The following is a 288,358-nucleotide window of genomic DNA, read 5'->3' on the forward strand; positions in this document are numbered from 1 at the left end:
AGAATATTTCATCTTGAGTTCCCTGAAAATAGGATCTAAGGACCTGAGGTCAGTGGGAAGGTAATCTTCTGAAACCTGTTTTCAGAAAGAGCCTGTATTGAGGGGAAGTAGGTTGAACAGGGAGGAGAGTGGGATTTGAATATTGTAGCAACAAAAGACTCAGCTGGTCCAAAATTCTGCTTTAGAGCTAGGATGGATATTTCTGTTGTTGTTGTAGTATAGCTGATTCACAATGTTGTGTTAATTAACACTGTACGGCAGAGTGATTTATATATTTTATATATATATATATATGTATTTTTTCCTTTTTTTTTTACATTCTTTTCCATTATGGTTTATCATGGATATTGAATATATAGCTCTATGTGCTATACAGTAGGACACTGCTATTAATCAAGTCTGTTTTTTTTCCTTTTCAATTTAAAAATATATTTTATATTAGAGTATGACTGATTACCAATGTTGTGTTAGTTACATGTGTATAGTTAAGTGATTCAGTTATACGTATTTGTTGTTTAGTCACTAAGTCATCTCCGACTCTTTGTGACCCCATGGACTGCAGCATACCAGGCTTCCTTATCCTTCAGTATCTCCCAGAGTCTGCTCATATTCATGTCCATTGAGTCGGTAATGCTATCCAACCATCTCAGCCTCTGTCACCCCCTTTTCCTCCTCCCTTCAATCTTTCCCAGCATCAGGGTCTTTTCCAATGAGTCCACTCTTCGCATCAGATGGCCAAAGTATTGGAGGTTTAGCTTCAGCATCAGGCCTTCTAATGAATATTCAGGATTGATTTACTTTAGGATTGGCTGGTTTGATCTCCTTGCAGTCCAAGGGACTCTCAAGAGTCTTTGCTAGCACCACAACTGGAAAGCATCAATTCTTTGGTGCTCAGCCTGCTTTATGACTAATTCTCACATCCATACATATACATGCATCTACATAAACATGTCTATTCTTTTTCAAATTATTTTCCCATTTAAATTATGCAGAATATTGAGCAGAGTTCCCAGTAGTATGGGATGTTGTATGGGATTCCCAGGTCCCAAGTTCCAGGTGGTGCTAGTGGTAAAGAACCTGAGTACCAATGTAAGAGACGTAAAAGATGTGGGGTTCAGTCCCTGGGTCCAGAAGATTTCCATGGAGGAGAGCGTGGCAACTCATTCTAGTATTCTTGCCTGGAGAATCCTATGAACAGGGGAGCTTGGTGGGCTATAGTACATAGGGTCACAAAGAGTCGTGCATGACTGAAGTGACTTAGTAAGCACCCTGTAGTATAAGTAGGTCTTTGTTTGTTATGTGTTTTAAATATATCAGTGTGTACATGTCAATCCCAAACCAAGGAGGTTAGGATCTAAAACCCCAGCAGAATTAGTCACTAGATATCCGCTTCTCTGAAAATAAGACTTTGCCTTGTGCAAGGTGGCTTTCTTCCCCTAGAGGAACTTCTAGGGAAGGTCTCATCTTTCACTACCCTGCCAAGTTCCTATTTACCAACACTTCAGTCATTTCTAACTCTTTGTGACCCCAGGGACTGTCGCCCACCAGGCTTCTCTGTCCATGGAATTTTCCAGGCAAGAATACTGGAGTGAGTAGCCATTTCCTTCTCCAGGGGATCTTCCCAATCCAGGGATCAGACCCGGGTCTTGCATATTTCAGGCAGATTTTTTACCATTTGAGACACCAGGGAAACCCTTACCGACACTACCTTAAATAAATTTAGGCATGTTCAAAGCTTTAGTTTATTATCTGATGATAATATTAATGTGTAATATTTAATGTATAATATTTCCTTAAATATTGGAAGAGATAAAAACATTTTCACCCATTTTAAATAATGAAAATGCTATTTTTAATTTTTTCTATGCCTCTTATGGTATTGATAATAGAATTCAGTAAAATTAACCAACCTTCAGAATTCCTAGAAGGGATCCTTGTATTATATCTTATTGCCAATCTTTCACAGGATCAACATAATATTCACTTTCTATGATAAGTAAATTGAGGTACAAAGAGGATAAGGAAGTTTGACATTTAGCTAAAAACATGAAAATATGATCATGCCTCATATTCTCTTGAGAAGCTTCCATTTAAAAGCAATGAAATCCATTGTGCTAATAGGAGGAATGAGTGGAAAGAAAAAAAGAAAATCACAGACAGAAGAAAAAAAAAAGAGAAGACACAGCCTTTGCACACTAATAGTGTAATATATATATGGTAATGAGAGAAACACACAAAAATGCATTGACTTGGTGGATCTCTATACCCATATTTTGAGCTGTAATTACTTAGTTAAATAGTTCAACAAAAGTGAGCACTTATTATGCACTAGGGACAGACATACAAATTATCTTGTGCGCAATGCAGTCAACTTTTAGAAATTAGAAATTTCTGTATTTAACTAGAGTCTCTTTAAGAACTGCATTGGTTTAATAATAAATTTTTTCTTTTTTTTAAACTCACATAATGATTGATAACAACATATAGGCGTGTAACTTTAGGGATATTATTCAATAAGCTGGAAGAAGCAATTATGAGTTTAGAATGTGAAAAATCTATCTTTGACTTATTGAAGTCACTCTCTTTCAAAGAATTATCTAATATTTGGTAGTGGTCAGGAAGATATTACTGTATATCTTTAAAAAAGATATAGTGCATTTCTAGAGTTTATGGTTTTGTCTTTTTGCTGTACAAACTTAATTCTAATGTAACTTCCAGTATGACTTTATCTGAGGTTTCCCCTCTGGCTAATCCATGTTCTAAAATTTAGCAAAAAAAAGTTACATAAAATGTTAATGTTTAGAAATGAATTTCTGAATACAAAGTCACATGAGAAAACTAAACATGACTTCTGTAACTTAATAGTTGTCAAAACAGAACACAAAATAAAGCTTAAAGTACCTTTCCTGTATGCAATTTTTAGAGGTATAGGCCTAAGGGCAGAGAAAGATAGAAAGGAACAAAGGTTTTAAATAGAATATATGTGTACAGAGAAAATTCTTCTATAATTTTTCTAATATTTTAAGACATTCAAACATTCTGAAATTTACAGTGAAAGAAATTTACAATGAACACCCACCACCTACCATTAATATTATACTATAATATCTTAGATTGTTTTTTTAACATATCTGCTGGTTAATCCAGCTCTTTTCCATCTATTCTTCTTTTTTATGCATTTAAAGGTAATCTTGTTATTGTTTTAAAATTATTAGTCAAGATTTTTATGATAGTTGTGCCAACCTTTGCAAAAATATTTTCTCAGTCAATCCTGCCTTGAACACCCTATTCTGTTTAAAATTGCAGTTTTCCCAAGCCCCATCTCTCCACAAAGCATCCAAATTCCTATTACATCATCTGTATATTATACAACTCTTGCCACTTCCCAGCTAACTATGAGAATATAAACACCATAAAGATGGGAATTTCTTTTACGCTCTTATTTCAAAAGCCTAGAAGAGAGCCTGGTGCATAATATAACCTCAGTATATGTTTGTATTTTATTGTATATATATATATATATGTATATATTATAATACAAGATTTGTCATTGCACAGTATCCTCAGGTTTATAGACTATGACCTCAAGTTTCCATTTGTAATTGTATAATTTTAAGATACTTATTCTTGTTCAGTCACTAAGTCATGTCTGATTCCTTGCAATCCCAAGGACTACATAATGTCACACTTCCCTGTCCTTCACTGTCTCCTGAAGTTTGCTCAAACATACGTCCATTGTGTCAATGATGCCATCCTTTTATAACTGCAAATCGATTCACAAGCCCATTCCCAATATCTACCATTCATTCAAAAATTTTTTAAAATTTTCTTTTTAACATTCTGTCTCAGTCCTGGAGATCTAACTTCCAAAGCACAGCTTTAATTAAGAATAACTACAAATAAAATGATTTCATTCTAAGTGTTCATGTCCACCACCATTTTATTTTCCATTTGTTGATTCTGCTATTACCTATTGCCAAATGTCTACTACATGTTTCTACTCCTTTTATTAACACATATATGAATATTAATAAGATAATTGAAAACCAGAGCTATATAAACATACAGTCTTTCCTCTCGCAATGTTTCTCTTTGGAATTATGTATGGAAGACCAGCAAACCTTCAAGATTAAGAAGAGTGTTAGAATGACACAGCAGTAGGTTGGGTTTTTGATAGCCCTTCCCCTTTCTGTCATGTCCTCAAATTGATACAAAGCTAGGCTCCTATGCTTCCAATTTTAAGCTATGCAGTGCTTTGCTGTTTTGACAATCTGTTTATTACGATGAGGTCTCAGCTTTGACTTAATCTTGACATCAGTTGGCTTCTAGCTGCAAATCTGCAATTGAGATGGTGAAGCTGTCACTCTTGTTGACCTTTTAAGAGGCTGGTGACAGAGACTCATTTCCTTTTGCTAGACTTTAGTAACCAGAGATTCTGTGGGCCAGTTTAAATCAGAGATTTGGAAACACAAGCTAACAACCTGACAAATAGGATTAAAACATTCAATGTGTGAAAACATGCTTGTTATTCTAGCAGATGATAGAAGAATTTTGAGTTGGCTTGCATAAGATGCTTTTCAAAACACAAGAGCCAAATTCAGCAGATAATTTTTTACTTCTCCCTTTAACTTTCTTTGTGAAGATGCCTCCTGGAAACAAAACTCTTAAATTATAGAGAATAGAATATTTTAGACTAAAAATTCCTCCTAAAAATTCAAGGGCAATGGGCATTGAATAACACAAACTAAAAATATGTATACACGTAGAGTGTTTATTATGCCTTCAATATAAAATACTTCTTAAAAATACTGCAAAGATAAGTGTCCTTACACTGTTAAAGCATAAATTATAAATAGCTAATGATAAAGTTTCTTTGAAAACAAAACATGATATAAATGCTTATATACTAATATACATTTCTATGGTACATTGCTATAATCTAAACTTCAAATATTAAAAATATGAAACTATTTATTGGCATTTATTCCTTAGGTTTACATACCCATTTATAAGAAAGAATATGTTTCAATTTTATCAATAACCATATTCTCTTAAATGATATTCTCATAAAAGTATAATCTATATTTTGGGGTCATATTATCTCTTCTTATAATTTTTCCTTGCAATCCTTACCCATTACATGCCTAATTTATATTAATCCTTTAATATTAATTCTACCTCATGATTATAATAAATCACTTTAATGAGCATTTTTAAAAACACTTCTGACATTCTTCTCAAGCATTTAATAGCACAAATTAAGTAAATGGCAAATAATGATTTCATTTGTATTCACTGTAATAATGTTATTCATAAGACATTATTTTGGCATTTGTGTGAATGCAGCTCTCTATTTCCATGGAAATTTATTTTTATTTTGTTTTTAATTGAGTCAACTTGACTCATTGTTCTAGATGGCTTAGTTAACTGGCTCAGAGTACCTAAGAATTAATTCAGGTACAAATGGGGGGAAAGAAGTTCCATATGTCTAACAAGTGTTTTGTTTAGCTTGTTCAATATTTAAAAATGTACTGATAATTAAAATTTGGGAGAATTTATCTAGCAGTCAGAATTTCTGTCTTATATTCATAAATATGCTTGGACACAGGTTTTTAAAAAGAATATTAGGGAAACCATGTCTCTGTTTCATTGTTAAGATTGCTAGGCACGGAAACTCATGTAACTAATACTGTTATCAGTAGACAGGTAATTAGGTAGAGTGCAATCTGTTTGGGATTTAGTAAACCCAGAATGAAATAATTCTAGCAGAATCAATCACTTACCTGGACTAAAAACCTAGTTTTGATTACAGAGAGGATACACCCCCACAAGATAGATGTGGAGAAGAGATTGGTTGCTTGTGTTTTTGTGTGTGTGTGTGTGTTCATGGCTATAACTAGATCCTACAAAAAAAAATACTTGAATTAGGGAAAGGTTATGGCACCAAGTTGGTTCTTAAGACATTATCAGAAGAAAATGACAAATATTCCAAATATCACAGTTCTTCCTCGTGATCATTCTTTTTTTTTTTGCTTCTCTTGTATTTTAACTCAGATGACCATTATATCTACTACTGTGGGCAGGAATCCCTTGGAAGAAATGGAGTAACCATCATGGTCAACAAAAGAGTCAGAAATGCAGTACTTGGATGCAATCTCAAAAACGACAGAATGATCTCTGTTCGTTTCCAAGGCAAACCATTCAATATCACAGTAATCCAAGTCTATGCCCCAACCAGTAATGATGAAGAAGCTGAACTTGAACGGTTCTATGAAGACCTACAAGACCTTTTAGAACTCACACCCAAAAAAGATGTCCTTTTCATTATAGGGGACTGGAATGCAAAAGTAGGAAGTCAGGAAACACCTGGCGTAACAGGCAAGTTTGGCCCTTGGAGTACAGAATGAAGCAGGGCAAAGGCTAATAGAGTTTTGCCAAGAGAACACACTGGTCATAGCAAACACCCTCTTCCAGAAACACAAGAGAAGACTCTACACGTGGACATCACCAGATGGTCAACACCAAAATCAGATGGATTATATTTTTTGCAGCCAAAGATGGAGAAGCTCTATACAGTCAGCAAAAATAAGACCAGGAGCAGTCTGTGGCTCAGATCATGAACTCCTTATTGCCAAATTCACACTTAAATTGAAGAAAGTAGGGAAAATCACTAGACCATTCAGGGATGACCTAAATCAAATCCCTTATGATTATACAGTGGAAGTGACAAATAGATTTAAGGGACTAGATCTGATAGACAGAGTGCTTGATGAACTATGGACAGAGGTTCGTGACATTGTACAGGAGACAGGGATCAAGACCATCCCCAGGGAAAAGAAATGCAAAAAAGCAAAATGGCTGTCTGAGGAGGCCTTACAAGTAGCTGTGAAAAGAAGAGAAGTAAAAAGCAAAGGAGAAAAGGAAAGATATTCCCATCTGAATGCAGAGTTCCAAAGAAGAGCAAGGAGAGATAAGAAAGCCTTCCTCAGCGATCAATGCAAAGAAAGAGGAAAACAATAGAATGGGAAAGACTAGAAATCTCTTCAAGAAAATTAGAGATACCAAGGGAACATTTCAGGCAAAGATGGGCTCGATAAAGGACAGAAATGGTATGGACCTAACAGAAGCAGAACATATTAAGAAGAGGTGGCAAGAACACACAGAAGAACTGTACAAAAAAGATCTTCACGACCCAGATAATCATGATGGTGTGATCACTCACCTAGAGCCAGATATCCTGGAATGTGAAGTCAAGTGGGCCTTAGAAAGCATCACTACGAACAAAACTAGTGGAGGTGATGGAACTCCAGTTGAGCTATTTCAAATCCTGAAAGATGATGCTGTGAAAGTGTTGCACTCGATATGCCAGCAAATTTGGAAAACTCAGCAGTGGCCACAGGACTGGAAAAGGTCAGTTTTCGTTCCAATCCCACAGAAAGGCAATGCCAAAGAATGCTCAAACTACCACACAATTGCACTCATCTCACACGCTAGTAAACTAATGTTCAAAATTCTCCAAGCCAGGCTTCAGCAATACGTGAACCGTGAACTTCCAGATGCTCAAGCTGGATTTAGAAAAGGCAGAGGAACCAGAGATCAAATTGCCAACATCCGCTGGATCATCTAAAAAGCAAGAGAGTTCCAGAAAAACATCTATTTCTGCTTCACTGACTATGCCAAAGCCTTTGACTGTGTGGATCACAATAACCTGTGGAAAATTCTGAAAGAGATGGGAATACCAGACCATCTGACCTGTCTCTTCAGAAACCTGTATGCAGGTCAGGAAGCAGCAGTTAGAACTGGACATGGAACAACAGACTGGTTCCAAATCAGGAAAGGAATATGTCAAGGCTGTATATTGTCACCCTGCTTATTTAACTTCTATGCAGAGTACATCATGAGAAATGCTGGGCTGGAAGAAACACAAGCTGGAATCAATATTGCTGGGAGAAATATCAATAACCTCAAATATGCAGATGACACCACCCTTATAGCAGAAAGTGAAGAACTAAAGAGCCTCTTGATGAAAGTGAAAGAGGAGCGTGAAAAATTTGGCTTAAAGCTCAGCGTTCAGGAAACTAAGATCATGGCATCTGGTCCCATCACTTCATGGGAAATAGATGGGAAATCAGTGGAAACAATGTCAGACTTTATTTTTTTGGGCTCCAAAATCACTGCTGATGGTGATTGCAGCCATGAAATTAAAAGATGCTTACTCCTTGGAAGGAAGGTTATGACCAACCTAGATAGCATATTTAAAAGCAGAGACATTACTTTGCCAACAAAGGTCCGTCTAGTCAAGGCTATGGTTTTTCCAGTGGTCACGTATGGATGTGAGAGTTGAATGGTGAAGAAAGCTGAGCGCCGAAGAATTGATGCTTTTGAACTGTGGTGTTAGAGAAGACTCTTGAGAGTCCCTTGGCCTGCAAGGAGATCCAACCAGTCCATCCTAAAAGGAGATCCATCCTGGGTGTTCATTGGAAGGACTGATGTTGAAGCTGAAACTCCAATACTTTGGCCACCTCTTGCGAAGGGTTGACTCATTGGAAAAGTCCCTAATGCTGGGAAAGATTGGTGGCAGGAGGAGAAGGGGACGACAGAGGATGAGATGGTTGGATGGCATCACCGACTCGATGGACATGGGTTTGTGTAGACTCCAGGAGTTGTTGATGGACAGGGAGTCCTGGCGTGCTGCAATTCATGGGGTCGCAAAGAGTTGGACACGACTGAGTGACTGAACTTAACTGACTGTACTTAAAGAATGTCCTGAACTTCACTCTTTAAACTCATTCAAGGTACTGCATTTGAATCATGAGTTTAATTTATATTGGATGAACTTTTCAAATATTTCAAAGTATATTTCAAATAAGCACATTTTCTAGTTAGCAATAATCGGTGATTACAAGGTTTGTTGTTGTCTCTTTAGAAAGTACTTGCAATAATTAAACTCCCTTGACACAATTTAATTTCCTCATCATGTAAAGATGAGTCCTAAAAAGTTTCATGTATCACTTCACCTTATAACACTCCTCCCTCTATTTGTATTTATAGTGTTTATATTAGCTATCTTTTAGTTTTTATCTTCTCTTCTACATTTTCACCATGATTGAAGAGAAATTCCACCATTTGGGAACATTGACATTCTGGTTTGACCATTTTCAGTAATATGCAGAAGATTGTCCAGATTCTGTCTTTTACGATATGATCTTCAATAAAAAAGTAACCCTTTCTGGGTCTCTCTTTCATCTGTAAGTGCGGATAATAGCACTTGTTTGGCCCAGCCCATAAGGGTGTTTTGATCATAAGTAATGATAAAGTTAAAATCAAAGACAAATATTAATAGAAACCTTTTATTCACTCATAAAGCAGTCTTTAGAAGATTTCAGTGCAAGGTGATGAGTTAGAATTTTTCTTTTTTTAAAAATAATTGCTGATTACCTAACATTTTAAGAGCCAGATTCAGAAATATTTTTCAAACTCTGGATCTGAAATTTTTACTAATTTACATATTTCAAAGCAAAATAAGGTATCTTATCAAAGCTTTCTGTACAATGAAGAAATAATTTTAGATTAGATGCAAATGCATGTCATGAAACTAGGATTACTTTCCCTGATATTTAGTAAAAATGCTTCTTGCAATATAAAATAGTCTACCTTTAGGTAATGAATGCCCAAATTTTTTTCTTCAAACCTTTATAAGTCTTTCATATTGCTGCTAGATATTTGTGAATAGGTTTCTATTTGAAAATAGACATTGGTATTTCTGTATTATGAAAAAGACAGGTGTTTTTATTTAACTTTGCCTTTTTCCTTACTCTATATTATAATCTTTATTTAACTCAGAATATGAATATAGGAAACATGAGGAATTCAACCCAGTAATTGCTAATAGTCTTAACTACAGGGGAATTTGGTGTCGAGTTTCCAGACAATTTATCTTAAATTTGACACTGATAATATAACTGGCTATCATGTTGTTACACCTTGAACCAGAGATTTGTAAGAAGTCATGTATTTTAAATTTAAAAAAATGAAGATGTTTATGCAATTAAAATAATAGTCCTCATCCTAAAGCTGACTCCTATTAACCATTAGAATTAAACTCCCGCCAACACAGAAAATACTGCAAAAGCCAAACAGCCTTTGGGACACCATAAGTCCAGCCAATGACATGCTGTGAGGCCAGCAGTTCTTGTACATAGCAAAGATGTGATCATTTTCTAGATTTCCAATAAGAGGTGGATTTGGGACTATCACATATTAATTCTGCAATGCTGTTAGGGAGTTTATAGCTATGCTTTCTCAATAGTTAAAGTAATAGTACTTATCAAAGCTTATACTTCAAACTTTTACCTGTAATGAGTGTCATCACTATTTTCACACTGCTAGAAAGTATTTAAACATATAGAGAGTTAGCCATTCCCTTCTCCAGGGTATCTTCCCAACCCAGGGATCGAACCCGGGTCTTCTGCATTGCAGGAAGGTTCTTTACTGTCTGAGCCACCAGGGAAGCCCAACTAATACAAATGGTCCTTAAGTATAATTATTCAAATGTCATGATAGATGTAAAAGGAAAAGATATGCCTCAACATGGAGAAAATAGTATAGATAGTCCCAAATTCTCAAATTTCTGCAATTTTTTCTATCTCTGAAAACTATATCAAGTTTTCCTATCTGAGAGGTTTGCTTACTACTTTTTGGTTGTTTGTAATTAAAGTGAAACTATCAAATTAAAGGATATTGTGACTAAACCATATGAATATATTTTATTGATTTTAACATTAATAAAAAATATATATATATGAAAGACCTTCCATATAAAAATAGCACGCTTATTTATAATGACTAAGGGATATAATAAAACCACTTAAATAGCTAAATGTGTACCTCATATTTTGGAAGTTTTAGAAAAAGAGCTCTATTGTTAGTAAGAAAGATTTTACAAAAGAATATATGTATTTCCTTATTACAAGGTACTGGCTATCTACATACTGAAAGTGGATGAAAGTCTACAGCAGTACATTTTTGCTCAAACAGACTTGTTTCATCAAGCCTCCAGTTGATAAGGAAACGTAAGCATTATCATCTTACTAACAATTATTGTACATTATCATTGCACACATTAAGATTCTTCATATGTTTCAGTTATTTACAAATTATTGTTTCAATTTATAAATTCAAAAACAAAGAATTGTGAAGATTAATGTGGCTCAAAAATTTTATTAGTTTATATAAATTATTCAAAAGCAACATTACTAATGTCTTCTTAGAGGTGCATTGAATTAAAATAATACTATACTAAAAAGTAATTCATATCTTTTCTGTGACCTAGAAACAAATGCTTATATTTTCATTAACTTTTCTTCTTACAATATTCAAATAGTTAGTTTAAGACAATTGGAAAGAATGCTTTATAAGTAATTAACAAATTATAAAATATTATGCTATATAACCAAAACTGTGAAATGCTGGGCTGGATGAAGCAAAGCTGGAATCAAGATTGCCAGGAGAAATATCAATAACCTCAGATATGCAGATGACACCACCCTTATAGTTGAATGTGAAGAAGAACTAAAGAGCCTCTTGATGAAAGTGAAAGAGGAGACTGAAAAATCTGGCTTAAAACTCAACATTCGAAAAAAGAAGAACATGGCATCCGGTCCCATCACTTCATAGCAAATAGATGGGGAAAGAATGGAAACAGGGACAGACTTTACTTTCTTGGGCTCCAAAATCACAGTGAATGGTGACTGCAGCCATGAAATTAAAAGACACTTGACTCTTGGAAGAAAAGCTATGACCAACCTAGATAGTGCATTAAAAAGCAGAGATGTTACTTTGCTGACAATGGTCCGTCTAGTCAAATCTATGGTTTTTCCAGTAGTCGTGTATGGATGTGAGAGCTGGATCATAATGAAAGCTGAGCACCAAAGAATTAATGCTTTTGAACTGTGATGTTGGAGAAGACTCTTGAATGTCCCTTGGACTGCAAGGAGATCCAACCAGTTCATCCTAAAAGAAATCAGTCCTGAATATTCACTGGAAGGACTGATGCTGAAGCTTTGGCCACCTGATGCAAAGAACTAGTTCATTGCCCTGATGCTGGGTAAGATAGATGGCAGGAGGAGAAGGGGATGAGAGAGGATGACATGGTTGGATGGCATCACCAACTCAATGGATTTGAGTTTGAGCAAGCTGGGAGTTGGTGATGGACAGGGAAGCCTGGTATGCTGCAGTCCATGGGGTCACAAAGGGTGGACATGACTGAGTGACTGAACTGACTGACTAAACCAAAACTGTATTCATATTTTAGGAATGAGTTTAATAGAGTTTTAGTAAATAGTAAGAACATTTAATTATGGGAAGTAAGAAATGCTGTTTTTATAAAGATGAACTATTTGAGGTTGACATCTTGAATACCTTTAATTTTTTCTACAACTTTTTTTTTTTAAAACTAAGTGAAAAACATAATTCTGGACTTCAAAAATTCTTCAACTGTTATTGTGCCTCAATTATTTTATGAGTTTAGTACATTTTATGAGCATTTTCCTTTTGAGGACTTTGTGTGTCTGATCTGGAGCATGAACTCTGCAGTTACTCTTGATGAATCAGCTTGTAAGTTGTGTTTAGGTGTTCAAAACTGGTTGTATTGACTCCAGCCCCTTTTTCCCCTTAAGTAATCCAACCCCTTGATCGTGTTTTAGCTTCCCTGGTGGCTTAGACAGTAAAGCATCTGCCTGCAATGTGGGAGACCGAGGTTTGATTCCTGGGTCAGGAAGATCCTCTGGAGAAGGAAATGGCAACCCACTCCAGTATTCTTGCCTGGAAAACTCCATGGATGGAGGAGCCTGGTTGGCTATAGTCTATGAGGTCACAAAGAGTTGGACATGATTCAGCAACTTCACGTCACTTGATCATGTTTTAGTATTAGTTTGCCACCTGAGGGTGCTCATTTCTCCCTGATGAACCACAAAATGAGTCAGTTATGAGGATTCCTGGCTCAAGCCTGAATGATTCAACCTACTATCCTGAGGGCTTCTGTCCGGATGGGCACATGTGGAGCAAACTCTCAACTTGGCTCCCTTCTCTACATGGAAGTAGGAAGTGTAAGTTGTTCAGTCGTGTTAGACTCTTTGTGACCCCATGGACATAGCCCGCCAGGCTCCTTTGTCCATGGAATTCTCCAGGCAAAAATACTGGATTAGGCTGCTGTTTCCTTCTCCTGGGAATCTTCCTGATTCAGGGGTCTAACCTCCATCTCCTGCATTGCAGGAGGATTCTTTATAATCTTAACCACCAGGGGAGCCCACATGGGTCATCCCTAAATCTGCATCCTCACTGCTGGGATACTAGACTTGCTTCTCCAGTTCCTGCTGCATACTCTCCATCTGGATCCTGATATGAAATTAAACTATAGGGTCATAAGAGAAATTCATCTTTTTATTATTATTATTTTATTTTTAATTGGAGTATAATTGCTTTACATAACTGCCCTACAACAATGTGAATCGGCTATTATATTTATATGTTTATATCTGCGTCCTCTTAAGTCTCCCTCTTTCCCCTCCTATTCCATGCCTCTAGGTCATCACAGAGGTGAAGAGTAACTCATTTTAATCACCTATCAGAATACCTTATTTTGAATAGAATCCTTTAGGTGTTTGTTGTTGATGGTCCTTCTCTTATTATCACAGTGGACAATTAGAGTTTATTTTCCTTGTTTTTGTTGCCAGTTTTTTTTTTCTGTAATCACATTTTCCTGCCATAATTGGTTTGATTCTATAAAGCACAGCTTTGCTCATGTCAAAAAAAATGATACTGCACCTCAATTATTTTAATACCTTACTACATTTTTAAACATTTTCACCTGAAATGTTAAATTTACAACTTGGTTGACAATAAAAGGCCATATGAAAGTGAAAGTTGCTCAGTCAAGTCTGACTCTTTGCAACCCCATGGACTATACAGTCCATGGAATTCTCCAGGCCAGAATACTGGAGTGGATAGCCTTTCCCTTCTCCAGGGGATCTTCCCAACCCAGGTGTTGAACACAAGTCTCCCACATTGCAGGTGGATTCTTTACCAGATGAGCCACAAGAGAAGCCCAAAGACCATATAGTACATCTTGAAATACAACCATGTAAAGGACAGTGAATTTTGTATGTTTAACAGAAATACCTTTCCTTGAGTTTCTATTTTCTACCCATAATGTATCTGTATTTGCTACTCTATGATACAAATAAAAGGTAGAGGTCATTATACTTGAGAAAAAAAGGAAAATATCACAGTTTGCTCCTTATAAATATAGATACATTGGATACAAATATTAGGAAATAAAGCTATACCATGTTATCACTGATTATAAGAAAACCAGAGTAGCTACAGCAATATCAGAAAAAGGTGGACTTCAAGAAAAGGAATATGTCCATGGATAAAGATGCAGATTATGAGACATAAAATCTCCTGAGTAATAAAATAACTTAATCATATATATATACACATAGATATTAAATATTTATGTGAATAGCCTAAGAAGTCTCCAAGAACTTATTTTAAAAAATCTAATTATCAAGGTCACAGGATATAAAATCAACATATTATAACAATTAAAAGAAAACATATTTAAGGTTAAGTTTAAGATTCTAGAAAAAAAATGAAAAATTAGGAACAAAGGGGGAGGACCTAATCCACCTGATTTCAAGATTTACTATAAAGCCACAATAATTAAGAGAATGTGGCATCAACATAAAGGTAGAAATAAAAATAGAATAGATAGAACAAAATAGAGGACCCACAAAAAATTCACATACAAAATCTCTAAAAATGTCAATGTAATTCTGTTGGGGACAGATTCTTAGCTGAACTATATATCAATGTGATAAAAATAGAAATCTTCACCCATATCAAACACAATCCTTCAAGTTAGGCTTCAGCAAAACATGAACTGAAAATTTCAAGATGCCCAAGCTGGATTTTGAAGAGGAAGAGGAACCAGAGATCAAATTGCCAACATACATTGGATTGTGGAGAAAGCAAGGAAATTCCAGGAAGTCCTCCACTTCTGCTTCAGTGACTATGCTAAAGCCTTTGACTGTATTCTCCTGAGAAACCTGTATGTGGATCAAAAAGCAACAGTTAGAACTGGACATGGAAAACTGACTGGTTCAAAATTGAGAAAGGAGTACGTCAAGGCTGTATATTGTCACCCTGCTTATTGAACTTATATGCAGAGCACATCATGTGAAAGGCCAGGTTGGATGAATCACAGACTGGAATCAAGATTGCTGGGAAAAATATCAACAACCTCAAATATGCAGATGATACCACTCAAATAGCAGAAAGTGAAGAGGAATTAAAGAACCTCTTGGTGAGAGTGAAAGAGGAGAGTGAAAAGGCTGACTTGAAGCTCAACATTCAGAAAACTAAAATTATGGCATCTGTTCCCATCACTTCATGGCAGATATTAAGGGGAAAAGTGGAAGATGTGACAGACTTTATTTTCTTGGGCTCCATAATCACTGCAGACAATGACTGCAGCCATAAAATTAAGATGCTTGCTCCTTGGAAGGAACCTTTGGCAAACCTAGATAGTATATTAAAAAGCAGAGATATCACTTTGCCGAGAAAAGTTTTTATAGTCAAAGCTATGATATTTCCAGTGGTCATGCACAGATATGAGAGTTGATCCACAAAGAAAGCTGAGTGTTGCAGAACTGATGCTTTCCAACTGTGGTAATGGAGAAGACTCTGGAGAGTCCCTTGGACTGCAAGGAGATCAAACCAGTCAATCCTAAAGGAAATCAAGCCTGTATATTCATTTGAAGGACTGATGCTGAAGTTCCAATACTTTGGCCACCTGATGTGGAGAGCTTACTCATAGGAAAAGACCCTGATGCTGGGAAAGACTGAAGGCTAAAGGAGAAGAGGGTGGCAAAGGATGAGGTGATTAGGTAGCATCAGTGACTCGATGGTCATGAATTTGAGCAAACTCCAGGATTTACTGAAGGACAGTGAAGGAAGCCTAATGTGCTGCAGTTCATGGGGCCGTGAAGAGTCAGATATGACTTAGAGACTGAACAACAACAACAACAATATACCTACTGTTTTACTTGTATTTATAAAGAAAGAAAGTCCTAGGAATTTAAAAATTAAGCAAAAATATCATGAATAAAAGAAGCTTTTCTTTAATTTTTAAAGATTTCCTCACAAGAGAAAAATGTTCAGTTTAAGCAGAGATATATTATCCTTGATGTTCAGTTTCTTCTTGATTATTTTGCTCTGTATTTGATAGAGCAAATATAATTGAAAAAGAGAAAATATTTCCATCTATACAAAGACTGCTAAACATATTTGAATTTCATTATAACCTTAAATTGTTATGTATCTTTTATATTCAAGGCATGCTTATTTATTAGTTTGTAAATTTTGTCATGGCTGTGATTCTGTCATTGTAGATGGTGATTTTTTTTTAAATATCACTGCGTCAGGTTTTTCTCTCCTTCTCTGGTGATGGCAGATAGAATATTTCACTTTGGATAGGAGTTTGGATAAACATGAAGATAGAGAGTGCATCTCTCAAACCTAGGATCTCTGAACTGAAGTACCACCTTGTTCACTGCTATGTCCTTGGCACATTCTTACCATACAGTAATTGCTCAATAAATGTTTGATAATGAGACATTGAATAAGTTTTTTTCCCCCTACTGGCTTTGAGAAATGCATTTTAAACTTCTGGTTGAGAAATGCATGGTATACCACTTCAGTTCAGTTCAGTTCAGTTTAGTTACTCAGTCATGTCCGACTCTTTGTGACCCCATGAACTGCAGCACGCCAGGCCTCCCTTTCCGTCACCAACTCCCTGAGTCCACCCAAACCCATGTCCATCGAGTCGATAACGCCATTGAGCCACTTCCTCCTCTGTCATCCCATTCTCCTCCTGCCCTCAATCTTTCCCAGCATCAGAGTCTTTTCCAATGAGTCAGCTCTTCACATCAGGTGGCCAAAGTATTGCAGTTTCAGCTTCAACATCAGTCCTTCCAATGAACACTCAGGACTGATCTCCTTTAGGATAGAGTGGTTGGATGTCCTTGCAGTCCAAGGGACTCTCAAAAGTCTTCTCCAACACCACAGTTCAAAAGCATCAATTCTTCGGTGCTCAGCTTTCTTTATAGTCCAACTCTCACATCCATACATGACCACTGGAAAAACAATAGCCTTGACTAGATGGACCTTTGTTGGCAAAGTAATGTCTCTGCTTTTTAATATGCTATCTAGGTTGGTCATAACTTTCCTTCCAAAGAGTAAGCGTCTTTTAATTTCATGGCTGCAGTCACCATCTGCAGTGATTTTGGAGCCCAGAAAAATAAAGTCAGCCACTGTTTCCACTGTTTCCCCATCTATTGGACATGAAGTGATAGGACTGGATGCCAAGATCTTAGTTTTCTGAATGTTGAGCATTAAGCCGATGTTTTCACTCTCCTCTTTCACTTTCATCAAGAAGCTCTTTAGTTCTTCTTCACTTTCTGCCATAAGGGTGGTGTCATCTGCATATTTGAGGTTATTGATGTTTCTCCCAGCAATCTTGATTCCAGCTTGTGCTTCATCCAGCCCAGCATTTCTCATGATGTACTCTGCATGTAAGTTAAATAAGCAGGGTGACAATATACAGCCTTGACGTACTCCTTTTCCTATTTTGAAGCACTCTGTTTTTCCATGTCCAGTTCTAACTGTTGCTTCCTGACCTGCATACAGGTTTCTCAAGAGGCAGGTCAGGTGGTCTGTTAGTCCCATCTCTTTCAGGATTTTCCACAGTTTATTGTGATCCACACAGTCAAAGGTCAGCAATGGTTTTTGGGGTATTTGGAGCGAGGCAGTAATATATAGTGGTGGAAAAGGTTTATTATGGGAATAGACTCCCTGGGTTCAAATCCCTGTTCTGCCACTTATAAGCTGTATGATCCTGAAAAGATGCTAACTTCTGTGTAAAAACTTATTAACTGCAAATAGAAGCCAATAATAGCATCTATGTAATACAGCTGATGTGATCATCTAATATGTGTATATAAATACTTAAGACAGTAAGCGCTATAGGGATCCTTCTTAGCTCATTTAATAAAGTGTTCCTACTACTTGCTAGTTTTTGAGTGACTCCACATATGTAGTACAAAATTGTTAGTGTTTTACAAATCAAGCAACAGTATTTCTTTAAAATGCTTTAAAAATTAAGTAACTTGATGGATTTAATTTCTAAAGCATTTTGAAAATAGCAATTTATTCATTTATTTAATAGAATTATTAAAAGAAATAATTCTGGATAGCTTTCCTATGTCAATCAAATGAGATAACCTACTATTGTCTTTTAGAAATAATAGCAATAAAAATATAGATAGGCATAATTTAATGTTTCAGAAACTAATAACCTCAAACACAGGGTAAGGGCATAGTTTCCATGGGGGTTGTACGATGAAAATATGAAACATGAAGAGATTACTTTTACTAGAGGAGTATATTTTTAAATTCTACTTCCTTTAGAAATTATGAACAGAGTTTTGATTTGGGTTTGTGTCAAAGGAATTTTCCAGGGTAGAAATCTTTCTGATAGTCATTTTTATTCATTTTATTTGTTTGGATTCACATTTTCAGTGAAAAATTACACATTGGTTTCAGAATTTTCTCTGTTGAATAAATATGGGGAACCCAATCCCCAGGTTGCTGAAGTGGAGGGGTCACTGTTAATATCAGAGCTAGGAATGTGAAGCAAAAGTTGTGACATATAAACTGTGCTACTAGTCATTTTTCTGTATATTAATATTCTCGAAGGATCTTCAAAGAGTTCATTTAGAAAAAAACAAGAAAATGACTTTCCATTGTATAAACTCATCATCTTTTTAAAAGAGAATATAGCTTGTCATTCTGAAAATTGGAAAATTGAATTTATTCTGTAGTTCAGTGAAAAGTATAATCAGTATAATGTAGTGATGGTGACAGCTCTCTGGAGGTCACATTATTATCATTCTCATTCTTCTACTTTTAGACAAAAGTTGATTCAAAGATTTAGAGACTTTATTTGATAGTTCAAAAGACTCCAAGAAAAGAAATCTGTCACATATAAGCTAAGAAGTCTTCTTCAATGAACACATTAAATATGATTATGTTTTCTGAATTGTTAGATTTTTAAATATAGTCCTATCTAAGTACCTCTATTCCTATTATTCCAAGATATAATACAAAATTTTAAATTTAAGAAAAGAGAAATTAATAATAGTCTTTCTGGAATATTCACATATTCCAGAATATAGCATCCATCTGCAAATTATGTATTTATTTGAGATCTCTAGTAGATGGATATTTTAATTCTCAGGCAGTATATAAATGAGGAAAATATTATAGTATATTCTTATAAATTTGTTATATATGTTACAAAAAAATTCTGGTGTGAAGAGTAGCTTTCCAACAATTGGATCATGAAGATAATTTCCAACTAGTGTAAAAGAGTGTTAATAGTGTGGTCATGAACATAGAGATTTTTGAACTACTGAGACTTGGAATAACATATTTAGTTCTAAATACAAGCACTAGCAAACAACTTTTTTTCAAGTAATCTAGTCCCTCTATTTTATTTCTTGATCACTAAAAGTAAAATAATACTGGTGGTGCTTAGTCTCTAAGTCCTGTCCGACTCTTGCGACCCCATGGACTGTAGTTCACCAGGCTCTTCTGTCCATTGGCTTCTCCAGGCTAGAATACTGGAGTGGGTTGCCATTTCCTTCTATCATAAGGATATAGTGTAATTGTTATGATGACTATATGAGAAAATTTTCTAGATTTAATGAGATTATAATTGACTAGTCCAGAGAAATCACTGCCTTATTCAATCATGAAGGTTTATCAGGGAAGTGTTTGCTTCTTACCCACTTATGTTCCTTTCTTCAAATGGAACACATATTTTTACTTCCAATATTAAATCAGTTTTTAAAATAACTTAACTAATAAGTCTCCATGAAATAGGGTTATACTAAAAGTTTTGTGACTGGAAAGATATTCAGTTCAGTTCAGTTCAGTCACTCAATCGTGTCCGACTCCTTGAGACCCCATGAACAAGGCATGCCAGGCCTCCGTCACCAACTCCTGGAGTTTACCCAAACTCATGTCCATCGAGTCGGTGATGCCATCCAGCCATCTCATCCTCTGTCGTCCCCTTCTCCTCCTGCCCCCAATCCTCCTCAGCATCAGGGTCTTTTCCAATGAATCAACACTTTGCATGAGGTGGCCAAAGTATTGGAGTTTCAGCTTCAACATCAGTCCTTCCAATGAACATCCAGGACTGATCTCCTTTAGGATGGACTGGTTGGATCTCCTTGCAGGCCAAGGGACTCTCAAGAGTCTTCTCCAGCACCACAGTTCAAAAGCATCAATTCTTCAGCACTCAACTTTCTTCACCATCCAACTCTCACATCCATACATGACTCCTGGAAAAAACATAGCCTTGACTAGACAGACCTTTGTTGGCAAAGTAATGTCTCTGCTTTTCAATATGCTATCTAGGTTGGTCATAATTTTCTTTCCAAGGAATAAGCATATTTTAATTTAATGGTAAGATGCTAGGCATGGTCAAATCAAAATAGATGTTGAAAATGAACTGTCAGTAAGTGAAAGGAAAGGAAAGTGAAGTCGCTCAATCGTATCCGACTCTTTGAGACCCCATGGACTGTAGCCTATCCTCTACCCATGGGATTCTCCAGGCATGAATACTGGAGTGGGTTGCCATTTCCTTCTCCAGGGGATTTTCCCAACCCAGGGATAGAACCCAGGCCTCCCAAATTGCAAGCAGATGCTTTACCCTCTGAGCCACAGGGAAGCCCATCAGTAAGTGAGAATGATTATAAATCATGTGAATCAGCCCAATAAAAAGGCAAATGCATAGAAAATGGACATACATCATATTTTCAAAGTGAAGATAAGCATGTTAATAGTTTATATTGAAAAATGTTCTTTGACACTGATTTTTTTGTCTGTTTTGTTTTTGTTTGGGGTTATGCATATTTTTTTTGGAAGTCTGATATACATTGTGATAGATGGCTTTTGCTTAAAATGAAATGTCAGTTGTCAAATGAATAGAAATAAACACTTTTATTTTTACAAGTGTATTGGTAATATACTATTAATTCAACAAAAATTAAAGAAATTCTCTTTTTATACAAAGTAATTATTGTTACCTGGGTCAATTTTTTTTCTCCAATTAAAAAAAAATATTATTCAAATCCCTTAATTTACACCAGAGTTCACTCTTGGTATTGCACATTCTGTATGTTTTGACAAATGTATAATGATGTGTAGCCACCATTATAGTATCACGTGCTGTGCTGTGCTGAGCTTAGTTGTTCAGCCATGTCTGACACTTTCAACCCCATGAACTAGGGCCCTCCAGGTTCCTCTGTCCATGGGGATTCTCCAGGCAAGAATACTAGAGTGGGTTGTCATGCCCTACTCCAGGGAATCGTATCAACCCAGGGATTGAACCCAGGTCTCCTGCATTGCAGGCAGATTCTTTACCATCTGAGCCACTAGGGAAAGAGATAGAGAAAGAAAAAGTTGCTCAGTCATGTCCGACTCTTTGCACCCCCATGGACTATACAGTCCATGGAATTCTCCAGATCAGAATACTGGAGTGGGTAGCCTTTCCCTTCTCCAGGGGATCTTCCCAGACCAGGGATCGAACCCAGGTCTCCCGTATTGCAGGCAGATTCTTTACCAGCTGAGCCAGCAGGGAAGCCGGAGCCACCAGGGAACCCCATACAATTTACTTTACACAATGCCTATTCATTCCTTCCTGACACCTCCTGGAAATCATTAATCTTTTTATTATTCTCATTGGTTTGCTTTACCCAGACTGTCATATAGTTGAAATTGTACAGTAAGTAGCCTTTTCAAATGGACTTTTTTCACTTAGTAATACTCATTTAAGATTCTTCCATGTCTTTTCATGTCTTGATATCATATTTATTTTAGTACAGAATAATATTTCATTATCTGCATCTACCAAAGTTTATTTATGTATTCATCTTCTTAAGGACATCTTGTTTGCTTCCAAGTTTTGAAAATTATGAGTAAAGCTGCTGTAAGAATACTTGTGGAAATTTTTGAAGAGACATGTGTTTTCAGCTCTTATGGATAAATAGCAAGAAGTACAATTGATAGATCATATGAACCGCAAAGAGTCGGGCATAACTGAAGTGTCATAGCATGCATGCACAAACGTACAGATAAGAATATATTTAATTAAGTAAGAAACTGCCAAACTATCTTCCTAAATAGCTATACCATTTTGTATTTTCAACAAAAATAAATGAGAGTTTTTGTAACTCCTTACCCTTTCCAGAATTCGGAACTGCCCGGTATTTTGGATTTTTGTCATCCTTATAGGTATGTAGTGCTATTTCATTGTCGTTTCAATATGCAATTCCTAAATGACTTATGATCTTGAGTATCTTTTCATATGCTTATTTTCCATCTGTATATCTTTTTGAAATGGTATCTGTTTGAGTCTTTTACCCATATTTTTATTGGATTGTTCCTTTTCCTATTGTTGAGTTTCACGAGGTCTTTGAATATTTTGAGTATCAGTCCTTCATTAGGTATGTCTTTTGCAAATGTTTTTTCTAGTCTATGGCTTGCTGTCATTCTTTTGACAATGGCTATTACAGAGTAAACAATTGAATTTTAATGAAATTGAGCTTATTAATTTTTTTCTCACTGTATATGCCTTTGATGTATATTTGAAAAATCATCATTTCCAAGGTTACCTAGGATTTAGCCTATGCTATCTTTTAATAGTATTATAATTTTTTTAATTTCATATTTAGGTCTGTGATCCATTTTGAGTTAATATTTGTGAAGGATGTAATGTCTGTGTCTAGATTCACTTTTGTGCATGCGGATGTCCAGTTGTCCTAGCACCATTTGTTGAAAAGACTTTTTTCCATTGTATTGCATTTTCTTTTTTTCAAAGATCAGCTGACTGTATTTATGTGGGTCTATTTCTGGGCTTTCTGTTGTGTTCCATTGATCTATTTTCCTATTCTTTTGCCAGTACCACATTATGTTGACTATATAGCTTTATATAAGTTTTAAAGTTGGGTAGTGTCAAGTCTTTGACTTTTTCTTCTTTACATCATATTAGGAAAGAGTTTTCTTTTTTAATTTAATAAAATATAGACTAACAATTGTTTTCTAGATATGTTTTATATTCTAGAGCAAACATTAGCAAAGTTTTTTTACTAAAGAGTCAGTATATATTATGGGCTTGTGAACAATATACTCTTTGTTTCAACTATTCAACTCTGCCTTTTCAAGTGAAACAGCCTTAGGTAAGATACAAATGAATTATAGATTGGATGTGTTACAGTATATTTTTATGGAAGAACCAGGGGCTGGGCCAGATTGTTCCAAGGACCACAATTAGTTTAATACCTGTTTTAGAGTATGGCTTCCTCACCAGCAATAACATCTGTAGCAAAGGGACCATATCTATTTTGTTTACTACCTTGTAACTGCTACCAAACAAAGTTCTTGGCACATAATATGGACTTAATAAATGTATGGTGAAGAGATAAATGCAATAATGTTTTTTTCATTGGCAACATTTATTAATACTTTAGTTCAGAGAAATGATAATTTAGTAGTGTAGATCCCATTGCTAGCAAAGTGTAAACGTCATTAAAAGGATTCTGGTTCCATGAAACTAATGATTAATGTACATCCTTCAGTGAGAATATTATTGTATGTCACTCTATGAATAATGCATGCTATCATCCACATCTATTGATAATAGTTTGTACAATTTGATGAGCCTATAACATAAGAAGGAAAAAAATTGATACTATTCTCATTGTGATTGTGGTTTAGTTGCTAAATTGTGTCCAACTCTTTGCATCCAACTCCATGGACTATAGCCCACAGGCTCCTTTGTCCATGGGATTTCCCAGGCAAGACTACTGGAGTGGGTTGCCGTTTCATTCTCCAGGAGATCTTCCAACTCAGGTATGGAACCTGGGTCTCCTGCTTGGTGGGAGGGTTCTGTACCACTGAGCCACCTGGGAAGCCCACTATTCCCATTAGGTAACCCTAATTTCTATGTTTAATATTGATGACTCTATGTAAGATTTGTAATGGAAAAATTTGTAATATTGATGACTCTATGAAAGATTTGACTCTATGTAAAATTTGTAAATTTGCATTTAGTTAAGATACATATTATATAAACAAGTTTTTCATGCCTCTGAAGTAGATACTTTCAGCCAAACATAAGACACAATGCTGATATTTTCAGTAAATTTTATTGTGTAAGTTAGAAGTTTCTTCAGAGAATTCAGTTTATTTCATATTTTAATTTAGCATTTCAAAATGTCTGCATAAAGTTATTTAGAAGCACATTTATTTGTGTAAATTAGAGGCTATTTTAGTAGTCAATTGTAGTATTAATATTCATATTTCATTCTAGCCTGCTGATATTCTTTATTCTAATCAGAATATGCAAACCTTTGTTATTATTCACTGTTAACATCCCATTAACAAATCACATGCGAAAAAAAGTGTTCTTTAGCACATTGAGAATGCAATTGAAAGAGGGATTTTATTTCTGTGGGATCCAAGAGACATACTGGTATAGAAAATCAGAAGTAGGAAATGATCTAGAAGAGTTTTGTTTTTGCTCAGGAAAATTTATATTTATGGACTATAATTATATTTATTTATTTACTATCATAGATATATATGAGAAAGACCAGTTTATAAAAATGATGTGGGAGTTTTACTTTTAATGAAATTAATTTTAATAAATTATATCTTAGTTAGAAATTGGAAATTTTTCTTAGCATACCAAGTTTCACTCTTAAAATTTACACTATCAAATATTTAATCCTTATATTATTAAATATAAGAATAATCATGGAGCTTAAAAGAACCCCAAGAGTATTTAAAAATTAAGACAATATCCTCTTTGTGTATCATAGAATTGCTATATTTATTGGTGTCATTTTTGCTCATGAGAAAGCAATGCAACTGTTTGATGGTAAATATTATCGGGCCAAATTCTCTGCAATGGCCATTGAATATTCAATGGCCATTGAATATCCAAGCAAATATCTTAGTGGATTTCATTGGTATCAACAGCAATCCACTCTTTTAAGTAAATTCCTCAAGTACACCTATTCCCATCTAATATTAGCCATTGTGTTTTCTGAATTTGTTTCCATAGTAGCATATTTATACCCATGGTAAATAAAGACTTTATTTATACCTTATATTACTGATGAACAAAAGCCAGAACTGTTCATGAGAAAAAAAAATTGATATAGTCTATTAAACTTGATTTTAATTGTGTTTTAACACAAAATTTTTTACTGATTCACAACCCCAAATTATGACTGCCCAATATTCACTACTGTGGCCTCCATCCAACTGGCCCTGACTTTATTATACATGAGGCCTAGTTTCCAATCTCTCAAGCAATTTATAGGACATGTCTATTGGCATGTACTGCTTTTGGTTCAGAGTGCATGGTTTAAAAATTGTCATCATAATTATCCTTTCTCTCAGCATTCCTATCCCAATAAGTAACACTAGAAAGGTTAAGTTTTCCTTTAAGGCAAGTCCAAAAAACAACTATAGTTGTCTCAAAAATTTAGCTTTCCTTATACTCTGCATTGAAATATTTCATGGGGGTCTACACTTTAGTTCTTCATAAAGAATATATCCAGTGAAAAATAATTATAATTTAACTTAGATACTCAAAATATCACAAGGGTTAATATTACCTACACTTTATTGACATAAGAACTGAAGCTTAGAGGTCTTTATCATCTTGTTCAAAATTACATTGCTGATGGGATTGTAGGCTTCCCTGTAGCTCAGCTGGTAAAGAATCCACCTGCAATGCATGAGACCACTGTTCGATTCCTGGGTTGGGAAGATCAGCTGGAGAAAGGGATAGATGGAATTGTAAAGGCTGTAAAATAAGTGGCAGGTATTTAGGTAGAAAAAGTAGAAAGGAATATCAGTGAAAGAGGGAGAGAAAATATACAATTAAAAGAGTAGATGAAAAGACACAAGGTATTGCATATGCTAACTGAGCAGTGTTATCAAATATTGATGCAGTTAAATATTGATGATACTAAATTGTTAAGAATATATGTCATTTTTCTTTTCATTTAAATATTTTTTGATTGAACAATCTGAATTCATTGTGATTTTCTTTGATTTAATTAATATAACTTTATCTGCTATGTAAAATTTTTATAATTTTTTGTATTTTGAGTATGTTCTTTGAAAGGTTCTTTCTATATTGTTTGATCATTATTGATTATTTCAACACTTCTATATCAGCACAGTTCCTATAGAACTTTCTGCTCTAGTACAGCAGCCAGTCTGGAGAAGGAAATGGCAATCCACTCCAGTATTCTTGTCTAGAGAATCCTGTGGACAGAGGAGCCTGGTGGGCTGCTGTCCATGGGGTCACACCGAGTCGGACACGACTGAAGCAACTTAGCATGCATGCACAGTAGTCAGTCAATTTTGACTATTGAAATACGGCTGATGACTATTGAAATATTGAAAGAACTCTGGTTGCAATAAAGCTCTGAGAACGTCTGAGCCAGCACGATGGAAAATTCAAAAGCAAATATGTCCCATCAGAGGAGTCCTATTTTGGGCAGACATGTTCAGAAATCAGTACTTCCAACAGATTCAGTTGTCAGGGCATTACCTGCAGAGGATGTAGACCTAGGCATGCTGCCATGGATTCTTTCCAATTGGGAACATTGCTCCATTCAAATGCTTCTGATGCTGTGAATATGTTACATCCTAGAGAATGACATCCCAAAAAGTACTGCCTCTAAGCTGGTGTCTCATCAGCTCCTATAGTATGCTATTCTGAAGCCATCTACTTATGGATGGTGTAGCATTTCCTTTGCTGTGAAATATGTCTGCTGTTTAAGTGATATATTGTGTGGAATTCCATGTCTATGGGTAAGATATCCTATATGTCCCTAGATGGGTGCTGTCTGAGGTTCTTCATGACAGAAAGATACTTCCACACCTGGGATATTTAGCTTTTCTTGTCAGATTGGGCCCCCGGCCCAACTTGGAGCCTGGCATTAGTCATTTTGCTGGTAAATTTTCACATTGCCAGCTCAGTTTTGGTAAGCATAAATCTGTGCTACCTACAGTAGTACCCAGGAACTTTCTCAAGAAATATATGATCCTCTGATGCAGGTACCAAGGCCTTGCTCCAGATTTTCAAGAACCTGTGTTAACAATTCTCCCAGAGTTTTTTCATAAATTCCACTTTGCAAACTCTCTTGTTACTGACAATCCCATTAGGCTCAGCCATGTTGCATGTTAAAAACAACAGGGCCGATGGGGTCATAGCCTGAACCGACTGTCTTTTGGTCTTTCTCAGATCTTTCATGCCGCCTAGATTGTGAATCAGAGCAGAATTACTAGCTATGAAATGTACTGGTTTTACAAACGAAGAGAACCAATAAATGTCACGCTACCTTCTTTGTATTAGAGGATGCAAGATGCCAGGAACTGTTTCTCTTTTACTTTGATGTAAAAATTTCTCTCCTACTTTTATAGAAGTGAAGACTTGTTAAATTTTCTTAGGTTTGTCTCTCATCTCTGAAGCACACATTTTTCATCAATGCCTATGGCAGCCCAGACACCTCTTGTTCATTCTGCTTTGTAAGCCTCATATTATTGAAGTAATTGAGCAAAGTGATATTCTTTGGGAGGTCCAGACAAACCAGATCATTTTGAAAGGAAAACTGGAGGGTTTCATAGCTATAGAGCAAAACAGTAAAGGAACATTGTTGACTACTCCATGAATGCAAGCTATTTTTGATCCTTTCCACTGGTTGGAATAGAAAGAAAATATTTGCCAAATCGATAGAATATGTCATAGACTTTAAGCCCTTTCAGTTGACATTAGCAATGATATTAAATTCAGCATGGATCTGAGATCAGGACTGCAAACTCTTTTAGCTTGTTCTAGTCTACAGTCATTCTCCAGGATTCATCTGGTTGCCATTGTAACCAGGCTGGTGGGTTAAATGCAGACATGATGGAGATCATCAGCCTGACTAATATTCGTGCTAATCTGTGACATTCTGGGGAAGGGCCCATGACTCTTTAGAGTTTGGCTTGTCTGGACCTCCCAAAGAATATAACTTTGCTCAATTACTTCAATAATATGAGGCTTACAAAGCAGAATGAGCAAGAGATGTCTGGGCTGCCAGAGGCATTGATGAAAAATGTGTTCAGTGCGTTAGTCATGCACCAAAACTGCTAAGGGAAAGGCGTCTTCCTCTGTGAGATTTACAAGGTAAAGTTTTTTCAATTGTCTATAGTTAGGCTGATTGAGCACATAGAGAATTATGATCTGGAGCTGAACTTCTTAAGCTATTCGGTTGTTCCTCCAAGGCTGTTAAAGTAACCAAAGCCTTCTGACTCCTGGCAGCCTACAGGCTGGCTTCAGTTGCTTTAGAACTTAAAAAATCCCCTTTGCTATTAATGAGCCAAGAAACTATATCTCCCAAACTTAACACTGGCCAGCAGCAGAGACCCAACACCAAACTTCTTAGTGAAGCTGCTATCCTCTTGCCAGCATAATCCTGGTGGCCTTAGTAAATGGTCATTTCTCTGAGCCTTCCTGTGAAACAAAATCTTTCAGTGTTTCTTCTGACCATATGTAATGTGTCCATTCCTGCATGCTTATATCCCTGGGCCATGTTCTCCTTCATCTGAGATGAGAACTCAAGCATTTCAACTTCTTTCAGTATAAGCCATTACTTCCTCCAGACTTCTCAGAGCTTCTCTAGTAGTGAGTTTACCTTACTTGTTGGGGTCTCTGCTAGGAAGTTGGCTTCCCTAGTGGCTCAGACAGAAGAATCTACCTGCAATGCAGGAGACCTGGGTTTAATACCTGGGTTAGAAAGATCCCCTGGAGAAAGGAATGTCTACCCACTTCAGTATTCTTGCCTGTAGAATTCCAGGGACAGAGGAGTCTGGCAGGCTACAGCCCATGGGGTTATAAAGAGTCAGACATGACTGAGTGATTAAAACTTTCACAGCTAGGGAGTTAAATCATCTATTTCAAAAGAGTGTTTCCAAATCAACGAACTCTTGCACATTTAGCTTTATGTACTAAATCCATCGATCAAACATTCTCAAAATTCAATCATGCTGGTGTACCCAATTGCTAGCTAGTTTTGATATGTCATCTCTTCTTTCCCTATTAGTCCCAGAATATTTACAGCTTGCACTTATTTGCCTTGATATTAGTTACAGGCCTGGAAGATAGGAAGGAGGGTGAGAGCAGCTCTTGTCTTGTACGCAAGAGATCTCCCTTGGCAGTATATTTCCACATGGCGGAAGTGCTACTTCTTATTAGCAAAGGGTGCATTTTTTCTTCAGAATCTGATGCTTTAGAGGAATCATGAGAGTCATAGTTCTACTGAGATCCATCCAGATGTTTCCAACTCATATTTAAAAGTCTCATGTTTTCTCTATCAAAGCTCTGACTTTAGTATAACAGGCTTTTCTGGGTTGACAAAGCAATCTTCGAAAGTCTGAAATTATAACTGTCAAATTCTGAACATGCCATCAGTGGTGCCCTCTTCTTACAAAAGATAAGGGCCTGCTAGAATTAATCTACAAAAGTGTCCCCCACTCTCTTTCAAAAAACACTGAAACATACTGTTTGTTTACCACCTTCAATTTCTAATGTTCCCCTGAATAGTGTCAACTGATGTACCATAGTAATAACCAGACAACTCCAATATTTTTATAGGTATTATTGAGTTGAGTGGTTAGAAAAATAATTTCTTTGATAATGAAATTTAATTTGAGGAATACATTATGTAGATAAATCAAGCATAGCTATTGGGTGGGCCAAAAAGTTGTTTCAGGGTTTTCCATATGATCTTCCATCTTTCTATGAAAAAATCAAATGAACTTTTTGGTTATTTTTCCCCTTAGCTATAGGAAAAGAAAATTCTAAACATACAAAAAGAAAATGGAAAACTAGTTTGCTTGGCTCTAGAAACTGAGAAGAGACTAGTATAGGTTAGGAATGTGCATGCACACTAAGTGGCTTCACTTAGTGAAGTTGTGTCTTCACAACTTCACTAGTTGTGTCTGACTCTGCTGCCCTATGGACTACAGCCCGCCAGGCTCCTCTGTCCGTGGGATTCTCCAGCAAGAATACTGGAGTGGTTTGCCATTTCCTCCTCCAGGGTATCTTTCTGACCCAGGGATTGAACCTGTGACTCTTATGTCTCCTGCACTGAGAGGTGAGATCCTTATACCTGGGAAGGTTAAGAATACTAGATAAAAATTATAAACAGAGGAAGGAAGCAGATTACACGTTTTCCTGCATGCTTAGGTGGAGAATTTAATTTTACCAGGAAGAGGCAAAGAATTATTTTAGTCAGATGAATTATCTGATTTGATTCTCTATTCAATGAGTAATTTATTATTTGGTTCATGAATTCAGTGACAGGTCGTTTATTTCACATGATAAATTTCTCTGCTTATCATTGATCTTATACAAAGCACATGTGCTAGTTTTGTTTTCTCGCTGACTTATATGTTAGAGCATGATCTTCTTGAGGACAAGGGAGGTCTTATTCATTTTTGAATCTTCAGATTTTAGCTCATTTCCCACCATAAAACGAGTTCATTACACCTTTCAAATAAAGAAATTAAATACTAATTTAATAGAGTGGAAAAGTCTAATAATTCTTGCTGAGTTTATTTGCTTGGTTAGTGATGCCAGTTTTTTAAATGACAAATAGGGAGTTATTATTTAGTACTGAAAATTAAATTTAAAAAAGTAGATGACTACAGAATCTGAAACTCAGCCTAGACCACTAGAAGCATCGAAACTTTACTAGCCTTTGATTTCATGGGTCATGTTTCTTACTCTTTTTCATAAATGCTTCTAAATAAGGCATATAAGGTATTTATTAATTTTCAGTCACCAGGTCTAATCACTACTGTCACATCTTCCTTGAACACCTATCAAACTTTCTACTGCTGGTCTGAGTGCTTTCTCTGAGAACACATGGCTACACATTGGAAACACTGTGGGAGGGATACTCATTCCTCAGGAGCAGAGCTCAACTAAAGACTGAAGGAAGACAGAAGAGATATACTGTAGCTCACTCCCTTTCAGCAGGATACTGCCTTTGTAGGTGTTTTATTCTGTCTCCTTGACTCCCCCAGTGGGATTAGGCTAGAAGTAATTTACTGTGGTACTTGACTGATGATAACACGTTTTCAGTACACAGTTATCCCTTGGTATTGACATTATTGGTTCCAGAACACCGTCCCCAACACGAAAATCTGTGGATGTTCAAGTCTCTTATATAATGACTTGGTAAGGTTGGTGCTCTGTATCTGTATCTGCAGATTGGAACCCATCAATCCAGAGGGCCAGCTGATGGTCGTGTGATAAAGAATACATATCTACAGGTTTCATGGGGCTGTCTGAGTCAAAGCTCTGGAAAATATCTATTTTTAACTAAATTAGCTTAATATCTTGATAACACATGTCATAGGAAAATCAGGTTACTAATTATAAGCCATAAATCAAGGAGATAATAAAGAAGCAAACCTAAAGCTATGAAAAAAGGGAATCGACTGTTTTTTTTGTTAACATGAGATACATAATTAAGGGTTCATTTGGTTTCTTTCTATTGTGTGCTCAGTCACATTTGTCTCTTTGAGACCCTATGGGCTGTAGCTCGCCAGGCTCCTCTGTCCACAGGATTATCGTGCAAGAATGTTGGAGTGGGGTGCAATTTTCTTCTCCAGGGGATCTTCCTGACCCAGAGATCGAACCCATGTCTCTCACATCTCCTGCATTGGCAGGGATTCTTTACCACTGTGCTAACTGGGAGCTGTCTTTCTATTAGCTCCAGATAAATAAAAGCAGCCCTTTGAATACAGTAACTACAGTCTAAATATTGCTTAGGGTTATGGCAAGTGAGGTGTGTCCAGTTTTAAGGTTCAAACTTCTGACTTTTCTGTTTTAAATCTGCTTAATCATGCATGAAATTTGCATTCTAATATTAGGAGGGAGAGCAGAATGGCTGATCAGATATGCACCCACACACACACACACACACACATACTCACACATGGCAATTTCTAGTACCAGCAATGGTGTTGGAAAGCAATTCAGTCATGCATCATGGGAATGTAAATTGTGACAAACTTTTGGGAAAATATCTGGCAGTGGAAACAATCTTTACACATCAAACTTGCTTTTAGAATTCCAACAAACACGATAACTGTTGGTGTATACCTTGATAAACTGTAGTGGGAGAACATGAGATAGAAATTAGATGTTCATCAGTGAGAAATGGTTGACTTTTTCTGTATCCATTCAATGGAATTGTAATGCCACACATCCATGTCCAGCCATCACAGCTAAATGCAAAAACATTTTGCACAATTACATACAAGAGAAGAGAGGGAAAGGACCAGAGGAGTGAGGAAGAGAGGAAGAAGGACAGGTGAGGAGAGACAATTGAAAAGATATCAAGGGGAAAACAAAAAGAGAGCTAGAGATGGCTACCAAAGTACTCAAACTGGTGCTTTCAGGAGCCAAGATAAGGAAAGGGTGACAGGAGTCTTTTAAAAAAATCAATGCCATAATCATACCTAAGAAAAATCTAGGGACTTCATTGGTGGAACAGTGGCTAAAAATTGCCTTCCAACGCAGGGGACGCCTGTTTGATCCCTAATCAGAGAAATACTAAGATTGTACATGCCATGGGGCAATTAAGCCCACGAGCTCTGGAGCCCACATGCCGCAAATAGAGAGAAGCCCACACACAGTAATGAAACAATCCACATGCCTCAACCAAGATCCTGTGTATTGCAACTAAGACCCAACACAGCAAAATAAATAAATAAATATTTTAAAAATCTTTAAACATATAAGCAAAACAGGAGTGTGAGTAAAACACATGCATGGAATTCTTAATGAAGGTATTTCAGTTCAGTTTAATTGCTCATTAATGTCCAACTCTTTGCGACCCTATGGACTGCAGGATGCCAGGCTTTCCTGTCCATCACCAACTCCCGGAGCTTACTCAAACTCATGTCCATCGAGTTCATGATGCCATCCAACCATCTTATCCTCTGTTATCCCCTTCTCCTCTTGTGTCCAATCTTTCTCAGCATAAGAGTCTTTTCTAATGAGTTGGCTCTTCACATCAAGGGCCAAAGTATTGGAGCTTCAACATCAGTCCTTCCAATGAATATTCAGGACTGATTTCCTTTAGGATTGACTGGTTTGATCGCCCTTCAGTCTAAAGGACTCTCAAGAGTCTTCTCCAGCACCACAGTTCAAAAGCAGCAATTCTTCGGCACTCAGCCTTCTTTATGGTCAAACTCTCACACTCATACATGATTACTGGAAAAACCATAGCTTTGACTATATGGATCTTAGAACCTCCATTTAAATATAGAATTTGATTAAGGGGAGCAAACAAGCTTCTTCCTTTCCCATTCAAATATGTAGTTATAAACATAGTCAACATTTAACATGTTCAACCTCTGAAAACCCATCAATCTTTGTTTTTGGGGGTCCTTTTTATTATCCACATGTGAAGTGAGAAGAGCGATAATTGAAAAAAGTATCAAAGGAAAGAAGAGGTAGAGTGAATTTATTATTCACTTTAACAAATTATAAAGAGTTCTGGAAATGTTTTCCTTCTAAATTTCTTGGATAGACAACAATTACATATTCAAAAAAATAGGTCTTTGTGGACTCAAAACTTATATGAAACCATTTTTAAAAATGTATTTTAACCATAAATTAGAAAAAAAAAAACCACCTTTGTTCCCTTTAGTACTTAAAGGGCTACCAGATCATTCAATATAATTGTTAAAAAAAATCTTTGGAAAGTTAGAGATTTCAATAAATGTAGAAGTTCACACTCAAAACTAAATTCACATTTAAATTCCACTTTGAGAATTTGCTTGAGCTAGAATAAGAGAAACATTTCCTAGGTTCTCTGATTTACTTTCAATTTACAGCATTAGAACATTAAATTTCAAGTGTTTTTCAATTGAATTATAATAGTCATGACAAAGTTAAGTGTATAATGCAATTGCTGACAGGCTTTTAGCATCCTGATGAACATTTATCCATTTCTGCTACAAGGAACCTCAAACTAACAACATTTTTTGGTAGCTCACTGTTTAATTCTTATTTCCTTTAAGACAATGGAAAGGGATAGTCATACATAAATTGATCTGATTTAATGGTCAGTCACATACAATTTTGGAAAGAAATAATACAATATAGAAGAAAATACTTTCCTGTTTGCTTGGGGGCAAGACAGCCCACAGCTAGGCAGATATGCAGATATTTTCTTTGGTATGTTGCCATTTCAAGAACTAAATAGGGCTAATACAACCTCAGCTTTTCATGTGCACTAATTTTCATTGTAGCTTCATTCTTTATTTATATCCTAGAAGCTGTGTCTATAGAATTCTACAGATTGTGGGCTTTAGTAAGATTATAGAGAATGCAAGATAAAAAAAATTATTTTTTTCTAGTTTTTCAGTTTCCAAATAGTTGATTCAGTTCAGTTCAGTCATTCAGTCATGTCTGACTCTTTGTGACCCCATGGACTGCAGCATGTCAGGCTTACCTGTCTATCACCAACTCCCAAAGCTTGCTCAAACTCATGTCCATTGAGTTGGTGATGCCATCCAACCATCTCATCCTCTGTTGTTCTCTTCTCCTCCTGCCTTCAATCTTTCCCAGCATCAGGGTCTTTTCCAATGAGTCAGTTCTTCATATCAGGTGGCCAAAGTATTGAAATAACCTAATTTTGTGACATTTTGTACCTTAGTACAAAAATTGCTATACCTAAGGAATTGGAAAAACTCTTCTATTTGCACATAGAAATTAAACTGCCACCATAGTTGCAATGATTTCATGGTTAGTTGCTATTTGCCAATAATGTGTCCCAAACTAGAAATCAACCTGAGTGAAGAAGAAGGTAAACAATAGGAAGAAGTAAAAGAGAGAGAAAGACAGTGACACATCTGCACAAAGAAATTTGAAACTGTGTTCAACTACTTGAAAAATAGATATAATAGAAAGCGTAATCTCAGTGTGTTTGGTATTTTAATTTAGACAATTACTTATAAAATGCATTTCTGCATTTTTGGTTTAATAAGCAGTATTATCTAATGGCAAGAGAGAAGTCTCAGGGTTCTGAAACTGGAAACTGTTTGATTTATTAATTGTGATTGATAAAATCTTTTTGAAACAGAAAACTTAAGTCTATCATCTAATGTAATATCAGTGAGGAGCCTAATTCCACTTTCACAGTAATAGAACAATAGGGATGTATAATTCTGCCTAAATTTGTCTCACTGTTGTAATGATTAAATACTTTGTCGCAAGTGTCTTTTCTACTTCTAAATTAGTGATTAACAAAAGAATGATTTTACCTAGATGGTATAAATTGCTATTCAAATGAAATAATTACTTTATACTTGTATATATAAATCATCCATACTTAGCTTTCAGAGAAAATTTTGGTTCAAATTATGTGTACATGTTAATAAAGATTTATAAGACAACACTTGCTTATATAGTTTATACTTCTATAAATTTTTAATGATAAATTAGTCACAAGTTTAGTACTTCAAGTTAAACAAACATATTTTACATATGTGCTTCCTAATATGGGAAATTCTGAATATATTACATATTTTTTAAAGTGTTATGTTTCTTTATTGAGATTTTGAATTATAGTTTAAGAAATTAGTAATGCATATTTTCTAAAAATGTATAAATGTATGTATATGTCTGCATATGTGAATTGAGAGATTACATTTATTTTAATGATTCTATCCTATTAATCTGGATTAAAAGATAGAACTAAAAATTTTTCTCATTCCTTATTGCTGTATATCCTCTGTGTATTTTAAAATAATAATTTTGCAGAAATCTCCATTCAAATGAAGAATTAATAGCTTTGGTTACTGGAAAGTATATGGAGTCTAGATTCAGAAAAAACAGACTCCTGCTTACTAAACTCATGCATACCTATTATGGAAACTTCTTCTTCCTCAGTCATTTGTTTTAATCTTACTTGGAATGTGATTAGAATATCAGAGACATTTTACCTAATGCACTAAGCATATCATATCAATATTGCTTATGAAACAGATGTATTATTACACATTTTATTCACATGGCCATTTCTTCTTTACCTAACAAGTATTAATTACCTTCATTTCCATGCACATATTACAGTTGAAGAGAGAGAAACACAAACAATTGGGAAAAATATGTTCTGCTTCAAAAGCATATAGCTCAGTATGTGATATATTAAACATAAAATATATTATGTTCATGACTTTTGAAAAATATAGCAAGAAGCTCTTAATTCTGCTTGAACATGGAGGGGAAGAATTCAAAGAAAAGGTGATATTTGAACTATGTCTCGAGAGTTGAGTATGTTTTCATTAAGTAGACTGAGTCTGAAGGTAACATGGGCAGGGAGAGAGAGACTAAATTGAATTGGAAGCTTTCTAGACAGAGAAACCAACCAACATAAGGAAGTAAAAAATAAACTGCCATATTCAGCTACCTGAAAATAAGAGCACATGGTTTAGATTCAGGCATGTGTGCAAGAGATGAGATTTTTATACCATAAAGATTCACATAAGGCATCTGTTGAAAAAAAAAGAAAGATAACAGTCACAGATCTGTGAGTTACCTCTTCCTTACTTGAGGTTAATTTAACTGAGACACCAATTTTTCTCTAGGACAATAGCCAATTCAGGGCTATGATACTTGAGATAAGGAAAGCATTAGGAGTGAGCTCCACATTTATCTTAGCTTTTTTCCTGGGCGTGTTTTCCAAAGGTGCTCAGGAAAATGGAGTATGCAAAGAAAGTAGCTATATTGCTACACAGATGAAACAGAGATTGGGCACTAAGGTAGACATGGCAACAAAGTTTTGAAGAAAGAACCCAGGACAGGCACAAACTGCGTACAAGTTTTCTTCAAGATATGTATAAAAATTCTGCTGGTACCCATGACTATAGACATTCAATGGAAAACTTTGGCTACTTAGGACAGAGCAAATGCTGGCAGACTTAAAATCAAATGGAAAAATCAGAGAGTTTATAGCGCCAAAGTATATTTGTATATGAACCCAGTCAGAATGGACATAACAGTGAAGATTTTGAGTATTCAGCTGAAGCTCTGAAATGCAGTAGGAACAAGATCAAACAGAAATAAATTTGCTCTAATGGGCCTAAAATCAAGTTTTGACAGGATCAAGGAGCTCCATGGGGATAAGACTGCTTATCAGAACAAATATCAACACCCTTCAGAAGACAGTATAATCCCAATTCTCAGGACATATTATCCACAATGTTCAGTACACAATAAAAATAACTAGACACGTTAGGAGATAAAACAGTCAAGTGATATTCAGGAGGTGAAACTGTCAACAGAAATACACTTGAAAATAATGTGGATGTTGAAACAAGCTCAAGCATCAAAATAGTGAGGATTAGCTTTTTAAATAGAGGAAATAGTTGACAAAATGGTTTAATAAGTTAACACCACGCTGGTATTAGGAAACAAACAAAAAAAAGAAATAGGATTAGAAACTAGAAGACTATTCAAGAGAAAATATCCTTTCTGAAACAGAAACAAAGTTGAAAAGAGAGTGCATATGAGAGAAATGCAGCATATGATACAAAAATTGACATGTATGTGATTGAGGTCCTAGAATAAGTAGAAAGTGGGAGAATGGGATAGAAACAATTTTTAAAAGAAATAATGAAAAATAATTTTTCAAATATAAAAAAGGAAATCAAACCAGGTGTTTAGGAGAGTGAATAAATAAACCATACAAACAAACACAGAAAAAGTGACACCTATGACAAACATAACCTAATCTCAGAGAATAAAATGGAAAGAATACATTTTAAAATCACCCAGAGATAAAGAAATATTATCTTTCATGATTACTAATAAGAAAGAAAGCCAACTTCTCAACAGAAACTTTGTCTCAGCAGGAGGCAAAGAAAAGTAATGAAATAAGATAGAAAGGTTAACAAATAATTCTATAAAAAGCAAAAAGAGCCTTCAAAAATAAAGATGAACTAAAAATAGTCTCAGAAAAACAAAAGCTGAGATTTCTTTTCAAGTATACCTCCACTGTGGGAAATGTTTTATCTCAGATGGAAGCAGATAAATCTAAGGAATAAGCAATATTAGAAATGGTAAATACATGACTAAATATAAAATTCTATTCACTGTGTGAAGCAATATTAAATACTTGTGCTTTATAAAAAAATGTAAAATAGATAACAATTGCACAAAATGAAGGCACAGTGCATGAGGTTATTCTATTTAATTATATTTTCCATTGTTTTATATGTTTTAAAAATACTAATTTGCTGTCTCTGGAAATAAAAATATATATTGTTGTCTCTAATATGTTAAAACTGCATTTTCAATTTCTAAGATAACCAATGGGAGATCATAACAAACAGTATAATGAAAGAAAGAGCTAGGAGAAAATGGAACATGAAATAAATGAAACAATTTTCAAGTACCTAATATAAAGAATGACTTTGCAACCCCATGGACTGTAGCCAGCTGGACTCCTGTGTCCATGGAATTTTCCAGGCATGAATACTGGAGTGGGTTGCCAGTTTGTCCTCGAGGGGATCTTCCTGACCCAGAGAGCAAACCTGCATCTCCTACATTGACAGGTGGACTCCTTACCACTGTACACTTTGGGAAGCTATAGACGGCACACTATAAAGAATGGCAGGAAAGGTAGAATAAAGGAGAAAATGACAAGAAGAAAACAAAGAGCAATATGGTAGATTTGAACCCAATGGTATTAGCTATACATGAATTATCTAAACATTCACTTTACTGATTTATTTGGCTGCATCAGGTCTTACTTGCAGCATGTGGGATCTTTGTTGCATCATTCAGGATGTTTTGTTACTGAGCTCAGGGCTCTCTAGTTGTGACTCGCAGACTCAGCAGTTGTGGTGCTTGGGCTCCAGAAACCCTGGACTTCAGTAGTTGTAGCACAAATGGGCTTAATTGCTCCACTGCATGCGGGATAGTTCCCTGACCAGGGATCGAACCTGTGTCCCCTGTATTGTAAAATGGATTCTTAAACACTGGGCCTCCAGGGAAGTCCCTGAACATTGACTTTAAAACACAAAGATTGCCACACAGGATTTGTAAAAAGATAACTCAAATTGTTTTAAACACATACACACATTAAATGTAATTAATTATATATGAAACTGACATACCCAGCAGAATCATGCCATACTCTAACAATGTGCATTACATAAAGCGCAAATCTAATACTGGTGATATTACTACCCCATTTTTTTATTGCTGTGCTTTGCTACCTTTTAGGAGATGTGCTCTCATGTTGCATTTTGCAAAGGTTCAATAAATATCATTTGCATTTCCTCCTTTAGCTCTTCTCTTTAACAGTGTTGCATTCTCCTGTACATGCAAGAGTGAAATTTTCCCCATCATCTTGTCTTTTCCACACTTGGCATAACTGAGTTAATATTCCATGAATAGGCTTAGTTAACGTTAGCTCTCAATGTTATTCTGGAATCCCAAAGTAAAAACACCAGACACCTGAGACTTCAGCTGTCAGTGAAATGATTCAAAACCAGATGTTTAGTCTTGACCCAGTAGCTGAAGAAGAGAAATAGTCAGTGTCAAATAGGATGATATAAATAGGCCACTGGGACCAGGAGAATGCTTGAACTAGACCAGAGCCATGTCCCTGTAGGTGTACTTCTGTCCATCCTAAAAGTCAAAATTACAAATTTGACATCAGTCGCTTAAAACAGTTCTCTACAGCAATGCTATTGCCTCACTGTGCCTTCACAGAGGTCCTATGATTATTTCTTCCTTTGCTGTATGAAAACTGAGGCTGTAAGAGGTTAGGTAACTCTCTCAGATTCACACAGGAAAACACAGAATTATTATCTAAATTATCAAACCCATTCTCTCAAGGGGTGAAGCCTGATAAGTGTGCTCTGAATACGTCATCTGATGTTCTTGCGTCCGGTGCACTAAAAATAACAAAAGTATCAGAGTAAAACAGATCTGGGTTCAAGCACAGCTGAGCTACCTATGAGCTATGTGATTTAGTTTTTACATTTGACCATTTCTAAAATTCAGGCGGTGCTACCCAGTTGGAGCTAGTGCTAAAAAATCCACCTGCCAATGCAGGAGATGTAAGAACCATGGTTTCCATCCTTGGGTTGGGAAGATCTGCTGGAGAGGGAAATGGCCACCCAGTCCACTATTGTTGCCTGGAGAATCCCATGGACAGAGGAGCCTGGCCGGCTACAGTCCATAGGGTCCCAAAGAGTCAGACATGACTGAAGTAACTTAGCACACACACACAAGAAAAGAAGATCAGATGAGATAAATTTAGAAGGTATCTAGTGCAGTAACCAACATGGTTAGTTTTCAAACTGTCATTAAAGAATAACATCAATTATACTTAAAGCAAAACAAAGTATAATTTTTTTTAATGCCTGTGTGCATTTTTCATTTAAAGACCAGAAGTTAATATATAGTTACTAAGATATTAATCTTCATACACAATAGTTGAAACTATAAAACCAAAGCTTGACTAATATTACATTACTTTTAAATGTGTATTTTTAATAAATACATGTCTATGTTATTCTAGCTTTATCTGTTAAATTATGCTGTATAGATAAGTTAGCTATATTTTACAGATAATGTGATGTTTGAAGACAGATCTTTCTTTTAGAAAAATATTTGAGGTCTTATATATTAATCAATTGGCCAATTTAAAAATTAGAGGGCACCTTTTATGAGCTTTGTGGCTCAGATGGTAAAGAATCTGCCTGCATTGCAGAAGATCTGGGTTTGATCCCTGTGTTGGGAAGATCCCCTGGAGAAGGGAATGGCTACCCATTTCAGTATTCTTGCCCAGGAAATCCAATGGACAAAGGAGCCTGGTGGGCAACACCCCATGAGATCACAAAGAGTTGGACACAACTGAGTGACAACCACTTTTTATGAGCTTTACTATGTGCCAGATATGTAATAATGTATGTGGTGGTAATGCCACAATGTGTAAATAAGACTAGATTTTAGCCTCCAATGAACTTGCTCTCTGATAGAGGGGGCAGGGTCTGTTTTCCTCTGAGAGACAGAAAGAAACATTTGCCCATTAATGATACCTAAAGAGGAGTGGCAAATCATTACCTTTGCATGAGGGACACTCACACAGAGGAGATGACATTTAAACTCTTTTGAAAGATTAAAAAAAAAAAATGCTGAGAGCTGTAAGAGTTCCCTGGCAGAAGGAACGGTATATACAAAGTAATTAACAATGAGTTCATTAAGGAAGTATGAAAAATTATATCTACCATGAGCACTGCATATCATGTTGGAAGCAGTGGAACCTAGAGTCTTTGGAGCCCTCTAGACATCAAATGCTTAGACCCTCTCCTGAACTTAACCAAGGAGTGAATCTGCAAGCTCATTCTCAGATCAGCTCCCAAGCCTGTGGTTGGGAAGTTGGAATCACCAGGGAAGCCAAGGAAACTGCCAAGATCTGGGCTGTATTCAGCCTAGAACAACTAAGTCAGATTTTCAGGATGAGAAACCTATTCTCAGGTGATTTTCATGCATGAACAGGGTCAAGCACCACTGATCTAGTTACTCCAACCAGTTTTAGATGTTAACAGGCAGGAGATAAGAGTCAAAAGTCTTTCTTTTTTTGGTTTAAAAGAAAACTCAAGGTCACCTTCACTTTGCCGGGTATAAATTACCCTTATCGTGTCTTAAGAAACCCAAACTTTCTACTCTGGTGTTTTATGCTTCTAGCAAAATACTGTGTGTGAAGATATTCTTTAAAGGTTTGCTTATTTATGGAGATGATGTTAAAGCCACTGTTCAACTCAGACTTTTCAATCATTTTTCGGCTGTGCATTTAAGATATATGTATATCATCTTATAATATGTTAGCTATAATTTTTTGTACAATATATAATGTGTTTACTATGATGGTAAATTGTTTCAGAATATGTTGATATATCATACACATTGTAAAATACATAATATAAAAATTTTCAAATGTTAAATAAATTTAAGATATATAAAACTTAAAAAAACTAAAAATATAAAAGAATGATAATACAAGTTACATTTATCTTTAAAAGACTTGGGAAAAAAGTTAAAAAGGACATTAGCAGCTGAAAGATTTGCAAGACATTTATATTAATGTCATGGATGGAAGTATCCTTATGAACTACCAATTAGAAATTGCTATTAAAGAAATCAAAACACGTCATACACATGGAATAACTATTAGATTAATTGTTGGAGAAACATTTTTCCTCTTTCAATTTTCTACAGCATCTGTTATTGTATGGGCAGCCTTCTTTGTTGAAGCTTTGAGTTACTGTTTATAACAAATTTCTTTGATTTAAGAATCCCTGCTTTTAGTAACTAAACTGTTAATACCAGGCTTTTCAATATCAAAATTTCTCAATTCATATTTTTCTTTTCAAGTTTGGTAGAACAAATGCCATTATATTTTGTTCTTCTATAAATCAATAAACTAAAACCTAAACATAGAGCTTGCATTACTGTGAGGAGTGAACACATATATGTAAGTTTCCATCCTGACATCCAAATGAAACATATCACAATGAAAAAAATAGCAGAAAAGAAGAGTGTAGTCATTAAAATTCAGAAATTTAAAATCAGGGAATTCCCTAGCAGTCCAAAGGTTAGGACTCTGAGCTGCCACTGCAGGGGAATGACTTCAATCATTGGCTTGGGAAATAAGATCCCAGCATAGCCAAAAATAAATAAATAAAAGAAACTTGAAAACAAGGGGCTGTACTAAGCAAAGCAAATTCAAAAATTGCATTTGAAAAAATTGATATAAATATAAACTTTAAAAAATTCATAAATATTACATAAAATATTTAGCAGCCTTTGAATCAATCAGTTCAGTTCAGTTTAGTTCAGTCACTCAGTCGTGTCCAACTCTTTGCGACCCCATGGACTGTAGCATGCCAGGCCTCCCTGTCCATCACAAACTCCTGAATTTTACTCAGATTCATGTCCACTGAGTCAGTGATGTCATCCAACAATCACATCCTCCATCGTCCCCTTCTCCTCCTGCCTTCAATCTTTCCCAGGATCAGGGTATTTTCCAATAGGTCAGGTCTTCTCATCAGGTGGCTAAAGTATTGGAGTTTCAGCTTCAGCATCAGGGCTTCCAATGAATATTCAGGGCTGATCTCCTTTAGGATTGATTGGTTGAATCTCCTTGCAGTCCAAGGGACTCTCAAGAGTCTTCTCCAACACCACAGTTCAAAAGCATCAATTCTTCCGCACTTATCTTTCTTTATAGTCCAACTCTTACATCCGTACATGACTACTGGAAAAGCCATAAATTTGACAAGACCGACCTTTGTTAGCAAGGTAATGACTTTGCTTTTTAATATGCTATCTAGGTTAGTCATAGCTGTTCTTTCAAGGAGCAAGTGTCTTTTAATTTCTTGGCTGCTGTCACCATTTGCAATGATTTTGGAGCTCAAGAAAAGAAAGTTTGTCACTGTTTCCGTTGTTTCCCCATCTATTTGCCATTAAGTGATCGGACTGGGTGTCATGATCTTAGTTTTCTTAATGTTGAGTTTTAAGCCAACTTTTTCACTCTCCTCTTTCACTTTCATCAAGTGGCTCTTTAGTTCGTCTTCGCTTTCTGCCATAAGGATGGTGTCATCTGCATATCTGAAGTTATTGATATTACTCGTGGCAATTGTGATTCCAGCTTGTGCTTCTTCCAGCCCAGTATTTCTCATGATGTACTCTGCATATAAGTTAAATAAATAGGGTGACAATATACAGCCTTGGCGTACTCCTTTCCAGATTTGGAACCAGTCTGTTGTTCCACGTCCAGTTCTAACTGTTGCTTTTATGACCTGCATACAGATTTCTCAGGAAATGGTCTGGGTCCCATCTCTTGAAGAATTTTCCAGTTTGTTGTGATCCACACAGTCAAAGGCTTTGGCATAGTCAATAAAGCAGAAGTAGATTTTTTTTTTTTTCCTGGAACTCTCTTGCCTTTTTGATGATCCAACAGATGTTGGCAATTTGATCTCTGGTTCCTATGCCTTTTCTAAATCCAGCTTGAACATATGAAGTTCACGATTCACCTAATTTTGAAGCCTGGCTTGGAGAATTTTGAGCATTACTTTGCTAGCATGTGAGATGAGTGCAATCGAGTGGTAGTTTGAGCATTCTTTGGCATTGCCTTTCTTTGGGATTGGAATGAAAACTGACCTTTTCCAGTCCTGTGGCTACTGATGAGTTTTCCAAATTTGCTGGCATATTGAGTGCAGCACTTTCACAGCATCATCTTTGAGGATTTGAAATAATTCAACTAGAATTCCATCACCTCCACTAGGTTTGTTCATAGTGATGCTTTCTAAGGCCCACTTGACTTCACATTCCAGGATGTCTGGCTCTAGGTGAGTGATCACACCATTGTGGATATCTGGGTCATGAAGACCTTTTTTGAATAGTTCTTCTGTGTATTCTTACCACCTCTTCTTAATATCTTCTGCTTCTGTTAGGTCCATACCATTTCTGTCCTTCATTGTGCCCATCTTTGCATGAAATATTCCCTTGGTATCTCTAGTTTTCTTGAAGAGATCTCTAGTCTTTCCCATTCTATTGTTTTCCTCTATTTCTTTGCACTGATTACTGAGGACGGCTTTCTTATCTCTCCTTGCTATTCTTTGGAACTCTGCATACAAATGGGTATATCTTTTCTCTTCTCCTTAGACATTCACTTCCCTTCTTTTCACAGCTATTTGGAAGGCCTCCTCAGACAACCATTTTGCCTTTTTGCATTTCTTTTTCTTGGGGATGGTCTTGATCACTGCCTCCTGTACAGTGTCACATACCTCTGTCCATCGTTCTTCAGGCACTCTGTCTATCAGATCCTATCCCTTGTATCTCTTTCTCACTTCCACTGTATAATCGAAAGGGATTTGATTTACATCATACTTGAACGGTCTAGTGGTTTTCCCTAGTTCCTTCAAATTAACTCTGAATTTGTCAATAAGGAGTTCATGATCTGAGCCACAGTCAGCTCCTGGTCTTGTTTTTGTTGGTGGTATAGAGCTTCTTCTTCCTTGGCTGCAAAGAATATAATCAATCTGATTTTGGTATTGACCATCTGGTGATATCCATGTGTAGAGTCTTCTCTTGTGTTGTTGGAAGAGGATGTTTGCTATGACCAGTGTGTTCTCTTGGCAAAATTCTACTAGCCTTTGCCCTGCTTCATTCTGTACTCCAAGGCCAAATTTGCCTGTTACTCATGTATTTCTTGACTTCCTATTTTTGCATTCCAGTCCCCTATAATGAAAAGGCATCTTCTTTTTGCATTTAGTTCTGGAAGACCTTGTTGGTCTTCATAGAATGGTTGAACTTCAGCATATTCAGCATTAGTGGTTGGGGCATAGACTTGTATTACTGTGATATTGAATGGTTTGTTTTGGAAATGAACAGAGATCATTCTGTCACTTTTGAGATTGTATCCAAGTACTGCATTACAGACTCTTTTGTTGACTATGATGGCTACTCCATTTCTTCTTAAGGATTCTTGCTCACAATAATAGATATAATGGTCATCTGAGTTAAATTCACCCATTCCAGTCCATTTTAGTTTGCTGATTCCTAAAATTTTGACATTCACTCTTGCAATCTCCTGTTTGACCACTTCCAATTTGTCTTGATTCATGGATCCAACATTCCAGGTTCCTATGCAATATTTCTCTTTACAGCATCGGACTTTACACCCATCACCAGTCATATCCACAACTGGGTGTTGTTGTTGCTTTGGCTCTGTCTCTTCATTCTTTCTGGAGTTATTTCTCCACTGATTTCCAGTAGCATATTGGGCACCTACTGACCTGGGAAATTCATCTTTCAGTGTCCTATCTTTTTGCCTTTTCACACTGTTCATGGGGTTCTCAAGGCAAGAATACTGAAGTGTTTTTCCATTCCCTTCTCCAGGGGACCACGTTTTGCCAGAACTCTCCACCATGACCCATCCGTCTTGGGTGGCCCTACATGGCATGGCTCATCAATTGGCTTGTAGAGATGTTCCACAATATACTAAGTAGTAAAGCAAGATTCTGAGATGGAAATAAAATATACAGTCTATTTTTAATTAAAACACTAATAGGTAGAACGATTGATAGATATAAATAGGTGATAGAGACATAGATGCACAGATACAAAGATATACAGATTAAAAGATGAATGGATATATTTTTAAATTTGATTACAGAAGGTACAGAAAATTGCATAAGAGGTTGCTAATGTTAGTACCTACATTGAAAGAAGGGGTTGGAAAAGAAAAGTAGGATGGAGAGAAAGAAAAATAAGGGGAAAAGAAGTATAAAAAAATTTAAAGTTTCCATGATAAAAATAATATACAGGATATAATCTCAATTATTTAAAATTAAATGTGTTGGTGACTTAAGTTACATGATAAAAGATAGCACTAGAAATTTTCTTTTATTTGAGTGTTATTGAGTGATTTCTGTTTGACTTTTAGGATAAGCATGCAATACTTATATACTCACTTATACCAACACTATTTTAAGTAAACAAGAAAATAAATAACAATATTTTTTACTAAATTTTCATTTTGTTTGAAACATATAAAGTGCATTTACTGGCTAACTAGTTTTATTTCATGTGCTAAAGAGATACAAAGATGAGTAAAACTCTAGGGATTTTTAAAATATATCTTTCTCTAATGTAGGTGTCGGGGAATTTTTGTTATAACACGTTATTTTCAGAATACTTATCTGACTAACATAATCTGGATGAGCATTTCTAAGTATTTCCAAAGATTTACTCATAAGCCAGAAAAAAAATAAAAGCTTTAAAATATGCTTAATACTTATAAATTGTTTATAAATTGGTGTGTTCTTTTAACCGAATTCCTTACTAGAACTTATCCTAAATGTATATACACATTTCCTATGTTATATATCATAAAATATGTATAGTAAGAATATACATTTTAGGTATAATTCTATACTATATAGAAATTTTGTGGATGAGAAATCTTTCCAATGGATACACAATATTCCAGCCATCAGTGCCTGGAGTCGTGATGTGTTTCATTGCCAATGAGCAGTTGAAGAAGACTGTATAGTGCTTAACAGAATGGGCATTAAATTTAAATAAAACTGGTTTCTACTCCTGATTCTATCCACTGCCTAGCTAAATAAATTTTGACAATTTCATTGACTGTCAGTATCCTTATATTATATCAAGTGAAATCAACATTCATCTTCTAAATTTGAGATATTTTTAAAATACTTGTAGTTATTTATGCAAATATGCAATAAGTCAGTCATTGCTATTATGATAATCAGTTGTATCATTACTAGTGATAGCAGTAGAAGTTGCAATAATAATAACAGTGATATTCAGGTGACAATTATAAATATAAGCAGAATTTCTAAAAAATAATAAAAGATTCATATAAGTTTTCCATGTTCTGCATGGTTTATAAATATCCAGGGAAAGACTTCAAGGATTCTGAGAACTTCCTAAATTTTCATCATCTACATAAAGACTGGAAAACGTAGAAGTTCTTCAAACTATGATGAAAAACAAAGAACAACTATGAATAATGAATCCAGATTTCTACTTCTGCTGCATTATTTGGTATATGCATCAATCCAAGATCCCAGAGTCTGTCCATGGCTCAGGTTTCATTGCCACAAACATGATAGTAAACCCCCTCTCTTTTATATCTTTCTTTTTCAATACTTTAGAAAAGTATTGCTTATTGCTCACTAGAGGGGCAGAGTTATGAATCAAGAGTAGAACAAGAGCATATGCAAAGAAATAATTTTGATAATGGGCCCTGAGATCAAACCTGAGTGATCTGAGAAGTAAGAATCACAAAGGGGTGACAAACATTGAAAGATGTGAGGTCAATGGGGGGGAGATCATAAGGAGAATTAGAATGGTTGGCATAAGATTCAAGGAGGAATCAAAATAAGAAAATCAAAGCAAGGAGGAGTCAGTGTGTTGTGTGGATAATCTAAGTGATTGCTGAATTTATTAAAAATGATGGCAATTGTTGAAGAGAGTGTCTTTTAATTATTGTATATTCCTTCCACCTTTTTCATGGATTAATTGCCCGTACTTGGGTGCATTTATCTCCAGACTCTGTTCTATTGATCTATGTGTCCTTTTTTGTGTCAATATCATGCTGTTTTGATTACTGCAACTTTGTAGTATAGCTTGAAATCTGTGAAGGTAATACTTCCACTTTTTTCTTTTTCAGGATCTTTTGTGGTTTCATATGAATTTTAGGATTATTTGTTCTAGTTCTGTGAAACAATGAGATTAGAATATTTCTTACATCATATACAAAAATAAGCCCCATATGGATTAAAGACATAAAAATAAGACCTGAAACCATAAAACTCTTAGAAGAAAACATAGGCAGGACACTCATTGACATAAGTGATACAAATATTTTTGATGTGTTTCATAAAACAAAATCTAACAGCAAAAGTAAATAAGTGAGACCTAATTAAACTTAAGTTTTTGCATAGCAAATCCCAAAAGATAATCTATGAAATGGGAGAAAATATTTGCAAAAGGGGGAAATTTTTTTAGATTATATGACAGAGAAGAAGTTAATTTCCAAATGTAGAAACAGCACACACAACTCAATATTAAAAAAATAAAAATCTGATTAAAAATGGGCAGAGCACCTGAATACACAATTTTTTTTTTCCAAATAAGAAATGCAGATTGCTAGCAGGCACATGAAAAGATGTTCAATATCACTAATTATTAGAACAATGCAAATCAAAACAACAAGATATTACCTCACGCTGCCAGAATGGCTGTCATCAAGAAGCCTATAAATAGCAAACGCTGGAGAGAATGTGGAGACAAAGGAACCCTTACCCATTGTTGGTGGAAATGTAAATTGGTGCAGCCATTATGGAAAACAATATGGAAACTCCTCCAAAAACTAAAAAGTAGAACTGCCATATAGTCTAGCATTTCCATATCTGAGTATACAGCTGGTAAAAGCAAAACAAAAAACAACACTAATTTGAAAAGATGCAGGCAGATTATTTACCATCTGAGCCACCAGGGAAGTTCTCAATGTTCATATCAGCATTGCTTACAATAGCCAAGTTAAGAAAGTAACCCAAATGCCCATCAATAGATGAATGGATAAAAAAAGATGTGATATATATATATATATATATATATGTATATGTATAATGAAATATTACTCAGCTACAAAAATTGAAATTCTTCCATTTGCAGCAACGTGGATAGATTCAGAGAAAACTATACTTAGTGAAATAAGTCAGATCAGTTCAGTTGCTCAGTCGTGTCCAACTCTTTATGATCCCATGGACTGCAGCACAGCAGGCCTCCTTGTCTATCACCAACTCCCGGAGTTTAAACAAACTCATGTCCATTGAGTGGGTGATGCCATCCAACCATCTCATCCTCTGTCGTCCCTTTCTCCTACTCCCTTCAATCTTTCCCAGCATCAGGGTCTTTTCAAATGAGTCAGTTCTTCACATCAGGTGGCCAAAGAGAAAGGCAAATACTGCATGATATCACTTATATGTGGAATCTAAAATAAAATACACATGAATGAATATGCAAAACAGAGACAGACTCACAGTATAGAAAATAAACTAGTGGTTGTGAAAAGGAAGGGGAAAAGGGGGTGGAAATGAGGGTATGGGATTAACAGATACAAGCCATATGTATAAAACAGACAAGCAGCAAGTATGTACTGCATAGCAAAGAGAATCCTAGCCATTATCTCATAATAGCTTTTAATGGAGTATAATCTGTAAAAATACTGAATTACTTTGCTATACACCCAGAACAAATATAATATTTGAAATCAACTATACTTCAAAAAGGAATTCCCTGGTATCAGCTGGTAAAGAATCTGTCTGCAATGCAGGAGACCATGGTTTGATTCTTGGGTGGGGAAGATCCCTGCAGAAGGGATAGGCTACCCCACTCCAGTATTCTTGCCTGGAGAATCCCCATGGACAGAGGAGCCTGACGGGTTACAGTCCATGGAGTCACATAGTGGTGGACATGACTGAAGGGACTAGGCAGCAGCATACTTCAATAAAATGATGATGTTGGTGGTTAAAACTAATAGGAAGGAGAAGAAGAAGAAGAAGAGGAAGAGGAAGAAGAAGAAGAAAAGTAGTAATAGTAAGAAGCAGCAGCAGTAGCAGAAACAGCAGACAACCAAGTACTCAGTTTCAATGCATGAGGATTAATCATCTGGTCATTAATAAAATAATTTCAACAAGGAGAATTAGGTGTGATGAAACCTATGGCAAGCATGGATAAAAGAGTAAGGAAAAATGGCCCTAGCAATGATAAGCTAGGAAATCACTGATCCCAACTCCAGACCTGTGGAACTCCAGGCTAGGGGAATGACACCATTTCTCAAGTGAGAAACATGAAATGGAAAAGAACCTTCAGACAATAGCAACGTTTGGGTTAAAACAGGGAACTGAAAGTGATGTTCAAAGAAAACTCTGAGAATACAAAGGATTTCTGAATGTCAAACAGATCTGCCAGTGGGCACATTTGGAACAAGGGAACTCTGATGAGATTTGGGCTTGCCTGGAAAATCCCATGGACTGCGGAGCCTGGTAGGCGGCAGTCTATGGGGTCGCTAAGAGTCGGACACGACTGAACGTCTTCACTTTCAATTTTCACTTTCATGCATTGGAGAAGGAAATGGAAACCCACTCCTGTGTTCTTGCCTGGAGAATCCCAGGGACGGGGGAGCCTGATGGGCTGCCGTCTATGGGGTCTCACAGAGTCGGACACGACTGAAGCGACTTAGGAGCAGCAGCAGCAGCAAATCACAGAGTGATAAAAATCATGATGATGGCAGATGATTAGAGAAGCTTCAACTCTCGTTTTCATGCATGCATGATCAGTTGTGTCCTTCTCTTTGCGATCCCATGGACTGTAGCTGTCCAGTCTCCTCTGTCTATGGAATTTTTCAGGCAAGACTATTGGAGTGGGTTGTCATTTCCTCCTCCTTCCTGACTCAGGAATTGAAGCCTCATCTCTTGTGTCTCCTGCATTTCAGATTGGTTCTTTACCACTGAGCCACCTGGGAAGCCCTGGAGAGGGCCTGATTTAAGTAGGAATGTGGGCAATGGTGGGGTTACTATAGTAGGTTGTTTAGGGAAAAAGAATAGCTTATAATTTTTGCTCCATTCGTGAGTATAATATTCATGGGAGATTGGAGATATATAGGATAATCGTACGCAAAAGCTCTTGTACAAAGCCTTTTTAGCTGGGAAAGAGGAAACATACTTTTCCAGCTAGTGGTCTTAAATTCCAGGATAGTCCCATGTGTGGTGTCATAGTACAGGAAGCCTCTCACAGTTGTCTCAGTGCAATATCCATGGCTTTATGGTCCTATTTAAATGCTGTAGGACAAATTGTATTTTAAAAAATTCACTTCAGCATAAAGGTTATTTTATTCATTAATTCATTTTCTTTAAAAAGGTTTTCTTTACTTCAGTGCAAGATAAACTAGCATAGTGACTACTTACCCTTTTCAATGTCTTTCTCAACAAAAACATCAATCTCAGGAATAGCCAGGTGAAAGAGACACATACGGCATGGTATGGGGAAAAGACTTGGAGCTTCCATGCTATAGCCAAGAGCACCACTCTCCTCAAATTTCCACTTTTATGCCACCTGGATGCTCTCCAAATCTGGTCTTTCTGGCTTTCCTGTGGAGGCTTCATTCAATTCAGTTCAGTTCAGTCACTCAGTTATGTCCAACTCTTTGTGACCCCATGGACTGCAGCACGCCAGGCCTCCCTGTCCATCACCAACTCCTGGAGTTTACCCAAACTCATGTCCATAGAGTCGGTGATGCCATCCAACCATCCCATCCTCTGTCCTCCTCTTCTCATCCCACCTTTAATCTTTCCCAGCATCAGGGTCTTTTCAAATGAGTCAGCTCTTTGCTTCAGGTGGCCAAAGTATTGGAGTTTCAGCTTCAACATCAGTTCTTCCAATGAACACTCAGGACAGATCTCCTTTAGGATGGACTGTTGGATCTCCTTGCATCCAAGGGAATCTTGAGTCTTCTCCAACACCACAGTTCAAAAGCATCAATTCTTTGGAGGCTTCATTACATAGGTATAATTGATTAAATAATCAGACACTAGCCATTGAGTCAGTCTCCAACTTCTCTCCCCTTCCTAAATCAGGGGAGTGGGACTAAATCTCCAACTCCTATAATCACATGTTCTGAGCTCAAGCAGGACCCTGTGGGGTTCCTAAGCATGGGAATCTTTCTGTCCCCTGTTTCTTGACTCTGGCCTTAATGATCCTCTTTGAGTTCCAAAGGGTAGATTCAAGTAGTTGCTAATTCAGGAAGGGAGAGTGAGGCAAAGACTGTGGAAGAACAAGCCAGAAAATAAAGAGTGCTGTCTTGAGACAGGGTCCTGGCGCGACCTAAAGGATACACATAACAATGTAATTAAGCTCTTTTAAGGGGTCAAACTCTTTGAGAGTTGGACCATAAAGAAGACTGAGCACTGAAGAATTGATGCTTTCATTCTGTAGTGCTGGAGAAGACTCCTGAGAGTCCTTTGGACAACATAGAAGTCAAACCCGTCAATCCTAAAGGAAATCAGCTCTGTAGTTTCATTGGAATGTGATGCTTCCGATGCTGAAGCTGAAGCTTCAATAACATGGCCACCTGTTGCAAAGAGTCAACTCATTGGAGAAAACCCTGATGCTGGGAAAAATTGAGGGGAGAAGGAGAAAGGAACAACAGAGGATGAGGTGGATGGATGCTATCACTGACTTTGGACATGAGTTTGAGCAAGCTCCAACAGATGTTGAAGGACAGAGAATCCTGGTGTGCTGAGGTCCATGGGGTCTCAAAGAGTGACTGAACAACAAAGAGGTTAACATTCTTCACACCAGAGAAAGACACCTCCCTCCATGCACGTTGCCTTAAAGTAACCAGAAAAGCTCATTGAGAAGATTGTGCATGCTCAGTCACTTCAACCATGTCCAATTCTTTGCAACCCCATGAACTGTAGCCCACCAGGATCCTCTGTTTATGGGAATATCCCAGCAAGAATACTGAAATGAGTTGCCATTTCCTCCTTCAGGGGATCTTTCTGACCCAGGGATCAAACCCTTGTCTCATGCGGCTCTTGCATTGGCAGGCAGATTCTTTACCACTGAGCCACCTGTGAAGTGCCAATCTTTTCAGCATACCTCTACTTAAAGCATTGCCACGACAGTTCTCACCAAATTCCCCTGGGTTGGGACACATAGTTTGTGAGAGCAGAAGCCCACTGTGCCCTCCTTTACCTGGCAAACCAATAAAGCTATTCTTTTCTACTTCACTCAAAACTCTGTTTCTGAAATTCAGTTTGGCACTGGTGAACAGAGACTGAGATTTTGGCATCAGTTCTCCTGTCATCCAGCCTCCATCCTTAGGTGAAGTTTAGTAGTCACCTCACTAACCTAAGAAGAGGTACTTTTTGGATCTTACTATTTAGGCAATTCCAATGATTTTAAGGAGCTCTGTGCCAGAAACCAGGATGAAGAGTCTATATATATACATATATATATATATATTTCTTATTATATATCACAATATCATACAGGAGTAAGCCAATTGTTTTGAATCGTGTTATATAGATGAGTCCCCAGGTATGAAGACACAGTATATTCAAAGACTAAGGAAAAAACTAAACAGAACAGGATTTTTTTTTTACAATAAGGTAGTACTTTTAAAGTACCAAACAATTAAGAAAAGTTAATTCGAGCTAAAGTAATATTGAAAAGAATAATTCAAATAATATTTTACATTTAAGAAAAGAAATATACTCTTACTACTGTTAATAATTAATAATTTTGTGCAAACCTTTTTGCTAAATATTTATAAACATTATACTAAGTATCAAAAGCTATTTTCTTTGATGTGGAATGCTACTTATATTTGAAAACTTAAAGACAGCTATACACACAATATAAAGTAATTTTCAGTAATCCCAAGTTTTAGGCCTCTTGTTTTCAAATGCTCCAAATCACTGTGACAAAGGGGAGAAAGATAGAGAATTTTTGAGATAGTAATATAGTAACCATTTTTTTAGTTGGCAAGTTCCCCTCTCCTACCTCAAGAAGTAGTAAAAATTACTTTAAATCAGGCAGTAGAATGTTTTGTTGGATTGTGAATTTCACACAAAATAACCTTTCCCTATAGTTGGGTTTCAGTGGGACATGATATGCATGCAACTTTAGGGATTTAAAGCTTTTATTTGTGAACATTCACCTTAAGCTATGATAAAATATTTTGTTTGGTTCCTTTTTCCCACTTTACAAGCATTACTTTATCAGCATTAACAGAGAGACTTCTATAATAAGTTTATTTAAAGGAATAAGTAGACCTGGAAGAAATGAATATAATGGAGAATGTGAATTTTATATTAAGTGTCTTTGCCTCAAGAAAACTATCTTAGCCTCCATGAAAAATTCACTAAGCTGTTCTTAACCACTTGGATCTATCCAGTCCTGGACAATATTCTTTATTTCTTCTTTCACTTCCTTCATTTGTAGATGAACAAAGTTAAGTCCCTTTTTGATGTTGTCCATCAGTCGCTAAGTCACATCAGACTCCTTGCAACCCCATGGACTGTAGCACTCCAGGCTCCTCTGTCCTCCACTATCTCCAGGCAAGTTTGCTCAAATTTATGTCCACTGAGTAGGTGATGCTATCTAACCATCTCTTGGTGGGAGGCTAGAGGGTGTCCATTTCCTACATTTTCAATTCACAAATATTTAAAAACTGTGTACTACTAATCAAATTATCATGCATTAGCTATGTCATATTTTATTTTGGGACAAGTGAAACTGTATTTTCTAAGTATTTGTTTTCCCTTTTAAGAAAGGAATTTCTATAATGCACATAAATAACAATGCCTCAGATAAGCAGCTCTATTCTCTGCACTTCATGGATAAGCTTCACCACTGGGGGGGAAGAAGTGGCAATTTTATTTTTATTTTCTATTGTCAGTTTTCCTTTGAAGCATCAAATAGAATATTGATATTTTTGGCACTTTTGCTATTTACTTACTGTGATTTAATGAGCCGTTATAAAGTGAGCCATATTCCCACTATGCATTTCATACAACTATTACTAGAACTTCTTTTCAGAAGGATTTATCTACAAATCAATATTTCTCTTATTGTACCATTTCCAGAAGTACTAAAGAAACTTCTCTTCTGAAACAGGATTTGATTCTGTTATAGTTTACCCTTTCTAATAGTTGTACAATGTACAGCAGCAAATCTAACAGGTGGAATATCTAGTTTTTATGATGTTGCTATGGTCACAATTATATGGGGGCATTTCCAAGAAACGTGAAAATACATCAATTGCATTATCAAATAATAAGCAAAATGTTATAGAAATCTGAAACCATGTTTAAAATCATTCTCTTTACTGAAAAAATCATGTTAAGGTATTAGATGTCTTAAGATTATTGTTAATGAAAGATTATTTTAGTCTATAAACTCAGATACACAGATAAAAATTCATGATCACTGATAAATGCAATTTAGATTCTTTCCCGTCCTTTTCTTAAACTTGAAATTTTGAAATTGAAACAAGTAGTCATGAATTTTGTGGGGACTATACACAAAATTCCTTTTGAGTATCAGCACTCTCCATGTGATATATATTTGCTACAGATGATTTACAGGTTACAGACATGCTGTGACCTTTCTCTCCCAACTGCAAACATATTAAGCAGAGCTGATTAACGGAGACGGAAAACACTGGGTTGTTTTCTCTAATGGGAGTCTTTCACAAAGCCCTCTTTGAGCCCTCCCACTTTATTCGCCTGCAAATCGCCGTGCCTAAAGAGTCTTTAGTCCCCAACCTAAACCTGGAGCCCTGCAGCGCCATCAGCGGCAATATCTTCCTATGTGAGGGACGTCTCTTATTAATCAGAAACGCTGAATGGAAACCAATCAGATAGAGAGTTCCTTTGGCTTCAGCTTCCTGCCTGTCTGAGTTAAAAGTGATGCTCGCTCTAAGAGGAAGGCACACTGAGATTCAGGAAGATTCAGCTGAGAAGATACTATAAAAAGAGAAGAGAAGGAATGAGAGAGAAGCAACACCGGAACTGTCAGCGCTGAGCAGGGCTAAACTCAATTTCATTGCGGAACAAGGTAAATGCCATTTACTTTGTTTGACATTAGAAGCTCTTCAATTTTTGCTTTCTTGTAATGTAGTAATACAAACAGTGCTTTTCTCCTAGTTGCTATATTTTGCTTTTTCATGATCTCTCTCAACATTTGAAAGCAGGTAAGAGTACATTTTTTAGTATTTGGATAAGATATTAAAATGCTCAGGGAAAAAACTTGCAATGTTTGCTTCTTATTTTACTTTTACAAAACTGATACCACCAAAGCTCTTTTTATAGTGCTCAAATTTGCATATGGAGCTTTATTAAAAAATAAAACTAAACTTCACATCATGTTGATTGGGTGGCTTTGAAACACATTAATTTTGTTTGTGTGTACTATAATTATATTAATTTGAAATAGACTCCTGTTTTTCTCATAACTTTTGCTTACATAATTTGAGTAAGAACTGTCAAAATAAAGCCATCTTGATCATGTCTTAAAAAGTGATATATTTTTAATATTAAAATGAAATAACATAGAAATAATACAAATACTACATATATAGATAAACATAGGATGCCAGGATGATAGTGATCACTTTACCTGGTGAAGGAGGTTTCTTCACATATTTGTGGTTCTCACTCAGGTCAGCATTCTGAATGTGTACGTCTGTTGGCTATAATTGTTCTCCATTATTATGGGCAAATGTATCTTAATGTAATAAAGACTGGATGAAAACCACAGGAGGGAGTTTCAAAGGCAAAAATTGGTGTGTTTTATTTGAAGTGATATGGAAAATGCAACGACTTAATGGAGCATTTTTTTTAACCTTGCATTCTCAATATAACTATTCACATCAATTATATTTTCAAGCACACTAATCTCTAAAAAGCCATGATGAATTTTAACTAAAAGGTTATCAATATTCTATAGCACTTACATTTAAATACGGTTAACAGTGTATGTTCTCAGAATCTATTTTAAATAACAAAAGTGCACAAAGGAACAGTGATCACCTGTAGTAAAGTTCACATTTATTTATGTTATCAACTTTTGGAAGTCTCTCTGGGAGACTTGTAATATAATATTGTGTTATGTATCTATGAGATTAATAGTCAAGATTTTTAACAAGGTTTTTGTGATCTGTAGCATAAAAATGAGTGATTTTTGTAACTGCCAAAGGTGGTAACTTTTTCATGACAGGAAGAAATCTTCATGTGGTTCTCTACTTGTCTGTGGAATTAGAATGTTGCCCATCTTTAGTCATTAACTAAGAATGAACTTGATCATTCAATGTTCTTAACTTGGCAAAAAAGTATAATTTAAAAACCTGTAGCATTCGGTAGAGGATGGATCCTATTTTCAGACTGAGATGCTTCTTCATTACCTAGGCAGTGCTATGTCAAGGGTAGACATCATTTGTGTAACTACAAAACTTGTTAATACATGATTGAATGGTAGATATTTTTTGAAAAATAAAGAAAATGAAATAACATGCTCTTCCAGCACATAGCAGCAGAGAAATGAGACTCAGCATGAGCAGCATGTATTTGTGGTCTTGTCATCAAACATATTATGGATTCAACTGAAGTTTTCTCAAATGAAGAGAACAAAATAATTGTATGCACTTAATAGATATATGCTGAGGTGTTGAAATACTGTAATCTCTTATTTGTTTTGAAACATGAGAAAATGTAAGATAAAGCTCATGATCTGAGCAAATCTATTTCTGGAAATAATGAATAGAAAAATGCTTCAGAGGAAGCAGAATAGTAGTATCAATTTAGAAGGAATTCACTAACTTTAAGTCAGAAAGGTTTGTTAGGACTCAAAAAGCAAATCATGTGAGATCATATTACTTTCTAGGATAGAAAAATGATTTTCCCCTTATTATACTCTCTATAGTTTAAGAACAATTTTGCAATGGTTCACATTATTATACCACCATTATTGTATTCACTGTATAATTGGAATAAAAATGTCTTGTACCACTGCCTATGTATAACAGATTATGGTATCAAATTTAGTTTTGAAATTATGTCTTTAAATGTTATGTTGCTCTACTTGATAAATTACATGTTAGATCAGAAGCTCTTCTGAATGTCACCTTGCACAAAAAGATTTCATTGGGTATTTGGTATTTTACTGTGACCCTCATACACACAAAGTTTAGTCAGTTTAAGGTCCCTTCTTTGGTACATGCCCCAAACGTGAATTAGAAAAAAAAAATCTGAGATTTTTTTTTCTGCTGAGTTACCTCTTTATAGACATCAGTAGTGATCTAAGGCAGACATGCATTCCCTACAAATCTTTGCACAATCTGGAGGTGCAGCTAATCAGAATGCTTTGGACAATGCTTAAAATTACATAACATAAAATATATGAGTAATATGGCAATATATTATATGCAAGAAAATATAAATTAAGCCATGTTAATTAAAAAACATGCATGTGTGTCATGAAAAAACATTGGCTGTAACTTGTTCTCTATGAAAGTGAACAGACTAGATGGATAATTATTTAGTGTTAATACAAATGCTTCAATAAACTGGATCATTAGTTTTTTATGCTTTTTAAGACTAATTTTGTTCCTTCAAAGGCATTTTAAAGTATAGATAAATCTAATATTTTTAAAAAACAGAGTATGATACTTTAAAAATGTCCAATGTGATATTTTAAATATTTGCACCTCTGACTTCAAGGACACACATACATATATCTTATAATATATATACATACATAATATATCATAATATACTATTATATTCTATTAGAAAAGCTCTAGTTAGGTTCTTAGGCATTTTACTTGCTAATTTATCTATTTAAGTTTTCTTAAGAAAGAAGAAAACATTCTAAATGGTACCAAAGGGTATTGGTCTTAGTTAGCTTTGTTTTTACCTAATGTAAATTTATGAATTATTTTTATTGTAGAATAAGACATTTCTTAAGGTAAAGAAATCATTTCCTTTGTAGCTTGCATATCTGTTTTCAAAATGAACTGTGTCTTAAAATATACCCCCTTCAAACCTTTTAATGTCTATAACATCTTATTATCTTGTTTAGGTGTTAACATAAAATTCTAGAACTTTAGAAAAGGGGTTTTGACCACCTCCAACTCTGATGTTGCACAGGAAAAGTAAGGTTTAGAAAAATCAGATTATATAACCAAGGATGTCAAATTATGTATGAAAATTGTCAACATTTTGTGAAAATATATCATTCCGTGGGAACATTATGTAAAAGTTGAGTCATGAGAATCATATCAGGGACACACACACACACACACAGAGTGACCAGCTGAAAATACTAGATTGTTTTAAACATCCTGAAAAAGTTTTTTTTTTCTTATGAGTCACTTCAAATTCCCCTGCCTGGAACTACCATTATCCTCATCAATAAAATAAGGTAAGGAATGCACAGTGAGGAGAGTATCTTTATAGCACTCTTATACATTTTCATAGCAGTCCTAATATGTTAATGTACTTATCCCCAAATTTAGCACTACTAAGAGATAGTCTTATAGCCACATTAAGAATGCAAAGTGCCTGAATAAAAGAAGGATCTCTGGAGCCTAACCAAGACATTTTATATTAACACTGTCAAGAAACACCTCCCAAAGCATGAAAGTCATAATAATGGATCTTACTACTTATGAAGAGCAAATGGAAATCTCATGAGGCTATTGTTGCTGTGGTATGTGAGTGAGTGTATAATACATATGTCTTTATGCTACAGTCCATGGGGTCACAAAGAGTTGGACACAACTAAGGACTGAACAACAATTTATTTTTAAGAGAAAAGGTAGGGACAAGGAGAAGGGAGAAGACCTGAATATTTTCTTAAAGTGGCATTCAAGGTTTTCCTATTTTTTCCCTATTCAGTCACTTTGCTAAATTATAAATCAATTGCAGGAGGAATGGTTGTACTCATATTCTATATTTCTATTCATGAGCAAGATAATTATTGGTCTTTCTGATTAATCAGTGAAACACCAGAGCATATGATTGTTTTGTAAGCATTAATTTAAAAACCTACTCCTTATATCAGTTTTGAAAGAATGGAGATAGTAGTGGCTAGTAGTTTTTATTTGATTCTGAAGATTAAAGATGAATGTGTAAGAAATAGATACACCTAAAAGAATTTATATTGGAATATGTTAAAATCACTACACTTTATGTATTATTAATAGAGTATCCAATGAATAGTGGACATTTTCCTCATATATACTGAAACAAGATCTTAGGAAAGTCATAAAAAACAAGAAACAATATTTACAGGAAGGGAGTGTAATAAGGATAACAACAATGTATAGCAGTGTGTAATCTAAGCAAATAAACACCAGTAATTCACTTCCTGTGATAAAAGATATCATGTGAAATATAGTGCTTTTATGAACTAGGCCCTCAGTACTACAAGTTTTCAAAGGGTGTTTTCCTTCAGACAAATAATTTCTTTATCATCTATTTTTTTCTAGCAAAACAGGTTGCTGAAATGATTTGATATAATTGCTTGAGATATTTTTCAAAATATTAACATCTATGTGTTATAAGCACTTCACAATTCAAATCTTTTTTCACCGTAATGGTAACTAAGCCACAGATGAAACACTGGAGAACATTTACAGGTCAAATTACAAAGTAATATCTATGCATGCTGTGTACTGTGCTTAATCACTCAGTCATGTCTGACTTTCTGTTACCCCATGGACTACAACCCGCCAGGCCCCTCCGTCCATGAGGATTCTCTATGCAAGAATACTGGAGTGGGTTGCCATGCCCTCCTCCGGGGCTATCTATCTATATCTTTATATATTTATCTGTACATCTCCATCTGTATGTATTTCTGTATCTGTATCTATAGGTAGATCTGTGTGCATGTGTTTGTGTGTACCAAAAATATATAATGGAAAAAATAGAAAGGAATAACATGATCAATTATTTCAATGTACAAATTATTATAGCCTTTAAATTAGTAGAATGGTGTAATATTAAACAGTAAAAATCTATTTTATTGGCAATCATGGATATTATGAACAAATGACAAAATTGGAGTTAAAACTATATTTTAATACTGAAAAAGTTTAAACACAAAGTTCATGTATTATGGCTGATTTTTTTTTGGATAAGGAGAGTTACACTTGCATTTTTTAAAACCATAACTGGAAATAATCATTTTCCATTTAATGTCCAAAATTCTTGAAGACTTCATAAAATTATAATCTCTTTACTCACTCGTATGGTGGGTAGAAAATAAAGTAGGAATTTTAATGCTATCTCAAGCCATATTGGTTAAAACTTAGATTATTTTTATTAGAAAATAAGATCTTTATTATTTATTCAAAATATAGCAATCATACGTCATATATGATGAAATTTTAAATGATTTATTTGGTCATTTTCCATAGTTGAGGGTGTCAATAGCCATTTTATATTTCTTGTATTATTGGATAAAGTAACTATTTGCTTATCCAAATTTTCTTTATATTAAAAATATGATACTAAGATTAAATACCATTGCTTTATGTCATATAACTTACATATAATAATTTAATAAATCAGTGAAGGATAAATATGTGTATTACTTCTGGTCCTTCCAGGATTTTATAACTTAGCATATTACAAGTTAACTAAGCATGTACTGAGCAGGGTTGAAATAGGTTTAAGTATTAGAATAAAAACAATACTTTTCTTTCTTCCCTAAATCTTGTCAGTTTATCTAGATGATGTGACATTTTATATATATTTTCAATTCAGTTACACTTTTTTTAGTAGAAGAACATTAAGTAAGATTCAGGTTTGTATTTCTGATAATAGTTAACTCTTCCAAAGACTAAATAATTAATACTATTATAATAATACATATGAAAATCATCTTTCTTATATGTTTAGCTTAGAATTAAGGTTCCTGATACAATGATTAACAATGAAGAATATTATCATATTGGGAATAAATATTTTTTTAATAATTAAAAATAACTTTGGTTAGTTTAGAATAGGGAGTTCTACTGAAATACAAATAGTGAATAACAATAATAAGCTTAAAATATTTAATATTATAGAGTTATTTTAGCTCTTTAAAATGAAGATTTTTTTAATCAATGCTATCTATATCTATATATTTAAATGTCTATATATATGTTGAATATATATATATATATATATGTATGATGTGTCTCAAGCTCACTACTTTGGACTTGAGACCTATGTTAAATTTTGCTTTCAGTAGGTAAATATGGAAGATCATTTTATTTAAATAAGAAAGTTTCAATTTTGGAAATTTAGAAAATTGATTTCAGAAAATTAAGTGGGCAATGGTTCTAATAGAATTTTTTAAATAAATATATATCAGGAAACTACTTGAGTTTATAATTACAAATGCTCAAAGTTGAATACTGAAACTGATGGAGACCAAATGACAGAAAGGAAACTAAAAAAGTAGTGAGATTCAATGGCAGACTCAGCAGCCGAGACACACAATCATTTAATAACGATGCTATCATGAATGTCTGCTGTCTCCCCAAACCTTTTTGTGGTTTGCTGCTGAAAAATGAAGCATTATCTTTGGAGTCACTGTAACTCTTTATTTAACACAGGCATAGAGATTCCTCTCCACTTCACTCAAGACTAAACTGTATTCATTGAAGTTTTACATTGAACTTGAACTTTAAGCATTTTCAGGGAGAAATAAAATTTACTTCACGATAAATATGTCAATTGTGTATGTCTCGCATTATACTTCAATGACCATATTATTAAATTATGGGCTTCCCTGGTAGCTCAGTTGGTAAAGAGTCTGCCTGCAGTGCAGGAGACCCAGGTTCGATCCCTGGGTAGGGAAGATCCCCTGGAGAAGAAAATGGCAAACCACTCCAGTATCCTTGCCTAGAAAATCCCATGGATAGATAAGCCTGATGGGCTGCAGTCCATGGGATTGCAAAGAGTCGGGCACAACTGAGCAACTAACACACATATTGCATTGCACTCTTCTAAAACTACAAGAAAATATAGGTAAACAACCCAAATGGAAAGAGCGTTGAGTAAATTCTACCCCAGAATGAAAATTTAATTTAGATGATGAGTTTCGACAAACATATCCTTATGTATTTATAACTAATATTTTTATGTAAAATAGGAATTTGAAAACAGATTTTAGAAAATAAGTAACTAGAATTCTATGCATAGTCTTACAATGCAGTGACTTTCTACAAATAAGAGATGTTTTATAAACTATCAGTGATACACATTTTATTAAAATTACAGCTTTATGTCATTTTTATAAATGTACTCATTTAATGTTTGTATTAACTTTTCACCCAGTATTTTGACTTATGTCAATGGAACCCATATGAAATTAATCTTTATCCCCAAGATGAGAAAATTTTTAAGTATAAGTAGTCAATTTACCAAAAGTAGATTTTTTTTCTTTTTTGGTCATGCCACGCGGCTTGCCCTTGGCAGTGAAGGCACACAGTGAAACCAGTGGTCACCGGTGCATACATTCTCAGTTGCTCAGTCATGTCCAACTCTTTGTGACCCCATGGACTGTAGCCTGCCAGGCTCCTTTGTCCATGGGATTCCCTGGGCAACAATACTGGACCACGAGGAAATACCCACTAAAAGTAGCTTTTTAATCTATTTAATATATAGGAGAGTAAGCATATGTTAAGATTATGTAAAGAACTTTTTGTCTTTAACATGTGATTAAAATGTTCTCAATAATAAATTCACTGATAAGATACATCAAATGATGGGGTGACAGAGGATGAGATGGTTGGATGGCATCACTGACTCAATGAACGTAAGTTTGAGAGGACTTCGGGAGATAGTGAAAGACAGGAAAACCTGGCATGCTGCCTTCCATGGGGTCACAAAGAGTTGGGCATGACTTAGCCACTGAGCAAGTATATAAGTATATAGCTATATATAATGCGTTAATTTTCTAATATGCTCGGTGACATGTATTGTGCTGAAAGTGTTAAATATATTTCTCCTTTAACTATAGCTATTATCTCTGAAGAAAAAAAAAAATGATCCACATCCATCTTCTTTTTACCTTTCACTTCTGCTTGAATTCTGAATTGTTTGGTGGCTAAAATAGACTTCATTTGAGTTGTACATTTCCCAATGATATCTACCAAACTGAATGTAAATCTGTAGTGATTCATAGAAGGCAGATTTTTTTTTTTCCGATGCAATGACCTGTGATAATTTATTTCTCTTGCTGCTTTTAACTACTTTAGCTTTCTTACCTTCATTGAAGTTTTAGTTTTCTGCTATTTCTGTTACCCTGTTTACCGCTTTGCTCCTTCCACCTACCACTATACCTTCAGTTTTTCCTACCCCTAACACCTTCTCTAATTCCAAGACAGAATATGTTTAACTGCAAGTGCTTTTTCATTCTTAATTTGGCTTGCTTTTCAGGGAGATGATTCAGTGAACTGTAACAGAAAAGGAGCCTTTCTAACACGAGGAGCTCCTTAGATGTGATGCTAATAGCAATTGGTCAGTATATTCAGTGGGTGATTTTATTGATAGAAACACTTCTCCTCCATTCCACTTCTCCCAAATTTACCTTCTAATTGACTGGAAATGGGCCTTACGGTAGTGGTTTAGTCCCTAAATCGTGTCTGGCTCTTGTGATCCCATGGACTGAAACCCACCATGCTCATCTGCCCATGGGATTTTCCAGGCAGGAATACTGGAATGGGTTGCCAGTTCCTTCTCCAGGGGATGGGCCTTATGGGGAGCTGAATATTACCGAGGTCACAACTCATTAAGAAGAGATAAGTGAAACAGAGACATGGTACTACTGACTAGTGGGTTTGACTGCAGGTCCAGGAATGTAGCCCTGACTTGCATACAGCTGCAGGAAAATTTTGGAGAACCATTAAGAAAAATCAGGACTTGGAACTGGTAAGGCTGTTCTTTGTATAGTTAATATACATAAGGTGTGTGTGTGAGGAGACAAATTAGCAAAAGAATTTTCATGCTGACTGCTCAAGAATCCCAAAACTGATACATATGAACTTTTCATGTTAAGAAGCTGATTGTGTTCCATTATCATGTAGTAGAAATGACAGTCCATCTTACAGTTCGCTGGTGTTGGTAGAAGCAGTGCTTCTCATAACATCGATAGCAGAATATGGTGTTCTAGAAGTGTGCAGGTTTATTGAGAAGTCTGTTCAGAATCCTAGATGCATCCTTTATGTTCTTTTAAGCTCACTATCAGGACAAAAAGATCTTCTGATAAGTTGTAGACATTAATTTATCCGTTGGCTGATTATTTCATTTTCTTAGCTTTGAATTTATTCATCACTGAAGATCTGCGTCACGTCTTAGGCTCTATGTTGTTGTGGGACATGGGCTGGGAAGACCATCACATGGAAATCACTTTCATTTCCAAACAGCTTCAGTTGTTAGAGATTCTCCTCTTGCCATGAGTGGCAACATTTATCTTTACCGTCTCTCTCTATTTTTTTCTTAGTTTTCCTTGGTATTAATTTTTATTTCACCATTATGTAATAGCATTAAAAGAAAAGCATTCAAAGAAAACATGGTCCACCCTATACTTTCCTTTCAGTGTGAACAGGCCTTGTTACTTCAGTTTTAAAACAGGTAACATTTTATAGACTGCTATACCATTCCAGTTGCCCTGTGCAAATTGAGCTCTTGTTTGATATTATCCAAAAATTGAAATCAATAATCCTAATATGAAATAGGGAGCACACAATAAGTAGGACTATAATTCCCTTTTATAAGCTGCTTTCCAAGTTAATCCAAGACCATTTTTCTTTTCTTTTTCACTGCTTTCAAAAGACATATAGAAAAAAATGCCTTTTTGATTTGTAATTCTGTGTTACAAGGCAAAATACCAAATCCTAAGAGATAAAATATTAGTCATATCTTACATTGATCTTTTACTGTCTTGTCCTTCAACCAGTCTTCTTATGAAAACTTTCATATCTCTTTTCTTTAATAAGATAAGAAATTTTAATTGCTCACCTACCCAACAATATGTTTAATATTTTTTTTTTTTACATATACCCCTCTTTTTTAAAATTTTCTTTCTATTTAGGTCATCATAGGGCATTATGCATCCCTGGGTTGGGAAGATCCCTGGAGAAGGGAAAGGCTACCAATTCCAGTATTCTGGCCTGGAGAATTGCATGAACTGTATAGTCCATGGGGTCACAAAGAGTCGGACACGACTGAGTGACTTTGACTTTGACTTTCTGTTCTTGTTTCACTTTCTTTTCAGGGTATTAAGAAGCGTTCCCTGTGCTACACACCAGGTTCTCATTAGTTATCTACTTTGTACATGTTAGTGTGTATATATGTCAATTCCAATCTTGGTCTGTTCTCTGATATATTTAATTAATGATATATTCCACAAACTATAATCTTGTAAATTAAGAATATATCTTGTATATTAAGAATATACCCCTTCTCCCTTACCTCTAACTCACCCTTCATCATTTCTAGAAATACATCAGTACTTCTCAGCCTTGGATCTGAGTCTTCAGCAATCGGTTTATATATTTTAATTTTTTCTTTTATATTATGAATCTTAAAATTATGTTCACAGCCTTAAAGGGCCCAAAGTATACACTTAAAATGATCAAAACTCTCCTGGAATCCTTATAAAAATATTTATGATTTGATGTGAGTTCCCTGGAAGAAAGACCAAAGCGTTCGTGATATTTATGAACTTTTCATATTGACCTGACAAAGATGTGGACTGCTTAACAGTTTATAAGTTAAAATATTTGTAGTTAACATACAAGTTTATAAAATTAATAGCAAAAATGCACTTGGCTGATGGTGTAAGTAAATATATAATCTCTTCCCAGCTCCATTTACAGGTTCTGTCTTGTTGGTAAGTTATCTTCTTTTCTGGGTACAAATTTTCTCATATATAGTAAAATGCAATGAGCACGAAGTTTAGATAGGTGATATTTTATGGGCAAGCAAAGTCATGGAGTCATACATTTAAAATATAAAAGTAGTTTTACTATATACTTCATGTATGAGGTTGAGAAAGATTTCTAATGCTTCAGGGCTCTTGGAACTTCCTGAGTAAGATATTAGCAATACCTACATTATAGTATATTATGAAGAGACACTACTGATATCATAAAAACCACTGTTATTATTATTAAGAATGTTATTACTCAGATTCATTATATCTAGGTAAAGTGCATTGAAACTTTCCATGTAGAAAATCATAAGAGTGACCTAGCTTAATTTGATGACTACTTTCATTGTTCTTGAAATTAGATAAGGTAAATCTGAAAGTCACGTACAACATTATCAATATAAGTATGCATATTTATCATGTGATTTCTTAAGTTGACATAGCATACAATGACAATATTTTACATTTTGAAAAATTATGTGGTATAAATTTATACCATATTTAAAGTAAGATAGAATATTTACAGTCATAGATTGAATATTATAAAGTTTATTGCTTCAAGTTAGGATGAGTACATTATACATGGATCTTGACGATGTGAATGAGTTATGAAACTCTTTTAAATCAATGGTAATAACATTTCATAGTAACTCATATCATCACATATTTTAGCCAGGTATTTAATTTTCCTTTTCTATCATTTTTATGGTCTTCTACCCTTTATTCTTTGAATTAGATTAATAACTATAAAGTGAATGACATTCTTGACCTTAAAGTGCATAGAGTTTATAAAGATGGTTTACTTGTATAAGAATTTTACTATGATTTCAAAAGTATAATTCAAATAAAAATGGTAATAATGATTGCAAGCTTGTGACACTCACTGAAATTAACTCGTAAGCTATCTTTGTGATGAATGTTACTGATTTGATGGTTTATTCTTAATCCATGTAAAATGGAGTTAATATTCATAAAATATAGAAACTATTTAAAGCTATATTTGTTAAATATTTACTATGCAGATAGCACTTTTCTGAGTGCTAAGGTTATTGCAGTAAACATGATACAAAGTGTTTCTAGTCATCAGATTGTACTTTCTTGAGGAGTAATATAAATAATAAATAAGATAAACACAGTACTGATGAATGCTAAGGAAATAGGCAGTAAGACAGAGAGGTACTGACGGGGATGGGGTGGAACTTTGTGGAGTAGTTAGGAGCTTTTTTTTGAGGTGATATTTAAATTGGTTCTGAATGGAAATATCATAAAAAAACATCATTTTAGGCAGAAAGAATGGCAAGTTCTAAAGTTCTGGTATGTTGATAAATTTTGCTCTTTTTTATAACATTCTGATTATAATTGCTTTAATTTATAAAAATTAGATTGTTATATTATGTATACTTAGATGCTTATAAACTTCATAATAAAGATGTGAACTGGACATTTTCCATTTTTCACCTATTGGTAACAATGTGCATTCTCACATTTTATTCTTGCTTCATGAAACAAATGGTTCTGATATAATAGTCATCTTTGTATGTATCCAAAGCTAGACTTTTATTAAATGTTACTATTTATATAGTGGTAAGAATTTCAGACAACTACTATAGAATATATAAATATTAACTCTTAGTGTCCAAAATATTTAGTTCTCTATTTTCTCCTGGTTATAAGTTGAAGATTCACTGAAACAAAGGCCGGAAAGGGTATCTTATTGTAAGGAGGACATATATATCTGTATATATCTCTGTATATTTCTGTATCTATAATAAGGGACAGCTAGTCTTACAATTCCCCAAAGGGGAAAAATGAACTCCATCATAGGTTTGATCCTCCTTTTTCCTAAATATTGAGGGAAGTTCTATCCTTCTGTCCTAGAATTGTCTCGAATGTCTCCAAATGTTGATTCATTCCTATCTGTGTGATTATTTTGAACATGATTTTCATACTTTTCTAGAGTTTCCAAAAGAAAGAGTCTAATTATGTGATTGGATTTCTTCTCTACTTCTGAGGATCTGCTGTCCTATATGTTCCACTTTCATCGTTTTATTATGTCATGCTTACCTTTATATTCTGGCACATTTACAGTTTCTCTTTCGTTACTCATTTCCTCTTTTTTGATGATCTGTGGTTAAAATTTCAGAGATAATTGTACTACTCTGTTATTTATTTGTTCCAGGACCCTAGATAATCTTTTAGTTGGTGCTCAGTATTTTGAGCACCAACTAAATTAGGTTGTTGTTGTACATTCACTCAGTCATGTCTGACTCTTTGCAACCCCATAGATTGCTACACATTAGGCTTCTCTGTCCTTCACTATCTCCTGAAGTTTGCTCGAACTCACGGCCGTTGAGTTGGTGATGCCATCCAACCACCTCATCCTCTGTCGTCTCCTTCTCCTCCTGCACTCAATGTTTCCCAGCATTAGGGTCTTTTCCAGTGAGTTGGCTCTTCACATCAAGTGGCCAAATATTGGAGCTTCAGCTTCAGCATCAGTCCTTCTAATGAATGTTCAGGGTTGATTTCCTTTAGGATTGACTGGTTTGATCTTCTTGCTGTCCAAGGGACTCTGAAGTCTTCTCCAGCACCCAAGTTCAAAGCTACAGTTCTTTGGTGCTCAGCCTTCTTTATGGTCCAACTCTCATATCTGTACATGACTACTTGAAAAACCATAGGCAGACTAGACAGACCTTTGTTGGAAAAGTGATGTCTCTACTTTTATACTCTGTCTGTGTGTGTCATAGCTTTTCTTCCAAGGAGCAAGCATCTTTTAATTTCATGGCTATAGTCACCATCTGTAGTGATTTGAAGCCCAAGAAAATAAAATCTGTCACTATTTCCACTTTTTCTCCATCTATTTGCCTTGTAGTTATGGGACTAGATGCCATGATCTTCGTTTTTTTAATGTTGAGTTTTAAGCCATCTTTTTCACTCTCCTCTTTCCCCTTCATCAAGAAGCTCTTAGTTCCTCTTCACTTTCTGCCATAAGGGTAGTGTCATCTGCATTTCTGAGGTTGATATTTCTTCCAGGGATAGTGACTCCAGTTTGTGCTTCATCCAGTCTGACATTTCATATAATGTACTCTGCATAGAAGTTAAATAAGCAGGGTGACAGTATACAGCCTTGACATACTGCTTTGTCAATTTTGAACTAGTCCATTGTTCCATGTCTGGAACCAACTGTTGCTTCCTGATCTGCATATGGATTTCTCAGGGGGCAGTTAAGGTTGTCTGGTATAGTTGATCCTAGTCATATTTTCTTGGATCCCTGAAATACAATGTATTTGTGGAGAAATTGACCTTTGACCTCATTAAGGACTGGTTGGACACCCTTCTTTAAAGCACCTGTCAGCACAGTACTCAATGTATATGTATAAGACTACACCATTTGTGTAAAGTAAACAATTATAATGACAAGATTCTCAACCCAAATGACATGTAAAAAAATGCTTCTTATCTTGCAAAATTGTGTTCACTTTGGCTAAAATCTCATTTGCAGTTATAAAACAAAAATGAAAACATATCCAGTTTGGAGTTTTAAGATTACATCATAAAAAGTTATTGGATGTTTTCAATAAGGAAACACAATGGTCTAAGTATTTTGGGTGAATTGTGCTTTGCTAACTAATTCCTTCCATAAGTTCTACATTGCTTAATTATGAAACTGATTCATATACCACATTGGAAGGTGTGTTATTTATAACTTTTGATTTGATACTAACTCTATATTTTCTATATCTCTGTTTCTCCCTTTCCCAGTGGAAATCTGCCTGCCATTCTTTTGAGCTACAGAGTAGGGAACAAATCATATTTATTCAAATGTTAACTGTAATAGTTAAGAGCTTAGATTCTTAAGCCAGAAACACCAGCTTTATCTCTTGCCTCCAGTGTGGTCTCAGGATACTTATTTTATCTTCCTAAATTTAAATTTCTTCAGGTGAAAATGTGGACAATTGAACCATTAAAATTATTATAAGAGGGATTATGATAATACATACATTAAAGTGATCTCTGGTGGCCTTGTCTTGCAGTGGCTTGGAATAGGACTTGGGTTCCCAACCAGAGATTGAGGTCAGGTCACAGCAATGAAAGCACCGAATCCTAGTCACTGGACCTCAGAAGGGTCTTGGTCTTTCAGCTTTGCAGAAAAGAATTCCCACAATGATGGAAAGTAGTGAAAAAAATAAAGTATTTATTACAAGGAGAAAAGTACAGTACATGTGGATAGACATATGGGTGGGCAGACACACAGGTGGGCTCAGAGAGAGAGTTGCTGAGTTATTCCCTTGTGGTGGCCTGAATTACTTTTATGGGGCATTTCTTCCACATTTTCTTGACCAATAATTCTGACTTGCTTGGTTCAGAGTCCATATTTGGTATATCTCAGGATCCTCCCACATGCGTGTACATATCACCTAGTCAAGATGGATTCTACCAAAGAGGTCTATGAGTAGTGTCATCAATTGACATCACTCCCCTTTTGAACCCCAAGGAGTCTTTCTGCACATGTGTAGTCAGGACAATCTTCTGACTCTGAGAATGAGAAATATGTGGTCTCTTATCTTCTATCGGGCAGGGTCCAGGCTCCTCTCTCAATTGTCCTGCTATTCTTATTTTGGTGTATTGGTCCACAGGGGACAGATCTCTCATTGTTTTACCCTGGGTCGCCATCCACTTCCTGCCTCAAAAGTGCTTATATAGTAGCCATTTAATAAATATTAATTTGGCTAACTATTCTTATTATATTCACAAAATACTCAAACTGTCCATTTCTAATACTGTTTTTAGAAAATTTTATCCTTGTATTTGGAAAAATGTAGTTATAATATTCTGTACATGTTTCATGACGTTTCCCATCTAAACTTTTAAAATAAGGCAGAAAATGAAATACAATTGTACCTCCAAATAATAGACTGAAAAGATGCTTTTGCCCTGTGCTAGGGCTTTACTTGATTAGGCAACATATTTTTTCCTAAAAAAATCTTCACTGACTTTTAAAAATACCATATCATCAATCATGAAAGCAGAGAGTAGGAGTAACAATAAGAACATATTGAAGAACATTGAAGAAATGTTGTTTAAAATTATGTAAGCAATCACACTTTGAAAACACACAGAACACTAAAAAAAAAACCTCCCAATTATCAGAGGATGAAAAATATGTTTGAAAATGTATGAAAAATACATTGGTCTTAGAAAAACTCTTGTCCAGTTTTCATCATTAATAAAAATGGGGCCAAGTTGTCATAATGATTTTTAATGCTATTTTTAAATAGAAAAGTTTATGCTATAAAATGTGATCTTTCTCTTGGAAGGAAGATTTTAAATTAAGAAAAGATTGGTTCAATGTAACCAGGGATTATTACAGCAAGAAGGAATCTAACAGACATTTTGTTTAGTTGATTGATTTTTTTTTTACAGGTAAAGAAAGATACCAAGACCCTGAAAAACTTGTTTAAACTGATCCTAGACTAGAAAACTAAGGGTATGAATCAGTTTTGATTCATACCCTTTACATGTAAAATATGGCTATTAGTAAGCATGAATAGCCAGACATAAATAATGACTGTCATTTATTTCACTACTGTAGTTGGGCCTGGCTTTCTCTATAAACCCTACCGAAAGAGTAGGATAAAACTAATCAACTCTGCATATAGAGAAGGAAAAATAGCGTTATGCCAATTGTCTCTGCTGTCTGCAAGAATGAAAGTGGGGTTAACTCTTTCTAAAATTTTATGTGGTGGAATTACATTACAATCTAGTTTAGTAAAGAGAACAAGAGATGGGACTAAAAAGACTGGAGATAGGGGCTCTGTATTCATTTATTGCTTTGGAATTTCTTCATTTTGAAAATGATTGATGGGGATAAGAAGACTTCTAAGGGCTTTTTCAGTTCTGAAGTCAATTAAATTTGTGAAAACAGTTATATTAATATTTAACATTCTATTATTTCTCTAACAAGCTTCCATCTTGTGGGGAAATATAAAACAGAACAATGGAAATACAACAATTTGAAAGTACCCAAAGACCTGGGTACTATGCTCTTATACATGGTCCTTTTGAAGGCCTTTCCTGAGATGTGGATCCCTCTGTGTTGATGTCCACTCGAGTATTAGAGCAATAGCTTGTGTTGAATTGATATTCTCCATATTGCCTAAGTTTCCATTGATATCAGACTTTCTTTGCATTAAAAAATATGAGTTTGAATTTTATTATTGTCACATATATTCAGAAAAGTATTAATTTATCATGTTTACAGCACTAAACTTTCTGTGTTTTTTCAAGCACATTCACAACTATTGTGTGTTTCAAGCACATTCGCAACTATTATATTTGTATTTATATACAACTTATTGTATACAATAAGCTATGTATAGCTTATTGTATAAGCTATGTATGTAGAAATACATAGCTTTCTAAAGAAATTATCTTGTTTTTTGTTCAGATAAATAGTGTAATCTACTCATTTGGTTGAACTTATATGTATGTTTCTGTAGTTATAAAATTATTTAACACTATTTATGTATTTTTATATGTGGACTTCCCTGGTAGCTCAGCTGTTAAAGAATCTGCCTGCAATGCAGCAGACCCTGGTTTGATTCCTGGGTCAGGAAGATCCCCTAGAGATAGGATAGGCTACCACTCCAGTATCCTTGGGCTTCCTTGGTGGCTCCGATGGTAAAGAATCTGCCTGAAATGTGGGAGACCTAGGTTCAATCTCTGGTTTGGGAAGATCCCCTGGAGGAGTGCATGGCAACCCACTCCAGTATTCTTGCCTGGAGAATCCCCATGGACAGAGGAGCCTGGCGAGCTCACCATGGACAGAGAAGCAGAGCGGGGCAGGCTACAGTCCATGGGGTCCCAAAGAGTTGGACACAACTAAGTGACTAAGCACAACACAGCACATGCGTGTGTATATATATATATATATTTTAAATTATTATTATTATTTTTATTTTTTTCTGTATTGTAGCAAAGATTGCTTGAAATAGAACACTTTGCTAATACAACAGCTCAATCTTTGGGAAAAAGAAAGTATGTCAGTTTCCCAGTTTCAAAGATAACAATTGGATTCATTTAAACAATAGGTAATTCTAATATCAAGTGAATTCCTAAAAACACACTCAATGTGTAAATGACTAGATTTAAAAAAAGAAGTATAGGTCAATTATTTCTTCTAGACTTAAATATTGATATCTTTCAATAATTGTGTCCTTGGTTATCATCATGTCATTGGTTTATGTCAAAAAATAATCTCTCAGGCATTTCAGATGTTAGATCCCTCATTTAAATCTAGAAGAATTTATTACCCATAAGTGGGCCGGGGGCCGGGGGCAGCGGCGGACAGGGGCTAGGCCGGGTGGGGGGCTGGGGCCGGCGGCGGTGGCGGCGGCGAGAGGAATTACCCAAGGCCCAAGGTAAGAGAAACCCAAGTAAGACGGTAAGTGTTGCGAGAGGGCATCAGAGGGCAGACACACTAAAACTAAAATTACAGAAAACTAGCTAATCTGATCACACAGACCACAGCCTTGTCTATCTCAATGAAACTAAGCCATGCCGTGTGGGGCCACCCAAGACGGATGGGTCATGGTGGAGAGGTCTGACAGGAAGTGGTCCACTGGAGAAGGGCATGGCAAACCACTTCAGTATTCTTGCCTTGAGAACCCCATGAACAGTATGAAAAGGCAAAAGGATAGGACACTGAAAGATGAACTCCCCAGGTCAGTAGGTGCCCAATATACTAATGGAGATCAGTGGAGAAATAACTCCAGGAAGAATGATGGGATGGAGCCAAAGCAAAAACGATACCCAGATGTGGATGTGACTGGTGATAGACGCAGAGTCCGATGCTGTAAAGAGCAATATTGCATAGGAACCTGGAATGTTAGGTCCATGAATCAAGGCAAACTGGAAGTGGTCAAACAGGAGATGGCAAGAGTGAACGTCGACATTCTAGGAATCAGCGAACTAAGATGGACTGGAATGGGTGAATTTAACTCAGATGACCATTATATCTACTACTGTGGGCAAGAATCCCTTAGAAGAAATGGAGTAGCCATCATGGTCAACAGAAGAGTCCGAAATGCAGTACTTGGATGCAATCTCAAAAACGACAGAATGATCTCCGTTCGTTTCCAAGGCAAACCATTCAATATCACGGTAATCCAAGTCTATGCCCCGACCAGTAACGCCGAAGAAGCTGAAGTTGAACGGTTCTATGAAGACCTACAAGACCTCCTAGAACCAACACCCAAAAAAGATGTCCTTTTCATTATAGGGGACTGGAATGCAAAAGTAGGAAGTCAAGAAACACCTGGCGTAACAGGCAAGTTTGGCCTTGGAGTACAGAATGAAGCAGGGCAAAGGCTAGTAGAGTTTTGCCACTAGAAAGCACTGGTAATAGCAAACACCCTATTCCAACAACACAAGAGAAGACTCTACATGTGGACATCACCAGATGGTCAACACCGAAATCAGATTGATTATATTCTTTGCAGCCAAAGATGGAGAAGCTCTATACAGTCAGCAAAAACAAGACCAGGAGCAGACTGTGGCTCAGATCATGAACTGCTTATTGCCAAATTCAGACTTAAATTGAAGAAAGTAGGGAAAACCACTAGACCATTCAGGTATGACCTAGATCAAATCCCTTATGAGTATACAGTAGAAGTGACAAATAGATTTAAGGGACTAGACCTGATAGACAGAGTGCCTGATGAACTATGGACAGAGGTTTGTGACATTGTACAGGAGACAGGGATCAAGAAAATCCCCATGGAAAAGAAATGCAAAAAAGCAAAATGGTTGTCTGAGGAGGCCTTACAGATAGCTGGGAAGAGAAGAGAAGCAAAAAGCAAAGGAGAAAAGGAAAGATATTCCCATCTCAATGCAGAGTTCCAAAGAATAGCAAGGAGAGATAAGAAAGCCTTCCTCAGCGATCAGTGCAAAGAAATAGAGGAAAACAACAGATTGGGAAAGACTAGAGATCTCTTCAAGAAAATTAGAGATACCAAAGGAACATTTCATGCAAAGATAGGCTCGATAAAGGACAGAAATGGTATGGACCTAACAGAAGCAGAAGATATTAAGAAGAGATGGCAAGAATACACAGAAGAACTGTACAAAAAAGATCTTCATGACCCAGATAATCACGATGGCGTGATCACTCACCTAGAGCCAGACATCTTGGAATGTGAAGTCAAGTGGGCCTTAGAAAGCATCACTACGAACAAAGCTAGTGGAGGTGATGGAATTCCAGTTGAGCTATTTCAAATCCTCAAAGGTGATGCTGTGAAAGTGCTGCACTCAATATGCCAGCAAATTTGGAAAACTCAGCAGTGGCCACAGGACTGGAAAAGGTCAGTTTTCGTTCCAATCCCAAAGAAAGGCAATGCCAAAGAATGCTCAAACTACCGCACAATTGCACTCATCTCACATGCTAGTAAAGTAACGCTCAAAATTCTCCAAGCCAGGCTTCAGCAATACGTGAACCGTGAACTTCCAGATGTTCAAGCTTGTTTTAGAAAAGGCAGAGGAACCAGAGATCAAATTGCCAATATCCGCTGGATCATCGAAAAGGCAAGAGAGTTCCAGAAAAACATCTATTTCTGCTTTATTGACTATGCCAAAGCCTTTGACTGTGTGGATCACAATAAACTGTGGAAAATTCTGAATTAGATGGGAATACCAGACCATCTGACCTGTCTCTTGAGAAACCTATATGCAGGTCAGGAAGCAACAGTTAGAACTGGACATGGAACAACAGACTGGTTCCAAATAGGAAAAGGAGTCCGTCAAGGCTGTATATTGTCACCCTGCTTATTTAACTTATATGCAGAGTACATCATGAGAAATGCTGGGCTGGAAGAAACACAAGTTGGAATCAAGATTGCCGGGAGAAATATCAATAACCTCAGATATACGGATGACACCACCCTTATGGCAGAGAGTGAAGAAGAACTAAAGAGCCTCTTGATGAAGGTGAAGGAGGAGAGTGAAAAAGTTGGCTTAAAGCTCAACGTTCAAAAAACTAAGATCATGGCATCTGGTCCCATCACTCCATGGGAAATAGATGGGGAAACAGTGGAAACAGTGTCAGACTTTACGTTTTTGGGCTCCAGAATCACTGCTGATGGTGACTGCAGCCATGAAATTAAAAGATGCTTACTCCTTGGAAGGAAGGTTATGGCCAACCTAGATAACATATTTAAAAGCAGAGACATTACTTTGCCAACAAAAGTCCATCTAGTCAAGGCTATGGTTTTTCCAGTGGTCACGTATGGATGTGAGAGTTGGACGGTGAAGAAAGCTGAGCGCCAAAGAATTGATGCTTTTGAGCTGTTGTGTTGGAGAAGACTCTTGAGAGTCCCTTGGACTGCAAGGAGATCCAATCAATCCATCCTAAAAGAGATCAATCCTGGGTGTTCATTGGAAGATCTGATGTTGAAGCTGAAACTCCAATACTTTGGCCACCTCATGCGAAGGGTTGACTCATTGGAAAAGATCCTAATGATGGGTAGGATTGGGGGCGGGAGGAGAAGGGGACGACAGAGGATGAGATGGTTGGATGGCATCACCGACTCGATGGACATGGGTTTGGGTAGACTCCGGGAGTTGGTGATGGACAGGGAGGCCTGGCGTGCTGCAATTCATGGGGTCGCAAAGAGTCGGTCACGACTGAGCGACTGAACTGAACTGAATTATGTTTTATTTATAGTGCTATCAGAGTAGTAAAAGCATAAATGTGTAAGATAAGTTCTCCCAAATTGTAAAGGAGCAGCACCCTCTCTTTCAATGTAATGTCTTGAGGAAGCATAACAGTACAAGTATTTGATAGTCAACTAAACATTTTGCTTTCACAATCTATTTACATGAAAATTATTTATAGGTAAATTATTTCATCTCTTTGTGATTTCCTACTGGACTTAAAGATTTCTTTATGATGTTTTGGAGAAGGAAATTAAACTATACACTAAATAAATTAATCCTACTGTAAAGTAACATTTTGTAATAAAGAACTACAGACTCTATTTTTCTTTAGCAATGAACCTTTATTAGTAATGGTATCTTGCCCTAGTCTATGGGAAAATGGGTAGTAGCTGTGCTGGATAAAACTCACATATTATTAGCATATAAGATCTCTTTGCCAATGATATCACTGGTTATGTAAAATATATACTCTTGGTGTCCTTTTTATAAATCTGTCATATTTTGTTTTACTTTTAATTGTATTCATGTAGATGAAAACAACCACAATGTTATTGGCCCTATTTATACACGTATAGACAAAAATCATGTGATTCAAGTTACTTGAAGATTATATGATTTTTCTCCTTTCTTTATAAGATTCAAATTTTTAAGAGTTTGCATAATATATCAATGTTAATTTGTCAATATCAGACCTAGTTAAATTTACATCTAAACACAACCCTTCAATTCCTATGTGAAATTGATCCATTTATAAAACCAAGCTACGTAGCACAATACTTTAGCGCCCTCTTTTGGTTGGCCCAGACTGCAATATGAAAATTACAAGGAAATGCTCTAAAATGCTTTCATTTCTACTGTCATTTTATAATATTTGAAACAGTGCCTATTTCATTGTTCCTGCGTAAAATTAAACATCTAAATTACTTTTATAATAAAAATAATCAAATCTACTTCTGGACTGTTTTTACATACATGAATGCTAACTTACTGAACACTTCATTTTAAAGTTAAAGATAAATTTTGACACAATTTTACGACGTATCATTTAAAAAATAGTATTTACTTAATTTTTGAGGTTTTAAAGTATGATTTCTCCAAATAAAACGTGAGCGTATATATCATTTATACGTGTTTCCTAATCTCTATCAATACTTGTATCTCCAAATCTATATTCTCATCTGTAGTAGCTGATTTCCTAGCCTCATTTTTCCAGTCTTCATATTTGTGGCTTTCTTTCATAACCTATACTTAATCCTAGTTCCAGCTTGCATGATTACACCAAACTGAGTCCATCCCTCTAAATATTTCCTTAAAATTTCTGGGAGTGTTTCCAAGTTCTGAGTTTTACATATTAGTAAGTGCTTAGGATCTGTCTTCAAGTTTCTCAGCTGACCAATGCTCAGTCCCAATAGGCCTCTGCTGTTTTCTCTCAGCCCTACTAATTCTAGGATTGATATTATTATTAATTACTGTCAATAATGATAATGTAACACCCTTTAGGGAAAGATAGGCTTCCCAAGTGGCTCAGAAGTAAAGAATCCACCTTCAATGCAGGAGCCATGAGTTTGATCACTGGGTTGGGAAGATTCCCTGGAGGAGGGCACGGCAGCCCACTCCAGTATTCTTGCCTGTAGAATTCCATGGACAGAGGAGCCTGGCAGGCTACAGTCCATAGAGTCGCAAGGAGTCGGTCATGACTGAAGCGACTGAGCACACACACACTCAGTGAAAGATAAAAGAACAAAGATTATGTTAAGGAACAGAAGACATCAGTGAAGAAAAATTACAATGAAGTACTTCACTGTATTTGTTGTTTAGTCATTAAGTTGTATTAGACTCTTTAACAGTAACATGGACTATAGCCCGCCAGGCGCCTCTTTCCATGAGATACTCCAGGCAAGAATAATGGAGTGGTTGACATTTCCTTCTCCAGGAGATCTACCCAACTCAGGGATTGAACTCACAACTCCTGCATTGCAGGTAGATTCTTTACTGCTGAGCCACCTGGGAAGTCCTGCAGTTCTTCACTGCTGAATGCAAATAGTCCATGCAATTTCCCAGAACTTGACTCTAAGATATCTTCTTCCTTTGCTCTTAGCCTGCTGACTAAACAACAGGTATTACCTTGGCAATAATTGTCATTTGTGAGCCCCAAATCCTCAATTCTTCTCAGACTATAGAGTTTGCTGAGAAGTTCAGTTCAGTTCAGTTGCTCAGTCTTGTCAGACTCTTTCCAACCCCAAGGACTGCAGCACGCCAGGCCTCCCTGTGCATCATCAACTCCCAGAATTTCCTCAAACTCCTGTCCATTTAGTCAGTGGTGCCACCCAACCATCTCATTCTCTGTCGTCCCCTTCTCCTCCTACCTTCAATCTTTCCAGCATAACGGTCTTTTCAAATGAGTCAGTTCTTCGCATCAGGTGCCCAACGTATTGGAGTTTCAGCTTCAACTTCAGTCCTTCCAATGAACACTCAGGACTGATTTCCTTTAGGATGGACTGGTTGGATCTCCTTGCAGTTCAAGGGACTCTCAAGAGTCTTCTCCAACAACACAGTTCATAAGCATCAATTCTTTGGTGCTTACCTTTCATTATAATCCAACTCTCACATCCATACAAGACTACTGGAAAAACCATAGTTTTGACTAGATGGACCTTTGTTGGCAAAGTAATGTCTCAGATTTATAATATGCTGTCTAATTTGGTCATAAATTTTCTCCCAAGGAGTAGGCATCTTTTAAATTCATGGGTGCAGTCACCAACTGCAGTGATTTTGGAGCCCCAAAAAATAAAGTCTGACACTGTTTCCCCATCTATTTGCCATGAAGTGATCAGACCAGATGCCATGATCTTAGTTTTCTGAATGTTGAGTTTTAAGCCAACTTTTTCACTCTCCTCTTTCATTTTCATCAAGAGACTCTTTAGTTCTTCTTTGCGTTCTGCCATAAGGGTGGTGTCATCTGCAAATCTGAGGTTATTGATATTTCTCCCAGCAATCTTGATTCCAGCTTGTGCTTCTTTCAGCCCAGCGTTTCTCATGATGTACTCTGCATATAAGTTAAAAAAGCAGGGTGACAATATACAGCCTTGACATACTCCTTTTCCTATTTGGAACAAGTCCGTTGTTCCACGTCCAGTTCTAACTGTTGCTTCCTGACCTGAATACAGATTTCTCAAGAGGCAGGTGAGGTGGTCTGTATTTCCATCTCTTTCAGAATTTTTCAGAGTTTGTGGTGATCCACACAGTCAATAAAGCAGAAGTAGATATTTTTCTGGAACTCTTGCTTTTTCAATGATCCAACGGATGTTGGCAATTTGATTTCTGGTTCTTCTGCCTTTTCTAAAACCAGCTTTAACATTTGCAAGTTCATGATTCATGTACTGTTGAAGCCTGGCTTGGAGAATTTTGAGCATTACTTTGCTAGCATGTGAAATGAATGCAATTGTGCAGTACTTTGAGCATTCTTTAGCACTGCCTTTCTTTGGGATTGGAATGAAAACTGACCTTTTCCAGTCCTGTGGCCACTGCTGAGTTTTCCAAATTTGCTGGCATATTGAGTGCAACACTTTCAGAGCATCATCTTCTAAGATTTGAAATAGCTCAACTGGAATTCCATGACCTCCACTAGCTTTGTTAGTAGTGATGCTGGGAATGATGAAGGCAAAAGAGAAGGGAGTGCCAGATGATGAGATTGTTAGATAGTATCACTGACTCAATGAACATGTGTTTGAGCAAACCCTGGGAGATAATGAAGGACAGGGAACCCTAGCATGCTGCAGTCCATAGGGTCCCAAAGAATGGGATACAACTTAATGATTGAAAAACAACTCAGGGGAAAATTATGTGGCCAAGCATGCTAAAGTATTTTCCTACAATGGATAGAACCAAATCCTCAGATTTTTTACCACTACCATTGAAAAACTCAAAGTTCACAAATAGCTAAACTTAGATAAGCATTCTTATCTTATAAGATAAATATCATACGGGTTTTAAGTTTATTGGCCAAATGAATTCCTTTTCTGGAATGATGGCAGACTCTAAAGTGCACAATGTTTAACCGTTTTGTGTACATACTCCTTACTTGTGTACACACAGTAGCATTTTGTGGTAAGTATTTTTTTTTCCATTGAATGACAAACCTCTCACCTGCATCCCTCTCCTCTATCTACTACAGTCTATTGATTTCAGTTCTGTGTTGTATTAATACAAATGAGTTTCGAGTGCATGGTCAAAACCCATACCTGATATTCCATCAGTGTTCTGGAAAAATCCAAGATAAAGTTTATGAAGTGGCTAATCAAATACCAGTACTGTCTGTTATAGATTTATTGAAATGTTCCAATATCTAAAGATGGTTACAATTAAGGAGAATAATAAACTGTTCAAAACTTGTAAAATATGTAGAAATTAAATTATAGACTATCTCACTAATACAAAGTGAACTGAATATATTACATTTAGTATTTCATATCTCTGATACTTAATGATGCTATTTAAGCAGCAGGCATATATTCCTTCGGCAAATATATAGAGAAAAAAATAAAAATAATTTGATCTTATCATAAAGCTTACTTAAGCAAATTTCCTACAGAGAAGGATCCACAGCCAGAGGAAAAATTCAGTTCAGTTATTCAGTTGTGTCCGACTCTTTGCGACCCCATGAACCTCAACACGCCAGGCCTCCCTGTCCATAATCAACTCCGAGAGTCTACCTAAACCCATGTTCATTGAGTCAGTGATGCCATCCAGTCATCTCATCCTCTGTCATCCCCTTCTCCTCCTGCCCTCAATCTTTCCCAGCATCAGGGCCTTTTCAAATGAGTCAGCTCTTTGCATCAGGTGGCCAAAGTATTGGAATTTCAGCTTCAGTATCAGTCCTTCCAATGAACACCCAGGACTGATCTCCTTTAGGATGGACTGGTTGGATCTTCTTGCACTCCAAGGGACTCTCAAGAGTCTTCTCCAACACCACAGTTCAAAAGCATCAATTCTTTGGCACTCAGCTTTCTTCATAGTCCAACTCTCACATCCATACTTGACTCCTGGAAAAATCATAGCCAGAAGAATAAGAAGCTCAATAGGGCCTGAGTTTAGAAGGTTATTTCTGACCTATTTTTGCTTCTTAGAGTTTCTCTTATAGCAAAGAAAAGATATCTTAATAAAGATTAATAGTGAGGCTGAAGTGACATAGCATGAATGATAATTTAAACTGGAAATAGTAAATATTCTCTACTTGGGATTCGGTGGATTAAGAATATTTCAAAGCTTTATTAACCTCATTGGCTGTGCAGTATTTCTAACTAAATTTTTAGCATTTTTAATGTTACAATGCCTTAAAAATGAGATCCAATTATGTGCAATATGTGTAGAGTGAAAGATAACATGTTCAAATTGTTAAAATTGTCTGTTATAGTTAACTGTTCCCTAAAAATCCATTCCTTAATGTACAGACTCAATGCATTGAGTCTCTTGAACTCTTGGTCCATTATTCTTCCTCCAAATCAGACCATGATTCTACACTAATCTCAGGGTACATGATGAGGATAATTAATTTTATTATGAAACACTTTGATTTCCAGGTTATATTATTTATTGAAAAACCCTTAAGAAAACTGAGGGAGGTGAGAAAGGCAGATGGGAATAAAATAAAAATAAATCAAGAAACAATAGAAGGTCCTTGTATGATCTGATGATAATTACAGTCTATGAGCTGAGAGTATAATTGATTCAGCTCTCTGCACTTGAGGCTGGGCACTGAGGTAAGAACTGAGTCTATTCTTTAACAACCTTCCTTATAAATTCATATGTGTATACACACACACACGCACTCATACACACATACCCCAAAATGCCATATCTGTGTCAGTCTTACTACACTGTTCTTTGGCATATTTGTTTTAATCTTACCCTTTGATTTATTCAAACTAAAAACTATCTATCATGGAATTATGTTAAGAAAGGAACTAACCTAAGTAACCTCATTGATTCTCAAAATTCATACTGCTAAGTTTCAATTACGGCATACTTGTTGTGTGGTGGACAATAGAACCAGACTCCCCAGGAATAAACCTCGATTCTCACTGAAAAGTCCAGTGCCTAAAGGACAACCAGGAACACAGTTTTACTCAAAATTCGGCATATTAACTTCCCGCAACAAGGCATACTGCCATCATGGGGAAATTGGAGATATTTTGGGCAGAGGGAGTTAAGCTAAGTCTGTTGTAGAGTTTGGGGGTATGCTGGGGCATTTGGAATGTGTTTATGAAAGCAGGGATCAGCAGTAGTTTAGGTAATACCAGGAAATTGAGGCAATTCTATATATGTATGTTACTTTCTATATGGTACCTGGGAAAACAGTTTGAAATTGTTTTTGATAAAGACATAGTAACTAAGAGAGGAAGATATTTGGTCATTTTGAGGGTGCCTAGTGACTGAGAATTTTGCCTTGTTCATTCATAGAGGGAGCTCATCTAGTGATGATATTCTGTTAAATTGTTTGTGCTCAGCAGAAGAAACCACAACCTTTTCTTAGTTGCCAGAGCAGAGCAGATACCAGCTGTCAGCTCTCAGAGCTGATTTTAATTTTCTCCCTTATCACCTAATGGATGTTTATCTTGGGAAATTTATTTAAACACTCTAAACTTCCATTTTTTGTTGCTAAAATAGGAATAATATAGCACTTCATCAAGCAGATTTTGAGACGGTTATGTGATTTAAGATAGATTCATCAGTCCTAAAGGACTAAGGTGTTCAGGGAGCTTAAACAAAATTTTTAATTTTTTCTCCCCCTATTTACAGTTTGCCTAGTGGAGGAGTCAGGGAGCTCCTTGTGGTCCTCATTTTGGGTCCTAGTGGGAAGTCCTGCTATTTGGTATGGCAAAGGGAAAAACATAGTAGCAGGATTATTTCGCAGTTCATAAATTTTCTTCCAGAAAGAACAGAGATCACATCCACTCAAACTTCAGTGGCTAAATAGCTATAAAGAACTTCAAGATGGCAGCGCAACACAATCCCAGTGGCCTAGAAGTGGGATAATGAACGGTTTGTGAACTGAACAGACACGTTACTAAAACTGTGGGGCTCTTAGAACAGTGCCTGGGGTGTAAGATGTGCTTCATCAATGCTAGATATAACAATAATAAATAACATTATTATCATCTTCATTTTCCTTCCCTCCATAAGATTTCATAATAATGACTTATCTATCATAGGTGAGTTTATTTTCAGATGAACTTTCCAGATGAAATAAACATTGGATTTTTAATATTAGTGTCTGTTAATGACCTATGAAGCAATTTCTTTGTAACTTTATTGTGTTTGAATAGGTGGTTTGCAAGGGAACAATGCTAATGTATTTTTACACTGGATTATTTGTAAAGTTTAGTGAGTATTTGAAATTTAAAACTTAGGGATAATACATGGTTGATGCTTTTTTTTTTTTTTTTCATTTTTTTTGGCCTGTTTGGATTTTATTGACTGGTAAAATTAAATAATCTGTAGATCCATTATGAACCTGCCAAGTGATACATTAGACTCATGTTATGTTGTGACTGTGAACACTAATTGAAAACATTACCATGGTGATTGCTATAGTAACATTTAAATAGGCATCAGTGCCAAGAAATCTTTATTATTGATCTGATAGAGATTATTTCATAGTACATTTCAAGAATATAAATGCAATTTTGCTGGTATTTTCATTCATATGAAGTGAATAAAGAGCATGTGTATATGTTTTTAAAATAATAGATTTTAATAAAAATTGCTTAAATGCAATTGGCCATGTTTCATATATGATTTTATATTTTAATAATATTAGAGTACCTCATATAGTTTTCTTCCATAATATCACACTATATTTTCAGTTTGAAATATAAAAGAAATTAAGATACACTCTAGATAATTCCATATACTAAATATAAAACATTTTAAGTCTATTAAAGTATTTAATCCCTCAACATATATTTATAATCTTCTCCTCTACTCTGTGCATGATAACTTAATATAAAGACAAAAAAAGCCTGTTCTGGTTTTGAATAATAGTCTGAAAAAAGAGAGTCATATGTAATTTATGAGAATTAGCAACAAGTTCATGAGTATTATTATTAAGTTTTACAAATTAAGAAACTAAGGTACAGAGAGAAGTTAATGTCCTACCTAAATTTACATACTGATAACTAGTAGGGAGCATAGCTTTCTGAAACAATTCCAATTTGTGGTCCTAAAAATGTTTTATGTTAACTCCCTTCACTGCATATTATGTACTCATTGATATCGAAGCATCGAAAAGAAATCTCTTACCTTTACCAGATACAGTGAAGAAAATCCTACAAGTTGGTAATAAATATTAATATTTAGTTAGCACTGTATTAGTTTCCTAGGGCTGTTGTAACAAAGCACAATAAACTGGATGGCTTAAAAAACTGAAATGTATTATTTATTATTTTACAATTATGGAACCTACCTATCTGAAGTCAGGGTATTGGCAGGTCTCTACTCTCTCCATCGACTCTAGTGGAGCATCCTTTATTTCTTCCAGCTCTGGTAGGCTGTTTTGTGGCAGCACAATTCTAGTATTTATATCTACCTTTCCATGGCCCTCTTTTCTCTACATTAGTCTCTTTTCTTCTTATAATATAGTCATGTTGAATTAAGGCCCACACTAACTCAGAATGACTTCATCTTAATTTGATTACATCTTCACAGACCCGATTTCCAAATAAATTCACATCCATAGGTGCCAGGGGTGAGGACTTGAATGTATCTTTTTGGTGAACACAATTCAACATGTAACAAGCACTCTCATAAGCAATCACCCAGGCTGTTGACCAAATATTTCTGGATTTCTTTCTTCCAAATACATTGTTAGACTGTCCTCCTTCCTAACCTCTGAATTTAAACATAACCATGGAATTTGTTTTGCACATTAAAGTATGAGTGCAAGTGAGTGTTCCTCTTCTGTGTGCACAGCCTAGGGGCCAGCCTGAGAGGCCCTGTGTTCCTTCTTCCTCCTCTTGGTAATCCTGAGGGCGTGGAGATGGGATGTCCTTTGCTTTGGGTTCCTGGTAACAAGGTTTATCACAGCCTCCCAGGAAAACCACAGTGTTGTATATCTTCAGCAAGAATAAGCATTTGTCTCCAAGCCACCACAGAACAACATGACTGGTTAATAAATATTTGCTAGGACTCATATGCTGTCCCAACAACAACAACAACAACCCATGCAATTTGTAACACTGACTTAAAGCCTGGCCATTCAGCAGTCAAGAAAGCCTTGTCAGAGTCTCAAAATGTAGAAATTCATTTCGTACAGGGGTGTAATATTTGGCAAAACTATCACCTGTGATAACTTGGAAGGGAGATTCTGGGCCCAGTGAACTTGTAGTCTGAGTGGAAATGTGGAAAAACAGAGAATCAATAGAGTGTACTTGTCACTATGGCTGTGTCAGCCATGTACTATAAAAAACATAAATTCAGAGAGCTATTGCTTCCCTTGTGGCTCAGCTGGTAAAGAATCTGCCTGCAATGTGGGAGACCTGGGTTCAAACCCTGGGTTAGGAAGATCCCTGGAGAAAGGAAAGACTACCCACTCCAGTATTCTGGCCTAGAGAATTCCATGGACTAATGGGATCACAAAGAGTCGGACACAACTGAGTATAACTTTCACTTTTCAATGCCGCTTTGTTGGCAGGAAAAGGAGATGGCATGAATGGAGTACTGGCAGGTTGAGAAGAAGATGCAAACTTTTGATACTCTTCCATAAAAGAAAAATAATATTTAGTGTGAAAATGGCTGATTAAAACTTTTATAGCAAAAGCAAATCAAGAGGATGGTCATACATCTATTTTTTAAATTCTGAATGAGTTATATAAGCAAGTGTTGGGCTGTACCCTGCACTACAAGGCCTGTACTTGCCCAGCTTTAACACCAAAGAAAGCCCAGAGTCAACATCAGAGACATCAGTGATTTAATGGATGAGGGATCTTATATGCCTGAACCAAGGTTCTGAAGGCACAACTCACCATATGTAGCAGATGGAGGGTAGGACATGATGGCAGTCTTCACACTAGAGTGGAAAGGGGAGATTGCCAGTTACAGGGGGAATTGAGGGCAGTTTGGCTTATTTAACTTATATGCAGAGTACATCATGAGAAATGCTGGGCTGGAAGAAACAAGCTGGAATCAAGATTGCCGGGAGAAATATCAATAACCTCAGATATGCAGATGATACCACCCTTATGGCAGAAAGTGAAGAAGAACTAAAGAGCCTCTTGATGAAAGTGAAAGAGGAGAGTGAAAAAATTGGCTTAAAGCTCAACATTCAGGAAACTAAGAGCATGGCATCTGGTCCCATCACTTCATGGCAAATAGATGGGGAAACAGTGTCAGACTTTATTTTGGGGTGGCTCCAAAATCACTGCTGATGGTGATTGTAGCCATGAAATTAAAAGACGCTTACTCCTTGGAAGGAAGGTTATGACCAACCTAGATAACATATTAAAAAGCAGAGACATTACTTTGCCAGAGACATTACTTTGCCAACAATGGTCCATCTAGTCAAGGCTATGTTTTTCCAGTGGTCATGTATGGATGTGAGAGTTGGACGGTGAAGAAAGCTGAGCGCCGCAGAATTGATGCTTTTGAACTGTGGTGTTGGAGAAGACTCTTGAGAGTCCCTTGGACTGCAAGGAGATCCAACCAGTCCATCCTAAAGGAGATCAGTCCTGGGTGTTCATTGGAAGGACTGATGTTGAAGCTGAAACTCCAAAACTTTGGCCACCTCATGTGAAGAGCTGACTCGTTGGAAAAGACCCTGATGCTGGGAAGGATTGAGGGCAGGAGGAGAAGGGGACGACAGAGGATGAGATGGCTGGATGGCATCACTGACTCGATAGACATGGGTTTGTGTAGACTCCGGGAGTTGGCGATGGACAGGGAAGCCTGGCGTGCTGTGGTTCATGGGGTCACAAAGAGTCGGACACTACTGAGCGACTGAACTGAACTGAACTGAATTTGGCTCATTGGTTACCAGTGAAACCAAAAGTGAGGCATGCCCCTCATCACCCTTTTGATAGTCTATCATGGTGGAGATGTTATGATCTAAAGCTAGAACCAGCATTCATTATCTGGGGTCTGGAGTATGTAAGAAGGTCAGTCATGTGAGTGGAATGTAAGTGAAGCAGGCACTGGTCTAGCTGAGGATGTACAGAGAGCAAGAGAACAGACATTTTGTGTGGCTTGACTCTACAGCAAAAGATTCAGGACCCAATTAAATATTTGGTTCCCAATAAATCCTTTTCCTTGTACAAAATTTTTCATGTTAAAGATACTAAGACTGTGGCTTGTCTTATAAAGCCCAATGAGACAAAGCAAACTAAAATCAAGTAGACAAATAGCAAGAAATGTGGAACAGTAGAAAAAAAATATAGGAAGTCTAATTGTGTATAAATAGAAAATACCCTATGGAGTGTCTCTTGGCACATGAAATTGAATGGAGCCAAATAGAAAAAGAACATTTAGTTTTTAAGAGTTGTACTGCCCCCAAACCAACAACCCAGGCCAAAAAACCCAGATCTTATTGTTAAAATGATCTTTGGAGTATCAATCCCCATGGTCCATAAGCTCACTAAGAATTTTTTTTAAACTTTCAAGGTTCATGCAGGTTTCTTCAGATGTTGTCAGTGAGGTCAATGGATATGAAAGAATTCTGGAAAGTGAAGAGCTGCAAAGAACAGTGGACAAGGGATACCATCTCAGGAACCAGATTTGAAGAATACTGTCTAATAATGGCCTGATTCTCCCACTGCCAGGAGAGTAGGACATGCAAACATGATTTCTAAACTGCCATGGCTTTAAGAAGGAAAACATTTATTATGTTTGTATTGCCCCTATGTCACCACTATTTATTGCATGTGTGGGGAACAGATATCCTATTTTAGTTCATAGGTCTTAGGTCATGAGAAGCTTCATCCGGACTTGGTGTACAGACTGTCTCCTTCAATTTGAACTTGATGGCAAGTCTGTATATAACCCATAAGTTGTATTTTTGTATATTTTTTCTCTAGGAGGAAGAATCAACCTTACATTTGGTAGCCAGGGCTTTAATCATAATGATTATCTTTGTTACTTACCAAATATTTCTGAGTGTTTTGTAGGAAGGCACTTCACCAATATCTTTGAAGTTAGACAAAGTAACCTGATTTGGTCAATGATAAGTAAGTGGAATTGATGTGTGTCAATACTAGGTGGAGATTTTAAGAAACTGAATGCCAAAGTTACTTTTTTTCCTACCTTGGGAAAAGTGGAATCAGAGATTGGAGCAGGTCTCCTTCAGCCCGAAATTCTGATAAAGTTGAGGTAGAACAGCCTTCACTAACTGACTGATGATAAAATGCTGTGTGTGTGAGGTACATATTATTATTTTACTATAATGTTATCATTGTATTAACTAGCCCATTCAAACTAGTAGTGAGGCATTATTCCATTTATGTGTATCAGCTAAGGTAACACAAAACACTAAAAAAATGATAATACAACTTTCACACTAAGGCAACTAGGGAACTAATGACTAAATAACACATTCAGGATCACCTAGCTAGGACTTGAAACCAGGCATTTGTGCTTCAGAGATCATGTCCTCAAATAATGAGACCTGTTAAAGTCTGAGTCTTAACATTTGAACAGTTTTCAAGGTTGACTCTATGGAAACATAACGTCATTGCAGGTATTAGGACATTTGCAAATATATTCATCAGTAAGAAAGATTGTAGCACCTTCTAGTAATTAAAAGCTAGACCACCTGAATTTTTTTCATATTTAGAGACTATGTGAATAATCCAGGTAAAATGTAATCTGCATTTACTAATAAAAGCATTGCAGAATATTAATTGTATAGTGAAGATTGTGGTTTCAATTCAATGGGCAGCTTCCAGTCCTCATATTTTTGATCACTTAGCTTGATGCCATTGCCTCCTCCTTCATATGCTTTCCTCTCTGGGCTACAAGAACCTGCCTCCACCCACTCTCAGTTTCTCTGCCCTCTTCTTCTGTACTCTCCCCCCTTATTTCTCTCAGGTAAACACAGCTGAAACAAACCAGGCACACTATTGTCAACTCATTGAAAAAGACCCTGATGCTGGGAAAGACTGAGGGCAGGAGGAGAAAGGAGTGACAGAGGATGAGATTTTTGGATGGCATCATCGACTAAATGGACATGAATTTGAGTAAACTCTGGGAGATAGTGAAAGACAGGGAAGCCTGGGTGCCGTAGTCCATGGGGTCACAAAAAGTTGGACATGACTGAGCGACTGAGAAACAACAAAATTGCTATAGGACCTTTGATTTTGTTATTACTATGATTGGGCCTCCCGGGTTGTGCTAGTGGTAAACAACCTGCCTGTTAATGCAGGAGACATAAGAGACGCGGGTTTCGTCTTAAGTCAGAAAGATCCCCTGGAGTATGAAATGGCAACCCACTCTGGTATTTTTGCCTGAAGAATCCCATGGACAGAGGATCCTGGTGGGCTACAGTCCATAGGTCACAAAGAGTCAGACACGACTGAAGCTACTTAGCATGCACATGTATGTGTATGATTGAAAGAACATCTCCTACATATCTAATTGGATGTTTCCCTTTTCTTCAAATATTGACTCAAATAATGCTTTCTTAATAAAACCTACCTGGAATGTCACTTCCCTTCCCTTGCCCAGCTTCTATATTCATATCCCACTGTATTGCTATAAGTTTTTTTCAGTAGTTCTGAATGCTTTCTATCTACTATATGTTATTCACATTCATTGTGTTTATTGGATAGTGCTTGTCACTTTCTGTATGCTTTGTTTGTATCACAAGCATCTGAATCATGCTGTATGCCTGGCAACAGTAGGCACCAAATATTTGAAGAATAGGTGAATGGATCACTTCTCACAGGCTAAAGGCTCATTCAGACCAATTATGTAGGTAGTTTCTTAAAATCAGTCTTGCAACTGAGACTTGGATTTGCTTATAGGTGTTACATTGAAAATGTGCTTCTCAGGAGGAAACTGTAAGGGGGAAACAGAGCAAGAGAGAGAAGGAGAAAGAAGACAACTTCCTAGTTTGATGGTTCTCATCAGTCCAGAAGAATTCTCAGAAGAAGGGAGCAGCTGTAGGCAGTTAGTAGCCAGACTTCACAGCAGCTGGCTGGCAAGTAGATTGGCATGGTAGATGAGATCTGCATGGAACACAATAGAAGCTACCTCTATAGATTCCAGATTAGCACTTATAGTAAACTGTGGATGTGCTTATGCCTGTAAAATAGTTAATGTGATAGTTTACAATGACCCTCTCAAACCTCTCATTTAAAGTTTTCTAGGCAAATGCATAATGTTTTGTCACACATTAATGGAATATAAGTATATAATGACCTAATCAATAGGTCAGTTTGAATGAAAGGAAGAGTTTAATCAACTGTATTTCAAGCTCTGTTTATGCACATGATTTTATTTAATCATTATGCCTTCTGTTAAGATAGACTTAAGATTCCTATTATAGATATGATGAAAATAAAAACTAGTTAATAAATTCCCCTATGCTCATAAAAAGTTACAACCTCAGGATATTAACCCATATCCCTCTTCACAATTGCTGTTTATTCCACTCTTCTGCCTACATCTATAATGTCAATCTAAATACTTTTTTTTCCCCAAATTTTAAGTCCCTGTTACTTTAAAATATAAGTCCATACATTTAAACTGGGAAACACATCAATATTCATACTAATTTCTTACTGAAGTTTAACATATCCCAAATTTGTGTTTGTAGGTATAAATCTACAGAAGTTTTAGAGGTATCTGTGACTTTATCATTAATAGAAATAAAATAAGATTCTAAATATCGAGTTTGCTCATTTTTTTCTTGGTAAATATTGGAACCAATCAGATCTGCTACTAGGTCTTATTATTTATTGCATTACTTAAGAAGCATATGCATTATTTTATCATATATGTGGGTGCATGTGCTCAATTGTGTCTGACTCTTTGCTACCCCCATAGGCTGTAACCTGACAGGCTCCCCTATTCATGGAATTTTCCAGGCAAAAATATTGGAGGTTGGTTGCCATTAGCTACTCCAGTGGATCATCCTGACAGAGGGATTGAACCTGTATCTCCTGCATTGGCAGGCAGATTCTTTACCACTAACACCACTGAGGAAGCCCTATTTTATCACAATCAGTTTTTAAAAATAGATAGCTCTATTTTAATAAAATTCATCTCCATTTTAATACTCTACATCTTATTTCTTAATTCGCGCATTAAAATATTGTCATCAGATTGATGGAAAGTTTCATGAAACAAAGAAGTTAAAATTCCTGTTTAAAATCCATGTCATTTGAAAAGACCCTGATGTTGGGAAAGATTGGGGGCAGGAGGAGAAGGGAACAACAGAGGATGAGATGGCTGGATGGCACCGACTCAATAGACATAGGTTTAGGTGGACTCTGAGAGTTGGTGATGGACAGGGAGGCCTGGCTTGCTCCAGTTCATGGGGTCGCAGAGTCGGACACTGGTGAGCGACTGAAATGAACTGAACTGAACTGAACTGATGTGTATTAAGTCACTTCAGTCATGTCCGAATCTTTGAAACTCCATGGACTGTAGCCTGCTAGCCTCCTCTGTCCAAGGAGATTCTCCAGGCAAGAATACCTGAGTGGGTTGCCATGCCCGCCTCCAGTGGATCTTCCCTACCCAGGGATAGAACCTTGGTCTCTGACATTGCAGGCAGATACTTTACCATCTGAGTCTTGTTCCCTATCTGGTAAAGATTCCTTTACCAGGGAAGCCCCTAAAATCCATAATACATAATTTTTGATTAAAATATCAACTTCCCATTTGTATATGTATATGGTAAGTAGTATAAGTGCTTGCATATTTGTTTTGTAATTTGTTCTTCCGTAACTACTTAGTTTTCCCGCCACTCGTCTGTACTTCCATGCATATCCCACCACCCACTTGATCCTGGAATCTCCAGCTCTACCTTAAGACATAAGCTGGCCAGCAGTTTGGTGTGAACTATTGTTTTCTAGAACTACTTTGGGAGAAAAGCTCTGTAAAATCAAATACAGTTTTAAACATGGACATTTTTTAACACTCTGCTCAGGCTGGTGCATGTTAGACACATATTAACTTGCATCTGTCATGTTCATTTTTGACTCTAGAAGCTAACATGAAACCATGAGTAGAAAATGCATTTATACCCTTCTCCACTGATTAAAAATTTGAAATATAGAATTTTGTTTCATTTTCCTGATAGATTAAATATTATTCAATAAATCACTTGTAATCTCAGTAACCTCTTCAGATATGTGTCATAAGCACATTTTCTCATGTTATATATGTAGAACATATTCTTAGAATATAAATTCCTTAGAATATAAACTCCACCTGATGAGAAGAACTGACTCATTGGGAAAGACCTTGATGCTGGGAAAGATTGAAGGCAGGAGGAGAAGGGGACGACAGAGAATGAAATAGTTGGATGGCATCACCAACTTGATGGACATGAGTTTGAGCAAGTTCCGAGAGATGGCAATGAACAGGAAAGACTGGCAGGCTGCAATCCGTGGGACTGCAAACATTCCAACACGACTCAGTGACTGAACTGAACTGAAACTCCTTAAAGAATATGCAGTTCTGTTCACCTAGAAAAATATCTAGAAAATGAGTAGGCACTTTATATATTTGGTGAAAGAATTACTAAGTGGATTTTTTGATGACTTCACGTATGATCTCATATTACATGTAAGTTGTAGTCTTAGACAGTTAGTTCATTTTTACCTTTTCCCCAGTGTTTCTGTCAGGATATTTTCAGGAAACAGCATACTGAATGATTGTGAAGGACTTAAAAGGGTGTTTGTTGTTGTTTTTGCTTGGTTGCTAAGTCATGTCTGGTTTTGTGGACCCCATGGACTGTTGCCTGCCAGGCTCCTCTGTCCAAGGGATTTCCCAGGCAAGAATACTGAAATGGGTAGCCGTGTCCTTCTCCAGAGGATATTCTCAACCCAGGGATCGAACCTCCATCTCCTGCACAGCAGGCAAATTTTTTTACCACTGAGCCACTAGGGAAGCCCCAAAAGACGGCGTGGGTAGGGTTAAAGGAATTGATTGGGGATGGGGTAATGTTTGCACTGTGGTGTTGGAGAAGACTCTTGAGAGTCCCTTGGACTGCAAGGAGGTCCAACCAATCCATCCTAAAGGAGATCCGTCCTGAATATTCATCAGAAGCACTTATGCTGAAGCTGAAATTCCAATACTTTGGCCACCTGAGGCGAAGAATTGACATTGGAAAAGATCCTGATGCTGGGAAAAGGCAGGAAGAGAAGGGGACGGCAGAGGATAAGATGGTTGGATGGCATCACCAACTCAAAGGACATGAGTTTGAGTTGGTGATGGACAGGAAGCCTGGCATGCTGCATGCAGTCCATGGTGTCATAAAGAGTTAGACACAACTGAGCAACTGAACTGAATTTTTCAGGTGTGTGTGTGTGTGCGTGTGCACATACACATGCATGTGTGTGTGTGTGTTATTTTAAGCACTGCTTCACTTTCTGGCTTCCTTGGTGGCTCAGACAGTAAAGAATCTACTTGCAATGTGGGAGACTCGGGCTCAGTTCCTGAGTCGGGAAGATCCCCTGGAGATGGGAGTAGCTACCCACTCCTGTATTCTTGTCTGGAGAAACCCATGGACAGAGGAGTCTGGCAGGATTCAGGATTACAGCCCGTGGGGTCACAAAAAGTACGACAGGACTGAGCAACTAACACTACTACTTACTTATTGGCACTACAAAATGCTACTGTATGTTTCCTGCTCTAGTTCTATAATCAGACTTTTCTCCAAGAAGCCCAAGTTCCTTTAATTTGGAAAATGGTATTAGAAACTAAGATCGGTATACTAAGTGAGTTGATTGTTACTGGATAGTATTGTTGGCAGGCCATCTCAACTAATAAGGTAAGGACTACATATACACGTACTTCATATGCATAACCGATATCTATAAATATTTCAATATATAAACATCTGTGATTACATTAAAGTACATAAGTCTTCACTGATGTCTCCAATTCTAATCCGTTACCACATGGATCATGCTGTCCTCCTTTCCTTTGTTGTTCAGTCACTAAGTCATGTCTGACTCTTTGTGACCCCATGGACTACAGCACACCGGGCTCCTCTGTCTTTCACTGTCTCCAGGAGTTTGCTCAAATTCACATCCACTGAGTTGGTGATGCTATCCAACTATCTCATCCTCTGCCTCCCCCTCCTCCTTTTGCTTTCTATCTTTCCCAGCATCAGGGCCTTTTCTAATGAGCTGGTTCTTCCCATCACATGGCCAAAGTATTAGAGCTTCAGTATCAGTTTTTCTGATGAATATTTAGGGTTGGTTTCCTTTTAAATTGACTGGTTTGATCTCCTCCAAGTCCAAGGGACTCATTTCCTTGCTTATCTGTAACTTCTCACAACAGCAGTGAGAAATGTGACTTCCGATATCTACCATAAAATTACTTAATTGTTCAATTTCAGTATATATGTAGAGCAGCATAATTCTTAACCTACATCCTTGGAAAAAACAACTTTATAGGCTAGAAGGCAATTCATATGTTCAGTTTCTTTCCATTTAGTCTTAGAGACTCATTTCCAAAGTTGTTTAGAGCAGCACCTTTCCCCCTCCCCCACCCTTCACTCAGGTGGTTTCATACAATTTTAATGTTAGATTCTCTTGTAGTAGCCTGCATTCCTTCTTGATTCAACCTCTGCAGTTTTTAATTCCTAAGTGATTTTTTCAAGTGCATAAATTAAAGTTAATTATTTGTGTAAAGTTGCATGGGTTTTGACAAATGTATAATGTCACATAGGCCACTGTGTAGTATCATACAGAATTCCCTGTTCAAAAGTTCCCCTTTGTACACCTATTCATCCTTATTATCTTCCTCCTAAACCGCAACAACCCCTGGATTTTCTATTGTGTCTGTAGTTTTGCCTTTTCCAGACTGTCATTCAGTTTTAGTGATTTAGTATTTTCAAACTTGAATGCTGCATTTTAACATTTCACTTATCACAAGGCATTTGTTTTCTCAATTTTGTAAGTGACTTGATAGCTCATTTCTTTTTGCCCCTGGGTAATATGATATAGGTATATCCCAACTGGTTTACCCATTCACCTACATTTTGTGCCAGTCTGAGCCTACTGATAAGCAATGCCATGGCTAGATCATCCCTTACAGTTCTTATTATGATTGCAAAACTCTCTCAGCACCAAAAATCAAAAAAACTTTGAAAAAAAAAGCACAAAGGTTTATTCTCACAACTCCTGGGAAGCACATGGCACACCTGAGTGCACATACCTATTCCCTGGAGAGGAGGAGTTGAGGGAGAAAGAGATACACACACGTATACAGAGACAGAGAGAGCAAGAGTAAGTTAGCTAGCCAGTGCATAGGTCTGGAGTTCTGCCTTTACTAGTATGGAGAGTGAGGGCCTAGGGCTTCTCATTCTTTACTAGTGAATTAAAAATGTAGCAGCAGAAATTTAAAGGGCAAGGAGAGAAAGACAACTGGCTAACAGGTTGTGAGGTGTTGAGTTTGGCGACTTTTAACTTCTATACGAGCATAACTATTCTTTCCTGTGGGAAAGCCTTCTCTTCATCTGATTTCCTGCATTTTCACTGACCCACTGTTGTGCTTTGTTTTTCATTCTTCCCTCAGATGAAAGTGTTGTTGTATGTGCTTATGCTAATTAAATGGTGTGCATTTCCCCTAGGCTTAGCATAGTCCAATTTTATGCTGCATGTTATGTTGTTTTGCCACACCAACTTGAAAGTCTTTTTGTCCAGTTTCTAGTGTTTATGAACACAGAGACAAAAACTGTCCCTCTTTGTGATAATATCAAATTCCAGTAATACCTTATTAGCCAACATTCTTAAACAAGTTGTGAACATGACTGTCTCTTAACAGTTTTTCCATCTCTGACCCTGACTAAAATGATTCACTTGTAAAGCAGATCCCCCAATTAAAATATGTCCAAAATGACACCCGCTAACATGTCCCTTTTTTCTTTATCTTGTTATATTATAGGGGGTACCTCAACTGAACAGATACAGTAGTATCTTGGCCAACTAAAAAGGGGGCATCTGTGTAATAGAAGGTCACATGTAAGTTTTGATCTTTTTGGTCCCTTTTAGGGAACTGATATTGGGGAAAAATTTGCTTGCCTATCTCCTTTTGTTTGAAAGTTGATGTGTTTTCCAGAAATCATAGAGAGTCATCCATTATTATATATTTTTTAATCTAGAACACTATTCTTACAGACAGTATTTATTTCTCTTAGATTCTGACAATAGATTGGTTACATGTCTTCAGATTTTATAATCCTATATGTACATATTTATATTCTGTTATGTATTTAATATAATGTTATCATTGTTATTTTGATAGTATATTGTCAAAACCTGTTGTAGAGCTTCTTCAGACCCCAGTTTATACTCTATTTTCTAGAGAAGACCTAAAGCTGAATTTTTAAGGCTTAGTTTAGTGGTGATAACTATTAAAGTTTGCTTATAGAAAGCTGGCATTTCCTATTTCTTCCATTAATTTCTGATTTTGTTTTGAAATAGGTTTATCAGATTTAGGTAGATAAATATAGAATCCCAAATTTCAAGGTGCCAATAATTGAACATGAAATTATTGAGAAAGAATCAGTAAATTATTTTAGAAAATATATATATTAAATAAATACAACAAAATGATAAATTTCATATGTATACATGTATTTATATAATAAATATGAGAAGTATCAATTACCATGAAAAATAGATATGTTAAAACATATGTCCCTAAATATTCAATAGATCCTTGATTATAAGACTTACAAGACTTATAATTTTGGTGTCTATTCACATTCTTAGTATTGATTCTTCGTATATGCATCATTTAACTAGCTAAATTGTTAGGCTTATCTCACCAAACAGTATAATAAACTACCATAGTGTGTTGGAAAGATCACTAGCCAAGCAAAAAACAACATATGTATGCCATTTGCCAAATCCACAGAGTAACTGGGTAATCAGAAATATTAATAGTTTTATTTCTCTCTCCAAACCTCATATATCTCATTTGGAAAAGGATTCAGAATATACAACCATAACCCAGAGGTTTACTTGTTGTTTGTTTGTTTGTTTTTCTTTAGATAAATATGTTAATGTGTGTGGAAGTAGGTTGTTGACTACAAATCTTAAAATAAGATACTAAAATCAACCATATACACTTGTTTTGTGTGTACATTTTATCTCAGAAACTTTGCCTGAAAAATATGGTTGGAAATTTGAAAATACTTGGTCTGAATTAAGGATAAGAAATAATGATATAATTCAAATCTGGCTGGTAGTTTTATATGATGAACATCCTACTTAATTACAATAATTTACATTTTTCTTGGTTCACAAATAGTCAACAGTCATTTTTCTCAAATGCAATTGAAATATAATTAGGAGAACAAGGGAATGATAACAAAATAATTTTCAGTTTTTAAAGTTAACATTTAAGTGAATTCCTTGATTACAAAATCAAGATTAAACCAAACTTAAAATATTGTACTTCATAATACATCTGATGTTTTTTATTTATCAACAAAAATGTGATTAAAATGCAGAGCATTTTAGGCTGATAGAGATAATCAACCATAGAAAATTTAGTAATCATCTTGTTGCTATTGAATAAATAAAGGATATGAAGAATTTTTAATAAACCCTATGGGATAAGAGCTTGTTAAATTTACAAACAAATACAACAGAATCCTTTGTGATGTGCACAATTGTTCAAGAGCTGAGGAATGTACAGATGTTAAATTGGCCACACAAGGGAGTACATTAATTTTTCCTAAAGGTGAATGAACTATGCTTAGAATCATGAGGAAAATAAAGAAGATATTTAATAAAAGGGCTTCACTGTTCAAACAGTCTATAATTTATACCAATCACTTTGTGAAGTTCATACTTAATCCCATGTTATGCAAACTTTTATGAATATCAGTCTTACTTCACTGCAGCCTGAGTTTTACTTGTTAGAAAAAACACTAGAACTCTTTTTTTAAAGACTTTTTTCCCCAGAACCCCTTTAAAAAGCACATTTCCTCCCAGTTAATCTCTTTCTGTATCTTTGTTAGATACTAATGCAATCAGATATCATCAATCTCATATTTGATCCCAGGCTCAAATGAGGATTATCCAATTTAGGCATGAATCAACTAATCAGTTAATTTTACAAATACATATTAAGTACCTATGGTATGTTAATAATTGCTTCATGCATGACACAAAATATCCCACAACCATCCATTATAGCTGGAGGAAACTGTCAATAAGCATATAATCTACTAAATGAAATATATAATTAAAACCATTGTAAATTATATGAAAGAAATAAATGGATGGTATAAAAGAAATCAATAGAGACTGAAGTTGGCTAAGCTATTTTTGAAAAGATTATTTTGGAAGATTTTTGAAAGAAAGCAAAATATGACATAGAAATTGAAAATAATGAGAAGGAGTTGACTATGGATGAACCAGGTAACATTGTTCAAGGTCAGAGTGTGAGTAAGGCAAAACCTTCATTTATGCAAGCATTTAAAGCTCATAAAGGAGGCCTCCAGGTAAGTTGCCTGTGCAGCAATATTACTTTACAGCAGTACAATTAATAGCAGGAGCACTGATATCAGTCCAACAGAATTCAAATCCTAGACCTTTCCACTTTCCCACAGATGCCTGACTTTCTGTGATATTAGCAAGTTCCTTCAATTCCAGTTTATCCCTCTTTCTAGTATGGTCATACTTTCCTTATAATATGGTTATGAGGAGGATTATAGAAACTGTGTTTGAAAAAAGACTTAGCACAGTGCCTACAACACAGAAGGCAAGTTGGAATAAAAGTAAGTTGCAGCATCACAGATGTTACTAGTCTATTTCTGGAGCAGTAGAGCCCAACTGCAAGGAATGCCTAGTTTTAGTTTTCAGTCTTTCTGTTGCTATTTATGTGAACTTGTGCAGTCAGTTAAACTCTCTGTGCCTCAGTTTCCTTACAATATGAAAACTATGAGGAGTTAAAGAAGACTTTAGTTTAAAATGTTGCCATAATATATAAATTAACCTATATAAAGTCAGTAGACCAGTAATAACTTTGCTTCCTATTATTATGCTGAAATGTTAGTAGTAGCAGTAAAAAAATAAAAGACTTCATTTTGACCAAGAACAAGGAGAAAAAAATGAAACAATTTTTCTAATGCATCTTTTCCTCTCCTGCTATAAATGACACTCAAAAGTGGCTCAAGATTTTGCTCAATCATTTGCCTAGTTCACAAGTAATCTAGGAATTAGAATTTATTTCTCCTTTATTTAACACTTTATAATTGATACAAGGACTGATGCTGAAGCTGAAACTAATACTTTGGCCACCTGATACGAAGAACTGACACATTGGAAGAGACCTTGATGCTAAGAAAGATTGAAAGCAGGAGGAGAAGGGGATGAGAGGATGAGATGGTTAGATGGCATCACCGACTCGATGGACATGAGTTTAAACGGGCTCTGGGAGTTGATAATGGACAGGGAAGCCTGGTGTGCTGCAGCCCGTGGAATCGCAATGAATTGGCCACGACTGAGTGACTGAACTGAACTAAATCAGTGAAATCAACATTCTCTTCTGAATATTGACTATGAAGATCTTACTCTAGTCTTAGGTCTGGTTCCCCAGAAACAGGCAAGAATTTGAGTGCAAGTGATTGGTTAACAGATTGCTTCCAGGTCAGGAAGTGTGGGAGAGCGTAGGAAAACAAGAAAAAGGGTCTAAGTGAGGGTGTTATATTTCATTCAGTCCAGGCTCAGCATGATTCTTTAGGGGAGCTGTGGGATGCAAATAACGTGTTGGTTTTTAATATTTCTGCACCTGTTAAACAGTGGCTCAGGGATTCCATGAGAGACAGTTGTAAACTTGCAGGCACTTTAGGCTCCCTATGTCTGTGGGCAAAGTGGCTCCAGTAACCAAGGGAAATCCTTCAAAGAGAGTAGCAGGTGCAGGCCATTAAAAGCAAAGCATACAAAAATTGCAGTGCATGTAGTGTGTGTATGTGGCCATATTAAAGCATCAAAGGAAATCTGAGCAGAGATTCAGTGTCCACTTCAAACCGCTTCTCTGTGAGCCATCATCATCACTTTTTGGATTACAGTGATAGACTTCAATTGTCTCCCCAAATCCTTTCCTATCCTCTAACCTGTTTCCCAATCTGTAGCCAAATTGATCTTTTCTAAGCATGGCATGTTAAAGCCTTTCAAGTGCTTTCCATTTTGCACTGAAATGAAAGCAAATTTTTTACGATAGATTATAGAGACCTATGGGATGCTGGCCTCTGCCTAAGTCTTTGGCTCCATCTGATACAACTGAACTTTTCAGCTTAAAGACTTACATTCTACCTAAAGTGGGTATCACAGAACAAACAACAGGAAATGAAGAATGCTCTTCAATTTCTCATGGAAATCTCCCAGTGGGAAGAAACCAGGGTATCCAGTGTAGTCTACTAAGGAAGTGTGATTATTTATCACAGTGAGTTAACAGCTATTCTTGAGATTCTCTGGCTGCTCATTTTCTACCACACCATCCCTGATAAAGGACTTCCCTGGTGGCTCAGACAGCAAAGCGTCTGCCTACAATGCGAGAGATCTGGGTCAGGAAGATCTCCTGGAGAAGGAAATGGCAACCCACTCCAGTATTCTTGCCTGGAAAATCCCATGGATGGAGGAGCCTGGTAGGCTACAGTCCATGGGGTCGCAAAGAGTTGGACAGAACTTCACTTTCACTTTCACTTTCATCCCTGATAAATAAAACATGGGGCATATTCTAAGCTATTGGCCATTAGATACTTTTCATTATATGTTTTGCAAGTATAATTTGCAGTTGTACTGTTCTGAAATTTATTTCACAGTTTTATTGTGGTTAAATTTACCAGTTTTCAGTAGTTTACAAGATTACTACTAGCTATGTAAAGTCAACAGGAATAATCAATGAACAATCTATAATGAGGTTGTTGATGGAAGTAATAAACTATCTGTTGTAAGAAAAAAAAAGGGGGGTTTTCTCTGAGCCAAATGGAGCACAAGAGCTCCAGAGACACTGAATCAAGAACTTGAATTGTGTTTTGCTGGACTGCAAAATGGTGATGACTGATAAAGGCAAAAACCTTTATGCATTAAAAATTACATAAACTGCTCATCAAGAACTAGGATTGGAGCTGCAAGAAGTAAGGATGCTTGTTAAGCAAGGATAAGTTGGTGTCCAAAATGGTTGCAGAGGTAGAAAGGAAGACCTTGAAACCATAATGTTGCAGCTGCTAAGGGATGTTAGTTTGAGAATGACTGGTGTTGTTGAATCTGAAATTAGGAAATTCAGGTTCTCTTTGATGCAGGAACATGTCTAAAACTATGCCCATTTTGGATGACTAAACCGCAATTACTCCATTTTGGTTTTCAAATGTACTCTCTTCTTAAATGGTTAAAACAGATTTACAGTGTATGTTCAATAGACCACAGGTAGGCTTTTTTAACTAGCATAAAGTTCAACTTAAATCATGTATAAGCCAGAATGACTTTCTCATAACTCAATAAGTGAAAATTTCTCCCATCGATAATAATTATCACCACCCATGCTTTCAGAGTAAAAAATAATAACATGGCTTTGATTTCTCTCATTCTGAAAGTGTGTAGATTTGTGGTTACATATGTGTATATTGTTAAGTAAGAACTTTTTTTTTAATAATAGGTATGGAAATTAGAGTAAATATAGGTGGACAAGCCAATAGGTCTGTACTATAGCAAGTATCCATTCTTTATTATATTGGTATACATTGGGAGAAAACCTCATTGATTGATAACGAAAACACTAACATGTTGGAGAATTGCATGCTAACACTGTGCTGATTTACTATAAGCTACATGTATTATATTATGTAAAAATTAGTTTAAAGCTGAGGATTTAAAAGCTAGCTCCAACATGTACTACTGTATGAATTTTGTCAAATTACTTAATTCTTCACACCTCAGTGTTCTCATAGGTATATGCTACTGTAAAAATTTAATCTTTGTATTACAAATAGCTACGACTTTGTGATAAATGTTCAAAATAAAATAAATAACAGTACTTTATGAGACAGGGACTGATTATTCTCCTGTCATAAAAGAAGTAGTTGAGACCTCATGATGCAGGTAAGTATCCAAAAGTCTCAGATAATAAGGGATAAGCCAAGCTTGAGGGTTATATATGACTTTTATGACTTGATAACTGCAACTAAATCCACAGGTACATAGTCTAGTACTGGACATCTGGCCTAGGCCAGGTAAATTAGAGTCCATTTCTAGGATTTTTTGTTTTGTTTTGTTTTTTAAACTCAAAATAGAAAAGACTATCAGTTGCCTTCTTGATTGGAAGATATTGAATCTGAAATTCACTTATTGCAGATTTCATCAGGTTGAGAAGGCTTAGGTCAAAGCCAGAGAAAAGCAAGAGAGAGGGGAAAAAAAAGAACTCTAGTACCCAAGGCCCTAATTCTCAGTTTTCATGAACAGGAAGTGCCCAGTTTCTTCTCTACTCCTTTCATCCTTTCCTTTCTACACTTAATTTGATTTTATAATCTAATGAATTATTTATTTATTTATTTTTGCCCATACTAGTTTGAGATGGGTTTTTCTTGTTTATCAAATCATTGTAATCAGCAATAACATCGCAAATGTTTTAGATTACATATGTTTCAAATTAAAGCAAAGTATTAATAGATGAAATTAATTTTGAAATACCATAACATTTCAAAATTCTGGATCAAATTATCTCATAGGTAAAACTGCCTATCTAATTTTGCAATACCAATTTTGTGTTTTCCTTTTTGTTATTATTATTATTTGAAATAAATATGTGTGTTTTTTTTAAGTATCAAAATGTTCCTGAATAGGAGGAGAGCACATTCTCCTCACTTACTCAACTGATAGTTGGAAAAAAAGTTATTGATTGTAAAGGATCAACCTTACAGTGCTAAGTAATTAAAGACACAATCCAAAGTATATTTGGTATCATTTAATTGGCCTTGAGGCAACATCTCAATATGTTACAGAAGAAAAAGAGAAAGGAAAGGAGAGAAAGAGGTGGAGGAGGAAAAACAGCTTATAAAATTTGGTAGATTGTGGGCAGAAAACAGTGTTCTTATTCATATATATTTATATATTAATAAATATTCTATTTTCACTGGTCTTGAGGACTTTAGGAAACCGATATGATCTTTGGTGTATTATAGAGCTTACTTTTTTCAAAATAATGAATATTTTAAAATATGAATATATTCACATTTACATATCATAATACAGTAGTAGTAATTCAGCTGTTTTCTGTTTATTTTTTCTATATACTTCTCCTTTACTATCGATATGTTTTTAATGATAATCCATTGATGTACATCAAAAAATATGTCAATAATATATTATTTATAACATCTAAATAATATTCAGAAAAGTTTTGCAGTTTACAGGTTATATGACAAAGAAACACAGCCTAATAAACTATTTTTCTCCTACTACTTTTCAGGGAAAAAAGACAGTACATTGAATTTGCTTTCCTGCTGAAGCCACAGATAATGAGGACTTATCACTGCCTATCACTATTTATCTGGATTTATATGTATCATGCAACTGATGCTATCCCATTACAAGAAAAAGGTAGCAGTGATTTACCAAGTGAAAGGATAGTGGGTCTGACACAAGATGATGGTAAAATGCTACATCGCACCAAGCGTGGCTGGATGTGGAATCAGTTCTTCTTGTTGGAGGAGTATACAGGTACAGACACACAATACGTAGGCAAGGTAAGAGTTTTTATATGATAAGTCTAGAAGTTGAAAGTGATAGTTAGTTTTTACATCAATTTTCCACGTCACTAATAATTATTTTAAAGTATTTGACTAATGGCAATATGCAGAGGTATCATGTTGTCAATTCATTCAGTAGGATAATGTGGGGAATGTGATTTATTCAAGTAGTTAGATTAGGTCAGTATTCATAGTAAGCCTCAAAGAATAAACAATTTGTGGACTTAATTCACTGTTAATCAGCTAGATATGATATAATTTTATGTGCATGTATCTAAAATATTTTTTAAAAATTTCTTCAAAGATTAAGTCATGAGTAAAAATAATTTGATGCATTATATAAGGCAAAGCAAATGCAATTGTAATATACGATAGTTGCTAAAATATATTCGTCTCTGCTGATGAATAATTTGTCATAATTAAGAATAGTATGCTGTATATGAAAAACAAGTGATTTGAATACTTCTAGATGCTTCTGTCTCCTAATCAGTCAAAATGAACTATATCTTGCCTATAATCAAGACCAAAGGATTTAAAGCAGAGGGAAGAAGAAAAGAGAAAAAAGAACTAGAAAAAAGACTCTACCCTTAGACAGACTTCATTCCATTCCGGTTGCAGCAAGTGAAAAGTTGCTCATTAACAGTCAGGATCAAACGGCAGCAGGGAATACGTAACTCAATTCTTGTATCAGTTTTGACGAAATAGAGTTATTGCCTCTCTCCTCTTTCTGCTGTGTCTTGAAATAGATGACATATTCTTTCTGCCATCCAGAATTTTCTAATTATCTATTGTCCTCTTACCAATCACATTCATTCTATTCCACACACACACTAATTCCTTTTTTTCACTGTGAATTATCCCCAGTTTATGCCCAGTGCTGAGGTAGTTTCAAATTCTGAGCATAAAACAAAATAAATAATTATTCATACTAACATTTCCCATTAGTCATGTATTTACTTATTTTTTTTTATTTTTGGCACAAGACACTAGAAGTGACTCTAATGGTATAAATATTATTTGACTCACTGGCAACTCAGGCAAATAAGATAGAATCGGACAAAAATGAAAACATGAAAAGTACCCAGCATCACAGAAGTTATGCTTATTGCTATTAGATCAGAAATATTGGTTAAATAGACAAAATTTTGGTTAATTCTTTACTCTATGTGACAGTATATATATCTTTGCAAATGCAGCTTCTTTTATCAGAAACCTATTTCCTCTTCTTTTGATATCTCCCTCCTCTGGTTCCATAAGTCATACTCATTTTGCTCCATGCATTTCACTTCCTGATTCTTTTTTCCCTCTTATTTCGCCTCAGGTTAGTCACATGGCACCCTCCAACATCCCTCATTTCGCATCACTTTTCACACTATATTTAATAACTAACATCAGGATATTACAAGTTCAACTGACAAATGTTTGTGTCTAAGGGCTTGAAATTGCCTTATGATCCTTTTCCTAAGGCAGTGTGTAAAGGACACATTCAGTTCATGGGGCCTTGCACAAAGGGATTTATCCTTGGAGATTCACAGATACAGAAGAATAGATACAGATAAAAAGAGATGCTAGTAATCTTAAGGTAATCAAGGCTCCTCTACAAGCATTTATTTTTAGCCATAAACAGAAATACTTCTTTCTAAATATTGATTGCACATTGACTAACTGATCACCATTACTGCACTGACATTTACAAATATACGTTATGCTTTAGATCTTCTTGCTCTTTGTTCATTTTTCATTAGTTCTATAATCTGTCAAAGAATAGTGAAGTGGGTGCCTGCTTTTATTAAATTACTTTTCTTGAAATATTTTATCACTTGCCTTGGGAAAATAACCTCACTTTGATCATGGACAAGTTTCAACAAGATCATGAACCCAACATAGAAAACACATTAAAACAGCAGAATTTTTCACATGAGGATATTCAAACCAAAACTATGTGTCAAGTATTTTTATATTACCAATGGAAACAATACTCATATGAAAGAAAAACTTCAACAAAATAAAACACTTTTTGGAAAAAAAAAACAAAACAACTTTATCTCTTTTGTAAAAAGACCTTGTCTTAGATGTGCTGTCACCACCTATTTAGTTCATTATAAAAAGGTGATTTCAACTACTCCTTAGCGTTTATTAAGCTTTTATGTTGTGTTAGTCGCTCAGTTGTGTCCAACTCTTTGCGACCCCATGGACTGTAGGGAACAAGGCTCCTCTGTCCATGGGATTATCCAGTCAAGAATATTGGAGTGGGTTGCCATTTCCTTCTCCAGGGGGATCTTCCCCACCCAGGGATTGAATCCAGGTCTCCTGCATCGCAGGCAGATTCTTTACCACCTGAGCCACCCAGGAAGCCCTATTAAACTCTTCACGCTCTGTAAATTCTCTCCTAATCTGCTCTTCTGGCATTTGACATTATTGCTCACTTGCATATACAGCTACCTCAGCTCTCACCCTTGAACTCAGTCGAACACTTGAGTTATGATGACAAATTAATCTTTTGAACACAACACATATTGTCTTTTTGACCACCTTGTTCTGGTTGCCCTGGGTAAACTTAAACTGAATCTTCAAGAATCCATTGCAGTGGCAATGCCCTGAGTGAAGACCTACTGTATTTACCATGCATCAAGATTGGGAAAGAATAGGAGCTTCTAATGGGAAGAAATTTTCAAAAAATTTTTTTTGTATTTTTCAGAATCTAGGTATCACAGAATATGATGATATATTAATTTATAGCTGATATAAAATTATAGAAAGTTAGAAGTGTATCTGACCCTTGGATATAAAATCTAGGGTTCAATCCTTAATTTGAAGGAATTAGCCTTAGAATAAACGAAGTGGCAGCTGCTGCTGCTGCTAAGTCGCTTCAGTCGTGTCCGACTCTGTGCGACCCCATAGATGGCAGCCCACCAGGCGCCGCCGTCCCTGGGATTCTCCAGGCAAGAGTACTGGAGTGGGGTGCCATTGCCTTCTCCGAAGTGGTAGAAGTGAAACTTAATAAATATGCAAGGGTACACACACTAAACATGAAGCTTTCAAGATTCAGTCCTGATTGTACCATTCAGTGACAGTGCAAAAGTTATAAGTCAGCTAACTTTCCCAAACTTCAGATTCTTGTTACGTTAAATTAAAATGACATTAAAATTTCTTACCTCCAAATTCCTGTTGTTTTCTAGGATTGTGGAAGGAGGGAGCTGAGTCTGTAGCTAGGAAGGGCTAATAAAAAAATTTTAAATTTCATGTGGATAAATCCAAGGGTTGGGATTGCATACAGCAAGAAACACACACACACACACCCCTAAATAAAAGCCAGTCTAATGGTGTGAAATTAGACCACCACTATGAAATGCTGAAAATTCCATGCTGTGATGTTTTTATACACATCATGGGATGTGAATCCCTGTTGAACTAGTGTACAAATTCATCATGGATGGAGCACAATTCTGGGATGATCATTTTGTTTTCAGTGTCAGGGTGTAGTGGAGGACTAAGGGATGAATTGTGAGGATATTTTTATAAGGAAATATTGTAGAATATTTTCTTATGTCATTTCAGGTCTTTGTAATACAAGAGAAAAGTCAGAAATGTTGAAATTAAAATCATTTTTGTTTTCACAATAATGCAAGCTGAGGTTTACTGATTCTGTTTTCTGCAGTGAGGGAAACCTTTGGTTCTTATTCTGGAAGATTACAAAGTCATAACAATAGCCATGTAATTTCTCATTAATGTGAATAGATGTGTGACTGAATTACTTGGGCAGTACTCATATTACTCAAGAGAATAATTAAATTTAAGAAGAAATATAGAAAAGGCTCCTACTATTCTTGTAGAGAAACTTCATACACAATTGATCTTTTATACATTAGGTTTAGATCTTGAAAAATCCATACTTATGGATTAATAATCAATTGACCATATGTCTATACTTAATGAGCAGAATTAATTTTATTATCTTAATATTTGGCTGTTAAAACACATTTATTGCATGAAGAGATAAATTTACAGATATAGCAATTATTATTAGCAAATATTATTTTTGAAGGAAATTTTAGTATTCATAAAATAATTTTAATATGTCATCTTAATTGACCAATATATTTTAATTCAAATATATGTAATATTTATACTTACTTTGCTCAGGGCAATTGTTGAACTGCCTATTAATAGTTACCATCTAAATTCAAGTTATCTTTTTTACAGAATAGCTCTCAATTATTTATAGTTTTAATTCAAAAACATGTACTATTCCATAGCTGAAATCATCCAAAATATAATCATAACATTGTAAACTAGAAAAGAGTTTTAACATTCATGAAACTCTTGGTAAAACTGGATACTATTGATGTAGGTTTTAACAAAAATGAAGCAAAACAGAAGTACTGATTGTCAAATGGTTAGGAGTCTGATTCACATTTGATTGAGTATCAGGTGGTGGAATAACGCTCTCTCTTACACTTTTATAGGTTGATGTGTTCACTAAGTACGGATATTTCCCCCAAGAAAATATAAAATAATGTTCTTGGATAGGCGATTTTCTCTTAGGCTTCTAGGTAGGATATGGCATTATGATTTGTACGGAGACAGAAATACAGTCTGAAATTTCCTGAAGGCTATTTGATAAATGGTTATAGAACATTATAATGTTTTTCTGAATCTAAATAAATGATATTTATAAAGGTTTTAGAATGTCATTACTTATGGTGCAGTCCAGGTAGCAGCTGCATCTGATTTATGGGCACATTGTATCCCAAAATGCTCTCTCTAGGTTCGTTGTTTAAAACTAAGAACATATGAGAACAATATCAAGCATTAAGGCGAGGTGCTCAAGAGAGTCTACAAAGGTTTATTTCAAACTGAATTCTATACAAATCTACTTTTACAATAGAGCGCTGTCATTTCCTTCTTATTACCAATCCCCTCACCACCAGTACATAATACCACAGCTCTGTACCACTGTATCACCACAGTGAATAGACTTTTCACTTGACTTTAATTTTTAATTCTCAGAAATATGTTGCACACTATTTCTTTCTTTTTTATTGGGATATAGTTGCTTTATAATGTTGTATTAGCTTCTGCTGTACAACAAAGTGAATCAGCCATTTGTATACATATATCCCCTCCCTCCCTGTTGGACCTCCCAACCCTTCACCCCTTCCCATCCATCTAGGTCATCAAAAAGCACCAAGCTGAGCTCCCTGTGCTATAAAGTAGGCTCCCATTAGTTTCTTGAATGATATCAATTTTTTAGATAAAATATCTATGGAAGAATAACCTAAATTTCCTTAAGTAGAATTCAGGGTTCAATGTCATTGTGTATTCCTGCTTTTATTCTGTGTTCCCATAATTAGGTAGCCAAAGCTCCAGGCAAAGTGAAAACTTTGCTTTTCAAAATACTTGACCTCCATCTGATCATTTTATAGGCCCTTTTCCAGGAAGTATCTAACATCTTTTCCCATAATCTCACCTTTTCTCTTTTGCTTTAAGTCCTACATCAGGTGCCTCCTCCTACATGAAACTCATTTTCATCTCCCCAGCTAGAATCTACTGTCAACGTTATGAAGTCATCTGTCAAAACTGTATTTATGGCAGAATTTTAATTATTTTGATTTACTAGCTTATTTCCTATACAAAATATGCGACTTTTGGGCTTTGAATTTGTGTTAGTTTTTTTTTTATTTTCTCAAAGTATTTGACATCATATATTTACTCAAATTAATATTCAGGTGCTATCTCAATAGATTTTCATTGAGTGTTTATTAATCTGGGTCCTGAGAGATTGACACTATATATCACAGAAAGAACAGAGAAAATTTCAAAGAAATATACTTTAGAATCATTTTTACTCCAAAATAATTACTACCTTATAAATTATACTGTAAATGGAATCAATATTGTATATTTTATAATTGTTTACAACATGTTTACAATTAAAATAGTAATCTTACAACATTATAATCTTCCATGCCTGTAGGACTTTAGTTTTGTTATAGATTTTCCTGCTGCATATATTGCAAATTGCTTCATACATTGCCATCATTTATTATTTAGGCATTTTATTACTGGTTTAAAAGCAAAAGATTTTTTAAGAAATCATGTTATATTAAGTGATTACCATTTCGAGCCACATTTTTTATTTTCTTGTGTAGACCTTAATTTCTGTATGTTATTATTTCCCTTCAAACCAAAACCTTCCTTTAGCATTACTTCTAGTGTGAGTTTGCTGGAAGCAAATTTTTTTTTAGCTCTTTTTAATCTGAGAATATCATTATTTCACTTTTATTTCTGAAAAAATATTTTCATTGAATACTGAAATATCAACTGATCTGATGATTTTTTTTTTCCTTTCAGCACTTTAAATTTTTGCTGCATTGCATTGTGGATTCTATTTTTTTTTTTAATAAGAAGTCAGTCATTATTCTTATCATTGTTGCCCTTTATATAATTAGTATTTTTCTCTGGTTGCTTTTAAAGTTCTGTCTATATCATTGACTCTCAACAGTTTATCTGTGCAAGTATCTTACTTTGATACATATATGTGTTTTATTAATCTTGCTTGAGAGTAACTGGTTTTCTTAGACCAGTGGTTTTGTTTTAATCAAATTTTAAAATTAACAATCATATTTTGTGGCCTGTTCTACAAAATTAATAAACATCATGGATATATAGATTTAAACTACTCAAACATGAGAACAATGAAGAGTAAAAAGACAGAAAATTTCAAGTGATATGAACAAGCTGTAGCTCTTATGAATTCATGTTGAACTATGAAAGCTAGAAATATTAAGGGAGGCCAAAACTGAGAAGTACAATGTGCTTAGAGGTTAAAAGATTAATTAATAATCTAAAAATTAAATATCACCCAGTCAATACCGCTGTACATTTCTTTTATCTTTATTTTGAATTTATTTCAAACATTTGGAGGTTCACTCAAATTGTACAAAGAACTATATATCATTCAGCAACATTTACCAGCAAAAATAACTGGTAAATTTCACCCAATTTGTTTTATCAGTCAGTTTGCTTAATAGCATGGCTGAACCATTTCAGTTTGTCATTACTTCTAGGATTTGTCTCTTCTTGAGCTCTATAGGAGGTTTGATGTAGTTGCAAACCCAAAATAACTTGGCAAGATTGAACTCTTCCATTTCCGACTGATGAAATACACAACTCCTTAGCCTTCTTGCTGACATTTTCTACTAAGTTTATTAAAGTCAGATATTGTTCATGTGAAGTTTAAACATCAACTTAGAGATATTAACAGAGACTTGAGGGTTCCATTTTCTGTTACTGTCTCCTCCTTAAGATCGTGCTCTCTGGTTTCTGTCTACTCTGGCAAACCCGAACTCCAACCACTGTCTCCTCAGCCCAGTGATACCACTTCTTCCTGCCTGGGGTCTAATTAAATATTCTTAACTCTATCGCTGGACAATACCCTCAGAGGAAAAGTCTGGTAATAGTGTGGTGGTTTAGGCCACAAAAATTTCACTCAGGGTCATAGGCTTTGCAATACCACCTCTTTTGATTGGTGGTTTGTGTCATCAAGCAGTTTTGTCTGTTTGTATTTCTGTTTGGATCATAGGTTCATAATTATTCTCAGTGGATATATTTGTACAGTGCAGCTACCTGTGAGGATAAAACCCCAAATATCAAGATTGATCTTGAGTAAATGCTTCATGATGTGACTATGCATGTTTCATGAACCAGTAAGACTTATTATAATATTGTAAGACTTAAAAATGTTTCAAATGTTCTAAGTCAAAGTAAACTTTTTCCCAAATGTATACTTATTATTTCTGTTTCATGTTTGATTATATTAGGTAGGACTTTCAGAATGTTTTACATCATAAGTGATAGTGTGAATCAGTTCCTTACCGTGATATGTCACTTTAAACAACACAGTCCTTGGTATTTTAAAGTTCTCTGACATGTTAAGAAACATGATGGTTTACTGTTTTATTCCTGGAAAAGAACTCAGACCTTTGAAAGGAAATTTGCTGTGACCATTTGCAAATGTTTTCTATTCAAGTCTTGTCTGGACCAGCAAGTCTATTTTAGAGTCACATTTCTGCTTTTCCATTTACATATCAAATGCCCCACAAGAAAAAGTGATAAATGACCTTTCTTTCCAGGGAAGATTTGAACAGCTCCACTCAATCTACCGATGACAGGATGAGGGCAAAAGTCAGGTTTCAATAGTTAGCCTGTATCTTTTGAACTATTTACTCTTCTACTGTGTATGTTACAGTTATGTAAAATAAACATAAATATTATCATTTTGTTTTACTGCATTTTGTAAAAATAGTTCCATTTTATCTATTCAGGCTGGTTTATTCCTTGAAAATATAGATTTTTTCCCCCTAGCTCAGTGTCTGGTATATGTTAGCACTCAATTCCATGTTGATAGTAATCTAGGTTTTGAGCACTGGACTGTAATGTTATCATCAACTGTTATAATCACTACACTGATTAACCACAAGATAGAGCTAAAATTGCACAGGTGAATAGCTTCTAAACCCACTGAATGGCATTAATGGAGTTTTGCAAAAGGAAAAAAAAATCACATACCATGCCTTTTTACTTATTCATTTTCATAGGTACATAAATCATTATTTTGCTCATTAAAGACAGCCTTTTCTTAACATCAAACATGATTTTAACAAAATGGAGCAAAAGAGGAGAAAATTAAGTTTTAAAATATATTATACAAGATAGTTAAAATTGAGCCACATTAAATAATATAAACATTACATGTTATTGTGTTAACTTTCAACATAATTTAAAAAGTAAAGATACATTATAAACACTGTTTTAACCTTAAATTCATTCATGTTAAACATGTTAAAACAGAAAATAAGATCACAATAAAAAATGTTCACAGAAGAAATATTTATTAACACATGTTATTGAAGGTATATTAGGTAGAGAGACACTCAGATCAGTGAAACTTGTTACAATCATTTGTAAAACTTTGGTCATGAAAGAAGTTGAAATTGATAGTTATTGTTCTATAATCATACGGTTTTGATGAGTTTAAATTGTCTCAACTGTTATAAAAGTGACTATAAGCTAAAGTATAGAAGTAAATGATATATTTATGCAATCAGATATTTAAAGGTTCTTCCACATTAACTTAGGGAACTTAGGTTTTCCAATTTCTTAAACCATTACCTGAAATCATGAAATAAAGTTAAAATAGAGAGCACATTGAGTAAATAATCTTAAAGCCCATCTCATGATCAGGCATCATTTCAAAGTTAGATAAAAAGAAATATATAAACTTACTATTACTTTGCTGCAGTTAGCAGTCCTAAGAATAAGACTCAATGGTCTCACTCCTTAGTATTTTCCTCTTGCCTGCAATCTGCATCACAAGTGCCATGCCCGAAGACAGTTTTAAATGTTTGGCCATATGCTGCAAGTCCTGGCAGGAATTCTTTCAATATTTTTTTCCTCACATGGACACTGAAAAGCATACAGTAGAAAAGGAATACAAAAAGTATTCAAGGAATGTCAATGCATTGAGTTTATCATTGATGTCTCCTCTTTTTATTCCTCTTGTGTGATTGATTGGTTCTATTGATTGATCTTCCAGATTCATAGTTGTGGTGACATATGTGTTGCTTCTGTCAATCTTCAGTCTCTCAAAGTCTCTAGTCAGCTTTCTTATACTACTAAATTCCTAACAAGTCCTATTACTCCCTCTATCTTTTTTTTCTAACAATTTACTTTTCTATACCTAATCAGAGTACTTTTTCTAAATTATGAGTCACAATGTTACCCTCTCCAAAACACTTTAAATAGTTCTTAGGAAAAATGCTCACGTGTTGAGATTATCATTCTTTTAAAGCTCTTAACAGTTGAATATTCACTATTGTGTTGTTGTTTAGTTACTAAATCAACTTTGACTTTTTTGCAATCCCATGGACTGTAGCCCACCAGGCTCTTCTGTCCATGGGATTTCCCAGGCAAGAACACTGGAGTGGGTTGCCATTTCATTCTTCAGGGAATCTTCCCAATCCAGGGATTGTTTCCTGCATTAGCTGGTGAATTCATTACCACTGAGCCACTAGGGAGCCCAATATTCACTATTATTCATGGCATAATCACTCTTTATTTATTTTTCCACTTAATACTCATCCCTCCACAATTTATTTATACTCTCCGTTCTATTCCTTGTTTATTGTCTTGTTCAATTTAAAAGGTCTATATTTGATATCACTCTTTATGATCCATTTACCCATCTGCCATGTAGAAGTTACTGTTTTCCCTTTGATATTACTGTATATTTTATAGCATTTTTTAAATCATAGCACAGTTGTATTTCTCTCTGTGTGTATGTATTTGTGTGCAGGCTGTTAAAAAAATAATTACTTTTCAATTTCAATGATCCTAGTATGGTACAGGCATATGTACACATGAACACACACAAATGTTAGAAAAATAAGAATAGCTTTCTTTGTAAGGATATTAAACTTTGTAAGCAAATAATCTAAAGTAAATTCTGTTGTTAAAGTGCACTTTAAGTGTGTGGTTGAATTTGGCAACATATACAAATAATATGATATAAGACAATGATTCAGTCTAAATTCCTTTCTTTTTGACTTATGGGTTTTTATATTTAATGAATTTTATGTGCTGAGAGACAATGGATAATACTATTTCAAGTTGTTCCTACTAAACAAGTATTTCTCTAAAGGTGGAATAAAATAGTGAGAGTGATAATGCATTGCTGTAGTTAGCACTCCCCCGAGTATAAAAATTGCCTCTTTAAAATGATGTGTTCAAGGCTATAACCTTAACTTGTATTCTATGAGATATAATATGACTGATGAATGAATCTTAATTTTCTCTCATGTCATTTCACTCCTGGTTATGTGCTTCATCTTGACCATTTTTATGGTGAATAATGCTGGAATCATAGAGTACACATTCTCTTTTCTGACTTTCTGGTCAAGGCTAGAAATAGAGACTCTCTTTTTAGCTTTGCATAAACCTGAAAAGAAGCAGAGTTTGCATTTATGTCACAAGGAATTTCATAGAATATAAGGTAGCTGAAATGTGTGAATTGTGATAAGAATGGCCTCTTCTATGTCAAAAGCATTTATTGAGGTTTTTATTGGTAACATTCTTCTCCTTGGTATGGATCAGAAAATTTAGAGGAAATAAAAGTTTATGTTGGTATTCAATTTGAATTATATATGAAGAGCCCAGGACCATTCTTATTACATTCACAGTAGACATTTGAATTACTGTAGGACTTGCAAAATTTATGAGAAAAATCATCTTATTTATATGTATATAGGTATATAAGACAAGGTCAAATTTGCAAAAGTGAGTTTTTCTCAAGTAAATAAGGCTTATTCTATGCAAATATATGGAAAAATTCAGTGAATGCATAAAATGAAGATTACTAATGAAAAAGCTTCAAAGTATACTCAATTATTCTGTCACACTGCTTTGGAGTTGTTGCAATGATTTAGTTATTTTCTGTTTATTTTAGGCTAACAAGCCAAGTAAATATGATATAACTTGAACAATGAAGCTTAGTTATAAATATCCAAGCAATACAATATTGGAAAAACCATTTACATGACATGTGAAACCACATATGTCATGTATATTGTGTGTGTGTGTGTGTGTGATGAGTTTGCTTTTTCTCATATATTTCTAAGGTTTGGTAATTTGTTAAAAAGAGAACTATAAATAAATCTATCAGGCTTATACTTTACAATAAAATAATGTGCCTTATGGTTGCTTACTCATCTGACTACTTGAAGAAGTTTAATTGATTAGAAAGAACATTAATTTAAGGTCAGTAACTACATCCAGTTATACGTATAAGGAAAAAGTCAGTGACTGCTTAATTTTGTGACATTTCTTTTGAAGCAAAAGCCTGACATTTCTTAAAATATTAAAAATTCAAGATTTACTAACTATATTTTAAACATTGGTTTTAATTTAAAAATTCAAAGTGTTATTAGAAATGCTTAAATTTTAAAATGGGTTTTGTGATGAAGAAAGTTTGAGACTATGACTTACCGTGAAAAAGATATGTATGTATTTAGTCTTCAAATACATATATATGTATATAAATTTGTATCCCACCCATCAATAGAAGACAAGGAAAATATAAATCTAAGATTCTTGATGTCAGTAAAACAGGAAATTTGTGTTAAAATATGCCAATAAAACAGGAAAAAGTGAGTTAAAATAAATAAGAAACATATATATCAGGCAAAGGAAATTTTGAATTTTAAAGTATTAACACAATATAATTAAACTCTACAATTATGCATTTATATCTGTTAGTTCTAGCACTATGCTGTATGACATCTAAGGTTTACAAGGAATGTTTACAGAATTCATATAGTCCAGTGACATAGATATCAGAAGCATATACCCAAGGGAAAAAGCTGAATGTTTTTCACAACCCACTTTATTGGAATCTCTGCTTTTGCTTACTTCCTTGCTCTAATTTGTCACACTGTTATTTCAAAAATTTTAAATGGTCATCATCCAAAAATCTTTTCTGTTCAATTAACGTAAGAACAGATTCACTTCATTCACAATAATAAAAATAATATCTAAACAACTATTAAATATAGTTCTCCAGTGAGCCTTGTAAAGATGACAAAGTTTGAGAAGTGGCATGGGATTTGAAGTGTATTTCAGCTATCAGTATCCAAAAATAGCAAAAGACAAAATCGTAGTTAATAGTTGATGCTGTGATTCTCCCACCAGAAATGTGCCCATTAGATACAACCTCGGAAATACTTGAAGATATATGCACACAGGCATTTAATATACCACTGCATATAATAGCCAATGACAACAAAACAACCTGAACATCCATTCACTGAACATTGCTTACATAAGAATCAACAATTTCCCCACAATGTAAAATGAGTATATGGAACTACTTTAAATTATATGAGACTCTATCTGAGATAAATTATTTAGTAAAAAAAAAAAAAGTAAAGAAAAGGGAAAGTGCGGGAGATGAAGTTTTAGGAGGACAGACAGCTCCGGTTAATATTGCATATTTATACCTTTGATATATTAGACTATATTTCATGTCAATAAGGTGAGGGCAGATGTTATCTTTATATTCACTGTTTTTATATCTGCAGGTTATCTTAATTCTTTATGATCATCACATGTTCACTTCATAGTAAGTAAAAGTACTAACATGTATCCAATTTTGCCTGACATGAGATCCTGTCCAGACTTGACCCCATCACTCTTTTAAGTTATAGGTTCTTCCCCTGCCAAAGGTTGGATTGCTTAATCGTACCAAAATCCCTATTGTCTTCAGATCAGATAATGCTTCTTATACCTCCAGCATTTTGTAAATTGTTGGTTCTTTTTTAAGTGTCCTGAAATACCTCCCATCTCTTTTGTTTGCCATCACCTGGATATAACACCTATTCATATTTCATATCACCTCATACATCACCAATTCCAGAAAAGGTTTTCTCAAATCTTCCCTCTCTTCCCTGAACATATTTCCATATATACTTCAATAACATCATTTTATATTTCCTTTTTTGCATGTTTCACATTACACTAAAATGTAAATCCATTAAATTAATTTTTATGTCTTTATCTCTGCATATATAATGTGTTGCACAGCTGCTGACACACAGTAGTGTTGTTGTAGCCATGCGTTCTGGGAAACAAACTCACTCAGAAGGACAATGCAGATAGTGGAGTGCAGTTTATTACATCAGTGGGCCCAAGGCAGAGTCTTCTCTTAGACAATGACACCAACCAGTTTTCGTGAAAACCTTATATGTGCCCAAACCCACCTCCCCAAACTTCCTGAAACTAGTCTGAACAAAGGAAAAAGAAAGATAAAATCAAAGTCAACCCGTGATTCATATGTCTTAAGCACAGGTAGTTAACAGTGGACAATTATCAATAGGCTTGTGGTCTTTTCCCAATAACCATAATAGAATGTATGATTCTATTCAGTCACACAGATAATTAGGGTATTCTTTTAGGTGATGGAGAGCCCTGGGGCTCTTTCTTCCGGGAGTCTGGTTTTCCAGTTGGTATGTCGTTTCCATAGATACTGAGCATATAGCTCAAAGTCCACAGTCCAGCCCAAGATGGAGTCCTGCTTTCAAGATAGAGCCTGTTCTGTTTCCTCCTTCAGTGTCTATAATTTGCATGTAGTGAAAAAATAAAAGAAGAATATAAGAAAAAATATAGATATTTAAAAGGTTGGGTGTAATTTAGAATACATATTTGAGTATCATTTACTGTTTCACAATATATCTTTACTAGTATGTAAGTTCCTTTCAGTAGGCATTTTCATTCATGTATTACATTGTTGAGTTCCTAATGCCTAAAAAAATACCAGGGATATATATATATCCCAGTGATCTCTAGGGATCACTTCATAATATCCAGTGAAATACTGTATCATTTTAAAAAGGAGTAATTACCAACCTGCAGTAATGATCAAATGATACATGCTAAAGTTCAATTTGCATTTGTGTCCATCACTCTAGGATAATATGTACAATAATGAAGTAAAAATTCTTGGGTTTCTCTGTTTCAGAAACATTTGTAAGAAGGCTAATGGTTGCTATTGATTGAACGATTGAGTGATAATTGATTTGGTGTTAACGTCACATCTTTGTAGCAATCTATAAGTAATAATTAGTCTGTAATGTTCTGTTTGGGCTCAAATATCAGCAATGAATAGTTGCTGTCACCACAAACCAGAAAAGACAGAACTGACATTCAATATCTTTGTACTGAGTCTTATTTTCTCTGTATATTTTGAGACAGTCTAAGACAAAAGTGATTTCTCCAAAATAGACTTAAAAGTAGCCCAACAGAGAGCACTCCAAAGGGGACTGGAGCCGGAAGCTCAATTAGCTGCTATCCTACAAAGGGATTTAAATTATTTGGGTTCTATTGTATGCTCTACGTTTTCCTCTAGGCAAAACAAGCACTATTTCTTTAAAAGGACAAAAGTCAAAATGCTGTAGATTGTATTATTACTGATAGCTGTAAATGATCGATTCTAATATGATTTAGTGAGTTATCATCAATTCTTATTCAGTACTTACATATATATATCTCATAGTAATTATATTTGTAAATAATAACATGGGTAAATTTTTACTTTTATGCTCTCATGAAATCAGTGCAGATTAACTTGTTTAAAGAGAACAGATTTTTTTTGTAGAAACATATTGACTTAGTTTTTATGAGGGTTCTTTATATTAAGAAGAGAATTCTTGTTTAGAAAAAATTGTTAAACAGATTAGATATGGAGTAAAAGCTTTAGAAATAGGAAAGTTTGGGAGTTTTTTGCTCCTTTTGGTGAATAGTACAACAGAAGAGCACAGAAGTAAGGAGACTACTAGTGACAGAAGGCTAACTGCTTTGATGAAAGGTCAATAAAAGTTCATAACAAAAACTTACATTTGATAGCAAAAGGAACTCTAAAATAATGAACACATAGTACCAAATTTCTGTATAGTGGTCAAAGTGACTCTGTGCTAGGTCTTCCATGCAATAAATATAATCTTCTACAACAAAGTTAAAATTATGTATGGATTTGTTAGCAGTTATTAGGTAGAATTATTAGGCAGTCAGTGTAAGGTTGGGGGCCTCAGTTCTTTTTCTCGAATTTCACCTCATTTTCTCACATAAGTGTTTTGCTCCATTAGCCTGAAGCTATACTTGCTGCTCCAATCTAGGCATTCAGAGGAATGCACGCTGGTCCAGAGGATCATAAAACATTCAGACCCAGGACCAAGCAATCATTAACTGCTGTCCAACTTATCAAGGAGGAAAACTCCAGATGGATCATTAACTCTTCAACAAACATCTGGTCCCTAAATAATGGTCTGAGGTCTTGAGAAAGGGTTGAGGGCTGACACTCAATGTCTGGAGAAACCGAGAAACTGGGAACCCAAAGAAGCCATAAAAATGACAAACGACATTGTGATATTTAACTGCTTGGTGAGAAATTACATACATCCAAACAAAAACGAACAGATAAATTCTAATAAAAATATAAACTGTTTTTATTCCTGTCTTTGCAGGTATTTCACCGCCTCTCAGTGTCTATGCTAAGAGTTTTGTATCTCTAGCCTCTAAAATAAACTTGCCCTGTGTGAGTGTTTGCGAGTTTGTGCAGTTCATTATTCAGCTCCGCAAACAGAATTGGGTTTCCTGTTTCAGTTATATTGGTTGGCTCATTAATTAGCTTGGGTCGAAATTAAGTGGATTAATTTTTTCTTATTTAATTTTCTCTTTTTTTTATTTCAAAGTGTTATAAATGGGATTTTCTGGAAGACACACAATTTTTGATAAAAGTGTTCAGTTAAATGGAGAGGACTTTGCATTTCTGGAAGACGTTAAAAGGGGTCAGTGAAGTTTTATCTAAAATTTCAAAACATCAGAAGATACCAGCTGATACCCAGTTTAAAACTGGAGCTATATGTTTGAAAATGTATGTCACTTAAAGAATAAATTAATAAACTTTAAAGTTTCAAGATGATATGAATTTTCTTCTCTTAAAATTTCCCGACCCAGGGTCTCCTGCATTGCAGGCATATTCTTTACCAACTGAGCTATCAGGGAAGCCCCTCTTAATATTTACTAGTCATTAAAATCATGCTACCTTTTAATTTCAGTCTATTTGCTAACTGAACTACTAATACTCTCCAGAAACTTTTACTTTTTTTTTTTTTGATGTAATTGGTTGTCTTCTTTATGCTGACAAAAATGCATCAATATCATTCTCAACGTAAAGCCTCCAGTGACATAACTATATTATCAGTTGGAAAGTCTAATGTGATGGCTAAACTTTTTAGTTGTTTTATAATGACATATGGCAGGTAAACTCTGTGTCCCTGAACGAATTATCTTGATTTTATCCTCATGTTTAACTAACAACTGAGTATAGAATTTATTTTCAAAATAACTTCAACTTGAACATGACCAGCATCAATCACTCCTTTGTCTTTTAGTGTCCAGAGTTGTTGATGAGAACCTTCTTGCATACCTGGGCAGATGATCTCACCGGAAGCATTTAGGATACCTTTTCTTTATGTAGTGGTATAAAATTTAATGATAACAGAGGAGGAAGAAAATCAAAAGTAAAAGGATCCTAATTCTTATATTTCATCACTTTACCACTTTTAAAACATTTTGGAAATATTGTGAATATAAAAATCAATCATTTTGAAATATATAATTCAATGGAATTTATTTCATCTTCAGTGTGCAACCATAACTCCTATTTAGTTTCAAAACATTTTATTATTCTCCATATAAATGCTATGTTCACAAAGCAGTCACTATCTAGTCCCACATCTCCAGCCCTGTCAACCACTAACCTGTTCTGGATACCTCATATAAATGGAATCTATACAATGTCATCTTTTATTTCTGTCTCCTTTAATTTGGAATAATATTTCTGAGGTTCAACCACATGGTAGACGAGATAAGTTCTTAATTTCTTTTTATTTTTGAGTGATATTCCATTATATGAATATACCCCATCTTGTTTATCCATTCATCCAGTAATGAATCTGGTTCCACTTTTTGCTATTTTGAATAGTGCTGCTATGAACATTTAGGTACAAGTATTTGTTTCAATACGTGTTTTCAGTTTGGGAGGATATACCATTAGGGGTGAAAATTCTGGGCATAGGGTAATTATATTTTTAACTTATGGATGTTACAAAAACCTTTCCATGTTTTGTTGGTCTTTCATACCTCACCTTTGATTAAAAAAGCTATTCAAGTCTTTTACCCAATTTTTAATTGTATCGTCTTTTGGTGTTAAGTTACAAAAATTCTTTACATGGTCTGAATACTGGACACCTCTCAAATATATGTTTTGAAAAATATAAGCTCCTACTTTTTTTACTTTTCTGATAGAGTCTTTTGAAGCACAACAGCTTTTGTTTGTTTATTTTTATTTACCTATGACATTCAATTTATCTAAGTCTTCTTTTGTTGCTTTTAAGGGTGTCATATATAAGAATCCACAACCAAATCCAAGGTAAAGGAGATTTACTTCCATGTTTTCTTCTAAGAGTTTTATATTTTAGCTCTTAAACTTAGGCCATTGATCTATCTTGAGTCAATTTTTGGCACCATGCTATTTTGCCCATACTTTTGTCTAGTCACTCTTATTAATATTTTTGCATAGGTTCTTATTAAATAGATAACTTTTATATTTCTAATTTTCCTACTTTATAGTAAAATATTTTACTAGGGTGTATGTAAGTTCTGAATATAATAAACATACAATTTAGATTTTTAAAAAATAAATTGTTTTCACTGTACTGATACAGTATCTCCTGAGTACAGTTTTCAAATCTTTATTTGGTTACTTTTAAGTCACCAGTTTTCTTCAAACCTATCATTAGCATTTTTGTCTGTTCACATCCATCTATATTATTATAGCTGCTCTTCCTGAATTTGTAGGTGATCTTTCCCTCTGTGCATATGAAAGATCTCTACAGAATAACAGGCTTTATCTCAGGAGGCACTTGTGGGAATCATAAAGGCAAACAAGGAGGTCATTGTTTCTTTAAATAAACAACGGAGACTAGTGTAAGATATATTTCTGATTTTTTTAGAAAGCCTTGTTTCAATCTCTTGTTTAGATCTCTTGTTTCATTCTAAAGGTAAACTGCCTCTTTCCCCCATGTTGGTTAGGAAAGAAAGGTTAACAAAAACCACCAGTCAATGATATCATTGCCTAAGATATTATTTGATTAAGTTCTTCAATATTCAACCTTCTCATTTTCTTCTCCATTCCTCACTAGAGTATTCTTTTTGTTTTTCTGAGCTTTGGGTCTCTTTTTTTACAGAATCATGTTAGTAAATCCCACTTATTTGCTCCGCTCTAGGACTTGGCTAGAATTAACTAATGCATTCATCTTTGTTCTCAATATTACTCTAAATTCATTCACTTGATTATTTTTTTCATATTTCATTAGGCTTGTGAGAAAGAATGGGAAACTAAATTTGCTTCTGTAATCTATCTTTTTAAACTCAATGTCTCAATGACTTTGAAATGTGAAAAGAAAGTTAGTCTCTCAGTCTAGGCTCTCAGTCATGTTCTATTTGCCATCCCATGGACTACCCATGCCTGCCAGCCTCTCTGTCCATGGAATTCTCCAGGCAAGAATACTGAAGTGGGTTGCCATTTCCTTCTCCAGGTGATCTTCCTAACCCAGGGATCGAGCCCAGGTCTCCTGCATTTCAGGCAGATTCTTTACCAACTGAATCACTAGGGAAGCCAAATGACTTTGAGATAATCTTTAAATAGAATCTACATGTAAAATAATGTATCTTGTTTAAAGTATAAGGGGTGTCAGAATGTATTAATTAATTTGAAGTAGAGAAAGTGTAAATTTGTATAGCATGAAATCTGCAGCATGCCTATATTTGTGCATTAAATTTGCCACCAAAGAAAAAATATATTTAGGTAATTTCAAATATTTATGGGAATATCAATTTGACAACAAAAATAAGTTGACTTTATTATTCCCAACATGTTTTTAAGACCATTTTTTCAAACAGCAACAGACTCACGGACATAGAGAACAGGCTTGTAGTTGCCAATTGGGAGGCAGGCAGAAGAGGAAAGGACTGGGAGTTTGGAGTTAGCAGATGCAAACAGGACGGATAACAAGGTCCTACTGTATGACACAGGGAACTCTATTAAATATCCTGTAATAAACCATAATAAAAATGTATGCTGCTGCTAAGTCGCTTCAGTCATGTCCGACTCTTTGCGACCACATAGATGGCAGCCCACCAGGCTTCTCCGCCCCGGGATTCTCCAGGCAAGAACACCAGAATGGGTTGCCATTTCCTTCTCCAATGCATGAAAGTGAAAGTGAAGTCGCTCAGTCATGTCCGACTCTTCGCGACCCCATGGACTGCAGCCTACCAGGCTCCTCCATCCATGGGATTTTCCAGGCAAGAGTACTGGAGTGGGGTGCCGTCGCCTTCTCCGAATAAAAATGTATAAAATACATTAAAAAAGAACATCTATATGTGTGTAACCGATTCACTTTGCTGTACCACAGAGATGGGCACAACATTATAAAAATTTCAATAAGAATTGTTAAAAAATTTAAAAGAACCATTTCTCATTTATATTATATGTGAAAGTTTCTCATTAATACTATATAAAATGTTCTCAGTATCACTCCTACAGCAAACCTGATAACAAATTTCAAAGAGAAGTTTACCACTCTTAATATTTTATATGTGATATTAAAATCCACTAAAAATACGTAAAAGTTATATTTAAATTCAATTAAATAAGGGGATATTTTTGAAGGACAAATTAATGAAATTTAAGAATCAGATGTACAGATATTACTCAATTTATCCCATTATATTATTTTAAGGACATATTAAAACTATGCAGTAAGAATAAAAAGTTAATTAAATGTCTTCAGATAAATTAAAAAAAGGACATGGAAGGAGAACTCCATTGAATTATGCCTATGATTATGTCTAATATTCATTGAGCACTAACCATGGTCTAAGAGCTTTTCTAACTTTTTCCTACATTTTAATGAATTTATTCCTCAATTCTAAAGTGATTGCTGGTATTAGGATGATTTCATGGAGATGCAGATGTTAAGTCATTTGCTAAGGTCACACAATACCAATTTACAGACCTAGGATTTGGGTCCAGTCTGTCTGCCTCTCAGAAACATATTTTTAACCACTACATTCTACTGATGCTTAGTGTAGCTTCAGTTCATTTCAGTCGCTCAGTCATGTCCGACTCTTTGCGACCCCATGAATCGCAGCACGCCAGGCCTCCCTATCCATCACCGATTCCCGGAGTTTACCCAAACCCATGTTCATCGAGTCGGTGATGCCATCCAACCATCTCATCCTCTGTCGTCCCCTTCTCCTCCTGCCCCCAATCCTTCCCAGCATTAGGGTCTTTTCCAACGAGTCAACTCTTCGCATGAGGTGGCCAAAGTATTGGAGTTTCAGCTTCAACATCAGTCCTTCCAATGAACACCCAGGACTGATGTCCTTTAGGATGGACTGGTTGGATCTCTTTGCAGTCCAAGGGACTCTCAAGAGTCTTCTCCAACACCACAGTTCAAAAATATCAATTCTGCGGTGCTCAACTTTCTTCACCATCCAACTCTCACATCCATACATTACCACTGGAAAAACCATAGCCTTGACTAGACCGACCTTTGTTGGCAAAGTAATGTCTCTGCTTTTAAATATGCTATCTAGATTGGTCGTAACCTTCCTTCCAAGGAGTAAGCGTCTTTTGATTTCATGGCTGCAGTCACCATCTGCAGTGATTCTGGAGCCCAAAAAGATAAAGTCTGACACTGTTTCCACTGTTTCCCCATCTATTTCCCATGAAGTGATGGGACCAGATGCCATGATCTTAGTTTTCTGAACATTGAGCTTTAAGCCAACTTTTTCACTCTCCTCTTTCAACTTTCATCAAGAGGCTCTTTAGTTCTTCTTCACTTTCTGCCATAAGGGTGGTGCCATCCGCATATCTGAGGTTACTGATATTTCTCCCAGCAATCTTGATTCTGGCTTGTGTTTCTTCCAGCCCAGCGTTTCTCATGATGTACTCTGCACATAACTTAAATAAGCAGAGTGACAATATACAGTCTTGATGTACTCCTTTTCCTATTTGGAACCAGTCTGTTGTTCCATGTCCAGTTCTAACTGTTGCTTCCTGACCTGCATACAGATTTTTCAAGAGATAGGTCATACATAAGTGTAGCTTAGTGTATGATATATAAATAGTATATTTACTAATATAGTAGGATATAATGTAGATATTTATATAGTAGATATTTACTCTTATATATATAATACAGTAGAATAATTAGTGTAATAAACTGTACCTGAAAATATATGATAAGCAGAATGATGGTTCCAAATATGCCTATATTCTAATACTGAGAATCTGTGATTTTTTATACAGTATATGGCAAAAGAAAATTTGAATCCTTCCGATGGTCTGAGGGAGAAGAAAGGACAAAGAAAGAGAGAGATGAAACCGCAAAAGAAAGTTCAGAGAGATACCATGTGAAAATAATTTGACTTGCCATTGCTAGTTTTGAAGATGAAAGAAAAGCTTGTAAACCAAGGAATCAAGCAGGCAAAAGAAATTTAAAAACTCAAGAAAAGGGATTCTCCCTTATATCTTCCAGGAAGGAATGCAGCCCTGATGAAATCTTGATTTTAACCTAGTTAGACCTTTTAGACTTTTGACTAAGAGAACTATAAGAATTGGAAGATAATGAATTTGTGTTCCTTCAGGTCATTAAGACTATGGTAAATGGTTACAGCAGCAACAGAACAGAATAGTTGAATTATAGACTACTGATGTTTGATTTTAGTTTACAGTGACTGTTTGCATACATGCTAAGTCCCTTCAGTTGTGTCTGACTCTGAGACCCTATGGACTGTAGCAAACTAGGCACCTCTGTCCATGGGGTTCTCCAGGAAAGAATAGTGGAGTGGGTTGCCATTTCCTATTGCAGGGGATCTTCCCAACCCAGGGATCAAACTCACATCTCTTGTGTCTCCTGCATTGACAGTTAGATTCTTTACCAATAGCACCACATGGGAAGCCATAACAACTGTTTAACAGTTTGTTATGGTAATGTTCTAACAGCTGACTGTAAGTTGTTATTTAATTTGAAGTTTATAATGACATACATAATACAGTCAGCATTTGATTTTGTGAACCTTTGCTTAAGTTATTATAATTTTAAAATTGTCATTCATTGTTCTTTATAACATTATAATTATCTACCTTCACCTCAAGAGGTGGGTTTTTAAGATCCAAAGAGTGGTGATTTAATTTTCCAAGAATGGGAAAAATTAGGTAGTTATCAAAAAGACAAAAGCTCTAAACTTCTCAGCTCTCAATTTCTCTAAATCTAGTTAGGGTGAGAATTCATGTTCAAAATTGTTAATCAGAAATGAAGGAAGTCATGGAAAGTGTTGTTGTTAATTGAAATTTACATACTTGTAAGAGGAGTGAACAACGATGAAGAGTCAATAAATTGTGGCTTAAATAGCATTCTGCAGTAAAATGTTAGCATGACCTTGGGCACAGTAATTCATCTATCACTCCAAATTGAAGGACTTGTGCTCAATTAAATTGAGATCCATGGTGAATAAAGAAAGACAGTATGGTTACAGTAAGCAAGGAGGAAAATAATGCCTGGATAAATCTGGAGAGAGAGAAAGAGGCAAGGCCATGTGATTCTTGAAAGCCATGGTAACCTTTTGCCTTTGCGTGTGTGTGTGTGTGTGCGTGTGTGTGTGTGTGTGTGTTTGTGTGTATGTGTGTTTGTGTGTGTGTAATTTAGCACAATCAAAAGATGAAACGACATGAATGTGCTTTAACCAAGCGATTTTCACATAACTGCTTCTATTTTGAAAAGAATTGGTCTGGTTGTTGTGTGGAACGTGGGTTCTAAAAGTGAGAGATTCAAAAAGACTGATTAGGGGTTTACTGAAATGCTACAGATGATCAACAACAGTGGTCAGAATTAAGATGTTAACAGAAAAAAAAAAGATGTCACCAAAGGACTAAGACAGATTGAATGAAGGGGAAGAGAAAAAGAGAGGAAATACCTTTGTCATGATTCGTTGCACTATTGACTACAATGGAGTCTACTGGAAAAGACAAAGTGAGGGGATGAGGAGGGAATGACTCCGAGAGAAACAGACAATTCCTATGGGGCCATATAAAGTTTTAAATGGCCTATTTGTCACACTGATGGATATGAAAGGCAGTCATTTCAATGCTAGGTTTGAAAAGACAGTGGAAAAATTAGCATGGAGATATCACATGTGATACCATTCGCATAAATTGGTATGTAAAGACATTCAAATAGGTGAACTACTTAGGGAGAAAATATAAATAGAAGACAGGGATATGGGCACTTCTATTATAATGACAAATTCTTTCAGGTAGTATCCATGGCAATGTCTAGGAGAAAATGCTTTATGAGCACACTTGCAGTGCACTGGTGCCTAAGTTTTCTTTTAAAAATATTTTTGAAGTATCATCAATAAAAAATTTAATAGAATGATAGTCAAATTTTTAAATTCAATCAGTAATAATAGAATCAAAATTATATAATGCCTATATGTGTCAAATTACTGTCTTATTAGGTTCTCTAAGGAAGAACATTTGATATAGTACTGAGTATGAATTTTAATGTTTTTCAGTAAAAATGAGGAAGTGTGTAGCAGAATTATAAAAGCTTCTATAAACACTGAGGTTACACTGAAGTTAATGTGAAGAATCTACTACAGGCAGTGTGTTTTATTCTGATACTGCATAGAATATCAATTATATAGAACACTTCCTAATTACATAATTTATTTTAGTTCATTATTTTGAAAACTGCCTTCCTGTTCAACTTTGATTATTCTTTCCTTAAACTGTTCGTTCCTTAAGGAATGGACACATTTGGGGTTAATTCCCTGAACATTAGTCTTAAGCGGAATTGTATTCTTTTTTTTTTTTTAATTGAACCTATGCATTGAAAGTGAAAGTTTTGTAGGCACATTTGAATCAATAAAAAATGGAATCTGTGAGAATAGCCTTGGGATGTCACTGATTAAAAAATGACAAATGATTGTCTTCTCTTTCTGAGCTAAGATAGGGAATTGTCAGATCAGAGATATTGCCCAACAGTAAGTAAGCTTTACTGATGGTTTTAAGGACACCATACAATCTATGCTAAAATACAGAGGGAAAGGTGCAGGGCACTTAGTGAAGATTCCAAGATCCCTAAAGGATGCATCTCAAGCCCGCTTTTCAAGAATAGGTCAAGGTAAAAAAGGACAGTCACTTGCTTTATTAAACATGGTATAATTAGGTTATGAAGCTTTTCCATTTTATACTTGTATAGCTTACATGATATTTTCCAGAGAGTATGTTTCATTATTCATAGATTCTTTAATACCAAAGGCAAACCTAAACCAGATGTAGTCTAGTAAAGCATTTTAAAGGTAAGTATTCTCCTCCTATTAAACCTCATTAGTTTGTTTTTAGGATATCTATTCTTAGCATGTTTGCAATGAGATTAGATCATGTTCTTTCATCCTAAGGAATGTCTCTTCATTAAAGAGAACATTTTAGAGGTGAACTATTTATTAGTCATCTTCTGATCTCTGTCATTATCTCCATACTATATGTTTTATGGACACATTTTCATTTTCTGTCTTACATTTTGTGTTATATTTTCTACATAGATTAATCTTACTAACATGATGACAATGAATGAGATTTTTTAACCTATATTATAAATAGGAATTTCCTTTGCAAAACTTTTTAAACATCATATATCTTCAGAGTTGTTTTAACATTTTTTGTCAGTGCAATTACTCTTATCCTCCAGTGACCACAATCATTTGATCTTTTTTATATATGCTGACATAAGCCTTTATTCAATGTTTAATTTTCATAAGGCCAACTTTACTTCCTTTTCTGGACAAAGTTTTCACAGGCCTTTGTTAAGTGGTGGCTTCAATTAAGATCATAAAAATCTTTTCTCATTCTGAAGAATTATCATTTACACAAGTCTGGTTTTAATTTAATTCTATAAATTTATTTGTATAGCTTTGTCATAGAGATTAATGTAGTAATTTCTCTATGTACCATACTGTTTGACTGATGAGATGGTAACTGAAGAACATTATGGTGTGCATTCTGGGATACACTTGGTTTGTGAACTTAACAGTACCCCAACAGTAATAGGAAAGTGTTTTGGACACTAATGTCCAGGTGTCAGTGTTTTACACGGTTTATCTATATACCTAATAGGGATGGCACAGTTTTGCTCCTCTGTTTATTCAAACCCAATGAATTGAAGCTTGCAGTTATTTTAGTTGTGATAGTCAAGCTATTAGAAAACAATGGTGAAGACCACACTTCTTTCTCATGAACCACTATTCCCTTAAGTTTAATATAGCATTCACACCATTGAACTTCCTTTGCTTGGTTCTCTAAGCCACACAGTCACTGACCTTTAAACCCATCAGGGATTGTATCTGATCCCCTGTGCTTGTAATGAATAAGCCCTCTGCCACCACTGTTGGCAGCTTTGCTAAAGTTATTATTAAATTAATCCATATAATTAGAGCTTTGTTTTCTCTTAAGGCCAATTTCCAGTCATTCCTGGTCTCCTGGAAAATAGCTTTTCTAATGCCTTTATTTGTGTTAAAAAAAGACTTTTTCATTATCCTGACAACATTCTAGGTCTGTTATTTCAATCCTACTGAGACTCTCCAAACAAGATCCCAAAATACCCACATAATATTTGAAACAATGGGGCTGGTGCTTATCAAGTCACCACATATGTTGTCATCATGAAGGAATGAGCAGAAGTTCAGTCTTTCTTCTGTGGGGATAACAAGTCCTGAAGTTTCTCCCCTTATTGTCTTTGGTCATCATTAGACAGGAGGGGGATAACTAAGAGTATTACTCCCCTGCGCTGAGATGCTCATTTGGATACTGCATACTTGCATCACTCTCTAGGGTTATAGTCCTTTAATGGGTAAACCTTTTCATTTATTATGTCTTCAGCTTCTACTTATAGCTTTTCTTTCCACCTAAGAAGATTTTTTAAGCTTAGTAGGTTTCCTTATGGACCTATAGAGCTTGTAATAAAGCAGTCTTATTAACACTTAGCTACTCCCATCCCAGTTTCTAGGCAGATGAGGGACTTGAAAAGTAGAGAATATAGGCCAAGCCCTGCTACTTGGTAATAGAACTGCATTCATAGGTAGTCATAATTGGGCCACAAGAGTTGATTATGACTGATCCCAAAATACCTTTAGAAATATGTGCAGTAAATTCAATAACATCAAAATCAGATTTTTTTTTGTACATGAATGTTCATAGCAGTTTTTTTTTAATTAGTTTATTTATCTATTTTTTAACTTTACAATATTGTATTTGTTTTGCATACGTTGACATGAATCCATCATGGGTGTACATGTTTTCCCCTTTCAGAACCCCCTTCCCACCTCCCTCCCCATCCCATCCCTCCAGGTCATCCCGGTGCACCAGCCCCGAGCGCCCTGTTAAGCATTCTTTAGACATTCAACATTTTAAGATGGGTCTGGCATCACTGGAGAAGGAGTAATAGAAGACAAATTTTTCTTAGATGGAAAGATGGAGTGTTTTATAATTGCAAGTCCCTACTTTTCAATTCCTACCTCTAGATTCTACAAACAATTTCAGTGAGGATCTGTCAGGGAACGTTTAACAGGAGGATTCCCAGGTTCCGGTCCATTAAGGGACCGCAACAAAGATCTTGCATTACTTCTTCTCATACTCAAAGTTAGGACATGTTCGTTTGAATGATTAAGACAAACCATAGTCTTTTTAGCCACCTGTTTTTAATAATAAGTGTTCCTGTTGCCTATTGATTATAGAAAATCTCTGCATGTTATATGTATTTTGATAGATTCATAAAATGTTTCCCTGACTCTTTCAGTATAGTAATAATAATGTAAAAATTATGTAGCTTGAAGAGAAGAAATATACCCATATAGGCCACATTGATGGAAAATTGCTGTTCTAATGCTTGACTTGTATTGTCTGATGTGTGTCTGTTACATGATTAGCAAAACTGAAATAATAACTGGTGTCAGGCCTGCATAACTCATATTTGTAACCCTTAGGGCTACCAGTAGAGGTTGTGTGGTATGAGCTATGAGTCTTCATTCTTGGAAACTTCAGCCACAGTCATGTTTAAACACTTCCTTTTCAGTTGATATTGGATGAAGTTCTGGACATGCAAGACATTTTGTAGGGAGCTACAGGAATTTGTTATCTCTCAACCTATCAGGGATTGACTGAGTCCTGACATGTCCTTTCATTTCGTGAATCCAAATAACTAGCTCTATAAATCTAACTGGGCTTCCCTGGTGGCTCAGTTGGTAAAGAATTCACCTGCAATGTGGGAAACCTAGGTTTGATCCCTGGGTTGGGAAGATCCCCTGGAGGAAGGCATGGAAACCCACTCCAGTATTCTTGCCCAGAAAATCCCCATGGACAGAGAAGCCTGGTATGCTGCAGTCCATGGCATTGCAAAGAGTCAGACCCGACAGAATGACTAATCACAGCACATAAATCTACCTAGAGCACTGCCCTAGCATTCCATTGCCTTCTTGAGCTTCTGTTTTCTATCAGTTTTGTTTAAAGAACACCATTTTATAGTGATTTTAAGTCACAATTTTCATACAATGAAAAGAAAACTGTTAAACATGAGAAGAACAACTATCATTCTTAACAGCTTGGTGATGTCATATATGTTTACATGTACTCTCACACACAAACACACACACACACATACATTTGTGACCACTTCTCAGAACAAAGGATAGAGTTCTTATCATTTCTGAAAGTGCCACTTTGATCTTTCCAATCAACCTACTGATACTTTGACTTACTATCACCATAAATAAGGTTTGCCTATTTTTGAACTTTATATAAATGCATTCTTACAGGATGTTCATTTGTATGTTTCATTTGCATATTTGACATTTTTTAGTCACTGGACTATATTTGCAATTCATACAAGTTTCTGAATGCATCAGCGTCTTGTAGTTAAATGCTGAGTGCTGTTCAATTTTATGGATATACATTGTTTATAAATTCTCCTATTAATGATCAGATTATTTTGAATAAAATATCTTTGAACAATTTGATAGAATAAAATAAATATGAATAATACAATATAAAAATTTTAAACAAATGTTTAAGTACACATATCATATACAGGTACATAGCAAGAAGTGTATATACTGTCTTTGGATAACTATGTAATTGACTTTATTAAAAGCTGCAAAATGAGTTTACCAGATTGATGTTACCCTTCAATATGGATAATGTTTTACATAGCCTATCTTTGTAAATTTAGCTTTCAATTTCAGGTGTTCTGGAATATTTTAGTATTAGGCATTCAAGATTGAAGCATTTTGATAAAGTATAACATTGTTGAGAATGTTTTTATGTTTAATTGACTGTTCAAGCAACTACTTTTATGAAATGCCTGTTGTTCTTTTATCCATTTTGTATTGGTTGAATTCTTTGTCCTTTTGTTTATTGATTTTTGTATTTCATTTTATAGAGATAAGATCTTTCCTAATATATGTAATTCTGCAAATATTTTATTCCACTCTATAGCTTGATTTTTGTTTTCTTTACATTGATTTTTTTTGTGACTTTGTATTTGTTGTTTTGTTTTTAATTAAAAGAATTTATTTTTTAAAGTAATTTTGTGTTTACTGAAAAGGGATCAAAAGAAAAGTTCCCTTTCCATTCACTCCGTATAGCTTACCGTATTATTAACATCATGCAATAGTGTCACACATTTGTTAAAATTGATGTAGCAAATATTGTAACACTGTATATAACTGAAGCCTATCGTTTAGATTAGTTAACTCTTTGTACCATACAGTTCTCTGGGTTTTAACAGGTGGAACATGTCTTGGATCCACCATTACTGTGTCATACAGAGTGTGCGTTGTGCTTGCTAAGTCGCTGCAGTTGTGTCTGATTCTGTGACACCATGGACTGTAGCCACTGAACAAAACATTTGTTAAGGTATATTGTCAGTCATTTCCAAATCTTTGTGACCCTATGGAATGTAGCCCACCAGGATCCTCTGTGTATAGGATTCTCCTGGCAAGAATACTGGAGTGGGTTGCCGTGTCCTCCTCCAAGGGATCTTCCTTACCCAGATATGGAACCCACAACTCTTATGTCTCCTGCATTAGCAGGCAGATTCTTTACCACTAGTGCCACCTGGGAAGCCCCTTGATGTACAAAGTAGTGGAATTTGAAAATCCTATGTGCTTCCACAATTCATCTCTTACTTTCCCAAGACCCTGGCACCTCTGATATATATTTGTTTCTAAAGTTTTGCCTTTTTACAGAATAAAATATATTTAAATCATACAGTGTGTAATCTTTTCAGACTAGCTTCTTTCACAGAGCCATATGAATTTAAACTTCCTTTATCTATTTTTTAAAGGATTATAATTTATTTGTCCAGAGTTGAGAGAAAATGTAATACAGAAAATATTCAATATAACCAGAAAGGGCAGAAAAAGATTAAACAGATAAGAAGAGAAACAAAGAACCAGGGACATGAATAAAAATAATTGTGAATATGGTATATTTTAAACAAATTATATCAATAAAACTTCTAAGTTTGAATGACTTAAATATACCACTGATAGAGAATGGTTAATAAATACAAAACATCACTACATGCTGTCTAAAATGAACTCACTTTAAATATAAATATACAGAAAGGTTAAAGTGAAGAGATACAGATATTCCAAGCGAGTAGTAATCAAACTTTGAACTATCTGTATCAATTTCAGTCACAGCCAATATCAGATCAATATTCTTATCAGGAATAAATAGGAACAATACTCAATGATAAAAAGGACAGTTCTCCGAGAAAAAAAAAAAGAAGTTAATGTGTATGCACTTACCCATATAATGTCTAAATACATTTTCTTTTGATAACTATATTGTAGCTTCTATTAAATCAAAATTATTGTTTTATTGTCTTTATTGGTAATGTCCATTGTTTCTTTATAAGAAATATTTGTCTACCTTGTGTCATAAAGACATGGTTTCTTTTTCCAATATGCTTTTTTTTGTCCCATTTATCACATTCGTGTCTGTGTTGCTGTTCAGTGCACAGTCATTTCCAACTCTTTGTGACCCCATGGAGTGCAGCAGGCCAGACTTCCCTGTTCTTCACCATCTCCTGGAGACTGCTCAAACTCATGTCCATTGAGTTGGTGATGCTATCCAACCATCTCATCCTCTATAAGCCCTTCTCTTCCTACCTTCAATCTTTCCCAGCATCAGAGTCTTTTCTAATGAGTCAACTCTTCTCATCGGGTGGCCAAAGTATTGGAGCTTCACCTTCAGCATCAGTCCCTCCAATGAATATTCAGGATTGATTTCCTTTAGGATTTACTGGTTTGATCTTATAGTCCAAGGAGCACTCAAGAGTCTTCTCCAACACCACAGTTCAACACCACATCAATTCTTTGGAGCTCAGCCTTCTTTATGTTCCAACATCATATCCATACATGACTACTGGAAAAACCATAGCTTTGACTACAGACTTTAGTTGGTAAAGTAATGTCTCTACTTTTTAATACATTGTCCAGATTTGTCACAGCTTTTCTTCCAAGGAGCAGGCATCTTTTAATTTCATGGCTGCACTCACCATCTGCAGTGATTTTGTAGCCCAAGAAAATAAAGTCTGCCACTGATTCCCTTGTTGCCAGATCCATTTGCCATAAGTGATGGGATCAGATGCCATGATCTTAGTTTTCTGAATGTTGATTTTTAAGCCTGCTCTTTCACTTTCATCATGAGACTCTTCAGTTCCTCTTCGCTTTCTGCCATAAGAGTGGTGTCATCTGCATAACTGAGATACCTGATATTTCTCCTGGCAATCTTGATTCCAGCTTGTGCTTCATCCAGCCCAGCATTTGGCATGAGGTACTATGGATATAAGGTAAATAAGCAGGGTGAAAGTATACAGCCTTGATGTACTGCTTTTCCAATTTGGAAACAGTCCATCCTTCCATGTCTGGTCTTAACTGTTGATTTTTGACCTGCATACAGATTACTCAGGAGGCAGGTAAGGAGGTCTGGTATTACCATCTTGTTAAGAATTTTCCACAGTTTGTTGTAAACACAGGTTTTAGCATATTCAATGAAGCAAAAGTAGTTGATTTTCTGGAATCCTCTTGGTTTACCTATGATCCAGTGGATGTTGGCAATTTTATCTCTGGTTCTTCTACCTTTTCTGCAGTCACCCTGAATGTCTGGAGATTCTCAGTTCATGTACTGTTGAAACCAAGCTTCTCTTCAAGAAAATTAGAGATATCAAGGGGAGATTTCACGCAAAGATAAGCACAATAAAGGACAGAAATGGTATGAACTTAACAGAAGCAGAAGATATTAAGAAGAGGTGGCGAGAATACAAAGAAGAACTATGTGAAAAAGATCTACATGACCCAGATAATCACGATGGTGTGATCACTCACCTAGAGTCACACATCCTGGAATGTGAATTCAAGTGGGCCTTAGGAAGCATCACAATGAACAAAGCTAGTGGATGTGATGGAATTCCAGTTGAGCTATTTCAAATCCTAGAAGATGATGCTGTGAAAGTGCTACACTCAGTATGCCAGCATATTTGGAAAACTCAGCAGTGGCCACAGGACTGGAAAATGTCAGTTTTCATTCCAATCTCAAAGACAGGCAATGCCAAAGAATGCTCAAACTACCGCACAATTGCACTTATCTCACACGCTAGCAAAGTAATGCTCAAAATTCTCCAAGTCAGGCTTCAACAGTATGTGAACAGTGTACTTCCAGATTTTCATGCTGATTTAGAAAAGGCAGAGATCAAATTGCCAATATCTGTTGGATCATCGAAAAAGCAAGAAAGTTCCAGAAAAACATTTACTTCTGCTTTATTGACTATGCCAAAGCCTTTGACTGTGTGGATCACAACAAACTGTGGAAAATTCTGAAAGAGATGGGAATACCAGACCACCTGACCTGCCTCTTGAAAAATCTGTATGTAAGGCAGGAAGCAACAATTAGAACTGGGCATGGAACAACAGACTGGTTCCAAATCAGGAAGGGAGTATGTCAAGGCTGTATACTCTCATCCTGCTTATTTGACTGATATGCAGAGTACATCATGAGAAACACTGACCTGGATGAAACACAAGCTGGAATCAAGATTGCTGGGAGAAATACCAATAACCTCAGATATGCAGATGACACCACCCTTATGGCAGAAAGCGAAGAAGAACTAAAGATCCTCTTGATGAAAGTGAAAGAGGAAAGTGAAAAAGTTAGCTTAATACTCAACATTCAGAAAACAGGGATCATGGCATCTGGTCCAATCACTTCATGGCCAATAGATAGGGAAACAATGGAAAAAGGGGCAGACTTTATTTTTGGGGGGCTCCAAAATCACTGCAAATGGTGATTGCAACCATGAAATTAAAAGATGCTTGCTTCTTTGAAGGAAAGTTATGACCAAACTAGACAGCATATTAAAAAGCAGAGACATTACTTTGCCAACAAAGGTCCATCTAGTCAAAGCTATGGTTTTCCCAGTGGTCATGTATGGATGTGAGAGTTGGACTATAAAGAAAGCTGAGTGTCAAAGAATCGTTGCTTTTGAATTGTGGTGTTGGAGAAGACTCTTGAGAGTCCCTTGGACTGCAAGGAGATCCAACCACTCCATCCTAAAGGAGATCACTCTTGGGTATTCATTGGAAGGACTGATGTTGAAGCTGAAACTGCAATACTCTGGCCACCTAATGCAAAGAAGTGACTCATTTGAAAAGACCCTGATGCTAGGAAAGATTGAAGGTGGGAGGAAAAGGGGATGTCAGAGGATGAGATGTTTACATGGCATCACCGACTCAAAGCACATGATTTTGTGTAAACTCTGGGAGTTGGTGATGAACAGGGAAGCCTGATGTGCTGCAGTTCATGGGGTCGCAAAGAGTAAGACATGAAAGAGCGACTGAGCTGAACTGAAGCCTAGCATGAAATATTTTGAGCATTACCTTGCGAGCATGTGAAATGAGTGCAATTGTGCAGTAGCTTGAATATTCTTTAGCATCCCTCTTCTTTGGGATTGAAATGAAGCTTATCTTTTCCAGTCCTGTGGACACTGCTGAGTTTTCCACATTTGTTGGCGTATTCAGCACAGCACTTTAACAGCATCAACTTTTAAAATTTGTAATAGCTAAGCTGGAATTCCATCATCTCCATTAGCTTTGTAGTGTTGCTTCCTAAGGCCCACTTAACTTTGCACTCTAAGAAGTCTGGTTCTAGGTGAGTAATCATACCATTGTGGTTATCTGGGTCATTAAGATCTTTTTTGTATAGTTCTTTTATGTCTGTAATCTCAAATTAATTATTATGGATGATGTAATCTATGGATGGAGTTTTTTATTTTTTTAAAAAATACTGATAACCAAGTTGCTAAAGCAGGTTGTATTGAGAATACTTTCAAAATGAAATTGCACTGACACCTTTTTCTAAACTCAAATGACTATATCCGTGTGTTTACTTCCACATTTTCTATAGTTCTTATTAGTCTTTCTAATACCTCACTCGTTTCATTATCACAGTTATGTAGGAAATCTTGCAATATAGTAACATAAATTCTCTTTGCTTTTGTTTTCAAAATTGTCTAGGCTACTCTGATTTTTTGCATTCACATGTTTATTTTAAATTTAGTTGTCAATTAGTTATTAAAAATACTTATTGGGATTTTGATACAGATAGTATTGACTCTGTATATGATATTTATAACTCTTTTTGGCCCCATAGACTGTAGCCTTCCAGGCTCCTCTGTCCATGGAATTTTCCAGACAAGAATACTATAGCAGGGTGCAGTTTCCTTCTCCAGGGGAAATTCCCAAGCTAGAGACAACCCTAGTCTCTCATGTCTCCTGCATTCTTTACCACTAGCACCACCTTGCAAGCCCACATTATACCAAGAAGGAGGAGGAAACATATAATACAGATTATATATAGACAGGCTGTGGGATTTTGGTTAATTCCAGCTCATCACACTAGTACATAGCAAAATGTGATGAATACCCCACATACACTTGAAAAAATGTGTATTATGCATATATTAGATTTTGTGCTAGGAAAATATTATTGGTATTGATTTGGTAAATAGCACTGTCCAAACGTTTTATATCTTTATTAGTATTTGTTTTTCTGTTCTTTAAGTACTAAAATTAGTGTTTTAAAATATCCAAGTATAGTTCAGTCATGTCCAATTTTTTTGCGACACCATGGACTGCAGCATGCCAAGCCTCCCTGTCCATCACCAACTCCCGGAGCTTCCTCAAACTCATGTCCATCGAGTTTGTGATGCCATACAACCATCTCATCCTCTGTTGTCCTCTTCTCCTCCTGCCTTCAATCTTTCCCAGCATTAGGGTCTTCTCCAGTGAGTCAATTCTTCGCATTAGGTGGCCAAAGTACTGGAGTTTCAACTTCAGCATCAGTCCCTCCAATGAGTATTCAAGATTGATTTACTTTAGGATTAACAGGTTTGATCTCCTTGCAGTCTAAGGGACTCTCAAGAGTCTTCTCCAACACCACAGTTCAAAAGCATCAATTCTTTGGCACTCAGCCTTCTTTATGGTCCAGCGCTCACATCTGTACATAACTACTAGAAAAACCATAGCTTTGACTAGACAGATCTTTGTCAGCAAAGTAATGTCTCTGCTTTTTAATATGCTGTCTAGGTTGTCTAGGTTTTCTTCCAAGGAGAAAGCGTCTTTTAATTTCATGGCTCCAAGTATATATGTATATATCAGAATAAACTGTATATAGATGCAGCTAGTTTCATAGTGCATGCATGCCTGCTCAGTCGCTCACTCATGTCCAACTCTTTGCGACCCCATTGACTGTAGCCTGCCAGACTCCTCTGTCTATAGAGTTCTCCAGGCAAGAATACTGGAGCATGTTGCCATTTCCTCCTTCAGGGGATCTTCCTAACCCAGGAACTGAACCAGCATCTCTGGTGCCTTCTGCATTGGCAAGAGGATTCTTTACCACTGAGCCATCCGAGAAGCCCCCTTCTTTCATAGTACTGTACAATGCAGGTTTGTAATACTTTTCACATAAATAATACACAAGAAACACAAAGATAAATAAAACATTTTTTAATCCTACAGTACAGTACTTTGAAAAGACCCTGGTGGTGGGAAAGATTGAAGGCAGGAGGAGAAGGGGATGACAGAGGATGAGATGGTTGGATGGCATCACCGACTCAATGGACATGAGTTTGGGTGGACTCCGGCAGTTGGTGATGGACAGGGAGGCCTGACATGCTGCGGTTCATGGGGTCGCAAAGAGTTGGACATGACTGAGCGACTGAACTGAACTGAACAGTACTTTGAAAAGTACAGTAGTGCAGTACAATAGCTGGCAAACAGGGGCTGACTTTGAATGAACAGGCAAGAAGAGTTACTGACAGGAGGAGGGAAAGCATTTGAGAGATTGTAGAGCTGAAAGATCGTCAGCAATAGGAGATGAAGGACAAGCTACAATTTCACTCATGATTGACATGGATAGAATGAATGGTTCTCATCTTTGAAAGTTCACAACTTCAAGGTTCATATGTAGGGCACTTCCTGTAATATTTTTAGAATATGTTTTTAATTTACAGGAAAGATATAAAGATACTGCAGTTAGTTCCCAAATACCTTACACCCAGTTTCTCTTTTATTAACCTCTTAGACTCCTATAGCATAGTTCCTACAATGAATGAACCAATATTGACAACTTGTTACTGACTAAAGTCTACATTTTATTTGGAGCCCCTTACTTTTTACCTAATATCTATTCTGCACTGCATTTAGTCCTCATGTCCCTTAGGCTTCTCTATATTGTATGATTTTTTTCTCAGACTCTCTTCGTTTTTTATTACCTCCAAAGATTTGAGGAGTCCATGCTATGACTTTAGTAATATGTCCCTCTAATAGGATTTATTTGATGTTCCTTTTCAAGATTATACTGGGACTATGTTTTGGGGAAAAAGACCACAGGGGTAAAGTGGGGTAAAGTGCCATTTCATCACATCGTGTCAAGGGTATTACTTTCGAAATGATGTATTACTGTCAGTGTTAACTTAGTTGACTTAGTGCTTGTCCAGTGTTTCCTCTGTAAAGATACTCTATTTTTTTCCCTTTCCTTAGTGTGTTCTTGGGGGAAAGCCACTGTGTTCTGTCAACATTTAAAGGGTGGGATTCATGCTTCACCTCCTTGAAGGACTGAAGAACACACTCTGAAAGGCAGTTGTTTGTATGTAGGGGACTTTCTGTATTAATGTGAGTGTGCAGCATCAAGTGAACCTACCTATTCTTTGTGCCTAAATTGTTATTTGCTGTTTCAATTATATGTGGACAGCATAATGACAATGGGATCGTCTATTCTAAAATATCAGAATTTCGATTATATATAGACGAAATAAAGCCTGATCATTCCCATAATAAAATTCAACTGTGATTTCAATTTGTCTACTACTTCTTTAAGTTTATGAAATGCACTTCATATATTTTGAAATTTTTCTGGTGGCTCAGCTGGTAAAGAATCCTCCTGCAATGCGGGAGACCTGGTTTTGATCTCTGGGTTAGGACGATCCGCTGGAGAAGGGCATGGCTCCCCACTCCAGTATTCTGGCCTGGACAATTCCATGGACTGTATAGCCCATGGGGTCACAAAGGGTCAGACATGACTGAGAGACTTTCACCTTCATGTAGTTCTAAAATTTCTTTTAGTTCTATGCACAATAGTTATCGTTACATCTTTTTAAGGTAATTCCTCTTTTATCATTATAAAATATTCCTCTTTATCATCTCTCAAAGTTTATTTTGTTTGATATTAATATAGCCCCACATATATCCATGCAATTATTATTTCCTATGTTTTTATTTCTTTACTTCAAATGTATTTGTACTGTTAAATTGAAATCATGGCTGTTGGAATGTATGAGTAGTTAAGCATTTTTTAGTGGATTCTCATAATCGCTTTATTACTTGAGGTTTTAGTCTGTTAATATGTACTGATCTATTTGTATTATACTTGTTGTTCTACTTATTATTTTTTAATTCTTTCTTTGTTTCTTGTCTTTGTTTATGAAACAGTGTTCCTATCTCTCTTTCCCCTTCTTTCTCCCCTATATTTTAAATTTCACTATGATATTTTCAGCTTTATCTACTTCTTTTTTTTTGCTTCAAAATCTTATTGTATTTGGAAATGACCTAGCTATTCAATAGACTCCCATCACTTAGTTAGTGGTTGTGCTAAGGATTATAGAACGATTACAAAGATAAAGATAAGAATCCATCCTTAATTTATATCCAACTAGAATACGATGCCCTTATTACAAAACATTATAACTTTGTAAAAGTGAAATTCCAGTTACCTTTTACACACTAGGCGATTATTTCTATATAGTTTACTTTTACTGTGTTGTATAAACCTCATAATACATTGCTATTATCCTAGACTTAAACAATCAATTGTTTTTGAGGAATATGTCTAAAGTCTCATATTTACCAACTGTGAGAAATATGTCTAAAGTCTCATATTTACCAACTGTTTTTCCCTTTCCAATGCTCCTTATTTCTTTCTTTATGTCAAGCATTCAACCTAGTATTATTTCTATACAACCTAAAGATATCCACTTAGTATGTTTTGAAATGAAAGTCCTATTATAGTGAATTCTCTCAGCATTTTTCTCTAAAATGTTATTATTTCTTCATTCTGGAAGGTTATTTTACTCAACAATTTTGCATTTCACTAATTCTAATGTGAATCCAGCTGTCTTTATTGCAGTATTGTTTCCCTGAGCATATGTTTATTCTTTGGATGCTTTAAAGATCTCTTTGTTCACAGTAGAATCAGATTAAAAGTGACAAAAAAAAATTAAAACATTTGAAAATTAATAATACACTTCTCAATAACTAAAGAGGAAATCATAAAAATTACAAAACATGAATTTATTTTCTAAAACTTAGTTTTCATTGATTAACGTTGGTGTGCCCTCATTTACATTTTTTTGTAATTATTTTCATTGAAATTCACTGAAATTGGATATATGGCCCAATGCCCATCACTAACTTGGAGAATGATCACCATTATCTCTTTTAAAAATTATTCTCTGCCATACTTTTTCCTCTCTTTTTAACTACATGTATATTGATTGGTTCTCTAAGTACATATACTTTTGTTAGTTCGCATATCTGAGTTGTTTACTTCCATTGAGATGGAGATACAAACAGACGCAAGTATATATGTGTACGTATATATAATATTTTTCTCCTGATTTTGTTGTTGCTCATCGCCTCAGTCATGTCTGACTCTTTGCCACCCCATGGATCATAGCCCGCCAGGATCCTCTGTCCACAGGAATATTAGAGTGGGTTGCCATTTCTTTCTTCTGGGGATCTTCCTGACCAAGGGACCAAACCTGCCTCTCCTGCTTGGCAGTGGATTCTTTACTGCTGAGCCAGTTGGGAAGCCACTATCTATCTATCTATCTATCTATCTATCTATCTATCTATCTACGTATCTATGTAATATTATATATATATGCATATATATATATATATATATATACACAATTTTACTTTACTAATTAATTGAAATTACTATACTGTGGGTACTATAGATGATACAATGTCTTGTCAAGTTTTGATTCTAGAAACTGTTTGAATATGTCTATGTTAGTCTTTTTTTCTTAGGATGTACTTTTTTACTCATAGAACACATTCCTTTCTCCTGAGGCATGGGTTTTCTCAAGTCTTAAAGCCCAAGATACTCACTTAAGATGAATCATTCTGGTTGTGTCAAAACTTCTATATCTTCCTACTCTTCGCAGTGGCTGACATTATCTGTTAAAATCTTAGATCCCCAGAAGTGTCTTTTTCTGGGCCTACCTCCCTGTATATGTACAGTATAAGATTCTATTATAAATTTTAGCAGAAATCTTACAAAGTTACCTTGGTTAGGCCCTTCTGTGGTTTTCTGGTTCTCTCCTCTTTGTACCCTCTCGAGGAAATTCATGCCACAATAGCAGCCCTAGATTTTGATCTTTGTTTTCTCTGCAGAATTGCTTATTCTGTACACAGGCTACACATTCCTACAATAAAGCTCTTCCCAAGCAAATGCTCGAGTGAATTTATATCTTATTCTGTTGCTTCCCCTCTGCTCTTCAGTTCTTAGAATCAGAAACTTCATATATTTTGTCAGGATTTTTACTTGCTTACTATGAGAGTGTAAGTCCAACTAATGTATTTTAGCTTAAGCTAGAAATCTCTATGGTATAAATATGTTGCATATTAGTGGCTTTCTATTTAGCTTTTATTTACTATAAAACTGGATATTAACATAAAGTCATGAAGCCAATAACTAATATAAGTAAATTTAAAGATAAAAATTTGTTTTATCTGAAATAAATATGCAAAAAGACACTATTAAGACTTATGCACAATGTACTATCTTTGAAAATGTATTTTAACATTATTAAAATATCAGAGATATATTGTAATTGTTATCAATGATTATTTTTTAGCAACTCTCAGGAAGAGCTCTTTGGCTTTCCTCACTAAAATTTGAGCAGAATGTTAGAAAATTCCAAATATAATTTTAAGGATGTATAAGGATTATTTATAAGAGTTGGGGAATCTGGCCTACTTTTGCATTTAAAAGCACTTTCAACAAAAATTAAATGAGCAAACAATTAAAAGACCTTTACTTTTAATTTTTAAAGGAAAGTTGATTAGAGATGAATTTGCTTTGATTTTACAAACTTTGCTTCCAAATGTTGTATTATTCTGAGTTCTTCAGAGAAATAGATGACATATAACATATTATATAGGCTATATATATGTGTATATACATATGTGTGTGTATATATATGTATATATATATATAGTATATGTATACACACACACACACACACACACACACACACACACACACACACTGCTTGAAGTTCTGTCCACTGGGAGTATTTCTTTTCAACACTGCCCTACAAGGATATCTCAGAAAATGATTGTAGTGTCACAGCCCAACTCTTAGTGATGCCTGAAAATCACGAAGAACACTTTTTAAACTAGACCTAAGGCTTTTCTTCTTCTGTCACCTGAAGAAAGAACTTCTCATGAGGCTATAAATGCAAGCTGGGTAGAGAAGTCAGTGTAGCAGAAGTGGGGACCGTGGGCATTTGGGTCACTTCTTTCTGTTCCTTAACTTGGGTTTTTGGGGCATGTCCAGGCCTGATCACATATGAACCAGTTCCATTTGAGAATAGAGTGCTGTTGCGCACACTCAACTTTATGGCTCGATAGGTCAGATAGCACACAGTTTGTGAAGAGCATCTTAGACTGCATGGTCACTTGGTACCTCATGGGTTAAGAAATTAGTTTGTAAGCCTCCGTAGTAAGCCAAGAGGTGTTTCTCAAAATGAGACTATTTATCCACAGAGGATGGCAGGGCCTTGTTCCAAAATCAGGAGGGTCTGTAATGCAATTCACCTATCACAGGCTCCAACCGAAATCTCCACCTGCCACTGCTACTTTAAGAACTTCTGCATCCATAGGGTTATATGGCCAAAAGTGATGGAGTAGCTTGCACACCAGCCCAGACCTATTACAGTCAAAACCAGCAGTTTTTCAGGTGACTTGGTAAATGGATTTGGAGAAAACACCCAAATGAGGAATATGCTACCTCCAAAATCTGAAGAGGCCCATTAACCCATTGTGCTATTTTTTTGGTTGTAGGATGGGCCAGAAGCAACAATGTGTTATTTACCACAGGATGGGTTTGGGGACACACGGGGTGCAGTATGAGATGAACTGCAGGTAAAACTCCATTGATCACCCGACTTTCGTACTCCTCTATTCGGGTTGGCAGATCACACTGACACTTTGCTTCTCCTGGAAGTTGATGTCAGTTCAATGTCTAGTAATACCAAACTGTTCAATTATTTTCTTTTCCCCAGTACACAGTTCTCCTGAAAAAAAAGGCATAGGTTTTTTGGGGAAGACTTGGAGAAAGAATAAGAAATGTTTGGTGTATACTGGGGTCCTTCCTCAAGAAGACTTGGCATCCTTTTTTTTCAAGGGATTCTGGGTCTGTAAATTGGCTTAAGCCTGGGAACTGATGGATTCTGTTTTTATGATTCACGTTGGTACTTTGTTCTCTTGACCTTGAACTTTTTGGCTTTCATAGGTTAAGTATGAATTTAGTAGCCCTCCTATCCACTTTTAGGAATACTGTAATCAGTTAGCCAATGCCATAGATCTATGTGAGTCAGACTACTCATGAAAACGTGAGCTGCACTAATTTTGTGTTGCAAGATGGGGGAGTCGAGGGGTACTGGGGAAATGAACACATTTTCAACAGGTTTCCCATATTTTTCTACATTTGCTTCTTTTTGTCCCCCTTCTATACAAGGATGGTGTTTAAAAAAATTAATGCACATTTAATTTGACTCAGCTGACCACTATGATAATCCTGCCACCTATCTTTTGCCAGGTGAGTGCGCTTAACCTCTGTCACTCTGGGATCCAATTACTCCCATTGCGCTTAGGTTTCCCAGTTCAGTGATAACAGGTCCATTGTATCACAGAAAACAGTGATAACAAAGCTCTTCAAGGATGACTGGGCTCCCTCATAGGTTTGTATCCCACAATAGTGATGAAAGATACGTTTTCTGTACCCTTTCAGTGTGGGTGAGTAGATGTTAGATAACAAACTACTCTAACATTCCAATCTCCCTTAAGACTATTTTCCTCCCTTTATTTTCCTCTGGAAAACCCAGACAAATGCAGGTTTTATTTACATAAAATATAATTTATATATACATAATGTATATATATTATAAATATACATAACATTAATTCTTTCTCTGGAAATATATATGTAACATATATATGTCATTTGTATTACATTATCATACAAACATACATATGTAAAAATTGGCTCCCATGATTATGGAGCCTGAAAAGTCCTAAGATTTGCAGTTGGCAAACTGGAGACTTAGAATGTTCGTGTATTGGTTTCAGTCCAAGTCCAAATACTTGAAAACCAGAATCAATGGTGTAACTTCCAATCTGAATAGAAGACAACAGACAGAAAGAGTAATTGCCCCTCATTCAGCCTTAGATGAGGACACCACTTAGGAAAGGACAGTCTACTTTAGTCAGTTTACAGATTGAGGTGTCAGTGTCTTCCAGAAGTATTCCCATAGATGCATTCAGAATTATGTTAAACCAAATATTTAAATTGATTTATAAAATTAATTATCAGTTTAAAATTTTAGCCTATTTTGCATGTGCATGTTTAATTTTTTCAAATTTTTGAAAGTAAAAAACATTGTAGCAGAACAGAACTAAAAATGATACTGTTGGAAAACAGTAGCATTTGAGATATTTATTCATAGTTTATTTTGCATATTTATCCATAATTTATTTTGCTTTCAGTGTATTTATTCAAGTTCAGAAGAGGCAAGAAAGGTATGATGAGGAAGTGAAAACTACTTGGTTTGTTCATGTCTGGAGAAAATAATTACATTTGGTACTCATTTCTTAAGGCATTTTATGTTGGCTTTGCTTTATAACAGATAAATAATATTTTTAAGATTTCTATTTTGTCATGATCCTAAAAATGCTAATTTTGAAGTTTATTTTTGATATTTATTTATATTTAAGCTATGGTAGAATAAATTTTACTATTGATTTCTATCAATTCTAAATATATAATTCAAAATTAATAATGTATATGAAGAGAAATTTAGTATTTTAAGATAGTGGCTTTTGTTTCTGTTATATTTCACCAGAGAATAACTTTTGAGAACTTTCATTTTTAAAATGAAATTGTGAATTAAAGCCATTAAAATGTGTTTTATTTTGTGTAAAATAATTCTTTTAAAGTGGAATTTTAAATTAACAGAATAAGGAATATTATGAAATATTGGAACAGGGCTTACAACAGGTAGGAATAGAATAATAAAATTAATTCAGTGATGTGTTACATCATTGAATGTAATGATTTCAATATATGAATGGCTAAAATAATATTATTGTTTAATGCAAAGATTTATTTTGTAACTAAAATTTAATATTTTCAGACAAAATACTTATTCTGAAAGTTTTGTATTTCCATGAATATTTTAATTTCCCTTTGGTCATCACCCTTAGTCCAAACAGCATGATATTATAATGCAGAATTTTCCTTGAAATTTAAAAATTGAATATAGTATCATTCAGAAAAAAAGTATAGTTTTTATCATACATATGTTTTTCTAGACTTCAAAATATTTTGAATGAGTAGAAAATCTTTGAAGAGTAAATTGTTTCCACAGATGATTGAATCTAAGATGTAGATTCATATATAATTCAGTGTGATAGATACAGGTTCACTTTCCTACACATTTTAATAACCACAACAGAATGTTAAACATTTATTAAATGCAAAAAATAAAAGTATAACACAATATTTATTACATTATTCTAATTATGTTAAATGTATGGAAAATAGTGGGAAGGATTTAGAAAACTCAAAATTAATTTTCATTTGTATATATATATATATATATATATATATATGTAAAATTTCCACTGAAATTTTATACTATAAACCTGTTCCTGCTTTTTATTTTGGCTACTTATTAATAATTTCCATAATATAAACATGGGATGGGGTCCTTGACATAGTGCACAATATTTACACTACTGTATTTAATATTCCACAATTTTCAATAAATTGTAGCATTAACCTGGATTACCTTTGTTTCAACCTGAGAATATATTTGAAAATATTAATAATTGACCAATATCTCAAAATTGTATTTTGCTGTGTATAAATGTGTATTGGGCTTCCCTGGTGGCTCAGACAGTAAGAAATCTACCTGCAATGCAGGAGACCTGGGTTCGATCCCTGGGTTGGGACGATCCCCTGGAGGAAGGCATGGCAACCCACTCTAGTTACTTGCCTGGAGAATCCCCATGGACAGAAGAATGGTGGGCTACAATCCATGGGGTTGCAAAGAGTTGGACACAACTGAGAGACTAAGCACAAAGTGTCTTAACTCTCTAGACTGGACTCTTCTAGAATAGAGAGTTAAGGAAGTATCCCTAAGAATAAAAATTGTAAATGAAATTTGATAAACATTTAATTAGGGGAAATGCAGAGAAGAGGAAGGGTTTTAAAGGGTGAGAGAAACATCTGCAAGCATCAGGTATAAAAGCTGGAACAAGCCTCCTGAGAAATGAAGAAAACAAAACAAGGCAAAACAAAGCAATTAATATGTATAGATCTATAGCAAAGTGGATTAAGGTGACAGAAGCACATCTGGAGATGAGAACAAGATAATGATAAATGCATAAATAAGGCTATCGAGTCCAAGCAAATAGAATAACAATAAAAGTAAAGATTATTAAGAAAGAATATTATCCCCTTTTAATAGAATTGCGTGTGACTAAACAGACACACACATACATGCACAAAATTTGCCTAATATGACAGAAATTTGCATTAGACTAAGCCTGATTTCTAAGATTTTAGATTCATATTTCTTATGTACTGTACCTGGTTGGAGATTTTCTTTTTTTGCTACAAAGTAGTATGACTAAATTTGTGATGCAGAAAAATCAACTTCTTTAGTACAGAAAGTTGCTAGGAGTAGAACAGTAGGGAAGTAGTTATCAATCCAAAGATTGCTGCATTGGTCCAGATAAGACCAGTGCAGGGTGGTAGCCTTAGAGATAGAGACAGATGAATAGGCAGGGAGGTATTTCAGAGAAGAAAAGGCTGCATATATTTATTTTAATACTGGGCTTAAAAGTAAAGAAGGAGTAAAGTATGAATCCAAAGTCTGTAATTTTTGCTACCATAATAAATAGATTCAAGTTCTCAAATAGTTCAAAGGTGGAATAAGATACCAAAGATAGGTGGAATCAGAATGTACTGGGAATTGCAAACTAAATGATGGAAGACAATAGAGCAGGGGATAGGCTGGAAATGACTCAAGGTACAGAGTAGTGTTAGGTTTGCAAAACCATTGTTACCCTTGTGGCTCAGAAGGTAAAGAATCCACCTGTCATGCAGGAGACCTGGCTCTGACCCTTGGGTCCAGAAGACTCTCTGGAGAAGGGAATGGCTGCCCACTCTGGTATCCTTACCTGGAGAATTCCATGGACAGAAGAGCCTGACAGGCTTTGGGGTCGCAGTCCTTGGGCTCACAGAGTCGGACCTGACTGAGGGACTAACACTTCCAAAAACATTTGGAGTTTTTCCAACTCAAAGTTTTCGTAAATATTGATACATGATTCATGTGTCTGTTTTAAACACTTAATGAAAAACCGCCTATACTAAGAAGTTGCTTTTAAGATGGGAATGAATAGAATGAAGATACATAAGATTACTGAAATGGCCAATGGAAAAGCTCTGTGAGTTTTATATTCCTTGAAGTTTCAAATGTCCATAAAATTTTTCAATTTCCAAAAAAATAAGAATATGCTGGTAGAAAGAGTACTCTTCTAAAGTCATATAGAGACAAATCTGTGAGATTAAGATTAATGTTCTATCTCTGGTTGGTCTCTGATGACAGAGCTTGTGTACCAGCAAGCAATATACTGAGAGAAGTAAAATCATTTAAAATTATGGCATATAGCCTAAACTTATTATAATAAGGTTTGAAATTCCTCACATCATCGCTTTGAGTTCAGTGATTTTAAGTGTAATCAAGAATATATTAATATTTTACACTTAAGATCTAGACTAATAGATTCTTTTCTTGTTAATGTGCCAGCCATTTAAATCTTGGTAGTATTCTATTCAAAAATATTGTGTGAGCACTGTGGTTTGAAAATATGTTTTACTTTATTTCAAATTAACATATATATGTGTTTAACATTTTTGAGAATGATAAAATTAAAATGCTTAATCTCTCCACAGTGAAAATTAAGATAACCACCTCAATCCTTGTTCTAGTGATGTTATGTGGAGATAAATCGCTATTTGCCAAAATTATTTTTTCTGTAATAACAATGCATATATTTATAGACTCTTCCTTTCTACCTCCCTGAAGCTTCACACTGACCAAGATAAAGGAGATGGAAATTTAAAATACATATTAACAGGAGATGGGGCTGGCAGTCTGTTCGTCATAGATGAAAACACAGGAGATATTCACGCGGCAAAGAAATTAGACAGAGAAGAAAAATCTCTTTACGTTCTTCGTGCCAAGGCTATAGACAGAAAGACCGGGCGGCAGGTGGAGCCTGAATCTGAATTTATAATTAAAATTCATGATATCAATGACAATGAACCAAAATTCACAAAAGACTTGTACACTGCCAGTGTTCCTGAAATGTCTGGAGTCGGTAGGTATATGCTAATTCATGTAAATTAAGTTTTTAATTTTATTTTTTGCTAAGGTAGTTATTATGGACATACAGTTATGAGATGTGATCTCTTTCAAGATAAGAGCTATAACTGAAACTACTAATTAGTATTAGCTAACTCACTTCTAATGATTTTCAGTTGTGTTTCTTAACATTTCCTGCTATTTTGTAACTGATATTTAAGATGATTACTGAGAACAATTATTCCACTGAATTTCAACCAAGTCTTTACCTCTACTCAACTGCCATTCAAATGGCACTCAGGTTCAGTGTATTTTTGCCTGAAATGAAAAGAATAGTGTCAGCAGTTCTAGAAAGTTTTGCTTGCATTATTTTGCATAATAACAACAAATGTTTGCATTTGACAAATTTCTTTTGATAGTCTTATTTGATCATTGAAACAGCTTCATGTGATAGGCATAAGAAATAGAACTTTAAATCCCCATTCTGTTAATTAGGAACCCTGGATTCAGAAAGATTAAGTAACTGAATTAAGATCAAATCACCTGGCAGCATATCAACAATATTCTAATTCTTTTTCATCTTATTTTAGCTATATTCCAAACAGCATGATTAGTCCTAAAAACTGAAACTAATCATTTCATTCTTTAAGGCTGCCCATACTTTTAAAAGCCTTTTGTTATTATGCAATATTTTTATCTGTAAAGGTCACTACATTTAGCTATATTTATATGAAAGGTTAGATTTGTTAATGAGATAGTAAAAGCTGACTCAAATCATATTTCTAATAAAAACACTGAAAAACATGCAGTTGATTTTCAAACTTTGATATTTAATTGAATATTATTTCAAAATCAAGTATATAATTTTGACATTGTTGTAATTAATAAATAGGTCAGTCTAAAATAAAAGAAGAAAAACAAATTTATGTATACCTTTGCTGAGTGATTGATGTTATATATTTTTTAGTTATGTGTGTCATCTAGCCAGAATAACCAAAAGTTTGTAAAGAAGTTTTTATTTTTTTCTAAACTGAGATGAAATATCACCTGAGGAGGGGAAAAATCTGCCTTTTCAGGCATTCATTCCAATAATATGAAAAGCACTAATCAAATTAGAAAGGAGTCCTGTGAAATCATAAAGCCTAGGATGAAATATGAGTGGTTGTATTTTCTTTTAAGATTTTTAAATATCTGTTAGCTTGGTTCAGTTACATGGAAAGTACTGGGTTGGTCCATAAAAGTTGACCAGTGGGCTAATGCAGATATGCAGCATGTCTCTTTGTAGGCTTATATTTGAGATCGAGATACATCTAAAATGATGTACTCCATTTCAGTTTCCTATTGGTGTACATTCTACAGTTCAGTTTTCTGATTAATACCTTTCAACAATTGTAAAACATTTTTTTTATTGTATGTATATTATTTTGTCTGATGTTTTGACACATAATAATACAAAAAGTGAAACTGTTAGTTGCTCAGTTGTGTCTGACTCTTTGCAACACCATGGACTGCAGCCTGTCAGACTTCTCTGTCCATGAAATTCTCCAAGCAGTAATACTGGAGTGGGTTGCCATTCCCTTCTCTAGGGGATCTTCCCCACCAAGGGACCAAAGTTGGGTCTCCTGCATTGCAGACAAATTCTTTACTGTCTGAGCCACCAGGGAAGCCCCAATAGTACAAAAACTTTCATGTCTTGTGTTTCTCCAGAAAGATTTGATATACCTATAGGATATGCAATTATGCAAAATCATGCAAGCAAAGCTGTCTAAAACTGCTGACACTATTTCTTTCATTTCAAGCAAAAATACACTGAACCTGAGTGCCATTTCAATGGCAGTATATTCCCTATTGGCTCAGACCATGAAGAATCTGTCTGTATGCAAGAGACCCAGATTTGATCCCTGGGTCAGGAACATCTGGAGACGGGCCTGGCAACCCACTCCTATATTCTTGCTTAGAGAATTCCATGGACAGAAGAGTCTGGCGGGCTCCAGTCTATGGGGTTGCAAAGAGTTGGACATGGCTGAACAAACACTTTCAGTTTCATAGAAGTAAAAAGCATAATTAATATGATAGAGATACTTTAATGTAATAAATTTGGATAATTGACTTAAAACCGAATGACTTTTTAAATTTCCAAACTATTATTTCATCTTTAAAAACAGAATATTAATTTATCAGAGACTAAACTCAACCTGTATTTTCTCCTATATTATTTTAGATTATTTAATGGGATATTATCTTCTACTCAATATGTTTTTACAATCTATCTACCAAGTTCAAAGATAGTCTTTCTCATCGAAATACTAATATCATCTAGATTCTATTAATATTTATCAAGTGTGTGATAAGATCAGAACTAGACTAAGTGCTTCTCTGTTTTATTTTTCACAAACCTTTCACTTGTTCAAACCTATATTAAAATATAGAATATATAAGTTTATACATAGGAGAAGCCTTGCAGATTATCTTGTCCAAAAAGCCCTTCATGTAAAGCAATCTGTATTTCATTTATATAAGCTTTAAATTATGGGCAGTACAATTTCTAATTACTGTAAACCTTAAATATGAGAATTTGGGTCATTGCCAATAACATTACCTGCATGTCTACAATTACAACAAAACTGAGAAAAGTGTATAGGTGGTGGCTATATGGCTCCAGTTGCAGATTTTGGTACTGATAAACAAAGATTTAAGAACTATACGTGAATCTTGATCCCATTTATAGAGAGAGAAGTAGCGTTAGTCATTCAGTTGTGTCGGATTCTTTGCGACTCCATGAACTGTAGCTCGCCTGGCTCCTGTGTCCATGTAATTCTCCAGACAGGAATACTGGAGTGGGTTGCCATTCTCTTCTCCAGGGGATGTTCCCAACCCAGGGATGGAACCCAGGTTTCCTGCACTAGGCAGATTCTTTACCATTTGAGCTAACCGGGGAACCCTGTCTCTTTATAGAGGATAATTATTATTCTTTATTCCTAATATTGATGTTATTGCACTAATTGATTCTTCCTTGCCCCACTCATAGACTTTGTATGTCTATCTATTTTTAAACAGAAATGTGCATATCATAAATATTGTATGTATATGTGGAAGATACTTACTTGGTTTAATTACCACTCTTAATAAATAAGTAAAAATGAGTCTAAAAGAATTAAACTGACTTGCTCAAAAAATACAGAGACAAATTGTTCCGATACTATCTTTAAAAAAGAAAAAAAAGTTAATAAAATTAAGAGATAGCTGGATAATTTTAACACCTTACTGTTTTTCTCTACTATAAAATACTTATGATTATTAGGCAAAATGTACTTTGGAAAACTTCTAATTTTATTAGATTCTTAGTGACTCTTTGAAAGTAGAATTTTTTCTTATTATTTTAATTCAAATTTCTCAAAAAATGAAATCTAAATAAGGAAAAGGGAAACTGCATTTTACAATAAGAATTTAGATCTATTTATTTATATATGTATATATATATATATTTCTTGTATATAGGTATATATTTATTGTGCTTTTCTTTGCAATTCTTCTCCCTGATTTAAAGGAAAATAAAGATTAACTCATTCTAGGTTTATAGATGTGATTTTCTCTGCTTTTACCTCTACAAATTATCATTTACAGAGAAATATAAAGGGTGATATTTAGACGCTTTGTCAGGTTATGTGTAGCCCATATATTAACAGCTAAAGCCCAAATATGATCACATAAGAAAGAATGTCTTCTCTCTAAATGAAGTAATTCACTATTATTTAATTATAAACTTATTATTAATTGTAAGCTTATTTTCACTATATTAGTGATTTTAACTTAAATCCAATAATTGAAATTCTACTATTAACTTTGATGGTAAATTAAACCTAAGATAATAAAGTATATAAATTCTTCATTCTCATTTTATCTTTCTTTCCAATGTTGTAGTCCAATTTTCTCATTTAGAGTGTTCCCTTCTATGGGATTATTTGTTATTTCTTAATATATTTGTCTTTTTTTTCTCTCTCTCACCAAATCCTCTGCCTGCTTTTTCCCTCTGCCTCTTCTTTCTGTCAAAATCATAAGCCATATTTCACTTTTGTTCTCAGAATCATGTGCCTCAAAATAAAATGAATCTGATAGCAAAAGAAATCTTATGAAATCAATGAATTAACAATTTGAATTTGGCATCTTGGCTATGTTTAATAATTCATATTTCAAATAATCCTCAAGTATGAAAACAATTAATAATCTAACATATATGCACAAAACTGTTTGTTAATAGCTAAATTCAAATGATTCCAATTAACTCCAAATGATTTCAATTAACTCTTGAAATCTGAAACACATTAACATCTTCTGATCAGAACGCTAACCTGGGTAATTTATGAGGCTATATAGTGAAGGAAAATGGGATACACTTTGATTTAGATGTTTGTAGCAGATTCCTATATTTTATGTTTTCCATTTTTTGTGACCATTATACTTTGGTTAAAGATTATCTATCAACTTTCTATATATGCATGCATTCATCTCCATAAAGGCAAATTCCTACTGCTTAAATTTGGAGGTTTCTCATTGACTGGGTATTTCCCCCAATTGGCCCCTCAAAAACTTATCCAGTTTACCTCCCACACCATCACCCCCAACAAAGAATGTATCGGTAGCTTTTCATAGAACACACAATTAACTCATCAATGAATCCTTCATGTCCTAATCTAGGCTCTATCTTAGAGGTACACTGCCTGTAGATTCAATAATGTGTTCAATTATATGATCAGACAGGCCATTTAGTACAGTGTTTAGGTTGAAGCTTCTTCAGACTGGCTAGCTCAAATCCCATCCTTTCACCTACTAGCTATGTGATCATGAGCAACCTCGATATGCCCCAAGGTCTACATCCCATGTTTATCATGAGGATAAAATAATAACATAAATCAAGCACTGAGAACTCTGCCTAGTCTACGTTAAGCATTTTGTAAATGTTAGATCTTGTTATGACTTTGTACTAGGAACTCTGTTGGGCTTTAGAGATAAAATGTTGAACAAAAGCAGACAAAAGCCCTTGCCTTGGGAGATTTTACATGACACAGGACAAAACGTAAAAGTAACAAATGACATGAATTTGTCATTCAGGTTTCATTACATTTTACTTAATATTTGTTTAATAAAGAAGTAAATATTTTAAATTATTTGCAAATAAATGAAACATAGCTGCAAAAATTTAGAGGGCTATAAAAATCAATGTAGTCCCTTTTAGTCTTTTATAAACAAATATTTATAAAATTAGGACAAAAGCACATAAACAACTTTCTATGTAATTTTATTACTAAATAATATGAATTGTGAAATATTCTTACATTTATGGAAATAGAAAACAAACAAACCAAAGGAAAAAAAAAAGCTGACCTTTCCCCTAAAGTTCAGAACACTACATATTTCTCATTCGTTCATTTTTCTAGTATAAATAATATATTAGTGATATGCTGTTAGTATTCATTAGTGTTTAACAACATTCTAATTATTACCATAATTCTGAGAAGGGGAATAGTATTTTATATGAGTGTTTGTGGCATTTTAACCACATTGATTTCCATTCCTTAATTTGTTTAATGCTTTTAGGTTAAACAGTTTTGGGTAGATTCAAAGACCACATACCCATGGTAAAGAACAAATGATCAGAACCAAACTTAACAACAAAAAATATTAAAAGTGTCACAAAAGTATAGAGGTGTGTTTTTACTTATTATGAAATGATAGCCACAGTCAAAATAAAATCAATCTAGTAGCAAAAGAAATTTATGAAATCAAAGAATTGATTTGAATTTAGCATCTTGGTTATGTTTAATAATTCATATTTCAAATAATCCTCAAGTATGAAAACAATAATCTAACATATGCACAAAAGATTATATAAAAATAAACATAAATCAGAAAACAGCTCTAATTGAACTTACAAATGTTATTGTGGGTGGAAGTCACTTTAAAGATTTCTGCTTTGGTTTAGCTCACATATAAGTGGATGCTTCTTAAGTGATAAAACAGTACACCTAGGACTGAGTAAGTTACAATGTGTCCTCTCACAAGATATACAAATTCCATTGCAGCTGAGGAAAACAGAAGCTTTAGGAGGAAGAGATCGAGTTCTCATGCTAATTAGTTTTGAGAAAACATAAAAATACTTGCTAAATTCATGTATTCAGATATATTGCTGAAAAATAAAGTTTTTAGTATAATCTTAATGTGCAATATATTAGTTTCTATAATCTGCATATACACACAAATGTTGAGAAACACTCACTACAACTCATTACGCAAGCTCTGCCTGTGTAATGTATGCGGGATATTAAAGCAGGTGACAGAGGCAACATGGAACTCACTTTTTCTAAAGAATTTCAAAATCTATGTAAGAATCAGAGTCAACAGTTTGAAAAACTACATGTAATATACTAGAAAATGCTCTACAAACTCATTTTGCTCAAGGAATACATGTAGGATTTATTTAATGGTAGTTTCAGAATCATGCCTTGAATCTTTATAGCGTTCTAGAAAATATAGAAAAAGTCCATCAATATATTACATTATATTTAGCTCCTGAAACTAGCTCCTTTAAAGTTCTTTTATCTTTTAAAAATAATGAAATGTGATGAAGTTAAGAGAAAATAATTGAATTTTTACAAAGTAAAATTTAACCGAGAGTAATGGTAAATTATAGTATTGTATATGAGACAATTATACACATTCTTAACTCAGGAAGGATAATCTACTGATTTACACATGTGTAGAAAATAATACAAAGCATATCAATAGGTATGATTATATATGACAATGTTAACTACATTTTAAAAAGAAGCACAGACACAATACACATATAAATCTTGCACACATAAAATGCTAGCATTTTATGTCTTTTGTTTCATTCTTCATGAAAACGGGGCCCCTTTATTTTCATTAAATTTACCATATATAGTTAATTTATTAAAATAAAAGCAGCAAGAGTGCTTTCATTATTGGATTTATCTTTGAATCCATCCTTCCAGTTAGCAATAAATGTATTGAGAATTGCACGAGCACTGTATTTAGTGAAAAATTCTTTTCTGTCACAATATTTTCAACCAATTAGTGCATAGTCACCTTTATGATAAATTTTGCTTTTGATTGTTTAGATAGCTCAATAACAATATTATTCAGAAATATTAAAATTTTAAAAAATGAAAGATGAGTGATTTTAGAAGCATAATTTAAACAAATTTCTTGAAAAATGTACCATGGTCTAACATACCATATTCCTAGTAATATGTTTTCATAAAGATAGCTTCAAATTTGAAATAAATTTTATGTCTTTCTTCTCCTTTTCAAAGATGTACAATTATTCCTGCTCATTGTGTGACTATTGTTCTATGTTTAAAAAAAAAATAAGAACAAATTTCCAAGTATTTAAGTGTCTGTGTTTGGGTGGGAATTCATGTAGGTACATCTGTCATACAAGTGACTGCAACAGATGCAGATGACGCCAACTATGGCAATAGTGCCAAAGTGGTCTATAGCATATTACAAGGACAGCCATATTTTTCAGTGGATCCAGAATCAGGTAATAACATTTAATACTTGGCCTCTTTCTCATTATGTAATACATCTGGATGCATAGTTAATTTATAGATTTTTATATACTTAAAATCAATCTATTAAGCATTGTGTTTTTATTTATTCCTAATACTTACTCCATGGAAACAGAAGCAGATTTCCTATTATTTAAAAAGATTTGAATCCTTAGCTCTTGAGACTAATATTTGTTGAGTTTAAATTTATGATGCAAAATATGAAATTTCACAGAGATTGAACACATTATGTGTCTTAGAAATTACCAAAACTAAAAAATGTGACAATCATCAATATTAAACAAGCTGATTCATCTAAAGTTTTTGACTCAAGTTAGTTTTTTTGTAATCAAAATGGTAATTAAATTGATTTATCAAAATGGTAATTAAATTGATTTAGCAAAACCTGTTTCCTAAACAATTGTCCATGGAAGAATTTTTGTCTTTTCTGTGACTAATGTTAAATTGGTTATGGATTGAAAGACTTATCTAGGTCCACTGGCATGTTATCATCTGCATGTTCTGATTAATTTCTGTAAAATGGATCTTGCATGGCTTAATTTTAAAACTCGATGATTGAATTGCAAAATATGTGTCTACTTTTTCCAAAAGGTATAATAAAAACTGCATTACCAGACATGAGCAGAGAAAACAGAGAGCAGTACCAAGTGGTTATACAAGCCAAAGACATGGGAGGCCAGATGGGAGGACTTTCTGGGACCACCACAGTCAACATCACTCTGACAGACGTCAACAACAATCCTCCTCGATTTCCCCAGAGTAAGAGAGGTTTCAGTGATATCATGTGGAAAGTTTCTCAAACACACTGTGAACAGTTAAAATTTTTGCTCCTAGTTTATGCATACAGATGAATCCACAAACCCTCCTTCAACAGAATGTCACAATTTCCCTCATATTAAAGTGAAGAATCTGCCTGCAATGCAGGAGACACAGGAGACACAGGTTCAATCCTTGGGTTGGGAGACCCCCTAAAGGAGGAAATGGCAACCCACTCCAATATTCTTGCCTGGGAAATCCCATAGACAGAGGAGCCTGGTGGTCAACCGTCCACAGGTTGCAAAGAGTCAGACACAACTGAGCGATTAATACTGCATCACTTCAAAGTGACTATGATCATTTTTATCATTGAGTAGTTAATGGAGACAACAAGGAAATGAGGTTCTTTTTGGCAACTGCAATTATCCTCTTCTACTTTTTGAAAAGTTATAAAATTTTCCAGCCTAGCTTTCCCATCATTTCCTATGATCATCCAGTTCTTTTGACTAACTTTTCCCTGGTTATGTGTATGGACTCTCAAGGCTGACCACTTGGTTTCAAAACCATGTCTGTCACTTGTCTTGCCTCAGTTCTCTTGTTTGTACATAAAAACTATAATTCTTTATTTAGCCTATTCTGAAACAGGTTTGTTGATGCTTTAATATCTCTGAAATCAAATACTATATTAAAATCAATGTAAGTTAGTTTAATTGGCCACAATTTTCTTTTTTATTCACCCATAGCCTTATGGATTACCTTGGTTGTGATGACATCTGAGCTATGTTAAAAATTTTCTGGTATCTGTTACCTACTTGTGAATAATTACACCAGTCTATAGCCTTTCAGTTATAGCCATTTTTAGGTATGCATGTTAAACCATGGATTCTTTGCAAGCCATGAGGTCCTATAAATATAGACTCTGATTCTCAGCTGCAAATATTTCCATTTTGCAGCAAATAAAAACATAAGGGGCCCTTTCTTGAAATGTTCTACTAAGGACACTCACAATTCAATTTCTGACATTGATTCCATTGCAATAAAGCATTTTTTCAAGCTAATCAAATTTGAATACTTGATGATACAGCTCTGGATGGTGGACATATACATAGGATAAATGTTAAAAAATAAACTTCACTGACAATATGAATAATAAGCTTAATTAACATAAATCTAAACTTTGAATTCAGTTTCCTTAAATATAAACTGAAAGAGTATGATATGATGAATGCTCAAATGACTTGCCGCTCTATAATTCTATGATATAATATAATCTTAGCAGAAGGTTTGGAACTGTAATAGTAATAGCAGAAATGATCTTGAACTAAGAAATGAACTAAGCATGTTAAAGACGTAATTTCATGTAATCTACTTAACAAGCATACAAGTTAATTGCTATCATCATCTCAATTTTATAGATGTGGAAATTAAGGGTTAAAGAATTTAACTAACTTGCCCAGTGATGAGAATTCAAATTCAGGGTAGCTGGATTTAGAAGTCTCTCTTCTTAAGAACCAAGCAAATTGGAAAGAGAACAGACTTTGAAGTCAGAGAGACTTAGTTTTGCCTTCTGCATTTCCCAATTTTACAGGGCGATTTCCTTGAGCCTTATCTCTGAGGACAATATACTTGCCTTCATTCTATGAGGATGAATGTTAGAATTAAATGAATTAACATAGGGGCATTTGGCCTTATATAGACATTAACACATATTAAATGTTTAAAAACATTTCTAACTTTCATTAATATTTATTGTGATATTTTCCAATTATCTCTTGAATAAACCCTCACAAACTTAAATGCTTTTGGGGACAGCACAATGTAAAAATTTCAGGAGACAGAAACATTCATATCCCAATAAAAGACATTAACAAGCAAAAAAGAAAAGAAGGAAAGAAAGAACTTGTCATGCAAGGATTTATTTTTTTCTGTCCTTGAGTTAGAATATAAGAATAAATGGTCAAGTTTATGGTCTAAATAATTTAACACCTGAATAATGTGTAATGATAATACTGAACACTTCAAATAAGCAGTAAACAATTGCTTTCCTGCCCTCTTAAGTCAAAAAGTTCTGGATTCTAATATCAGGACTACCATCTACTATCTAAATAACATTGAGATATCCACTTGATCTTTCTGGAACACAGATTTCTCATTTACAAAATGAGAGAGTTCTGTCTTTATAAATTATTTTCCCAACTTAATAGATCCATAATTTTTGACAGCTTACAATTCAATATGATGAAAAATTCTCCTAATTTAAAATTAATTTAAATTAAAAAAGCAGAAGAAATGAAAGTTTTTGTTATCTAAAGATGAAACAGCTTTGATTTAATTTTCAGGTACGTATCAGTTTCATTCTCCTGAGTCTGTACCTCTTGGAACTCCTCTTGGAAGAATAAAAGCCAATGACCCTGACGTGGGGGAAAATGCTGAGGTGGAATACAGCATTGCCGAAGGAGATGGAGCAGACATGTTCGATGTCATCACTGACAAGGATACACAGGAAGGGATTATAACTGTCAAACAGGTTTCTTCTTGCTGTCTTCATTTTTTCATTGAGCACTTTATGGTTTATTTTTGCTTTTTAGGTAAGAAAGCCTAGGATTTATTTCTTCCATCCTTTACATGCTTCTGTCCTCCATATAAATGGGAATAGTTGTGATTTCTCTTCAAGTGAGTTAAGCATCTTTATCACTGACACTTAAAATTGCTATAAAACTTCAACAGCTTGTGCTTAGAGTAAACAACAAGTAAAACTAGGATCAAGTAATCTCAAAAGTCATTTTTATATTTCTCCGTGACATTATTTTGCCATGGCAGTACTCTGGCCGCCTGATGTGAAGAGCTGGCTCAATGGAAAAGACCTTGATGCTGGGAAGATTGAAGGCAAAAGTAGAAGGGGGCAGCAGAGGATGAGATGGTTAGATAGCATCACTGATTCAATGGGCATAAATTTGAGTGAACTCCGGGAGATAGTGAAAGACAGAGAAGCCTAGTGTGTTGCATTCCACGGGGTCGCAAAGAGTCACACAGGACTTAGCGACTGAACAACAACAACAACGTTATTATTTCATGTACATTTCCAAATATTTAAATTTTTATGTGTGTCTATTAATATAGATGAGGGTGGAAGATACTTAATTTTTAAAGCAGTGAAGGAGAATATTATGAAATGTTACATAGTATAATCCAGCTAAATATTGACTACATTACATCACACTAATTTTACTGGTTAGATTCAGTTCAATTCTAATTTTCCACAGCATTCAGATTATTGTTTTTTTTCTTTTTAAAACACAAGTTTTTGAACTGTAGGATTTAAGGAAGTAACTTATATGAATAGCCAGCTAAATCTCAACTTTATATTTCTGCTGATTTCAAATTTTTATAACTTTAAAATAATAATACATAATAAAGCAATAAATAAATAGCTTATTTATTTATTAGATATTTCATTTACCTATGACTACCAAAATGTAAAATATATTAATAAGTCCAAATCAGTATTAATGTTATACTGTTACATTCAACTACTCTTTATAAACATGTAAGGCAAAAAAAAAAAAAAGTACTAACTTATTTGATATGCCCATGAAGCAATAATTGAGAAACTTATTTAACCAAAATTACTGAAACTACTGGAGGGGTGTTTATTACATTTTGATATTGTCTTTCTTGTTATGTCTGCTATGTTATACTAATTTTTCCTACTTCATTTCACTTCAGAATTTAGATTTTGAAAACAAGATGCTGTACACTTTAAAAGTGGATGCAAGTAACACTCACCCTGATCCACGATTCTTACACCTGGGACCTTTCAAAGACACAGCTGTGGTTAAAATATCTGTGGAAGATATAGATGAGCCTCCCATGTTCAGTAAAGTCTTTTATTTGATAGAAGTAGATGAAGATGTAAAGGAAGGCAGCATCATTGGACAGGTGACAGCATATGACCCAGATGCCATGAACAATTTAATAAAGTAAGTGTTTTCAGAAAACCTAAGTTTGAAGATAAATAACTATCACTCACTATTTACAAGTTGTGTGAAAAAAATGTACAATATGTGATCAAGTACAATAATGAGACCAAATGCTTCCATAACAAAGACTCTTTGCTGTGCTGTCTTTTAAGTGCTTTGGACATTTTGATTCCTTTGACTCATCACACTTTGGGCTTCCCTGGTGGCTCAGATGGTAAAGAATCTGCCTGCAAGGCAGGACCCCTGGGTTCGATCCCTGGGTTGAGAAGATCCCCTGGATAAAGGTATGGCAACCCACTCCAGTATTCCTGCCTGGAGAATCTCCATGGAGAGAGGAGCCTGGCTGTCTACAGTCCATGGGGTCGCAAAGAGTTGAACTCAACTGAGCAACTAAACACACACATCACACTTAACAAGGCAGCTCTTATTATTTTATCTTTCTGCAGATGCTAAGACTATAGTATTGAGCATTTAAATAACATGCCAAAAAATTAGCCACTGGAAAAGCTGGTTTGAGGTTCAAGCTATCTGGCTCCTGTGTCCATGTTTTAATCCATTAGTTATTGAAGTAATTCTTACCTCACTGTCCTTCTTAGATAAATCATAGTTCAAATAAAAAGAGATCTAAATAAAATGTTCTAGAGAAGTGTTCTTCTAGAAAAGTTATTAAGAAATACTTGTAAAATTAATGAAATAACTTTGAAATTATTCCCCAGGCACTTTTTACATAAAAAATTTTGGGAAACAAATTATCAACTATATTCTATTAATAACACACAGGATTGGTAAAGACAGTAGTGATATTTGAGAACAGTGAAATTATTAAAAATTAGTATTATTTGTGCAGAATAGTGTAATAATTTCTCAAAGTTTGAAGATTGTATTAACATTTCAAAGCTTTCAAATGTGCCATAATTTATGCTTAAGTGAAGTGTAGTGAAAATGGCTTAGTCATGTCCAACTCTTTGCAATCCCGTGGAGTGTATAGCCTGCCAGGCTCATCTATCTATGGAATTTTTTAGGCCAGTATACTAGAGTGGGTAGCCATTCCCTTCTCCAGGGGATCTTCCCAACCTAGGGATCGAACCCAGGTCTCTCACATTGCAGGTGGATACTTTACCATCGGAGCCACCAGGGCAGCTCAAGTTATGCTTAAGGAGAATATAAATGTAATTGTGATATAAATTGATAAATAGGATGGGTGGATGAAGATGAGTAGGTATGCTGACGAAGACAAAGAAGACTAAAGAAACAAATACTATATTGTTTGTTAATGTGTGACTAGTATAATAAAATACCTAAAATTATACTTTGTTTAAAATTTAATTTTTTATCCAGCAAGTACTTACCATGTAGCATAGGGAACTATATTCAATATCTTGTAATAACCTATAATGGATGGCAATGTATAAGAAGAATATATATATTTACATGTAGTGTAAACTGAACTATTTTGCTGTATACCAGAAACTAACACCACATTGTAAAATGACCTATATTTCATACAATTTTTAAAATTTAATATTAATTAAGGAAACTAAATAATTAAATATGTATTGGGAATGCCCAAATTTCCTACAATTCATGTCATATATCATACATAGAAAATCAATGAGAGCAACACTAAATATATAGGCATTAAATTTAGCTTAAGATGTAATAACTATTCATGTTAATTTACAAAGCAACATTTTTTGCACTAAATATACACTAAGTTTAATTTGTTGGTTAATTAATATATTTTTAAAATAAAGAAGCAATTCATGAAATTCTAACCCATACTTAGTACTCAGAGTTTAGCTTGAACTATTTGGCTAGTTTTAGGTCAATTAGAAGAGAATTTATGTAACTTTCTCTTTTAAGTAAATGTTCAGGTTCAAATCATATATTTGTATGTTGTTTAACATTAATTTAAAAACATAATACCAATGAATGAAAGATTATTTGATGCTTTTATATCATCGTGCATAAAGAGTATTAATTTTACATTATCATGTTGTATAAAACAAAATTCTTAAAATGAAATAAGCAATCTAGTTTTCCAGTGATCTACATGTATGTTCCAGCAGGTTTACATCCAAAATTATGTTTATTTACCTTTTATAGAAATTGAGTTTAGCTGATTGGCTTTGGCATCTCTTATATGTGAATTTATTTTTGTAAGTAACAAAAGGAAGTTCAGAGTGTTTTTGTGTTCTTTGCAGTATTGAAATAGAAATAACTTACCATGTATATAAAAATGCATAAGAGACTGTAGATACCAATAGCTATAAATGCTCAATAAATATCTATTCTTGATAGATTTTGCAGTTTCCAAAAACATAGTAGCCAGTGTTGGCTGTGCCTTCATTTAGACCTAGTATTTGTGATACCAAATATTTATGCTTAAAATTCCACATTTATGTTTTCAACAAAGTCATTGATTTTACCTTTTGTCTGTTAATAATACCCACTGTTGGAAAGTTTCAGACAAATGACAGGATATTGACTCTTTTAGATTAAGAACCATCTATTGCCCTACTACTGAGCATTCCGCAGTATAAAGGAGACAGCCTCTTAATAATCTTTTCTCATTCATTTGGTATATCTTGCATATAGGAATTCAATGAATGTTGATTAACTTGAGAAAGGCAAGCTGATTTTCCATGTTGCCAAGGATATTTGTTTATTTATTCAGATAACATCAGGATTTTATTTAGTTTAATCATTTTAACACCCCTTTCTACACAAAGGTTTTAATCTTTTCATTGAATCAAGTGATAAGCAACAAAATGCTTTTCTACTCAAATGGTGGCATCAGATTCATGATATGAGACTCAAATATTTTGTCTATCTTTTCCTCTATAAAATAATTGTTATTTATTGTGCCCTTGGTATGAGCAGGAAACTATCCAAAGTATCAGATCATTTAAATCTCATCACAATATTATATGGCAAGTACATTGTTATCACCTATATTTTTTAAATAAACTATTTCATATTAGAGCATAGTTGATTAACACTGTTGTATTAATTTCAGGTGTACAACAAAGTGATTCAGTTATGCATATGTGTGTGTGTGTGTGTGTGTGTGTGTGTTAGTCGCTCAGTCACGTCTGACTCTTCCCGACCCTATGGACCATATCCCGCCGGGTTCCTCCTTTCATGGAATTCTCCAAGAATGCTGGAGTGGGTTGCCATTTCCTTCTCCGGGGATCCTCCCAACCCAGGGATCGAGCTCGCCTCTGCAGTGTCTCATGCATTGCAAGCGATTCTTTCCTTACTGAGCTGTCAGAGAAGCTCACAGACTTAAGAGAATAAATTTGTGGTTACTCGAGGGGAAGCGCAGGGGAAGAGATAGATTGGGAGTTCAGCATTGACATGTACAGCTATATTATTAAAAATAAATAGAGATAGAGATGCAAAGAGTTTAAGGAGCTTTACAAATAACTGGCAGGCTGAGGATTCAAACTATTGTTGATCTGAATGCACAGCCAATTCTTTAGCCTATATTTTCTGCTTTCTAGGCCTGATTTTTAGAGATAAATAACAAGGTTTCACGCTCATAAACTAATATGACTGAATTCAGTAGTACATAGCAGAGCCTCAAGGATGAACTTATACAAAAAGTAACCCATGGCTTTTGTCCCTCAGAATTTGGTTTAGTTTTTCATTGTCTTTTCCATTGTCCATAATAGGGAATTTTTTTTTTCTTTTAGTTTTATTGAGGACTGTGTTGTGAGTTGTAACTTCTCTTTTTTCATTTCTAATTTTATTAATTTGGACCCACTCTCTTTTTTCTCAATGACTCTGGCTAAAAGTACATCAGTTTTGTTTATTTTTACAAAGAACTAATTCTTAGTTTTGTTGATCTTTCCTATTGTTTCTTTGTTTGCTTGTTTTTTAGTATCTATTTCATGTATTTCTGCTTCTTATAACTGCTTTTCTTCTACTAACTTTGGATTTTATTTTTTCTTCTTTTCTTAGTTCCTTTAGGTGTAAAATTAGTTTGTCTCTTTGAGATTCTTCTTGTTAACTGAGATAGGCTTGCATTGCTATAAACTTCCCTTCTGGATCTGCTTTTGCTGTGTCCCAAATGTTTTGTATTGTTGTTTTTGTTTTCGTTTGGTCCTTTGGATTTAAGGTAATTATTGATAGCTATGCACCTACTGTCACTTTATTAATGGTTTTGGGGTTGTTTTGTAGTGCTGTTTTGTTCCTTTCCTCTTCCTTTTCTCTTCTGCCTTCTGATTTGATGGTTGCCTTCAGTCTTTGGTTTGGATTCCTTTCTCTTTTGCATGAATGTATCTGGTATGGATATTTGAGTGGTTCAAGATGATATTGTCCTCTTAGTATGCATACAGAATTATCCATTCCTTTAAAATTTTATGTAGTAGTCTAAAAAGGATAGGTTTTAATTCCTACAAATATTTGGTAGAATTCACCTATGAAGACATCTGGTCCTGAATTTTTGTTTGTTGGGAGTTATCATGAGGTTGTGATTACCATGAGGTTTATGTATATCAATTCATATATATATATATATATATATATGAATTTTTTATAGATTCGTGTATATATATATGAGTTTTTATAGATTCATATATATATATATGAATTTCAAGCTGCATATGTCTTAAGTTCAAACAGATTTTAATAGTCAGCCCTGCATTTTTACTTCTGCAAATCCCCTCTACATTTAATGTTTTTGATATCATATTTTACATCCTTTTGTTTTAAGTTCCCCTTAACTACTTGTTGTATATATGCATTATTTTTACTATTTTGGTCTTTCAACCTTTCTACTAGTGTCATACATCATTGATTTACCACCTCTACTGTAAAGTTACCTTTACAAATGAGATTTTTTTTTATACATTTCTAGTTCAGCTGTTTATTTTCATTCAGAGAAATCTCTTTAAATTTTCTTTAAAGTTGGTTTTATGGTTCTGAACTCTTTAGTTTTTGTTTGTCTATAAAACCTTTGATATCTCCATCAAATCTGAGTGAAATCTTGCCAGGGAGCATATTATTGCTTGTAGGTTTTTCCTCTCATCACTTTAAATGTACTGTGTCATTCTCTTCTGTCCTGTGTAGTAACTGTTGAAAAGTTGACTGATAGCCTATGAGCATTCCCTTATATATATATCTTGCTGCTTTTCCCTTCCAGATTTTAATATCCTCTCTTTAATTTTCTCATTTCATTACAATATGTCTTGGTGTGGTCCTCTTTGGGTTGGTCCTGATTTGGACTCTGTGCTTCCTGGCCTGGATGCCTGTTTCCTTTCTCAGGTTAGGAAATTTTTCTGCTATCATGTCTTCAAATAAGCTCTCTTCCTGTTTCTCTGTTCCTCTTCTTTTGGACCACAAAATATGAATCTTATAGTGCTTGATGTTGTACTAGAAGTCTTGCAAGTTTTGCTCCTTTATTTTTATATATTTTTTTTCCTTTTTGTTATTTATCTTCAATGATTTCCACTACTCTGTTTTCCAGATTTCTGGTCAATTCCTCTGTATCACATAATCTGCTGATTCCTTCTGGTGTATTTTTTATCTCAGTTATTATATACCACATGTTTGTTTTCTATTTGCTATTTGTTTTCTAATTGCTCTATCTTTTCTTTGTTTCACCATTCCTATTTTCTGCCTTGTTTGGATTAATACTGTGCTTTATTTTGCATTCTTCTATATTTCCTTTTTTAATGTTATCATTCTTTTCTTGCTGGGTATAAAATTTTAGATTGAGGGTAGTTGTTGCTTTTTTCTAGATCTAAAGTAAATATTTTGAAATGTCTTTATGTTTATTTTTGTCTTAATAAGTTAGTTGTTCCTTGGGATGCATTTAAATTTTGTCAAAAGCTTTAAGCAATTTGATTATGATGTGACATTTTCTATAATATGCTTCATATATTTTGTACTTGGTGTTTATTAAGCTTCTTGGATCTGTGAGTTTATGGCTTTTTCAAACTTGGAAAACTTTTCAACCACTGTTTCTTCAATAATTTTGCCCGACCTTCCTCTCTATCAGATCATTTAATTTTAATTATGTTAGGTCTCTTAAAAGTGCAACACAGCTCACTGGTGCTCTAATTTTTTAATCTCCCTCACCTTAGTCATTTTAAATAGTTCCCATTCATTCTTCTTTTAAAGTTTACTAATCTTTTTTTTTTTTTTTTTGCAATACCTAACCTGCTTTAATTCCATCAGAGGATGATTTTCAACTCACAGACTGTAGTTTCTTTTCTAGAAGCTTTATGAGGGAATATATATATATAGATAGATAGATAGATATAGATATATATGTATCTCCTTATTCTTTCCTCGCTTTGCAACTGTACAGACTATAGCCTACCAGACTCTTCTGTCATAGGATTCTCTGGGCAAGAATATTGGGATGGGTTGCCATTTCCTTCTCCAAGTTAAATATTCAGAATGCATTTAAAATAACTGTTAAAATATCATTGTCAGCTAATTCTGTCAACTGTATAATATCCGAGTGAGTTTTAGTTGACAGATTTTTGTTTGCAGTCACATTTCCCATTCCATATTTACCTGTGATTTCCGATTGCACAAAAAATATTTTGTTTATACTGTATTTAGTGTGTGACAACTTTACATTTTTATAAATACTCTTGAACTGTATTCAGATGTGTAGCTAAGTTGCTTGAAATAGCTTAAACCTTTTGGCTTTTGCTTCAGCAGCCCTTTGTCTGTAACTGGTTTTGCCCCATAAATCAGTTAAGACATTTCTGAATAGTCCAGCAAAGCCCCATGAGTGATGAATTTTCCACTTTGGCTGGTGGGAACTAGAATTATAAACAGACACATGCCAGTTCAACTTTGCTCCCGCCAGACCTTATAATTGGTTACATCTATGGAAGCCATAGATTTTACTTGTTCTCATGTGTATGCTGACCAGTACTCAGCTGAAGAGTTGAGTGGGATTCTCTTCATATTTCTGTGGTTCTCTGTGAAGTTCTATCCCCTGAAGTCCTCTATCCAGAAAACTGTAGCCCACATTAGTCTCCTTGGACCCTCAGAATCATCTCTTGAATTCAAGAGATTGACAGAAAATATGGGCTCCCACTTCCTGTGTTATTGCCTGGAAACCCTCCCGGCCAAAGCCACTTTTAAGGATTGCATCATTTCTTCCCTTTCCCCAGGAATTACCCTCTCTGTCTCCTGGCATCTAATACTTCACAAATAATTGTTTTGTATATTTCATCTTGCTTTTAGTGTGGAAACAGGTGGTAAATCTAGTCCCTGTTATTTTATATGTGAGAACATTCATATCTTTTCAAGCTTTCAAGTTTTCAAGATTATATAATTATAGCCATTCATTTTAGAAAAATGTATTGCACAGATAATTTTGCAGCAAATAAGACGTCTATAATTATCCCCTCAGTAGATACACCAGTGCTATGTATTCTACTTCCATCAAGTATTTCATCTTTCAAACAACTTATCAATCTCCTAATTATTTATTATTAAATAGAAATACTGTAATATTTATGGATTTATGTATTTTACTAATTGTAAATATTTGCTAATGTCATTACCTTTTGTAATAAACTTCTATTGTCTATATATATGTGTATATATATATATATATATATATACATATACATATATATGCAGTGAAGTGAAAGTCACTCAGTCGTGTCTGACTCAGTGTGTGAGTCTATATCTCATACATTATATCTGATAATTTCCACATGATACAATTTCAGGAGAAAAAATTCTTGGTCAAAGACTGGTAGTAAAACTTGCAACCTTTTTTATGATACATAAAAGTGGCTAATGCATTTTTAAATTCATAGCTCTACCAGAAATATTTACTTTTATAGGGTACTTACATCTTAAAAAAACAATGAGCAGTAGTTTTACCTGTAGAATCTCAAGAATTGTGACAAAGGGAAGAAAAATATTTGGGGAACAAATGAATTTGAAATTATGCTTCTAAAATTATACTGCTAAATCTGATAAAATATAGGGCCGTGGCTGAAAATATAATATTAAACTCATCTTGTTAGCATAAAAATGTATGTAAAAAAAAGCTTTAGATATTCAATTACAGTGTGAAAAACGATCAGTAATTCAACCAGAAGACAGCATTGTAATATTTGACTCTTTTGTTTCTCTGAATCATTTAGAAGGCCGACAGATCTCCAGAGCCAGAATAGGATGATAAACATCATGGAGAAACATTTACCAGGGAAAGTTTGGGAAGTAATTCTCACCCACCAGTAAATCTGTCCATGAAACATATTTTCTGAAATACAGCTGCCACTTGCAATGTAAGATTCTGGTTACAATTAGCAGCTGTTGTCAACTCTATGTCACCTCATTAGTTATCCTGGATTTCCTAAGTTTTAAGGTTGATTATAGCTTTACAGTTTCTGAAAGAGTATGTTGTCTCATTTCACACTTATTTTATGCTCAACATATTTAAAATTCAACAAATTTTAGAAGAAATCAGTTTTACAGCAGTCATGCAGAGAAGTACAAAACAAACTTGCTGGTGAGAAATGTAGTTATATCACAGTAAAGTACATGATTCCACAATAAACTGGAATACGTGCCTTCATATATATTAGTATTTTCATAATATTTGTTTGATTTCATTACAGAGAGTAAAATAATGGTAATTTCAAAATTATGTCACTGGTATTTCCAAAAAATGTTATGAATTATTTGTTCAAGCAATATAGCCACATTCTCAAGGAAGGTTTCAATTTGTAGCTGGAAGACACATTTCTGGAAAGTAGTAGCTGAAAAAGTGATTATCAAACTCACAGCCTAAGTATATTGACTTAGTGGAAGATGTACCTGGGATACAGAAAAGGGAAAGGAATGCTATCCCTGATATATTTCTGCATATTACTGATTTGTTGATTTGTTCTGGTGTCTGTAATTTAACTGACATTTTTGTAGTAGGTGAAAATACAGGGATCATCTATGTGTTTGCTTCTTTTTCAAGAATCTTTTTTTTTTTTTTCGTTGGAGTATAGCTGATTAACAATGTTGTGTTAGTTTCAGGTGTACAGAAGAGTGATGATGTGCTTAGTCACTCAGTCCTGTCTGACTCTTGGTAACGTTATGGACTGTCACCTGCCAGGCTCTTCTGTCCATGGGGATTCTTCAGGCAAGAATACTGGAGTGGGTTGCTATGCCCTCCTCTAGGAGATTTTCTCAACCCAGCGGGCAAACCCAGGTCTCTAGCATTGCAAGAGGATTCTTTATAGTCTGAGCCACCAGGGAAGCACATTTTCTTATACCTATAAATATATCGGTTCTTTTTCAAATTTTCCCATTTAGGTCATTACAGAATATAAACAGAATTCCCTGTGACAACAATAGGTCCTTATTGGTTATCTATTTTATTTCTTTATTTTTAAACTTTTTATTTTATGTTGGGATATAGCCGGTTAATAATGTTGTGGTAGGTTCAGGTGAACAGCAAAAGGACTCAGCCATGCATATACATGTATGTGTTTGATTCTTAATTGTAGAACTTGAAAAACAAACAAACAAACAACAACCACAAAGAAAACAAGCTAGAACCAGGTCTTAGGTTCCACAATCTCCTCTTTATTGTGACCTTTTGATCTTGCTATTTTTGCTGCCTATATGATTGGTTCCTGTTTCTGCATAAGGTATTCATTCAAAAAATCATGCCAATGATTTTTTTAAACTTATTATTAAAATTTAATACAAGGAGATCAATAAAAAAATTGTTTTATTAAACCATCTGCTGAGGCATAGAGACAGGTTTGTCTTGCACTGTTTATCAGCCTCTTTTTGGCCGTTTGTTGTAATCTGGTGTATTTATTATTAATAGGTAAACCAGAACATCCTATTCTGTGTTCAAAATAGAACATTGGTTGCTAAATAAATGAAAATTATCTCTGGCCTTTGAGAAATGGCAAGACATAATTTGCAATGGGGCAAACTTATAAATACACACCCAGAAGTTTGCAGTGTTAATATTAAAGTGAACTATTTATAAATCATCAAAGTGATTCTTCATGAATTCTTAACTTAAAGACGGTTGAACCTTTCAAGGTTGAACCTAAGAGTGGGCAGCCAGAAACACGGACTTATTTTGATGCCACACAAGTGCCAATCAAAGCTAGATTTATGTAATGTAAGAATTATTAATTATTCCACAATCACAGAAACTCCCACACAGATCTATAGGGCAAGTAACAATGGGAACAAAAATTTTTTTATTTTCCTCTTAATCTCTGATGCAAATGATAGGAAGAAATCAGAGATCTATTCAGCAACAAGCGATTATGGTTAGCTACTGAACTTTCCAAAGATGGGGATAAAAATATAAAGGTGAATATTATGAAATGAGTTTCATTCAACACATAGAAGTGATTGGGTTGTGCTCTTTTATTTACTTTCTTTGTGTTTCTTTTAGGATTGTTTGTATTGATAAGCAAAATTTGGTCTAAGTATTTTAGAAAAAAATTGTTTTTTTGAAATATTCCAGTAACTCTCAAGCTACATTAAGGGCTAAATTTTAGGAAAATTGAAACCTAGAGATAGAAAACACTCTATCTTGCTTCATTTTAATACTACGTAAGCAGTTAAAGACCTTCCCTGATGGCTCAACAGTAAAGAATCTGCCTGCAAAGCAGGAGACTCCAGTTGGATCCCTGGTTCCAGAAGATCCCCTGGAGGAGGAAATGGCAACTCACTCCAGTGTTTTTGCTGGGAAATCCCATGGATGGAAAAGCCTGGTGGGCTACAGACCATGGCGTCACAAGAGTTGAACCTGACTTAGCAACTAAACCACAACCACCACCAAGCAATAAAAATTAAAAAGAGAAAATTTCATAAGACTTTTAGTCTTGATTTTAATACACTGATGTTTATTAAAAAAAAAAAAGAACTATCTCAGATCCTTTGCTGACAATTAATTCTTAGTTATAACCCAACATAACTTTTGTCTCTAGGAAATATACATAAATGTATACATACACACTAAAATGCACTTATGTAATTATTTTTGTATCTGGGTTTTATACTACTCTCTATTTACTTAGGATTTCCCACACCAGAAGGATAGGTATTCTTGGACAGGGACCAAATGTCACTTGGGTTTTTAAAAAATCTCCAAATTCTTTTTATAACAGCTATGCAGAAAAATTACAATCATAATTATTGCAAAAAGTGTCCTCAGTCGCTTCAGTCATGTTCAACTCTGTGACACACACACAGACTGCAGCCCACCAGGCTCCTCTCTCCATGGAATTTTCAAGCAATAATACTTGCATATGTTGCACTTCCTACTCCATTTGCAAAAATAATGGGATACTACCATTTCCATATAACTCTCTGTCCATTGCACAACATGTCCAAAGTATAACAAGGAGGTGACTGACTTGGTTTCATATCTGGGAAGAGAAGTACAGAAAGAAATCTGAGAACAAGTATACAAAGCTTTCAGCTATTCCATCTTAAGATGAAATCCAATATATATATACATTAATATGTATATTTCCATATGCCCAAATACTCACTTTGAACTGTATTTGTGCATTTGAAATAATAAATTTACAAAATTTAGCAGAAAATAAATTACATAAGCACATCACATACTATATTGTTAAAATTATTTTTGAAATCTGAATTTACTAATGGATCCCTTAAGTTAAGCATATTTCTTATAAAAGTAGACTGTCATGTGTATTTTATTACAATAACCCAAACATAAAAACATAGTCTTTACATAAATCCATTTTCATCCAGTATGTCAAAAATTGCCATGTTTTACAATGTTTAGAAACCTAAATATCTATTACTAATTTTTGTCAAAGTCAGTGCCCAACCCTGGATATATTACAGAATCATAATGGGAGTTGTTAATTTCCAAAATCATCAGATTAAAAGGGAGTTCATTTTGCTAAGTGTCTTTAATAGAGACCTAGAAAAATGAGGATGCCACTTGATGCTGATTAGTCTGTTAGTTCTCTGCCATTGTTGTTCTCTTAGCTGTTCTTATTCTAACCAATTTATCCCATGGTCTATAACCTTGTTATACAAAACCTTGTCAATGGACTTTACAACCTGGATTCACCTAAGCTTGTTAGAATTGCAGAGTAACTGTTCCCATGCTAGATCTACTGAATCAGAATCTGTTTCTACCAAGATTCCCATTAATGTGTGAGATGCACTTAGATTCTTACATGGCTCAATTAAACATTCAACAACAGAAATTTAAAATATGCAAAAATGGTAACTATTACACTCTAACATGGCCTGATGTAACTAAAGGATTTTTATGTAAGCTAGAATTTTACTTTTCTGCCTTCTTCTTCCACTTTTAAGGGTTTGTAAGATTAATTTGTAGCTCAAACAGTAAAGAATCTGCCTGCAATGTGGGAGATCCGGGTTCAATCTCTGGTTCAGGAAGACCCTCTGGAAAAGGGAATGACAATACACTTCAGTACACTTGCCTGAATAATTCCATGGACAGAGTAGCCTGGCAGGCTACAATCCATGGGGTCGCAAAGAGTCAGACAGGACTGAGTGACTAACACACACAAATAATCAAATTTAATCTCCTATCTCAATGTCTTTAGCCTTAACCACACCTGAGAAGTTACTTTTACTATGTAAAGTAAACCATGTACAGTTTCCAGGGATTAGGAGATAGACATCCATGGGAGAGGGGTGGGCATTATTTTGCCAGTCACTGAATAATACAAAGTTTAGGATGACATCTTACATACATCCCTGATGAGAGAGAGTCATGTAATCCTGCGGTCCTTTGTCATTTCAGTTTTTATTTGAAATAAGCAAAAGGGAGAGAGTGGATGGGGACATTTGATTCAGCTGAAATAATCCTTGAACAGAGAACCATTCAAGAGCCATGTATTTTACAACAGCCTCTGCATATCCACTTATAAGGACTCTGTGTACACACATTTTCATGTGTTATTTGCAACTTAATTTCAATTTATCCAGTGGAAATGATTCTATCAAATTTAATATGGCTGTTTAATATGTCTCAAGTACTGCAATAGGTCTATGATAAGATGAATAAATCAAGTGACTATTAAAAACTCACTTAAATGCTGCTACAAGGACTCACGAATGTCAATAATGACTCTGAAGTACACATAATCATAGGATAGTAATAATGAAATCAGTCAAATGTATCAAATTGTCTAAATGAAAATTACACTAAATAAAAATTCAAGAAAATCATCAGTATTTTACTTGTCACCTTTATCAGACCATTGTGTGAATTGCCTCTAACTTTATGAAATGGTAGATGAGCTGTAATCTTAAAACAGTGCCTGGAATGATGAGTCTCTTTCCTGCTAGGTACTCTGTTGATCGGCATACTGACATGGACCGGATTTTCAGTATCCACTCAGAAAATGGCTCTATTTTCACTTTGAAGCCTCTAGACCGGGAATCAACTCCTTGGCATAATATAACCGTCACAGCTACAGAAATAAGTAAGTTAGAAATACATCCATCTGAGCACATTATTTTTCACCAAAGTCTTAAAATAATAGCATTAAATAGACTTTTTCCTGAGTGGGATGATTTTATTATTAGAACTGAGAGAAATTACTTAGAGTGTGTTGGATTTTTAAATTATTTTAAGGATTATCAAATATTCATTCATTTTAAACTTGGCTTTCTTTTACATCTTACTGTAGAATAAAACACGATCTAATCATAAAATAATCGGTCTAAGAAAAGAATATCTTACAAATAATATTCACTCTCAATTATATTCTCCTCATTCTATCATGTTTTTCACCTGAACCATGTAAGAAAGCTGAGATATACATCAGCGATCCAATCAAAAAGTGAATACCCTGGAAATGATGTGATGCTAAGTTATAAATGGGGCAAACAATACCGCTGTTACTCTTTAAATGAGACTAAAATCTTACACATATTCTTACTGCAGATAACTCAAAACAAAGTAGCAACATTCCTGTCTTCATCAGAATTCTAGATATAAATGACCACGCTCCAGAATTTGCCACTTACTATGAAACATTTGTTTGTGAAAATGCAAAACCTGGGCAGGTAAGTTATTATAAACTTAAAAATTTTTTCCTCTTCACCAAGGCAAATGACATTGCATTAATTTACTTGGACTTTGTTTTTTCATGAAAACTATTGTCAGTTCATTTTGTCAGTTCTTTATCTCCCATACCAAACAACTCACAATAATCTTAAAAATATGAGCTTTAAAATATTTTATATAATCTATGATATAATAGGAAAATTATAATATATGCTTTAATTTATATACCAGGTACATAATAGATACCACATATATAAAAAGTTCCTACCTGGATTCATAATTATACTCGTAGTGATATATAATCACGAATAGGATGAAAATATATTATTAAATAAACATGAAGTAAGAAAATAAAATTGACCTGTGTTAATATAAAGGAAATCACAATAATTGTCTTGCTGATTACATTTGCCACTTTCAGTTACTCAATCAGGTCATTTTGGTTTGAGATTAGTTGTATTTTATTTGTAATTTTTTTCAATTTAATATTAGTGAGATAAAAAAGATTGTACAAGACTTACAAGGTCATCTTATAAAGTAATATTTCAGACATCACTAAATTAATTTTAGGAAAATGCAGAATATGTTCACTTTCTACACTAATATAGTATTTTATCACTGAACCACCTTATATGGACGTAGAGGGTACACAATAATCACAATGATGGATACATAAACTACTGCAAAACTCTACTAATTCTTCATCACAGAATGTTGGACTGTGATACCTGGAAGTGGTGAAATGATTTGTTTTCGTAGAAGAGAATTTGAAAGTAATGGTAATTAAATGACTGTGATTACAAATCACACAGATGGCAGACCCAGGACTGGAAAACAGGCACCCCGATGTGTGGCTTTGTATTTTATCCATGATAAAATGCTCATAGCATTTCACTGCCCAATCTATCATTTGCTGCTCCATCTTCCCACTGTGGCACACCTCTGACCTACAGGGAGCACAGCTGAGAGGCGCTATAATTTCTCAAATTCAGCAGTGTATTATAAAACCTTAGAAGGCTTTATTCATATAGTCTTCTAAATTTTGCAGCTACCATTAAAAAGAGGAGCAAACATTTTGAATAAAGTATGCTATCTCATTGTAATTATGGCACCCCAAACTTTAAAATCTTCTGCTTTCTGGTATTATATGGCATATTGCTCATTTTTCCAAAACTATATTTATAGTTTCCTCAATCTCTAGGAGTGGTTGTGATAATCACTTTTTTTTTTTTTAAAAGATCCATCTGTCATGTTCTTTGCTTTTGAAACAGTCATTGTCTAGTGGAGGCAAGATGTTGGTAACCAATTCATAATAAAATGGACTGGTAGTATATATTAACAAGTCAAAAGGCAAAAGATATTGATGTGATCTAATTTTGGATTTCTTTTCATGGATACAATAGTGGCCAGGAAGCAGACAATGATTCATAGAGGTGCTCTGCAAATTGAGACTTGACATTTTTTATTCCTCATTAAATAAGTTACATTAGACAGAGCTATAAAAAATGCTGGAAAATTTTCTCAAAATGGAATTTTTTTTTTGTTTAGCTTCAGTGATATATTTAAAGCCCAAACGCTGATTTTAAATGTCTTGTAATAACAAAAGTTGCTTTTTGTGCTCTATTTAATTGATTTTTCTTTGGTTTTAGTTGATTCAGACTGTCAGTGTCATGGACAAAGATGATCCTCCCCGAGGGCACAAATTCTTTTTTGAACCAGTGCCAGAATTTCCCCTCAATCCAAACTTCACTATTGTAGACAATAAAGGTAAGAGCATTTTTAAAGACACATATTATGAAACATTAAGAGACAAAATTTAAGACTGGTCTGACTTTTTTTTTTTTTTAACAGATAATACAGCAGGAATCATGACTCGAAAAGATGGGTACAGCCGCAACAAAATGAGCACATATTTGCTGCCAATTTTAATTTTTGACAATGATTATCCGATTCAAAGCAGCACTGGCACACTCACCATTCGTGTGTGCGCTTGTGATAATCAAGGAAACATGCAGTCCTGCAATGCCGAAGCCTTGGTCCTTTCTGCTGGCCTGAGCACTGGAGCTCTCATCGCTATTCTTCTCTGCGTCATCATACTGCTTGGTAAGCATGCCTCTGAACGATATGACCCCGAGACGTGCTCCTTCAATTTAAGGAATTCTCTTCTTCATTACCCAGTGATCGTGTACTGAAAAGCACTCTTCTTTATAGCTAAAGATGGGAAATTTGAGCTTGTTATTAAAATTGTTCTTCCAATTGAAAAAAAAATGAATTTTTGATGGGGGATAGGTCTAGCTTTCAAGAGACCAAAAAACAAGGATATAATAACTAGTGATATATACAGATATTTTAAAATACATTTTATATATGCATAGTGTTTAGTGTGAACTAATATGGTCACATTTCAAAGGGTACTTCATTTAATAATTGGTTAAATTTTTATGTCAACTCTATAAGGTAAATACTTTTATTCTTCTACAGAAGGTTAGATTACTTATACAAAGTCACTCATTCACAAAGTGTTCTAACTAGCATTCAAACCCAGATTATTCTTTTTTAGAATTCACCTTTCTAACCATTGTCCTCAAAACAAAAAACTATTTTACAAATAATATTCCTAATATTACCATGTATTTCACACATGGAATTAACCAGCATATTTAAGTTATCACAATAATATAGACATTTTTTCATAAAATTTGTTACATGTAGTTTCAATCCACCAAAGAAAATGTTTAAGTTTAGTTTTTAAAATATCACTATGGCATTGTGGCCATACCTAGTTCAGCAATATTTTCTAAATCAAATCATGCTTCCAATTGCAAATGCTTTATTTGAGCATGCCCTAACAGGACAACAATTTAATTCAATTAAGTGGTTGTTCCACTGTAAAACGTTCCCCCAAAACTTGTTTCCATCAAATACTCATCCAAAATGAATGCTTAGGGCAGGAGCACTAGCCCAATTTATGTTCCAGTGCTCATATGTGTTGGCTCCTTTTCACTGCAAATCCCTTAAACCTATCTGGATGAAGTCCCTTTGGCCAGATATTCTTGCAGAACTTCAGCCAGGAACTGATGCCAGTGAGGGGAAAACATTTGTCCCAGTTATGATGGTCCAACTATTTAGAAAAACAATTTATCAGGGTGATTTTGAACTTAAACTCTACTACCATCAGCAGCGGCAGTCTGCATGTCCATGTGCTATTAGAAATTTCAACTCCTCTGTAAAATATTTTTGCATCCCTATGGAGATTAAATTTTCGCTTACCCTTTCAGCTAAGTGCTACTGATATCATGCTGTTTTATTTGCTAAAATAGTTCTACTTCTCTAATTTAGAACAAGATGGAAATATGTATATTTTGAGTTTTTTTTTAATTTCAATATTAATATAATACATACACACAAAAAGACATGCATATGAGGGAATAATATTCATCTGCCAAAATAAGTTTAGATATCATAACACTATTCAACTAAATCTCTATGCAGAAATTCTAGAAGACTCTTTTATTCAGGAAAGTTTGCCATCTTTCTGACCTGGGCAGTATGGAGGGCATACACTTCTTATATTTTACCTTTCAATTTATTACCTAAACATGGAATTATTTTCTATTATTTTAGTCAGAATGTGTTCTAATTCATAAGGTTTTATTATGAAGTTTATTAACCATTCTTGCCATTATTTCAAGCCTTTATACTAATGACTGCACATAGTTGCTATATTTCTGTAGTTAGGAGAGTCGGCTCTGCAAGGCGGTGATATAACAAGGGCCATGATATTTTAGGCCTATCCTTTCACAGTTTGAAGAAATGTACTTCTTCGTTTATATCCATAACATAAGGCAGGGGTTAAAACCTAGAGCAGGACTTCTTAACCTCTTTGGTTCCTTGAACACCTTTGGTAGTGAAAGTGAAACTTATGGACCATTTTAGAATAATAATTTAAACTTATCAAATAAAACATGTAATACAAAAAGAAATGTATTTATCCAAATTAAACAAACAAAAAAACAGAAAGCAAAATGTGCTTATATATGCTTTGTTTTAGTGCAAGTCTAATGATCATTTGTGATATGTCCTAATTATAATGAAATATAAAGTGTCTATGATTCTATTGGTTTGATAGTCACCATACTCTTACTATCACTACAATTTATGCTGATATTTATGACAGAAAGTGCTACATTCAGGTTACAAATTAGTGAAAATAATGATGCATTTTTTTTTCTATTCCTTATCTTAGCTTCTCTGAATTTCATTCACATACCCCAGATTAATAACCTCAGTTGAGGGAAAAGAAGCAGGTAATTTTGACCTGGCAAAGGAGAAAATACTCAGAGCAGATTCTAAGGGCCATTTGTGAAAATGCATAAACATTATATTAGCTAAGAAACCCTTAAAGCAATTTGACTATACAGTTGTTGTGCTATACGTATATAGGATTTATCAATTAGTTTGGGCTCCCGAGGTTGTGCTAGTGGTAAGGAACCCATCTGCCAATCCAGGGGATGTAAGAGATGTGAGTTCAATCCCTAGGTGAGGAAGATCCCCTGGAGGAGGGCAGGGCAACCCACTCCCATATTCTTGCCTGGAGAATACCACAGACAGAGGACATTGGTAGGCTACAGTCTATAGGGTTGCAAAGAGTTGGACACGATGGAGTGACTGAGTACACACATGTACAGTAATTCATTCAATATTAAACTTATAAAGAACCTTCTTTTTCTAATTCAAGGCTCACTAGATTGGTGGATTTCAGACCTATACTGGATTTAATTAACATGCTCATCCTTTAATAGGAGAGAGTAAAGATATATCTTGCTTTTAATGGATAGTTTCTTATAATGTGTCCAGCATGACTCTGAATATAGCTCAGCACCAAAAGCCTGCTTGGTGCAGGTTAGTACAGATATTTCTAATAATTTTTTTGTATTCTTTCTACCAATTAGTAGAAGCTGAGGAAAGTGCATTGGTCAATATAACAATAGCATTGGACAGGCCTTAAGGGTAGTTACAAGGGCATCAGGGCCATGGTGAAGTGCAGTCTCAATGAAAATTAGTTTCTGTAATCTCAAAACAAAGATTGAAAAAAATGTAAGATAGAATTTGACCCAACACTTTTCTTCTTTTTCAGTGAAACATCAGTAATACCACCAAAACACTTTAACTTTCCTAAAGTAAGAAAAATTTGCTTTTATTGCTCCCCAGCAATGTATAAGTATGCTTGGGAAATTTTTCTTTATATAATTTTAAATTTTCTTATATATAAAATAACGGACTTGGTCCATTTTCAATGGAAAACATACTTTGTTGGAAATCACATAGTCTTTCTTACATTTTTAAATGCAATTTTTAGTATATAAATGTATTTATCTTGCAAGTGTTTGTTATCAAATATATGTATAATAGTTTAAATTTCACTAGTATAAAAGAAATAAGAAGGCATATCATATGTGGGGAGGGTTCATAGTGTATGCAGAGGGACCAAAATTAACATATCAGCCTCGAAGCTTGAAAACAACTGTATAAGTCAAGAAAGTCCTTAGATACAAAGTAATTTCTGTAAGATGAGTAGAAGGTAAGGATGATTTTAAGTTTGAATTTAATATTGTAGCATATAGAATTATATTTCAGATTTTAAGCAGGCTTTCAAAACCAAGTCAACAATGGGAATGGATGAAACCAAGATATATGTGACCTAAATCAAATCCCTTATGATTATACAGTGGAAGTGATAATAGATTTAGGGGACTAGATCTGATAGACTGATGAACTATGGACGAAGGTTCGTAACATTGTACAGGAGACAGGAATCAAGGCTATCCCCATGGAAAAGAAATGCAAAAAAGCAAAATGGCTGTCTGAGGAGGCCATACAAATAGCTGTGAAAAGAAGAAGTGGAAAACAAAGGAGAAAAGGAAAGATATTTCCATTTGAATGCAGAGTTCCAAAGAATAGGCAGGAGAGATAAGAAGGCCTTCCTCAGTGATCAGTGCAAAGGAATAGAGGAAAGCAACAGAATGGGGAAAGACTAGAGATCTCTTCCAGAAAATTAGAGATACCAAGGGAACATTTCATGCAAAGATGGGCTCGATAAAGGACAGAAATGGTATGGACCTAACAGAAGCAGAAGATATAAAGAAGACGTGGCAAGAATACACAGAAGACCTGTACAAAAAAGATCTTCACGACCCAGATGACCATGATGGTGTATCACTTACCTAGAGCCAGACATCCTGGAATGTGAAGTCAAGTGAGCCTTAGAAAGCATCACTATGAACAAAGCTAGTGGTGGTGATGGAATTCCAGTTGAGCTATTTCAAATCCTAAAAGATGATGCTGTGAAAGTGCTGCACTCAATATGCCAACAAATTTGGAAAACTCAGCAGTGGCCACAGGACTGGAAGGGGTCAGTCTTCGTTTCAATCCCAAAGAAAGGCAATGCCAAAGAATGCTCAAACTACCACACAATTGCACTCATCTCACACACTAGTAAAGTAATGCTCAAAATTCTCCAAGCCAGGCTTCAGTAATATGTGAACCATGAACTTCCAGATGTTCAAGCTGGTTTTAGAAAAGGCAGAGGGACCAGAGATCAAATTGCCAATATCCGCTGGATCATTGAAAAAGCAAGAGAGTTCCAGAAAACATATATTTCTGCTTTATTGACTATGCCAAAGCCTTTGACTGTGTGGATCACAATAAACTGTGGAAAATTCTGAAAGAGATGGGAATACCAGACCACCTTATCTGCCTCTTGAGAAACCTGTATGCAGGTCAGGAAGCAACAGTTAGAACTGGACATGGAACAACAGACTGGTTCCAAATAGGAAAAGGAGTACGTCAAGGCTGTATATTGTCATCCTGCTTATTTAACTTATATGCAGAGTACATCATGAGAAACACTGGGCTGGAAGAAGCACAAGCTGGAATCAAGATTGCCAGGAGAAATATCAATAACCTCAGATATGCAGATGACACCACCCTTATGGCAGAAAGTGAAGAGGAAATAAAAAGCCTCTTGATGAAAGTGAAAGTGGAGAGTGAAAAATTTGGCTTAAAGCTCAACATTCAGAAAACAGAGATGATGGCATCTGGTCCCATCACTTCATGGGAAATAGATGGGGAAACAGTGGAAACAGTGTCAGACTTAATTTTTTTGGGCTCCAAAATCACTGCTGATGGTGATTGCAGCCATGAAATTAAAAGACATTTACTCCTTGGAAGAAAAGTTATGACCAACCTAGATAGCATATTAAAAAGCAGAGACATTACTTTGCCAACAAAGGTCCAAGGCTATGGTTTTTCCAGTGGTCATATATGGATGTGAGAGTTGGACGGTGAAGAAAGCTGAGTGCCGAAGAACTGATGCTTTTGAACTGTGGTGTTGGAGAAGACTCTTGAGAGTCCCTTGGACTGCAAGGAGATCCAACCAGTCCATTCTAAAGGACATCAGTCCTGGGTGTTCATTGGAAGGACTGATGTTGAAACTGAAACTCCAATACTTTGGCCAGCTGATACGAAGAGTTGACTCATTGGAAAAGACCCTGATGCTGGGAAGGATTGAGGGCAGGATGAGAAGTGGACGACAGAGGATGAGATGGCTGGATGGCTTCACCGACTCGATGGACATGAGTTTGGGTAAACTCCAGGAATTGGTGATGGACAGGGAGGCCTGGCGTGCTGCGATTCATGGTATTGCAAAGAGTCGGAACTGAACTGAACTGAACTGACATGTCTATAATGTGTGTATACATACGTATATACAATACACATGACACATATTTACACATATAATATATGCATATAAGGCATTTATGTGTATATGAGGATAAATTTGAATGTTTTGCATATATCCCCTAAGTCATTAAGAAAACATAAAATCTGTGCTCAATTTCTCTTGTAATAATAATGATTTTAGTTTTAGAATTTTAATATTTTAAGACAAATGTGCATTGAGGAAAAGTGAGTTATTATATACTCAGTTGGCTAAATATATTAGCCATAATTAAAGTTTTTCAATGCCTGAGCCCTATAGAAGACTGAGTCTCAAAAGCAAGTAAATGGCACTGTATTATCTGCTTTTTTTGTTCTGTTTTGTTTTATCTGTATAGCACATCTAGTCTTTGGCCCAAATCATGGTGTATTTGTACAGGGTAGTTAGTCTTTATATCCAAATGAACTTAACACCTCTTTTACCACATCAAGGTCACAAACATAAGAGTGTGCTGTATTTAAACCAGAATTATGGAAACTCACAATTTTCTCTCTGTCTCTTTGTTATATTTGTTTTTTGTTGTTTTTTTGTTAATAGTTTTAGTTGTGCTTTTTGCTGCATTGAAGAGGCAAAGAAAAAAGGAACCTCTGATAATTTCAAAAGACGATGTCCGGGACAACATCGTGACCTATAACGATGAAGGGGGCGGGGAAGAAGATACCCAAGCTTTTGACATTGGCACTTTAAGGAATCCAGAAGCAAGAGAAGATAGTAAACTTAGAAGGGATGTAATGCCTGAAACAATTTTTCAGATAAGGAGGACTGTACCTCTGTGGGAAAATATTGATGTACAAGATTTTATCCACCGAAGACTAAAAGAAAATGACTCAGACCCAAGTGCACCTCCTTATGATTCACTGGCAACTTATGCCTATGAAGGGAATGATTCCATAGCAGATTCCCTCAGTTCTTTGGAATCTCTTACAGCAGATTGCAACCAAGATTATGATTACCTCAGCGACTGGGGGCCTCGTTTTAAAAAACTTGCTGATATGTATGGGGGTGATGATAGTGACCGAGATTGAGTATGGTATGACTTCATGGATGTCGGTGGAAGTACTCTCTTTGCTACTAGATGGAGTGGCCTGCATTCTCTTCCTTGGAGGAAATTTTTAAAAAGTTAAAATTACAAACAATACGTAGGTGTTGTCTTAGTAAGAGTTTGCTTAATCAGTAAGTTTCTGTGAATGAATATGAATGATATAGATTTTAAAAAGTAATAATAACCAGTTCACCCTCTTTGCCTAACAATCTCTGAAGGAAAGTATATCACATCAATAAACAATAAAATATACTAAAAGGCTTTTTGTGCCTTTTCTTAGATAAGAACTTTATAAATAATGTTTTCTTAACTGACTTACAGTCACCTTTACTATTAAATGAAACATTGTGCAACTGCTTTGTAAATTAATATAAAAAAATATATCCCTAAAGAAATAGGAATGACTATTACTGCCATATTTATTTAGTTGAAGAATGTCTTTGTGTTAATTCATTCATATTTTTATAAATGTATATTTATATTTTTGTATTTTTATGAAATAAAATAGTATTTATAAAAATAAATTTCATTTTATTTGATTCCTATTAGTTCTTCTGATCTTGTTTTTAACATTTTTTAAACATCTTTAATAGTAAAACATGATTTACTCAGGGAAAAAGCAGCTAAATTATTGCATGTAATTTGGAATTATAATATCATGAGACTATAAAAAACTTTGGTATGAATTGTGATTTTCTGCTTCAAGCTCTCAAATATGGACAAGTGTTTATCTAGCCACTGATGTCTGCCCATTGATTAAGATGTGAGACATTTGGAATATAAAATATTATAAGTATATCTGTGAATAATTAACTAAATTTTTGTACAATTCTTTCCTATGGGATCAACCAGTGAATTTTATCTGAGAGTAAAGTATGTGTCAGTAATGTGTTGATGCTAAAAAAAATCTCAACCTTCCTTCAACGATAGTATATTTCTCAGAATGAGAAATGATAGTTCCGACTTTCCTTTTTATGATTAGATAATTCATGGAATATATTACTTATATGGGTTAAATATTTAAAATATGTATTAATAAATTATTGCAGTTTTTTGGCTGATAATTTTGTTGAGGAGGTTGGAAGCCATTGTATTTGAGGAAATTAAAAAAAAAACGAACACGAGAGACATGTAGATTGGAGATAAGAAAACTTAAGGAATGTAAAATTTTGCTAATAAATGGGAGTGTCCAGAAAACAATATAGATAGGCTAAGACATAGGAAATAAAGAGAGAGGGGAAAACTGTGTGTAATAATCATTTGCAAATTTTGAAAGACTGCAATTCAGAAAACTTGCCCTAGTTTAGCCTGGGGAATAAAACCTAAACTCAAAGAACCTTCCCAAGGAGATTACATGGTACCAGTTTCTGTGTCATGAATTACCTTTTTCTTTCTTTTGTATTACTCCTCCTTTGAAGAGCAAATGTCATGCCCAGGGTGATTCCTAGGTGGAATGTATATAAAAGTTTGGCTTTAACTAGTCTGTTACCAAGTCTTTTAAAACAGCTAACACTTATCAAATTATAAACAGACCCTTATGTATTGTATTTTGTTATTATATTGGAAAATATTTAAAGACAAAGACTATTTTAACAATTTTACCACCAATAGCTAACACATATTAAATATTTAATTTAATGCTAAGAAAACAAAAATATACTGGGTACTTAAAAAATATGTGAAAATTTTCTTATTGGAATTGCCCAGAAAACAGAAAACTTTTATTTCAGAAAGTATTAGTTTTCACTTAAAAATAATTCCTTTCCCTATTGCTAGAGATTTTCCAGCATAAATCAGACAAATATTTGAGGAGGATTATACAGGGTGGCTTAAGGTAGTCAGACAAAAATGAATTTGATATCTATTAATGCCTCTTATAATCACTTTATTCTATAATCACTAGAGGGATAAGTGACAATAAGCAAACGCATTTTATGGAGATCCATAATTACAGTATGAGTAACGTCTGCTTAAAAGAGAAGAGATTATGTGAGATCAGAACTAGAGGACTAGGCAGTTACATTCGCTGCCTGGTTTTACATGTTATAAATACTAAGAACACCACAATAAACTGAGCTTCAGTTGTGATCTATAATTGCTATAAGAAAACCATAATGATAATAGAAAAGACATATTAAATTTTTAAGCTTGATTATAAATAATTGTTAATTTGACTACATTTTTCACCAATTAAATAATGAATTTAGTTTTAGGGTTCTTCCTTTCCTTGATCTGAAAATCACTGATAAATTACTGGGGTCTTTATAAGGACAGAGCTGCAGACTTCATATTTTAAATAGATATATTATTGTGTCTGCTATAAATTGGAGGATCAGATTCAATCAAAGAAATTACCAGGTCTGTGTAATACTAATTCTTACTACAATTTTCCAGTAACCCTTAAAATTCCTACAGTGTAAATAATGCCTTTGGGAGTCAGATCAGATTTGATCATTTCCAAACTGACAGGTAAAAAATTGTCTAACTTCTCCAGGAAAATATTGATAATATTTACCCTATTGAATTTGGTTAATTTGATTTCACTAAATGCACACATTAAACTTGATAATATTAGTTTCCATTACTTGATTCTCTTGGACAGTGGAGTTGGTAATATTTGAAGAAAATTATCACAATGTGTGCTTACTTTTCAAACAAAATAAATTAATTACTTTGCTTACTCTTGAGGTAGAATTAAATTAAAATCCATTTGAATAACAATTTTCCAAACATAAAGCTTAATCATTGTTTTATTTTAATGTTCAATAATTTTCAGAAAAATATACTATCTGTCTATAGTCATATCTGAATATTTTTCATTGAGAGGAACCCACCTACATTGTTAGAACTTTAACACAATCTGAATGCTTTCACATTCAATCCTGTTATCTGACAAAGGAAATAGATTCCAATGACTTAAAAATCAAGCTTAGTAAAGAAAATATCATTAACAACAAAAACAAGCCAATAAATAAGAAAAAAAAAAAAAGCAACAGCATCTTACCTTAGCCAGGATTGAAATGGTCCCAGTCGATTATTCCCTTTATTCTGGATAAAGTACCACAATTGGCTCCCAAGATTCTTCATTATTTTGGGTTTCCTTAATACTTTACTCTGGTTCCTTTTCTTTCTAACTCTGTATTTGGGAGTAATCCAAGCCTGAATCTTTTTTCCCCTTCTATTTAAATGTTGATGTTCTTATCTACTGATAAAATAGATATCTCTATCTTGATATAGATGTACCAATAATTACAAATGTAAATGGAAAATTTCCAAATTTCCACTTATCTTTACCTCTTCTTTTATAATCCAAATATATATATAAAGCTATTGTCAATTTCCACTCATGCATTTAATTAAGTGAGATATGTCCAGATTTTAACTTAAGTTTCCACTCTTAAATCTGTCCTATTCTCTACCTCTTTTATGTAGGTTGATGGCAATTGATCCATCTTTTTGCCCAGGCCAAAACCTTATAGTGATCCTTCATTCCTCTCATTAATATTCAATATTTTGGAAAATCCTATTGAATATACCTTCAAATTTACTTAAAATATAATTACTTTTCATCACACTTCCTGATATAATCCTGGTCTAAAAGTCTTACCTTTTAGACTCAACGGACACGAGTTTGAGCAAACTCTGGGAAGTAGTGAAGGACAAGGAAGACTGACGTCTTGCATTTCATGGGATCGCAAAGAGTCAGACACGACTGAACGACTATAACAACAAAAGTTTTACCTAGACTACTGCAATATGCTTCTAAGTGTTTTTCCTTACTAGCCTTTGCTCCTACCATCTACTCTGAATGTCAAAGTGGATTGCATTTCTTTTTACTTTTGCTTATTTGTTTCAATTAGGTAAGTGTGAGCATCTCATCTCTTGATTCAAAATTTATCAACTGCTCTTCAAAGGGAGAGTCAGTCCTCCCAAATGATATGTCATTTGAGAACCATGTTCTCTCTTTGATCTTATTCTTCTCTATTTCCCTAATTCATGTCACTTTAGTTATTCTGGGCTTCTTGTGATGCCTTAAAAAATGCTAAGCTCTTTCCCTTTGAACTGACTGATCACTCTTTTAGAACAATTTTTCCCCAGATATTGATGAAGTTAACAGAGTAACTTCCTTTAAGTCTTGGGTCAGATTCCACGTTCTAGATGAGGACTATATTAAACAATCTCGAACCAGGGTCCCCCGCATTGCAGGTAGATTATTTACTGACTGAGCTATGAGGGAAGCCCTTATTAAACAATCTAGTAGTATCTAAAACTGCAGTCCTTCTAATCCTTTTCTCCTTTCCATACTTACATTAAAGCTAACATTTTCTCAGCAAATACCATAATTCAACATTATACACAATTTGTTTGTCATCTAATTGTTGTCTGCTCATTTCCACTAGAATTATTTTTGGTTCATAGCTTGTAGGACAAGGAGAGACTGAAGAAAGAGGCAGGCCACTCCAGTTTAATAGGTGGCAGTTTTAATAACCAAGAGATCTTGCATATGAGATCTCCCTTTGCAGTTGTAAGATAAGTAGATCCCCTCTTTCTTCCACCAAAATCTTAGACATTTCTATTGAAGACTTACCTGGGTTTAGTCATGTATTCCCTCCAGATGGTATCAACATATCTTACTCTTTCAAAGCTGTGTTCTTAAGACAGCATCTTGGTGTGGGTTGGTGGGCAGAAGGTGCTTTCCAAGGGTGGAGAGTATATGTAGAGCCTCTAATTGCCCAGTCCAGTGTGCAGGTCAACCAGCAGTCCCATCCTCTTGATGACCTCCTCCAGCAATGACTGGTACCTTTGGGTAACAAAGGTATTTCATATATTATATTCAATAAAATATCCCGTGTGTCTAGATTAGTGTCTTATACTTTGTTGAAAAGCAGCTTACAAATGGGGAATGTCAGACTCAGTATTTAGATGTGATAGTTAAATAAAATAATATAAATCCATAGGAGATTAAAATAAAACAAATGTAAATAAAAATTATACTCAAATTTATAACAGTGTGTATGCCTTCAACAGGATATTGATTATAGCCTAGAATTTTAAATCTAAGTACTGTTTACTGAATTTCCGTTGATCATCACAGTCACCATTTGAAAAGACCTTTTAAAAATTATTTTAAAAAATCAATAACTTTTCCAGTTTTGCTTTTAAAAAGCTTCACAATGAACTAAAACTACATGCAAAGATCTTTGCTTCTCAAAGAAATTGATAGTGAGATTTTACTAGATCTTAGGCCATTAGTACCAAATGTGCCAATCAAAACAGAAGCCAACACAAAGAAGGAGTAAATACATTTCTCTTCTTCTGTTTTAATTATTTTTACAATCTCCTAATCACTATACTCTTCTCAGATGACTATTTTCTGGCACCTCAGTAGTAGAGTGAAGGTGAAGGTAGCTGACTAAATCTAAGAAAACGTTCTCCGACTTAAATATGTATAAATTTAGTAATAATATTTTTGAAGAACAAATACCACTTGAAGCCAATTTATATGGAATAGAAACACAAATTATTTAAATCTATATTTTCAAAATAACAATGCACCAACATCTGATTTGCACTCTTTGTTGCTGTTGTTTGATAGGATATTGCTAGTTAACTTAGGTTGAAAACATGAATAAAAATCGCCATATTATTGCCAGCTTTTAAAATTCAAGATACTTTAAATTATTTCCTCTAGATTTTCTTGAAGAATTTAGTAGTACAATTAAGTATTCTTGCTCTAATATTTATGTGAGTTAATGTTTATTAACAGTTCATTTCAGAAATTGCCGGTTCATGTCTATAGCAGTTTTCTTTCAGATATTTTTATTTTTTATCATTTCTAAACACACACACACATGTGTATGTATATATATATACATATACATATATATATATAGTAGTAGTTTTGTTGCTAAGTCATGTCCGACTCTTGCAACCCCGTGGACAATAGCCCACCAGGTTCCTCTGTCCATGGGATTCTCCAGGCAAGAATACTGGAGTGGGTTGCCATTTCCTTCTCCAGGGGATCTTCCTGACCCAGGGATCAAACCCAGGTCTCCTGCATAGTAGGCAGATTCTCTGCCAACTGAGCTACAAGGGAAGCCCATATATATATACACACATATATATATATATATAATTTTGATAGCAATAAGTTTTAAATAATATATATTATCAATATCCTTTCACAAAAATGCGGGCTCTGTTTCCACTGGAATTTATTTCAATATACTCAAAATGAAGTATGGTATCATTTATAGATTCCTTGCTATTTTTCTCTGTGTCTGTATTGCTAGTTTAACTCCAAACTCTGTGTCAATAGTCTAAGCACAAAAAGTAGGTGAGCAACTTTAGTCCTTGAAGAAATCTTTCCTTCTGTCACTAAACCACTCCATTGGGGTGGATTAATTGTCCTGTACACTAAGCACATCCAGGTACCCTCTCCCCTGATCAAACTGGGCATTCCAGGATATATTCTTCACAGTTAAGTCCTGATTCTCATACGCCATGTCAGTTTGCTTTTCTCACTCCTTTTCAGCACATTTAAATTAATTTAGCCAATATATCTACCTAGTGATGGCATTGCTTAATTGTGTCTCATATTATAGTTTCGTTATATTTTCTTCCAATTTTATTGAGATTCATTAACATACAGCACTGTATACATTAAGATGTGCAGAATACTGATTTGACTTACATACTTTATGAAATGATTGCCAAAATAAGTTTAGTGAACATCTGTCATCTCATATAGATACAAAATTAAAGAAATAGAAAAAAAAACTTTTTTGATATGAGAACTCTTAAAATTTAGTCCCTTAATTTTTGTGTGTAATGTTGCTGTTGTTCACTCACTCAGTCGTGTCCCACACTTTGCGACCCCAGACATTGGTGTCACTTCTCTCTTGCTCCTCACTCCCCATTGGCTCTGGCACTGGCCTGGCCACGCGCAAGGTCCCTTATATGTAATGTACAGCAGTGTTAATTATATTTATCAAATTGTACATTGTATCACGAGTACTTATTTATCTTATAATTGGAAATTTGTACTTTTTGACTGCTGCTGCTGCTGCTAAGTCGCTTCAGTCGTGTCCGACCCTGTGCGACCCCATAGACGGCAGCCCACCAGGCTCCGCCTACTTTCATCCAATTTCACATTTTCCACCTCCTGCCTCTGATAATCACAATCTGATCTCTTTAATTTTTTGTTTTTGAAGTGTGATTGACCTGTAACACTATATTAATTTCTATAACACAAAATAATGATTCGATATTTCAAAATGATCGCCTTGATAAGTCTATTATCTATCACCATACAAAAACATTATGTAATTATTCACTATATTCCCTACACTGTAGATTTTATACTGATGACTCATTTATTTTACAACTAGAAACTGGTACTTCATTCTCTCTCAACTATGTCTTTCTCCACCAAGCCAAACCCCTCCCCTCTGGCAAAGCCTTTTTGTTCTCTGTATCTATGACTCTGTGCTAAGTTATATTTATTCATTTGTTTTTACATGTTTTAGATTCCACATAGAAGTGAAACTATACAGTATTTATCGTTCTCTGTCTGACATTTCACTTAGCCTAATACTCTTTAGGTCCATCCATTTGTTGCAGTTGGGAAGATTTTATTCATTTTTATGTCTGAGTAATATGCCATTATATATGTGTGTGTGTGTGTGTGTATATATATATATATATTCAAAGTGGTCTGTTAAAGGTTTTGAAAACTTCTATCTGCAACATGGGAGGTGTCTAAAATTACACAGAGAAGTTCTAGATACTAGCAATACTTGAAACTGAAACCATCGAATATCTGACAAAAGCAAAGTAAAAAAAACTGCAATATTATATTAAAACAAAGTATTAAAAATGTATAGTCTGTTATAGTATAAAACAAGCAGTTTAGTAGAGCACATACAACAAACATTTATTTTGTAATTATAGTGAGTCTTGGTGCTTCATTACCATTCTTTAATGGCATAAATATCAAGGATAGGCTAGTTGGAACAATGGAAACTTTCATCATTGAAATGCTTACTATTAAATAACAATTTATATTATAATGTCTACTTTATAAAAAATAATTAAATAAGCCAATACATATTTCACTAATTATTTAAAGGTAGCAAAACCCTAGGATAATGTTCAAAAACTCACAGAGAGCAAAATTAAGATGCAAAAATGTGAACAGTATTTCTGCTGGTCATTTCTCTTCAGGTGGGAAAATTGCATGTGATGGAAGAAATTCCAATCAGAACAAACAGAATTATGTATGTTCTGTTATTACTTTGCCTTTGACAATAAGTAACGTGGAAACGTGTATAGAATTATTTTATATCTGTTCTACTTTTCCTTAAAAGCTAAAATAGTTTATTTTGAATTTTCTGTTAAAAGGAACTTGAAAGCAGGGAAGAGTGGGAAGTTTGTTCTGTTTCCTTGCACAGGATTTGAGCAGAGAAAACACCATGAAAGAACAGGGATTTGAGGTCAGAGTGAACCCTTACCTTCTAAATTTCCACATGATGCTTTGAAACATTTGAAAGACCACTCTGAGTTAATCTGTGGAGCAAACAAATATGGGGCCTGGAAGCAATTAAATCCAACTCCAGGAATGGTTATTGTACATCATTTCTGCCCTTAGCCATACTAATTCTAAAGAGGGCAATCTGAAACTTAGGTACCTCCTACTAGGATGAAAGAAGAGAAATGGGCAATGCTGACACTAGGTACATACCTCTTTCTCTGGTCACTGGATAAATTATATATTTTTATTTATCTATTTTATTGCCATGTGTAGTCATCTAAATCACAGAGGTAAGCCAGAGTAGCCCTTGATGCCCCCCTCTTCTGCACCCCTTACACCCATATTCCCCAGCATGTTTTAAATCTGCCTAAATCCAAATATTTCTCAAGTGCTGAGACAGATTTCCACTGATGCAAAGTTCCAAATGTTGCCAAGGGTAAAGCTAGAATAATATTGTGCTAAATAAACAGAAGCTCATATATTGATTCCAAGTCATTGTTGGCATCTATATAATGGAATATTTTGAAAATGTAGAGGACTGCTCATACATTATCTGAGTGTGATTGTATACTCAGATTTAAATACTCATAGGAAAAAGCATACTTTAAAGTACAACTGTCCAATCAATGCGGAACAGCTACTTGTGAAGTTTAGACTACTCTAAATATCCTCTTGTTTTCCTGTATCGATGCCATCATGCTAATAAACTATCTAACTTATAAAAAAATGAAGCAAACAGATTCACACTTGTTCCAGTTTCAGAGATGTTGATGAAATAAGGCCTCTTATCAAGAATTAATCATCGTATGATCTAGTTCTTACCTGGGTATTATTTATTGAGTTAGCCTAATGAACAGATGTAAATGTTGATCTAGTGTCACTAAGGAAAGAGACATGCTCTGAAAAGTGGAGGTGATTATACAGATCTAAGTATTAGTTAATAAAATAATGGGGATGTTATTTCCATTTCATGGTCTATAAAATGATTTCTTTAATCTTCCAGCAATAGTGAAAGTCATATTCTGCATTTTTTGTTAATAATCTACCCACACTTATTATCACCAAATTATATTAAGTATTCTCAACCTTATTCATTAAACTTTAATGCAATAACCATCAGTTTTTCTCACTGAATAACAAATAACTTAGAAACAATGTTGAAAGATATTTAAATGCAAATCTATGTTAAATGGAAGAGTGATCTGAATTCCTGAAAATTTTGATTTAAAAACTGACTCTAATTCAGTTGAAACTAATAGAGCCAAACTTCTTGCTGTGAGTTCATATATGACAAATTAATTAATTAGTGTGATTTGCTATTTTCAGCAGCGTAACAAAAAAATATGTTCTATTTATTCTCTACATAGTCTATTCATCTTCCTTTTAAGAATAAATATGCGCGTCATCAGGAATAGAAGCCTATAAATAAAATACTATTTCAGAAGAAAAGCAAATGTGTACTCAATTTTAGGCATCTATTGTTGATATATTTCTGCATATGCAGCAAAACATCTATGTGAATTGGGATGAAGGATGTGAATTTAAGATTACAAGAAAATTCTGCTCATCTTTGAAGGAAAAGTTCTTTTTGCAGATTCACACGAGGTTCCAAGAAGAAAAGCAATAAATGTAAGTGATCAAAAAGAAAAGCCCCAAGCTAAAAAATAGGTGGCTAACCTCAAAAGTTAATTATTTTCAGAATTTTTTTAAGACTAGAATACTGTATTGAGATAAAAGGGAGAAAGTTTATTCTTATGCTTCAATTATGAGGAAAGGGAAATTACCTCATTAAATTCTAACTTAAAATCAAATCCCAATTAAAATAAAATCAACCTTGGAAAAATAAGTTCGAATCCAGAGAGAACCAAGATGACAAAAATTTAGGTAATAATATGCTGAAGCTGAAACTCCCAACAGTCTTGATTATGGCTTGTTCTTCATCCAACCCGGCATTTTGCATTATGTATTCTGCATGTAAGTTAAATAAGCAGGTTGGCAATATACACCCTTGACGTACTCCTTCCCCAATTTGGAACCAGTCTGTTGTTCCATATCCAGTTCTAATTGTTGCTCTTGAACTGCATACAGGTTTCTCAGGAGGCAGGTAAGGTGGTCTTTTATTCCCATCTCTTGGAAAATTTTCCACAGTTTGCTGTGATCCACCCAGTCAAAGGCTTTAGCGTAATCAATGAAGCAGAAGTAGATGCTTTTCCTGGAATTTTCTCGCTTTTTCTATGATCTAATATATATTGGCAATTCGATCTCTGGTCCTTCCGCCTTTTCTAAATCCAGCTTGAACATCTGGAAGTTCTCAGTTCAAGTACTGTTGAAGCTTGGAACAGAGAATTTTGCCCATTATTGGGTAAATGCAAATCAAAACTACAATGAGGTATTACCTCACACCTGTCAGAACAGCCATCATTATGAAATCTGCAAACAATAAATGCTAGAGAGGGTGTGGTGAAAGGGATCCCTCTTGCACTCTTGGTGGAAATAGATATTGATACAGCCACTATGGAGAACAGCCTGGAGGCATCTAAAAAACTAAAAATAACTTACTGATATTAGTAAACTTTCAAAACAAATGTAAGAATTATTAGATTCCTAGAGTCTGAAGTTAATATATTCTCAAAAATATTATATTTTGATAATTTAGTGTGATATAGTACTTTATTCATTATTGCACCATTTCAGTAGAAAATATGAGAGAATGATCCTATATATCTAAAATAAATAACTCCGATTTCTCATTAATAGACTGTCTTAAAATACAGACAGAAAAATATGGTACATTCATGAAGTTCAAAATTGAACTGAATTCATCTCCCAGGTGAGATGTATATATTTCCTTTTGGTTTTAAAAATTTAATAAATTAGATCTCTTTCATATAAGCTTTAAATGTACTAGCTACATTTTATTTGTCTATGGCCATCTACTACCAATGTAGAGAACACAGATAAAATTCTGCTTATTCACTTATCTTTAGCACATAGTGCATGCTGACACTCTGGAATTAGTTTACGTCTGTTTGTTGGTTACCTGAATGAAAATATTTAGTATGAATGTTCCATGTTCTCAAAGAGTAGAAAAAACTAGAAAAACCATACCTCATAAAATTAAGAGGGTATTCAAAGTGATTTTGTAGAGAGAAACTTAAATGGCAGACACAGATATTTCCAAAGGATTGTCTCCACTAAAAAGTTATACTGAATAATAATAATAAAGTCAAACTCACTGACTTATCCTTTGTCAGCAAGAGAATCAATGAAAAGACAATAACTGCAAAATAATCTATGAAAAGCCTGAAAGAAGTATTGCTATTGTAAGACATGATGACAAAAAATAATTCATTTAAATGAAGAAGATATTTGGAGGAGACCAGATTTCTGAGAGGGTACTGAGTGGCATCCCCGTTAAATAATGTCACTTTTAGGGAAGTAAGACATGAGTAATTGATCACAGACAAAACACTTACTTGCTTTTATATCTAAAGAACATTGTTTCTCTAAATCACTAGGATGAATCACCAGTTGGCATTCATTGCTGTCATATACAAGCGAGAGCAGATGGAATATAAAATGGTATGAAACATGTCTACTGAGGAAACAAGCATTTTAAAAGTTAATGAAAGACAAAACAACAAAAGCATAAAGTAGGCCGAGTGAATGTTAACACAGCAATTATAGCATAAAGAGAATCCCTACACTTTTAATGATGATCCCAATGGTAAATAATGATACTAGTAACAATACTGCTAGTAATGTTTATATCATTTCTGAAGCCTCATCTTAAGCACTTTAGGCGTATCATATTATGTGATCTTACAGATAACATTTGAGAGATGTGCTTGTATTAATCCTATTTTCTTAGTAAGATAAATGAGACTCACACATTATGAAACTATAAGGAGTGGCAGATACAGCATTCAAATTAAATCCCCCCTACTATGTTAGCTTATAAATTTTATGCTATCACAATTACATGAAATCATATTTTAAGTTTTGAATTCTCTGTGTTCACAAATATATAAGTGATGCAAGATATTTTAGTGGAATACCTGAAAACTTACTAACTCAAGAAATATTTTAATGCTTACTCCATACCAGGCACTTTGGGCATTGGAGATAGAATAGAAAACAAAAAAGGTGACATCTTACCTTATTCGTTACCCTACCTCAAGGTGCTTATTATTTTAGTGGACAGTAGCAAATAATACTTATTGAGTATTGACTATGGCTTTGCTACTCTTCTCAGCTCTTTAAATGTATTAATTGATTCAACCTATCATTGAGCTAGGACATGCATGTCTGATATAAGTAAGCAGACACAGATTAGATAATTTGCTTTGGTTCTCACAGTTAATAAATAATAAAGTTGGAATTATTCTCCCGTAAGTTTTTCCCTAAGTTTTGCAGATGTAGCCACTGTATAATAACCCAGGAATAGCTTATCAACTAGCTATCATAGCTTCTAAACTGCTTGCTTTGATCAACCCCCAAACCTTCTTCATTAAGAATAAATAAAGTAATGGGATCTAAAGATTGAAACCATTCTTGAATAAGTTAAATGTTATCATTTATATTATGAAGATATTCCAGCCTCATATATAAGCCAGAATTCGTGGAGCTGTAGATCGTAAAGAATAAGAGCCCTGCCTTTGTGGGGCAGCACTATCAATTGACTGTAATATTGACCTTGATTTACAACATGAAAGAGAAAGAAATTGCTATATTTTAAGGAACTAAATTATTGTTGTATCTCTCTGTAACAGCCTCACTTCACTATGACCAAGAAATACAACTATTAAATAATTTAGTTCAACTGTTTGCAATTTATAGAAAAGGGTATAATTAACAGTATCTATTTATTATACTCCAAATATAGACTAGGAGCAATTTTAACTCTCAGACATTTACTAAATATTATTCTCAGTGGCACTGCAATCCTCATACAATTTATATGAAATGCCACATACTTGTAAATTCTTTTCGGAAATCCAGCTTTGGTATTCTACTCATCACACACTCACACTAGCATGCACACATGCAGACACACACACATACACACACACCAACCCATCAACAAATGCTTAGCTTATATTCATTTTTTGTTTGTCACTTTGGCAACTATACTCAATAAAGCTATAACACAGGAAGATGATAAGGAACAAGAGCTGCAAACAAGATATTTTGTTTTGTTATTATGAATGCGAATAAAAGCTCTGACAAAACCTTGACAGGGTATTAAAAAGCAGAGCCATCACTTTGCTGACAGAGGTCCGCATAGTCAAAGCTATGGTTTTTCTAGTAGTGATGTACAAATGTGAGAGTAGGACCATAAAAATGTCTGAGTACTGAAGAACTGATGTTTTCAAAGTGTGGCACTGGAGAAGACTCTTGAGAGTCTCTTGAATAGCAAGGAGATCAAACCAGTCAATCCTAAAAGAAATCAACCATGAATATTCATTGGAAGGACTGATGCTGAAGCTGAAGCTCCAATACTTTGGCCACCTGATGTGAAGAGCTGACTCATTGGAAAATACCCTGATGCTGGGAAAGACTGAAGGCAGGAGGAGAAGAGAGCAACAGAGGATGAGATGGTTGGATGGTATCACTGACTCAGTGGACACAAATTTGAGCAATCTAAGGGAGATAGTGAAGGACAGGGAAGCCTGACATGTTGCAGTCCATGAGGTCACAAAGAGTAGGACTTGACTTAGCAACTGAACAACAACAACAAATCAGTGAAATCGTGTCAGTACAACCATGTTTCTATGATTCAAAATATGAAAGATAAAGAAAGAGAAAGACAGAATATTCCATATAAAAATTTGAGAATTGATAAACAATGGATCTTTTATTTAGCTGGTATGTTAAAGAAAGGTGACCCATGGTATATAATACAAATGCAATTGCTCCTTTAAAATTAATGTAGTAAAATATGGTTGTAACTACTGGTTTTTGTCTAATATCTATTACTGTCTTCCTCCAAAGCAGTAATCTTTTGCTTAGCAAATGGTCATGAACAATGACTATCATACTTGAGTGTCTTTTGCAGTAAGTGTGGCCATATTACTGACACCAACAATTAGAATGTGAGCTGGACTCCTGTGGTTAGCCTCTGGAATGGTATTCTGCCTTTTTCACTGGATTTAATGCAGGAAAATTAGAAATGTATGTTTAAGTATAAATTACAAATCAACATACTAGTTCAGGTTTTATATGATAAAGAGATCTATTTCTATCTTGTAAAAATTTGCCACAAGTTAATAAACACTGAAAACATGGTGACAATTCCCTGGTGGCTCCGTGGTAAAGAATTAACCTGCCAATGTGGGAGATACGGGTTCAGTCCCTAGGATGAGAAGATCCGCTGGAGAATGGCATAGCAACCCACGCCATTATTCTTGCCTATGAAATCCCATGGACGGAGGAGCCTGGCAGGCTACAGTCCATGGGGTCTCAAAAGAGTTGTAAATATCTTAATAGCTAAACAACAATGACAATTCAGCTATAGGTTTTTGGAATGTTCTATTCCTCACAATTATTGAAACTATGAACTCATTTTAACACCAAATACTCAGCTGGTCAAGGCAGAATGTTGTGGATTGATCATTTGTTATAGAGTTTAGTTCCACCATATCTCTCATTTCCTCCCTCACTGGGTAGCTAGTAGTCCTGACCTTTCCAGGTCTGGATCATAAAAACTTAAGAAGAAAAATGGAGGTAAGAAGATTGCTATAAAAAGCTCTTTATCTGTGTGGCCCACATCTGGTACATGTAAACAAACACACATACACTTGAGAGTTTGCCCACAAATATTTGTTTTCCAGATGTAGCAGGAGGCTTCCCCAATACAGCTTTTTCAAAGTATCTCACCAGTATAAATCTTACGCCCTCCGAATTTCTTAGGCAAAAATTACTTCTGTTAACAAATAAGGAAGAAAGAGCCTTCATATTCCAATGGCTTAATTCAACAAGTGAAGTTCATTTATGCTCATCAGTTCAAAATGGTTATACTGAAGGTGATTTTCCATACAGACATTAAATGAAATAAATCAGGCCATTCTATTTTACAGTTATAGCAGCCTTTGTACTTGGCCAGGAAACAGAGACAGACAGAGAAAGAGCGAGGAGGGACTTTTGGGGAAAGGCGTGAAAGTATTTTATCTAACTCCTATCCACATTGCAGTGCCCAGAATGTAAACAAACAGCCACATGTAAAGGAAATTGGCAACTGTCATCTAGATATAGTCTTAGGGAGAAAGATAAATGATTTTAGTGAATCAGTAGCCAAAATAATAGCTATTCTCTGAAGAAAGTTCAGACCATGGTGCCTAAGAAGCTTCATTGATACCTCTCAGTCACTTCTACAGGTCCCACTTAGTCCTTTGATCTAGACCTACAGGTAAAAGACACATTTCCATCCTGCTTCTTTTCTAAATATTTTTGATGAAATTTTGGATCAGATCAGTTAAGTTCAGTCACTCAGTTGTGTCTGACTCTTTGTGACCCCATGGACTGCAGCACGCCAGGCTTCCCTGTCCAACACCAACTCCTGGACTATACTCAAACCCATGTCCAATGAGTCGGTGATGCCATCCAATCATCTCATCCTCTATTGTCCCCTTCTCCTCCTGCCTTGAATCTTTCCCAGCATCAGGGTCTTTTCAGATGAGTCAGTTCTTTGCATCAGGTGGCCAAAGTATTGGAGTTTCAGCTTTAACATCAGTCCATCCATTGAATACTCAGTAATAATTTCCTTTAGGATTGACAGGTTGGATCTCCTTGCAGCCCAAGGGACTCTCAAGAGTCTTCTCCAATACCACAGTTCAACAGCATCGATTCTTTGGCACTCAGCTTTTTTTATAGTCCAACTCTCACATCCATACATGACTATTGGAAAAACCATAGCTTTGAGTAGAAAGACCTTTGCTGGCAAAGAGATGTCTCTACTTTTTAATATGCCATTTAGGTTGATCATAGCTTTTCTTCTAATGGACAAAGGTCTTTTAATTTCATGGCTGCAGTCACCATCTGCAGTGCTTTTGGAGTCCAAAAAAAATAGTCTATCACTGTTTCGATTGCTTCCCCATGTATTTTCCATGAATTGATGGGACCAGATGCTGTGACCTTAGTTTTCTGAATGTTGAGTTTTAAGTCAGCCTTTTCACTCTCCTCTGTCACTTTCATCAAGAGGCTCTTTAGTTCTTCTTTTTCTGCCATAAGGGTGGTGTCATCTGCATATCTGAGGTTATTGATATTTCTCCCTGACAATCTCAATTACAGCTTGTGCTTCATCCATCCCAGCATTTCATATGATGTACTCTTCATGTAAGTTAAATAAGCATGGTGACAATATACAGCTTTGATGTACTCCTTTCCTGACTTGGAACCAGTCTGTTGTTTCATGTTCAGTTCTAAATGTTGCTTCTTAACCTGCATACAGATTTCTCAGGAGACAGGTAAGGTGGTCTGGTATTCTGATCCCTTCTAAAATTTTCCATATTTTATTGTAATTTAAACAATCAAAGGATTTGGCATAGTCAATAAAGCATAAATAGATAGTTTTAGTGGAATCTCTTGCTTTTTCGATGAGCCAACGGATATGGTAATTTGATCTCTGGTTCCTCTGCCTTTTCTAAGTCCAGATTGAACATCTGGAAGTTCACAGTTCATGTACTGTTGAAACCTGACTTGGAGAATTTTGAGCATTATTTTACTAGCGTGTTAGATAAGTGCAATTGTGTGGTAGTTCGAACATTCTTTGGTATTGCCTTTCTTTGGACTTGGAATGAAAACTGACCTTTTCCAGTCCTGTGACCACTGCTGAGTTTTCCAAATTTGCTAGCATATTGAGTCCAGCACTTTCACAGCATTATCTTTAGGATTTGAAATAACACAACTGGAATTCCATTACCTCCAGTAGCTTTGTTCGTATGTATGCTTGATTCTGAAAGAGATGACAATACCAGACCACCTGACCTGCCTCTTGAGAAACCTGTATGCAGGCAGGAAGCAACAGTTAGAACTGGACATGGAACAACAGACTGGTTCCAAATAGGAAAAGGAGTACATCAAGGCTGTATATTGTCACCCTTATTTAACTTATTTAACTTATATGCAGAGTACATCATGAGAAACACTGGGCTGGAAGAAGCACAAGCCAGAATCAAGATTGCTGGGAGAAATATCAATAACCTCAGATATGCAGATGTCACCACCCTTATGGCAGAAAGTGAACAACTAAAGAGCTTCTTGATGAAAGTGACAGTGGAGAGTGAAAAAGTTGGCTTAAAGCTCAACATTCAGAAAACTAAGATCATGGCATCTGGTCCCATCACTTCATGGCAAATAGATGGGGAAACAGTGGAAACAGTGGCTGACTTTATTTTTCTAGGCTCCAAAATCACTGCAGATGGTGACTGTAGCCATGAAATTAAAAGACACTTACTCCTTGGAAGGAGAGTTATGACCAACCTAGACAGCATATTAAAAAGCAGAAACATTGTCAACAAAAGTCTGTCTAGTCAAGGCTATGATTTTTACAGTGGTCATGTATGGATGTGAGAGTTGGACTATAAAGAAAACTGAGCACAGAAGAATTGATGCTTTTGAATCGTGGTGTTGGAGAAGACTCTTGAGAGTCCCTTGCACTGCAAGGAGATCCAACCAGTTCATCCTAAAGGAGATCAGTCCTAGGTGTTCATTGGAAGGACTGATGTTGAAGCTGAAACTCCAATACTTTGATCACCTGATGCAAAGAGCTGCCTCATTTGAAAAAAACCCTGATGCTGGGAAAGATTGAAGGCCGGAGGAGAAAGGGATGACAGAGGATGAGATGGTTAGATGGCATTACTGACTCCATGGACATGGGTTTGGGTGGACTCCGGGAGTTGTTGATGGACAAGGAGGCCTGGTGTGCAGGGATTCATGGGGTTGCAAAGAGCTGGACACAACTGAGAGACTGAAATGAACTGAACTGAAGGCCCACTTGACTTTGCATTACAGGATGTCTAGTTCTAGGTGAGTGATCACACCATCATGGTTATTTGGGTCATGAAAACTATTTTTGTATAGTTCTTCTGTGTATTCTCATCACCTCTTCTTAATATCTTCTGCTTCTGTTTGGTCCATACCATTTCTGTCCTTTGTTGAGCCCATCTTTGCCTGAAAAGTTCCCTTGGTATCTCTAATTTTCTTGAAGAGATCTCTAGTCTTTCCAATTCTGTCATTTTCCTCTATTTCTTTGCATTGATCCCTGAGGAAAGCTTTCTTATCTCTCCTCGCTATTCTTTGGAACTCTGCATTCAAATGAGTATATCTTTCCTTTTCTCCTTTGCCTTTAGCTTCTCTTCTTTTCTCAGTTATTTGTAAAGCCTCCTCAGACAGCCATTTTGCCTTTTTGCATTTCTTTCTCATGGGCCACTGTTCTCCAGCAGCATATTGGGCACCTACTGACCTGGGGAGTTCATGTTTCAATGTCCTATCTTGTTGCCTTTTCATACTGAATGTTTGGATAAAGTGCAACAGTTTGTCTCCATAAAAATCATTGCTATTAATTTTTCTTTGCAAGTTCATTGCATAAGTTTTGCCATGAGGTTACTATCCAAGGAATTCCAGACTCTTGTCAGAGTGTTAGGGCAACAATTCTGACAATTTATCAATTGGTCTTTGGGGTTGATATCACACCATTATTCATATCACCATGCCTCTGGTAGGATTTCTGGTTTAACATCTTAGAGAAGAGACAACTCTTAGAGGACAAAAATAAAAGTGAGTAAGATTTGAGAGCTGAAGACACAGGAAAGAACTGAGATGGGAGAGAATTCTGAGAAGATAAGAATCAATGGAGCTGCAAGCATATCTGGAAGTGTTTCTTAAGGTAGGAGAAAGTGAAACTAATTGATGCAAACTCAGCAATCCTGCTAGATTTCTCAGAAAAACTTGAATGAGTGTCTAGTTATCAGCTTTTGTTTTCTACTGAGTATTACATGGGAAGTGCTGAAATGGAAACTTTGGAGAAAATTATGAAACTTTGAAATAGCTGATTCCAGAACATCTCAAAATATATTTCATGGAATATATATTCAAAGATCCAGTGTGAATAGACTGTGGTCAGTGTAGGAAGAATTACCTGCATATTCAATGAAGATACACACACTATGCTAGCATATTTTATTATAGGGTCCAAGATTTCAGTGCTGAGAATGAACGTGTCACCCAACATTTAACCTAGTAATTGAAAAAACTATGGCTTTCTTTGACTATATCTATTTAAATACTGTTGAATTTATTAATTCAATATAAACCACATAAGAGGGTAGTCTTAATACATTTTCTCAAGAGCTAGTAATTATTACAACATTCTCAAAGTAATAAAGAAAAAAGCAGACAATGTCTATTCAATTTATTCTCTCTTTAGATATATACCATCAAACACAACAATTTAAAATGATCAAGCTGAATGGATATGCGGATGACTGTGGGCTGAATCAATTTCAGTTTTGCTGTCAGATCATACTGCAGGAAGAAAAAATATAGAGAGGTTATGGTAAGGGCAAGACTGTTTTCCAACACCTAAGAGATATGTACTTACCTCTGAACACTAAAAGCCGTAGTCATATTTTTCCTAGATCTGATTCAAATAAATTTACTCTTTTCCCATGTGGTGAGTTTATCAGAAGTCCAAGGCAAAATGATTGGCCCATTACACTTCAGAGTGAAAGAGTGAAGGCCAAAAGTATACTCCTTTGAGGTTCATGGGATTTTACGGCTATTTATTGAAGGAAGGGTTCCAGTGTACTCATTTAGGAAAACAAAAGGATTCTGCAAGTTCAGTTGAAAGAAATGATTTCCCCAAAGCATACAGAAGTTACTGCATATATCAACTTAATAGAATCATTTCCAATCTCATGTAAAATCAGCCTTTTTGCATTAACCCATAAACATTTTTCATAATATCATTATCGTTTAAGACAAATACCTGCCTCAGAAGTAAATGTGGGGCTCTGTAATATTTCTCTTGATATTGTCACCTGAAATTCTGATTTTCTTCTTCTGAATTCTTAGAACTATTATCAACTAACATTACAAATGTGCGTCAGGTTCATAGTAAAACACTTGCATTAAATTGACAATAAAATTCCACTTTCACCTTTTCAGATGGCTCTCTGACAATCTGTGCACATGAAATAATTATTGAAAATTAGTAACATACAATTTATAGAAAAAAATAGGAAAACGCATATTGATTTAATTACTCAACAATTCCAGAGCTGAAAAATTCCTAAAAATGAAACTAAGTTGTTATTCATCATAAAAGGTTTATTCCATGACAACCATGAACAATTTAGTTTAGTTCAGATCAGTTCAGTTGCTCAGTCGTGTCCGACTCTTTGCACCCTCATGGACTGCAGCACACCAGGCCTCCCTGTCCATCACCAACTCCCGGAGTCTACTCAAACTGATCCCCATTGAGTCAGTGATGCCATCCAGCCATCACATCCACTGTCATCCCCTTCTACTCCCACCTTCAATTTTTCCCAGCATCAAGGTCTTTTCAAATGAGTCAGCACTTCACAACAAGTGGCCAAAATATTGGAGTTTCAGCTTCAACATCAGTCCTTCCAATGAATATTCAAGACTGATTTACTTTAGGATGGACTGGTTGGATCTTCTTGCAGTCCAAGGGACCCTCAAGGGTCTTCTCCAACACCATTGTTAAAAAGCATCAATTCTTTGGTGTTCAGGTTTATTTATAGTCCAACTCTCATATCCATACATGACTACTGGAAAAACCATAGCCTTGACTAGATGGACCTTTGTTGGCAAAGTAATGTCTCTGCTTTTTAATATGCTGTCTAAGTTAGTCATAACTTTTCTTCTCAGGAGCAAGCATCTTTGAATTTCATGGCTGCAGTCACCATCTGCAGTGATTTTGGAGCCCCCAAAATTAAAGCCTGCTGCTGTTTCCACTGTTTCTCCATCCATTTGCCATGAAGTGATGGGACCGGATGTCATGATCTTTGTTTTCTGAACGTTGAACTTTAAGCCAACTTTTTCACTCTCCTCTTTCACTTTCATCAAGAGGTTCTTTAGCTCTTCTTCACTTTCTGCCATAAGGGTTGTGTCATCTGCATTGGAGTAACAGGCAAATTTGGCCTTGGAGTACAAAATGAAGCTGGGCAAAGTCTAATAGAATTTTGCCAAGGGAATGCACTGGTCATAGCAAACACCCTCTTCCAATAACACAAGAGAAGACTCTACACATGGACATCACAAGATGGTCAACACCAAAATCAGATGGATTATATTCTTTGCGATCAAAGATGGAGAAGCTCTATATAGTCAGCAAAAACAAGACCGGGAGCTGACTGTGGCTCAGATCATGAACTCTTTATTGTCAAATTCAGACTTAAATTGAAGAAAGTGAGGAAAATCACTAGTCCATTCAGGTATGACCTAAATTAAATCCCTAACTATTATACAGTGGAAGTGAGAAATAGATTTCAGGGACTAGATCTGATAGACAGAATGCCTGATGAACTATGGACAGAGGCTCATGACATTGTACAGGAGACAGGGAGAAAGATCATCCCCCAAAAAAAGAAACACAAAAAAAGCAAAATGGCTGTCTGAGGAGGCCCTACAAATAGCTGTGAAAAGAAGAGAAGCAAAAAGCAAAGGAGAAAAGGAAAGATACACCCATCTGAATGCAGAGTTCCAAAGAATAGCAAGGAGAATTGATAAAGCCGTCCTCAGTGATCAGTGAAAAGAAATAGAGGAAAATAATAGAATGGGAAAGACAAGAGATTTCTTCAAGAAAATTAGAGATACCAAGGGAACATTTCATGTAAAGATTGGCTCAATAAAGGACAAAAATGGTATGGACCAAACAGAAGCAGAAGATATTAAGAAGAGATGACAAGAATACAAAGAAGAACTGTACCAAAAAGATCCTCATGACCCAGATAATCACGATGGTGTGATCACTACTTACCTAGAAACAGACATCCTGGAATGAAAAGTCAATTGGGCTTTAGGAAGCATCACCAGCAACAAAGCTAGTGGAGGTGATGGAATTCCAGTTGAGCTCTGTCGTATTCTAAAAAATGATGCTGTGAAAGTGCTGCACTCAACATGCCAACAAATTTGGAAAACTCAGCAGTGGCCATGGGGCTGGTAAAGATCAGTTTTCATTCCAATCCCAAAGAAGGACAATGGCAAAAATTGTTCAAACTGCCACACAATTGCAATCATCTCACATGCTAACAAAACAATGATCAAAATTCTCCAAGTCAGGCTTCAACAATACATGACCCGTGAACTCTCAGATGTTCAAGCTGGTTTTAGCAAAGACAGAGGAACCAGAGATTAAATTGACAGCATTCGCTGGATCATCAAAAAATCAAGAGGGTTCCAGAAGAACTTCTGCTTTATTGACTATGCCAAAGCCTTTGACTGTGTGGATCACAATAAGCTATGGAAAATTCTGAAAGAGATGGGAATACCAGACCACCTGACCTGCCTCTTGAGAAATCTGTATGCAGGTCAGGAAGCAACAGTTAGAACTGGACATGGAACAACAGACTGGTTCCAAATCAGGAAAGGAATACGTCAAGGCTGTATATTGTCACCATGCTTATTTAACTTATATGCAGAGTACATCATGGGAAACGCTAGTCTGAGTAAAGCACAACCTGAAATCTAGAGTGTCGGGAGAAATATCACTAACCTCAGTTATACAGATGACCATGGACAATAGGAAAATAATAACAAATTCTTTCGCTCAGCTTAAGTCCCCAGTTTAAGTCAACCAAAATATACTGCATTATTTACCCAATATAGAATGTAGTATAAAGAACTTAGTTTATGTCTAAATGAATCTTCAAATGTATCATCTTTACATTAAATACTATATATTTTACATAAATTAAAAAAAAAAACTATCATAGCAAATGTGTAGATATTCAATTTTGTTTCAAGGTATTCCCTGGATAGTTTGTAAAACTCTCCCTTTTGAGATGTATTTTTAGAAGTTTCTTCTTTCTGAGCCATCTTCATTCAAATTGTATTCTTTTCCTCAACTGACTTTTGCCTATTTCTCTACATTTTGTAAGCAAAAGATTTCTCTGAAAAGATTCAGTGTGTAAAACCGATTAGTTTCATTAAATTTCATTTCACTTACTGAGAAAATTTATAAACACTGTATGTCCCTTGCTCTTTCTTTTTCATGCTTTCTTTTTGTTTTTTGAAGATTTTGCTTCTGTCACTTACTGTGAACTTTTGTTCTTGTATCTTCATCTTACTTCATGTAATACTACCAATGCAAAATAGATATTCTCATGTGTACTGTGATCTTTTTGTAACTTTATTTTGGAGGATAGCTACTTTATCCCTTTTTGCACGGTAGGAACACTATGTATTTTTCCTTAGGACTCCATTCATTATATTTGGATTAAAAAAAACTGATGCTTTGTAAAATAACAAAAATATGATCAGAATTTCAGGAAACAAAATACCTCCCCTGTCAATGAAACTCCTGGTCAACTAATTCTAAAGTGTCTCAGTTATAGCTGCTGAGCAAGATCAAAGACATCCTTAGATTCAGGGAAGGAGGGAAATGGAATAAGAACACTTTCACTTTTCACTTTATATGATTCACCCCATGAAGATTTAAATGGTCCAGCATAATCTAAGATCTACATTGGTAGATGTCTCAGCATTCAGTAGTGCACAGTTTTTAGATAAATGTAGTCACAAGCATTAAACAAAAGACTCTTGTACTGAGTTTTTGGTGATAAGATTAAAGATATAGGCTTATGCTTTGAAAATTGTAGCTAAAGATTTTTGCAATCTGTGACACTTGAAGAAACCAGACCATTGAGGCAGTGTTAGAACTGCTTGGGGGCCGTTTCGGGTATCAAAATTTTTAATGCTTTTTTTAAACTGATTTAAGTAAATAGTTTATCTAATGGCTAAATCTGCAAAGCCTACAATAGACCATGTGAGATGATTATTAAGTGTACTTTAAAGCTACTCTCTCCAATCATAGGACTTATTTTCCTATATATAAACTTGTATGATGGTTGTTTTCCCTAGTCAACGATATCTAGTCTTCATTGATTTTTGTATACCAGTTACTTAATGTGATGCCGAACATATGAGAGACACTCAGAACTATTCATTTATATCAAGAAACCTTGAATAAAATTGAGTTTAAAGGTTTTATAAATGAACGTATAAAAACAGCAATTGATTGCTTATCTGGAAAAACAATGATTATCCATGCTAATTTGTTCCATTGCAAACACATCTTAATTATATTCTGAAATTGTATTTTAATGTTTGCATATTTCTAGACATACTTGGGTTTTCTATAACCTCTGAAATGTATCACGTTGTCTCTTTCATTTATTATTCATCCATTTGTTTTTTCAGTCAATTGTTTATTTAAAAAATAGTGTGGAATTAATCTGTGCGTCACTCAAATTTATGCATCATTAATATGGCTATGAATAAAAATGGACAACTTTACTGTAGTCATATTCTAGAGGATGCAGCTTCTATTCTAATCAATAGAGAAAAACAAATATATAGATATTAAAGAGTGTAATGGAAGGTTGATTAAGTTCTATGAAGAAAATAAATCAGATTAAACAAGACAAGTATTTTTTTGTAAATGTGTATTATTTTGTATAAGGGTATTAGTAAAAGTCCCCCTGATGTGGTAATATTTGAGCAGACAGACACTAGACAAAAAAAATGAGAGGGGAAAAAGTGCTTAAAAATCCCAGAGGAATGTTTCCCAGGCAGAGAGAAAAACAAATGCAAAGTCACCAAGACAGGAATTTGTATGGCATGATCTTTGTAACAACAGGAAATCCAGCATGTCAAAATGAAAGTGAGCAAGAGGAAGAGTTAAGAGATAAGGTTATAAGCATAGCTGTGGCTCAGATCCATACATGATGAAAGAGTGCCACATGGTATTTAGATTTTAGTCTGAGTAGCATTAGGAAACCCTGGAAAATTTTGAGCAATATTGTGCAATGTATTTTCAAAGAATCAAGTTTGGTGTTAAAGACAAGGATGGCTGCAGTGAAGGTGGTAAGAAGTGGTCAGACAAGGTGTACATTTCAATGTACATCAATGTCATTGATGTATTGGTATGAAATATGATGGAGATGGCTTGAGGATGATTTTCCAGATTTGATCTGGGCAAGTGGAAGAAAAAGGGTCATTTTCCTGAAATTGGAATACTGTAGAAGGTATCAGTTTATTGGGAGATGATGAAAATTTACATTTTTGCACATTAAGCTTGAAGTGTTTTTTAGGCATCTAACTACAAGTCCTTAAGACATAAGGACATACTTTCATGGAGTTAAGGAGTAGACTAGGCTGGAGATATGACTTTGCAGCCCATCAGTATATAGAACATTTTAAAAGTGTAGAGACTGAATATGATCATCTAAGTAAAGATCAGTTTGTCAAACACTGCTGATGGTTGAGAAAGATGAAGTTTTCAAACTGTCCATTGAATTTGGCATCCAGGGTCTATTCATGATTTCAAGAGCTATGTCAGTGGACTCACGGGGGAATGAAGCATGAATGAATGGTTTTTGAAAGAGACAGGGAAAACTAAACTAGAAAATTAAAAAAAAAAAAATCAAATTTAAATCATTTTCTCTAAGTGACAAGTCAACAAAATTTATGTTAATTGGAAGGGGTTCAGAGTCAAAGGAGAGTCTTGAAGTTGGGAGATATTAAAGCCAGGTATTTGTTGATGAAAATGATTCAAAAGAACAAAAGCATGCTAATAGAGGAAGTAGAAAGCAGAGATAAGTTCTGATGTGATGATAAAGAAGGGAAGGGATAAAAACCACAAGTGGGTATTTTTGCCTTAAGAAAGACTGAAAACAGTGATCCATTGTGATAAAAAGGAAGACAAAGAACAGATTAAGATAGACTTGATAGTTTTGGTGGTAAATGCAGGAATAAATTTTCTTCTTAATGCTTCCATTTTTTTTCAGTGGAAGAGAGCTAAAGTTATGTTGAAACAAGGAAACAAAAGTCTTAAATGATAAAGGAGAGAAGAGAATGTGTGACATAGGTATCTAAGAGTGCATCTCTGAAATCAACTAACTGTACTTAAATTAATTGTTTCCAAAATAAGACCACTTACTCTCTTTTGGGGCTTCCCAGGTGGGACTAGTAGTAAAGAACCTGCTTGTTTGTCAATGTAAGAGAAGTAAGAGATGTGGGTTCAATCTCTGGAGGAGGATTCCCTCCAGGAAGAGCCCCTGGAAGAGGGCATGGCAACCCATTTCATTATCCTTGCCTGGAGAATCCCATGGACAGAGGAGCCTGGCAGGCTATGGTCCATGTGATCACAAAGAGTTGGACAAGACTGAAGCAACTTAGCATGCAGGCACGCACTCCCTTTTACCCTTTTAAGACTCTAAGCACTGGCTGAGTAGAATTGACCCCAGGTAGAACTTACCACTCTTTGTTTTTGGTTACCTTTCTTTTGGATTACTTGACTCTGAGTTTTGTTCTCCTCCTGTAACACTCTCTGGCACATTAGTTTTATCTTGGTCTCACTCTGATAGACTAAGTAATTCAAAGGTTACAATGCTTGTCTTACAGTTCATGGTATGCCCAGTGCTTTGCACATATTCTCTTACTATATGTTTCATTAAAGGGACAAATGATATTTCATACAATGATGAAGTAATGATTAAGAGATATAATTTGAAGCCTTCATCATAAGTTTAAATATCAGTTTCCACAGCGTGATATCTAAGAAATATTCCAAATTGCACTATTTACACAGTCACAGATATCTAGGGTCTCAGCAGAAGTGTCTTCAGTAATTTACTTGAAGTACTTAAATGTCTTTGGTGCTTCCCAAGCCTAAATCTTCACTAATAAAGCAAATCAATCAAACATTCTTCTCTTGGGGGAGGGACTTTATTTTGGCCTATACTTGAATATATAAGTATATAGGAGTATTCCATTTCTATACCTTGTGTTTTGTGCCCGATCAGATTGGAATTTTCACTTGAAATTTAAATATGCTCCTAAATAGTTTAAAGATCAGCACTAATTTCAGAATAGAGGACATATTACTCATTCTCATAACAGTCATATTTGAGAGTGGATTTTAGAGTGTGATTGAATTAAATTTGGTTGGGACGAACACAGTTTTAATATCTGTTCTATATTGTCAGCCAAAATTACTTTAAAAATTGCTTCTAGCCAAATCTGCTTCCATATATAAAACTCTTTATCATAAAATACTCTTAGCCATAGACCTACAATCCACATGCCTGCTTGAATCACTTCCTGGCTGACTCAGAGACAAATTAAACTGAACAAGACCAAAGTAAGTCACAATCTTTCTACCATCAAAAATGATTATCTTGCAACATTCCCTGTCTTAGTAAATGACAACTGAATCCAACAATGATACAAGCCAGAAGGCACAATATCATATTTTCCTGCATTCTTTCTTAATTAATCCATCATCACATTTCTGTCAATTTTGCTTTCTCCTAAACACTGTTAAAATGTGTCTCTTTTTTTTTTCCCAAATGCAAAACTGCATTGTTTTTCCAAAATACTGCCAAATCTTGCTTGGATTTCTGCAACAGCCTTTTAATTTGCCTCCAAGTATCTTGGCCTCTTTCAAATTGTTTTATTTATTCTGTATTCAGGAATAGTTACACAAAGTTTAAATCTTATTTATGTTATTCCATATCCCCAAAAATTATATTAAAAATAAAGATCAGTGCATTCCCATCATTCTCAAATTATTTAACATGACACAGAAGGTCGGCTCTTTTGTGCCTTTCCAGTTTTGACTCAGATACACTCCCCATTCTCTCTGAATATTAGCCATTTTGTCCTGTTTACATTTTTGCAAATATGACGTGTTTCGGTTCAAAGGCACTTAGTTGTTGTCTCCATCACCTGGGACACTGATAACTTGGCCTCACACATTATTCCACTTTGTGAAATTATATTTTTCCTTCCAATTTAACATAAAAGTCACATCTCCAGAGATTTCCCTGGTCTCTCTGAAAGAACTGCTCCTCTTGCACCATTTCAAAGTTGCATGTGTGTTTGACTCTTTGTGACCCTATGGACTGTAGCCCACCAGGCTCCTCTGTCCTTGGGATTCTCCGGGCAAGAACACTGGAGTGGGTTGCCATTTCCTTCTCCAGGGGCTCTTCCCAGTCCAGGGATCAAACACGGATCTCTTGCATTGTAGGCAGAGGCTTTTACCATCTGAGTCACTAGGGAAGAGCCTATTTTAGTAGGGTCCACTTCAAAACGATCTCATAGAATGTCCATTAAATAGTGCTGAGACGATAGCTAAATAAAAGTGCACAGATACACTTATGTAGAGCAATAATGGTCCATAGAATATGTAATAACTTCCCAAAGACAGAGCCATTATAGACTTATTAGAAACATTCTGGTTTTAGACTAACAAAAACATGCTCTTTTTTTTTCTTCCTTTTTCTCTACAGAAGCAAGGTGCCAGAAGCAATTCTGAAATCAATTGTGCAGAATTGCACAAGCTAAAAGAGGATTCTGCAAACTTTTTGTTTGTTTGAACAGATGGCAGCTGCTCATATAAGAAAATAGATGTTATATAAAAATAAATAAATAAAGCAAATTAAAATCAAATAACAAAATACATTTAGGTTAATGATATATCTATCTATAGAGGAAACAATTATTCCATTGATTCCTCATAAATCATTACTCAGTTTTCAAATTGTCTTGGTCTAATTTGAAGCAAGTCCCTTTTACAATAGAGAACAAGATAATTATTTCCTTATGAACAATTATTCTGCTGTGTTTTACAAGAAATAACATATATAATGTAATATTGAAAAACTCAATTTACTACACAGAAAAGTTTATTAAAGTAAGTATCATGTTTCTAATCACATGAATTTTAAATAGTATTAATGGAAAAGTTTCATAAAGGAAATATTTTAAAGAATCAAGCTTTCTAAAAATTAATACAAGTTTTGTAAAGTATACTTCATCCCTAATTGTATGGATAACTCCTTCAATTTTTATTCTGTTTTTGTTACAGCTTAAGTACAATGGTCTTTGCAAAGGAATAGGGACAATTGTATTTCCCTGGTAGCTCTGCCAGTCACTAGCTACTTGGCCTTGGGCAATGCACACTGGCATCTTAGAATTTGTTTCCCCATAACTCAGATGAATGTGCTGCTCTTGCTTATTTCTAAGGGAACATTCAAAGCCCTGATTCTGCAGTTTGATTTTCTAATTCAAATAGAATACCGTATTAATGTAGTCATAGATTTTTATCCCTTGAGTTTCTTTAATGGGGGGAATTAGAAGAGCTTAAAGAAAATCACAAAAGTAGAAGCAAAAAGGGTAAGTAGACCTGGGGATTATTTCCCAATTTAGATTTTGTTGCTGAGAGATTGTTTCCATGGTACAGATTCTGTCAAAATCCCTCAGAAAAGATGTCTCTATTACCATTATTTGCTCTGACAATATTAGCTGTTAACAGCCTTATACCTCCTTTTCAAAACAGAGACTGAAGCAAGGACAAAGAGTGGAATGGTGTAAACTCATTACTGTGCCAAAATTTAATTCAAGCACATTATCATTTAAAAACTATAATCTTGTGCTCCTTCAAGATGAGATACTCACTTAGGGATACTGCATCATTATCTTTCCTCAGAGACGATTAAAAAAAGTTCTCTGCGGGGAAGTGAAGGCCAACAAAAATCACCATCTCATCTATTTAAAGCTCGAACATGTTGTATCTTTCTACATATTAATTTATTTAGAAAGTAAACAATTTTTCAATTGAAAAGTTAATTTTACATGGCAAGCCAGATATAAATTACACATTCATATGTATGTGGGTCTATACATGTATGTATGTGGTTATCTGCATACACATATTACAAAGCCAGAGCATGTATTGTTTAATAAAATTGCCATCTGACACACTTCCTCTAGGTAATAATGAATCACAGATACCTATTCAAATAAATTAATGAAGAACTAACTTACTCTTTTAAATAGCTAATTATTCTTTACCTGGAGTTTATGTTTTAATTATATGCTTGGAAACACTATCATCAGGTAACCTATTATTCAACATGTTTTTGTACACTACATGTATTTTTTGTATGCTGTATGTATCAGATTGTTGAGTTCTGTTGATCCAGCATTTTGTTAAAATTAATCATATAATGAACTGTGTCATGCTCTGATGTCAATTGTTTTGTTATGAATTTATGTCTTTCTCATATATTGTACCATTTTATACCTGGAGTACATACTAGAATAAAGAATCTGAAACAGAGCAGGCAGTTTGTTTTAGAACAATAGTTACATTCTATACAATAGCATATCAAACTGTACATTGCATATATTAATATTGTTAACTCTATTATTTTTGTGAGATATCTGAGACCTCATAGTTAATTAATTTAGATTCAAAAGTATTTTTCAATGATAAAATTAGTATATAATGTTAATGCACTTAATTTAATACAAAATAAAATATGTTATTTAGTGTTCTACTCCAGATTATTTAAATTTAGCCCATCAACAATGTAGCAATTGAAAAATTTGTTTTTTTAATAAATAAATACATATCCCAAGCACATGCATTTCTTTCCATTTGAACTTTGTTTGAAATAACTTCTTTTAGGAATTATTGTGAATGGTTTTGGTTTGCTCTTCATCTGCTTGTTTTTGCTTTTAATCCATGGTTTTCATATCTTAACCCTTGTAGTGCTTGCATATCCTTCTTTCTCCTCTAATTTATTTGTTATCCTGACCTCATTCTTACTTATGTTTGCTTTGTCTTTCCCTTGCATTCATAGCTTTATTTGATCCACAATTTTGACATTCCCATAAGAACTTGAGTGGAAATTATTCTACTCAAGGTTTTGGACCAACATTAAAGCATTGGCTACTGAAAAGTCCAGAATTCATACGAAGGGAATTAATGTGACAATTTGTCATGGTTCTTGCAAGGATTGGCTGTAAGAAATGGAGACTTGGCTGTTTGCCATTCTCACTCCCTGCATCTAATACAAGTGGTCTATGATTCGTGGTTTAGCTCAAAATTCAGTTGATATAACTGTACTTCCAATAGATTTAAAATATTCCATTCTGATACTCTTTTAATCACCAGGGACTGGCAGATAGGATAGCAAATTTAATTGATGTTTCTCACATTTCTTCACATCATATCGTATCTCCAAAACATATCAATATAAAAACACAGAACTCTTGGTTTGTGGTTGACAAAGAGTGGGCAAATTTCCTTATTTATGTTTTATCAAACAAGGAGACTTATTCTCTTGTAATGAGTAAAAATCCTCTCCTTAGAAGATTATAATATACTTGTCCCTAACAAGTGGGACAACTTGCCTCAGCGCAGAATAGTTTTCACAGGACTCTGGGGTAAGAGCATTGATTCTTAATTACATTTCATCAATTAAGTTTTTGTCTGCAATTTTGAGACAATCTACAGAAAGAAACTGCAGATCTGTCCAGGCTTTAGGTGTAAATTCTAAACTTTTATCTCTATTTAAGCTACTTTTACTAATTGATAAAATTGAGTTGAAAAATCAAGAAACCCCTCTTTTCTTCCACTTTTCCTGTAGCAGGAATGTGAAAAGTGACAGTTCTTTTGTAAATAGCACTGGAATTGTTTCCTTCTCTCTCTTTTCACCTTTCTGTACTTCCTATAGCTGAGGAACTGGGCTATAGAATTTTCCTTTTCCTGCTGGATCAGAACTTCCAGCCAGCAACCAGTGTATTATTTCTCTTTGTGTAATGCTAATTTCTTCAGTCTCTTATCTTTGCAGGTGGTTGTATGATGCTGTTATGGATTTAACTATGTCCTTCCCTGAATATATATATATAAAAGAGAGAGAGAGGCTTCCCAGGTGGCTCAGACAGTAAAGAATCCGCTTGCCAATGTAGCAGATGTAAGTTCATTCCCTGGGTAGGGAAGATTCCCTGGAGAAGGAAATGGCAACCCACTTCAGTATTCTTCCCTGGGGAATCTCATGGACAGAGGAGGCTGGTGTGCTACAGTCCATGGGGTCACAAAAGAGTCGGACACAATTTCATGACTAAAGAGCAACCACATTTGTGTGTGCATATATATATATATATATATATATATATATATATATATCCTAAATTTTAGAAACTCAGTGTGTGGCCTTATTTAAAGATGGAATCTTTAATAAAGTAATCAAATTAAAAAAGGTTATCAGTTTGGGTTCTAATTCAATATGACTGCTGTCCTTATAAAATACAGGACTTTGGAAACAGAAACAGACAAGGATGAGGGAAGATTGTGAAGAAACACAGAACAATGATGGTCATCTGCAAAACAGGCAGAGCCTGGGAGCAGAATCCTCCCTCTGTAAGAACATATAGAAATTAAAAATAGAGTTTAATCCTGCTTCATAAACAAGGAGGGAGACTTCCTCCATGTCCTCTTTTTAGATCATTTACTTTAGAAAACTTGAAAGTATAAGTTCTTTCACTACCTCTTTGAAATGTTGTAAATATTTTTAGAAACTAAATGAGCCTTTTGTCAGCTCTATGACCCAGGAATATCATATTTAGAACCTGAGAGCCATCTCTCTGAGATCTATACGTCTAAAGAGATAGTACTGCAACATGCCAGATTTCTTGGTAAGGTAGGAACTTAACCTCTAAGGACACTTTTTTTCTAAATTGTAAAGCTGTCTCATGTTACAAAAATATGAGAAGTTTGTTTTTCGTCTTCATAACGCCAGTTAGATAACACCTGATCTTATCCGATTCGCCTGGAATAAACTATGTGTGAAAAATGGTGCTGTCAATATTCTTACTTCAGGACTAATTATTGTTCACCTTGAGAACATGTATGTAATGGGTTATTACTGCTTGATTATATCCAATGATTTTTTTTTTAATTCTGTTTTTGCAACATCTGTGGGGATTACCTGTTAGAGCATCATATTGTGCTTTAATGCTTCAGTATCAGTTCAGTCTCAGTGGTGTCCGACTCTTCGCGACCCCATGAACCGCAGCACGCCAGGCCTCCCTGTCCATACCAACTGCCAGAGTCTACCCAAACCCATGTCCATTGAGTCAGTGATGCCATCCAACCATCTCATCCTCTGTCGTCCGCTTCTCCTCCTGCCCTCAATCTTTCCCAGCATTAGGGTCTTTTCAAATGAGTCAGCTCTTCACATCTGGTGGCCAAAGTATTGGAGTGCTTATTCAGTAGTAAAAGTAGGAACTTCCCTGGTGGTGCCGTGGATAGTAATCCCCTACCAACACGGGACACGGCCTCTATCCGTGATCTGGGAAGATGCCACATGAGAGAGAGCAACTAAGCCCCTGCACCACAACTACTGGCACTCTAGAGCCTGTGCTCTGCAAGAAGAGAAGCCATCACAGTGAGAAGTCCGCAAGCACAGTAAAACAGAGTAGATCCCGCTCACTACAACTAGAGAAAACCCAGAGAGGAACAAAGACCCAAACACAGCCAAAATAAATAAATAAATAAGTAAATAAATAATAAAAATATTTTCTTTGTCTAATAACCTATATTTTTTGGGGGGGGGGAATGATTTTGCTTTTAATTATGTTTCTCCCAGTATTTCACATTCCTCAGGAGGAAATGAATGTGGAAAGAGGAAAATCAACACTTTGATTTTGTATTCTAACTTCTACAAATTTGAAACAGCAAATATCTGTTGCTTAAGCCATCCAGTTATTTGCAGGGAGACATATCAACAACTTCAGATATGCAGATGATACCACACTAATGGAAGAAAGGAAAGAGGAACCAAAGAGTCTCTTGATGAGGGTGAGTGAAAGAGGAGACTGAAAGAGCTTGCTTAAAACTCAATATTCAAAAAACTGAGATCGTGGTACCAAGTCCCATCACTTCATGGCAAATAGATGGGGTAAAAGTGGAAACAGCAGCAGATTTTATTTTCTTGGGTTCCCAAATCATCATTGACAGTTACTGCAGATATAGGATTAAAGGACACTTGCTCCTTGAAAGAAAAGCTATGACAAACCTAGACAGCATATTAAAAAAGCAGACATTGCTATGCTAATAAAGGTACATATAGTCAAAGCTGTGGTTTTCCAGTAGTCATGTACGGATATGAGAGCTGGATCATAAAGAAGGCTAAGCCCTGGAGACTTGGTGCTTTCAAATGGTGGTTTTTGATGGACTACAAGGATATCAAAGCAGTTAATCCTGAAGGAAATAAGCTTAGTAATCATTAGATGGGCTGAAGCTGAAGCTCCAATACTTTGGCCACCTGATGCAAAGAGATGATTCATTGGAAAATACCCTGGTGCTGGGAACGATTGAGTTCAGGAAGAGAAAGGGGCAACAGAGAATGAGATGGTTGAATGGTATCACTGACTCAATGGACATGAGTTTGAGCAAGCTCTGAAGATAGTGAAGGACAGGGAAGTCTGGTGAGCTGCAGTCTATGGTGAGCTGCAGACATGACTTAGCCACTGAACAACAACCCAGTTAGTGGCACTTTGTTACAGCAGCTTTAGCAAACTAATTAAATATTAAGATGAGGGTTTGAATTTAAGGCCTGGGAAAACTTTAGGAGCTTAATCCAAGTTTGTTCGACTTCTATTCATTGGTCTATGTTATCCTAAACATACATTTCCTTTTAAGATTTCATGGGAAATATGAATGTTTTCTGGGCTTTAAGTGTTCTACTTTCCTAACATACATTCTACCATTGTGAGATGGAGATTTAATACCGGTACATTTTTCACCTCCCGCATGAGATATTAATATCTAAGAAACATACTGTTGACCTCTATAAAGGAATCCTCTACTTAAATCTTTACATGTCTATATTCCTGCATGATTTCTCTGCCATTCTACAGCTTGTTAAGAATTGATCCCCAGTTTGTGTGAAAGTTGCTCAGTTGTGTTCAACTCTTTGCAACCCCATGGACCATACAGTCCATGGAATTCTACAGCCCAGAATACTTGAGTGGACAGCCTTTCCCTTCTCCAGGGGATCTTCCCAACCCAGGGATTGAAGCAAGGGCTCCCACATTTCAGGTGGATTCTTTACTAGCTGAGCCACAGGAGAAGCCCTTATTTAATACCCATCAGTTTAATACCCACCCAAATAATGTCATGATGAAAAATGATCAGTCAAAAGAGAAATTTTTAGGTTTCTTTTAGCGACCAGTCAAAAAATGTTTTGGGGGAATCCTATCATGTTTGCAAGTAAATGTTTGTTTTGCATAAATCAAGCACCTACACTACACAGAGTGAATTGCTGAACTCTCTCCAGAGTGATATGAATCTCCCTTTCCTCACAAATTAATACATTCAGATGTGATACAAACTATTCTGTTGTAGTAGTTGTTTTTGTTTCTCTTCAATGCTTCTGTTTATGAAGATCAATAGTTAGATAGAAATAGATTTTTATCTTTTTATCCATGACAGTGGAGACCACAGTAAAAATTAAAAAAAAAAAAGAAAAAGAAATCAAAGTTTTGGCTAAGACTTATCCACAACTTTTCAGTGTTAAATGGTTCCAAACTCAATTGCTAATAGGGAGGGAAATCCAAGCAGTTCTCCACCTGGCCCAGCATTCTAGGCCCAGGGCAGGATGTATCATACATAAGGGACAGGGAAATGTCTGTGGAAATGAGCTTGGGTTTTTTTTTTTCAGAATAAACATTTGTTTCTATTCTGCCCCTTTTTGCTTTCTAATTCAAGTTACAGTGTAGTGTCAAATACATATAAATTTGAACAGAAATATGGAAATACTTTTCTCAGAAAATACTACAAAGGGAGAATGCCTGGATCTCAGAAATATACAAGCATTTCAAAATCAAATTAAAAAAGAACTTCTTTTATGTGGTGAAGAAAAGTGAAAGTGAAAGTCACTCAGTTGTGTTCAACTCTTTGTATAGACCCCATGGACTATACAGTCATGGAATTCTCCAGGCTGAAATACTGGAGTGGGTAGCCTTTTCTTTCTCCAGGGGATCTTCCCAACCCAGGGATCAAACCCAGGTCTCCCGCATTTCAGACAGATTCTTTACCAGCTGAGCCACAAGGGAAGTCCAAGAATATTGGAGTGGGTAGCCTATACCTTCTCCAGGGGATATTCTTGACCCAGGAATTGAACTGGGGTGTCTTGCATTGCAGGCAGAATCTTTACCAAAGAGGCAACAAAAATCAGTAAAAGCTTATAGTAGAAAGTTATGCAAACAAGGGGAAATGATTAATGAAGCCTGAAAGAAACAATATCTCTACAATACTCCCATTAATTCAACTCTTTTCTTCCCATCACCCCACCAGCATCCCTCTGAACTCTGAGGACACCTCTCTTTTTGATCACACTCACATACTGAGATCCATCCCCACCCCACACAGAGGTTTAGCTCAGGCCAGGTGGGCCATACTAGAGAAGAACTCAGCCCCAGTCTCCTGAGGTGCTGGAATAAGTCTTCCCCATGAAGTCTGGTTTGCTCCTCTTCCATGGGATCATCTCAGCACAAAGCGGAAAGGCAAATGTTGTTAAATAATAAACACATATCTTACATACCTCTACCTACACACAAATTTTCACTGGTAAGGACTGCCTATTTGCCTTACATCTTCATAATTTAGAGGGTGTTTTATTTTATTTTTATTTTTTATTTTTTTGTTAAATTTTTGCCTCGTTTTATTTATTTTTATTTTTTTAATAAATTTATTTATTTTAGTTGGGGGCTAATTACTTTACAATATTGTAGTGGTTTTTGCCATACATTGACATGAGTCAGCCATGGGTTTACATGTGTTCCCCATCCTGAACCCCCCCTTCCACCTCCCTCCCCATCCCATCCCTCTGGGTCATCCCATTGCCCCAGCCCTGAGCATTTGTCTCATACATCGAACCTGGAATGGTGTTCTGTTTCACATATGATAATATACATGTTTCAATGCTATTCTCTCAGAACGTCCCACCCTCACCTTCTCCCTCAGAGTCCATAAGACTGTTCTATGCATCTGTGTCTCTTATTCTGTCTCGCATATAGGGTTATCGTTACCATCTTTCAAATTCCATATATATGCATTAGTATACTGTATTGGTGTTTTTCTTTCTGGCTTACTTCACTCTGTATAATGGGCTCCAGTTTCATCTATCTCAATAGAACTGATTCAAATGTATTCTTTTTAATGGATGAGTAATATTCCACTGTGTATATGCACCACAGCTTCCTTATCCGTTCGTCTGCTGATGGACGTCTAGGATACTTCCATGTCCTGGCTATTATAAACAGTGCTGTGATGAACACTGGGGTACACATGTCTCTTTCAATTCTGGTTTGCTCTGTGTGTATGCCCAGCAGTGGGATTGCTGGGTCATATGGCAGTTCTATTCCCAGTTTTTAAAGGAATCTCCACACTGTTCTCCATAGTGGCTGTACTAGTTTGCATTCCCACTAACAGTGTAAGAGGGTTCCCTTTTCTCCACACCCTCTCCAGCGTTTATTGCTTGTAGACTTTTGGATAGCAGTCATTCTGACTGGCGTGAAATGGTACCTCATTGTGGTTTTGATTTGCATTTCTCTGATAATGAGTGATGTTGAGCATCTTCTCATGTGTTTGTTATCCATCTGTATGTCTTCTTTGGAGAAATGTCTGTTTAGTTCTTTGGCCCATTTTTTGATTGGGTCGTTTATTTTTCTGGAATTCAGCTGCAGGAGTTGCTTGTATATTTTTGAGATTAATTGTTTGTCTGTTGCTTCATTTGCTATTATTTTCTCCCATTCTGAAGGCTGTCTTTTCACCTTGCTTATAGTTTCCTCTGTTGTGCAAAAGCTTTTAAGTTTAATTAGGTCCCATTTGTTTATTTTTGCTTTTATTTCCAATATTCTGGGAGGTGGGTCATGGAGGATCCTGCTGTGGTTTATGTCGGAGAGTGTTTTGCCTATGTTTTCCTCTAGGACTTTTATAGTTTCTGGTCTTATGTTTAGATCTTTAATCCAATTTGAGTTTATTTTTGTGTATGGTGTTAGAAAGTGTTCTAGTTTCATTCTTTTATGAGTGGTTGACCAGTTTTCCCAGCACCACTTGTTAAAGAGATTGTCTTTTCTCCATTGTATATTCTTGCCTCCTTTGTCGAAGATAAGGTGTCCATAGGTGTGTGGGTTTATCTCTGGGCTTTCTATTTTGTTCCATTGATCTATATTTCTACCTTTGTGCCAGTACCATACTGTCTTGATGACTGTGGCTTTGTAGTAGAGCCTGAAGTCAGGCAGGTTGATTCCTCCAGTTCCATTCTTCTTTCTCAAAATTGCTTTGGCTATTTGAGGTTTCTTATATTTCCATACAAATTGTGAAATTATTTGTTCTAGTTCTGTGAAAAATACCATTGGTAGCTTGATAGGGATTGCATTGAATCTATAGATTGCTTTGGGTAGTATACTCATTTTCACTATATTAATTCTTCCAATCCATGAACATGGTATATTTCTCCATCTGTTTGATTTCTCCATCCTCTTTGATTTCTTTCATCGGTGTTTTATTGTTTTCTATATATAAGTCTTTTGTTTCTTTAGGTAGATATATTCCTAAGTATTTTATTCTTTTTGTTTCAATGGTGAATGGTATTGTTTCCTTAATTTCTCTTTCTGTTTTCTCATTATTAGTGTATAGGAATGCAAGGGATTTCTGTGTGTTAATTTTATATCCTGCAAATTTACTATATTCATTGATTAGCTCTAGTAATTTTCTGGTAGAATCTTTAGGGTTTTCTGTGTAGAGGATCTAGAGAGTGTTTTAAATCTTTGTCTACAATAAAGCAATATACTCTAAGGGACTGTTCTTGGCTATGCAGTAGAAGTCACACCTCATTCTAATACTAAATTTTTGCAGAGAAAAATCTGCTTCAAGACTATGGCTATTGAGTGAGACCAAGTAATCATATTTCAGGGTTTGAATGCTCATAGTGTAGGAGTTAATTACCAGTTGCATCTCCCCCAGCATTTGATAGTTTTACTTAGCATGTTTTTTTTTTTTTGTAACATACGTAACTGCAAATGATTGTTACCCAAAATATATAAAGGATGACAATGGTCAAGAAAGAAATAGTGTAGTAGGAAAATAGGCATTTCACAGAAAGGAAATCTACATGGCTAGTAAGTCTTATTAGTAAACTTGAAAATTTATATGAAAAATAGGAAATCCATTTCACACCCACCAAAGCAGTTAAAAAAAGTAGAAATAGGTCTGAAGGGATGTGAAAGGATGAGATGCCTATGGGAGAGCAAGTTTCCTCAACTCCTTGGGAGGACAGTGGTGCTCACCAACCACTATACTGTTCAAATAGCCCTGCATGTCAGCAGATGTGGGCATCTGCCACTGGGGATGAGTGAGGCCTTTCCAGGACCGACTGGTGCAAGCAGCCCATTGCCCTAAAGGAGGTCCCATGCCCCCATCTCCAACACATCTCAGAACCCTTCCTAGTCTCCATGCATTGGAAGTGTGAGCTTGTGGAAAAACTGCTTCCCCAACTGTAACGGGCATGGTCAGCGCCTCACGTTGACACCATTGAGCCTGCCCTTTGGTATTGATGGCCCAGGTTGTACCCTCCAGGCCTGGTGAGACTGACCTGTATAATGACACAGATGACTCTGGAGCACTGGGACTTCCTCCTGGCTCTCTTGGATCACTTGCTGTGGGTCCCCAGCTGCCATGTTGTAAGGACACTCGAGGTGTCCCATAGGGTGAAGAGGCCCCATGATGAAGATCTGACACCTTTTTCCATGGCAGTATTAACTGGGCAGGCTGTGAGTGGGTCCTCCAGACCCAGACAAGCCTTGGCCAAATCTTACTGCAGTCTTAGGAAGGATTGAGCTAAGCCACCCAGAGAGGCTGCTCCCTGACCCTCAGAAATGATGTGAGATCATAAATGTTTACTTTTTTTAGCATCTGTGTTTTGGAGTGATTTGTTATGTACCTATAAATAACTGAGAAACCTTATCAAATGCAGATTCTCTAACAATCTGCTGCCAAAGGGCTAGGGTTGGCACTTCAATGATGCCAGTGAGCCAGCTCATGGTCCAAGATGAGGAGGAGGATTTGGCTCCTGCTCCCACTACACTGAGGCAATAACACAAAACAGTGTATAGTCAGCAGCCTCCGTGCTTCAGAAGGGTCAGAACAGCCAGGCTATGAGGACCAGCAAGGACAGCCCAGTGTAACAGCGGGAACCAGTTGCAAGTGCCAAGCTTGATGGGAAAGGATGCATCGTGGACCCTTGGAGCTTCTGTGAGCCTGGATCCTCCTGGTGAGTTCTAGTTATGTTTAGCTCAGAATTTGCTCTGTGGACTCCAGAAGGTTCTATGTCCTTATTAATTTAATGTTAGTCACTCAGTCATGTCTGATTGCTTGGGTCCCCAGAGGCTGTAGCCTGCCAGGCTCCTCTGTCCATGGGATTCTCCAGGCGAGAATGCTAGAGTGGTTAGCCATTCCCTTCTCCAAGGGATTTTCCCAACCCAGGGATAGAGCCCTGGTCTTCTGCATTGTCGACAGATTCTTTACCATCTGAACCACCAGGGAAACCCTGTGAGTCCTGTTTTCATTTAATTCTTAGTTTGCTCTGTGGGCTGCTGTAAGTTTGAAGTTTTAATATCTTTTGGTATAATGGTGAAAACTTATTTAAATGTGCATTTAAAGACCCATTTAAAATTATTTAGTATAACTGTATTTAGTTATATTTGAAATTAAAAAATAACACTATTTAGTCATCTTTGTAAAATAAAAAAGAATAAATAGCAATCCAAAAATTTATTAATTCAGAACATCACAATAAATCATAAGTGTAGAAGTATTTATGTAATTTGCTTTCAGGTTAAAAAGTTTTAATCAATTATGAGATCTCAGTGTATATGATACATGCATATTTGACAGGTCACTTAAATATGGTATCTTTTTTATTACTTAAACAAAACATAGTAAATGTGTAGGTGATACTGTAAGCAAGAAAATCCCTTTGATTCTTAAATTTGTATGAATAATGTGATACTTGTCTTCCCCAAGAATTATTTTTACCACTGATTGCAATGGCTGCACAATTGTTTTTAAATAATTGTTTTTCAATTTGTTGAAAATATTTCTGTTTAGAAATATTACTGAATAAACTAACACAAGTATAAAAAGATAAGATTACTCATTAGTTATTGATAAATTAATGCCCAAATTATTTTTTTAAATAGAAATTGTAGCATCCTGAAATATAGATTTGCACTAGGTGTAGAAATAGGATTTGGGGCTTATGTTGGTAAGTGCTAAGAAAGGAGTCATATTTTAAAAATATGGGCAGTGAGGCTTGTCATATTGCCGTATTATACACAACTAATAGCTTCTTAAAAAAATTGTGTTTTCAAAAGCCATTGTCACCTTCAAACATCTCAGCATGAATTAATTTCTTAGATTAAAAATGTGTGTCTAAACAGAATACTACAGGGATGAGAGATGTCAGAGAAGAAAGCAACAGTATGATCACTGGAGAAGGTACTGAGCTGATTCAGGAGTAACCTAGTGATACAACAGCAGACGAGTTATTCTATTTTTTAATTTCTCAGCCTCCTATTTATAAAGAAGGGTTAATACTTGCACTCATTATATATGTAAGACATGGGTAATTTCTTTTCAAAATAAGGTGTTAACCTATTACCCTGACCTCTACAGATGAGATAATCAATCACAAGAAATTCAAAGGTAATAATTATATTTGAAAATAAAAGAAGTATTATGAATGTTAAGTGGTGCTAATCCACAGTACACAACTAGGAACTCATGAGGCCAAATGTGTTTCAAATTAAGAAATTTTGGATTTCAAAAATCTAATTTGATGTATATACTCTATATTGATTATCCCCTAACCAAACATAGGTATGCAATGAAACATGAATATTTATTAAAAGGGATAAATGAAGACTATACATATTTCATACCAGTTCAGGTCTTATGTAGATGACTAATATAAGTAAGTATCTTACACTTTGCTTAAAATTTTACTTTAGAGATTAAATACTATGGAATAAAATATAGATTTTTATTACTGTAGGAATATATTTTTATCCATCTTTCCACCTAAGTGTATATATATGTATATAGATAGATAGATAGATAGATAGATAGCAGATGGTTATAAATATATATTCTACATACTGGAACAAGAGAGTTGGAGAAAAACAAATATTATTTATTTTGAATAAATTATTGAAATGGAGTGCTGTTTGGAGATATTATCCTAATATGCAGTATGACCTGATAATCTAGAAGACAAAGCACTTATTTAAACTTAAGCATCATTGAAAGGCACACTCTCTTGATTTATGAAACAGAATTTGACCTTAACCCATATGTCACTTACATTACATGCATCACATCCTGAGGGTTAGGGGAAATTGACAGCAAGTATTCATCATTATTCAAAGTGAATAAGAAGTAATAACATTGACAAGCATAAAGTACACAACAAGAGTCATGCCCACTTTGTGGTACTGCCCAGTTTTTTATAATCTCATATAAGAAAAACTTAGCGTTCTTTTGTTTTCTTTCCTTTGTGCTTGTTTCTTGTGTTTACAGTTTGCTTACCTTGTTTTTTTTGCCATAAATGTCATTTTTCTGGTTAATAACTTCATGCTAATTAACCACCTGAAACTTTAAATGGTTTCCAATATTTAAATCAATAAACACACTAAGTATGACTATATACTCCAAAGAAAACTCAAACTTGAGTTAAAAAAATAGTAGGTCAATAGCCTTAGTATGTTAGTATAAACCTTCCAAGGTGTAACTATTTTTTTTCATTGTTTGTCCTTTTTCACAAGAAAAGTAAGATTTTCTGAATATTGTTTACTATATATTGACAGATGTGCTTTGATGAAAAATAATGTGTTTCAGGAAATGGCTAATTCAGTTGATTTACATGAATGAGAATTTTGTATTTCCAATATTTTTCCTCAAACTCTTTTTTGTTAAACAAGCACATTTTTATATAACAAACTAAACTTTAAGTCATCAAGCAGATTATTATGAGGTACAGATTACTGAGTTCTTATTAATAAAGAATTTTTAAGACTTAAACTGGCTGGATGAAGGATGGAATAACAAAATATCCAGAAGATTTTCTAAGGGAAAGTAACTGTGTTATGTGTTCCCTTATTTTATTTCATTTTAATCTTCCAATAACAATATCATTAACTTCATCATGTGTGAAGAGATTAGAACTCAAAAGAGTGACATTTTTGTTTAATATCAAAAAGCTAATAGATAGCATACCTAAAACTGAGTGGATTCACAAAAACCTATACTTTAAAGTATATTCTTTTCTAACACTTTCTTATTGAAAGTTACTGATAAGTTGTCATGAAATTGCCAATACTATTTTCTTACATTTTTTTTTTGCAGAATTATTCTTTTATGTCCTTTTATATGTGTATAATTGCTTCCATCTATATAATATAGTTATAAATATATATGAATATATTTATAAATATATTCACTCTCTAACATCAAATCTCAAATACTAGTACCAGCCAAATCCTCAAATAAGCCTCTAGTAAGTGTGCATCTGAGACCTTGAGCTGATTTATCTTTCTTTTGGGACCTCAGTAGTCAAACATATAAGAGACTTCCTTAGTTACTGAAGCATCAACATTTCCCACCTGAATCTTTCTTGCACCAGTGTCTAGCCCGTCCTTCTGCAGGTTGAAAATGCAAGTTACTGGCCAAATTCTTCTTCTGTCTTGTAGCTAGGAGTCAGACAGGAGGCCTACTTCCAGCTGACTAAATAAAAAGTGAAATAGGCTGGGAGCTTCTGAAAAGTCTGATAGACTAAAAGATGAAAAAAAGAAGTGACCAGCCTTGGCATTCCTCCTAGTAGACATTGTTTTAAGAGTACTAAAGATTAAAAGCCAGGCTCATCATCTAAAGGAGAGGACAAAAAATAACAGAGAAGCTGACAAAAACCCCAACATTATTGACTAATATCCTTGGAATCCACTATCCCTTGATTTCTTGGTATTGTTAAGTAAGTAGATAAATTGACACATGAATAAGATTTACTTTTCAGAAACTTTTAGTGAAATATTCTATCATTTCAGCCTAAAACCACCTTAGCAGGTAAAAGGCCTTGAAATTATCAGTTATCATGATGATATGGGGTTTTGCATTTATGAAACCTTCCCACATTATTTGAGTTAATATTTAAGAGATCATATATAATTGTTCAGTTATTTAGGATTGAGTTTTACATGAATGCTAAGAATAACTTTCTACACAAACACAATTATAGAAAGGCATGCTAAAGATTCAGATACAAAGATAAATCTGATTTTGATGACAATACACTTTATTCATTTTTATAGCTTTATCTTACACCTTGATTAGTGAATGGTAAAGTTATATAAAATAACCTTTAAAGTCTCTTTTTTCTAGTATCTGCTTTCTACCATTGCAAAATTCTGTGACTGTTTATGACCATGCAGTTTATAAGCACAGATATGTGGTACATTTTTGCCAAAACTAGAAAAATAAGCTAAAACTTCCTCTTAGTAATTCTGTGAAACCAAAAATAAGTGGCATATTCATCCTAATGTTGATGTATTTCCCAATTGGAATTGACTCCTTAAGCAGCCTTCCAAGATTTCTAAAGAATGATATTCACAGCATCACAGCTTCATTACAATATAAACTTGAGTTTAGCTTTTCCTTCTCAATTTTTTTAGACAATCCTACTATGTTTAGGACAAATCATGAGAACCAAGTGACTCACTAAAATATGACTAGCCAGCTGTTTAAAACATTACCTAAAACTGAAGGAAAAAGCCTTCCCTGGCTAGAATTTGAAAAAAAAAAAGCAAACAAAATATAAAAACAAATCATGAAGTTATTGAAGACTTTAGCACATAAAAGTACAATGACTGCCAAACATTATTATTTTAAGTTAATATAGAAACACTTCTCAGTCATTGGAAGAAATTTATCTTCAAGACTGTGGCTTCCCAGGTGGTGCTCATGGTAAAGAACTCATCTACTAATGCAGGAGATGTACAATTGTGGGTTTGATCCCTGGGTCAGGAAGATCCCCTGGAGGAGAGCATGGAGACCCACTTTAGTATTCTTGCCTGGAGAATCCCACAGACAGAGTATCCTGGTGGACTACAGTCCACAGAATCACAAAGTGTTGGACATGATTGAAGCAACTTAGCATGCACATACACATGTTCAAGATGGACCGACATTGCCTTGCACAATGAATACCTTTGGAAAAATACTGGAGTGTCAGTTAAGTTAGTTCAGTAGCTCAGTCATGTCTGACTCTTTGAGATCCCATGGATTGAAGCACGCCAGCCTTCCCTGTCCATCACCAACTCCTGGAGCTTGCTCAATCTCATGTCCATCAAGTCCGCGATGCCACCCATACATCTCATCCTCTGTTGGCCCCTTCTCCTCCTGCCTTAAATCTGTCCCATCATCAGGGTCTTTTCCAGTGAGTCAGTTCTTTGTATCAGGTGAACAAAATATTGGAGTTTCAGCTTCAGCATTAATCCTGAATATTCATTGTCAGTGAATATGACATTTTCCTTTAGGACTACCTTTAGAATTGACTGGTTTGATACCTTGCAGTCCAAGCTGGAGTGTGGACTCCCCCAAACACTTGACCTTCTTTTGTCCTTGAATCAACCTTCAAACCTCAGGAATCTTCTTACATTTTAAAATATATCAGGCAAGAGATCCAAGTTTGAGTGTAAAAGGGTTTTCTTACTAGAATGAAGACAGTTTAAGAGAGAATGTGACTGCTGACTCTCATCACCGTTCTATTAGATAATATTAAAAGGAATGCTAATAGTAATCTGTGCACTTATATTCCTTTTAATAGTACTTTAGTAAAAATACTGAAAGTATTGCTACTGGCTATCATTTTGTTTTCAGTTTTCATTAGGTGCTACGCTACTATTTTTCATTATTTTGCATACACAAAATAGCAATCGATTTATTGCTAAATAAATAGATAATATTGTAAATGCTTTATGTATAATGAACAACCTCAAATCTATATCATATTATTGGAGTGAAAATTATTCATTTCATATGTCTATCTACCTGCAGATAGATACATCCATGTTTAGACAGATAGGAAAGTTTATGATCAGATGCAATGAGCAACTGTTTCAAGTGGAGTTAGAGCCTGATTTAAATGCAGATCTGTTAATCTAAGGCACTACATGATTTTGATTTCTAAGCAATATTCCTTATGCCTGTGATAGGTTAGGTCAAAAAGCTAGAACATGATGGAAAACAGATAAAGGAGGTCAGGAATTATATTTGAGCCAAGAAAATATTATGTTCAATTTTCACAGATAAATCTTGCTAGCTATGAGGTGACTCTGGTTGAAACCATCAGTATGTATCAGTGCATGTACATATGCATGCTTCTTTCTAATTAAAAGATAGTAACTATTGTTAGAAACTTTTGCTAGTTAAAATAAGAGAAAGAAAAAGAGGAAATTCACATTCACATGTAAGATCTCATGATTGACAAGAAGATACTGTGATGAAGTGCAGAAAATATTAGCACAATTCTTTGCACAAAGTAATAATATATATAAAATAATGTATATTTTTAATCAAATGATAAAAGGAGAAAATAGTGGTAAAAAAGTAACTATCCAAAACAAACAAGAAAAAACAAACCTCAAGAATATATAACATTATATAGGTTATATAATACATATAACATATTATATATATATATATGTATATATAGCATTGCTGCTATAACAAATCACCACACATTTAATAGTTAAAACAACACAAAGATATTATCTTACAATTTTGGTTGTCAGAAGTACAAAATCAGTAGCATGGGGGTAAAAGCATGTTGTCAGAAGATCTGGTTCCTTTTAGTCTCTAGGGGACAAGGAAATGGATTGTCCCTTTTCCATCACCAACTCCCTGAGCTCGCTCAAACTCATGTCCATTGAATCGGTGGACATGAATGGGACGAAGAATGGATTATCATTTCCATTCTTTCCTAGCTTCTACAGGCTACTTTGATTCCTTAAGTCACTCTGCTTCCTTCTCAAAGCCAGCAGTATTGCACCTTCAAAACTCTATTGGCTTCCCTAGTCACATTTACTTTTCTGACTCTAACATTTCTACTTCCCTTTATAAGGAGCCTTGTGATTACATTGTATTCACCTGGAAAATCCAGGAGAATCTCATCTCAGTACCATTAATCTCATCTGCCTCTGCCTCTACACATTCAGTAATGTCTGACTCTTTGTGACCCTATGGACTGTAGCTCACCAGGCTCCCCTGTCCATGGGATTTCCCAGGCAAGAGTACTGGAGTGAGTTGTCATTTTCTCCTGCAGGGGATCTTCTGAACACAGGGACTGGACCTGCATCTCCTGCACCGGCAGGGAGATTCTTTACCACTGGGAAGCCCCAATCTCATCTGCAAAGTCTCATCTGTAAAGAATATGCCTGCAATGCAGGAGACCTTGGTTTGATACCTGGTTTGGGAAGATACCCTGGAGAAGTGTCTGGAGCTGAGTTAGGCATTACTGACAAAATGGAGGTGTGGCCCCAAATCCCTCTCCTCATCCCTCAGGCACGGTCTCGGGATGAAGGAGTTAGGTCTTATGATTCTGACTTGTCCTTTCCTTCCTTCGGTTGAGCTGTCTGGAAAGAATGTTAAGGTGCTCATTGTTCTTGCGAGGAGCATGAGAAAGCACAAAGCCTTCTGCAGTTATGCCCGGGAAATAATCCATAAAGTTAACTAGTGACATTTGTTCAAAGATCTTTACAAAGGATGTTCCAGGTTGAGCACATAGGCCGCAGCTTGAGGCCATGGAAAAGATTGTTATTTGAGACCTGCTTCTGAGGGAAATGTTTATGGCAAAAGAAGTTTGCTGAGTTTAGGGTTTAGGAATAATTAAGACTAGTTAGAAGCTAAAAGTTTAAGGTATGTGGTAGTGTTGGCATATTTTACTATAGCTTATAGAGACTAGGAATTTTAGAGATACTAATAGCCAGAAGCCTTTTTAGGAGATAATGAGCTTAAGATACTAGGGGCTAGCAGGATTTAAAAAGATAAGAAATAAACTGAGGAATGTGGTATGCAGCCCAGAGACAAACATGAATTACAATGTAGTCACAAGGACACTTAAGAGGGAACTCTGAAGGACAACAATGATTTATGCAGACAGTAAGTCTGGGTGAGGGGGAACTGAAGATGTCAAACCTCTGACCTAATGCTTTTGTAAAAGTATAAAAGAAAACCTGATGCTTGAAATAAGCATGCAGTCCCGCACTTTGAGTCAGAGGCTGCATCATTCTCCACTGACACCGCTTATCCCTTCAGGTCAATTCCCTTGCTGCTGGAGTTGGACTCTGGCAGAGAAGGAAATAAAAATGACAACCCACTCCAGTATTCTTGCCTGGGAACTCCCATGGACAGAGGAGCCTGGTAGGTTACAGTCAATGGAGTCATAGAGTCTGATGCAACTGAGAGACTAACAATTTATTTTAATTTTAAATTTATAGTATGATAACATCTTATCAGTAATTATTATTCAGGAACCATGGAATGCATTTAACTATTGTTGATGATTCTGACATCCTTATTAATTATTCATAAATGCAAGTTAAATTCAATTTTTTTTCATTTTAAGCAAAAGTTCTTGCAATTAAATTATTTAGATACAACTGAGCTTGATTTTCTTTATTTTTAAGCTTTCAATGTTACTAAAAATGGTACTTATCGAAAAGTACATAACAGCTACCTTCCAGAACTTTCTTGTCTTTTAATTATTGTACTGTTTAGAAGAGATTTGATCATTTTCTTTTCCCAGTATCATTTCTTTAAATCCAACAAGAAATGGATATGTTTGCCAGATACAAAATACGGAAAAAATATCTGAATTCTCAAGCTTCTTTTCCCAGAAGATTTTCCTTGGCAAAACATATGACCACTCAGCAAATGAGATAAATGTCAAACATGTTAAAAAAACACACCCCCATACACACTGTGACAAAATGATATAATCAGATAAGATATTAAAATATATATTTTTATGGAAGAAAAATATAATATTTACATCCAGAAAGGTTTTGGAATAAACATAGAGAGATATATAAAACAATAGAGAGCAGTGGCATTAATAAAATGGGCTAATTTGTGCCATAACAAAATTCCTTCAAAAAGTCACCCTTAATTATTTCTTTAGAGTCTATTACAAAAAGTCCACAAAAGATTTTTCAACAGAAAAAGAAAATATAAACAAGCAATTAAAATTTAGGAAACACTTAAAAGTGAAAAAACAGTTTTATGATTTAATTTTTTATTCAATTTGTTGCAATTCTGTGCCCCTATAGGAAGAGAAATGGAAATGCAAACAGGTGTAGAGATAATTCCTTACTTATAACATGTGAGCAGCCAAGAAACTGAGGAAGACAGAGCACTACAATTAATAATAAAATAGTAATAATATTAAGAAAACAATACCAAGCATGAATTGAAAAAATAGCCATGCAATAAAACTAAATTTATAAAAATATTTATTAAGAAAATTAATATCTTGATGTCAATCTGGAATTTAGAAAAGAGTTGAGAGTTAAGGAAGAAATGGACCACAAATTTAGAATAATTTAACACTGAGTTTGAATGAACAGTGTGAATTCATTTTTTAAAAGATCTCAACATTTCACATCAGATGTCAATAATATTTAATGTACTAAATTTTATGTTATATATATGTTTATTTTCTATCACATTCCGGCAACATTTTTCTTTACACTTTGTCTTAATGAGAAATTTATTCATTCTAATTATGTGGTAAATAAACTGTCAAAACTGAAATGTCAGTGCTTAATATAAAAGTTAAAGAAAAAAGTCAGTAGCTATTTGTAAAATTATGTATTGAACACTTTATAGCTATTACTTTAAAACAAACATTTTTGATTCTTTAAGCAGAAAAGCAAATTATTGAGCCATAGCTTCAAACAGAAAATAAAAAGAAAGAATAGCAGCTAACTGAACCAAAAAGATAACTTGTTCAACTAACATCTATTAATCTCAGGATCCAATATTCAGCTTTTTTTTTTTTTCCTGTTGAAACCCTTCTGTAACTGCAAAAGAAAAGATTCTTAATGGAGACTGAAATATGGATATTTCACTAAGTATGTCACATTTAAATGTAAGGATTATTTGATATGAGTATCATGACCCAGATCAGTAATGATAAGAACAGATTTTATTCTGGAAGATTAGGATTCAAAGAAAAAAGTAAAGTAAAAAATAGAAAAAAGGAAACATAAGGGAAGAGGTCTCTTAGTAATCTATTGTTACATAATAAATCACTTCACAGTATGATGGCTTAATGCAATACGCTTATTTCATCTCACAGCTATTTGATCTCACATAGTTTCTGTGGGTCAGAAGACCCAGTCCGCAGGAGCTGAATTGTCCTGGTTCAGGACTTTTCCTGAAGTTGTAGTTAAGAAGTTGGCTCAAACTGCTATTCAGTCATCACAAGGCTAAACTCTGATTGGAGGACCTATTTCTAGGATGGTTCCTCACTCATGTCTAATCAGTTGGCCCTGGCTCTTGACAGAAGCCAAAGTTCCTGACCATGTGAACCTCTCCAGCTACTTGAGTGTCCTCACAAGGCAGTAGGCATCTGGTATAAGATATTAAAGGAAAAAGGTGGGACAACAATTTCTATTATAACCTAGCCTTGAACACCTTATGCTGTCATTTCCATATTGTGTCTATTATACAGCTCAGAGAGGACCGTATAGTATGTGAATACCAGGATGTAAAGTTCACTGGGCCTCTTCTTGAAATCTGGCATCCACAGGAATGAACGAAGTTAGCTATTTTTGAAAAAAAAAAAAAATATATATATATATACATACATACATATATAATGTATATAATTTTAGTGCTAATTCTATTATATAATCTGAACTGAAGGATCAAAGGTATCCTGCAACATGGGATTCATGAGCCATGAATTTGTCTCATTTTTTGATCCCATCCAAAATAAGTGTGACTGCTGGGGTCTTGTATTAATCTACTGTTACACATAGGATTCCCCAAATTTTATTCTAGCTTTGCTGCTGGGAAAGATCATTCCCTGATGGCTCAGATGATAATGAATCTGTCTTCAATGCAGGAGACCTGGGTTTGATTCCTGAGTCAGGAAAACCCCCTGGGAAAGGAAATGGCTACCCACTCCAGTATACTTGCCTGAAGAATTCTTTGGACAGAGGAGCCTGGTGGGCTACAGTCCTTGGGGACACAAAGAGTTGGACATGACTGAGTGACAAACACTTTCACTTTTCACTTTTGTTGCTGGTGAGGATTCCTCAAAATTTTTGAAGTTGTTTAGGGGTGAGAATACCTTTTTTAGAATCTAATAAGATGTTCTACTAAGAGTGAGATTAGTCTTCACAAGGTCTGGATGAGTGAACTTTCTAATCACGCATGAAGAAACTTTGATCCAGTCTTCAGGGATGCCACTATATCAAGAACCTGTGTAATTCAGAAAGGATACAACTTACTTGTGGTAGGAAAGCAAACTCTGAGTTCAGTCTCATTGGAGGAGTGGGTCATTATAGTTTTTCTCTCCAGTTACATAATCACCCAAAAGAAGTAAAACTTTAAGGAAGATGTATGTGTGTTGGGGGTAAGGATTGGCCAGAGATTAGTCCCAGAGTTAATGGATGTTTGTATAATCACCACTTTCAGAAAATGTACTCCTAATATTGAGATGTATTATTTGGAGGTATATGAACTATACCCTAGGTTATTGTATTTATAAATTATATTCATAAATTGCAAATTGTATTCATTTTTCAGTCTCGTCAGCCTAGCTGAATTACCAGATGGCAGTTCTTCTTCATTTTCCACTGATTTAATAATCCATTTTTACACCCAACTCCTGGACCTTCACAAGCATCCTCCCCATTTTACATTCAGTTTTAAGCAGAGAGATTTATTTTCTATATTGAAAGCCAATATTTAACCCTAGAAAAGTGTTCAATCCTCAAATTTCTTATCCTGATGAGAAAAGCTTATTGTTGTTGTTGGTATCTCTGCCTTCCATTTAAATATTCCATACTACCAATCTTCATCAGAAAGCAGTGGGTGTTAAGATATTTTTCAACTTCTCACAATTTTTCAAGAGAAACATATGTGGCATATTTTTCTTATCATTTGAGGAATGAGTGAGAGGAAGAGTACTACAGTTTATATGAAGCACCTGAGCATTAAGAGTCTCATAAACAAATGCTCCCCTCTTGCTCTTGTCTTATGAATCTAAAATAAAGGATCACTGGGGATGTATCAACAGCAGAGATAATTGATTACGGTCATTTCACAAATTAAGAAGGATTACAGGTTTATATCAAGCTCATCCCAAGTCACGTAAGTGATGAATTACCCTTTCTCTCTGTTTTGAGGAAAGTAGTATGTGAGTAATTATTATTAGTACAAGGAAATATTAGAATTGAAAAGTACATGGAAGAATAGTTATACTGTAAATTCAGATTCCTTGCAATTTGTCTGCTAAACATACTGAATCTCTCACTGGAAAGGAACATCACCTGCAAGTGTCATTCACCCTTAAGCGTCTAGAATCTAGACTAATTTTGAGGTGATCATGGTACAGTTCTTGTCTCACATATAATCTTGTACAAGATGCTTATCCAGATAGCAGCATTTTAAAAAAATGTAGCTGAAAAAACATCACAGAACCTAGGAAACATTTTACTTTGCTTTATTTCTGAATCTACCCCACACACCTTAACATGGAATAGATGCCATGTAATGAGTGATCATATTTAATTATTTAGACAAAGGTAATCAGAAATACCAAATGTTTAGCTTGAAGCTTGGGTGTCCTAGCTTCATTTATTAATGTTTTTAAGTATACTAAACTAATAATGTTAAAGATGAAGACTTTATTTGGACTTAACAAACCAAATTTCCTCTAATTATTGAGATCAACTTTCTTTGGAAGAAAGTAAGAAATTATTACAATTTCATTATCTTCTCTTGTATATACAAATTGCTGTCTTCTTTCATCACCTTATTCTTGTTTGAAAGTCACTACCTAGAATACCATTAAGAAGAAAGCCTAAAGCCCTCAAACTAAACGCAGGTTCATTATAATTCAATAAATATATTTCAGGATTTGGTTAACCTTGAACAGACCACATAGAGAATGGTCCTAGGAACATCTAGGAAGACAACCATCTAGAGAAGTGAGTAACATCATCAAAAGGCAGCCTTATTTCTGGACACAAAGTTAATAATAAAGATGATGTTTAATTATACATACTTAAGCACTTATTAGCTCAAGAACCTTACCTAACCACAAATTTTACCCAAGGATCTGGCCAGTTATCAACTATAATTTCTAATAAACCAAGTGTTATGCTATTATTTGTCCTCACAGATTAGGCTGGTAACTATAATCATCATTGAATATCTACTATGTAGTTTTCTAGCTATAACTTCAACTTGCCTAGATTTATTGCATCAAAACTGTCTTTATGGACACACACATTACTGCTCAGTGATTTAATTCCTTACATAAATGCTAATATTGGTGCATTGAACTTACTCCAGATGCTTTGAAATCAGATACTATCTTATGGACCAGGCAGAAACATTTATTTAATGTAATTAAAAATCAGAGACATTACTTTGCCAACAAAGGTCCGTCTAGTCAAGGCTATGGTTTTTCCAGTAGTCATGTACGAATGTGAGAGTTGGACTATAAAGAAAGCTGAGCACCAAAGAATTGATGCTTTTGAACTGTGGTGTTGGAGAAGACTCTTGAGAATCCCTTGGACTGCAAGGAGATCCAACCAGTCCATCCTAAAGGAAATCAGTCCTGGGTGTTCATTGGAAGGACTGATGTTGAAGCTGAAACTCTAATACTTTGGCCACCTGATGCAAAGAGCTGACTCATTGGAAAAGACCCTGATGCTGGGAAAGATTGAGGGCAGGAGGAGAAGAGAACGACAGAGGATGAGACGGTTGGATGGCATCACCGACTCAATGGACATGGGTTTGGATGGACTCCGGAGTTGGTGATGGACAGGGAGGCCTGGCGTGCTGCAATTCATGGGGTCGCAAAGAGTCGGACACCACTGAGCGATTGAACTGAACTGAACTTCCACGTTTAAACTTTGCCTTTTTACATCTATTTAAATCTAAAAGAGAAGTATTTTTACATTCTCTGTGCTCTAAATAAGGTATATTAGAAATGACAATGGGCTTAAATGATATTTTCTCACAACCTCTCTGAAATCAAAGGTATGTGATGTGTGTTATCAGTCCCTTCCTTTTATCCCACATATCTCTACTTGTCTGAGAAATTAATAATTGTCAGGCATACTATAGTAAAAAATGCTAATATGTCTGATTTATGCCTTGATATATGTATTTCCTACTACCTTAAAATAATTAGAGTTAAGATTCGGCACACATCTATAAAAGATCAGCTGTAATGGGTGTTGTAGTAAGAATCTGGAGATAGGAGGACAGGAGCCATGGGTGAGCTCACAAACTGTGGCAGAGCAGACACATCTATAACTGAGCATCATACAACTGATAAATGTGCATTTGCAGCTGCTTCTGCTGCTAAGTCACTTCAGTCGTCTCCGACTCCGTGTAACCCCATAGATGGCAGCCCACCAGGCTCCACTGTCCCCAGGATTTTCCAGGCAAGAGTACTGGAGTGGGGTGCCATTGCCTTCTCCGAAATGTGCATTTAAATATACATTATTTTGCATTTTGATACAGTTTTATATGTATCAAGAGGAACAGTGATAAGAGTCATCAAGAGGACTCAAGCCAAAATGCAATGTATTAAAACACTATTCCTCTACTCACTATTTGGTACTGAGTGATTTTCTTAACATCTTTGTGCCTCCAACACCACAGTTCAAAAGCATCAATTCTTCGGTGCTCAACTTTCTTTATAGTCCAACTCTCACATCCATACATGACCACTGGAAAAACCATAGCCTTGACTAGACGGACCTTTGTTGGCAAAGTAATGTCTCTGCTTTTAAATATGCTATCTAGGTTGGTCATAACTTTCCTTCCAAGGAGTAAGCGTCTTTTAATTTCATGGCTGCAGTCACCCTCTGCAGTGATTTTGGAGCCCAGAAAAATAAAGTCAGCCACTGTTTCCACTGTTTCCCCATCTATCTGATATGAAGTGATGGGACTGGATGCCACGATCTTAGTTTTCTGAATGTTGAGCTTTAGGTAAACTTTTTCACTCTCTTCTTTCACTTTCATCAAGAAGCTCTTTAGTTCTTCTTCACTTAAGACAAAAAAAATTATGTAAAGTTATGTAAAATTATGTAAAGTTTCTGGGGAAGAAGGGAAAGGAGAGAGGGGACTAGAGAGACTGGAGAGATAGGAGAGAGAGAGAAAGAGATTTCTAAAAAAGAATGCACCAAATATATGAAAAGACAAGACATTTTTCTTGCTAAATGTGAATATTCATTTATGGAGACAACAGAGACTAAATTGGTCTAGTTAATCAAAAAGAGATTTAATAGAAATTAAAAACTAGGTGGAAGCTTTCTAGAAGAAAGAAAAGCCAGAGATCTGAGTATTATAGGAAGGAAGGAAGAACAGCCATAAGCAAACTTAGACAAGAAACAAATGCAGAGGGGATTTTTCAAGTGAAATGCCATATTTAGTATACTGCGCAGTGTGACCCTGCCCGCAACCCCATGCATCCTGAAGGAAATTACAGAAAACAAATTATGCTGGTGTGATTAGATGCCTCCCTGAAGCCAGCAACAGGGATGAGTTTTATGTCAGAGCTGTCTGAGACCAACAAGACACCCATCTATCTGGATTACCTTTGCTAATTCAGCAGGCTTTTTTCCTGTTAGATATCAGAACTAAAGAAGAAAATAAATTACATGCTTTACTTTAAAGTTCGGGTGGTCTGCATAATTTTGAATGCTTTGATTTGCTTTAAATTGATTTCCCTCTGAAATATTTCCCATGCTAATATTATTCTCAAAAATATCAAGGTTAAGAGAAATATTTTGTGCAAGTGTGCTGGTACCAGTGATACCAATGAGAAATATTAGGTAATGCTTATTAAGGGAGTTGTGAATAAACAGTGCACATTCTACAGCATTGATTAAAACACAATGTTATGCCTATAACTAGCCAGATATCTTCATTTTACATGAATAAATACTCCCCAAAGCTCTACTTCTAAAAGATGTTTTTATGATTTATCAGGAATAATTTGAAGGGACATTTGATCATCTATTTTCTGTGCTGTGCTGTGCTTAGTCGCTCAGCCATGTCTCACTCTGTGCGACCCCATGGGCTATAGCATGCCAGGCTCCTCTGTCTATGGGGATTCTCCAGGCAAGAATACTGGAGGAGGTTGTCTTGCCCTCCTCCAGGGAATCTTCCCAACCCAGAGATCAATCCCAGGTCTCCCACATTGTGGGCATATTCTTTACCATCTGAGCCATCACGGAAACTCAAGAATACTAGAATGGGCACCTTATCCCTTCTCCAGGGGAATCTTCCCAACCCGAGAACTGAACCTGGTCTCCTGTATTGCAGACAGATTCTATATATTATTTAAAGTGCTTTTGAAAAAAAAAATCTGATACAAATATTAGCAAGCTGGGTATTATTATGCCCCATTTTTTTGTCCATGAAGAAATCAAGATATGGAGTGATTATGTTTTTAAAATATTAGATCTAACATAATAAGTTACAATAAACTAAGTGGCTTAAAATGACAAAAATTTATTTTCTCAGAATTCTGGAGGACAGAAATCCAAAACCAAATATAAGCAGGACCATACCCGCCCTAACTAGTATGAATTCAACTCGACCTCTCTGCAAAGATCTTGTTTCAAACAAAGTCATGTTCACAAGATACTCAGAGTTAGATCTTCAACATATCTTTTGAGAGATATGGTTCAACTTACTACAGATGCCAATATTTTTTTCAATCTATTATGTCATGGAATTTCTAAATTAACCCAAGGAGTTAAGTATTAGTGTTACTTCTACATTTATCTTTTATTTGAAAATCCCACAGCCTGGAAATAGAGTACCTTATACGTAACTGTTCAGCAAGTAGGAGGTGGAATTGGGATCCTGATCAAGACAGTTTCACTCCAGAGATCAAAATCTTAATCAAGCAGAACATTTATATAACGTTCCAGCTGGATGTCACAGACAAGCATGTGAAACTGTGTTTCTAAATTCATATTTTGTATTTTTTTTTCATTATGTTATTTCAAAGCACATTTGTTTCTAAGTTTATTGTGGTTCCTCAGTAACTTTATTATTGAAAAATTAGCCAATATCACATTTCTCTTTTCATTTTCCATTATTTGTTTCACTTGATAGTGAGTTTCTCCTCTTAAGTGAGGTGTTGTTCTAGGCACTGGGTATACAGCACTGAATTAAACAGACAATAATGTCTGCCCTCATATACCATGAAGTAGAGTGCTGCGCTATGCTCAGTTGCGTCCGACACTTTGCAACCCTTTGGACTGTAGCCTGCCAGGCTCCCCTGTCCATGGGATTTTCCAGGCAATACTGGAGTGGGTTGTCATTTCCTTCTCCAAAGAATCAGTATATTTCCCTATCTAATGCTATTATCACAGGTTTCAGTTGATTTGTAAAGAGATTTTTTTTTAATGTTATTGGAGAAAGCATTAAAGGACAAATTTCAAGTCAGTTCCTCAAACTAGAAATAATGACTGATCCTACAACCCATAGCAGAAAATTTTAAGGAGACCAAAATGGTATATAGAGCTAATCTGAGGGTACTAGGAATTTTTTTCCTGAAATACATGCAGAATATTTCTGTCACAAGTGCTTGGTGTCTCCCTAGGGCCTTAGCTAATTTTGCAGCTGTGTTTAACTGCCCGTAGTACCCGTTATTCAGTAATGGACTAGTAATGAGGAACTGGATGACCTTTGAAAATGCCAACGTTTGATCAAGATCTGGGGTAAAAGTCTTCAGGAAACTACAGATCTCCACACAGGATGTCATTGCTCCTGTAGCCATGATTCTTCTACACTTGATGCCAAATTAATATCAATTTTTAGCTGATATCACATAAAAGTGATAGCCGTTGTTTCTGACTATTAATATAAAACATTCTGAGTTAAAAACTACAGGACTATCAGAAAATTAAAAATTACAATGAAATACATTTGAAGGGCACCTTTCCAGCTTATTGCCTTTGTGTTCCTTATGCAGCTGAACACTGAAATAATTAAAATTTTATGTTGTAAAATATGTCACAAGGTTCTGTTAGGTTCTCTGTCATAGCTTAGAATAAAAAAAAAAGTTCAGGGGTATGGTTTTTTGTATGTTTGTATGGAAGGGTTAGATCGTTGTATGGGTACAAACAGCATCAATGTGTGAATTAAAAACAGTTATAATGGTAAAACGCTCCTGATTTTTTTTTTTAAATACTTTGGAAATATTTAACATGCTTGACATCTGCAGTAAGGTTAAATACCTCGAGTATTAGCAGAAATTAGTATGATATAGTCAAAATAATAAAACATAAAAATGCAACTTGGTGTTTTTTAGCTATTTTTCACACTTAAACTAGTAAAATAATATTATTGGACTGAACCAGAAAAATCATGAAATATTATAAAAGAAGAAAAGTACATTGTGCTATCAAATATTCTATGTATTAATTTTTCTTTGACTATAAGGTCATATTGAGAATTATAAAAATAAATTATGTGACATTTAATATGGGACCTATTTTGGAGATCAGGTTGATATCACCGTCTTCTCTATATTTTTATTAGATTTTATAAGAGAATTTTATTCCCTAGTCCCAATGCCATGAAAAGACAGAATTCTCCAGATTTATTTTTTATCTACTGCATATTGTTATTGTTATTACTGACTCTGCTTTTTAAATGATTGTTTTGCCTAGCAGAATTATATGGCTGATTTTATAGAATAAATCAACTAATTATACATAAGCTAATAACATATTTTCATGAACTAACTTTCCCTTCATTATTATAATTCCTATTTTCTCATTTAATGTAATACTTTCTTTATTCTTACAAACACTGTAATTTATAAATTAAGTACAATATATACAAGTGAAAGAGTGAATAATCAACGTAGTAATAAGAGAAAATCTATTAGTAGTTGTTATAATTGGGGCACTGCTTACTCACTCAGTCATGTCCGACTCTTTGTGACCCCACTAACAGTAGCCCACCAGGCTCCTGTTGGGTTGCCAACAGGGGTTGGGATTGTCATTTCCTTCTCCAAATTGGGGTACTACTGACATTTTATTATCTTTCTCCATTTCTTTATGGCTATAAATCTACACACATTCCATTTTCAATATAAAAAGAAACTATTAAAAAACCTAAGTGTAATAAAGTTTAGAATGAGTTACTGACTCATATTAGTGGATCTACTTTGTTATATATATTGTACTACTGTAAGTATTCTCTATGCTACTTGCTGTACAGTTTTGCTGTTCAAATTACAGTTCAAGGCGTCACCTAGGGGCTTTACTATATTGTAGAGTATTAGGCCAAATGAAATGTTAGAAAAAAACAAATACCATATAATTTTGTTTGTATGTGCTATCTAAAATAACCAAACAAACAAAACTAAACTAACATAGATCCATTAAAATAGAGAACAAACTGTTGCTTGCCAAAGAAGAGAGAATGGGACACTAACAAAATAGGTGCAGGGGATTAAGAGGTACAGACTTCCAACTATAAGATAAGTAAGTCACAGGGACGGAATGTACACTTAGGGAGTACAGTTAGTAATATTGTAACAACTTGTATGGTCATTGGTCTTAGTGTGGTGATTATTTCCAAATGATCAAAATGTAAAATACACTGTATAGAAACATCAAATCATTATGCTCTATACCTGAAACTAATGTAATATTGTATGCTAATTATAACTCAACAAAAAATAAAATTGATGAACATAAGATGACTTTGTTCAAATAAAATTATTTAACATACTAAAGAAAAAATGTTTCAAATAATATACTTTGAAATCACTCATTTAAACTACAAGTAAAGTAAGTGAACATTTGAAAATCATTTCAGGTACAGAGAGGTAGAGAAAGACTAAAGAGCAAGATAAAATTTACAATGGAATATTATTCTTCTATTTTCAACGCTGAGAATTTGCTTATTCAGAGATAAAATATATTTTTACCATCAAGACAGCCACTCGCTAATCAAATAAACATTAAGTATCTATTTATCCAGATGGTAAATACTCTTTCCTATATGAATATATTACCAATAAAGCAAATAAAAGTTCATAAAATATTTTATGTCTGATATTATGAAATAAAAAGTTATTTATTTAAGTAAATTTATTTAAAATGCAATGTAGAGATAAATATAGGTATGATTATTCTTTTCAGATTTGCATTCTTATCCTAGATATTAGACATACACTCTGATTACTTTTATCAAAATATTTTCTATATAGTATACATTTTTTAAACAACTTTCAATGTATTTTACATCAGAGTTTACATATTGATAATTAATGAAATATAACAAGACTGCAAAATCTCACACATTCAGAGTAACCCAGTTAAATTAAAAAAAAAAAGTCAGTTTTTTAAAAGACATAATATGCTTTCTGTGGGGTTGGTAGTGAATTAAACTTTAAAGTTTATATGCTTCCCTGCAAAACACCCAAGGCAAAGGATACTAGCAGAGTCTAGGAAGATATTAGCTTTTAGAATTTTTTGATTCACAAAATAATTAATTTTTTACATGTTGAATCTGCTTCCATTTTTGCCAATAACCCTATATGACATCAAAATTGGATTAGGGTTTTTAAAAATTAATATGAAACTCAATTATATTGTACTATATTATACAGCTACAAAATTAACAAAATGTATCAGTGAATCCAACATAATGTGCTATATTGAAATAAATTTTTTTTATGCCTTGTTGTTTTTAACATATGTTTATACTGTAGATCTTGCAAAGTTGGCAATATCATTTTTGGGGAAAAGTCAGTATTTTACTGTGAGATAATATAATTTTTAAAACTTAGGCTCCAAAATATTCTTCCTTTATGAAACATGGTGAAGATAAATGGTGCTTTTGTTTGGGTTGCTGTAGATTGATTTGGTTTGTGTTACATTTGTTATGCACTTACCATTACAATCAGAAGTTGATCATGTTAATCTACTATTTAATAGAAACTTAAAATATAGGGAACAGCTTTCCAAAGCATCAGCTACATTTCATGGGTGTGGGTTTTAAACATAATGATAACTCACATTAAAATTCTTTTCCATAGGAAAAATATGAAAACCAAAATGCACCTAAATTTCAGGTAGTGTTTCAAACATTGAAAAAAATTCTACATACATGAAAATTAGCACCATTTAACAGAATTTGAATGTCTGCTGTCTTTTTTTTTTTCAGTTTGATTTTTGGTTTCCACTTTGTTATATTTTTTCAAAATATATGCTAATTATTTAGCATTCAGTTTAACCAAAATCTAAATATTTCTCTAAATCTGATATAAGAACTCATTTATTTCAGTTAATTTAAACTTTATACTATCAAATATGGGATATTTTTCATTTTCTGTCTAATACAGATTTATATTTGACCTTTCTTATGACTGGCAAAATCTAAATGTGAATTACAGTCTCATTCTGACTTCTAATATTCACCTTAATGCAAATATGTTCAGTTGTTTCAGTCATGTCCAACTCTTTGGGGAACTATGGGCTATATAGTCGGCCAGGTTCCTCTGTCCATAGCGTTTTACAGGCAAGAATACCGGAGTGGGTTGCCTACCTCTCCTCCAGAAAATCTTCCCTATCCAGGGATTGAACCCATGCCTCCTACATCTCCTGCATTGCTGGCGGATTCTTGATGGCTCAGCCACCAGCAAAACCCGTTCACCTTAAAGTGCGGTGCTAAGTCATGTCACTTGTGTCCAACTCTTTGCAACCCAGTGGACTGCAGCCTGCCAGGCTCTTCTATCCATGGGATTCTCCACGCAAGATTACTGGAGTGGATTGCCTTGCCCTTCTCCAGGGTATTTTCCCAATCCAGGGATTCAACCACGTCTCTTACATCTCCTGCATTGGCAGGCAGGTTCTTTACCACTAGCACTACCTGGCACATACATTCCCCTTAAGCAGTGATACTAAATCATATTATTTCACTATTCAACTGAACAGTAAATTGTAGCTAGGCAACTGTGATGGATAGTTTATAAATAGTGAAGAATCCTTCCTTTATTTAGTTAGGCCTGCAGCATTTTTAAGAACATGGTTTAATGTTAAAGCTTCACTGATTCATATTGCACATTGTTGAATATGAAATGCGGTCTTTAAAATATTGAACCGCATAGTATTTATATATACATATGCACATTATTCGGAGAAGGCAATGGCACCCCACTCCAGTATTCTTGCCTGGAAAATCCCATGGACGGAGGAGCCTGGTAGGCTACAGTCCATAGGGTCGCTAAGAGTCAGACACGACTAAGCAACTTCACTTTCCCTTTTCCCTTTCATGCACTGGAGAAGGAAATGGCAACCCACTCCAGTATTCTTGCCTGGAGAATCCCAGAGACGGCGGAGCCTGCTGGGCTGCCGTCTATGGGGTCGCACAGAGTCGGACACGACTGAAGCGACTTAGCAGCAGCAGCAGCATGCACATTATTAAATTAACAATACCAACAACAAGGGCCTAAATATTTTAAATGAATAGTAAATTAATTAAACTGGATTATACTTTATAAATTCAAAAGAATTTGACAATACAATTTAAACACATTTAAAGGTATGTCTATATATTATTTTACATTTCTGAACCTGTAATGATAATAAGCAATAACAGAATCTAACCTTGATTTTCTAAGTTCAAATCAGAGTTTCAAGTTCAAAAAAATACAGTTTCCTACCCTAAATCATCAAAACTGAGAAAATCTATTTTGTGTTAACAATTTCCCTAATTTAAAATATACAGTTATTAATAAAACTGCATTTTGTATCCGGTAGAACCATAATAAAGTATTTGAACAAAATTGAATTTCCAGGAAAATTCTCAAGCAACATATCTTTTAAATAATTTTTATAAGTATTTTGGTTTATAAATCAAATGAAAATTATGAAGCAACCAGTAAAAACTCTTAAAGAGGAGGAATATACATTTAATGAAATCAACAAAACCTATATTTCTAGGAAATTGCATCTACTCCTTTTCAACTTGGATTCATCCCGAATGTTGTTAACGTCATTTCCTTGGATCTTCTAATTACAGTACAAAGAATCTTCCCATCCTGTCTCTAAAGTGTCTTTTGTATGATAAAGCTACAGCAGAAGTGAGATAGAAGACTGAAACAGTGCTAGAGTGTGGCACAAATAAAGAGAAAACATCCCACAATGATAATAAAATAACTATTAATTGTTAATCACTTATTATATGCTAGGAAATATTCTAAGCCCTTTACATATATTAACTCATTAAATCTTTCCACCAGAATTAAAGTGATATCCATTATTATCTCCCTTTTAATTTTTTTTTTTTTACTAGAGAATAAAATTGAGTAATACTATAGCTATATTTTATTGATGAACATTTTCTCCAACTTTAAATATTTCTGAAGCACATATCTAAAAAAAAATGATATCTTATGTATGAAAGAGTAACTTATGTAAGGCTATAGAGATGTATTTGTTCAAGTTTAGTTTCAGCTCCAGCCCATCTGTCCTTGTTAGCTTAACCACACTAAGCTAAGATACACTGCCATTGTGTAGAAAGTAACTGAAGAAATAGTTTTACACCAACATATTCATTTAAGACACTTAAAGTTTAGGTTTCATGAAATTACTGATTAAAATAAATTTAACTATTTTAGGTAGTCAATGAAAGCCTTGATTCTAAGAAAATGCCACTCAAATGCCCACTGAGTTGGGAAAGATACTCATGGTAAAATGATGAAGCCAAAAAGGAAACTATTATCAGAAAAATAAAATGTTCTTATTAATTACCAAGTCTATCATTCATTTTGTAGAGAAATAGTATTCAAATTAATATTAGAAACCTACTCTATTGAATTTATATTCTATGTATGTAAATGCTTTTAATTCTAAAGGCACATTATATTTCACCATCTATATTATATGATTTCTCAACATACACTTTTTAGTTTTATGCATTTTTATTGAACATAATTTATCTATCATAATAGAAATAGTATAGAATTGGAAGATCCATAAATACCAATTCCAGCTATGAATCTGATATCAAGAATAAGCAGATTAGGAAAAAAACAGTATTTGTAGAAAAATTTCCCAGTAATTTTTTTCTACTGGTTTATTTCACAGTATATCTATGTAGCATAAGTACTCACGTTTTTCAGATAAACATTTTTCTTCTTTCCTTAAATTCAACATTGCATAAATAAAACTTTGCTTCCTCATGCTCAAGGTAGGTAGGTAGCAATCATAGCATTATCTATCTATTCAGATTAATTCTGCTTTCTATTTTCTTTTCTTCAACAAGTCTTATTTTCAAATTTAAGTTGCCACCTTCATATTCTCCATGGTTACCTTTTCTTTCTTTTCTCTCTATTCCAAGACATTGCCTGTTTATACAGTGTCATGTGTTGTGTCGTCATTAAGCTACTGTATCAGAATTCTTCAATCAATCCCAATTCTTAAACTACCCTCAATTTGTAAAACACCTAATGCATTTAAAGAATATTTGACATCTGAAAGTGAAAGTGTTCCTCAGTCATGTCCAGCTCTTTGTGACCCCATGGACTATAGGTCCCCAGGCGCCTCTATCCATGGAAATCTCCAGGCAAGAATGCTAGAGTGGGTAGCCATTCCCTTCTCCAGGGGATCTTGCCAACACAGGGATTGAACCTGGGTGTCCTGCATTGCAGACAGATTCTTTACCATCTGAGCTACCAGGGAAGTCCATTTGTCATCACAATGGTGTGATCACTCACCTAGAGCCAGACATCCTGGAATGTGAAGTCAAGTGGGCCTTAGAAAGCATCACTATGAACAAAGCTAGTGGAGGTGATGGAATTCCAGTTGAGCTATTTCTAATCCTAAAAGATGATGCTGTGAAAGTGTTGCACTTGATATGCCAGCAACTCTGGAAAACTCAGCAGTGGTCACAGGACTGGAAAAAGTCAGTTTTCATTCCAATCCCAAAGAAAGGCAATGCCAAAGAATGCTCAAACTACCGCACAATTGCACTCATCTCACACGCTAGCAAAGTAATGCTCAAAATTCTCCAAGCCAGGCTTCAGCAATACATGAACCGTGAACTTCCAGATGTTCAAGCTGGTTTTAGAAAAGGCAGAGGAACCAAATTGCCAACATCCGCTGGATAATCAAAAAGGCAAAGGGAGTTCCAGAAAAACATCTATTTCTGCTTTATTGACTATGCCAAAGCCTTTGACTGTGGATCACAGTAACCTGTGGAAAATTCTGAAAGAGATGGGAATACCATACCACCTGACCTGTCTCCTGAGAAACTTTTATGCGGTTCAGGAAGCAACAGTTAGAACTGGACATGAAACAACAGACTGGTTCCAAATAGGAAAAGGAGTATGTCAAGGCTGTATATTGTCACCCAGCTTATTTAACTTATATGCAGAGTACATCATGAGAAACGCTGGGCTGGAAGAAACACAAGCCAGAATCAAGATTGCCAGGAGAAATATCAATAACCTCAGATATGCAGATGACACCACCTTTATGGTAGAAAGTGAAGAAAAACTAAAGAGCCTCTTGACGAAAGTGAAAGAGGAGAGTGAAAAAGTTAGCTTAAAGCTCAACATTCAGAAAACTAAGATCATGGCATCTGGTCCCATCACTTCATGGGAAATAGATGGGGAAACAGTGGAAACAGTGTCAGACTTTATTTTTTGGGGCTCCAAAATCACTGCTGATGGTGATTGCAGCCATGAAATTAAAAGACGCTTACTCCTTGGAAGGAAGGTTATGGCCAACCTCGATAGCATATTGAAAAGCAGAGACATTACTTTGCCAACAAAGGTTCGTCTAGTCAAGGCCATGGTTTTTCCAGTGGTCATGTATGGATGTGAGAGTTGGACGGTGAAGAAAGCTGAGCGCCGAAGAATTGATGCTTTTAAACTGTGGTGTTGGAGAAGACTCTTGAGAGTCCCTTGGGCTGCAAGAAGATCCAACCAGTCCATCCTAAAGGAGATCAGTCCTAGGTGTTCATTAGAAGGACTGATTTTGAAGCTGAAACTCCAATACTTTGGCCACCTCATGAGAAGAGTTGACTCATTGGAAAAGACCCTAATGCTGGGAAGGATTGGGGGCAAGAGGAGAAGAGGAGGACAGTGGATGAGATGGTTGGATGGCATCACCGACTCGATGCACATGGGTTTGGGTAAACTCCGGGAGTTGGTAATAGACAGGGAGGCCTGGTGTGCTGTGATTCATGGGGTAGCAAAGAGTCGGACACGACTGAGCGACTGAACTGAACTGAACTATATGCAAAGCATAATATAGATCTGCATGATAAGCACTGAAACAGGCCATCACAGTTTGTTCAATAAGTTAAATCATCTTTTAAAAATGGTAAAGAAAGTAATTTCTCAACTTATAAGTAGTAAATAACTCCATAGAAAATTATCATTTCTTAAATGTCTGCTGTAGATAACATACTAGTGTGCTTTTTTAAAAGTATTGGTAATGATATAGAAAAAAAATTAGATACAGCTATGAAAGATACTTTCATTCATACATGTTTAAAACAATCATATTTTATGTTAAGTTCATTTAAAATTCATGACCAAAAACCACAGATAAACATTAAGTATTGTTTATTGGTTCTGTTATTTGATATGTCAAATCCTACAATGATTATTTTATCTCTGCCCTTTTCCTCAATTCCCACACATAGTCTTCTCTCTCCATTCTCCACATACAGTAGGTGAACTTGTATTGGAGAGCACAAAGTGGACCTGGGCAATGGGAGCTTTATTACCCTAGTCCTTGAAATGAACATTCTGCCCATTGTTTCCATGCTTCAAGGATGTAGCCTTGAGAGCAAGGTATTTTTGAGATCATTTATATGTGACTGAATTCAGTTAAGGCCTTCACATAAATTCTTAAGATTCTGGTGGGCATTTGTGGTGAGCGACTCCTTTTGCAGCAGCCCAAGATAAGTCTCTCACGTAAAGTTCCCTTGTTTATTAAAACAGCTGCCTATGAATCAGGAGCAGCCTCTTTCTTTCTTTGGTTTCTCCTTGCCCTCCATTTACCCGAGTCTGTTTCAAATCTCACCCTGGAACTCTCATGGCTGTGAACCAACATCCTGCCTCATACTTTGTCAAGAAAATGTTATCCATTTGAGTGTATTTAATTCATATTCTCAGCTCCCCATATTAAATTCTACCTGCTAACCTCCCATTGTTCTTCAACTATTTTGTTCTAGGAGGAATTTTAATTCTTTTACCAAGAATTAATCTCTTCTTATAGTCTAGAATCCAAAGTTACCTGTAGTTCTAAAGATGTCTCTTGCCTATATCACTAATCTTGTTATCATTCTGTCTACATACAAATAACTACTAATATTTCACCTCTAAAATGTACACACTAACATTTCTACTTCAAAACAGCTTAACTATCTGACTTAAATGTTGTGATGGTCCACAGAGTTGCATTACTGGAGAACAGCATTAAAACTGAATGGTGAGACTTCCCTGGTGGTCTAGCGGTTAAGACTTCATCTTTCAATGCAGAGGATGTGAGTTTGATTCCCAGTTGGGGAGCTAAGATCTCACATGCCTCATTCAGTTCAGTTCAACTCAGTTGCTCAGTCATGTCCAACTCTGTGACCCCATGGACTGCAGCACGCCAGGCTTCCCTGTCCATCACCAACTCCCAGAGCTGGCTCAAATTCATGTCCATCGAGTCAGTGATGTCATCCAACCATCTCATCCCCTATTTCCCCTTCTTCTCCTGCCATCAATCTTTCCACACGCCTCATTGTCCTCCTCCTACCAAAAATATAAAAAACATAAACAACAGAAGCAATATTGTAAAAAATTCAATGAAGACTTTTAAAAAATGGTTCGTATTAAAAAAAAGTCTAAAGAAACAAGAAAAAGCCTGAAAACCTGACCTATATTGTATTAAATACTATTCTAGCCTCACTTGTATGTGTGTGGGTGTGTGCAGTCTTCTGTGTGTCTGTGGAAGAAACAGAGATGTGATTGGTCAGCAGTTATATAAACAAGGAAATCAGGAGATGGACTAGTGCATTGCTGTAAAGATGCCTTCATCTTTACAGAGCAAAAGCAGAGCTATACTCTCTCAGAATTCCACTCCAGTTTTTTTGTTAATTAATTTTGTAATTGGAAGATGGAGGGCGGAACATATACATGAGCAGCATCATACACAGTAGCTCCCTGAGCTAAAATGTGGATATTTAAAAAGATATATATTTTAATTTTTACATACCTTAGCATAAATAAACAAAAATAGGAAAATTGGTTATCTGATTTCATTTATTCCTAATCTAATCATTATTTTTCTTTTCTCTTTTCCCCTCCTTGGAACATGCCATTCTGTTTTATTACAGTGTATTCTCCTGTAGAGTGCTAGCTTTTCAGTTAAAATGATTTCTTTGGGTTTTGGTAGTGTTTGCAAATGCACAGTTATCACCTTTACCCCTCCACTCCTAAATCTTCACTGCCTGATCCCATCTTAATCCAATCTTCTTTTTTGCTTCTCTCCGGGATCAGATAACATAAATGGATTTCTTAGAACACCCTTTACATTTTATGATACCTTGTTTCCCAAGATTGCAGTAATCAGAAGGTGGAATGAACAGCAAAATCAGTAAGAAAAAAAATACATCAATCTCTTTTTTAGTCAAAGAGAATGTGACAGTGAGACTACAGAGCGGCACTAGTCAAAGTTGTATCAGCATCTATGCAGCAGCAGCAGCATCTTCTGGACAAAAAGAAAAAATGTGAAATTATAGCAATAAGACTGTAATTAGTGAAAAATCAGTCACCTGCTAACTAAACTCGATTTCTTTCCAGGTCATTATTAGAAATCTAAATAAATAAAGCTGAAAATGAAAGGATATAAGTATATAAGCTATAACAGTGTTTACAAATCTTTAAATTTCACTTAAATATGGTAATCTGAGTATGATTTGATATTCATAATTTTTAGAGAAGGATATTATTATAAATGATTGAGCTTCTGTTATAGATTAGATCTTCTGTTATAAATATATGTATGCACTTTTTTTAAAGATTCACATTATGACAACTACATAATTTTTTCAGCTGGCATTTTATCCTGCCAACTTAAAGCAAATTTTATGAATTAGCATTGTAGTCACCGTGTACAGTAAGCAATAGCATGTGTAATAGTTATTTTTAAATATAATAAGTTGATATTTGTTTTCTTGTTAGTAGCTTTCTTCATGATATATTAATTAAATTAGACATGGGATGCATTTAATCTCCATGCTTTAGTTGAAGGGATTTGAAATTTAAAAAAAAATATTTTCATCACTTAAAGTTATTGATAGAATTCTGTTTATAGTAAAGAGAATTTGACAGGAAGAGAAACTGTTAATTGTATTCAAATGAACAGCACCCACCCTTAGGTGAAAAGGTTACAAGATTACACTTCAGGATTTTATAGAGAGGGTGGTTAGTTTGGGCAGATATAGCACACAGCAGCACACAACAATCACACCAGAGTTTACAAGTACTAGAGTCAGACATTAACTAGAGAATTTTATAATTTGCATGTAAAAACAAAAGGACCAGGCTTCTCAAGCCCTAGTTCCTTTGGTCAAATATGATTCCTCTTTATACAAGATCCATCTATGTATAGAAATCTGCATCTTATATCGTTTATATGGAAAGAACAATATGGCAATATTAGCAATGTCAAGTTTATGATATGATTTTGAAGACTTGAATTCAACAAAAATAGGTTTTAATCACATGCTCCCAGACCATGATTTCAAAATTGTATTAAATATTTTTTTTACTGTCTGAGCCACCAGGAAAACCCATTTGAAGCATTGGGTATCTTAATTACCTCGGACTTAAGCATCTCAGAAAACTTCCTGCTCATTCTCCAAAATCTTGACATTTATCTTTCCCTTGTTACTCAAAGTTGCTTCTTACTTGCTTTGAGCTAACTCAAGTTCCATAGTTTGGAGTCCTTAAAATATTTTTTCAATAAAGGCCAGTCTCTAGTTCAAGATCTTCTTGTATTAGCTGTTTAGAGAATAAAGTAGTACCTACGTGATTACGTATATTAATTTCTAGCCTCTCTAAACAGAGACGCACACACACAAACACACACACGCACAGACACACTCGTAATCTTTCCCTATTTTCTGCTTCAAAAGACCTTTTCATTTACAGAGCCTAGAAATTAATTTTTTAAATACAGATAATTTTCCAGGTGCTTACATATTAATTATTGCCAAGTTCCACATGTGGGGCTAGGTTATTCCTGGATCAAAGCCTGAAATGTATTACATTTAAAAATGATTTTAAAAGTTCATATGAAAATTCACATCTGTGTATTTCCTTAGCAAATCAGAGTTCATGTTATGTTATATGATGACTTTTTATTTTTCACATGTTATCAGTATTCCTAGGTAATGCAAGGCAGTCAATAGAAATAAGATTAATTTTTTTTCTGTAAATATCTCTCAACTTGTACTGTGCTAATCTTTCTGGGAATATACCTTAAAGAAGTTTCCTGACATGATGATTTTCTTGGAGCCTCCTTGTCAGCTAACCACTTTCAGTTTCAGGAAAGTTCACTTTCCAGATATCAGTCACCAAGGGGAAAAAGATAGAGGGGGTGTATTTTACCTATTATTGCAGATAGTTCTTGAGGCCTGTGTATTGCATATTTATGTGTGTGTGATTTATTACAGCTTGAATATTTCTCTAGAAATATTATCTACACTTTACCTGATGCTGAATCTGAATCCTTCTCCTTCACAGGTTGGCAATCAATTTTTCTTTCTTGGAATCACTACTTTAATAGGAAGATAGAAGCAAAAGCACAGCTGTGAGAAACTTAATAAACATCTTCATTTACACAACAGCCTCTGCTTCTCATAATATATGAATCTTCCTGGATAAGAATTGAGGGTAAGGATATTATTCAGAAGAGCCTCAGATTGGACCTGGTACAACTTGATAAGAGCTCAAAGCACAGTTCTGAAGTGTCTCTAAGAAATACATTAAATTGTTTTCTCCTCTGACCAGACAAGGACCTGAATGGGGGTTGGCATTGATGGTACTGGGTGTTAGCAGGGAGTGCTACTTAACTGGTTTCGTCTAGATAAACCATTTTAAAAAAACTAAAAATACTGACATCTATTTCAAATAAATTCTAGTCAAATAGAAACCCCATGTTCCCTCTCTGTAAGTGCTCTCAAATATGCCTAGTGGAAAGCAGAACTCACTGGTACCAGGTAAATTCCTAATAGATTCATGTACCATAGAACAAATGGAATGTTCACCATATCTTCCAGAGGATGATTATTGGATTCTTTCTAAGCTTCCTGGTTCTTGTTTGTAGGAAAGAGGTTGAAGCCTTCGTGACATCAGTTGAGTACCAAAAAGCAGATTCAAAGAGTTGCTTATCAGAAAAGTGACTGGAATGCCAAAACAAAGGAGGAGCTATTAAGAAACAAGAGTGCAGAAAAAGAAAGCAGGGTTCTGGTTTGTCCATAAAGGATACAGAGAACAATATCTTGAGTTTTCCTGAAGAAATTAGGGCCACAACACAGCTAGAGGATCGAAACTTTAGGCTGAGCGCAAGAGTTCTGGAGCATCATCCTGTTACCTCAGTTCAGTTCACTTCAGTCTTTCAGTCACGTCCGACTCTTTGTGACCCCATGGACTGCAACACACCAGGCTTCCCTGTCCTGGAGCCTGCTCAAACTCATGACCATTGAGTTGGTGATGCCATCTTACCATCTCATCCTCTGTCACCCCCTTCTCCTCCTGCCTTCAATCTTTCCCAGCATCGGGGTCTTTTCCAGTGAGTCAGTTCTTTGCATCAGGTGGCCAAAGTACTGGAGTTTGAGCTTCAGCATCAGTCCTTCCAATGAATATTCAGGACTGATTTCCTTCAGGATTGACTAGTTTCATCTCCTTGCAATACAACGGGCTCTCAAGAGTCTTCTCCAGCACCACAGTTCAAAAGCATCAATTCTTCTGCGCTCAGCTTTCTTTATAGTCCAACTCTCTCATCCATACACGACTACTGGAAAAACCATAGCTTTGACTAGACGGATCTTTTTTGGCGAAGTAATGTCTCTGCTTTTTAATATGCTGTTTAGGTTTGTCATAGTTTTTCTTCCAAGGAGCAAGTGTCTTTTAATTTCAGTCACCATCTGCAATGATTTTTGAGCCCAAGAAAATAAAGTCTCTCACTGCTTCCAATATGTCCACTATTTCCATGCTGTTACCTCACTACCAACGAATCCCAAGAAAGTCTTCACACAATGAAAGATAATGAAAACTCTGGTTCCCTCCCAAAAGACTAACTGTGATTAACTTCACCTTTCTCCTTTTACAGAGGTTCATGATTTCATAGAAATAAATAAATAAATAAGTATATGATAGTCATTCTGATGTGTCTGGCTCTTTGCAACCCTATGGACTGTAGCCAGCCAGGCCCCTCTGTCCATGGAATTCTCTAGGCAAGAATATTGGAGTGGGTTGCCATGCCCTCCTCCAGGGTATCTTTTCCACCCAGGAATTGAACCAGCATCTCCTGCATTGCAGGAGAGTTCTTCATCCACTAAGTCACCAGAGAAGCCCCACATACACATAAATACATAGACTAAATCATTTTGCTGTACACCTGAAACTAACATAACATTGCAAACCAACTAGGAATGTGAAAAGTGAAAGAGTTAGTCTCTCAGTTGCAACCCCATGGACTATAGTCCACCAGGTTCCTCTGTTCATGGAATTCTCCAGGCAAAAATACTGGAATGAGTTGCTATTCTCTTCTCCAGGGGATCTTCCCAACACAGAAATCAAACCCAAGTTTCCCACATTGCAAGCAGATTCTTTACCATCTGAGGCACCAACTATATTTTAATAATAAAAAAAAACAAAACACTTTTATTGTCTAGCAGAATCTTGGACACACGCCTGCCTTCTCCCCAGGTTTTTTTATCTCCTGAATATAGCAGCTTTTCTTTCCTAACCAACACTTGTCTGTTGAGTATTGGCTTTCGAGAGGTGAGCAGCTGAACCTGAGTTTAGTAACGAGATTATTATATTTAATAGGGAATTAGAAAATTCAGGCTAAAAAAAAGTTTCATGGCATGAAACTCCAGTGATTCATGTGAGTATTTGCCTGAAACCCAAGGAGGATCAAGTCAATCAGTTCTCTGCCTCCTTCATAGTAAGATATTCTTAGAGGGGTATGCCAAAGCATGATATAAGATTGCTCCTAAAGTGAAGCAGTTTTCAGTTTAATCTTGACATGAAAGGACAAACATGTTCTGCAGTAAGTAGCAGGTAATTCTTTTATGTAATTCTCTCAAAGTCAAATCTGAACTATTGATATGTCATTCATCAGAACGAGGCAGGTATGTAGCTCCAACTGTGTGCGCGCGCACACGCGCGCGTGTGTGTGTGTCACTTTAATTGTTGCTACAGAAAGTAGATATAAGTATTTTGGATGATCACAGTAATGAGAATATTAAATAATTGATAAAATTGATAAAAATCAAGGAAGTAGAGTTTAAAAGTTTTCTATTATTTGGTTGAATGTCCTTACAATATCTCTAGAGAATTTGGCAAGAAACTGCACATACATACACACTCCGTATAGGCACAGCTAGACAATGAACAGTATTTGCAATAAAGAAGCTGTTATTAGAGGAAAATAAAAGATTTTCTTTTCTTTTCTCAGTGAAGACATTGAACAGAAATTATAAAATATTACAGGTTAAACAACTAGAATCATTTTTAGAGATCATTCAATTCTTTACATACACATTTTGGAGATCACCTAAAATTTCTGTACAATATCATTGATAATAGTCTATTTAATTTGTGTTTGAATTCTACTTTTGAGGGCTTCTTCATTTTATTCCATTTTGATGTATAGCTTGATTTTAGAAAAAAATCTGCTTATATGATTCTATTTACACTACTTCTTAGCCCAAATTTTGCTTCTGAAGCTACAACTTATATGAATATATATGACCTTCTCATAAAACTCTTCAAATATTACAAGACAAGAATATCTACCCTTTCATTCTTCATGGTGTTAAGTTTTCAGGTTTAACATATGTGCATGCATGCTAAGTCACTTCTGTTGGGTCCAACTCTTTGCAACCAACTGTATGGACTGTAGCCACCAGGTTCCTCAGTCCATGGGGATTCTCCAGGCAAGAATACTGGAGTGGGTTTCCATGACCTCCTCCAGGGAATCTTCCTGACCCAGGGATTGAACCTGTGTCTCTTATGTCTCCTGCATTGTCAGGAGGGTTCTTTACCACTAGTACCACCTAGGAAGCCCTTAACATATGAGTGAGTGAGTGAAACTCATTCAGTCATGTCTGACTCTTTGTGATCCCATGGACTATACAGTCCATGGAATTCTCCAGGTTAGATTACTGCAGTGGGTAGCCATTCCCTTCTCCAAGGGATCTTCCCAACTCAGGGATTGAACCCAGGTCTCCCACATTGCATGCAGATTCTTTACCAGCTGAATCGCCAGGGAAGCCCCCTTAACATATATATTTGCATGTATATATATATATATATATATATATATATATATATATATATATATATATATTAGGAATACAAAAATTCATATAAATCAGGTCTTAATGTTTAAACCCCTGCACAACTCCTGTTAAAGCTCTGTTCTGTGCAAAACACACACACACAAAATAATTCCACATTGGCTTGATACAATTTGTTAAGGATATGGTGTTCTTCATAAGTTATTTTTCTGCTCTTGATTGAATCTTACCTCTTTATGTATCTTCATGTTCATTTTCCTAATGCAAGCTTTATTTCTGATGAGACTAAAACATATTACCTACTTCATTTATATGCAAGGTATACTCAGTATGGGCTTCCTAGGTGGCACATTGGTAAAGAATCCACCTGCTAATGCAGGAGACATAGGAGATGCAGGTTGGATACCTGGGTCAGGAAGATCCCCTGGAGTAGGAAACAACAGCCCACTCCAGTATTCTTGTCTGGAAAATTCCACGAACAGAGGAGCTTGGCAGGCTATGATCCATGGAGTTGCAAAGTGTCAGCCACAACTGAGCACACACACACACATATACTCAACGTAATCTAGTTCTTCCATGATAAGCCATCTCACGTGAATGAATATTAATTCTTATACAAGACTACACTAGAGAAGTTTTCCTAAATCCTCACATTGATAGGTTATCAGTAGTCATTCCTGTTTTCAGTGTATTTGGACTTAATTAACAGATTCCGTATCCTAACTGGCTGCTTCTGATATTCTGAGGTCTGAAAATCATATAAGAAAGTTTTTTATGTTGTCTTTAAAATGAAGCAATGATGTGGTGGTGATGTTAATCACTCAGCCACGTCTGACTCTCTGTGACCCCATGGACTCTAGCCCATCAGGCTCCTCTGTCCATGGAATTCTCCAGGCAAGAATACTGGAGTGGGTTGCATTTCCTTCTCAAAAATAACACAATATCTATTCAATAAGTGTTTAATATGGTAACAAAAGAGAAAATTTTATATATTAATACTTTTATCCTGAGAGATTTGTGATAATTTTTCAATGATTCAGGACTCAGGTAAATTTTAAGCTTTATTTGGGTTCTAGAACTATGATGAAAACAGGATTATGTTTGAATCCTAGATCCAACACTTTCTAGCTAAACAACCTGGGCATTTTAAACCTTCAGAGTCTCATAGACCACTTATGAAAAATAAGAATAATAGTAGCCACAGCTCAGAAGTATTTTGAAAATTAAGTGAAGAAAAGCAGATAAAGTTCTTAGAAAGTTCATGGATACTGTAAATAAATGCTCAACAAATTCCATTTGTATTTTTAATTATTTTCTACTACGAAATCCCTACCTAACATGCATTTTACTAAAGTCCACACTGCCATCTGTGTCTACATTTACATCTGTATTTATGCCTATATCCATATATAGCAGTTTGCAACTGGAAGATATGTAGAAGCAAAACAAACTTAATAATTGCATTCAGCTTAGATCTATTCTTTATTAATTTGAAAAAAGGACATCATAAATTTAGCTTGATATCATTAGTGGAAAGAATAGACAGGTATACTTAGAGCTGAGGAATAAATTAGATTCAATAAGAGAGGAGAGAAGCAAAATAAATAAAATAAATTAAGTATAGACATTTTATTATTGCCTGGAATTTTTATCTCATTTTTGACAGATTTAACTAACAAAGACTTCTAAATGACATTTTCAATTTTGGCTATTGAGGACTCCATATTTGTTCATTCAACATCTAATAATCAAACTAAAAAGTTTTTCTAAATTTTGGAAGTATATATTTGGCTGTATATAGTTATATCATGGAAATTTTTAAGTTCACAAGGTAAAAATTTTTGTAAATATAATAAAGATATTTCAGCTTAGAAGCAATCATTTAGAGAATTATATGCTGATGTTATGTAATTATTTTACTAGAGAGGAAAAAAGAATATAATCAAAGTGTATAAATGGTATCATAATATGCAATAATAAAAAGTTCAATGACTATGAATGGATATGTCTAGATTTCAGGATGACATAGCAGCCTAGTTTCTACCATGTGAATTGATTTTAGTATTATATTCATCATAAAACAACAATTTTGATATTTTATATGGAATTTTCTGCAATATTATCTCAAATAAACATTTCAGTTTTGCTGTGCTATGCTGCCCTTTGTTGCTCAGTCGTGTCTGACTCTTTGTAGCCCGCCAAGCTCCTCTGTCCTTGGGGATTCTCTAGGCAAGAATACATGCCTTCCTCCAGGGGATCCTACCAAACCAGGAATCAAACTGGAGTCTCCTGCATTGCAGGTGGATTCTTTACCAGCTGAGATATCAGGGAAGCCCATATTATGTAAAATTAAAATGTCCTCCTCCATGGAATCCCTGGAAGAGTTTATTTCAATTTTACTTAATGTAAACTTAAGTTTCAAAAATGAGAATCTTAAAATCTCTTATTTTTATTAGAGATGTGATGTAATTTATTTTCCATACATTCTAGGAAATAATCTGAACTTATACCTCAAATTCTGTATTAATAATTAAAACTGAGGAACAGATCATCATACTTTTTTTTCACTGTACTGTTTTATTGTATTCTTAAAATTAGTATGTATTCTAATTTTTGTATGCAGTTAAAAGAGACAAAAATGATATATATTAATTGCCTCATCAAAAGAAGAATTATGAAACAAAATTTTAAAATTTTTGCTTTTCCAGAAAGCTATTTCCAAAACTTCATGGAATTGAAAAAAAAAAAGCCACTTTGTCTTGAGTCTGAGATTTCATGTGCAAGAAAATACAATGCTTTTATAGCAATAAATGATTTATGCCTCTAGAAAACAGGTAGAGGAGCCCAGCAGGCTACAGACTATGGGGTCCCAAGAGAGTCTGATGTGAATTAGCAACTAAACAACAAAAGGCTGTGTATTTTAGGCCAATAGACAATTTGAAATCTAGGCCCAGGTTTGCTTGAATGTATCCTTGGGAAGAAAAAAAATTTCCTTGATGATCTCAAATTTCTGTAAAAGTTATGGGTTTAACTAGAATATTAATAAAATGTACAACAATGGTAAAATACAATGTTACATTTAGAATTAGAATTTAGTTGTGAAGTTCAGTTTAAACATTTAAAATGTCAAAATCTTTGTGCACTTATTATGTACTTAACATTGCAAATGCCTTTCTTATGAGTCATAATTTTAAATATTTTTATCTTCATTATTTGATCTATTTAATCACTTCTCTGGCTCCCATATACAGAGATAAAGCAATTCAAGTAGTATGGAAAAGTAGATTATATCTAATAGCTAATTATTAAACTTATAGAAAGTGATACTGTGTATCATTGTGTGTTTTAACCATAGAGAAATTCGAAAACTGCTTGGGAGGATGTACTTGGCAGTCCAATTGGGAATCTTATGACACTTCATCTCTCTGTGAATTTTATCATCTGAGAAAATATGCCTGCAATTTTTCTCTCTTAAATGATAATAAAATGGTAGGAGAAGAAACTAAAATTGTTGACTAATGCAAAAATGTCAGGGCAGATGGATTAAATTAATAAATTATTGATTCAGCAAGGAGAAAATCAATAACAAATTGTTGAACTTTAATTATAATGATTGAAAAGGAGTACATCAAGGCTGTATATTGTCACCCTGTTTATTTAACTTATATGCAGAGTACATCATGAGAAATGCTGGGCTGGATGAAGCACAAGCTGGAATCAAGATTGCCAGGAGAAATATCAATAACCTCAGATATGCAGATGACACCACCCTTATGGCAGAAAGTGAAGAAGAACTAAAGAGCCACTTGGTTTAAGTGAAATAGGAAAGCGAAAAAGTTGGCTTAAAACTCAACATTCAGAAAACTAAGATTATGGCATCCTGTCCCATCACTTCATGGCAAATAGATGGGGAAATAATGGAAACAGTGACAGACTTTATTATTTTGGGTTCCAAAATCACTACCAATGGTGACTGCAGCCATGAAATTAAAAGGCACTTGCTCCTTGGAAGAAAAGCTATGACAAACCTAAACAGCTTATTAAAAAGCAGAGACATTACTTTGCCAACAAAGGTCCATCTAGTCAAAACTATGGTTTTTCTAGTAGTTATCTGTGGTTGTGAGAGTTGGACCATAAAGAAAGACGAGCACTGAAAAATGGTTGGTTTTGAACTGTGGTGTTGTAGAAGACTCTTGAAAGTCCCTTGGACTGCGAGGAGATCCAACCAGTCCATCCTAAAGGAAATCAGTCCTGATTGTTCATTGGAAGGACTGATGTTGAAGCTGAAACTCCAGTACTTTGGCCACCTGATGCAAAGAACTGACTCACTGGAAAAGACTCTAATGCTGGGAAAGATTAAATGCAGGAGGAGAGGGGTTGACAGAGGATGAGATGGTTGGATGGCATCATGGACCTGATGGACATGAGTTTGAGCAAGCTCCAGGAGTTGGTGATGGACAGGGAAGCCTGGCATGCTGCAGTCCATGATGTTGCGAAGAACTGGACACAATTAATCAACTGAACTGAACTGACTGAATTATAATGATAATTGCATCAAAATATATATAGACTAATTTAATAGACAGGACTTCACTGATGGTTTAGAGGGTAAAGAATCTGTCTGCAGTGCAGGACAGAGAAGGCAATGTCACCCCACTCCAGTACTCTTGCCTGGGAAATCCCATGGACGGAGGAGCCTGGTAGGCTCCAGTCTATGGGGTCTCGAAGAGTCGGACATGACTGAGCGAATTCACTTTCACTTTTCACTTGCATGCATTGGAGAAGGAAATGGCAACCCACTCCAGTATTCTTGCCTGGAGAATCCCAGGGACGGGGGAGCCTGGGCTGCCATTTATGGGGTCGCATAGAGTTGGGCACGACTGAAGCGACTTAGCAGCAGCAGCAGCAACAGCACAGGAGACTCAGGAGAGGCCAGTAGATCTCTGAGTTGGGAAGATCCCTTGAAAAAGGAAATGGCAACCCATTCCAGTATTCTTGCCTGAAATATCCTATGGACAGAGAAGCCTGGCAAGTTCCAGTCCAAAGGGTCTCAAAGAGTCAGAAAGGACTGAATGACTGAGCACAGCACACAGTTAATAGACAAAGTTTAAAAACTGGATAAAATAAAAGGCCCAATTCAATGCTGTTTACCGGGCACACACTAAAATATAAATATACAAATAAATAAATAATAAATAAATAAGACACAAGGCGAAAAGAGAATCTAAAAAATGATACAGCATGTAAAAATTCAGCAAAGAAGGATGGTTTAGCTATATTAGCACCTAGCACACAGATTTTAAATCAAGAGGTTTCCTAAAAAAATCAGGACTGAAATTCCTTAAGTAACAGTGTATTATGGTCCATGTGCTTTGTACTGTGCTTAGTTGCTCATTCATGTCTGCCTCTTTGCGACCCCATAGACTATTCTGCTAGGCTTCTCTGTCCATGGGGATTCTCCAGGCATGAATACTATGAACTAATAACACATCCTCAGCATATACATAGATATAGATATAGACATATAAATATACATTGATGTAAGTGTAGATTTAGTGTAGACCAGATGACAAGAAGTATAAGAATTTTAATAATTCAGAGTTTCTGAGGACTGCTATTAATCTTATTGTTTCTCTTTTGAAGCTGGAGAGTCATTTTTCTCTTGATGTGTTCAAGAAAGTCTCTCAACAGTTTGAATATGGTGTGACTAGTAACGGATGTCTTTGAATGCATTCTACTTAGTTTGTTGAACCTCTCGAATGTATGGATTATCATTTTTTATTAAACACTAACCTAAAGAAGAGAATTTGGTCTTCTGCATTCTATTCAGGCTTTCCAAGGACTAGATGATGCCCACTGGCATTAAATCAGTCTACTGTTTCAAATGCTAATTTATCCCAGAAACACTCATACTAACACACTCAGAAATAATTTTTTACCAGTCACTTGGGCATCCCTCAGCTTAGTCAAATTAGCACACCGAATTAACCATCATGATAGATGTCTTCTCAAGTAAACTGCAAGTCCGTTTTGGCTAGGACTGTGTTTATTGTGACATATATAGAGACCATACTTGAATATGTCTCAAATAAGTAAAGAAGTAGAGCAAACTCTGTCATCAATGACACATATTGAATTCGAGAAAGCATTAAAAAGGAGCTCATTTTCAGCAAGCAAAATTTTTAGTGGAACAAATAGTATCTAGAAATTAGCTTTCAAATAGATTCAAATAAATTTTCCACTGATAATATGTTCCCCTTTTCAGGCTGCTTATTAAATTGCTTCTAAGATTAAAAGTAACAAATCTGCTTATAGAGATAAGCCAATTTTGGTATTATTGTTATTATTTATTATATATTATTATTATTTAGGTTCTCCTGTATGAGGGCTTCCTTTCTTTACAGTATCACATACTACCAATGCACAAATAAGTTTAAATTTGTCCAGAATTTCTCACTTTTATCTATTATTCTAACAAGTTCAAATAAGGACATCAAAATTTTTGGTTTGGAAGTGAATTTTTCACTTTGTCTCTATCCAAAAAAAGTGAATAATTAATATCATCTATTATATTCAGTATGTATTCTAATATATGGCATAAAACTTGTACAACATACAAAGTATCAAGTGCATACATTGTTCAGTCCTATAATAAGACAAAAGCATGATAGATGATATTCACAATAATAAACCAAGGTATGTCAAGATCTTAAAAGAACGCCTTTAAAAAAAATAAGCAAGCACTGAAATTCTGAATGCTTATCCTTATACTCAATCACATATGGAGAAAAAAGGACTTATAATTTTGGGTCTCATTCCTCTACTTGACAAGGAAGAAGTCACTAAATATTCCTGAATTCTATTTTTTATTGTCTTTAAAATAACATAAAACCTGTAAAATGTTCATAATGTTAACTTCAAGAGATGTATGTGAATATAAAAATTCTAATCTTAACAAGCAAATACTATTATGATCACCAACAGAAACAAACATTTTTGATAATGTATTCATCCTTTCTATGTATCACCTCATTTGTCCCTCATACATATCGTATTAGGCATTTTCCATATTTTGGCTTGTTATAAAGGATGAAGAAGCTGAGTTCTGTTGAGATCACACAAACTGCTCTTGAGCACATGACTCTACCTTTCAAGCAAGCATTTGAATGCATGCAATTTGAAGACTTTACTCTTAATGACAATCTATAATATATGTGAACACTCTTCACCGGTAGTCTAATCATTTGCACAATCTTTTTCACTTATCCAAATAAACAGAACCTACAGTATATTAAAAAATCCATAAATTCAAAATAGAGGCAGCTAGCACTTGTTTTGCTCCTAAAGCTTGGTGAGGCTCAGCTGCAGGAATACAAATCAATTTGGAGTATCACTCAGCACTTGGCAACAAAAATCTCAAAGTGAATGGAAAATTACAGGGGTTGGATTTATTCCATTTACCAAATGAAAACTACAATCTTATCTCCTTCTTAGTTTAGAAGAATCAAATAAAAATACTTCATTTTGCAAGTGCCAAAAACTGCTTTTTGGACAATTACAGTACCAACTCTTCTTTTCCTAACTGTACATTTGTGGGTTTTATGTACCGACCAATCAAGACTATTTGCTTCACTTAGAACTTCTCCTGCCAAAAAGGCAATTTTGTGTATAAATGTCTCCAATCTGGGAAGCCATCCAAAAGAAGCTGTTCAGGTGAAAAACGGTGTGATTTACATCCAGGTGCAAAACGTAAACTTAGCAACAGTTTGAAAATGCTAACTGAAGATATGGAGTAGAATTGAGTTAACTAGACAGGTATATCACCTTCCTTCTGGTATGTTAAACATCCTAGGAATGCTTTATTATTATTATTTTTAGATTTATAAGAATGCATTTTCCCTTGAGGTTTGCTTATGCTTTTGATTTTTAAGGAAATGGATATTAGGGTAATGACTCATGCCCCACAGAATCTAATGGTAAAAAGTATTAGTAGAGTGGAAAAGAGACCTGTCCTGCTTGAATGAAAACAAGAAACACTCCAAGGGGATGCATTCATATACCTGAAGATATAATGCAATTTTCCTCTCTCACAGCTCTTCATATAATAACTATGATGTCTTTTATTTATTTCTTAATTTTTAATAGCATAAAAACAAAGCAACCATATAAATCATCAAAAAACTGAAAATAGAAAGAAAAAAAGCCCTTGGTTTGTGAAAAAGTTCAAAATACATCTACCAACAGTACTGCCCCTGGATCATTTTAGGAGTTAAAAGGAAAGTATGAACCAATGAAACTATGAAATAATACATTGAATCATGAGTTCTGGGAGGTAGAGGAAATGTTTCTCTCCTTTTCCTTGGGTAGTCTTTTAAATTCTCATTGCTATCAGCTGTAGCAGGAATTTACTAGAAAAATACAGATGGTAAGAAAGCTGAAGCGGAGAAGTCAACGGCACTCCACTCCAGTACTCTTGCCTGGGAAATCCCATGGATGGAGGAGCCTGGTGGGCCGCAGTCCATGGGGTCACTAAGAGTGGGACACGACTGAGCGACTTCACTTTCACTTTTCACTTTCATGCCTTGGAGAAGGAAATGGCAACCCACTCCAGTGTTCTTGCCTGGAGAATCCCAGGGATGGAGGAGCCTGGTGGGCTGCCGTCTATGGGGTCGCACAGAGTCAGACATGACTGAAGCGACTTAGCAGCAGCAAGAAAGCTGAAGGGACATCTAATGATTGGAATTCTAGTGCCGAAACAAACAGTTAATAAAAATGTAAACTTAAGAGCTCTGAGGGTTTTCCTGGTGGCTCAGATGGTAAAGAATCTGCCTGCAATATGGGAGACCTGGGTTCAATCGCTGAAAAAGGAAATGGCAACTCACTCCAGTATTCTTGCCTGGAGAATCCAGTTGACAAACCAACCTGGTGGGCTTCAGTCCATGCAGTCGTAAAGAGTCGGACATGACAGAGTGATGAACACTGCTACCAAGGGTTCTGAATCTCAATTTCCTTATTGTAAAATAATGCTTCAATGACTAACCTTTATTATATGGGCAAAATGATGTTATAGTTATGAAACTTTTTATAAAATGAATTTGTAAATTGGTTTTATAGGAATAAAAGGAAAAGCAATTTAAAATTACTTAATTAATAAATATAATGATTTGTACAATGTTATTAGCAAGTATCATTTATATTCCAGGTGCTGTAAAATTTTAGATTCCTATAAAAGGAACTTAATGTCAATGGTTCTAACATGTTAAATGAAATGTGACATAATCTCCTCTAAAAAATGAGAATTAAAGATATTAAATGTATGCATTTTTGGTTCTACATGCAATGTTCATTTATTCATTGTACTCAGTCACTCAGTGATGTCTGACTCTTTTCCCATCCCATGACTGTAGCCTGACAGGCTCCTCTCTCCATGGAATTTCCCAGGAAAGAACCCTAGAGTGGGTTGCCATTTCCTTCTCCAGGGGATCTTCATGATCCAGAGATCAAACCCACATCTCCTGCATTGGCAGGCATATTCTTTACCACTGAGTCACTTGGGAAGCCTTAAAAGATAGTGCTACTATTTATCTAATAAGTAATAAACATAATCAGGCCTTTCTGAAATATAAGGTAGATTGCTTCTTTCATAGTTAGTCATGCTTAAATTTACATTTTATTTTTGGCACACAATACACTCTATAACCTTCCCAGTGGTCACGTACAGTTGTGAGAGTTGGACCATAAAGAAGGCTGAGCACTGAAGAATTTGATGCCTTTGAGCTGTGGTGCTAGAGCAGGCTCCTGAGAGTTCCTTGGACAGCAAGGATATAAAACCAGTCAATCTTAAGGGAAATCAACCCTGAATACTCATTGGAAGGACTGATGCTGAAGTTGAAACTCCAGTATTTTGGTTATCTGATACAAACCGCTGACTCATTGGAAAAGTCCCTGATTCTGGGAAAGATTGAGGGCAGAAGGAGAAGAGGGCATCAAAGGATGAAATGATTGGATGGCATTACCGATACAATGGACATGAACTTGGGCAAACTTTGGGAGGCATTGAGGCCTGCAGCGCTGTAGTCCATGGGGTGGCAAAAAGTTGGAAACAACTGGGTGACTGAACAACAATGACACTGTATGACTTTGGATAACTGCATTTCCTCTTCTTCATTTATAATAGCATAACATGACATGGAAGATAGAAGTAAGAGAGAAGAATCTTGGGAAATGAAAGGAAGGTATTTCAAAAATAAATGAGGGAGTAGTGGTTAAGACTTTGCCTTCCAATACAGGAGATGCAGGCTCAATCCCTGGTCTAGGATCTAAGATTCCACCTGCTTCACTGCCAAAAATCTAGAACATAAGCAACAGAAACAATATTATAACAAATTCAATAAAGACTTTAAAAATGCATGTGTTGTGCTAAGTCACTTCAGTTGTGTCCGATTCTGTGCAACTCTATGGCCTGTAGCTTGTCAGGCTCCTCTGTCCTTGGGATTCTCCAGGAATGAGTATTGGAATGGTTGTCATGTCCTTCTCCAGAGGATCTTCCCAACCCAGGGATCAAACCTGAGTCTCCTGCATTATAGGCAGATTCTTTACCATCTGAGCCACTTGATCATTCCTTTCTACAGGTGAGATTCCCAACCCAGGGATCAAGCTGAGGTTTCTTGCATTGCATGCAGATTCTTTACAGTCTGAACCACCAGGGAAGCCCCCTTTAAAAATGGTCTTTACCAAAAAATCTTTAAAAAATAAATTTAAAAAATGAGGAACATAGATATTAAATCTATTTAAAGCTGAAGACATGAGTTTGAAAAACTTGATTAATAATATCTCTTTATACTAATTGATGAGCAGACCCAAGGGGAAAGTTCTAAAGTTCTATGATGGACATCACCTTCTAAATTTATTTGTCCTCTCCCATAAATAATCCTTAATCTGATACTTTTGTATATCTGCTCACATTCCAGTGAATTGTTCTGACAAAAATTGACTATTCTCTTGGTTTATTTACTAACTAGTAATTATTAAAATATAGATATGACTTTAATGTTTTATCTAAATTACTAATCCTAAAATTTGATCATTTTCACCAGTAATTCTTGTACATTGACCAACTATATTGTATTTCAAATACATTGGTTGGATAGCTTCTATAAAGCTCAATAATCAAAATGTGATATTGCTATAAGAGAAGATTGCAGACCACAGGAATGATATGTGAAGCTTATAACAGACCTAAATATTTAAGGGCTCTTGATTTGACAAAATGAATTTACAGGTTAGTGAGTAAAGGAAGACATTTTAAATAAACAGTGCTAGACAAATAATGATATAAATCATGGTTATACAATGTGTCCTCAAAAAGAACAGGAAACATAGACTTAAAATATAAATAGATACTACTCAGATCTACCAAAATTTCTTAATTGAAAGACACACTTAATATTTATATTGGTAGAGGTATAAAACAACTGGAATCTTCTTACATGGCTGGTGAGGGTGTAAGTTGGGACAACTATTTTGGAAATGTCTTGTACTTGATAGTATCCTAAAAAAATGAATATACATATACCTCATGATTCATCTCCCTATTTATATAATATATGCACATGTTTACTAAAAGCATGTACAAGTGTGTTAATGGAAAAATCATTCATAAGGGGAAAATATAAAATCAACTTAAATATTTATTAATTGCAGTGAATTCATATCATGGAATCAAATAAAAAACTGAACGCTGAAACAGCAAACAACAGCTAGGTGAACCTAAAAAAAAAAGGTAATCGTGAAATAGGCCAGGCATCAGGTACAGAAATGAACATGGAATAGGATACCATTTAAATAAAGTTAGTAAACAGAAAAATTTAAGTTTAGAAGTCAGAATATTGGTTATTCTCAGATGTGATAATGATCAGTATGGGGCTCAAGGAGGGATGTGATGTTGGTAATGCTGTTTGTCTTGATGAAGATGTGATGTTAGAGGCAAGTTCCCCTTGGAGCAATACCATGGAGTTGTTTGTTTAACATTTGTTCAAAGTATTTCTAAATTGAAAAAAAAAAACTACCCAAATTAATAGTATTTATTTTCTTCTAGTGAGAGATAAAAGGATTCCTTTTAGTTGCCCCCCCCCCCTTTTTATAGGCTATGGGATTTTTCAAAAGTTTAAGATAATAAATTACTATTAAGCTAAAACTAAAATACTATACTAAAAAATACCTACAAAATTAGAAATTAAAATTGGTGGAGGAGGGAAAGAAAAATGACATAGATATTGTAAAGTAAAAGGACATTCATTATTTTTATGACCTCATCTTGATAAGTAGATATCCTCACATGTGAAATAAAGCTGAACATATCCCAAAATAATATTAGATAAATATTTACATGTGCAGTTGCTTTAAAAACTATTTCCTCTTGCTCTTGGGTGTAAGCAAAGTGAAGCCTAATATATATATATATATATATATATATATATATTATATAATATATTATAATATTGTCATCATGAAAAAACCTATGGTTTTTATAAGTATGAGATAAGTGGTAAATTGAATCTGGGACAGAGCTAAAAAGTATCAGAAAATGTCACATAAACGTTCTACGGTTTCCGGTTATTTTGTTGTTATGGTTGAATGCACATAAGAAATTTAAATGCAGTATAAATAAGGAGGTGGGTTTTGGGAACAAATATGACTAGTTATTTGAATGTATAAAAGCTACAAAACATTTTTCCTCAAGTCAAAACTTTAAAACACATACATTTGATATTAACTTATTTTATAACCTTAGTAGATTTTCAACATAAGAAAATGTTGAAAGGCACTGGAAGATAAAAATACATTTAGGCCAGTAAAATACAGTAATTTACTTGTTATTCATTTAAATATACTCTTACAGTCATTTGCAAACATTGAGTTTATATCTGAAAAATTAAGGTAATGTACCATTCCAATTGCAACACATAAATTCTGTCTGTCCTTTCTCTAGATGCTGACGTCCTCCATCTGCCCTTTGGCTATTTGTTACTTTGTGGAACATTTATTTTTGTTTCCATAAATGCTTTAAATAAAAAGCCATTTAATCCAGTCATCTGAAGTATAACATATGCTTTTTCAGGGTTATCAAAATATCTTACTCTTCTTTTAAAGGATCTTAACTATGCAATTCTACTTTTGGGCTTTCTTCCAAACAAGACTGAAATAGAATTGCAGTTGCACAATAAACAAGAGTTGCTAATTGCCAATTTTGTAGAATTTCTTACAAAAAAAAGGAATATCACTTCAAAATGTGTTTTGATGGAACTTTTTCCTCTCTATTCATCTTGTTTCTGATAACTCAGGACTATTTCTTTGCACTTGTGCATTTGAATTTTGCCTATGTTTCGAAAGATAAGTTTCTTTTGTTTAATTTTCTCTTCACTAAATGCATTTTCTGCTTTTTTATTCTAGAGTTAGAGCTGTAGTAATTTTCAAACTTTGTAATTTATCTTTACAGCATTATGCTTACTTGTTCATCTTCAAGTACAAACTAAGATTCTTAAAAATAATGGTCAAAACAAATGATTTTAACATTGTAGTCAATAGAATTTATACATAAATTTATTTATTAGTATGTTGATGTTGCATAGTGTTTTATTTACAGACTCCTCTCTGGACTCCTATGTCCTTAACTTTGAGATAAAATGTCATCTTTTAAGAATGCCAAGTTGCTAATGATTATCAAACTCCCAACAGGAGAATATGAATGGCTCCCAACTTATTTTATCTAATTATCCTATTATGAACTATGATTTCTATGTTATAGCTTATTTTTCTCCTTTGGAAAAATAACATATATGAAATTAATTATATATTGAAAGCATGGGAAGGAATGATTATTAGTGAAATCACTGGACCATGGCTCTGTTATCTACTTCAACTGATTTTTTTCTTAAGAACACTATGGAATAATTTTATACTATATATATGGCAGCTACTTAATATCTCCCAAACATATTTCCCAAACAAATCTCTCAAACACATTTCTCCCACTAGCTTTCCCAAGATATAGAATTCTTTATAGGCTGCTGAACTACCAAGCTGTCAACTTTGAGTCAACTGAGAAAGTTTTATAACATTGTTCTTTACCTAGAAACAACCCCTTTCATCCTCTGATCTTTTGCTCACTCATGTTTTGGATCTAAATTTATACATTGAGTTTAGTACTACTTCATTCCTTAACTAGGTAAAACTCCTTTGCTATATGTTTCAATATTTCCCCAGCGTAGTGAGTAGAACCTATCATAATTGAAAAAAGTAAAGTCGCTCAGTCGCATCCAACTCTTAGCAACCCCGTGGACTGTAGCATACCAGGCTCCTATGTCCATGGGATTCTCCAGGCAAGAATACTGGAGTGAGTTACCATTTCTTTCTCCAGGGAGCTTCCCAACCCAGGGATCGAACTCGGGTCTCCCGCATTGCAGGCAGATGCTTTACACTCTGAGCCACCTGGGAAGCCATAATTGAAATAACATCTTAATTTTAGGACTGTCCCAATGGACTGCAGTCTTCTTTAGGTGGAATATTTATTTACATTTCCAAGAACTAGAAATTTTGTTGTTATATCTAATCTATCTATCTATCATCATTATTAGTAGATCAGACAGATGTAGATAAATCTAAGAAATGAATGACTAGTATTTTATGTGAGCTTTTCAGTGATGAATGGATTCTAGACAGCAAAACAAGTGAGAGAACTTTCGTAATTAAGAGTTTGTAAAACCAGTTTATAGATATTTGAAAGGACTTTAAGAGGAGAAGGTCTTCCCTGGTGGCTCAGATGGTAAAGAATCTGCTTGCAATTCACAAGACCTGGATTCCATACCTGAGTGAGGAAGATTCCCCTGGAAAAGGGAATGGCAATCCATTCCAGTATGCATGCCTGGAGAATCCCATGGACAGAGGAGCCTGGCAGGCTACAGTCCATGGGGTCACAAAGAGTTGGACACAACTGAGTGATTAACACACACATACACACACACACACACAAAGAGGAGAAATGAAAATTTTGAGACAACTCAAGTCAAAATGACTTGAGACATATTTGGACAAACAGTGTTTTGGATTAAGAGGTGGATCTCATATGCAGGCCAGCAAGAAGACCACTGCTAGCAATATGGAGGCCAAGGTCAGCTTGACCAGCTCTAGGAAGCCATCTGTGGATCTTGATTTGTGAAAGTAGCATGCGAGCATGCGTGCTAAGTTGCTTCAGTCGTGTCCAGCTTTTTGTGACACTGTGGCCTGGCTCCTCTGTCCATGGGATTTTCCAGGCAAGGATACTGAAGTGGTTTGCCATGCTCTCCTCTAGGAAATAATCCAGACTCAGGGATAGAACCCACATCTCTTACATCTCCTACATTGGCAGGTGAATTCTTTACCACTAGTGATACCTGGGAAGTCTGAAAGTTGCATGACTGATAACTAATTCCATTTTAAGCCAGAGAGGCAAGTCCAGAGACTGGCTTACAATTTCAGTAAAGAAAGGATATTGGAGGTTGGATTTAAATGTGCCAATATCTCTGTTGTCTGTCAGAAAAGTCTATGGCATTGCTTCTGGTTTTGCAAAATCTAGCCAATACTTTCACTCCAGAGGCAATTTTTCTGACATATGCCACGTGCTAAGATAAAACCATGAAGTAAGGCAATGAATTGCACTTTGATATAAATATATATAGCTGTTATAAGATATGAAGTGTTAGACTGTTTAACAGAAGAGTGAGAAACTGTTTGAAAGCTAAAATAGGCAAAAAGGAGAGCTTACTTTAACATAGCCCATGACATAGGTGAAGTGTGAGAGAATATAAACACCTCTAACTGAGAATCTTGCCCTGGAGACCATGTCCTTACAGAATTGTTAGGGAAGATAGTAAGGGGGCTCTTCAGAGACCAGATGAGATTATATCAGAGACATTGCTAATGACAACTTGTCAAAGATAGTACTCAACAGACATGCTTAGAGAATGGGAAATGTAGAGAATTAGGATAGACTATTAAGTGTGCGGAATAGAATCTAAGTGATGATAGACAACCTGGGGTTTAGGAATTCTAGTGCTGCTGCAGTGAATAGAATGCTTAAGTCTTTAGAGAAGTGGTTTTGAAACAACAGAAAGGACTCCTGGATTATATAAAAACTTTTCAAGGGGAGCACGGATGTGGCATGAAGTTATTAAATTTTGAAATCTTAATATTCAGCTTCAAATATGTATTATTCCCCCAAAATCAGTCTGCATGAGACTGCTCTTTTAAGAAGATGCAGATTTCCCATTCTTACTTTTCTATTCACAGAAACTGTCACATTCCTGCAGTTTCTGGAATTCAGGGGGAAAAAAAAAAAAAACAGAAACCTTCAAAACGTCCTTAGGATACTTAGCAAAAGTATACTGAAATTGATATTGCTGATATTAATATAATATTAAATAGTTCTAAAGACCTCATGGGCTTCCCTGGTGGCTCAGATGGTAAAGCATCTGCTTTCAATGCGGGAGACCTGGGTTCGATCCCTGGGTTGGGAAGATCCCCTGGAGAAAGAAATGGCAATCCACTCCAGTATTCTTGCCTGGAAAATCCCATGGATGAAGGAGCCTGGTAGGAGCCATGTGGTTGCAAAGAGTAGGACACGACTGAGCGATTTCTCTTTCACTTTCAAAGACCTCATAGCAATTGCACTTTTAAGTAAAATTTCAACTCTTTGTTTTCTATGTATTTAAAGAGGGAATCAAAGCAATTACCAACTAAGAGATCATTATAATTCATTTTAGATTAAGCTCTTGGATGTAATTTAGTTTTCCTTAAAAGGAATAATTTTTTTCTGCTGATAAGAAAGAAAAAAAAAAAGGTTGTAGTAAAGTGATGGTGATGATGAAAGGATGAAAGTGAAAGTTGCTCAGTCGTGTCTAACTCTTTGCTACCCCATGGACTATACAGTCTATGGAATTCTCCAAGCCAGAATACTGGAGAGGGTAGCTGCTCCCTTCTCAGGGATCTTCCCAACCCAAGGATCCAACCCAGGTCTCTCGATTACAGGTGGATTCTTTACCGTAAAAGAACATTATGTTTTTTTGCTTAAAACTCACAAGTAATTCAAATATATAAATGCTATTCTCCATGTCCTTATTTATATGAAGAAAATCATTAAGCTTTTAGATCTATAGAAACAGAATAGTGACTTAGAATTGATGGTGAATACTGTCTTAAAGCAATGCGTGGAATTTATTCAAATAAAAGTACATTAATTATGAAAAGTACAATCAATCTGAGCTCATTAAGAGGTTAATTTTGAAAGCCCCTTTACGGTCAATGGCTATTTATCTAACTTTGAAGTATTCCTATATTGTTTTAATCAATCATATACAGATATACCTCTGAGACATTGTAAGTCTGGTTCCAGACATTGCAATAAAGCAAATATCAAGATAAAGCAAATCCCACAAATATTTTTATTTCCTAGTGTGTATAAAAATAATGTTTACACTACTGCAGTCTACTAAGTGTGCAATAATATTATGTCTAAATAATGTACATACTTTAATTAAGAAATACTTTGTTGCTAAAAAGTGCTAACAATCATCTGAGACTTTAATGAGTCATAGGAATAACATCAAAGATCACAAATTACCATAATAAATATTGCAAAAAAAAATGACAGCAATAGACTTGTTTGATGCATGATTGGCATGAACCTTCAATTTGTAAAAAAAAAATAATCTCTGGAAAATGCAATAAAACAAAGAGCAATAAAATGAGGTATGCCTGTGATTATAAAATAAAAAAATTCAGAAAAATAGTTTTAGTAGTTAGATTCCTACTGGAACAATAATAGTGACATAAAATTATTTAAATAGAAAGACGTATCATATTTAAATAGTTTTAAGTATTTCATATGTCAATGAGGTACATAATTTTATGAGAAAGTAGAAATAGACTTTGGGGAAATAGAAAAACATTTAAAGATACTATTAAAAATATTTGTTCAAAAATTTGCTCACACATTTGACAGATTTCTAACTTCATTAGAAATATTTTGTGTGTGTGAGTGCTAAATCACTATGTGTGTGCTTGTATGCTAAGTCGCTTCAGTTGTCTCCAGACTCTTTGCGACCTATGGACTGTACCCCACCGGGCGTCTCTGTCCATGGGATTCTCTAGGCAAGAATACTGGAGTGGGCTCTCATGCCCTCCTCCAGGGGTTTTCCTGACCCAGGGATGCAACCCGTGTCTCCTACCTCTCTTGCATTGGCAGGTGAGGTCTTTACAACTAGCGCCACCTGGGAAACCAGAAACATTTTAGATACACAGAAAGGAAGAAGGACTAATATAATGAACGTACAGCACCCACCATGCATCTTCAAAAATTATTGATATTCTGCAACTACATTTCCTCTCTCTATTCACAGTATTGAAATGAAAAATTACAGATCTCACATTGTTTTGTAAATAATAACTTTCACATGTGTTCCTAGCATACATTTTAAAAATGTAAACACAATAAATTATCAACAAAATAAATAATCCTTTAATGTTATCAAATACCTATTTGATTTTCAACTTTGCAAAATATATTGAAATTGCTTTTATTTATTTATTTTTTGGTATATATCTTAAAACTTTATTTTTTTTTAAGAACAATTTGGGGATCACAACAAAACAGAGTAGAAGGTACAAAGATTTCCCATACACCTTTTGCCCTCATGCATGCATAACTTTCCCCATTCTCTACATTCCCCATAGAGTAGTATATTTGTTAAAAACAGTGAAGCTACAGTGAAATATCATTATCACCTAAATTCCATACTTAGCATTAAGATTCACTTTTGATGTTGTTCTATGGGTTTGGGTAGATTTATAAACATGTATTTCCCAATATAGTATCATACTGAACAGTTTCACTACCTGAAAATCCTCATTTATCCCTCACTCTCTTCCCACTCCTAGCAACCACTGATCCTTTTACTGAAAAGCTTTAACTTTTCCAGAAAGTCATATCATTGGAATTGTACAGTATACATGCTTCTCAGATTGATTTCTTTCACTTAGTGATATCTATTTATGTTTCTTGATAGCTCGTTTCTTTTTTTTTATTTTTTTAATTTATTTATCTATTTTTTAACTTAACAATATTGTATTTGTTTTGCCATACATTGACATGAATCCGCCATGGGTGTACATGTGTTCCCCTTCCAGAACCCCCCTCCCACCTCCCTTCCCACCCCATCCCTCTGGGTCATCCTGGTGCACCAGCCCCAAGCATCCTGTATCATGCATCAAACCTGGACTGGCAATTCGTTTCACATATGATAATTTACATGCTTCAGTGCCATTCTCCCATATCATCCCACCCTTGCCCTCTCCCATAGAGTCCAAAAGACTATTCTATACATCTGTGTCTCCTTTGCTGTCTTGCATACAGGGTTATCTTTACCAACTTACTACATTCCATATATATGCATTAGTATACTGTATTGGTGTTTTTCTTTCTGGCTTACTTCACTGTGTATAATAGGCTCCAGTTTTGTCCACCTCATTAGAACTGATTCGAATGTATTCTTTCTAATAGCTGAGTAATATTCCATTGTGTATATGTACCACAGCTTCCTTATCCATTTGTCTGCTCGATGGACCTGTGTTGGCAAAGTAATGTATCTGCCTTTTAATATGCTGTCTAGGTTGGTCATAACTTTTCTTCCAAGGAGTAAGTGTCTTTTAATTTCATGCTGCAGTCAGCACCTGCAGTGATTTTGGAGCCCCGAAAAATAAAGTCTGCCACTGTTTCCACTGTTTTTCCATCTATTTGCCGTGAAGTGATAAGACCGGATGCCATGATTCCTGTTTAATGTTCCTATGTATCAGTTTTGAACCATTAATTTTATTCAGTTCCTTGACTTTCTCAACTTCAAATTCTTACATAGAAGTTCAAATATTTATAGCTGTTGTCTTAGCATAAATCTTGTTAAAACACTAACTGACTTGATGATGAAAATCTTTAATTCAAATAGCATAATCAGGGATAACTACCTGTGTGCATTTTTAATAACGCTAGATTTCTAACACACATGCTCCTACTGCATTTGTTATGTGGACTTATTAAAATATTATCTCATGTTTACTTTTTTTCTCTAAAATCTTTTAACTGTCTTTGACCTCATTTCCTGTTCTTTTTCTATGTGTATCTTTACTATATGGCTCATTACACAGACTATATGCTAAGGTGCCCCTAATAAACATATCAAAAAATAACAGCAGTGGCTTAAGCAAGATATATGTTTATTGATTTAGCACAGGGTTGTCAAGTTACAGTCAAAATAAAGTCTGACACTCTTTCCACTGTTTCCCCTTCTATTTCCCGTGAAGTGATGGGACCAGATGCCATGATCTTAGTTTTCTGAACGTTGAGCTTTAAGGCAACTTTTTCACTCTCCTCTTTCACTTTTATCAAGAGGCTCTTTAGTTCTTCTTCACTTTCTGCTATAAGGGTGGTATCATCTGCATATCTGAGGTTATTGATATTTCTCCCAGTAATCTTGATTCCAGCTTGTGCTTCCTCCAGCCCAGCGTTTCTCATGATGTACTCTGCATAGAAGTTAAATAAGCAGGGTGACAATATACAGCCTTGATGTACTCCTTTCCCGATTTGGAACCAGTCTGTTGTTCCATGTCCAGTTCTAACTGTTGCTTCCTGACCTGCATACAGGTTTCTCAAGAGGCAGGTCAGGTGGTCTGGTGTTCCCATCTCTTTCAGAATTTTCCACAGTTTATTATGATCTATACAGTCAAAGGCTTTGGCATAGTCAATGAAGCAGAAGTAGATTTTTTTCTGGGACTCTCTTGCTTTTTCGATGATCCAGTGGATGTTGGCAATTTGATCTCTGGTTCCTCTGCCTTTTCTAAAACTAGTTTAAGCCTCTGAAAGTTCACAGTTCAGGTACTGTTGAAGCCTGACTTGGAGAATTTTGAACGTTATTTTGCTAGCATGTGAGATGAGTGCAATTCTGTGGTAGTTTGAGCATTCTTTGGCATTGCCTCTCTTAGGGATTGGAATGAAAACTGACCTTTTCCAGTCCTGTGGCCACTGCTGAGTTTTCCAAATTTGCTGACATATTGAGTCCAGAACTTTCACAGCATCATCTTTCAGGATTTGAAATAGCTCAACTGGAATTCCATCACCTCCACTAACTTACATGTCTAGTGGCTACCATATCAGAAGAACCGATATAAAACATTCCCATCATCACCAAAAATTCTGTAGGAAAGCACTGTCTAAAGTCCAAGGTACTCCACAAGAAACAATTATTGGAGGACGTAGGAAAGTGTCTGTATATTTGTGCCCAGAGAATCCCATGAAGAGAGGAGCCTGGCTGACTACACTCCCTGGTGTCGCAATAGTTGGACAGGACTGAGTGACTAAGCATACACATGTGGGAAAGTGTCTGTATACATAGTGTGTTTGTTTGTTTGTTTGTTTGTTTCCAGGTTGAAGGTCAACAGACTATTAGGAGAAGGCTGAATCTTGCCCACTGCCAATATTTGCATGGTCTGCAAGATAAGAAAGATATTTCAGCAAAGAAGGGGTACTTCCTTTTTAATGGCACATGGAAATTATTTGAATTTCAAATACCAGGGTTGATGAATTATTGCTTATTAAAACATAGCCACTCGGATGTATTTAAACATTGCTTTTCCTGGGATATAAACAGGATAGCTGAGTAATTATGATTGAAACCTGAAGTCCTCTCTCTCAAAACATTTGAAGGTCAGGATAAAGAGAAAAGCAGAATGAAGAGAAATAGGAGGAAGAAGAGCTGGAACCAGGTAAGTAGTAGTACCCAATGGATTTTCATATTTCATCTGTTATCTTACATGTACATTATTTCCAGAAATGAGTTATTCACACTGCATTTTCATAATAGTTTCCAAGATACTGATGATTTTTACAAATATGTTTCTTTTACAAAGTGAGAAATGGGAGGATTTGGGGAAAAATTTTAAAATCCAATCAATTAAATGGTTTATTCAACTATTTGAAAAATTACATTGGATAGATTGTCAAATATTAATAAAGAAGAAAAGGGTGAAGGGGATCAATTGTGTGGTGCTGTGCTGGGCTGTGCTTAGTTTCTGGCTCTTTGCGACCCCATGGACTGTAGCCTGCCAGGCTCCTCTCTCCATGAGGATCCTTCAGGCAAGAATACCAGAGTGCGTTTCCAGGCTCTCCTCCAGGGGATATTCCCAACCTAGGGATTGAACCTAGGTTTCCCACAATGCAGGTGGATTCTTTACTAGCTGAGCTACCAGGGAAGCAAAAGTTGTATGGCTGTTGTTGTTAGTCACTCAGTTGTGTCCTCTTGGTGACCCCATGGACTATAGCCTACCCGGCTCCCCTGTCCATGGGATCCTCCAGGCAGGAAACTGGAGTGGGTTGCCGTTTCCTGCTCCAATTTTTACGATAGTGGAAGGTAATTAGACTATTGTTGATGATCATTTTGTAGTGTAAACAGATGCTGAATTAAAACGTTGTACACTTGAAGCATATAATGTCATATGTCAATTTAACTTCAATTTAAAAATAAAAGAAAGCAAGGGATTATATATAACTTTATCTATATATATATGTACATATATACACATATATATGTATATATATATAATACATGACTGCAGCTATGAAATTAAACGATGCTTGCTCCCTGGAAGAAAAACTATGACAAACTTAGCACACCCAAAAGCAGAGGTATTACTTTGCTTTTAATTGATGCTTTTAAGCTGTGGTGTTGAAGACTCTTGAGAGTCCCTTGGACAGCAAGGAGATCAAACCAGTCAATCCTAAAGACAATCAACCCTGAATATTTATTGGAAGGACTGATGCTGAAGTTGAAACTTCAATACTTTGGCCACCTGACACAAAGAGCTGATTCATTAGAAAAGACCCTGACGCTGGGAAAGATTGAAGGCAGGAGGAGAAGGGTACAACAGAGGACAAGATGGTTGTTTGGCATCACTAACTCAATGGACATGAGTTTGAACAAGCTCTGGGAGATGGTGAAGCAGAGGGAAACCTGGCATGTTGCATCCCATGGAGTAGCAAAGAGTCACACATGACTGGATGACTGAACAAGATATATTTGACTGATTTAGAAGCAGTGTTGTCCTTAGTGAAAATGCAGCCTTTCAATACTTTTGAGGGATCTATACTACCAAATGCTCTTTTATTTTTACTTTGGTTTTAATCAGGCTCTGAGTTTTACTAACAAAAGAAGCAAAATCTTGTTAATTGATCTTAACCCAGATGGAAATGTCAAGGTTTCTCATTCAGGCTCTGTGTTTGAACTGGGAAATTTGAGAAAAGCTTAATAAATCATCTGCATACCACGGTGTGGGCTGGAATAGGGAATCAAGAAAGGAAAGCACAGCACTATTGGGCTACTCACAACAGGACAGACCAACTAAACTAAGAACTGACAGAGCCAAGGTAATAGAAAGGAGGCACATATAATAACCCAGAAACCTTTAGAGTGCATCGAAAATAGGGCTTTGACAGCCCATAGTCTGGCATCTGACTTTTATTTTAGTGTGTAGTGTGAGATAAAGATCAAAGTTCTTAACCTTTGTTGTCATTCAGCAGGGATTTTAAAATTAAACATAGACATACATAAATGCAAGCTTCATATGCAAGCCTGTTTAAACACAAAAAAGCATGTGCACAATGCTCTTAAAGAATAGCAGTGCTTCTCAGAGAAAGTAAATCCTCTATTCATATGCTGGAAGGGCTATTTTGATCTAAATATAAAATAATATACTCAAATTGACATATATATAACAGAAATGCCCTTTATGTTACTTTTTATAAAAAGCATTGGTCCAGTTTGTTCACCTCTGCCTTTTTTCTTTAGTATAATTCAGTATGGTGCCTCTCTCTATATAAAAACAACCATTATAGAAACACAGACCTTTGAACTTTGCACCCTTGGTAATAAAGTCTTGAACTAAAATTTGTATCCAAACTTAAGGTGATATTGAAATGCAGATGGGAGAGCAGGACACATATTCCCATCTGAAAATGTTGAAAATTTAGATGCTTACATCTAAATATGGGTGGGTTGATTACATAAGAGTTTATTTCTAGCCCCTGTGCTCCTATCCTGGGCCCCATCTAGAAATACTGACCCCACAAGCTAAAATATCTAGGATCTAATTTTGAAGCAGGCAATATCTCCATGTTTAACAGACTTAGCCACCTGTCCTGGAATTATGACAGATTCCATAAATACACACTCACACACAGACACACTCTTAGAAGAATGATGTTTTCCCACACAACACTAATTCATTTTTTAGAAGAGTAGCTTCTGATTCCTCTATCTTGTTTTCAGTTGCAGGGCATCTGTGTGTTAAACACATTATGTGAGGAGCAACCTGGCACCAATCATTGGAAAGCTCTCTGAATTTCATTTTTGAATGATTTAACTGAGCCATGTGGGAAGCCCTTAACATTTACATATATGCTAAAATAAAATAGCTTCTTTTTCTTTCATATTTAAAACTGCGCACATACCTGACTCTTGTTCTCATCACCATTCTATTTCTACTTTTTCTATGCTACTGGCAAATTGAAAGAATGCTTTGTTTGCTACT

The 288,358-nt window shown here is 35.1% G+C and overlaps 1 protein-coding gene and 1 non-coding gene across 2 annotated transcripts; both read left to right on the top strand.

Annotated features, from left to right (window-relative positions):
• The first annotated feature begins 12,931 nt into the window (after positions 1-12,931).
• CDH9 (cadherin 9) lies at positions 12,932-188,163 on the top strand. Its single transcript, XM_081523423.1, has 13 exons — positions 12,932-13,106; positions 22,379-22,422; positions 105,683-105,959; positions 152,705-152,999; positions 160,428-160,547; positions 161,167-161,334; positions 163,671-163,858; positions 165,058-165,311; positions 178,635-178,771; positions 179,236-179,357; positions 181,008-181,125; positions 181,210-181,461; positions 187,676-188,163. Exons 1-13 carry the CDS (start codon positions 13,011-13,013, stop codon positions 188,161-188,163), a joined length of 2,559 nt encoding a protein of 852 aa, XP_081379549.1. The 5' UTR covers positions 12,932-13,010.
• Positions 63,179-63,250, top strand: TRNAC-GCA (transfer RNA cysteine (anticodon GCA)). Its single transcript has one exon. It is a non-coding gene; the product is annotated as a tRNA-Cys (tRNA).
• Positions 188,164-288,358: the final 100,195 nt, after the last annotated feature.

The sequence above is a fragment of the Giraffa tippelskirchi genome, chromosome 8 (assembly GCF_054371585.1).
Source record: "Giraffa tippelskirchi isolate mGirTip1 chromosome 8, T2T-mGirTip1v1.2.pri, whole genome shotgun sequence".
NCBI lineage: Eukaryota > Metazoa > Chordata > Mammalia > Artiodactyla > Giraffidae > Giraffa > Giraffa tippelskirchi.

Bases quoted from the DNA above. Each gene is read 5' to 3' on its own strand.
- CDH9 (XM_081523423.1), top strand. From the start codon at position 13,011: ATGATTCAACCTACTATCCTGAGGGCTTCTGTCCGGATGGGCACATGT. The intron at 161,335-163,670 runs GTAAGAGAGGTT...TTTAATTTTCAG, and splicing joins TCCTCCTCGATTTCCCCAGA to GTACGTATCAGTTTCATTCT. The intron at 165,312-178,634 runs GTAAGTGTTTTC...CTTTCCTGCTAG, and splicing joins GCCATGAACAATTTAATAAA to GTACTCTGTTGATCGGCATA.